This window comes from Callospermophilus lateralis, chromosome 15, assembly GCF_048772815.1.
Source record: "Callospermophilus lateralis isolate mCalLat2 chromosome 15, mCalLat2.hap1, whole genome shotgun sequence".
NCBI lineage: Eukaryota > Metazoa > Chordata > Mammalia > Rodentia > Sciuridae > Callospermophilus > Callospermophilus lateralis.
The window spans coordinates 68,119,144-68,337,807 of NC_135319.1; the positions used below are offsets into that span (position 1 = coordinate 68,119,144).

General features: G+C 37.5%; 1 protein-coding gene and 1 pseudogene across 9 annotated transcripts; one reads left to right on the forward strand and one right to left on the reverse strand.

Annotated features, from left to right (window-relative positions):
- Positions 1-12,679: 12,679 nt before the first annotated feature.
- Positions 12,680-201,111, forward strand: Btrc (beta-transducin repeat containing E3 ubiquitin protein ligase). 9 transcript variants are annotated; one of them, XM_076834111.1, is made up of 16 exons: positions 12,728-12,805; positions 28,425-28,478; positions 81,853-81,960; positions 115,830-115,907; positions 131,700-131,789; positions 165,126-165,357; positions 169,978-170,164; positions 175,362-175,458; positions 176,130-176,267; positions 176,740-176,858; positions 178,510-178,759; positions 180,038-180,156; positions 181,753-181,863; positions 183,493-183,571; positions 194,772-194,964; positions 196,902-201,111. In XM_076834111.1, exons 3-15 carry the CDS (start codon positions 81,859-81,861, stop codon positions 194,931-194,933), a joined length of 1,764 nt encoding a protein of 587 aa, XP_076690226.1. In that variant the 5' UTR covers positions 12,728-12,805; positions 28,425-28,478; positions 81,853-81,858; the 3' UTR covers positions 194,934-194,964; positions 196,902-201,111. The 9 variants fall into 9 exon arrangements, with proteins under 9 accessions (XP_076690225.1, XP_076690228.1, XP_076690229.1 ...); XM_076834112.1 differs by lacking the exon at positions 28,425-28,478 and adding an exon at positions 60,624-60,700 and having other exon boundaries at positions 12,753-12,805; XM_076834110.1 differs by lacking the exon at positions 28,425-28,478 and having other exon boundaries at positions 12,680-12,805.
- Positions 71,660-72,497, reverse strand: LOC143381498 (PCNA-associated factor pseudogene; annotated as a pseudogene).
- Positions 201,112-218,664: the final 17,553 nt, after the last annotated feature.

The following is a 218,664-nucleotide window of genomic DNA, read 5'->3' on the forward strand; positions in this document are numbered from 1 at the left end:
TCAAAGAGAATACACCCATGTAGCTAGCATGGAGCCTCTTTTTTTTAAAATTGCAAATTTGGCTCTAGCACTGAGGAGTTTGTCTTTGGTCTCTTAAAGGAGCAGCCAAAGGGGAAATTCCACCATTGGTCTTTTTTTTTTTTTTCTTTTTTCTTATAGTAAGACTGGGGATTGAACCAGGGATGTTTTTCCAGTGTGCTACATTCCCATCCCTCTTTATTTTTTTATTTTGAGATAGGGTCTTTCTAAATTTCCCAGGCTGGCCTCAAACTTTTAATCATTTTGCCTCAACTTCCAGAGTCACTAGGATTACAGATATGCTCTGCTGTGCCAGATAAAGACTTCTTATAAAAGCTTCTCCACCCCAAATATTTGTCTTTTCCTCCACAAATATCTATTGAGCACCTACCACATTAGATGCTGGGGAGAGATAATGATGAACAGGATACACCTGGTTCCTGCTTTCATGGTTCAAATAACAAACAATAATGACATTTCCCCACCCCCTCTGGTACTGGGAATTGAACCCAAGGGGTGTTCTATCACTGAGCTAGATCCACAGTCCTTTTTTAAAATTTTATTTTAAGACAGAGTCTTGCTAAATTGTCCTGGCCAGCCTCAAACTTGTGATCTTTCTGCCTTGGTCTCTGAAATCTCTGGGATTACAGTCATGCACCATAGGCACCCAATGATAATTACAAATTTTAAATTGCTAATCTTGAAGAAACTAATTGGATGTTGTAATGATTCAGGGCTAAGGAGCAGCCAGCCATGAGAGGGGAAAGAGCAGTTTGGGCTGGTGGTACAGCCAGGGGTAAAGGCTCCAAGATGGGACATACCTGATCTCAAGTGAGGAATCTTTTTCCCCTCTGACTTTGGGGGGTCTCTCTATATTGCCCTGGTTGGTCTGGAACTCCTGGGTTCAAGGAATCTTTGTGCTTCAGCCTCCCAAGTAGTGGGTCTATAGCATATACTGCCACATTGAGTTCTCTGCCTCTTTTTACACAGAACCACTTTCTCTTTTCATAAAAATAAAAGTTCATCAATATAAGCCTCAACTCCTTAGTGAGGTAGAGAAAGGGAAGGATATGAACTTTTATTTTGATTTTTTTTTTCCTTCCCAGAAATGTTTGAGTAGGATTTATCTTAGGCACTCTTTGAAGTTAATCTTCAGTTTGTCCTCAATGGATTTGTCCTTGAACTAAGACTCTGAGCTGCCTCTGGTACTTTACAATTATTAGTGGGAGAATCACAAAGTAGTTCTGTTCAGGAGTGCAGAGGTTCAGAATTGAGAGTTTCATTGGTGGTCTTAGAAGCTACACTCATTTGTTCCCAAAGTAAGGTCGACGTAGATGCCTTAGGACTGAAGGGAGCAGGCAGCATAGTTCATGACCCCAAAGAGTTTGGCTGGAACCATTCAAGTTCTCATCATCTAGTACTGATGAGTTGAATACAAATGTTTTACCCATCCATAGAGACCTGACAATTCAAGGGCAGCTCTGTGGCTCTCTCATCTTTCTCCTTCTGCCCATATCAGTATAGGGCCTTCATGACCCTGACACTTCTGGAAGGCAGTACACACCCTTCTATTTACCTCCTCTCTCTCTCTCTCTCTCTTTTTTTTTTTTTTTTAAAGAGAGAGTGAGGAGAGAGAGAGAGAGAATTTCGGCAGACACAACATCTTTGTTTGTATGTGGTGCTGAGGTTCGAACCCGGGCCGCACGCATGCCAGGCGAGCACGCTACCGCTTGAGCCACATCCCCAGCCCACCTCCTCTCTCTTCTACTTCCACCCCAGTCAATGCTCAGATCCTCTTTCAATCATGTCTCCCAAGTTCTGACCCCTTCCCCACAGATAACTGCTTTGGGGAAATTGTTGGGAGGTGAATTCTCATAACCAAATAATTAGAACTTTCAATTATTACCAGCTTTACAATCCTTTGCATATTTTCCCTGTGTTCAGAGAAGGTAAATTCAAAGAAACCTACAAAAAACTACTTAGGATTAAAATAGAGCAAACTAAGTTATTTGTATTTATGAATATATCAAAATGAATACCATTATTTTGTAGAACTATAATGCGCTAATATGCATTTTTTTATATTTATTTTTTAGTTATAGATGGACACAAGATCTTTATATTTATGTGGTGCTGAGGATTGAACCCAGTGCCTCACAAATGCTAGGCAAGCACTCTACCTCTGAGCCACAATCCCAGCCCCCACTAATATGTATTATATATTTTAAAAGACTATTAAAAAAACCTACTTGGTCATACATAGATTCAAGTTAAGGCCCCGAAGCCAAATTCTGGTAAATGAATCTTTGCTGTGTCCGCTCTGGGGCTGAGTCCTTGACAGGATTCTCTTTCAGGTCCTTGTTATCATCAGCAGCAGCAGCAGCACCTCTTCTGTCTGATATTTACTGAGTTCTTACCATGAACTGGGCATGAGTAAGCTGCTTTACATGGATTGTCTCCCCCTGACCCAGTAGAACTTAGACTAAGCCTGAATCAGAGGGTCAATCTCCTAGGCTCAGCTGCGGCTAGGCAGACCCATAAACCAGGATTGGAACCAGCAGGGAGAACACAGGGACTGGGGATAAAGTTTATGTAGATTGCTTTCTGACAGCTGGGACACACATGTTTTGGACAGTTTTCTGACAGACGCCAGAGAATAGTACTCAGTCTCATGTCCATTTAATAATTGTGCAGAGGGGTGGGGTTATGATTCAGTGGTAGAATGCTTGCTTAGCCTGTGTGAGGCACTGGGTTCAATTTTCAGCACCGCATATAAATAATAAATAAAATAAAGATCTACCAACAACTAAAAAAATATTTTTAAAAACTCTGCAGAAAGGTGCTTGCTAAGGATGAGAAATGTATGCTCAGGAATGCTTTGGGGTCAGAAATCAGTAAAGACCTTTTTAACCTTGTATATCATAGCTACTGATTTATTTATGGATGAAATGATATCTGAGATTTGCACCAATACAATTCAAAGGAGGAAGAAGTGGCCATAGGTTAATATTTTTGAAGCTAGGTAATGAGTAAAAGGAAGTATATATTTTTCTCTTTACCTGTCTATGCTAGAGAGTTTACATAATTGAAAGTTAAATACATATATATGTGCATACACACACATACATGTTCTATGCTTTTTTTGTGGGGGGATACCAGTGATTGAACTCAGAGGCACTTAACCACTTAACATCCTCAGCCTCCGTGCCCCACCCCCTTTTTTTGAGACAGGTTCTCCTTAAATTGCTGAGGCTGGCCTTGAACTTGCTATCCTCCTGCCTCAGCCTCCTAAGTCACAGGAATTACAGGCATGTGCCACCACACTTGGCATGTTCTATGCTCTTTTCCCCTTTGTGTGTGTGCATGCATGCATATGTATGTGATTCCGTTTTTTTTTTTTTTTTTCTTGATTGTTTTGCTATTGTTTCTGAATTAAGGTGCTTTTTAAAAAAATCACCTGTTTAGGGGCTGGGGATGTAGCTCAGTTGGTAGAGTGCTTGCCTGGTAGAGTGCTTGCCTCGCATGCACAAGACCCTGGGTTCAATCCCCAGCACCACACACACAAAAAAAGATCACCTATTTTGGCTTTGGCAAAGACAAACCCAGCCAAATTTGGGCAAGTGTGAAAAAAAAGTTATGAGCTCCTAGGACCCAGGTACTGTTATGCCAGAAGGGTCAATTATGGGAGAAACCAAGAAGACAGATATTCTGGGACGGGAATCCAACCTCTTTGAGTAACTGTCCTGGCTCCTTCCTTCACACCACTCCCTTCCTTAGAACTGTTCCTCTCAATTTTTTTTTCTCTAGTTGGGCACAATAGGGTAATGCCTGTAATCCCAACTACCAGGTAGGTTGAGGCAGGAGAATCACAAGTTCTAGGCCAGTCTAGGTAACTTATACTAGTTAAAGAATTTTTAAAAGATGCTATGCCTGGTGGCACATGCCTATAATCCCAGTGGCTTGGGAGGCTGAGACAGGAGGATCATAAATTCAAAACCAGCCTCAGCAAAAGCAAGATGCTAAGCTACTCAGTGAGACCCTGTCTCTAAATAAAATCCAAAATAGTGCTGGGGATGTGGCTCAGTGGTTGAGTACCCCTGAACTTTAGGTCCTCCTATCTCAGCCTCCCAAATTGCTGGGATTACAGGTCTGCACCACCTACCCAGCCTGCACCTGGCTTCTTAATTCTCTTTATTTTCTGTTAAGGTCTGAAAACAAGTCAGATTGGCACCTGTTATTTTGCCAGAGAAATGTTAAAGTCTGTAAACAAGTCTGGATGGCGCCTGGCCAAATGCCAGAGGGAGTGGTTTGTGAAGTAACAAAAGCAAGCCATTAAGTGTGGAGATTCCTTATTGGTTGACTGCTGTATCTATTTTATGCTAATTAGATAAGCTGTGTAAAATGTATAAATATCACTCAGATCCTACAATAAACGGCTCCTATTCCTGCTGCATCAACGTACACAAGTTATTGGTCACCCCCCGGATATTTTGCTGCAGCCAGCCGGACTGTGGCAATTTTCCAAGTTTTATTTATTTTTTTGGGAGGTGGAGGGGTGGGTAGCGGTACTGGGGATTTAACTCAGGGCTGCTTAACACTGAGCTACATCCATAGTCCTTTTTTAAATTTTGAAACAGGGTTCCGCTAAATTGCTTAGGACCTCAACTTCTGAAGTTGTCTTCAAACTTGAAGATCCTCCTGTCTCAGTCTCCAGAGTTGCTGGAATTACAGGTGTGTGCCACAATGCTCAGCCCAAGTTTTTATTTTGGATAAAGTTTTTTTTTTTTCTCTTGTCTCTTCTTTCTTCTCCTTCTCCTGCTTCTTTGCAGTGCTAGGAATTTAATTCAGGATAAACCCTTTGAAAAACTGAGAGAGTAAAATAAATTACTATAACCCTTCACTTAGTTTTGCCAGTTTTTTCTTAACATTTTGCCGAATTTGTTGTGGTTCTCTTCCCCTCTTCCTCCTTCCTTCCCTTTCTCTTTCCCTTGTCTTCCTACATGCACCCTAATCATTTGAGAGTTAGCAGAGGCCATCGTGGTATTTTACTCAGAGTATTTCAACCTCCTAGGAGAAAGGATATTCTCTGATTCTCTTAGTCTCAGGAATTATTACATTCAGGAATTTTAACATTGATAAAACATTCTTACTTAAATCTACTGCCCATATTGACAGAGAGAGAGAGAGAGAGAGAGAATATGAATATGAATTATTCCAGGGTCCATTAATCAGGGATCATTCATTGTATTTCGTTATTATGACTCTTTACTTTCTACTGAACTGTCTCTTCTCTTTCAAATAAAACAAGGAATATTCTTTCTTTTGGTACCAGGGATTGAACCCAGGGATACTTAACCACTGATCCACATCCCCAACCCTTTTTTATATTTTCTTTAGAGACAAGGTCTCACTGAATTGCTTAGGGCCTTGCTAATCTGCTGAGGCTGGCTTTGAACTCATGATCCTCTTTGGGGTTCTGTCCTAGCCCTGTTGCTTTCTATTGCTTGTGCTTTCCCTGGGTGATTTTATACTTTCCTGGTGGGCTTTAGTTACCAACTATATGTCACAGACCTCTATCTGCTAGCCCTTTTCTCTATTTTCAGTTCCAAATATTCAATGACCTCCCCGATGTCTGAATCCATGTGGAAGTCTCATAGGCACCTTGAAGCAATATGTCCAGAAAAGAACTGATTATCTCTCCACCACCTGCTCCTTCTGTTGTGCTCCCTGTCTCAAAACATGGCACCTCTCATTCATCCTGTTTCCTGAGACAGATACCTAGAAGTTATCTTTGACATATCCCTTTGACATCATCCATGACATATCTAATCAATCACCAAGTCTCACTGATTTTATCTTCTTAGTGTCTCTGGAATCCATCTACTTCATTCTATTCTCACCACCTCCCTCATTTAGGCTGCCATCATCTCTCCCAGGAAGATTTCAGCAACCTCATAATCCTTTTTTCCAGCCTCCAGCTGTGCTCCATTCTAATCTATTCTCCACCCTGGGCTCTGAGTGATTTTCTAAAAATACAAATCTGACCATGCTACAGCCCTGCTTAACATTTTTTAGTAGTTTCCCACAGCCCTCAGGATAAGGTCTGAATGCTATAAAGTTGGCCTGTAAGCTGGGGTGAGAGTCAAGATATTTTATAGCTGGTAGGGTACAAACACTGACCCCAGTTACAAAGGATGTCAGCTAGTTCACCTGACTAGCATGTGCTGACTGAAAAATGGCTTCTTATAGAGAGAGCTCCATACAATTTCTCTGCCAGTGCCACTCTTCCCCTAAGTCACACTGACTTTGTTTTGTTTCTCCAAATGTACCATCAAACATGTAGTTAGTGGGCCTGGGTTGTGGCTCAATGGTGGAGCACTTGCCTTGCACATGTGAGGCACTGGGTTAGATCCTCAGCACCACATAAAATGAATAAAGGTATTGCATTTATGTACAACTTAAAAAAATGTAAAAAACAAAACAAACTTACAGTTAGTTACCTTTGTCTGAAATAATCTTTCCTGTGTTTTACATCACCATTCCACCCCATCCCTACCCCACAGAGTTGTCCTTCAGGGGACTGGCCATTATAGAATGGCCCTGGACGTCCATTAAGGAAAACTAGTCTGGATCACAATTCTCTGTTAATTCTCCTTCCACTTTGGCAGAGTGTCCTGAGGAGGTCCAATGGGGCTAGCAAACTCTCAGAAGTGAAGAACTGACTTTTGATCATTTGTGAGGACAAGGAAGTGAGGAAAAGGGGGGAACATTCTTTCTTTAGCTTCCAGTATCACTCCTGCCAATTGAAATATAAATAACCTTTCCCAACTCTTTGGACAGACATCTTTACCCTAAGATTAAGCCTATCAGACATGAAATAGTTGCTGGGTTTTTATCAGTTAATCAATTCCTTTGCTTCCAGTCAACCTTGAGGTTAGGTTGGATGTCCTTGAGAAATAGAGGGGTATATTTTGCAGGAAAGAGTTTGGAAGGCAAATTAGGCATGTAGAGTACCTCTGGAGAGTCAGAGATCAGCAAGTAGGCACTGGTCATATAAAATCCAAGGCTGTGGTGGCAAACCTAGTTAGAACCACCTGGGGATCTTTTAAAATTACCATTGCCCAGGGCCTACAATGGAGCTATTAAATCACAATATGTGTGGGGGTGAGGGGGGGGGTAGAACTCGGGCATCAATATTTTTTTACAAAGCACTTCAAATGACTCTTTGTGCCATCGGGATTGAGAACTCAACTGGGTACAGGGAAAGGGGAACACACAGGCATGTGTGCACAATTTTTGGCTCCAGCCTGAAATACCAAACACTCACGACAGACATGGGGGTTGGAAGAACAGATTAGTGTGCTTAAAGAAGCATTGTGGATTGAGGGTTTCATAGAGAAGGTAAAACTCATAGACTGACAAGAGAGAGAGAGAGAGAGAGAGAGAGGGAGGGAGAGGAAAGCTGGATAATGCCAAGTGTGGTAGAGTAGGGTAGGGGAGGTAGGGGAGGTAGAGTTCACTGCTAATGTCCAGGAAGAGATTGACTATATGGTTGGCAGACACCAGAGCCCTTGCATGCAGGATAGGAAGCACATGCCCCACATGGATGCTATAGTGCATAAGATCCAGAGATACATTAACCACATCCCCACCACCCTGCCCCATGCAGTGACCTGTGACATTAAATTCAGAAACTACCTTATTGCAAAGGGCACAACCATAATAACATTGCTGACTTCTGTGCTGCATAATGACAAAATTCTCCAGCCCGGCGATGTTTAACCCAGGCCACTTTCTGGATGAGAGTGGCAACTTTAAGATAAGTGATTATTTCATGCCTTTTTCAACAGGAAAATGGATGTGGTTGGGAGAGAGACTGGCCCACATGGAGTTGTTTCTGTTCCTAACTACCATTTTACAGAACTTTAACCTGAAATTTTGTTTGTCCCAAGGGCATTGACATGACTTGTACCAGCTTCACATCATTCCTGTCTGAAGGAGGTCAAAATACTTGGTTGTTCCTGTGATGTTGTCTGCAATCCCTTCCTCTGGGGCTTCATCACTTCCTTCCCCCATCAAGGCCTTCTCTGAACTTTTTTTACATCTCCCCTTCCCTAAAAATCCAGGGAACACTCTGGGTCACTGCACAAACATATTTGTTATTCCTTATGCTCTGTAATCCTTATATTGACCACCCCAAGTGCTAATACTTATCTAATGCTGAGTTACTAGTATATTATCCTTGTAACATACTGCAAAATGATTAGTATATGATAATTTAGAACCATTTCTCTCCTGCATATTCTAAGTAAAAGTGTTATTGGGGGTTGAGGATATAGCTCAGCAGCAGAGCAGGTTATTCATTCATACTTCTTTATGGATAACCAAGATCCTGAGAAAAAATAAAAAGCAGGAAACAAGGTAACAGCATACATACAATCTTGCTGGGAGTGATGGCACATGCCTGTAATCCCAGTGACTCAGGAGGCTCAGGCAGGAGGATTGGAAGTTCAAGAATAGCCTCAGCTGGTCATTCATGAATATATATGAATATATATATATATACAGGCTGGGAATGTGGCTCAGTGGTTAAGTGCCCCTGGATTCAATCCCCAGTACCTACCAAAAATAAATAATAAAAAGTGTTATTAACTGCTAAAAAACGAATAGTTCATAAAACAATATCTATTTTTGCAAGAATCATATAAACGAAAGGATAAACATTGCCTATGGAGGAAGAAAAAAGGGATCAGGCTATGGTGATAAAAGATAAATTATTAGGTAATTTTCATCTCTCTCTCTCTCTTCCCCAGCCCCCTTTTCTCTTTCTTTTAAAAATTTTAAAATTTTGCTGTGCTGGGGATGGAGCCCAGGTTTACTCACATGCTAGGCAAATCTCTAGAACTGAGCTATATCCCCAGCCCCTAGGTAATTTTTTTTTTTTTTTTTAAAGAGAGAGAGAATTTTTTTTAATATTTATTTTTTAGTTTTCGGCAGACACAACATCTTTGTTTGTATGTGGTGCTGAGGATGGAACCCGGGCGGCACACATGCCAGGCGAGTGCTTGAGCCACATCCCCAGTCCCAGTAAATATTTTTTAAAGTAAAATTCCAGTGGAACCTTGAAAAGAATGAGTAAAAAGGAAAAGGGAAGGCTCCTAGGACTGCAAAATGATTAACCTAAACTAAGGCCAAGAAGCAGGAGTATGCTGAGTAGATAAAGGTGAGAAGTATGATCTGATTTGTATCAGAGAGGCATAGAAAAACAAAGTGATGCTGAAAGAGAATTGGGTAAGATTATAAAGGTCTCGAAACCAGACAAAAGATCTTTTTTTTTTTTTTTTTTTAGTTGAGCCCAGGGGTGTTTTGCCACTGAGGTATGTGGAGGTATTGGAAAAAATATTTGATGAATACTGGCAAAATACAGACATTAATAGACAAGAATAAGTTAAGGAGTGCTACAAGATTTTAAATAGGAAGTTAGGAATTGGGCACTGTGATACATGCCTGTAATCCCAGAGACACAGGCTGAGGCAGGAGGATCACAACTTTAAGACCAAGCCTGGGTTTTCTTTTTTGTAGGGTTGGGATCCAACTCAGGTGTAGGGCAGACCCAAGATGGCTTCCTCACCAAGACTTTCAGTGAGCTGATTTAAATATGTAGCCAAGGTCATAAACACCCTGTTCAGTATATGTACTCAAAGTCATAAACAGCTGCATGCTCACTTATGGAATTTGTTGGCATCAAAGCTTCTTTGTTTGGCCTGCGTGTAATAAAGGCCTATGAAAAGACGGAGTTGGGGCAGAGGGCTGTAGTTCTTCTGAATAAAGTGCTGCAGTCTGGCTGGGCACAAATCTCCAAGCACTTGTATGTTCAAACAGGAAACTTTATTCCCGAACTCCACCAGCACTCCACATACACTCCGGGAACTCTCTCTCCCTCCACTGGGCTCCGCCTGCACTCCCCCCCACCCCCCAGAACTCCACGGGAACTCCAGTGCCCGAGGCAGCAAGAACTGCCCTATTGCCAGACAGTAAAGGTCTATCTACAATTGAATACACAGCTTAACATAACCATCATCATCTCAATGGCTAGCTGGCCTCACCTTTCAACCATTCCCTCTGGCAAATTGCTAGGCGTCATTCCGACTTGGTGGCTCTCAACAATAAAACATATCTACCATTCGACTGCATCTCAACTTTTCTTCCACCTGCCAGGATCCTGAATCTGTTTCCCAGAGTTTGAGCCCCTGCAGGACACTAGAGCCTTGCACATTGCTAGGCAAGCTCTCTACCACTATACCCTTAGCCCCAAGGTGCACACATTTTAGAGTTACCAGAAACCTTTTCCAGATGACAAAAGGGAGGACTAAAAAAGGTTTTGTTAATTGCCCAAAGTCAACCTATTAACTGGTGAAAGAATGAGCTAGAACAAAGTTTTTCTTTCTCTCTTTTTTTTTTAATCTTCCTCCAGGGCTGAGGATCCTTCCCAGTGCGCTCCACCATTGATTGAGCTGTACCTCCCAACCCAGAACCATGTCTCTTAAATCCTAGTCCACTGAACTTTCCTAAAGCATGTTGTATGAGGGGGCTTAGAAAATCAAGACAATTTTCAATTCAGTTTTCTTGATTTGCTTGACCATAGTGGCTGATTTTTAACTAAGAGGATTCAGTCATTTTGTGATCACCCCTTGCCAGCTCAGTTTCAAACCATATGTATATAGCTGACTGGACTTCTAAACAAAAACTCTTGTATTTGTTTTACTAGTATTCACTTCTATATGATTGGACAGAGAGGACTGTCACTGATAGCCATTTTTTTTTTTTCTTTTTCTTTCTTTTTTTTTGGTAACAGGGATTGAGGCACTTAACCACTGAGCCACATGCACCTGCGCTCCACCCCCCCACCCTGCTTTTTTTGTATTTTGTTTAGAGACATGGTATCACTGAATTGCTTAGGGCTTCACTAAGTTGCTGAGACTGGCTTTGAACTTGTGAATCCTTCTGTGATGGCCAGTCATATCAGGCAATATTTTCATACTTCTTTATGGATAATCAAGATAAACAAGTGAGTTTCAGCAGTAAACTCTCTGTCTCAGCCTCCTGAGCAGCTGGGATTAAAGGCATGTATCACCATGCCTGGCAGTGCCATTTTTTTTCAGAGTAAGCATCTGTCAGTGTTTTCTACCTTGGGGTTGGCCTTCCTGTCCTTGGCCATGCTCCTGCTCATGATCTTAATAGAACATGGTGCCCACCTGAATAAAGTTCTTCAATTGGGGTCCTAGTGGTGCAGACCACAGTAAGATCCCATGCCTCTTTGCCCAAGATGCTATTTCTCTTCAAGCTGCATCTGGCTCCTATAATTCCTTTGATAATCATATCACATTACTGCCTTAGCTCTATGAAAATTTCCAGGAAGTTTTCTAACCAACAAGTTCTAAGTCTTCTACAGTTTGCACTTGTGTAGACCTTTTTTTAAAAAAATTCAAGAGCAAAGTTTTTATTAACTGAAAGTCTACAATGTGCTAGGTATTATGTTGAGTTCTGTGAACATAGGGATGACTAGGAAAGTGTCAACATACCAGAAATGTAAGCACCACAAGGAAAGGTCTGTCTTGTCTACAAATGAATTCCCATTTCTTGAGATAATGTCTGTACATAGTGTGTACTCACTCTTTATTGAAAGAACAAATGTGTAAAATAGTTTACAGCTGAGGTTTTGCCTATAAAAGGCATTTTACTAATTCAGTTATTTTATAAATTCAGATATTTTGTACCAGCTCATCATAAAGTTTCCTTTAGCCAAATCCTAAGGTTTTTGTTTTTATCCTAAGATATATCAAATTTCCAAAATAAACTGTATGGTCTCTTTTTATGGCCAAACAAAATACTTATATGCTTTATTTGCTGGGTGGTTATTGTATTTCACCACTGAAGGACTTCTCACTTCAGTCAGTGCAGGACTTATATCTCAGGGTTAGGAATAGCAGGCTTTACTTTCTAAGCGCTAAACACCGAGAATTTCCTGAGCTGAGTTTTATCTGCTCCTGACTTACTATGGGGGAGGAAAGGTGTGAGAAAGGTATGACAGGATAGCATAGGAAGATCTTGAAATTCTGCAGTAATCTGTGAGTTGCTGCCACGTGCCCATTGGATCTGAAACTATAGGTCTCAATCCTCCCGCAGGTGCCAGGTATTTGAAATGTGGGAGCGTATATGTTTCTAAAACCACCGTTAGGGCGGCCTGAGGAACTCCGAGTCTTCCGTTTCTCCTAGTATCTGGGTTACAGGTGAGGCATTGGTCGCCATCTTGATATCAAATGCCCCAAAAGCCGCCACTAGCGTCTCCCGGTAACCACGGAGATACGCATGCCCCGCCCTCCCCTCATCTATAAACTACAATTCCCACCAGCGGATTTCCTCGCCCAAACTGCGAGTCGACTAGGTTTGGCTTGCCGGCTACCGCAACCCTGCCGCAGTGATCCGCGGGAGTTGCGGTTCGTGGCGTGGCCTCGCCTTTCTCCGAGGGACGCTCCAGAACTACAAGTCCCGTGAGCCAGCGGGTCACGCGTGTGGGGAGCCGCTGGTCCTTCTCGTCACCCCTGCTTGAGCCCGTGAGGTAGGAGAGGGCGGGGGGGGGGGGAAGGAAGAGGAGGCGGGATCCCTGCGTTGCGTTGGCTGCGGCCTGGCACCAAAGGGGCGGCCCCGGTGGAGAGCAGACCCAGTGGCCCTGGCGATTATGGACCCGGCCGAGGCGGTGCTGCAGGAGAAAGCGCTCAAGTTTATGGTGAGGAGACGGTGCAGGCAGGGGAACGACGGAGGCGGTGGCATTGGAGACGTTTCTGAGCTTGGGCCTGGGCCACTAGTCCACAGCGGGAGCGGGCAGAGGGACCCTTGGCCAAGGCTGGCGGCGGGGCGGCTGGAGGGACGGGATCAGAGCTCCAGGGAGGAGGCTGGGGGTGACGGAGGGGACCCATAGGTGGGGGAAGCTGCTCCGCCATCTTGTGGAAGAGAGGCCAAGTGACAGCAGGAGTTTATTGGAGGAGGGGGCTCCAGGCGGCGCGCGGGGCCCTGGAGGTAAAGGGGCGTGGGGACAGTTATCGAAGAGCTGAGGAAGCCTGGTGGAGAGGCGCCGTGGGGCCACTGCCAGGGCTTTCCCCGTGTCAGGGTTACGGGTAAGGCCGAGGAAAGGAGGTGCATTCGGGAGTGGGGAATGGAAGCATGGGAGAGTGGGAAGACAGATATTGGGGTGGGAGGTGGGGGGGACCGGCAGGGCTGGATGCCTATGGGTTTAAAGAAGGAGGAAGGAAAGTCAGGGTCAGAGGGAGGCTTGTAATTTTGTAGAACAAGGTTAGATAGCCTTTGCCTAGAGGATGGAATTCCAGCTCGTCCAAACTAATGTTGACAAACTCCGGAAAGGAAGGGGCCTTACTTAGGGAAGATAAGGACTGGGGACCTAGGGCTATGATGACAGTACTTGGGGGAGGTATGGTGTGTTGATTGTGAGCCAGAATTACAAAGATCAGGAAAAGGGACACATACACTAGTTTGAAAGGGAGAGGCTAAATTATTGTAGTAAGTTGGAGGTGATGAAAAGAGGCTAACTGGTCAGGGAAACATGGGTACAGGGGATTGGACAAAACTAATATCTAATAGGGTAAAACCAAACCAAAACAAAAAACTTGTGCGGTAGTAAAATTTTGGAGACCCGGTGCAGTATATCACTTTCCGGAAAATGCAAGGAATTGGAGGTTAGAGTTGCAAAGACCCAACAGAAGTAATGAGATTTATGGAGAAATTCAGGAGATGCAAATGGGGGATGTAGGTAGTGGGAAGTGTGAGATATCAGTTGGTGGTTATCCATCAGTTTTATATTCAAACAGTGTGAGCATAGATTACATTTTGTGGGTGTTTAAACCCCTTCCAACCTCTTTAACTTTGTATCATGCTTTTCTTTTGCTGTGCTTATATATGGCAAACTTGTATATGTAGTCTGATATTTGATGCTTTTAATCTGATGCTTTTTGTATATCCCAGGTTTAAAGTCAGACTCTGTGTTATAACTAAATAATGGTGGAATGCACACTTTTAGCTTACCAGGTGGCTTTAGGGACACTTATATTTGCAATCAAGTCCTGCTTTTTCAGAAGTAATTGTGACCTGCCACTTTAAATCTTATTCCTTAAATTAATTAAATAATACAAAATCGTGTCTTCACCTAAAGTACCATAATAAACTAAACATGGATACCAACCCAATTGAATTTAGGCTTTAAAATTACCCATTTACAAAGATATTTTTGTAGGAATTGGTAAAATGTAAACTTTATGTTTATTTCTGTACCTTTGAAAACACTTAATGAAAGTTTAAATGTATTATTGAGCCTGAAGATATTTTTTGAATTTCTGCCAAATGTTGAAATTTAAAATAATAAGAGACCTTGAAATTATTTTGGATTTTAGAAATAAGTGAAAGTTGCCTGATAGCTATTGCAAACTTCTAGATTTAAGTTAGAAAAGTAGTAGCTTCTTATTTTGTTTTCCTGTGATTGAATCTTAATCCTAATCCTGACACTTACGTCAAAGTTACAGAATAATGTGACTTACAGATCATAAAGAAACATTATGAGATCATCCCCATCATTCCACATTAGACCTCAGTCTAGGAACATTCTCAGCTACTTGATCTCTGCTTTGTACCATTGAGTTATGCTTTGATAATGGCCTCCTGACTGAGTTAAAGCGGACCTGGAGATGGTGGTGTAGTTTGCAACTTTTGGCACACCATACATTATTAAATATTGAGTCAATTTCCATAGGGAGAAGCCAACTTTTTCTACAATTTTAGTTATTTTCATTTTTGATCTTGCCCGCTGTAGTGGCTTTTGCTTGGAAAAAAAAAAGTCAACTGGAAGAGGGTCACCAAGAATGACACTTTAGTAAGAAAAACAGAGAATGGAGAGTTAGAGATTTGGTATTCTCTTTCAGCTCAGTAACAGACTTATTATGAATCTGAGTAAGTTACAACTTTCCTTTGGTGCCATTTTCCCTGATATAACATGCTTATTTTTTCACAGTTGATTTTGAGATAGGACGATATTTATATTTGAGCTTTCCTCTAAGTAGCCAGTGTAAAGTATACATAGAGAGTTATCATTTTAATCAAATTGATTTTTTTTCATAGTATTGGCTTTGTTCTAGCTTTGTTTATCCTTTCCTTCAATTGTGAGTTAGCTAATAACAAATTTGGTACAGATGCCTTGATTTCCATACTTTTTAGCCAGGCGCCTTGGCACCCCACCTAGAATCCCAGCAGCTCAGGAAGCTGAAGCCTCAGCGGGAGGATTGCAAGTTCAAAGCCAGCCTCAGCAATTTAGTGAAGCTCTAAGCAACTAAGCGAGACCCTGTCTCTAAATAAAATATTAAAAAGGGCTGGGGATGTGGCTCAGTGGTTGAGCGCCCCTGTGTTCAATCTCTGGTACCTAAATAAATAAATAAATAAATATAGTTTAGAATGCTCACATGAAATGGATACTCTCATGAAAATGTGTATCACCACATTAATGTGGTGCTTTGATTAGGACTTTTACTATAAAATCTTATTAATGAGATTGCTAATTTGGAGTTGACCATACATTATTATGTATGACCGTAATTTATACATGTCCTAAAACTAGCCAATGAGTACTTGTGAAGAGTGGTATAAGCAGATTGTTTATATCAGTTGGGTGATTGGACCCAAGAGGCACTTTACCGATGAGCTACCCCACCAGCCCTTTTTATTTTTTATTTTGGAACAGGGTCAGGCTACATGGCTGAGGGTCTTGCTAAATTCCTGAGACTAGCATCAAACTTGTCATTCTCCTTCCTCTGCCTCCTGAGTTGCTGGCATTATAGGTAGACAGCTATTACTACTTCTTCTTGTTTAGATCAACTTCTAAGAAAAAAAATAAATGATTTGAAAGGAGTAGTTTAGGGCTGGACTTGTAGCTCAGTGGTAGAACGCTTGCCTGGCATGTGTGAGGCATTGGGTTCAATGCTCAGCACTGCATAAAAAATAAATAAATAAAATAAAGGTCCATTGACAACTAAAAAACTGTTTTGTTTTTTTTTTAAAGAGTAGTTTACATGAAATAACTTATGTGCTAACCTCTCTCATCCTGCTTTATCAGGCCCTCAAGAACCTTTCCTAAAAGTAATTTCCCTGGTCAGCCATTCTTAAACCTCAGAAAGGATAATCAGGAACTGGAAGAGGACCTGGGTAGGAAAATGAAAATGATCCACGAAATAAAAACCCAGTTTTATATATATGGGTTCCATTCCCCATTTATTTTTAAAAAGCTGAGGAAGAAATTGATGTTTGTTTATTTATTTATTAGTACTGGGGATTGAACCCAAATGATTAGGAGTGATTAACTACAGAGTCACATCCCAAACCTTTTATTTTGAGACCCGGTCTTGCTGAGTTGCTTAGGGCCTCACTAATTACTGAGGATGGTCTCAAACTTGCCATCCTCCTCCATATTTTCTCGACTCACTGGGATTATAGGCATATGCATGGCTTTTCGTTTATTTTATTTTTTTATTATTTTTTTTTTAAAGAGAGAGTGGGACAGAGAGAGAGAGAGAGAATTTTTCAATATTTATTTTCTAGTTTTTGGTGGACACAACATCTTTGTTTGTATGTGGTGCTGAGGATCGAACCCGGGCTGCACGCATGCCAGGCAAGCACGCTACCGCTTGAGCCACATCCCCAGCCCCTTTTCGTTTATTTTTTAACGGATAAATATATTCTTGTCCAGTCAGTCCCAGAATCAAACAGAGAAACACTTGAAATGGAGATGAAATAATTTTAGGACATACAAAAATAATTTGTGATGCTGGGAATTGAACCAAGGGCCTAGGGCATGCTAGGTAAGCACTTTACCACTGAGCTAATTTCCCAATTCTCATAAAAGTTTTTTATGGAGTTGACAAGTAAAATGATATAAAAGATAAATATATTGCTGTGTAACAAACCACCCCCAAATTTAGTAGCTTAAAAAAATCAAAATTTAATTTTTGTAGGTAGTGGAGTGTGGATAGGTTCAGTAGCTCTACCACTGAGTAACATCCCTAGCCTTTTTTATTTTTTATTTTGAGATGGTCCTGATAAATTGCCTAGACTGGCCTCAAATTCATGATTCTTCTGCTTCAGCTCACGAGTTGCTGGAATTATAGACATGTGCCACCATGCCTGGCAAATTTGATGGTTTTTATACTTCACATGGTGTTTGCTGGTGCCTTCATGTTTGGAACTTACAAAATGGCCACATTCACATGACTGATCACTGTCTGAGAGTTCAGCTAGGGCTAAAGGCCTTCTTTCCTTTTGCTCCTTGGGTTTTCTTAAATCATGGTGGCTGTGTTCTAAGAAGGAGCATTGCAGGATATAGAATGTAGCATCTGTGAGTCATCTTAAATCCTGGGATTTGAAAATCCAAGGAATGTCACTATTTGTCAGATCCAGTTGAGGCTAATCCAAAGTGAGAGGAATTGGGGGAAATAATCTCTATTAATGTGAAGAGTGGCTTGCATAAACATGGAGGAGGGGATTGCTGGGAGCAATCTTTTACCATAGATGTTATTCTAGTTGGATGCTCAGACTGAAAAACCAAATGAGATCAGCCAAGTTTGTGGATAATAACACCAGGAATGGTTGAGGAGGCATCTCTTTTTTTAACTTCTATGGAATTGATGTGATCTTCTGCATCACTTGCCTTAATGATGTCATTGTAGACGTAGTAACTTTTATTATTTATTTGAGAAACACAGGTATTTAAAAACAAATAGCCAGGCACAGTGGCACATGCTTGTGATCCAGGGGCTGGCTCTGGAGGCTGAGACAGGAGAATTTTGAGTTCAAAGCCAGCCTCAGCAACAGTGAGGCACTAAGCAAGTGTCTCTAAATAAAATACAAAATAGGGCTGAGGATGTGGCTCAGTGGTCGAGTGTCCCTGAGTTCAATCCCTGTACCAAAAAAATAATAATAATAAGAAAAACACATAAGGCTGGAGATGTAGCTCAGTGGTAAGAGCACCCCTGAGTTCAATCCTGGGTACCGTCCCCCCCAAAAAAAACATTTAAAATAAATTCTTAAGATTTTTCACAAAGGACTTTTCTTTAAATAAATGGGATCGATTACCAGATGGATGGACATTTGAAACTAATTCTTTGTGTAAATTGTGAGAGTTTCTGTGCATCCTCTTCCTATTCCCAATTTAGTTTCCAAATTGCTTCTTTCTGGATATTCTAATGTAGGTGTTGGGGTGTGAAATTATAGATTAGTGATAATTCTTTGTGCTGTTTTTCTTGATCTGTGTTTGTAATAGATGATCATAATAATTTATTTTTGCCTTTTTTTTTTTTTTTTGAGTGGATCTTACTATATTGTTCAGACTGGCAGTGAGTTCCTAGGCTCTAGTTATCCTCCTGTCTCAGCCTCCAAAGTAGTTGCTGTGTAAATATTTCTATGTTACAAATCACCCCAAACCTTAGCTTAAAAACCCTAATTTGATGTTTTTATTTTTTATTTTGCAGTACCAGGGATTGAATCCAGGGATGCTCTTACCTCTGAGCTACATCTCCAGCCTTATTTATTTGTTTTTCCCCTTCTATGATTATTTTTTCTTTTCCTTTTTTTTTTTAAAAATATTTTTTTAGTTGTAGATGGACACAGTACTTTTATTTATTTTTATGTGGTGCTAAGGATTGAACCAAGTGTGCTAGTAGGTAAGCACTTTACCACTGAACTATAGCCCCAGCCCTTCTTTTCATTTTAATTAATTAATTAATTTTTTGCACTTGGGATTGAACCCATAGGCACTTTACTACTAAGCTGTATCTGAGTCCTTTTTTAAAAAAGTTTTTGAGGGCAGGATCTGAGATTGTCCCCTAATTTGGCAGTTCTTCTGCCTCTTTAGCCTCCTGAGTTGCTGGGATTATAGGTATGTACCACGATACCTGGCTATTTTAAAATATTTTAGTTTCCAAAAAAATTAATTTTTTTTGTGATATTGGGGCTTGAACTCAGGTGGGCTCCATTACTGCACCACATCCCCAACCATATGATGATGATGATGATGATGATGATGATGATGATGGGAATCATCAAACCCAGGGCCTTGCATGTGCTAGGCAAGTGTTGTACCACTGAGCCACATCCCAGCCCTTTATTTTTTATTTTGAAAAGAGATCACCATACTGTCATATATAACTAATTAGAACATATTAGAAAATAAATAAATAAAAATAAAAGAAGTCTCACTAAGTTACCCATGCTGGCCTCAAACTTGTGTTCCTGCTGCCTATGGAGTAGCTGGGATTATAAGGTAAGGTGTGTGCCACCTCACCTGGCTAGGGTAAAATATTTTGAAATCTCATTTACTTTCTAACAGTTTTTTTTTTTGGCACTATATAGAGGATTGAAAGCATTCGACCACTGACCTATATCCTCAGGCCCTAGCAATATTTTAATATAGCACAGAAGTATTTTCTACATGTGGATAGTGAAAATTCATTGAGAATGAAATAGAAAATGTTTACCAAAATTTGACAACTTAGCCAATAAACTTAAGTCGGCAAAAAGAAATATAAGGCCCTGGGTTCAATCCCTAGCACCAAAAGAAAGCCTTCTCTTTCCTTAATAAATCAATTTGAGCATCCTAAAATTGGCATTGAAGGGGTAAAAAATCTCTATTCAATTGTATTCACCCAGTTGTGGGGGGGGAGAATCTCTGCATAGTTAGCATAGCCTGAGGCGTATTCCCTTTCATTTCCCAAAGTCCACTTGGGAACATTTTACAAAAGTCTCAGATAACAAAAGTAAAATAGATACTGAGATTAATATTTGTTCTAAGAATAAGATTATTCTCTGAGATGCTCGGTTAATTTCATATGTAACCAGGGTAGGGTTTGGGGAAGCAAGGGAGCAAGAGTCCCAAGGTTTGGAGAGAATTCCTGCCTGTGTAGTCTTTTGAGTTGGAATTTTTCTTCTGAAGTTTCCTTCTTCCTGTAATTAGGCTCTTCTTTCGGAGTACACTCACCTTTCCTACTCACAGGCTTGTGACCTGACCTGATGTTGTGCCAATAACAGAATAACACAGAAGTCGGTGAGGTTTTTTGTTTTTATAGCAATGGCTACTATTTATTTATTCATTTGTTTTTTCTTTTTGGGTGCTGGGAATTGAACCCAAATCCTCATGCTTGTTCAGTGTTAAGCTGTGCCATCAGCCTGTATTTATTAAGTGTTTATGCTGTTCCAAATTTATGTTCTAAGTTCTTTTACTAATATTATGTCATCTAATTCTCCCAATAATCCTGTGAGATAGATTCTTTAATGGTACTGGGGATTGAACTAGAGGTGTTCTACCACAACTGCATTCCCAGTCCTTTTTATTATTTATTGAGACAGGGTATCTCTAAGTTGCTGAGACTGGCCTCAGACTTTGGTCCTCTGCTTCAGACTCCCAAATAGATGGGAGTACAGGTGGGTGCCACCTCATCTGGCTCCTTTCAGTGACACTTGTAACAATTTGAACTGAAACAAAATTTGTATCAAGGTCATATGTAATGCTCTAACAACTTCCTTGGTAGCAGGTTTAGAGATTTTCCAATTCTTTATTTGCACCTAAATTTAAGGTTGCGAGATGTGATGCTGGTATTTTTAGATGTCTGGAGAACTTTCAGGCTTTGCTGAAAAGTCGTGGAGACAAGACATTCAGGAATTTGATAACTGTTTTGTATTTGGATGCATAAGTCTTTGCATTTGAGAAGTATTATTCTAAACTGTTAATATGCTTGTTTGTGAATTGTTGGATTATGGGTAGTATTTTGAAATATTTAATGGCCTTTTTTTTTTTTTTTTTTTTTTTAAATGGCACTAGGGATTGAACCCAGGGGTGCTTAAGCAATGAGCCACAGCCCTTTTTTATTTTTGAGACATAGTATTGCTAAGTTGCTTAGGGCCTAAGTTGCTGAGGCTAGCTTTGAAATTTCCTTTTTTTAAAAAATATTTATTTATTTATTTATTAGTTCTCGGCGGACACAACATCTTTGTATGTGGTGTTTAGGGTCGAACCCGGGCCGCACACATGCCAGGCAAGTGCTCTACTGCTTGAGCCCCATCCCCAGCCCCTGGCTTTGAAATTTCGATCCTCATAGCTCAGCCTCCAAAGTCACTGAGATTATAGTTGTCCACCACCACACCCAGCTAGGGCCTTTTTAACAATAATGAAAGCACTTGAAAGAGAATACAAAAAGAAAAAGAAAATGGAGGGAGTCCTCATGGACAAGGGATGTGTGCTTTATTTAGCACCAGAGGGGCACATCTCCAGGAGGAGAATGGTGGGGGCTGCCATAAGGGTCTGGGTATTATAGGGCATTAGCAGAGCCATGACAAGAGCTAATTAATTAGTTGCAGATGCACGTGGTATCTTTATTTTATTTATTTATTTTTATGTGGTGCTGAGGATTGATTGAACCTGGCGTGTCACATGTGCTAGGCAAGTGCTCTACCACTGAGCCCCAGCCCCAGCCCAAGTTAGTTATTTTTGGTGGGCCCTTTGGGCCACAGGGCCAGGTCATGGGAGGAGTTTTGGTAGCAGGGTGTTAATTTAGGGCAGGGCAGGAGGGCAGGTAGGGAAACAGTAAGGGAAGTTTCCTGCCTGGGGCCTATTGAGATGATTAAAAGATTTTATTTTAATTATTATTTTTAAATCTTATTTATTTTTGTTATCATTCTTTTAATTATCTAATATTTTCCAGAATCTTTTATGGTAAGTATTGTATCATATTTAATCAAACAAGCTCAAATTTGGTATGTTGCATATATCTGTTTATAAAACAAATATCCAAAATTGAATATAGGGGCACTTAATCATGGACTACAATGTAACAAGTATTAAACAGACACACTACTCTGAGCTCTAGTTTTCCTTTTTGGTACTGAGGATTGAAACCAGGGTCACTTTATCACTGAGCTAACATCCCAATCCCTTTTATTTTTAATTTTTGGACAGGGGGTTTCAAAGTTGCTGAGAGCCTCAATAATTTGCTAAGACTGCCCTGGAACTTGCCATCTTCCTGCCTCAGCCCCCTAACCACTGGGATTGTGTGTACCACCATCTACTGCTCAGTCCTGTTTTTGATGGACACTTGGGTTATTTCCAGATTTTGGCTACTTTAATTGTGCTGTTATAAATAAAGTTATACCTGTTTTTTTTTTTTTTTTTTTTAACATATTTTTGCTGGATATATTTTTAGGAGTGGAATTACTAGATCATAGGACAAAAATATTTAGCTTAGTAGATACTGTGGAACCATTTTCCATTTTCTCTAGTAGTGTTTAGGAGTTCCTGCTGGAACATTCACTGAAGAATGTCTTTTTTTTTCTTTTTCTTTTTATAGTGCTGGGGATTGAACCCAGGGCTTTGTGAATTTGCAGTACTGTCTTTCTCACTGTAGCCATTCTAGTGGATGAAGGGTATTATTCTATATAAAATGTGCATTTCTTTAATGACTAATGTAAACAAGCACTATTTTAGGTTTATTGACTATTAGCCTCTTTGGTAAAGTGTCTATTCAAGTTTTTTTTTTTTTTTTTTTAAAGAGAGAGAGAGAATTTTAATATTTTTTAGTTTTTGGCGGACACAACATCTTTGTTTGTATGTGGTGTTGAGGATCCAACCTGGGCCACACGCATGCCAGGCGAGCATGCTACGTGCTACCGCTTGAGCCACATCCCCAGCCCTCAAGGTTTTTTTTTTTTTTTTAATTGTTATTGGATTGTTGCCTCTTTTCTTCCTTTGTTTTTGTATTTTTTGTGTTTTTGATGCTGAGGATTTACCCAGAGGCCCTTTACCACTGAGCTATATCCTCCAGCCTTTTTCATTTTTCATTTTAAGACGGTTCTCACTAAATTGCTTAGGGCCTGTAGCTGAGACTGGCTTCGAACTTGCTATCCTTCTCTTTCAGCCTTCTGGGTTGCTGAGATTATAGGTGTGGCCCAGGACTGGTGTTGTTTGGCCTTTTCTTATTGATTTCTTCTGTATGTTTCTGTAAAATACACATCCCGTGTATGATATATGGTGTATTTTTAGGAACCCATTATTTTGTTTGTTTTCTCCCTCCCTCCCTTCCTTTCTTTCTTTTTTTTTTGTTGTTGTTGTTGTACTGGTGAGCCACTCATCCTGCCTCCTCCCCCCTTTTTAATTTTGAGAGGTTCTTGATAAGTTGCTGAGGCTGGCCTAGAATTTGCAATCCTCCTGCCTGAGCCTCAGTAGCTGGGATTAAAAGCATGGGACACCACATCCAGTTTCCTTCAGACTTCATTTAAGGGATCAAGAAAAATTTTCAAAAGATTTTTTACTACTTAACACAGAGTTCAAAGGATTAGCAACATTTTCTCCCTATATACCAGGATGTGAAAAAGAATGATCACCATTAGTACCATCATTTAAAGCTAGGTGCAATGGCTTTAATCCCAGCAGTCTGGGACACTGAGGCAGGAGGATCGAAAGTTCAAAGCCAACTTCAGCAATTTAGCAAGGAGGCCCTAAGCAATTTAGTAAGTCCCTGTCTCAAAATAAGATTTGAAAAGGGCTGCAGATGTGGCTATAGCTCAGTGGTTGAATACCTTGGGGTTCAATTTCTAGTACCAAATAAATAAATGATCATTTTAAAAAGAAAGAAAGAAGCTGGTCATGGCCTGTAGTCCTGGGAATTTGGGAGACAGAGTTGGAAGGATTGCAAGTTCGTGGCTAGCCCCATTAATTTAGCAGGACCCTGTGTCAAAATAAAAGGGACTATGGATATAGCTCAGTGGTAGAACACCCCGGGGTTCAATCCCCATAACACAAAAAAGAAAAAGAGCATTTTAATGCCCTCTCTCAATATGTGTGTGTGTAGTGTATGTGTACATGTTTTCATATATATATATACACATACACACACACATACACACACATATATAAAACATATGAACATACATACAACTCAGAGTAAAGAAAATAAAGGAAACAACATTTTTGGACTATGTGGAATAATGCCTGTTGGGAAAACATATAACGGCAGCAGCACCCCAGAGAAAAACCCCAACATGGCGTGTAAGGACCCTCTTTCTCCTCTTTGTTTCTTTCACTGGCGCGAAACGTTCCTGCCGGCACCAGTGTTCAAACCCTGCTGGTGGGAAGCCTTAGCCCCAATAAAAATTAACTTCTTGGGCTCCAGAACTGACATATGGAAGAGCTTGCCAATAAACGGGTGATCTGTTATCTACCTCAGCCCTGCTACCTCTCCTTAGACCTATATAAACACACAGCCTTTGGTAATAAAGCGGAACCTCTTCGGTGATCTGTGTCGTGTGGTGCGGCGTCTTCCAGTCTTACAATACCCCCTTACTGTGCACTGCAAGCATACAAGTATATCTACCTCCTAATCCCAAGAAACTGTGAATATGTTAGGTATATAGCAAAAGGAATTAGTTTTGCCAATAGAATCAGGATTGCTAATCAGCTGACTTTTACTTAGGGAAATTAATCAGGTATGTCAATGTGTAAGGAGGAGGAAGAAGAGGTCAGAATGGTGCTGTGTAAGAATTCAAACTAGTGTTGCTAGATTTGAAGATGAGGAAGAGGTCCATAAGCTAAGGAATTAGAGCAGGTTCTAGAAGCTGGAAAGGGCAAACCTAGAATTTACAGAACCGATCAGAAGACAGCCCCACCAAAACCTTGGTTAGAACTCAATGAGACCCATTTTAGACTTCTAAACTACAGACTATAAAATAATAAATTTGTGTTGTATTAAGCCATTAAATAGGTGGTACTTTTTTACTGCAGCTATAGAAAGCAAATACAGTCTTTCCCAAATGTTAATTGGTGTGTACATGCATCTATGTGTATGTGACTTGAGAAATAAGTAATATATACATGTGTATATATGTCTGTGTGTGTGGTTTATGTATATTTATGTATTCACTAGTCTTTTTAAAATTTTTTTTTGTTGTAGATAGACACAATATCCTTATTTAATTTATTTTTATGTGGTGCTGAGGATCGATCCCAGTGCCTCATGCATGGGAGGCAAGAGCTGTACCACTGAGCCACAACCCTACCCCCTTATTCATTAGTGTTTTATTTTACTGCTGAACCATAAAGATTTCTTGATGGATTGATACTGGCCCTTGGATTAATGTTTGGTCGAACTACCAGTGTAATTCTTTTTTTTTTTTTTAAAGAGAGAGAGAAAGAATTTTAATATTTATTATTTTTTTTAGTTCTTGGTGGACACAACATCTTTGTTTTGTATGTGGTTCTGAGGATCGAACCCGGGCCAGGTCAGCGCGCTACCGCTTGAGCCACATCCCCACAGTGTAGTTCTTTTTTTAATATTTTATTTTGAGTTCGCCTCAGAATTACAGAAGAATTCTGAATACAATTAACATTTTTTTCCTTTTTTAATTTTGCCCACTGGGTTTTTTTAGTGTATATATATTTAGTGTATATATATTTAATTGTAGATGAACACACAGTTATCTTTATTTATTTTTAATGTGGTGCTAAGGATCTAACCCAGTGCCTCACATATGAGAGGCAAGCGCTTTATCATGAGTTACAGCCCCAATCCTACATTAACATTTTTTTTAAAAAATATATATTTTTAGGTGTTGATGGATATTTATTTATTTATATGTGGTGCTGAGAATCAAAACTGGTGCCTCACAAATGCTAGGTAAGCACTCTACAACTAAGCCACAACCCCAGCCTAACATTTTTTTTTTTTTTTTTCTTGATGCATTTGAGAGTAAGTTGTTTTGTCAGTATTACCACAAAATATTTGAGGTCTGGGGTGTTGTGGCTCAGTGGTTGAGTGCTCACCTAGTATTCGCAGGGCCATGGGTTTAATCCTCAGCACCACATAAATAAATAAATAAAATAAAGGTATTGTTTCCAACTAAAACTAAAAAATAAACATTTAAAAAAATTTTGAATGTGTATTTTCTACAAAAAATGTACATTGTTGTGCTGGTGATGTAGCTCACTGTAGAGTACTTTCCTAGCACATATTAGGCCCTGGGTTCAACCCCCCAGTACTGGGGGGAGTGTGGGAAACAAAAGACATTCTACATAACTATCAAAATTTGGAAATTAACAGATGCAAGTTTAATGCTCAAATTCTGTTCAAACTTTGTTGATTATGCCAGTAATGTACTTTATAACAAGAGGATTTTCTCTAGAATCACACATTTAATATAGTTGTCTTATCCCTTTAGTCTCTGTCAATCTGGGAACAGTTTGTTAGTCTTTCTTTGATGGTACTTTTGAAGATTATAAATTGGAACTGAGTGCAAAAATGCAGACCCAAAATCTTGGCAACTCTCCCTCCTGGAGGCTGAGGCAGGAGGATTGCAAGTTGGAGGCCAGCTTCAGCAATTTGGTAGGACCCGTCAGCAACTTGATACCTTGTTTCAATATAAAAAACAAAAAAGGACTGGGGATATAGCTCAGTAGTAAAGTGCCCCTGAGTTTAATTCATAGTATATATTTTTAAAAAATTATAAATTGGTTATTCTGTACAGTGTTTTCTAAATAATTTGGGTTTATCTGATTTTCTGATAATGTTTCCTCATGATTTCACCTAGGTTATGTATTTTGGGCAGAAATACTAAAGAAGTGATGTTACATTTTATTTATTATCTTCTATTAGGTGACACATGATTTTTATTTTTCTTATAATTTTGTTTTTTGATTAAGGTGACATCCATCAGTTTGCTCCTTTAAAATTAATGTATTTCACTGGGTGTGGTAGCATAGGCCTGTAGTCCCAATGGCTAGGGAGCCTGAGGTAGGAGAATTGCAAATTCAGTGCTAGCCTCACCAATTACCGAGGCCCTAAGCAATTTAGAGGGACCTTGTCTCAAAATAAAAAATAAAAAAAGGGTTGGGGATGTGGCTCTAAAGAGCCCCTAGGTTCAATCCCTGGTACAAAAAAAAAAAAAAAAAAAAAAGAAAGAAAAGAAAAAAAAAAGGCGAGTTCCTTGGCCCTCCTTCAGACTTGAATCGGATCTGCATTTTTTTTAAAACGTAGTCTAGCTTTTAATTTATTTCTTTTTGGTTAGCAATTTTTTTGTTTTCTGGTACAGGGATTGAACCCCCAGAGGGGCTTAACCTCTAAACCACATCTCAAGCCCTTTTTAATTTTTGAGACAGAACTTTGCTAAATTGCTAAGTTGCTGAGGCTGACTTTGACCTTGTGATCCTCCTGCCTCAGCCTCCAGAGTCAGTGGGATTATAGGAGTGAGCCACCTTTCTGGGCTACTTGGTTAGCACTTTTTTTTATTTAAGAAATCTTTGCTTATCTCAAGATCATTAAAAATAAATACACATAAACACAATTGTGTAAATGTAAAAATTAAAAATAATCTCGTGGTTAAATACACATAATGTAAAATTTGCTGTCTTAATCATTCTTATTAAAATTTTGTTTATTTATTTATTACTTATGTGGTGCTGAGAATCAAACCCAGTGTCTCCCACATGCTAGGCAAGCGCTGTACTGCTGATTCACAACCCCAGCCCTATCTTAACCATTTTGAAGTGTACCATTAAGTATAGTGTTAAATATACTCACATTATTATACAACCAATCTCCAGAATTTTTTTCATCTTATACAATTAAAACTCTATACCCACTAAACAATAATTCTCCAATTCTCCTTCCCAGCTACTGACAATCACTGCTCTATTTTGGTTCTATGAATGTGACTACCGTAGTTATTTCATATAAGTGAAATCAAGCAGTATTTGTGTTATTTCACTAAGCATTGTGTCCTACAGGTTCACCCATTGTTAAAGTATTGTCTTATTTCTTATATGGCTGAATAATAGTCTGTTGTGTGTCTATATCATGTTTTATTTATTTTAATTTGTTTTTGTTGTTTGGGATTGAATCAAGGCCTTATGCATGCTAAACACATGCTCTAACACTGTAGTACACTCCAGCCCCATACTGTATTACTCATTTGTCTTTGGACACTGGGGCTGTTTCTTCACAGTGCTGCTATGAACATGATGTTATAGTTACCTCAAGATCCTGAGAAACTTTATTGTTTTATATTTACAATTTAGATCTGTAGTCTGTCTGGAAATAATTTTTATGTATAATGTGAGAATCATTCTTTTTTCCCTTTTTATATCTGACTGATTCAGCAATCAGATATGGAAGAGATTGATCACTTTTGTCATATATGAGGTGTCTATGTGTGTGAATTTGCTTCTGTAAAACTATGTGTTTATGGTACCATAGATTGAACCTGGTGCCTTGTGCATACTAAGCAAACACTCCTCCATCCTGTTTTTTTTTTTTTTAAAGGTGTGATTCTGTTTTCCAGATTGACCTTGAATTTGTGAGTAGCTGGATTTACAGGTGTGTACTTCTGTGTTCAATATCATGGTCTATGTTTTCTTGTCAATATCACACCTTTCTTTTTTTTTTTTTTTGCGGTACTAGGAATTGGACCTAGAGCCCACATGAGCTAGGCAAGTACTCCACCACTATGTTATATTCCCAGCTTTTTAAAATTTTGAGACAGGGTCTTGCTAAGTTGTCTAGACTGGCCTGGTACTTGAGATCCTCCTGCATTAGCCTCCTTAGTAGCTGGGATGACAACAGTGCACCACTGTACCTGGTCACATTTTCTTAATTACTATATTTTTTATAACCGTCCTAGCATGTGGTTGTATGTTCCTGCCCCTCAACCCCCCACCCTCAGTATTGAATTGCCAATTCTTGGCTCTTCATATTTCCACATGTATTAGAATTATCAATTTCCATAAAACGTCTGCTATGGTTTTCATTGGAATTGTACTGAACCTATGTATTTTGGGAGAACTGAAATCTTAACACTACCGAGTTTTGTAACCACGAAAATGGTATATCCTTCCATTTATTTAGGTCTTTAATATTTTTCTGTATAAAGGCTGCAGTTGTGGCTCAGTAAGTAGTAAAGCACTTGTTTAGCATGTGTGAGGCACTGGATTCAATTCTCAGTACCACATAAAAAATAAATAAAATAAAGGCATTGTATTTATCTATAACCCCCCAAAATTAAAAAAAAATCTCTGTATAGAGAAACTTTGTACATAGGTACAGAGTTTTATATTGTTTTAAGGGCAAGGGATGTAGCTGGTAGAGTGCCTGCCTAGCATGCATACAAGACCTGTGGTGCAATCCCAGTATGGCAAAAAAAAAAAAAAAAAAAAAAAAAAAAAGTTTTAGATTTATTTAGAGAGAGATCGAAAGAGAGAGAGAAGATTTGTTCTCAGGTATTTTGGATGTATTTAGATACTTCTTTTTAAAAGTATCTAATTTAAAAAAAATATTTGTTGCTGATAGTGAAAAGATTTTTAATCTGAAGTCTCTGACCCCAAGACTAGATATAAACCTGTTGAATACTTTATTTTCCCTGAAAGGTCTGTAATTTACATTTGAATCTAGTTCTCACTGGGGTCTGTAACAGCAAAGAAAGGTGTGGCAGTGTGCACTGTAATTCCAGCTACTAGGGAGGCTGAGGCAGGAGAGGTTGAGGCAGAGGATTGCAAGTTCAAGGCCAGCCTTGAACAATTTAGCTAGACCCTCTCTCAAAATAAAAATAAAGGCTGGGGATGTAGCTCAGAGGTAGAGTGCTAGCCTGGCATGTTCATTCTTCAGTACTACAAAAAACAAAAACTAAAACTAATTATTTGATTTAGAGTGGATTAGATTGAGGAGTGGGGAGAATAGACAGAAGCAGGTACACCATTTAAAGGTTGTAAGCAAGAGTCATTGTGGACTTGTGCTAATGTATTAAATATCTGGAAAAGGAAGACAGACATTTGAGAAAGATTCTGGAGAGAATGAATATAGTTTTCTGGGAGTAGGATAGGACAAATGAAGAAAAAGAACTCTTGAGAAAAGTAAAATATGACTGGCGTCCGTAGTACTTGCAATGATCAATATTTGTTATTTTAGTTAATGAATAGATGTATAGTGATATTTTTTTGTGGTTTTAATTTGCATTTCTCCAAAAGATGCCTCAGTTCTTGATGCTTTTATTCATTGAGGGTTAAGTACCAAAAATAATAATGGTTATCAGAAGAAAGTATTTGATATGCCTTAAATTTAATGTTTTATGAAAAAAATTTTGTGAATATTTTAATAGTGTATACCTTTACAAAGTTTCAAATAAGGAAATGCATGATAATGCATGCTTGTAACCCAGTGCCTCAGAAAGCTGAGGCAGGAATATCAAAAGTTTAAGGCCAGTCTGGGGAATTAGTGAAAGGTAGTCTCAAAATAAAAAATAAAAAAGGCTGGGAGTATAGTTTAGTGGTAGAATGCCCCGTGTTCAATTCCCAATATCTCACACACACACACACACACACATACACACACACACACATAAAAGCATAGTTTCAAGTAAGTCCTGTGACCTTGAAGATGAGAGTTACTTTATAGGGTTTATTTTATTTTATTTAAGTGGCCTTTAGTCTTAAGTAGAATATGTGGCTTTTAATAAGCTGAAGAGATGGGCAAATGAAAAAGAAAAATGTCTCATCATCCTATAATATTTTTTGGTGATTGGTCTACATTTTACCTCCTCTTTCCATAATTTTTTTTCTTTTTTTAAAAATATTTTTTAGTTGCAGATAGACACATTACCTTTATTTATTTATTTTTATGTGGTGCTGAGGATTAAACCCAGTGCCTCACATGTGCAAGGCAAGCGCTCTACTACTGAGCCACAATCCCAGCCCTAATTTCTGTTTTAATAAAGCAAAAAATAAATGAGAAACACCAATGTGATCAAGATCATTATGATCTTAGTCAACAGCTACTGATCTCTTGCTCCTGATAATGCATAATAGGATTTTGAAACTTTATTCTGGCAAATAGTTTAGATACAATGAAGGCTTTCTTTTGACTAATTCATTTATTTATTCCCATCTATTTCATCTCCCTTCTTTGTATATCACCCTAAACAGCAGTCTGTATTATAAGAAGCAAAGCTAAGTGATTGGTAATTAAATGTTTAGTGTTTATTTTTGTTATTAGCTTGAGGTTAAATTTGTTTAATGAGTGCACATGGAAGAATTGTGCTTTGTACATTTTTGAATGCATACTTGCTGATCACCAGCATGGTACTCCCATTTTATGGAAACTAGAATGTAATTTCTTACTTTTTAATGATTGTAGAGTTTTATAGTTATTGAATCTTTGTTATGATGGTGTTAGTCACATCAGCACTTTCTTTGCTACCAAGTTCTCAGTTAGGAAATCGCTTCTCCATTATAGCTTGTTTCCTTGGGAAAGTAAAGTCTACTTTGAAGCAGTTTCCAGTAATATATGTTTTTTATTATTATTATTGTTTTTATTTGTTCTACTTAGTTGTACACGACAGCAGAATGCATTTTAATTCATTGTACACAAATGGAGCGCAACATTTTGATTCTCTGGTTGTACACGGTGTAGAGATGCACCATTTGTGCAATCATACATGTACCTAAGGTAATGATGTCTATATCATTCTACCATCTTTCCTACTCTCATAATCTCCCTCCATCCTCCCCTTTGCCTAATCCCAAATTACTTCATTCTTCCCATACCCCTATACCCCCCCCATCATAGATATCAGTATCTACTAATCAAAGAAAACATTTGACCTTTAGTTTTTTGGGATTGGCTTACTTCGCTTAGCATAATATTCTCCAACTCCATCCATATACTTGCAAATGTCATAATTTTGTTCTCTTTTAATGCTAAGTAATATTTAATTGTGTATATGTACTATAGTTTCTTTATCCATTCATCTGTTGAAGGGCTTCTAGGTTGGTTCCACAGTTTAACTATTGTGAATTGAGCTGCTATGAACATTGATGAGGCTGTGTCACTATAATATGCTGATTTTAATTCCTTTGGATATAGACCGAGGAGTGAGGTAGCTGGGTCAAATGGTGGTTCCATTGCAAGTTTTCTGAGGAATCTCCACACTGCTTTCCAAAGTGGTTGTGCCAATGAGCAGTCTCACCAGCAATGTATGAGTGTACTTTTCCCCCCACATCCTCTCCAACATTTAATATTGCTTGTATTCTTGATAACTGCCATTCTGACTGGGGTGAGATAGAGTAGTTTTCATTTGCATTTCTCTAATTACTAAAGATGTTGAACATTTTTTCATATGTTTGTTGATTGCTTGTATATCTTGTGAGAAGTGTCTATTCAGTCCTAAGCCCATTTATTGATTGGTTCGTTTATTTTTTTTGGTATTAAGTCTTTTGAGATCATTTATATCCTGGAGATTAGTGCTCTATCTGTGCTTGTGGTAAAAATTTGCTCCCATACCGTAGGCTCTCTCTTTACCTCAATGATTGTTTGCTGAGAAGAAGCTTTTTAGTTTGAATTTATCTGATTTATTGATTCTTTTTTTTTTTTTTTTTAAGAGAGAATTTTTATTTATTTATTTAGTTTTCGGCAGACATAACATCTTTCTTTGTATGTGGTGCTGAGGATCAAACCCGGGCCGCACGCATGCCAGGCGAGTGCGCTACCGTTTGAGCCACATTCCCAGCCCCTGATTTATTGATTCTTGATTTTATTTCTTGCACTTCAGAAATCTTATTAAGGAAGTCAGGGCCTAATCTGACATGATGAAGATTTGGGCCTATTTTTTTTTCTATTAGGTATAGGGTCTCTGGTCTAATTCCTAGGTCCTTCATCCACTTTGAGTTTTGTGCATGGTGAGAAATAGAGGTTTAATTTATTTATGGACTTCCAGTTTTCCCAGCACCATTTGTTGAAAAGAGGCTAAACTTTCTCCAGTGTATATTTTTGATGTCTTTGTCTAGTATGAGATAACTGTATTTATGTGGGTTGGTCTCTGTGTCTTCTATTCTGTACCATTGGTCTACATGTCTGTTTTGGTGCCAATACCCTGCTGTTTTGGTTACTATTGCACTGTTTAAGGTCTGGTATTGTGATGTCTCCTGCTTCACCTTTTGTGCTAAGGATTGCTTTGGCTATTCTGGGTCTCTTATTTTTTTCCAAATGATCCAGTAATATATTACTGTAGACTTTCAAGCAATGATTCAGATTTTAGTATTCAGTTAATTTAAAAAAGATGACCTAAGTAGAAGAACATTAATATATTTGATTTTCAAGTTGCAGTTAACTATAATGATAGCTCATAGATCTACTTCATTCTGTCTTGGAATGTTGCATGATTTGAGTTAAAAACAGTTCAAAAGTTAGTCAGATGAATTAATTGAAAAAGAGTCCTGCCTTATCCAGTCAGTGCTTCTTAACAGTTTTTCACATCTTTCAACCATTCTCAGGCTTGGCACTTAGAGAATCAGAATGGACTGCTTCAATTATCAAGTTTGGGAGTAGACATTCTATTTATAGAGGTCCGGGTATCACCTTTAATTGATAGTCTTCTGAATATGCCCCCTCTTTTTTTAACCTGATACATACAAACTGAATCAACAAATTGTAGGGCTGGGGATGTGACTCAGTGGTAGAACACTTACCTCACATGTGGAAGGTGCTGGGTTGGATGTCCAACCCCCCCCCCCCCAAAAAAAAAATTCCCATACTCCCTCAAACTAACTATATAATCCTTGTCATGTTCATATGTAGTCATGTTTAAAAAGTATTTCCTTAGTGTCCTTTTTTTCTTTTTTGGGGTGGCAATACTAGGGATTGAAAATGAGTTTTTTGCCATTGAGCTACATACCCAGCCCTTTTTTAATTTTTGGAGACATACACTCCAAAAATTTCTGAGGCTGGGCTTGAACTTGAAATCCTCTTACCTTGAGTCAACTGGGATTATATTCGCCAGGGATCCTAAATATTCTTATTTATTTATTTATTTTATGGTAGTGGGGATTGACTCTGAATTACTTCACCACTGAGCTATGTCCCCAGTCCTTGTTTTTATTTTGAAACAGGGTCTCAGTAAGCTGCTGAGAGTCTTGCTAAGTTGCTGAGACTGGCCTCAACCTTGTAATCCTCCTGCCTTAGGCTCCTAAATCCCTGAGATGACGCGTGTGCACTGCCATGCCCAGCTTTGGCTCCTAAATCTTCTTAAATGGGTTCTACCAATATCTTGTGTGAAAATATCATCTTTTGAAAACATTCATGTTGAAAAAAATAATTTGAATGAACCTGGTGTGGTGGGGCACACGTGTAATCACAGTGGCCTGGGAGGCTGAGGCAGGAAGATTTCAAGTTCAAAGCCAGCCTTCAGCAATGTAGTGAGGTGTTAAGTAACTTAGGGAGACCCTGTTTCTAAAAATAAAAAAAATAAAAAGGAGGTGGGGATGTTGCTTAGTGGTTAAGTGCCTTCTGGGTTCAACCCCTGGCACGAAATAAATAAATAAATAAATAAATAATAAAACACCCCAAAAGAATTAGAATGAGATTTATCTGATTTGGAGACCTGTTCTCTCTTATTGTATTTTTAAAATGAAGATATAGTACATTATAATTCTTACTATTGGATCACTGAAAGTTTCATTTAAATATATTAGGGATTATACTACAGAAGCCTGAGTAAGATACTCCATATTTTTTTCCAGAGAAGCTTCTTTAAATGCTTCTGTTAAGTGTAGGACTGTTCTGATGATTATCTTTTTAATTAAAATGAGAAATCTTTGTTTAAAGTGGCATTCGTTTTTTTACGGCCTGTTACAGTCTCTGTAACAATCATTTCTTAAGTCTGAACGTTTTATTTCCAGGAATCCATTTATATAAAACTATGTTTAGACTTAATTAAGGAACGATTCTTACAAAGCTTGTAAATAGCCAGGAAAAAAGGGACCGAAAATAAAACTGACATTCACATTTAACAAAATGATTGTTACAAGGTATGTAATAAGCTATAAAAATACAATAAAGACCTTTTTATAAGAGTTCATATTTTTTGATCCTTGTTTTCAAAGGTATTTAAGAAAAATATCAAAGCTCTGCAAAGTGACATCTGTTTTGTTGAATGGACTAGTGATAATTTTTTGTTGTTTGTGTATAACTGATAGTGTAGGAGTTCTACCTGTCTGGTTAGTATGTTTTCTTTGAAATACTTCATAATCATTTTAGTTTAGATGAGAATGTAAATTTTACAATGTGCTATGATGGAAACAAGACCTGATTCTCTGATTCTACTTTCTAAAAGTCGTTAAGGTGTTGAATAAATTGCATGAATCTTTTTGAGTTTCATTTTCCTTATCTGGAAAGCAAAGACAGTACCTACTTTTGTATCAAAGAGTTGTTATAAGGACTAAGTGAAATTGTAAGTAGTGAAAATATTTGAAAGTTATAAACTGTGTAAGCATCTAAGGTTATGTTTCTCTCTCTCTCTCTGTCTCTCTCTCTCTTTTTTTTTATTGTATTGTGGATTGGACTCAAGGGTGCTTTATCACTGAATTACGTCTCTGGTCCGTTTTTCTTTTTGAGATAGGGCTTTGCTAAGTTGCTTGAGAGTCTTGCTAAGTTGCTGAGGCTGATGTTGAATTTGAGATCCTCTCACCTCAGCGTCCCAAATTGCTGGGATTACATGTGTGTGCTGCCTGCTGGCTAATGTGTTTTAAAAATGGACTGTATACTTTTAGGGTCTTCTAAGTATAGAATCATATCATCAAATATGATATGATTTGAGTTCTTCCTTTCCTATGTATAACCCTTTAATTTCTTTCATCTGTCTAATTGCTCTGGCCAGTGTTTCAAGAAAATGGATGGAGTTAGAGAAGATAATGCTAAGTGAAGTTAGCCAGTCCCAAAAAAACAAATGCCGAATGTTTTCTTTGATATATGGAGGCTGATTCATAGTGGGATAGGGAGAAGGGAGCATTGGAGGAATAGACGAACTCTAGATAGGGCCGAGGGGTTGGAGGGGAAGGGAGGAAGCATGGGTTATTAATGAGGGTGGAAAGTGATGATCATTATAATCCAAAGTACATGAAAACATGAGTTGGTGTGAGTATACTTTGAATACAACCAGAGATATGAGAAATTGTGCTCTACACGTGCAATAAGAATTGTAATGCATTCTGCTGTCATAAATAAATAAAAAATTTTTAAAAAGTTGGACTGTATAAAATTTCTTTTAGTTAGCACCCTTTTCTTATTTGTGCATTTAGTCATGTAAATGTGCACAACCTTTTTGTAAAGACCTCATCATTATTATTTTTCTGTTTTCTTGTATGATTGAAACACTATTGGCATAGTAGATATTACACAGGATTTGGAGACAAGAAGACCTGGTTTCAGTTTCATCTCTCTTGACTTATTAGGTATATAGTACTGTTATCCTGAATTATAAATGTAGAAATTGAGGAAAAGAGAGAGTAAGTTACTTTTTCAGAATTATTCAGTTTGTAAATGGTATAGCCGGTATTCCATCTTAGATATTCTAGGCCCAGAGTGAGTGCTCTTAACCAGTATGCTATACTAACCTTGTTCCTCAGTTTCTTCACCTCTAAGATGAATAACAACTGTTATGTCTATTGGATTGTTTTGAGGATCCAGTAAGAGTATATGCATAAAATTAGTGTCAGAATGTACTGTAAATATAAATTATAAATGAACTTTAGAATTAGCATTCATCTTAGAGTAGCTGTTGTTGTAGTTGTTTTTGTCATTTTGAACTACAGATAGTCCCCAATTTATGACAGTTTGTTTGACTTAGGATTTGTTTGTTGGTATGAAATAGTGTGTATTCAGTTCCAACCCTGCTTTGAATTTTGATCTTTTCCTTAGTTATATTCAGTAAGACTCTCTTGTGATACACTCTTGTGCGGCTCCCAGTCAGCCCATGTGACCATGAATTTAACCATGTATTGTGCTGTTAAACTATGATCTTTGGTAAGTTAGGTGCATTAAATGCATTTTTGACTTAATTATTTTTTTTCAATTTTCGAGGGATTTGATTAGGATATAACCCCATCATAAGTCCAAGAACATCTGTATTTTTTCTTTTATTTGTATTATCTTTAGATTTATTTGGGAGAAATATGTTTTTGAAGAGACGTGTGAGTAGTATTAGTGTTTTTACAAATCTGTAGAAAATGGTGAGAAAAGCACAATGATCTTAATATATCCTTCACATGGATTGGCTAATTGTTAAAATTTTTCTACATTTGATTTTTCTTTGTATATTGCTATCTATACTTCTCTTTATAAAATTATTTGAGAGTTGCACACATGCAATACTTACCTCTACTTCTGCTTATATTTTCTAAGAATGAAAGCATTCTCTTATAATCACAATATAAGATTCCACCAGTAAATTTAATACTGATAGCATTTTATCATTTAATATATCGTTCATAGTCATAGTCCTTCACTTGTCCCAGTAATGTTCTTTACATTGTTTTTTCTTTTCTTTTTAAAATTTATAATCCAATCACATTATATATAATGTCTCTTTAATCTTCTTTAATTTACAGCAGTTCTATAACATTGTTTTACTCATGAAATTCATATTTTTGAAGAGTCTGTGGTAATTTTACAGGATATCCTTCATTTGAATTCATCTGATTGTTTCCTTATGTTTAGATTCAGGTTAAAAGGTTTTGGCAGGAATATATGTTGTGAATTTTTTCTCAGTGTGTCATTTTTGAAAGTACTTCATGTCAGTTTGTTAACATTATTGATAATATTATATTTGATGATTTTATAAAAGTGTACTCACCAGATGTCTTTGTTTTAAAGCTATTGTTAAAAGACAAAATTACAATAAATTTAGTTTAAAGATCTTCATTGACTTTTATTTGCAATTCTGGAATTGGGCAACACTTTTCTATAAAATAGAATGAGTGTCCCAATGAGCTAAGCCAAGGATAGGTTGACTTTATAAATAGAAAAGAGCTGAGGAAAGCAGAAACAGAATAAAAATGATTGGATGCTTCAAAGTTACTTTTCTTTCTTTATTTTTGAGTACTGGGGATTGAACTGAGGGGCACTTGACCACTGAGCCACATCCCCAACCTTATTTTGTATTTTATTTAGAGACAGGGTTTCACTGAGTTGTTTTGTGCCTTGCCATTGTTGAGGCTGGCTTTGAACTTTGAGATCCTCCTGCCTCAGGCTCCCCAGCCACTGGGATTACAGACATGCATGCGCCATAGTGCCCCAATCAGTTTTCGGGTTTTTAAATCATCTTTGCATACTCTTCAGCAACTTGGTTCAGTTGTTTGTGCTATTAATAAAGTGAGTAGCAAATTTGTTGTGTCTTAAAGAGATATTTTCACTTTTATAGAAATTAACCAGTTGGTCCTCCTCCCTTGCTTCCTCTATTAGAAATTCTATATGCATCAGGAAGAAGAGGATGACCTTAATATTTACTTTACAGACTAAATCACAGCCTTGAAGCAGCTATTTCTTTTCAAATAAAAAGTTTAATTTCACGCCCTGATTAGTGCTAGTACGTGCAGGTGGATATTTATTTTATGTAGCTAAACTGATCTGCCTTTGCAAATTACTTGCCAGTCAGCAGAACTATAATTTCTTATGAGTAGTTGGTGTAAATTACAATTCTCATTAGTAAGTTTTTTTTTGTGTGTGTGTGTGTGTTTTTAAATATGTATTTATGAGCTGGGGGTGGGAATCACTAACCAAATTTTGGCCAGACTAGAATTTGACTAATTGTTTTTTTCCCTAAAGGCTCAGGGATTGATGAATTTGTACTAATAGCCCCAATTAATTAGCATTAGGAAAGAAAGATCTTGTTTTCAATTGATTTGAAAATGTACTCGGGATCTAGAAAGAGTTGTTCCTTGTGGAAAAGATCTCAAGAAGAGATTTATTGAGAAATTAAATATAGTTAAAATTTGAGTATATAAAGGACTGGGGGGATACTTTAGCTCAGTGATAGAGCACTTGTCTAGCGTGCCTGAGACCCTGAGGTTCAAACCCTTTCCTTCCAAAAATTCAGTATTTAGAGAGGCTTTAAAAAGTGAGGAAATAGGGCTGGGGATGTGGCTCAAGAGGTAGCGCGCTCGCCTGGTGTGCGTGCGGCCCGGGTTCGATCCTCAGCACCATATACAAACAAAGATGTTGTGTTCGCCGAGAACTAAAAAATAAAATATATTAAAAAAAAAAAAATTAAAAAAAAAAAAGTGAGGAAATAATCTGAGGACAAGATACAGAAGATTTGAAATTGGAGGACAATATTGAATTTTGATTGCTTAACTGAAACCATAGTGTTTATATATTTATTTTGATGCTGGGAATCAAAACCAGGGTCTTGCTCTACCACTTAGCTACATACTCAGCTCCTAAAGTTTTTTTATTTTAAGTGAAACTGATTTTATTGAGTTTGGATTAAGAGTAAATGTAATTAATTAGAAGGAAACAAAGTATACACCATTTTCTTAAGTATGTCATTTATTAGCTTTCTTGTCTAAAATATCACCAGATAGGCATGGGGAATCACAAGTTTTAAGAATTTGTTGGAATCAACTAATTCAAGGCTTCTTTTAACCTTTATTTGATCATGGACCTCCCTGAAAGTCTTTTGTATGCTAGAAGATCCTTTCCCCAGTCATGCACATGAGCATACATTTTTGTACACAATTTTAGAAGATTCAGTGATCCCTAAATCATATCCATTGTGATATGGTAACCCTGAACTAGCCTTATTTTTTGGTTGTTGCATGAATTATTGTTTTTTTTTAAAAAGGCATTGGTATTGATAATTATCATTTCCGCATAACTAGTTGTGAATTTTTTTAAAAAAATTTATTAGTTATTGATGGACCTTTATTTATTTATTTTTTATATGTGGTGCTGAGAATCAAACCCAGCGCCTCACACATGCTAGGCAAGTACTCCACCACTGAACCACAACTCCAGCCCCATAACTTTTATTAAGTGTCTCAGCTTCATCGTAAAATGTCATTTTGAGAAGCTAATGAAATGTTGAGTTATGTTGTTTTGCAGTGTCAGGGAAAATGTAGAGAGAGATGATTTGGCTGGTGGTTATTACAAGAAAACACACAAAACCAAAAAAAAAAAAAAAAAAAAACCCAAAACAAAAAACCCCTCCTCCTGGAACTTTCTTTTCTTAATATTCTCATTCCCCTTAGCTACTAAGGCAAACAGCCACAGTTTATCCCTGTCTGTAATGATGGAATTTTATTTGTCAGAAATATGTGGATAGATATACTTAAATCTTTGATTACTAGCCTACTGATATTTCTAGGATCTTTCTACTTTTATCAGCTTTATTAAAGAAATACCAAGCAAATGTTTAGCAAGGTCAATTTACCCTAGTGAGTGCACTTTACATCTAGGAGCATTTGAAATAAACTCTTCTATCAAGGTCAACCTTAAACACTGTCAGCATGTTCAGTTATTTATACTCTGCAGTTCTGGGAGACCTGGGAAACATTTATCATTTTCTCTTTTTCTGCATCCTCTTAAGGTATCAACACTGAGAATGCCATCCATCTAGTTAGCTCATTCAAGAAAGAGTATTTTTTTTATTATTATTATTTTAGATCAGTATTACACTTTGACCAAAAAACCTGGTTAGAATTTTATCTTCTAAATCCCATGTGCTACAGTTCATACAAGATATCAGTAAAAAGTGTAATGAAGTACTCTTAAAAATGAGCAGATATATCCAGGTGTAGTGGTGCTCGGCTTGGGAGGCTGAATCAGGAAGATTGTGAGTTCAAAGCCAGCCTCAGCAATTTAGCAAGGCCTAAGCAACTCAGAGAGACCCTGTCTCTAAATAAAATACAAAATAGAGCTGGAGATGTGGCTCAGTGTCGAGTTGAATCCTCAGTATCAAAAAAAAAAAAAAAAGGGACTTTTGTAGAACTCTTGCAAAAACATTGTAAGGCTTTTTCATTTGGTGTTTTCTCTGATCCTGGGGGTCTTGTTTTATTTTGTTTTGTTTGGCCCTATTCCTTATACTTTGTATCAGCACTCTAAAGCAAATGCTGCTTAACTTTGTTATTTCTACTTGAAAATAAACACCTTGAAGATAAAGTTTTGTCTATTTTCCCCTCTATTATAGCCTAGTGCATGACACATGGTAGGCAGCAAATACTTGTTTCTTTTTTTATAAAATGAGAAGCAAGTATTTCTTAGTTTCTCTTTTTATAAAATGGAATCTAAAGATAAACTGCCTATTCTCCCATTTGTAGGGAGTAAATCAAACAATAGTGTTTATCATTTTGATGTCCCATATAATTTTTTTTCCAGTACTGTCTGTTGAAACCAGAGGCTCTTTACACTGAGTTACATACTTAGCCCTTATTATTATTTTTTTAAATTTTGAGACAGGGTCTTGTTAAGTTTTCCAGGCTGGCTGGAACTTGAGATCCTCCTGCCTCAAGACTTTGGAGTAGCTGGGATTACAGGAACATGCTACTTCACCTTCCTCTATATGATAATTTTTTTTTTTAGTTGTCAATAGACTTATATTATTTATTTATTTATTTATATGCAGTGCTGAGAATTGAACCCAGGACCTCACACATGCTAGGCAAGTGCTTTACCACTGAGCTATAACCCCAGCCCCATATGATTTTTTTTTTTTTAAAGCAACTGTCTAGCGTTTGTTTCTAATTTTTCTGTCCCAAGTGGCTTTAAATTACTGTCTAAGGGGTCATGTCAGTTGAAACAGATTAATTATATGTTTTTTAGGTCTTGTGGGCAATTGAATTTTTTTTTTTTTTCTTGGTGGCTCTGGGCATTAAACCAGGGCCTTGAACATGCTTAGGCAAGCACTATACCATTGAGTATATATACCTCTAGTCCCTCAAATATGTATTTATTTTTATTTTTGGTACTAGGGATTGAATCCAGGGGTGCCACTGAGCTGCACCCTTAGACATGTTTAGTTTTTTATTTTGAGACAGAGTTTCACTAAGTTGTTGATGCTGACCTCAAACTTGCAACCCCGCTTGCCTCAGCCTCCCAAATCACTGGGATTACAGTGTATATCTCTGTGCCTGGCTCAGATATGTATTTTGATGATTGTAGGATAGAGGTAAATATAAATGGTTCTCTATCATCTTTAAAAGTTTTACTCTTGATTTTTATAAGAACATTGCTTAAAGAACTTGTCCTGAAAGTAGTTTGGATATAACCAGGATTTCTTGGTATGGCATGAAATTTGATTTGAACAATTTGTGTAGATTATTGTTTATCCTATATGGTAATTACTGCTCCTTCTGTGATTCAACTACTATAAATATTTAAGGAGTTATATTAGGCTTAGAAAATAGTATAATTTGAAGCTCTTAACATATTTTTGAATTAGAAAAATGAATCTCAAAAAGAAATATATTCAGGTGGGAAAACTACTTTTTTGAAATTTACTACTTCAGAATATATTGTTTGGTGATCCTTGGAACTAGAGACTTAATTTACAAGCTAAATGGAGTTTATCTGAAATATAGTATTAAGCCAGGTGTGGTGGTGCATGCCTGTAATCCCAGCAACTCGGAGGCTGAGGCAGGAAAATTGAAGATTCAAAGCCAGCCTCAGCAATTTAGTAAGGCCCTAAGCAACTCAGTGAGACCCTGTCTAAAATAAAATACAGAAAAGGGATGGGCATGTGGCTCAGTGGTTAAGTGCCCCTGTGTTCAATACCCGGTACCAAAAAAATAAATTCAGCATGGTACTATCTGCATGTAGAGTTCTTTGTTTCTTCATTTTAGGTTAATAAATTGTCCTGAGTCAATCATCATGTAAATGCAAAAAGGAAATTTGTCCTTATTTCTTAGCATGGTTTAAGCTTTCTTAGTTCAAACTTCACAAAGTGCTTCTTTTTTTTTTAATTGTAGTTGGATGCAATACCTTTATTTTATTTATTTATTTTTATGTGGTGCTGAGGACTGAACCCAACACCTTGTATGTGCTAGGCAAGCACTCTACTGCTGAGCCACAACCCCAGACCCTACTTCTGTTTTATCAGGTATTAGTTTGAGTTTATTCAGACTCTATAAAAATAGCAATGTTGTCATGTAGCATAACATGCTAAATTCTTTAAAATATAAATCCCAGAAACTTGCTGTCTAGAACAATAGTCTCTTAACCCTTCAGAAAATATTTCAAGTATCCATCCTAAATATTTTATCAATTTACAAATTTGCAAATTTTATTCATGCCTTGCCATGATTAGCTACTACTATATTAAGGCATAGTATTTACACTTAGGGTAAACATAAACACTTGTGTATGTTTAAATCATGCCCAAATGGTTGTATTGACACTTTTTTTTGGCCCATTTTTTTCACTGATGGTTAGTTCAATATTGCTTTTACTCTTTACAATAACAAATGGGGGCTTGTGTAGAGAAATTAAGAAGGGTCATCAGTTGACATTTTATTTTAAACTAGATAGTATTCTTTTTTTGGGGGGGGTGGTATTGGGGATTGGACCCAGGGATGCTCTACCACTGAGCTACATCCCTAGCCCTTTTAATTTTCTGTTTTGTGATAGGATCTCACCAAGTTGCTGAGGCTGACCTCAAACTTTGAGTTCTCCTACCTCAGTCTCCTGAGTTGCTGGGATTACAGGCATGTGCCAAAATATCTGGCTAAATACCAGGTACACTGTAGGTTTTGCAATAGAAAAAGAATGAATGAAGGAGGGCACCAATGCCTATCCCATTGTGTTGCAGAATTCCCAGCCCTCTGTTTGAACTTAGTTCTTATGTGACCTTTTACCTAGTTCAGTCTACATAATAAACATTAGAAAAGATGAAAAATTTTTTTTTAGCTACAAACTTAATTTGCAAGTTTCTTTCTTTTTTCTTTTTGTACTGGGGATTGAACCAAGGGGCAATTAACTGCTGAGCCACATCCCCAGCCCTTCTTATTTCTTTTTTGAGACAAGTCTTGCTAAGTTAGCGAGGGCCTTGCTAAGTTGCTGGGTTGGCTTTAAACTTGCAATCTTCCTGCCTGAGCCTCTGGAGTCACTGGGATTATAGTTCTAATATTTTCTTCCCTATGCCCCAAAGGATTATCTTGCCTGCCTCCTGGCATATGCATAACCTACTTTGGAAACCAACTGGTCTAATATAAGGGATGAAAATACATCTTTGTTGCAGAGTTGAGTTCTTTTTCTCAGTTTCTTTTCAAATTTCATATATCCTTAAAAGATCCTTAAATTAGAAAATTAATCCTTTATCCTTTGAACAAGCATAGCCAGAATAATGCAGAGTTCTGTGTGTGTATGTGTGTGTGTCTGTTTGTGTACACTTACACACATATGTTTGGTATTACAGATTAAACCTAGAGCCTCACACATGCTGGGAAAATTTTCTACCACTGAGCTACATCTCCCAATTCTTTTTTATTTATTTATTTTTTGAGACAGGATTAAACTAAGTTTGTAGAGACCGGTCTTGGACTTCGCAATCCTTCTGCCTCCTAAGCAGCTGGGGTTACAGGCATGTGATACTACACCCACCAAACTTACCTATTTTCTTTCTTTCTTTCTTTCTATAATAATGCATTATTTCAATTTGGAATGATTTGAGTAGCAAGTTATTTTTTAAAGTTAAAAAGATTCTTTGTTTTAAGTAGTTATACATGACAGTAGAATGCATTTTGACACATCATACTTAAATGGATTATAACTTTTTCATCCTTCTGGTCAATACAGTTATTTTTAAATAAAATCTTTAAAGTTGGATATTTTAAGAGATAATTATGTAGTGTTTAAGAACAAAAGGCTGGGCGTGGTGGCAGATTCCTGTAATCCCAGCAGCTCGGGAGGCTGAGGCTGAGGCTGAGGCTGGAGGATTGTCGAGTTCAAAGCTAGCCTCAGCAAAATCAAGGCCCTAAGCAACTCAGTGAGACCCTGTCTCTAAATAAAACACAAAATAGGGCTGGAGATGTGGCTCAGTGGTCGAGTGCCTCTGAGTTCAGTCCCCAGCACCCCCCCAGAAAAGGAGATTTCTTCTGCTTTCCCCCTGCCACAAATACAGAGTCAGACTGACTAGCTGTGAGTAAAACCAAAGACTACCTCTACTCTAGGAGCAGAAGGGAGAAACAAAGAAAGTCCTAACCCAGAGAGAGAAAAGGTTAAAATTCTTACCGGTCTGGACAGGGCATAACTCATTCTTGAGAAGAGTGTTAGGTGATTGTCCCCAAAGACTGCAATTTTCTATGGAGTACATGGTCAGACATGTCAGATCGGGATGGGAATAACAATTTGACCAGTGAGTTTCAGCAGGTGTAACAGATATAGCACAGGTAGGAATGCATGCCCACTCACACAGAAACCCTGGAGATTTGGCCAGAGGCTGTTTTCAAAGGAATGTTCTGGATGAGTCATGTAAGTTAGAATATTGGGACATACATGCACAAGTAATTTACTGATCCTTTTATAGTGTACCACAAACATCCTGCCTGTGTGACTCCAAAAGCATTAGCACCTAAATTCACCTTACTGCATTATAATACAACTACATCATCTTGCTTATAGTTTAGGTTCTACTGGCTTCAGCTATTTAGATATCATTGCAAAGTAGTGTTTGTTAGGGAAGTTTAGGCCTCACAAAGTGGGGGTTTGAAGCAGGTTGGAGAGAGAAGTGCTTTGTATTATTTAGTTCAGTTCAATTAATTTTCACATGAGGGTCTAACTAGCATTAGAATTTATTTTGTCTTTGCCTATCTCTTACCTTTTCTTTACACAGCTTTGCTGCTATTACCTTCCCTTGTTACCTCTAATATAACTTCCCTCTTGTTGGAGCTGCTCATTTTTGATATTATATTAAAATTTTGCGTTTTCTGGAAGATAGATAAGATACTAAAGAAAAATCCTGTTTGTTGATTTGTTTATTTATTTTTTGCAGTATTTGGGGTTGAACTCAGGGCCACCTGTATTCTAGACAAGTGTTCTACCACTACATCTACCACTGCAATTCCCTTCCCCCTTTTTCCTTGAGGCAGGTTTTCTTTAACTTGCCCAGGCTGGCTTTGAATTTGCAATTCTCCTGCTGGTACAGGTATGTACCATGGTGTCTGGCTAAGGACAGAAAAGGTCTTGATCAAGTAGCTGGGTTAAACCTTTCTCTTAAAAAGAAAAAAAAAATGGCTAAAATACAAACTGTTTAAATGTTATTTCCAAATTTGAAATAGCAGTGCTGTTTTTTCCTTTAATAAAGGAACTTAAGAAAATTATTGTTATGAAAGACCTTAAATTTTGTTTTGTTTTGTTTTGTTTTTTGAGAGAGAGAGAGAGAGAGAGAAAGAGAGAGAGAGAGAATTTTAATATTTATTTTTTAGTTTTCAGCAGACACAACATCTTTGTTTGTATGTGGTGTTGAGGATCGAACCCGGGCCGCACGCCTGCCAGGCGAGCATGCTACCACTTGAGCCACATCCCCAGGCCCCTTAAATTTGTTTTTGAGTCTCAAGTTTATTTAAATTATATTTTACAATTCACCCCACACTACAAAATTTATTAAATTATCTCAGATGTGATTAAAATTAAAATAGGTCTTGTTACATTAATATGTGAAAATTAGTTTTATCCTGTAAAAATACTACAATATTGTAAATAATCTTTTGTATGCCTGTAGGGAACTAATGGAAAATTTAGCAACATTTACATATTTTTTCCTTAAATATATTAATATTTATAAAAGTATGTGTATATGTGTGTTCATGACTGTTTGAGAGCTCTTTAAAAAGCACTTTCTATGGTCACGTGCCCCAACATAATAGTCCTAGTAATGGATATGGTGATGCAGTTATCAAAATACTTTAATAATTTTGAGCAGTAATTGATTTTCTTTAATCTTTTTCATGAATGTGAATTTTTATAAATAAATTTTTATGTTGTAAGTGTATTTGAACTTGATGATTTTGTGCAGAATTCTATCACAAAAATCCTTGAATAAGTGGTATATTTTTAATCGGTGCTTAGCTAGTATAAAGCCCACAGCTCTATTTTGGTACAAGTAATGTTGAATTACTACAGCGAAGTAAGTAGAATAGAACTGTCTTTATTCTTGATTGTTCTACTTGGGTCAGATATTAACAGACACTTTCCCACAGCTCATAATCATGATGGTATTGCTATCTTTTGCTTGTCAAAGTCTATACAAAAATCAGTCACTACTAATGGTAAAACAGTCTTTATATTTCAGCAGATTTCAGGATTCGTCAATGTTTGTGTTTATATGATGAAAGTCCTTATGAAAGTAACTCTTCCCCCCAAAGATCTTAAAACTAGTTATTATATATTTAATTAAAATTCTTTTATAAACTGTGCTATTTGTTTTCTTCATGGGGAAATCCAGTGTCCTTAATAATACAGCCCTAAAATAAAGTTGTTTTATATTGGAAAAAAGGCAGAATGATTGTGTTGCTATGGCAACTCAAATAGGGAAAATGAAAACAGCACAGATAAACTGCATCCTGTTGTCATAGCAACCATAGTTGTGAAAATGATTAAAGCTAGTCTAGATAGGATGTATTGCAGCTTTAGTCCATTGAAAAGAAATAGTGTAAGAAAAGACATGGAGAATTGGTTTTAGAGAAAAGTTCAATCCCTCTGGTACCACAGGTTGCTAGTACCACTGTGTATAGGTAGATCGCCATCCTTTTTAATTATTTTTCAACTCTATTTTGTTGTCTCAGTCATAATGATGGAAAAGATAAATTTAATAACTACATGAAAATGCTCTATTTTGAGTAAATTTTTTTGTAGCAAATTTAGAAATAACACAATGTTATAAAATTTTGTTTCTTAAAAATGACTTTTAAAAAAAGGTAGTGTTTTCCTTGTCTCCTCTCTCCTTTCATCTTTCCTCCATTTCTCCGCCAATGCTTAATTTTCATTCTTTTTCATACTCTCTTGGTGTAGCATTTTAGTCTTTTAAGTGTGTAACTGTGACATAAACATTTAATGTCATGGCAGCTTATAAAGCATCAAGTATAGCATTATGATCGCATATGAGCAGATGGCTTTGATGGTAAATGATAAGCATCCTGTAGGTGTAAAGAAATTTATTTTAGCTCTGTCTTTAAAACTTTTTCTGTCATTAAAGCTTCTTAATTGTTACTTTTTAAAATATTTATTATTTTTTAGTTATAGGTGGACACAATATCTTTATTATTTTTTCAATGTGGTGTTGAGGATTGACCCTAGTACCTCAAGCATGCTAGGAGAGCGCTCTGCGCTCTACCTCTGAACCACAATTTCAGCCCTTGTTATTTTAAATGCCATCCCCCACCCAAGCATCTTCTACTTGCCCATCCAAACAAAATGTTCCATCCGAAAGGAATGGAGACATGTTAGGAATAGGCCTGATGAGAACTGTGCTTTTTGTTCAGCAGCTGGCTGCTTGCACAAGTTTTTGTGGTAATGGAAACAGCATCTTTCTATTAAGAGTATTGATCCGCTGCCTGGTAGGTACTGTGTAAGAGAAGTTTCCCAGTAACCATGTATTGAAGTGGTTTAGGAGCAGTTTATATTACAAATGAGGTGGAAGAAGATGGAATTCTGCAAGACTGGATACATGCTATAAATATCCATGATACTGAAGGTTTTTATCTAAAAATTTATGTCTAAATCCCCATATTTCCATCCACATTTAATTGTAAACAGTTGAACATTACCTGAGCATGAGCTACTTACACTAATGCTATATTATCTCTTATCCTTGAAATAAACATTTTGTATTTATACTTTTATTTTTTTTTTGAAATATTTTATTTGATATTCTTCTTGTAGCTGAAAACTGATGTGAATGTAAGTCAGTTATGAGAAATAATATTGACTCACTATAAGAACAGTATTTTAGGTAATCTGGAATATTTTTACTGACTATAAGAACAGTATTTTAGGTAATCTGGAATATTTTTAGAGTCCAAGTATTAATGCTGATTTTGCTTACATATAAGTTGATTTTCATAAATAGTCTCTTTAAACATTGCTTAGTTTTTCCTGGCTAATCAAAATCTGTCCTTTTATGTACAGATTTAGGGGAAGGAACTCTTTTTAAGACTGAGAGAGAGGCTGGTGGTGTAGCTCAGAGGTAGATCACTTGCCTAGCATGCACAAAGCTCTGGTTCAGTTCCCACCACCACCACCACAACAACAAAAGAAAAATATGGGAGAAGAGAGAGCTAGTGATGTCTATCTTTCTTTTAAGGATTTTGAAAAGCTCAATTTTCTTTGCTATCATTTAATGGTCATATATGACTCATGACTTAGGTCACAAGTGTTATTAGTCTATTTAATGGTTCAGATACCAGGCAAAAGTAACATTTCAAAGAATTTGTTAACTGGTTATCTAATATTGTGTAAAGGAGTTTGGGAAATGAAAGCTCTGACGGTAAGTACCTAGGTATTTGTAGGTAAGTGCCTAGGTATTGTAGCACTATTGGGATGTAAAGATGCATGGATTTGAATCTCTCTTCTATCTTATCTTGCAACAGATTTTTTTAAAGCTTGTTTATAAATCTGTAAATATGTTTTACATTAAAATCTGATGTACTGATTTTTAGATTGGTGACTAAAAGTGAGCAGTATCATTAGGTTGTACGTTTAAGATTTACTAGTTTGTATCCTGGCTTATGACAAATTGGTTTGGAAGATCAGTTCTTTATTTTTCTGGAAGAAGAAAAATTATTAGGTGTACTCATCACTCCCCATTTCACAATTTCTTGTCACATTTCACTTGTTTCAGAAATATTCATTTTGGATCCTTCTTGTGAATATGTAACTCTTAATACTAATGTCCTGAGAGAAAGGAGAATTTCTTTTCTAACCTCAGTAATAACCATACCATCACAGAAAATGTCCTCACAACATATCAGGCAATCAAATAGCCAATAAATCTATTCTCCTGCTAAATTCCATAAACCGGATGGGGAGGGTTTTTGTTACTTACCAGGGAACATGACACTTGGTCTTTGAAATGGTTATTTATTTCATATATTGTAGCTGCCAATCAGTCAGAGATTTGCAAATAGTGAAATAAACACACTGCTGAAAAGCGAGTTTCTTTCCTCTGCTGGTTTGTGGTGCCCAGGAAATCAGATGTAAAATGATTGCATTTATTTATGTAGGCATTTATTCTCTTTCTAATGAGCAAGTAATTTTCCTTTCTTTACTCCTACATAAAAAGTTAAATTAAGGAGTACCCAAGAGGACTGGAAGACTTGGTTTGCAGTCATTGAAATACCATTTGATATCTGGGGATCCTTTCATGAATGTAGTTTTTTCTTTCCCCTTAAGAAGAAAGCTTCAGATAACTCCCTTTTGAACTCATTTGTCATTGCATCTGTAGAAAAGGATGATGTTTAAGTGTAGTTGTGAGGGTTTGTCTTTTCTCCCTAGCAAAGGTTTTTATTCTGTAGCTTCTTTTACTTTCTTTGCCTTGGAAGTAAGGGAAGTAAGCTCTGATCTCTCCTGGTAGCCCAGGCTGGCTTTAATATGTGGGTTATTAACATAACACCAGGCTTTGTTGAGTCATAGCACCACTGTGAATAAATGTGTAAACAGGGCACTGGAGTGTGGGGTAAGGTTGTGGGGGTGATTGTTGGTGGTATCTGATCAGTGTTGGAAATGCCTTTCACCAAAATGAAAGACTGTTTCAACTTTTATTTACTCCTCTAGTTAAAACCAAGTTTTCTTTTCTGTTTTTCCCCTCATCTCCTCTTCCCTTATCTTCTCTCTTCTTCCCGTCCTCCATGTCTCAGAATACATAAAGCTTAATCCTCCCAATGAGCACTGTGATAATTTGAAATTTTTGTATAGGCCAATTTTGCATCATCAAAAATTGTTGTGTAACCCTATGATTCCAAGGCCTCAGCTGGTGGCGTAGTTATTTCAAATAATATTTAATTTCAATAAATTCTAGGGCAATAAAAGATTTGGGGCAGTCCTTGAAGTTTATCATAATGAGATTTGACTTGAATTTAATACACTGAAACTCCAGTATAACCAAATAATTTTTGATGGCATAATTTAAAAAGTCTTTAAGTACCAGTATAGGTGAATGAGTTTTTAAAACCTAATCTGAGATAATTGAAATTTTACTGTTACTGAGAAAATGAACACTTCAAAAATATAGGAATTTTCTTTACTTAACATCAGATATTTTTAATAGTGCAGCAAAGAAAGTGTAAGTGAACATACTTTTTATTCTGTTATGGGGAAAATAAAGATACCACCTGAATGTATGCATAAATTTGTTTACTAAGTTGATGGTTTCCTGGACATGAGTATTAAAAATGACATGTTACAAAAAATATGTATCCTCTAGGCATTACTATGTTGCCTAGTAATGATGAATATTTTGTGTGATTTAAAAATTTGTTGTGTCTGCAAGCAAAAAAAAAAAATTTGTTCCTATTTTATTCTTTAAAATTCAGGAGTCTTACAGTAAAATCAGCCATAAACCAGATATTTACAACTTATTTATTATACAAACTAAAGACAAATAAAACACAAGTATTTAGTAATCAAGAAAACCACCAACACTAATGTTAGAAAAATTGTGTTGTATTCTGGAGTTCTCATGCCAATGACTTTTAAGATCTTTTGTTTTCTGTACTGAAGGAAATAGTAAGAATGTTTGTTTTAGAAGTTATGAAAAAAAAAAAGTCTGTGTATTAATTTGCTTTGGGTCCTTCTAGTCTCTCTGGTAAATTCATAATTAGGAAGGCCTTTTAAAGACTATTCTGGTCTCACAGGTACACAGCTCCTCCATATCTGGTAAATCTAAATTCATATGTGAGGAGGTTATGTTTTTTTAAAGCATATTATTTACACAATTCACTGGAATGGCTCCTTTGGAAGTTGGGTGGCTCTCTTATGTAATTATGTACTTAGTAACCCTGCTCTACACAGCAGTAGAAATTCAAGTAAGAATAATTTACTGCTTATGCATAGTTATTAGAATTTTAAAGCATTTGTTTGTTCAAAATTCTAGCTTATCAGACTGTTATATTTGACTAATTGCATACTTAATAAATAATAATGAATAAAATTTATTTTAGAAGGCAACCAAGTTTGAATTTTAACTGAACTAAACAAGCATCAGGAGGTACTCTTCCCTACCCCTGCCCTCATTTAAAGGGATTTCCATCCCTTCAGTACAAGTTTTGTGGTGAAATTAATAATTCCTATTTGAAAAATCCATATTCTGAATATTGGAGAAAGACTTAAATCATGGAACTGTGAAATTTCATTGCTGTAAGTTATTATTAGAAAGATTTAAATCTATTTTACTAGTGAAGAAGCTTAGGTGCATAGAAATTAAGTAAACTGCTCAAGGTCATACAATTGGTTTGAGGACAAGTCTCATTCTTGGATTAGTGTTGCACTTTCTCTCAGTTATGACGATTCAACAGTTTATTCCACCAAAAAATTTTTGAATATTTATTTATTTATTTATTTATTTTTAGTATTTGGCGGACACAACATCTTTGTCTGTATGTGGTGCTGAGGATTGAACCCGGGCCGCCCACACGCCAGGCGAGCGCGCTACCTCTTGAGCCACATCCCCAGCCCAATATTTTTTTACTATGTATGCAACGGTGGGCTTCCAGAAGTTTTTAAGAACAGTATATGAGTTTGTATGGTATAACAATAATATTAAACTAGTAATATTTTACATTTTAATCTTAATTTGTCTAGTGTTTTGTAATGTTTATAAATGTTGACATGTGGTAGCTAAATCTTTAAGTCTCTTTGTTTTTCTACTAGATTTTAATCTGATTTTTAAAGGTAGGGACTCATTTAGTATTCATGAAGTCAATTGGGTTTCATTTTGGAAGGCCTAGATTAAAATTTTTTTTCAAGCATTAATGGCATTGTTGGAATAACTGGCTTCCATCATATCTACTCTGGGGATGATACTCATTTTGAAAATATATTTCTAAGTTTATCAGTTAATTTTGGTTTTAAGTAACAGATTGTCTCTTTTCGTCTTTCAACAAGAAGGGGCAACTAATTTAAGGGTACAGAACTCATGGAACTAAAAGGGAAGATGTACATTTAGGCCCCCCAAGGAACCAGAGCCAGGCATTAGAATATCTATAGGACTCAATACAACCACCCTTGCCTTCGGAGAATAAATCTGACTACTTTGTGGTATATGATCCTTTTCGTATATTGCTGGATTTTATTTGCCAGCTTTTTGTGAATTTTTGCCTGTATGATCATAAGGAATATTGTTTTGTAATCTCCCTTCTGCTGCTGTGGTGCCCAAGCCCATTCAGTGAGTTTTTATTCAGTTTTCTTACATTTTCATTGCTGCTGCTTTAATCTGTTGTTTCTTTGCTGATACCACTTTCTCTTAAGAGTGTTTGCTCTTAGTTATTGGAATCTGTTTATTCTAGCTGTTAATTCTAACATCTATATCATTTTGATATTGGCATCTGTTGAGCTCAGTTGAAATTCCCCCCTTTTTTGGTATGCAAACCATTTTGGGGTTTGTATCCTCAACACTTTTAATATTATAAATCTCTGAGTTTTGTTTAAATCCAATAAAAATGTTTGGTTTTGATTTATCAGGTATTCAACGTAGTTAGGCTCAACTTCTAAAGTCAGACAGCATTCTGTAGGTCTCCCCCCCCCCAACCGTTTGTGCTGGGGATTGAACCAGAGCCTTAGATATGCCAGTGAACAAATGTTCACTCCCTCTGTAGAAGTTTGATTTCTGTGTTTATCCCATTTTGAAAGCCTTTGAAATGCCACTGAAATCTATTCCATGTGTGTGCCACATAGTAGTCAACCTGGGATATCGATATTAGTCTGTCTAGACATCTACCCGTGTGCAGCTTGTGGGTAAGCATAGGACTTCCTTAATCACTTTGTGGAGTTACTTTTCTGGCTTCATCTTCTCCAAGATCTCCCAGTACTGTTTTGTACTCTGGGCCTCAGTACTTCAGTCAGAAAGTTTTATATGATACTGCATCTGGGGCTAAATGATGAGAGGATGTGGGAGTAGGAGAAATAATGAGGTTTCACTTTTCCCTTTTAGGATCACAGCCCCTCTGACCAAAGAGGAAGTTTTTCTTACCCTTCAGAGTTTTAAATTTCTGTGGATTTCTGTGCATACTGTGACTTGCATGAAGGGATTGCTTGGAGAGAACAGAGAAAACTTAAAAAGAAAAATGGGAGATTTCCACTATTCATACCCCTTCTTTGCTCCTTGAGCTAGAATTAGTTTTTTCCTGGAGCTCTCTTTAACTATACTAATACTTGCTTTTGAGTTTCAGGCTGCAGTTCAGATTGATGGATATTGGAGGAATAATAGAAAGGTATATTTATTATTTTATTATTTTTCAGTGTTATGTCAAATTCATCCCTATCTTCCTGCTACTTTTGTTTTGACTTTTCAGAGTCCTTAAATAGCTGCTTCATATGTTTTGTCCATTTTTTATAGCTGCATTTAGTGGAAAATATAGGAGGCAGTGTGCTTTCTCCATCTTACATGGAACCAGAACCCCTTTTCGTTATCTTTTTGATACTGATTTATGCTAGTCAATAGCATATTTTGCAGGTTCACTCCTTTGAACTTGCTTCCTGGTCCATCTGCTTTTGTAGTAAGTGTAGTTGAAAAGAATCTGTATGCTGCAGTTCTTGGAGACAGTGTTCTAGTTTAAGTCATTAGGTCAAGTTCATTTATCATGCTGTTCATTTTTTTGTTTATTTTGTGAGGTAGCTGAGAGGTACCTTGAAATCTCACACTATGGATTGCAGATTTTTGTATTTTTTTTTCCCTTTGTTCTATGTACTTTGCCTTTATTTTTTCCTCTTCATACCTGGGAATTCAACCCAGGATTTCCAACATGCTAGACATTTGCCCTGCCACTGAATTTTACCCCCTATTTTGCTTCTTGTATTTTGAACTTTTTTTTTTTTTTAATCATTAGCAATATACTTTTCTTATTGTTCTTAATAAAGGGACCTCTTTATCATTATGAAATAACCCTCTTTATTGCTATTTACATGCTTTGCTCAGACGTATACTTTGATATTAGTAGTCATTTGGTTTTTTAAATGACTTTTTTATGATATATCTTTTTTAAACTTTATACATTGTTATTATATCTTTTGAGAATCTAACCAGTAGTGTAAAAGTGTTCCTTTTTCTTCACATCCTCTCCAATATTTGTTACTGTTTGTATTCTTGATGTTTTCTGTGTTTTTTTTTTTCCTAGCTGTTTTGTTCCTTTCACATTTTTTTTTAGTTGGTGCATTACAGTTGTACATAATGATGGGATTTGTTGTTATGTGTTTGTACATGCACACAGTATAACAATATAATTCGGTCAATATCATTCCTCAGAGCTCCCCCACCTCTTCCCCAACTCTCATCCTTTAATAACTTTCCTGTACTGATCTCCCTTTGATTTTCATAAAATCTAGACACACCTTTCTTTTCCTTTTTCCTCACTCAAGTACACAGTGAGAGAAAGATAGGACTCGTATCCTGGGTTTCACTTATTACGTTTAACAGGATGGTCTCTAGTTCTATCCATTTTCCTGCAAATGACAATTTCATTTTTCTTTATGGCTGAACAAAACTCCATAGTGTATATGTCATGTTTTCTTTATGCATTCATCCATTGATGGACACCTAGGCTGTTTCCATAGTTTGGTTGTTGTGAATTGTACTGCTATAGACAAGGACATGTATGTATCTATCATTGTAGTATGATCGATTTAACTCTTCAGGATAAAAACCAAGGAGTGGTATATCTAGGTCATATGGTGGTTCTATGCCTAATTTTTTGAGGAACCTCCATATTTATATCCATAGTGGTTTTACTAACTTACAATTCTACCAAAAGTGTAAAAGTGTTCTTTTTTCCTTGACATTCTCTCCAGCATTTATTATTATTTATATTCTTTTTTTTTTTTTTTTTTTTGAGATAGAGAGAGAGAGAGAGAGAATTTTTCAGTATTTATTTTCTAGTTTTCGGCAGACACAACATCTTCGTTTGTATGTGGTGCTGAGGATCGAACCCGGGCCGCACACATGCCAGGCGAGCGTGCTACCGCTTGAGCCACATCCCCAGCCCCAATATTCTTGATGACTGCCATTCTGACTGGTGTGAAGTGAAATCCCATTGTAGGGTTTTTCTTTCTTTCTTTCTTTCTTCTTTTTTTTTGTACCAGGGATTGAACCCAGGGGTACTTCACCACTGACCCCTAACTCTACCCGCCCCCCCCCCCTTTTTTGTGGTGCTGGGGATTGAACCCAAGGCCTTGTGCATGTTAGGCAAGCACTCTACCAACTAAACTATATCCCCAGTCCTCCCTAGACCCCCCCTCCCGGCTTTTTTTTTTCCTCCCTAGCCCTTTAAAATAAATTTTTTAAAAAAAAATTTTGAGATGGGGTCTCGATAAGTTGCTTGGGGTCTTGCTAAGTTCCTAAGGCTGGCTTTGAACTTATAATCCTTCTACCTCAGCCTCCTGAGTTGCTGGGATTTACAGGTGTGCACTACCATGCCCAGTGCAGTGTAGTTTGATTGCATTTCCATAATTGTTAATGATGTTGAACATTTTTTTCACATATTTGTTGGCCATTTGTATTTCTTCTTCTTTTTTTTAAAAAATATTTTTGTAGTTGTAGATGGACACAATATCTTTTTTTTATTTGTTTATTGTATTATGATGCCAGGGATCGAACCCAGTGCCTCACGCATACTAGGCAAGTGCTCTACCACTAAGCCCCAGCCCCAGCCCTTGTATTTCTTCTTTTTTAAAAAAATTTTTAGTTGTAGATGGACACAATACCTTTGTTTAATTAATTAATTAAAATGTGGTGCTGAGGATCATCAAGCCTCACACGTTTTCTCTAGGCAGGTATTCTACCACTGAGCTACAACTCTAGCCTTGTATTTCTTTCTTTCTTTTTTTTTTAATATTTATTTTTTAGTTGTAGTTGGACATAATACCTTTATTTTGTTCATTTATTTTTATGTGGTGCTGAGGATCGAACCCAGGGCCTCACATGTGCTAGGTGAGTGCTATACCTCTGAGCAACATCCCCAACCCCTGTATTTCTTCTTTTGAGAATTATGTGTTTAATTCATTCACCCACTTAATAATTGGGTTATTTAATTTTTTGGAGTAAAATTCTTTTGAGTTCTTTATATATTTTCTAGATCCTAATCCTCTCTCACAAGAGTATCTAGCAAAGATTGTCTCCCAAAACAGTCTCTCTTTCAATGTTTAGATTTCCAGTGTCTAGTAGAAATATTATAGATGCTAACCATATAATTTTAAATTTAAATTTTCTTGTACACCAAAAAAGTACAAAGAAACGTGAAATTTTCATGAGAAATATTGTAGATGCTAACCATATAATTTTAAATTTAAATTTTTTTTTACATCAAAAAAGTACAAAGAAACCTGAAATTTTCATGATTTATTTTTAAATCCACCGTGGGTTATTCGTAATCAGCATAAAGTTGTTAGTGATATATTCATCTTTTCTTATTTTTTTCCACTGTGGTGCTGGGGGTCAAACCCAGGGCTTTACACGTAATAACATTAGGACTCTACCATAGAGTTACTTTCCAGTACTCCACCTTTTTAATATTAAGTTTTCAAAATTCAGTGGGTATTTTATGGATATAGCACATCTCAGTTGGTACTATTCATGAATAAGTGCTCAGTAGCCACCTATGACTACTGTTTTGGACAGTATAGGTTAAACTATTGATATTTAGTGTAGTTATTGGAATGGTTAATTTTAAATTACCATTTTGCTTTTTTCCCAACTGGCTTTTCCTTTCTAAAATTTTTTTCTGCCTAATTTTGAATTATTTAAGTTTTAGTTTTCCATTTTATCTTTTCTGTTGGCTTAGTGTAGGTATTTTTGTTTTGTTTTGGTTCCTTTAAATATTACCATATGTATTTTTAAATATTAAGGTGAAATTCACATAACAAAATTAAAGTGAACAGTTCTGTTTTGTTTAGTACATTCATAATATTCTGCAGTTGATGGGCTGGGGCTGTAGCTCAGTGGCAGAGTGCTTGCCTTGCATGTGGGAGGCACTGGGTTCAATCCTCAGCACCACATAAAAATAAATAAAATAAAGGCATAATATTCTGCAGTCAATACTTCTATCTAGTTTCAGAACATTTCCATCATTCCATATAAAATCTCTTGTCCACTAAGCAGTTTATTTCCATTTACTTAATCCAGCCCCCAGCAATCACCAATCTACATTCTGTCTATATGGATTATAAATGGAAGCATATGTGACCTTTTTTCTGTTGTCTTTAATTTAGCATAATATTTTGGGGGTTTATTCGTGTTGTAGCATGTAGTGGCACTTCATTTTTTTGTGGCTGAATAATAATTCATTTATTACATACCATATTTGTTAATGCATTCATTTATTGATAAATATTTGGGCTGTTTCCATCTTTTGGTTATTTATTTATTTATTTACTTAGTTACTTACTTGCCTACCTACCTACCTTTACTTTTATGTGGTGCTGAGGATCGAATCCAGGGCCTCGCACATGCTAGGTGAGCGCTTTACCGCTGAGCTACAACCCCAGCCCTGGCTTTTTAAATAATGTTGCTGTGACCCTACGTGTACATGTATTTGAGAACCCGTTTTCAATTTTTTTTGGGTATAAACCTAGGAGTAGAATTGCTAGGAGTGGTCACATAATAATTCTGTTTAACCTGCTAGAATGTTTTCCACAGTTGCTGAACCAGTTTTTACTATGCCAGCAAGGTAGTAAGGTTCCAGTTTTTCAACATCCTTGCCAATTGATGTTTTCTCTTGTGGGTTTATTTTGTAATTTGATGTAAAACCCCTTTCCATAAATCTGGATTTCCTGGTATCCTCCTTTCCTGAAGTAACTGGATGACTCTGCTTTTAATTTAAAAAAAAATATATATTGCTATCCCAGTGGGTGTGAAGTGTACCTTGTAGTTTTGATTTTCATTTTCCTAATGACTAATGATGTTGAGCACCCTTTTTAATCTGTTTATTCATCATTTGTATATCCCCTTTAGAGAAATACCTATTCAAATCCTTTGGCCATTTTAAAGTTGCTGGGAAAGTTTTTTCTTTTTTTGAGACAGAATCTTGCTATGTTGCTAAGACTCATGTTGTACTCTTGGACTCCGAGTGATCCTTCCACATCAACTTTAGGAATGCTGGAACGACCAGCTGAGGACACTATGCCTGGCCTAAGAACCCAGGTGTTTTTTTTATGGGGCTGGGGATGTGGCTCATAGGGTAGCGCACTTGCCTGGAATGCGTGCGGCCCGGGTTCGATCCTCAGCACCATGTACAAACAAAGATGTTGTGTCCGCCGAAAACTAAAAAATAAATAATAAAATTCTCTCTCTCTCTCTCTCTCTCTCTCTCTCTCTCAAAAAAAAAAGAACCCAGGTGTTTTTTTGTTTCTGGGAATCAAACCCAGGTCCTACTGGATGCTAGGCAAGTGCTTTACTAGTGGGCTACATCCACAAGCCAAAAATTCTTGATACATTTGAATACTAGACTCTTATTGGACATACGATTTGCAAACCAAAGTGCATCACATACTCCCTTGAAATATATCATTTCATATATATTGTATTTCTATTTTCTACTCCTACTCTTTGTTATTGGTATCATATTTTGCTTCTACATATATAATGAACACCACAGTTCATTAGTATTTTTACTTAAATTATTATTTTTAAAAGAAGTTTGCAGTGAGAAAGTTTTAAAATATTTACTTACATAATTATATTTGCAGCACTTTCTCATAGTTTTTATATAGGTTGTATCTATTACTATTTTCCAAATAATAGAAATATATATTTTTCAAAGGTATTTTCTTGGGATGGGGTTGTGGCTTAGTGGTAGAGCTCTCGCCTAGCATGTGTGAGGCACTGGATTCGATCCTTAGCACCACATAAAAATGAAATAAAGATATTGTGTGTCCACCTACAACTAAAAGATAAATTTTTTTAAAAAAGTATTTTCTGCTTCTTCCCTACTCCCTTCTCATTTTTATTTATGGGATACCAGTTATGCATACATTGAACCACTTGATAATTTCCCACAGTCACTTAGGCTTTGTTCAATTTTTTTTTTCCCCTCAGTGATTTTTCTCTTAGTGCTTTATTTCCTATTATTGGTGTTTTTTCAAGTTCAGTGTTCTTTTCTTTCACAGTGTTTAATCCTGAATTAAACCCATCTCATGATATTATCATTTCAGGTATTATATTTTTTTTCCATGAAACTTATTTTATCCTCTTTATATTCTACATCACTTTGTTCATATTACAGCTGTTTTTAATGTTTTCGTCTGCTAATTTCATCCCCCTCCGGCCCCCTGAATTTGTTTCTATTGTCTAAAAAAAAAAAGTTCTCATTATGGGTCATGTTTTACTGCTCCTTGACTAGTATTCTTAGATTTGATTTCAAACATTGTGAATTGCTTTATTGAAAATCTTTTTTTTTTTTTTTTTTTCTTTTGGCGGGGGGCAGTACTGGGCATTGAATCCAAGGCCTTGTGCAACCTAGGCTAACACTGCCACTGAGCTACATTCCCAACTGTTTTATTTTGATACAGGGTCTTGCTAAATTGCCCAGGCTGTCCTGGAATTTGTGATCCTCCTGCCTCAGTGTCTGGAGTAGCTAGGATTACAGGTGTGTACCTCCATACATCTATTTTTCTGGTCTTTCTTCCTTCCTTCCTTTCTTTTCTTTTTTTTTTTTTTTCTTTTTGTATCGGGGATTGAACCCAGGAGTGCTAAGCCACTCAGCCACATTCTCTGCTTTTTTTTTTTTTTTTTGAGACAGGATCTCACTGAGTTGCTTAAGGCCTTGCTAAGTTGCTGAGGCTGGCTTTGAATTCTTCCATCCTCCTGCGTCAGTCTCCCGAGTTGCTGGGATTGCAGGCGTGCACCACTGTTACTGGCTTATTTTCTTTTTGAAAGAATATAGAGTTTATATTGGTTGGCAATTGAGTTGCTTGCAACTCTATTTATACTTAGTATTTTGTGCTATTGTGGCAGATTTTAAGATTTATTTGGATAGATTTTTGATATAGCCTTTATTGTAATGTTCATGATTGTATGCAACTGACTTGTGACCTTTCTGGGACTCCTATAACATGTCCTAGGTGTTCAGTTAGGCTTCTGCAATTTGGCTGGTCAGAACAGAAAAGTCACCCAGGTCTGTGTGATTTCTAGTTGCTGCACTGATAGCTGTTACATAGCTTTTTGCTCGATCTTGTGGAGTATCACCATGTGCAGACAGACTCAAAGGGTCTATTCAGGTATGTGGAGCCTTTTTCTACATAACTTATTCTCTAATACTCTGCCCCACCAATTCTAGTCTCTTTAGCTTCTAGAAACTCTGTTCTGTTTCCTCAAGTAAGTAGTGCTATTACTCTGGGGTTCCCTTTATGGTGTTGCAGACTGGAGTACCCCCAGGGAGAAGGCTAGGACAATTTTAAGGTTCACCTCACTTGTTTCTTGTCCATCAGGCATTATGGTCTGGCATTGTATATCGTCCAGTGTCTTAAAATACCTGCTTCACATATTTTATCTAGTTTTCTTGCCATGGTGGGAGGGCATGTTTGGTACCAATCAGTTTTTGTATAGTGGAAGCTGAAGTCTAGTTTTTGTCTTTTACTCAGTTTCTGTTTTATTCAAATTTAGGTCCTGCTTTGCCTAGTTCTGATACGCATGAATTTTAGTTATCACAGTTTAGTGAAATAATACCAAGGCCCCAATAACATGGTTCAAATTTCAGTTACCAAGGTATATTAACTTTGAGTAACTATATGAAGTACAAACATTTTGGCTGATTTTCCATTCTACAGATCACTATGTGAAAAACAAATCTACTGCATATGACAAAGTATGTTGGTTATTAGTCCTTTTGCATGTATGTTACTATGTTAGTAGATAAGGAAGCATTTAGTCAGATTGTCTCCTAACAGTGTTAAGCCCTGGTGATATTTTATAGAAATAAAAAATTGAAAGTGGAAATTGGCTAATAGAGAGGAAACAAAGTAACAAAAATTGGTAACACTTATTGAAATTTGAGTGAAAGGTTAAATAATTAGCTTGACATAGTAATATTGACATAGCTATCATTTGATAGACTCTAGGTAGGTAGCTGGAGGAACTTAATAAAGATGAATTTATTTTAAAAGAGGAAAGTAGTCGTGAAAAAGATGCATATGTTCCAGATGGAAGAAAATACCTTCATATTAAAGAAAATAACTACATTAAAGTTTTCTGGAAGCTGGGAACACACCTATAATCCCAGTGACTGGGAGACTGAGACCTGAGGATTGCAAATTCAAGGCTAGTCTGGGCAATTCATCTAGACTGGCTAAAGTGGCTTTAAAACAAAAAAAGCTCCCAGTATATTTCACAATGTTAGAGACACAAAGGATAAAATATGAAAAGCTGATCTAAACTTAGAACAACAGTTCACCAAGGCATAAAAAAGGTGCTTGCTTTTATGTTTATAAAGATTCTTGAGTCTGTAGCTTGATGATTTTCGTGTTTTTGAAAATTGTAATATATTTTTAGAGGTTGTCTTGTGCCATTTCTTTTTTTCCTTCTGTGAATTCGAATACTCCTATTCACTTTTCACTGTGTAATTCGTAGTTTTTATATTGTTTTTCTATCTTTTGACTCTTGTTTAGCACAGTGATTCTCATTATTTTCTTTCTTTTTTTTGTTTTGTTTCTGCTGTAGCCTGATCCCTGGTACCATGTGCTGGTGTTATGGTGGCTTGAAGGCAGAACCTGCATACAAATTCTCACTTGCTCTGTATCTAATCTCTTAAACAAATCTGATGAAGTCATAATTTCAACTTTTATATTTTTTAATTATAGGATTTCCTTATATTGTATGTTTTAAATTAGAGATTCTAGTTTTCTGGTGCGACTCTACTTTTTCATCAGTTTTCTGGACTGTCTTAAACTTGGTTGTTTTAAAATCGTGGCTGGTCATTCCAATGCTTGTCACTTTGGAGACTGCTTTTTTAAAAGTTTGTCTATCTATAACTATATATTAATCACAAAGTTTACCTCTTAACCACACCCCCCCCCTTTTGTACTGGGGACTGAACCCAGGGGTGCTTAGCCACTGAGCCACATCCCCAACACTTTTTATTTTTTATTTTGAGACAGTCTTCCTAAATTGCTGAGGCTGGCCTTAAATTTGTGATCCTTTGCCTCAATCTCCCAAATTTCTGGGATTATAGGCATGTGCTGCCACACCCAGTTTAACCATTCTTTAATATACAATTCATTAGTTTAACTACATTCACATTATTGTGCAACCAGTCTACAGAAATTTTTACCTTTTGCAAAACTGGACTCTATACTATTAAGCAACAACTCCTATTTCATCTCCTTCCAGCCCCTGGAAACCACCATTCTAGTTTTAAAATTTGACTATTCGTGTTAACTCATATCAGTGCAATCATACTTTATCTTTTTGTGAATGCTGTATTCACCTAGCATCATCTCAAGGTTCATCCAAGTTACAGCATGTGTAAGAGATTTCTTCCTTCTTTAGGCTGAATAATACTCAATTGTATGCACATATACCACTTTATCCATTCATCTGTCAGTGGCACCTGTTTTGTTCTTCCTTTTGGCTCTTTGACTCTGTTTGGTTTTTTTTATTTACTTAGTTTGTGGTACTAGGGATAGAGCCTATCACTGAGCTATATCAATATCCCTTTTTATTTTTTATTTTGAGACAGAACCTAAGTTGTTGAGACTGGCCACAAAAGTTGTGATTCTCCTGCCTGTAACCCTAGCTTAGATTACTTTTGTTTGTTTTTGGCTTTAAATTTGGTTATTTGAAGGGGTCAGTGGACCACGCCTGTAATCCCAGCGGCTGGGGAGGCTGAAATAGGAGGATCATGAGTTCAAAGCCAGCCTCAGCAAAAACAAGGCACTAAGCAACTCAGTGAGAACCCTGTCTCTAAGTCACAAAATAGGGCTGGGGATGTGTCTTAGTGGGCAAGTACCTCTCAGTTGTTCAATCCCTGGTACCAAAAACAAAACAAAACAAAACCAAAAAAACACAGTTATTTGAGCCCTTCACTTTGAGTGCTTGATAATTTTTAATGATAATATTTTAAAAATTAATGAAAATATTAGAGACTCAGTGATATCTTCCTTCAGAGAGGGTTTAATATTTTTCATGGGCATATCCCTTTTGTTGAATTGAGGCTGCTCTCTTTGGTGCCCTTTTTCTGATCCATGGTGTTAGCTAAAAGCTATCTGAGATTTTTTTTTTTTCCCTCCAATATATCTGAGTACTTCCTCCTAGGTGAGCCCTGCATTCTCAATTTTTAGCTCCCCAGCATCATTAGACTGCTGAAATATGCTTTAAACTTGGTTTTACAGTATCTTGCTCTGTGCATGTAAAACTTCAAAGATAGCAGATGCTTTAGGGGAAATTGTGGACAGAATGTCTGGCTCTCCAGAGTGCATTTCACTTCTCCCAGTATCTTTTTTTTTTTATTATTATTGTTTTTATTATAGCTTAATGTTTATACACAGCAGTTGGGTCATCCCGACAAACTCATACATGTATAGAAATCAATTTAAGTTCATGGACCTCCCTGTTTATTCCCTACCCCTCCTTCCTCTACTAGACATCCCTTTCACTTGGCTATTGTATCTCATTGGTTTGTATGTAATCTTATCCCTTATGCCTCCCCCCCCCCCCCCCCCCCCCCCCCCCCCCCCGCTTTCCTGTATTTTACTCCAGCTTCTACTTATGAGAGAGAACATTCGACCTTTGAGTTTGGCTAATTTCACTTATCATGATGTTATCCTTTTCCATCCATTTACTGGCAAATGCCATAATTTCATTCTTTTAATGACTGCATAAATTTCTTAATCCAGATATCTGCTTAATATCTCGACCCCCTAAAGTATTAGATACATTGGTTCTCTAATGCCTTCAAACAGTTTTCTTTTGTATTTTATTTAGTTTTTACTGTTACCTTTTCTCCATGAAATTTAGTCTCATAACAATTACTAAATTATAGCCAAAAGCAAAATCTCAAGAGTTTTTATTAATTGTCCATGTTTTATTTAAACATTCTCAGATTATAGAAAAGTTGTATAAAAATCTAATAACATTTTAAAAATAAACCATTTGAGAATAAGGTACTGTACCCCCAAATTCTTTGAATATATATTTCCTATAAATAAGAACATTCTCCTACATAACCTAGTAAGGTTCAGAATATGGAAATTGATATTGATAAATATTTTGCCATCTAATCTATAGTCCCCATTCACTTTTTTCTGTTAATCTTAATTTATGGCCTTTAGATAAAAGGATCCTAATCCATAGTCACATTAATCCATAGTCACATATTGCATTTAGTTATCATGCCTTTTTTTCCCTTCAGTCTGGGATAGTTACTAGTTATTCAGTCTTTTCTTGGACTTTGATAATATTGACATCTCTGAGAATTACAGGCTATGTATTTTGTATGTGTTTGTTGTGGTTGTTGTTTTTGATGCAGAGATTGAATCCAAGACCTTGCACATGCCAAGCACACACTCTACTACTGATATACCTCTGTTGAAAGGTTTTTTTGGCGGGGGAGGGGGGTTGTACTGGGGATTGAACTCAGGGTACTCAGCTACTGAGTCACATCCCCAGCCCTATTTTGTATTTTATTTAGAGACAGGATCTCATTGAGTTACTTAGCACCTGGCTTTTGTTGAAGCTGACTTTGAACTCGTGATCTGAGGCTGGCTGTGAATTTGTGATCCTCCTGTCAGCCTTTCTAGCTGCTGGGATTACAGGCTTGTGCCACCTTGTCCGACTGAATGTTTTTTGAGTTTGGATTTTTTTTTATGATTATATCTAGCTTATGTGACTTATGTGACTTTGACAAGAACATTACAGAGATAATCTTATGTTCTTACTGCATATTATCAACACTTGATTTTAATTTTCTTTCATTTGTTGTGTTATTAATGTTGATCATTATAATGTTGATTAAGATGTCAACTTGTTTTTTTACTGTAAAGTATTTAATGGGAGGTACTTGGAGACTAAGTATCCTGTTCATTAATCTTTCAGTTTACTTTTAATATCATTAATGGATTCATGAATTTCTACTTTATTCAGTAGCTTATGGTATTAGTTGTTTATTGCCAAATAACAAATTACCACAATTTAGTGAGTTATAATGTAACACACAACATTTCATATTTTGGGGGCAGTTCACAAATGAGTTGTATTTAAACTTTAAATGGCAAATAATTGTTACAGGTTGAGCATCTAATATAAAAATCTGAACTCCCAAATGCTCCAAAGTCCAACTTTCTGAGCACTGACATGAACTCCCCATGTGAAAAATTTCATAAGTGACTTCTTATGATTAGTTGAAGTGAAAATGCAGGTGTATTAACAGTATTATATGAAATAACCTTCAGGCTATGTATATAAGGTATCTATCAAGCATAAATGAATTTTCTCTGTAGACTTGGGTCCCATATCCTTAAGATATCTCTTTATGTATATTCATATATTCCAAAATACAAATAAACAAACAAAATGGAAAATACTTGTTTGAAACATAAAATTAAACTTATGAAGTGAAAACATCATATTTATTTTTAAGTTTTCATGAGCTCTAATATGTTAGAATGCTAACTCCTAAATTGACAGGATGCTGTATACCCTGACATAGGCTTTTTCCTAGAATTTTCCCACATCTGTGTTTGTTTCCAAAAGTACATATTTTTTTTATTCTTTATTGTGGTATAATTGGCAAATAAAAATTATATATATTTAAGATGTACAACATGATGTTTTCATATATGTATTCATTGTGATTACCACAGTCAAGCTGATTAATGTGTCCATAATCCAACATACATTTAATATCTCACAGTTTTTTGGAGTCAGGAGTCTAGGCAGAGCTGACCTGTGTCCACAAAGCCATAATCAAGGTGTTGTCCAGAGCTATGATTTCATTTGAAGGCTCAGTTAAGGAAGGACCCACTTCTAAGTACATGGTTGTTGGCAGAATTCTTTTCTTCAAGGACTACTGGACTGAAAGCCTAAATTCTCAGCTGGTTGTAGGCTCTAGGCTCTAGTTCCTTGCCACATGAACCTCTCCATAAGACTGCTTGCTTCATTAAATCATGCAAGCCAAGAAGGACAGTAGAGTCTCTTAGCAAGATGGAAGTTACAGTCTTATTGAAGAAGTTCAGAAACCCCCAACCTGAAGATCCTCACCATAATTGTTATTTTTAAAAAATATATATATTTTTTAGTTGTTGATGAACATTTATTTTATTTATTTATATGTGGTGCTGAGTATCGAACCTAGTGCCTCACACATGCTAGGCAAGTGCTCTGCCACTGAGCCACAACCCCAGTTCACCATAATTGTTCTTGTTAACAAAATATCAGCAAAGATTTCTGCAAAAGAGCTCAGTGTGGTTAGAACTTCCTATTTCTTGTTGCTCTGTTTTGCAAGAACTAAGTTTAACTCCAGACTTGCCCATATCACTCCTGCTTTTGTGGTAAAACATGTAAAACTTCTAACTGTTCTAAAAAAAAGTGAGGCAAAAAGCGCTTTTTGAGAATTCAAAGAAAAAAATTACGTTTATGTAGACTTCTGCAAAAACGTAAACCTTCAACCTTGCCCTCCCATCCCCTCCAGTATAAAGTCCAAAAAATTTCTCAACTCTCAGTCCAGAGGAAGAAAGGCATGAGCTAATATGCACTGTCTGTGGCCAGTTAACCTTTTTCCTCCTAATTCCTTAATGTCCAGCCTCATCTGACCTACATCAGTATGTAATTTAGTCACAGAAAATGTCATCCCATTACCTTTGCCATGTTCTCTTTGAAGGAAAGGTACTAGGCTATCCCATACTCAAGGGGTTAGGATTAAATAAGGGTGTGAATACCAGGAGGTGGGAATTATTGGGGAACATGTTAAGAGTTTGCCTGCTACCATCATAATCCATTATTATCATTATTTAGTTAGATGTTTAAATTGTCTCAGATTGATCCTGTCCTGGATTTTCATTCTGGCCCTGTGTCATTTGACATGTTTCTACTGTTGTTTGAACCTCTGAAGAACATATTTTAAGCCCATCTTGAAGTTTCCCTGTCTGAACCCTGGAAACAGCCATTGTCCTAAGATTCTTTCATTTATTTAATACTTAGAATCATTAAATGTGTTCATCATATTAATGGTGTTAGTGCTTCTGGGCCTTCTCAGTTGACAGATCTAGGGAATGTGTGTGTGTTGGTAGGAGGGGAGTGTGTGTGTACATGTATACAATACATACATCATTTACTTACAAATAGCTCTCTCATTATATTAAGCTTTGAGATCACAATATTGCCTTCAGTTGTAATTCAGCAATATAGTATGCATTTTAGTTTTTTTTTTTTTTTCCTTTCTCTTAACTCCTTTCTCTGATTTAGGAACCTAGCTTTTATTATCCTCAGTATTTGATCCATCACTCTTATTTGATGGGTCCTCCTATATAACTCATTTCCTGTTGTCCCCACAGCTTTCTCTCTATTTCATACCACATTCATACATCTTATGGATGCTTTACTCTTTCTAACTTCTTTACTTCACTGAGTCTGAAACTGACTGCTGGACCATTGCCCCTCCACCTCAGTGTGTGACATCTTTTGCCTACCTAGAAAACCTTGATGCTGTGCTGTCCTGTGTAGATGTGGATGCCCTCATCCTTCTACTCGCTGCTATTCTCCTGGTTTCCTCTCTCCGCTAAGGCTGTGTCACCCCATGCTGAACCATTTCCACCAGAAAATGTTTTTTCCTGGAAGTCTATACCAGGCCTTTTCTGCCCTCAGGGATAACCTTCTTATACCACTTGGGATTCCAAAATCCCGCATTGGGTCACTGTGACTCTCCCCCCTCCACTAAGCTTGTTGCCTACTTATCCTGTATTCAATGTCTATTGAGCTAAATTGTTTACAAAGGAAGAAGAGGGAAAGGTATCAATTTTTAAAAATATATATATGTGTGTGTATATCTATATATGGTTAGTATATATATGTATATATATACATGTGTGTGTATATACATATACAGTTAGGTGTAGGTGGACACAATACCTTTATTTAAATATATATTATTATTATTCTAATCAGTTATACATGACAACAGAATGCTCTTCGATTCATTTTATACAAATGGAGCACAATTTATCACTTCTGGATGTACATGAAGTAGGGTCACACCATTTGTGCAGTCATACATTACCTAGGGTATTGATGTCTGTCTTATTGGACCATCTTTTTTACTCCCTTCCCTTCCTCCCTTCCTTTGCCTAATCCAAAGTTCTCCACTTGTCCCATGCCCCACCCCCACCCCCATTATGGATTATCATTTACTTAGAGAAAACATTCAGCCTTTGGTTTTGGGGGATTTACTTACTTTGCTTACCATGATATTCTCCAACTCTATCCATTTACCTGCAAATGCCATTATTCTATTCTCTTTCAATGCTGATATTTTATTTATTTTTATATGGTGCTGAGATTGAACCCAGTGCCTCAAACGTTCTAGTCAAGCACTCTACCACTGAACTACAACTCAAGCACCTCAAATTTTATTTTTAAAAATACAAGATTTTTGGGCTGGGGTTGTAGCTCAGGAGTAGAGCGCTTGCCTAGCATGTATATGGCACTGGGTTTGATCCTCAGCCCATATTAAAAAAAAAAAAAATAAATAAATAAAGTATTGTGTCCACCTACAACTAAAAAAATTTTTTTTAAAAAGACTAGATTGTTATAAAGAATGCTTTTAACCTAATATGTTAAAAACTTATACAGACATCACTTATTTTCATATTTATGTAAGCATTACAGTTTTCTTTTATTTCTTTATTTTCTTTTTTTTTTTTTTATAAGAGACAGCCATCTTACTAAATTGCTCAGGCTGGCCTCTCACCATCATCCTACCATAGCATCTTGAATAGTTGGGAGTACAAGCACATGTTTGTAGTGATATTAGCTACTGTACCCAGCTACATTGCAGAACTTGTTTGGTCTTTTCTTTCTTTTTTGTGGTACTGGAGATTGAACCCAGTGATTCTCTACCACTGAATTATACCCCCAGCCCTTTCTATTTTTAATTTTGAAACAGGGTCTGTCTCAGATGCCCACTCTGGCCTTGAATTTGTGATCCTCTGGCTTCTGCCTCCTAAGTAGCTGGTATTACATGCCGGTGCTTCAGGGCCCAGCCTACATGACAGTCATGTACCCAAGCTTTCATGCCATTAATTTTACTCACTTATTCCCGTCCCTGCCTCTCCCCGCCAAAAAAGCTAGTTTGCCAGTGTCTCTCTCTGTGCCACTGCTATTCTTCTAGTCTTTCAGGTTTGACATTTTGGAGTTATTTCTGGCTCATTTTCCTTCTTTCCTTATAATCTGCCACTGAATCCTATTGATCCTTTTTTTAGATGTGTGTTTGTCATCTCCATGTTGATGATTACAGCAGCTTTTTTTTTAATTGTGAAAATAAGTACTCTTTTATTTCAAATTTCAGAAAAACATGCCTTTTAAAATATGGTTAATTTTGAAAATTGACAGCTTATCAGCAAGCAGTGTGCTAGGAAAGCAAGAACATCAGTTAACAAGTAGTATTATACCCACCTCTTCAGTTATACCACTGGTTATCTTGAGAAATGTGGTGAACGCTCTGAAGATTTTAGACTCAGCTGTGGGCTATAGCATGATTTGCCAGTCATGTTTTATTGATTTCCAACTTTAAAAATATAGGTGCAAAGGATATTTTATGATACTGAATTAATTATCCAAGAAAAATTCCTCCCTATTAATGTGGTTTATGCAATCTTTTTTCCTCATTCTATGCTAGTATTTTGTCTTTTTGTTGTTTTAGGAACTTTGATTATCAGTTGTTTAAACCCTCCTTAACTTTTTCCATATCCATCCAAATTTATTCAGTGTGACAATTTTGGCTCCTTTCTGAAAAATGACAGAAATTAAGTTTAATTAATACTGATTTTTTTTTTAAAAGAGAGTTTTTTAAATTTATTTTTTAGTTTTCAGTGGACACAGCATCTTTATTTTATTTTTTTATGTGGTGCTGAGGATCGAACCCAGCACCCTGTGCATGCCAGGCGAGCGCGATCCCGCTTGAGCCACATCCCCAGCCCCAATACTGAATTTTTTTGATGTGTAAAACTCTAACTCTGCTTTTTAAAGCAAATAAAGGGAATAACAAACTGCATCATTTCAGTGCCCACATATAAATGGCATCAGTACGGTATGTAAGCAAATCTCAAATATAGGACATTAGTAATTGGAACATCATGCAGTGATTTAATGTTAGTAAGAACAAGAAGCTTTATAACAGGTAAAAGAACCAACATACTGCATTAAATTGAATATTAACCTAAGTAACCATAATTTTACAAATTCTCCAATTTCATAACTTGCTTTTAAATATACTTTAGCCTTATTTTTTTAAGTTAAATACATATTCAGCAAAGCTTATTGAACAAACGTATCTATGCAAATCTACACCCTAGAGTACCAGAGTAATCAGGAGACATTATTCAAAGATGGATAAGTTCTGTTATTTTTCATCATCTGTGTGATCAGGCTGCAAAGGACATACTTTTTTCTCTTTGCTTTTCCTAAGCTACTGCTTCCTGCCTCTTCAGGAATCTGATTCTCCTTTTCAAAATCTTTAGGGGACAGCCTGAAGAATTCTCCAATTCCTTTTTGCTGCTTGGGGGGTGGACATCACAAACTGGATTTCCTCCTGCATACTTATTTTCAACCTTCCTTGATAAAAGCCATGTACAATTAGTGACTGAGGTGGAGGGACCAAGGACCTTTCTTGAGAAGCCACCACTTTTCTGTAGGTGCTTGGGATACTGTCTGCTTTGAGTTTGCACCATGTTCAAACAGGAGGAGATGAGAAAAACGCAGATTCCCAGCCAAAGGTGTTTCACAGGAGAGGGACCTCTACAGCTTCTTGAATGCACTTTCTTTCCTTGGTTCCTGTAGTAAATCTAGCATTCCCAAACTGTCTTTGGCTCCCCATTTCTTAATAAATGAAGTAATTCCATGTAAAGTGCCATTTCTATGTAACACTTTCCTAGATAATCAGAATAGTTTTTAGTTTGATCATTGCTACTTGCTAGTACCCATCAACTTTTAGTAATTCATTTAACCTCTTGTATCTTTTTTTTTTCCTTATTAGATTGTTATACAGGTTGAATAAGATAATGAACTGTGAAAGAACATTATCCAGCACATTCTGTCCAGTCTAGTTAGAGCAGTCTCCCTCAAGTAGCAAATGAGTATTATTATCAGTACTATGACTATTCCCCAAGCAAACAATGCTTCCTTCTCTTTGATATGTAGTTCTCATTGATCTCTCACCATTAAGCACACTTACTGAACATATACTATGAACAGGCACTGGAGATGAAAAAATGGTGTGTGAATCCTATCTCTAAGGAATACAGTCTGTAGAGGAGGCAATATATAATTAACTTTCATACAGTAGCAAGTGTTACAATAAACTTAAAACCTGTGTCTGAACCTTTCTAGATATTAGAAAATATAACAGCTATTGTCTAACACAATATAATGTATTACTATATTTTTCCTTGTAGTAACCATTTATGTTAACTTGTCCCCAAAATAGAGTGTAAATTGAGATGGAGATTTGATTTCTAGCACCATCAAAAAAAAAAAAAAAAAAAAAAAAAAGGAAAAGAAAAAGAATAAACCACATGAGAGCAGGTCTGTTTTGTAATAGTGAGTCTATGGATTTTGGAGATAAGCACACTGGGGCCTTTTGTATGTCATTGCCATTTAGTCAAGTTCTCTGAACTTATCTACTCTCCTTTTGGTTTATTTTTTTTGCCTGGGGATTGAACAAAGGTGTGCTTTACCACTAAGCTGTGTTTCTAGTCCTCACTTTTAATTTTAATTTTTGGTTTTTTTAGTTGTAGATGGACAGAACACCTTTATTTTATTTATCTATTTTCATGTGATGCTGAGGATTGAACCCAGTGCCTCAAACATGCTAGGCTAGCATTCTACCACTAAGCTACAACCCAAGCACCTCAAGTTTTTTTTGACACAAGTTCTCACTGAATTGCTGAGGGTCTCCTTAAAGGTCTCCTTTAAGTTGCTGAGGCTGGCCTTGAAGCTGGGAACCTCCTCTCTCAGCCTCCCAAGTCACTAGGATCAGGCATGCACCACACGCGCCACTCTCATTTTAAAGTAATAGTGTTAACAACTCTTTGACAAGCTTGCAATGATTAAATGAAATAATGTACTTAAAAGATATAACACAATGTCTGGCAAACAGTTTTTGTCTGATAAAATTTAGTTCTTGTAATCCACATTGATTACAAGAATTTATGTCCAGAACTGGGGTTGTGACTCAGTGGTAGAGCACTTGCCTATCATGTGTCAGGCCTTGGGTTCTATTCTCAGCATCCGCATAAACAAATAAAATAAAGGTTCATTGACAACTAAAAAAATAAATAAAAATAAAAAAAGAATTCATGTCCACTCTGGTCAGGAAAAATAAGTATTTGATTGGTGGATAAATATTGTTCTTATGGTCTGTAGTTCATAATGGCTTCTCCGAACCTTGTGGAAATACAAGTGACATTTATAGAAGCCTGTTCTTGATAATGATTCCACTTTACTTTTTTTTATAAGGGGGGAGTTACTGGGGATTGAACTCTGGGGCATTTGTCCACTAAGCAATATCCAGCCCTATTTTGCATTTTATTTTGAGACAGGGTCTCACTAAGTTGCTTAGTGCCTTGCTGTTGCTGAGGCTGGCTTTGAACTCGCTATCCTCCTGCCTCCTGAGCTGCTGGGATTACTGGCATGCACCACCGCGCCCAGTTTTACTTTTTTTTAAAAAATTTTTTATTCTAGTTTGTTATATATGACAGCAGAATGCATTATAATTCATATTACATATATAGAGCACAATTTTTATATCTCTGCTTGTATACAAGGTATATTCACACCATTCATGTCTTCCTCATACATGTACTTAAGGTAGTGATGTCCATCTCATTCCACCATCTTTTTTCACCCCTTTGCCACCTCCTTCCCCCTCCCTCCCCTTTGCCCTATCTAGAGTTTGTCTGATCTTCCCATGCTCCCCCTCCCAACCCCACTATGAATCCAACCTCCTTATATCAGAGAAAACCTTTGGCATTTGGTTTTTTGGGATTGGCTATCTTTACTTAGCATGATATGCTCTAACTCCATCCATTTACCTGCAAATGCCATAATTTTATTCTCTTTTATTGATGAGTTATATTCTATTGTGTATACATATACCACAGTTTCTTTATCCATTCATCTGTTGAAGGGCATCTAGGTTGCTTCCACAGTTTAATTATTGTGAATTGTGCTGCAATAAACATTGATGTGGTATGTTGTTTTTAAGTCCTTTGGGTACAGCTGGATCAAAAGGTGGTTCCATTTGGGATAGCTGGATCAAAAGGTGGTTCCATTCCCAGTTTTTCAAGCAATCTTCATACTGCTTTCCATATTGGCTGCACCATTTTGCAGTCCCACCAGCAATGTATGAGTGGCTTTCCCCCCACATCCTCGCCAACACTTATTGTTGTTTGTATTCTTTGTTGTTGTTTTTTTGTTTGTTTGTTTGTTTGTATTCTTAATAGCTGCCATTCTGACTGGAATGAGATGAAATCTTAGAGCAGTTTTGATTTGCGTTTGTCTAATTGCTAGAGATGTTGAACATTTTTTTATATATTCGTTGATTGATTGTATATCCTTTTCTAAGAAGTGTCTGTTCAGTTCCCTGGCCCATTTATTGATTGTGTTATCTGTTTTTTGTTTTTTTTTTAAATTTTGAGTTTAGCTTTTTGAGTTCTTTATATACCCTAGAGATTAGTGCTCTATCTGATGTGCAAATGGTAAAAATTTGCTCCCAAGCTGTAGGCTCCCTATTCACCTCACTGATTGTTTCTTTTGCTGAGAAGAAGCTTTTTAGTTGAATCCATTCCATTTATTAATTCTTGATTTTAATTCTTGCACTATAGGAGTCTTGTTAAGGAAGTAGGGGTCTAATCTGATATGATGGAGATTTGGGCCTGCTTTTTCTTCTATTAGACGCAGAGTCTCTGGTTTAATTCCTAGATCCTTGATCCACTTTGAGTTGAGTTTTGTGCATGGTGAGAGATAGGGGTTTAATTTCATTTTGTTGCATATGGATTTCCAGTTTTCCCAGCACCATTTGTTGAAGGGGCTATCTTTTCTCCAATGTTTTTGGCGCCTTTGTCTAATATAAGATACCTGTAATTATGTGGGTTAGTCTGTGTGTCCTCTGTTCTGTACCAATGGTCTACTAGTGTATTTTGGTGCCAATACCCTGCTGTTTTTGTTACTATTGCTCTGTAGTATATTTTAAGGTTGTATACTGATGCCACCTGTTTCACTCTTCTTGCTAAGGATTGCTTTAGCTATTCTGGGTCTCTTATTTTTCCAGATGAATTTCATGACTGCTTTTTCTTTTTCTATGAGGAATGTCATTGGGATTTTGATTGAAATTGCATTAAATCTGTATAATGCTTTTGGTGGTATGGTCATTTTGACCATATTAATTCTGCCTATCCAAGAACAAGGAGGATCTTTCGATCTTCTAAGATCTTCTTTAATTTCTTTCTTTAGCTTTCTATAGTTTTCGTTGTAGAGGTCTTTCACTTTTTTTGTTAGATTGATTCCCAAGTTTGTTTTTTTTTGTTGTTGTTGTTTTTTTTTGTTTTGAGGCTATTGTAAATGGGGTAGTTTTCCTCATTTCCCTTTCAGAGAATTTGTCACTGATAACACATAAATGCCTTTGTTGGTATCCTGTTACTTTTCTGAATTCATTGTTAAGGAAGCAGTTTTGATTTGCATTTGTCTAATTGCTAGAGATGTCGAACATTTTTTTATATACTCTTTGATTGATTATATATCCTTTTCTGAGAAGTGTCTGTTTAGTTCCCTGGCCCATTTACTAGTTCTACAAGTTTTCTGGTGGAATTTTTTGGGTCTTCTAGGTATATAATCATATCATCGGCAAATAGTGCTAATTTGAGTTCTTCTTTTCCTATCTGTATCCCTTTAATTTCTTTTGTTGTCTAATTGCTCTGGCTAGTGTTTCAAGCACTATGTTAAATAGAAGTTTTTTTTTTTTTTTTTTAAAAAGTGGGCTTTGGACCCAGGGGTGCTTTATTATTGACCTGCATCCCCAGCCCTTTAAAAAATTTTGTTTAAAAGAAATTTTGTGAGAGAGTCTTGCTAGGTTGCTGAGGATTTTACCAGGTTGATGAGGTTGGCCTTGAATTTGTGATCCTCCTGTTTTAGCCTCCTGTCCACTCTCATTTTTTTTCCTTACAACCTCCCCAAATCTTAATTTTACAGATACACCATGCTGTTATTCTTATGTCCTAAATGTACATCTTTATATACTAAAGAAATAAGTTTTTTTTTTCATCCTTCAAGAAGTAATTTGAGCTTTCTTGAGGACATTATTGCCCTGATGAGAATGTGATTCCTAGAACATAGATAACACCAGAGCAGAATAAATCCCAGGAGCTGAAAGACTCCTGGAGCCCAGTGTCTATGCTACGGATGGGCTAGAGACAGGGAAGAAGGGAAAGAAGCAAAATTTAAACTGTAATTAAAAGTTACAACAATTGGAAAGTATTTATCAAATTCTAACTCTAGGTATCCCCAACCATGCTGGGTGTGGGGGAATACTACAGGTACAGGTGACAGAAGCCATCTCTGCATTTAAAATTTTTTTTTGTACCAGGGATTGAATCCAAGGGTGTTTAACCGCTGATCCACAATCGCAGCCCTTTTTTAGTATTTTGAGACAGGTTCTTGCTAGGTTGCTTACAGCCTTGTTAAATTGCTGAGGCTGGCTTCAAACCTGTGATCCTCCTGCCTCAGCCTCCTGAGCCACTGGGATTATGGGCACGCACCACCACGCCTGGCCCATCTCTTCTTTTAAGGACCAGATTCTGAGTGGGGACTCACAAAGAGAACACACAGGCTAGTTAAGGAGGCTGCATGGCAGGATAGAAAGAGTAAGCATGGGAGATCTGGCTTCAAATCCCAGCTGAGCTATACTTGTGAGCCTCAACTTCAAAATCATCCAGAGTTCTTATTTTAATTTCATCACAAGTTTGTACAGTAAGCTAGGTAGATGTAATCATCCTATATAACAGGTGGGACTTTCATATTTGGAATAAACTAAGTAAGGATTCTTAAAAGGCAGTTGTTGAGTTTGTGTTTGTATAGGTAGAGTCTGAATGCATTGCAGGGGCTATGGAATTCTGTAGTTCTCTTGGCCTGAATTTTTTAGTTGATGTAGTAGTGAAAAGGGAATTCTGTTTCATGGCTTAAGGATACGTAAACTCTCAATGCAGCAATCTTTTTATTGTTGATTATTATAGCTTCTATTACTCCTAGAAGTTGACCAACAGGGACTTGAGTTTAGGAGATTTTGTCATTCAGCTTTCATGTGGTAAATGCTGAGGCCAGCCCTTTGCCTGAAGGGCCCTCAATCAGAGAAGAGGATCTGTGACATTACTCCAGGCAGCCAAGAGTGGGGGAGGAGTGGAGGTGTAAATGAATTTGTGCCATTGAATCTGATATGGGCACTGGATATTATATTGTTCCTGAAACACTGGAGGCCCTTTGTTGCAACATTTCAATCTTTTTCAGATTCTTTCAGGTAGCAGAAACCTGCTGTGCTTGCCTTTTTGTTTTGTTTTGGTTTGGTTTGGTGATAACTGGGGATTAAACCCAAGGGCACTCTACTACCACTAAGCTACATCCCCATTTTTTTTTTTTTTTTTTTTAATTCTTACTTTGAGACAGGGTCTCACTAAGTTGCTGAGGCTGGCCTCTCAGCTACCAGCATAGCTCGGATTGCAAATTGCAAGCAAATGCCAACTGCTTCAGGCTTGTTTTTTATTTTCTTGAAGTTCTGGGAGTGGAACTCAAACTTGCTCTACCATTGAGCTAAATCTCCAGCCCATAGCATAGTTTGAAACCAGTTTTTAAATTTTTTCTTAAAAATTTTTTAGAGCTGAGGATGTAGCTTAGTTCTATAGTTTTTGCCCAGTTTGTGTGAGGTACTAGGTTTAATAACCAGCACAGCAGGCCCCCTTCCCCCAAAAAAGAATCAATCTTAGGAATTTCAATATAATTTTCAAGGAAAAACAAAGGTAGAGAACGACATATTTTTCAGATATTTTAAAGGTAAAACTTAAGGGGCATTATTTGTAAGTGTTGAGGGACGGAAAGTCTTTCCACCTTTATTATAAACTGATTTTTTTTGTTGTTGTTACCCTCTTCATTTAGACTGTGCTCCCTCCTAAATTTGAAGATAAGGGAAAGGAGTAAAAGTTACATTCTACTCCATTTATTTTGTAATTATATGTTTTTCCTTAAAGATCTTAAGTGGCATTTACCAGTATGGGTAAGATTAATTGTTACAATACAAACCAATTTGAAAATTAGTTTTTAAATTGAGCTATAATATATAAAAGCTTAACAGCAGTGTACAGATCTGACTATATTCAAGTGCAGTTTTCATACCTATACCAAAATTGTCTTGTAATAATTGGGAATATATCCTCTGTGTGGTGTTTGCAAGTTAATGCTATTTTGGAAATAACACCAGTGTAGCTAGTGGCTTCTCTGGGTATATGTGGCTCATTACTGATCATAATTTTATTTTAGAGTTTTAGTTTAAGGGGATCGAGTGAACTCTTTCAAATTCTTAATTGTTAGGGGAATTTTGATGGAGGATGGGGTGAATGAATGAGGAAGAGCATTAGAATGAGTAAGAGTAAGGAAACTGAGGTAATAACTCATCAAATACATACAGCAAAATTAACACAGATTCTTGAAAGTGGAGGAGACAAATCATTCATACGAGGAATACCTTAAAAACTTAAAAAGGAACACTCACAATTGCAAAAAAGTATACACATTTTAATAAAAAGAGCCTCAAATCTATGGATGAAGGGCTTTAGGTTGGCCTCTAAATCTGACTGTGCTATATGTCATGCAGGTGGTTTCAGTTTGGCTAAAGTTGAGCCATGGACCTCCTCTGAAAGGAAGGGGGAGAAGTGACAAACTGTCTTCCACAGCTTATTCTATTTTCTTCTTCTGTAGTTTCCTAAACCCTTTTTATTTCCTCCTATGTCTTCTACCTCTACTGTGTTTCTCAGATTCAGTCACTCCTTCAGAACAAGTGTGAGACTTTTTTCTACCCATCATATGCAGAACTTTAACTAGCTGATTAATAATATACCATGTATCTCCTTAGTAATAGCATAACAACTAGTAATAACTCATAACAGTGAGTTTTATATTATGGATTTTTAATATGGATGAATTTAAAATTGAGAGAATGTTATAAGAATGTAAATTCCTTGAAGACAGGAATTTTTGTGGGTATTGTTTTATCCACATTGTTCTGTTTCTGATGCCTACAGTACTTAACCACAAGGAAGGGCATTCAGTAACTACTTGTTGACTAAATGATCAAAATATTACTCTCAAGAAAATTTTAACGTCAGGCAAAACATTCTTGATACTTCTAGTCTAGAGCAGTAATATGAGTGGAACAGTAATTCTCAAGGGTATAGAAGCTTTTTAAATCCTTTTTCCTGTATTCCTTTCACCCTACTGCCTTCTCCTTCCAATATAACAATCTCTTACTAAGAACTACTACTGACTGATACTGAAATTATTATAAGCTGTTCTAAGGAGACAAATATGGATTGTCAGGGTAAGAGGGAGAAGGAAATTACAAGTTTAAAGGTATTAGGGCTGAGATGAGCATTTGACCAGATTTCATGGTAGTTAACTAGCTAGAGTATCAGGAAGGACGGGGAAGGAGAGTTGATGTAGGCAGTGGGGAAAGGTCAGATGGATAGTGTACTTTAGAATTTCATATAGTAAATATAGGGAACCATTACAATTTATTATTTTTAGTTTCTTTAAATGTTGTAGATGGACACAATACCTTTATTTATTTATTTTTATGTGGTGCTAAGGCTCAAACCCAGTGCCTCACATGTGCTAGGCAAGTACTCCATCACTGAGCCACAACCCCAACCCCCATTACAATTTACTGATGAGAGTAACATGATAAAATGAAGACAACTATCTCTTTAGCTATGTTTTAAAAATGGATTATAGTTTGAGATGAAGGAACATTGGAAATGGTGAACAATATTCATTGCTATAACAGTTGAAGGTGATTTCATTGTTTTTTGTTTAGTTTTCTAATCCAGTGATGACTTTAGCAGATACCTTTTTTTCTTTTCCTCTCTGTCTGATACCTTTCTTTCGAAGTCTGAGGTGTCTACTTTATGATTTACGAATGAACAAGACAGGAAGAAGAGTTCTGCACTAGAAAGCAGTAGGTCCCTTGTTCTCTACTTTTTAAATTCATGAACATGGATAAATACTTATTTTCTCTTGTGCATTGATTGCCTTAATTGTAAAATGAGGATAATCATCTGAGGGCAGAGGTCTAGATTAGAATATCTTCTGAAGTCCTTTTCAGTCTATTATCCATATATTAATTATAGTCTGTGTGAACCATGAATGTTGTATTTTGCTTCATATATTCATTCCTACTAGAGGGGTTACAGAAGATAAAAGGCCATCATGATAATAACTATTTCAAAATTTCTAAAGTCTAATGTTATGTGTATATTGCTATATTCGAAAACATATATACATTGGGTGTGTTTAGCTATTTAGTATTTTAGTTTTTATTAGACTATATAGCATTCAAGCGGATGGACAGAACTTTAGCCTGGAATACTTTTAGAGAAACTTGAAAAATATAAAAACTGTTCCACAAGATATAGTGTCTTATAAAACTCAGTAATACTGCAATAATATTAATATTGTTTCTTTAGGATTACTAGAAATTGTAATTTCTACCTTTGTTTGCTACTGAATACACATGTATTTTACATATAAACTTTTTGTTTGGATGGTTTTAAGACCAAGAACATTCTTGTCTCTCTGTCTTAGTCTCCTCTCTTTCTTTGTTGTTGTTATCCCTTCTGTTTGGGTTGTTTCTTGCCTCATCCCCCTTTAATCCATCTGGAAAGCTGAAGAGACAGCTGCTATGGTAACTATGTGTTTTGGTTAATGAATAACAGAGTAACAAGATAACATAAAACTTATGCAAACTCTGCAGAATTAGTTGTTATCAAAGTCGTAGGGATATAATATTTTCTTTTTCTTCTAGAAACACTCTTAACTTTCCTGTGGTATTTAATTTTCTAATTTCCTAATATGATATTCTTAGGAGGTATTCTTTCTGCTTAGTCTGCACAATATTTCACCTTGTGAATTTATGGGAGATGAGATGTATAAAGAAAAAAATTGATCAGTTGGATTAAGAAGTAGTAGTTTTCCTTTAGATAAATAAATAGAAGAATAGGGACAAAAACTTACTGGTGTGTGTGTGTGTGTGTGTGTGTGTGTGTGTGTGTGTATTTTTAACCTATAACTTCTTTGTTCCCCTTGCTTTTTGGCTAGTAGTGCCCCTTTTGAGTTTTTCTCTGGGGTTAGAATCTGTAAGTAGTACGTTTCTTGAAAGTGTTTCTATCATAAAGGCCAGCTGCAACTGGATTATTGCTTTCAGCCTAGCCTTGAAAATTCCTGTAATCTGTGCCATCCTGTTTCATACTGTCCCATCTCATAGTTGTCCTCTCTCTGCAGTGCTCTATGCCCAGGTCTCTGTGGCTGGGCTGCTCCAGCCTGGCGGACAGCATGCCTTCGCTGCGATGCCTGTATAACCCAGGGACTGGCGCACTCACAGCTTTCCAGGTACTTTCTCTGTCTCTGTGGGTTATTTGCGGGCATTAGTATGTGTGTGTTTCTAGTTCACTAGTATGTCTGTCGTTCTTTCCCATGCTTTACTTATATTCACCTTTTTTCCTTCATGGTATCTGTATTTGACATCACTCAATATTTCTTTAATGATTCACTTTTAATGTAGATCTAGACTGATGCAGTATTAAGACATTCTTATCACTATCACGTTTGATTTATCAAAATGGCATAGTACAATTGACTGTAGGTTTTTAGATATAGAAGAAGTGTACTAGTAAATTTTAAAGTAATCTGAATATATAGCAATTTAGCATGTAATGTTTGCTCTGAACCTACATAAAGCCAGTTAATGTAATTAATTAATTAATTATAATCATTTGTCTAAACACCTTATATTTTTATGATTACTAAAAAATATGCAATATCGTATGTAGAGTATCTTTTGGTTAATACGTGTGTGTGTATTTGTGTGTGTGTATATACACATACATATACATACATACTATGTTTTATTTATATCTTGATTAATGTTCCTAGTTTCAAGTGAAAAGGCCTTTCAGACCCTTGGGTACATTATTCACCTTGAGACAGTCCAGTTGTGTTTGCATGGATTGACAAGATTATAGTTTCCCCCAGCCTTTCTTAGAAGTCAGTAGGCCAGTTCCATAATGTACAAGGAAATATAGAAGACGACGACAGAAGTTGTGAAAAAGGGCTTGGTGCTCATTGCTTATGGATTTAGGTACTGGGAATGATGGTTTTCCTTGGCAGGAGCGTTATCGGTCTACCTTAGGTTTTTTAAATTTGTGTTTTGCATTTCATAGTAATACACAACATTAGTTTAGTTTAGTTTTGTTTTAAATCAGGTTTTGTTGTTGTTGTTGTTTGTTTTCTGTTTTTGTTTTGTGGTACTGGGAGTTGAACCTAGGACCTCACACATGCTCAACAAGCTTGCTGAGACTGGCTTGAACTTGTGATCTTATATCTTCCTGCCTCAGTCTCCTGAGTCACTGGGATTACAGGTGTGTGTTGCCACTTATGGACCCCTTTGCACTCTTAAGAAAATTATTGAGGACCTCAAAGTGCTATTGTTTATATACATTGTATCAGTTGATATTTATTATATTTGAAATCAGAGCTAAGAAATTTCAGTGTTATATAATCATTCATTTTAAAATATAATAAACCTATACAAAATTAATATAAAGAACATTTTTGTGAAACAACTATTTTCAGAAAATTAAGACTAGCATTGTATTACATTTTCACAAATCGAATGTTTGGATAATAAAACACAAGTAGATTCTCTCTTCTGCTTCTACCTTCAGTCTTGCATGTTTTGTCTGAAATAATATATAAAGAGTAGCTGGCCTCTCACAAACAACAGTTTAAAAAGGTAGAAATACTTTAATATACTTTTCAGGCAATTATAATTTATTAAAGATTAGTTGCAATGTGGGATCTGAACCCATATCACTGAACTACTTCTGTTATTGTATTAAAATCCATTGGTCTTAGTTTTTTCAAAAATCATCCTGAAAAAGTTGGATATCCATATGCAAAATAATGAACCTTGACTGCTAAATTGTACCATATACAAAAATTAACTTGAAATGGATAATGGGCCTAAATATGAACCAAAATTATAAAAACTAGGACTGGGGTTGTGGCTTAGTGGTAGAGTGCTTGCCTAAAAGAAGTTACTTTTTAAAAAATGATAAAATTAATAGAAAATTTAGGAGAAGAAATTATTTGTGTCTTTGGGTTAGGCAAAGATTTTTTAGATAAGTAGGTGAGTGCGCACACACACAAAACACACATACACACACACACACAGACACACACACCAATCTATGAACCATAATCGAAGTACTGACAAATTGTATTTAATCACTGTTTAAAACTTTTTCACCTCAAAAGATACAGTTTTAAAAATTAACATGTAGGGCTGGGTATGTGGCTCAAGCAGTAGCGTGCTCGCCTGGCATGCATGTGGCCCGGGTTCGATTCTCAGCACCACATACAAACAAAGATGTTGTGTCCGCCGATAACTAAAAAATAGATATTAAAATTCTCTCTCTCTCTTTCTCTCTCTCCCTCTCTCACTCTCTCTTTAAAAAAAAAAAAAATGAACATATAAGTGGAGCATGGTGGCCTATACCTGTAATCCCAGCAATTCAGGAGGCTGATGAAAGGAGGATCACAAGTTCGAGGCCAGCCTCAGCAATTTAGCAAGACCTTCAGCACCTTAGCAAGATCCTGTCTCAAAATAAAAAGGCTAGGGATATAACTCAATGGTAGAGCACCCCTGGAATTCAGTCCCCAGTACCAAAACAAACAAAAAAACAAACTGGAAGAGAATATTTGTAAATTGTATAGCTGATAGAAGACTTGTATTCTTTTTTTTTTTTGGTACTAGGGGTTGAACTCAGGGGCACTCGATATCTGAGCCACACATCCTCAGCCCTGTTTTGTATTTTATTTAGAGACAGGGTCTCATTGAGTTGCCTAGTGCCTCACCTTTGCTAAGGCTGCCTTTGAACTCATGATCCTCCTGTCTCAGCCTTCCTAGCCGCTGGGATTATAGGTGTGTGCCACTGCAGAAGACTTGTATTCTGATTATCTAATGCAGTCCTCCTACATAATAAGATAAACTACCCAGTAAAACAGTAAGCAAAAAATTTGAATAGATAGAACACCAGAGAACATAGACAAATAGCAAATAAGCACATGAAAAGATGCACAATATTTTTAGTCATGGAAATGCAAATTAAAAATAACATTGAGATACTACTACATGTTGCCTACATGCCTCATCTCACTCTTAAATTTGGACATAGAAATTTAATAAGCCTTAGGTAGTTAGTATGTCCTAGCTCAATTTGAGAAATGTGTAAGCAGAAGCGATTTCTTCTAGCTGTTGACCTCTACAGTATCCAATAGAGTGTTCTTTAATAGTTAGGGCTCAATAAATACTGATGATTTGAACTATATTCAATAAGTGGTAAAGATAATCATGTGTAATTAAAAATCATACAAGTTTAAGTCTTTTGACATGAATATCAAGATATCCAGAAAAATTCAAATTTTTTATTTTGGCCTAAAGCAATCTTGAATTTAAACTCAGTAGGAAATAATTGTGAGTAAATGCATCATCACGATAGGTTTTTTTCTAAATCTGGTATTAATCAACATTTAACGTATACTTATTTTTCTCTAATTATTCCTCATAAAAGGTAGGCTTAGAGGTTTTGCTGGAAAATTCAGGAATAAATTTGGTGTATAGGTCCTGAATTGTATTGAAGAGTGAAATTGTATATTATATACAGAAAAGAGATGCTTGTGAAATATCTTAGAGTAGAAGCCCTCTGTGGTCAGTGCATGGTATAGTGATTAAGAGCATGAACCCCGATGCTGAATTGCCTGGGTCTTAAGTCTCATTCTTTGATTTTCTAGGTACAACGTTTGTGCAAGTACTTGACCTGTCTGAACCTCAGTTTTCTTAAGATAATAGTATTTATCTTATAGGGGTGATATTAGGATTAAATAAGTGATTATATTAAGTCCTTAAAACAATCACTGGTGGCTGGGGTTGTGGCTCAGTGGTAGAGTGCTTGCCTAGCAGTTGTGAGGCATTGAGTTTGATCCTCAGCACCACATTGAAGAAAAAAAAAGAAAATAAATAAAGTTATTATGTCCATCAGTAACTAAAAATATATTTAAAAAAACAATAGCTGTCAGATTAATTAATTTTATGTTGTTAGAAAAATGTATAGAAGAGGTAGGTTTGGAGTCTCTCAGCAAAAACTATTTTTCACCTCTACATAAAATAGTATGTTTTTAAATATTTTTTTTCATCATGTACTGCACAATTCTGGTTTTTAAGGAAACCCACCTTTGGTTCAATTTTTGATGATAATAGTGCTATGAATATTTTTTCTTTGCTTATCTTCAACAAGGTCATTATTATAATTTATGTAGCCAAAATGGAAGAAATTGGCTTATGTACTAGTTTCATTCTAATTTGTTTTATGTCACATTCAGCATACACTGGTGCTTGATTGCTTTCTGACTAATTAGCAGAAACAGGACTTGAATCTAGCACTTCCACTGCTGGAATTATGGTAGTCTTTGTAAGTGTGTATCTTTCTGGTTTAGATTTTATTTTTTAATTCAGTTTTTGTTGTTGTTTGTTTTAAGTAAAACTTACAATGAAATACACAGATCTTAAGTGTATTCTGAGTGAGTTTTGACAAACTGAATACATTTGGGTAATCTAACTTAAAAAATACAGAATATTTAGAAAGTATCCTTAATATAACTCCTTCCAGTCACTACTCATCCCCTATATGCAATGACTGTTCTGGTTTGCCACAAAAATTAGTTTTGCATGGTTTTGGACTTCATGTAAATGCAGTCATATAACATATATTTTTTTGTGTCTGTTTTCTTTTGATCAGTATGATGTTTTTGAGATTTATTCATGGTGTATGTATTAGTTTATTCTTTTCCATTGCTGAGTATATTTAATTGTATTAGTATACCACAAGTTGTTTATTCATTCATTTATTGATAGTCATTTGGATTGTTTCCAATTTTTTTTTGCCTGTTTTGAATCTATAAACAATTTTGTAGAAGTTTTTTTTTTTTTTTCCTTTTTTGCCACATGTTTATATTTCTCTTGGGTAAACACCTAAGTGTGGAATTGCTGGCCATAAAGCAATTTTACTGTGGTGCTGGGGATTGAACCCAGGGCCTTGTGCATGCGAGGCAGGTACTCTACCAACTGAGCTATGTCCTGAGCCCAAGCAAGTATATTTTTGACTTTAAAAGAGAAATATTTCTTCAAAGTGGTTGTTCATGTAGGAATGCTAATTTTTGCTAATATTGTCAAATATGCTTAAGGAATTGTTGCATTCTTTTAATAAGTTTGAAGCATTTTAAGAAGTCAGGATTCTTAGATGGCAGTAGAGAATTAACATGGAGTCATTGCTGAATTTTTTGATTATCCTTAGTAACTCAGGTTGAAACTACATGTTGAGATGGTTTAATCATTGATATTTCAAACCACACATTTTAAACTAGGAACTAAGAAGATGCTAAAAATTATTATTATTTAAATTGATTTTATGAGGAATATTTACTTGGAACATATTATCATTCCTTTGGTTTATTCTGGAGAATATATGGGTGATTAACAGAATGTCTGTTGATTAACAGAGGATGTATTTGCTTGTCCTCAGCAAGTGGTGATCTTATAATTTATAATATTAAATGAGCAATAGAGAGAAAGTACTTTAAAATAGCTAAGTAATTAAAATCCTTTATCTTTCTTTAGTCATTGAAAAGGAGGAGAAATAAAATTTTGCTGGTAAATGTGATAAAATGTGATAAAAATGCTGGTAAATATGATCTTAGAATATTTTAGGCGTCAAGTATAGCTAGTAATTTTAGGGAAATCTTGAGCTAAGTGAATCTATGGTATTTTTAAATTAGTTAGGGTCCCTTGTTGGTTGAAATTGTTGGGGGCTGAATTCAGGAAAGATATTGTGCTTTATTACCTAAGGAAGCTTAGAAATCTACTAAATCTTGCTGTCTACAAAGTGAAATGTTAAAATGGACCAATACTAGGAAAATTAAGCAATGTTTTATATTTCTATACATCTATATATATGTATACACACAATACATATATACTTACATATATGACAATTTTATGGTTGAGATTTTAGGGGACTAAAGATTATCACATTGAATACAAACTAACATTTAAATCGTATAATGAAAACTATTCTATAACAAAAGTGCTTATCAATCTAACTGATACCCACCCATTGCATGTGAATAATTTCAGTACAGCACAATTTCTATACAATAAAAGACTCAGTTCTTTTTTGTGCCCGTGTTAACATTTGACCTATGTTTATCTCAGTTGAAACTCTCTCATCGAGGTTTACAGAATGTGACAAAAAATATTTCTGCTTGTTTTGTAAGGAAAGTTTGTTTCCCTGTTATACAACTCATTTATCATGGATGTAAATTACTTATTGACTATTACACTGATTTTGACTGCTTTTTTATCTTGTGAGCAAGTTGCTCACATGCTTTTTTTACTTTGTTGTTGTTGTTATTATTATTATTATTATTACTATTATGGTGCTGGGATTGAACCTAGGGCCTTGTGCATGCTAGTTGAGTATACTACCAAGCCCACTCAAATGCTTTTAGAATGTAAAAGTTTGAATCTGGTTTATATCCTATTATTCCTTCCTCTCATGTAATTCTTCAAAAGTTTAAAATTTGTGGTTCCCCATGGTGCAGTGCAAAATGGAGAGAGAATTCCAATCACTTGAAAATAACACAGCATTTGACCCAAATTTCTTGCCTCTTTGTCTTTGCATATCCTGTTCTCCCTATATGAAAAACCCTACCCCAAACACCTATCCTCCCTTACTCCTTCCCTGTTTCCATTTTGTCTTCCTGGTACTTCCTGATCCACCTCAAATTGAGATAAAACAAGTCTCCCGATTATCCTTTCTCCCTTAAACTGATCAGAGCACCTGTACCCAGACTATGCAGTAGATACTGTTCTATCTTTGATACACTAGTTTTGTATATTCATCTCTGTCCCCCATTAGATTATGAGTTCTTTGAGGGCAGGTTATTGTATTCATTTCATATTCCCATTATCAAGGACAGTACTTTATAACTTTCACTAAATTAATGAATGAATAGATTTAGATAATTTAGAAAAATCCCATGAAGACCATAAGGGATGGAAATAAAGAAAGCATTGAGTTGCTATTGGTACCTGCATGTACACATAAAAGTTCTGGATTCAGAAAGAAACCATGATAATCAAACAATCATTCCAAAGACCACACATTTTCACAGAAAAGAGAAAACCAGGCTAATTTGTGGGCAGCCTTCAAATTATATACAGTTGGCTTTTATGTAAGCCAAGATGGTCCCTCTGAATTGGATTCTTTTTTGGTGGGGGCTGGGGTGGGGGTGGGTACCAGGGATTGATCTCAGGAGCACTCAACCACTGAGCCACATCCCCAGCCCTATTTTGTATTTTATTTAGAGTTTCACTGAGTTGCTTAGCACCTCACTATTGCTGAGGCTGACTTTGAACTCATGATCCTTCTGTCTCAGCCTCCTGAGCCGCTGGGATCTGAAATGGATTCTGTATATCAAATTCTGACTCTTGTTGATAAATGTGCACATTTCAAATTATTAAATTTTGCCACAGCCAGCTAACAGTTCAGTTTCAGTGATGTTACATCTTTATCTTTATAGCAGTGCATGTTTGTGTAATTATTTGACTATTTTATTGCATCTTACCCTTGCTCTATAAAAGAACAGACACTGGGAAAACTAAAATGCTAATAGTAATAAGGAACAGTCTACAGAAAAGATAGGAATCACCGAGTACACAGAAAGTGACCCTCTAGCCTTCGTTAGGCACAAAATTAAAGCACACATACAAAGTGTTAGAAATATATTATTGAAGATTATGCCTTAAAAATAAATTGTAATTTTTGATTTTAAAACATTTTATCTAACATTGAAATCCATTATTCAGTGAGAAAAGTAGAACCTACATTTTAAATCTACATTTCCACTACATTTTTTTATCTTATCCTGATAAGAGTCTGTATTATAGAGATGACATCTTGCATTGACTTGTCTTTCCAGATGCTTGTTGATTATTTAAATACTCTAATTATTTAAATAATAATATTTCCTTTATTATTGAGTATTTTGATGTGCCTGTGAAAAAGTTAATGTTCACCTACAGACATGATATTATCTAATGTTTAGAGTAAATCAAATCATTGTGAGGCAATCAGATTTCCTTAATTTTTTTGTTCTTCTTGATTAGATCTGAATAGTTAAAAATCTTCACAAAGGGGTTTATTGCTTATTTGTTTATGTTGAATCATGTTGGACTTTCCCTAATTGCCCTAACTTCAACACAACCTTTAATAGCAGAAGGGAGAGTGCAGGTACCCCAGGGGGCCTGAAGTTGCCCCAGTTCAAGCAGCACAAACCAGAAGAATAGAATTGATGAGAACTTTAAGAGGATGATGGGAGTCTCTGTGGATGCCTTATCTTATAAGACAGATTCTTGCTGTGGGCAGTTAAGACTCACCTGTATCTTCTGGAGAGGTACATATTACTTTCTTTATATTCCAAGATTTCTTGTTATTGCCATCTTTGTATTGACTGAGCAGAGGCTATGGTACTATAGAAGTTCTTTTTGTGCTATTCAAGAATCATTATTAGTGGTTGTATGACTGCCACAACCATTTGAACCTTCTTTCACTCTTATTTTGCTTTATGTGGTAGTGTTTTATGTTTTGCTATCCTTCCTTACGTTGATTTCTAGACTTTGGTATTTTATGTGGACTGCCAATATGTAGAATCTTGGTAGATGGACAGTATTTAGAAAACTCCCTTCTTATTTGTTTATTTTTGTGGTACTAGAGATTGAACCCAGGAGCTCTCTATCCTTGATCGACATTCTCCAGTTCTTTTTATTTGTGTTTTAATTTTTCTAAGTTCTAAGTTGTCCACCAGACTGGCCTCAAACTCAGAATACTCCTGCTTCAGCCTTCCAAATAGCTGGTATTATAGGCATGTTCTACTGTGACTGGCCCTTGTCATTTAAGTCAGGTTATTTAAGTATGGTTTAATTAAAACAAAGACCAATTTCTTGACTTTTTTTTTTAAGCTACAGAAACCTCTATGAAATTGTAGTATTTCTGCAACTAGTATAACTCCACATCATGTACAACCACAAAAATGGGAAGTTATACTCCACGTATGTATGATATATCAAAATATCTTCTACCATCATATATATCTAAAAATAACAAAAAAATTTTAAAAACAAAAATTACACAAACTAAAAAAGAAATTGTAGTATTTCACTATTGGGAGCTGATACACGTGAGTTTTGTTTTTCTTGAGAATCATGTTGAGTAGTTTTGATCTTTTCTATATTCTCTTACCTAGTCATCTGGAGATCAAGTCTATTATATTTTGAAATTGTTATTTGGGCCTGAGTACATCATGATGAAATGAGACTTTGCAGTCTACCTTCTCCTGCTGAGTTGTCTCTCATCTGACTTTTAAAGTTCTCAGGTGTCCATTCAAATCCTCTAGACCTTTGTTGCAAATCTAGTATCTGTGACTTGGTATGAATTAAGTTGGAATTCCATGCCTTGTAAAATTATCATGAAGTATTCATTTGCATACATGATCCATGAGCAAGTTCAAGTCTTAGCCTGACTGGATCTAATTTTTTGGTGTGTTAGACTGGATAGCCATAAACAGAAGAGAAAGAGTAGAGGGATAAGTAATCACACTTTTTCGTGACATATGCCCTCCACACACACATTAGTTTAAACTAGTAAATATAAAGCTTTTGTGTATAAACACTACAAGTTTTTATATTTGAGTAAGCATATGATTAGCTTTATTAAATATAATTACTGCCTGGTGCAGCAGCACACACCTGTAACTCCAATGGCTCCAAAGGTTGAGGTAGGAGGATTGCAAGTTCAAAGCCAGCCTCCACAACTCAAAGAGGTCCTGAGCAACTTAGTGTGAGATGCTGCCTCAAAATAAAAAGTAAAAAGGGCCAGGGATGTGATTCAGTGGTTAAGTGCTCCTGGGTTTAGTTTAAATCCCAGTACCAGAAGGTGGGGGGGAACCCCGTGTGTGTGTGTGTGTGTGTGTGTGTGTGTGTGTGTGTGTGTGTGTTAGAGTTGCTGTTGGTCATTGTAGTTTGTACATGAACTATTGTTTTGGAGAGTACCAATTTCTTCACTAGTAATAAACCATAAGGGATAAGGGAAATATCTAATATAATGTTAGTATAGTATATTTCCCCTAGATTTTTAAATTGGCAGGTCATTTATTTATTTATTTATTTATTGTTTGTTTGTTTGTTTTTTAAGCACTTCAACTTCAGCATTGTACAGTCTTTTGAGGGGAATTGGCAAATGAGGACAAAATGGGTACAGGATTCCAACAGCTTGAAAATAACACAGAATTTGACCAAAATCTCTTTTGTATTCCCTACTCTGGTTCTGTTCCAGCAGTACTGGAAATGTGCCTATGGACTATTTACAGTGAGATTATAAAACTGAATCATGATTTTGGTGAATAGAAGCCAGAGCATGAGGCTCCAGCACCCCAGCTGGCAGTAAGCTCTCCCTAGGTTTATGAATGTAGTTAGATGGCCCCCAACTGTTTACAAGACAGCAGAGGTGAGATCTTTGATTGACAAGTCAGAAATGCATTAGATCATTCTCTCTGCCAGTCTCTGGTTCATGCTGTTAAAAATGTCAGCCTCCAAGTTTGAATGGCAGCCTGAGGGCCTTAGAAGCTTTTTGTTTTCTGAGATGGAAACACAAATTGGATGTGTGCCTGAGCGCTTCATCCTGGGCTGTAATTTCATCTTTTAGCTAAGAACCACAAGGTACACGAGCAAAGCACCCTGTAAACAATAATACTGTGGAAAAAAAAATAAACAAGGTCGTGTTTCTGGTACGTTGATCCGATGGTGTCCTGACCTCTATCACGTTGAACATCTCCACTCTGATTGCTGTTCCCTTTGGCATTACAATGAGAGAAAGAGAGACTGACATAGAGGAAAAGATTTAAAGTTGCAGTGTCGTTGCACATTCCTTGTATAGGCTATGAAATATTGAACTGTCAGAATGTGACACTTGGTTTTTTAAGCAACCTTTCTTGTTTGAGGTGTTTGCAGTTCATTCCTTTCTCCCCCATTTGTCTGCTTTCATTGATATGGTTGGGAGTAGTTGCCTTAAATGCATGAAAAAGAGACAATGTTAAAGAGGAGTGGAGCCAATAGAGCCAAATAAACTTAACACTGGAACATAAATGCAGGCTGTGAGGTGTGGCAAAGGAGATTAAAGTTGGGTTACTACTTTAATATTGAGGTTTATGGAATACCCTATTGAAGAGAGAATCCCCTTAAGATCCCAATTCTGTTTTTGTGGGGGCAGGAAGTTATGAAAGCTGTAGTGGGTAAAGATGGGAGATGCAATGACCTGATTTGTTAAACTGATAGCCTACTATATGCAGTATTGTTGGTAATTTAACCCAGCTATTTTATTTATTGGTCTAATTATCCAGTGTCTTTGACAAGTGGTCAAATTATGAAAGACTAAAATAGTAACATTTAAAAAATGTGCAAATTTTGTATTATTTAGTTTTGGTATTGGGGTGAGCCCAGGGGCACTTTATCACTGAGCTACATCCCTGGTTCTTTTTTATTATTTTTAAATTTGATACAGGTCTTGCTAAGTTGCTGAAATTCTTGCTAAATTGCCGAGGCAGGCTTTGAACTTGCAATGCTTCTGTCTCAGGATTACAGGTGTGCACCACTGTGCCCAGCACATTTTGTATTTATAGTAAGGTTCATGAATAGGTAATATGGAAGAATCATTATGCTTGTATCAGTCCAACTTAATGATTCATGCACAGAAAATCCGTGTTGTAAAAGCCACCACTTATTTCTTTAGAACATATTTTCTAGTAATAGAATGAGGTTTCTATTGTTTAAGTTGCAATATATCTCAAAACAATAATTTTTTTTCCCCCCAATGAACCCAACACTACTGATAGATATAGTCCCTTTGTCTTCATTTGGGTAGAATAGAATTTACAAGTCAATTTTTTTTTGTGTGTGGGGGGGAGTTCTTTTTAGCTGAACATAACATTAGGATTTCTTTTTGTGTGTGTGTGTGTGTGTGTGTGTGTACCAGAGATTGAACCCAGTGGTGCTTAACCAGTGAGCCACATCCCCCATCCCCAACCTTTTTTTATTCTTTAATTTAGAGACTTGGTCTCCTTGAGTAGCTTTAGGACCTCACTAAGTTGCTGCTGGCTCTGAACTAACAATCCTCCCTCATCCTCCTGAGCTGCTGGGATTACAGGTGTGTACCATCACACCTGGCTTCATTTTGACACAAAAGCATGGAATATAATTTGATCTATTTAAGTCTCCATTACTTCCCTTTTCTTTTTCCCTCCCAATTTACTTTCCTCTACTCTACTGAGTGACCTTTTGTAATTCTTCCAAAGTATGGAAAAATATTTGTGTCCAAGGTATGTTTTTTTTTTTTTTTATTGGTGGTTTTAAAGGACAATTATGTAGTTTAGCCCTCTCCTTCAAATGAGAAAGGCAAGAATTATTGTCTGTCATGAATACATAGTGAAGTGCACTGAAAAAATGGTTCAGTCATTCTTGACATTTCTTAAATCTTCCTTTGAGGTTATGTTGGAAAGAGAAGAGATAGATAGTATTTGTAAATACTGCTCCTTTGTATCCAGAATTATGACCTTAAAAATTGAGCGCTTAGAAAATAAGACCAAGGGCTGGGGCTGGGGCTCAGTGGTAGAACGCCTGCCTCCCACATGTGAGGCACTGAGTTGGATCCTCAGCACCACATAAAAATAAAATAAATAAAGATATTTGTGTTCATCTACAACTAAAAAAAAAATTTTTAAAAACAAAGAAAGTAAGACCAAAAGGAAGGATATTAAAAATTAGTTGCTGTTGTTTTTAAGTATTGCTCTATAGTTTTAAAGTGAAAATATTGATGCGTATTTGCAGATAAACTCTGAGAACCTACTGTGTTGTCTGTGTGGAGGAGTTTTCAAAACTCATTCTTCTAGAAATTGATTTTTCATTGACTGATTTCTACAGGATAAATGAAAACAAGCCACTCTTTTCAGTCTTGTAAGAATTATCTATCTAAGGAATGAAACAAATATGCAATTTATGGAATCTCCTAAATCTACTACTGTAAAACTACAAGATTTCTTCTTCCCCTGGTATGTTATTATAGAGGTACAACTATATAAAAGCCCAGAGACTGTGAGGCAGGCCTCCATTATAGTGATTCGCTTTATTACTTAAACTCCAGCTTTGTCTCATGAGCAAAAAATCAATGTATTCATAGAACCATAGAATCTCAGCTTTGGAAAGGACATCACAGAATAATCTAGTAACATAAATTTCATAATACAGGAATCCTTTATAAAGTGTTAGTGGAGGTCATCCCGTCTGTACTTGATCACCAACATTACTAGAGAGCTGAACTTCTTCAGGCATTTCATTTTATTCTTTGTTGGTTCTATTGGAAATTTGTCCCTCAAGAAGGAACTAAACTTTATTCACCCACTAGTTCTAACTCTACCTTTTGTAGCAATATAGAGTGATTGTTCTCTTTTTCATGTACAGTTGGCCTTCCTTATCCTTGGGTTCCCCTTTTGGGGATACAGTTACAAATTTGAAATGTAGTTTAAGCCTCTGATGGTTACATGTGTACTGAACATGCACAGGCTTCTTTTTTTTCTTGTTTTTATTCCATAAACAATTATTTAATATTGAGCAATATTAAATATATTACTATAAATGGAATGTTAGTAACTATAAAATTATACTAAATTACACAAGACAGCAGAATGCATTTTGATGCATCATACAAAAATGGAGTGAATTACGTATTATAAGTAATCTAGAGATGGTTTAAAGTATATGGGAGGCTTTCTTTTATTTAGGTGCTTGTCTTAGTGTTGACAAACCAGTGTGAATCCTGGAAGAATAAATTTGATTTCCATTGTCATACAAATGCTATGCCATTTAATACAAGATACTTGACCATCTGAAGATTTTTATATCTGCTGGAGGGGGAGGGGGTTTGTTTCATAACCAATCTTCTGTGGACATGGAGAGACAATTATATTTATGTATCATGTTACTTATATCTTATTACAGGTTAGGTGTTTCTGGTTCTGTTAGTGTTTCTTTGGAAAATATCAAGAATCATTCATGCTATTTTTGTAACTTTCTTTTTTGGTTGATATCATTCTGAGTGTCTGTCCTTGTACGTGTATCCCACCTTGACATTGTCCTTATTATAGTGTGGCATGCATAAGTAGGAATAGTGCCACAAAAAGTATACAGTAAGGGCTGGGGCTGTAGCTCAGTGGTGGAACATTACATGAGGCCCTGATTTTCCATCCCTACGACTGTGCCCCTCCCCCCCCAAAAAAGAAAGTGCAATATGCTAGTGTGTAAAAATTATATGATAATATAGAACACAGTGTAGATAGATGCATTTTATTTGGAACATCATTTGGATAATGTAAGTTTTTTAAAAAATATTTATTTTTTAGTTATAGGTGGACACAATATCTTTATTTTATTTTTAGGTGGTGCTGAGGATTGAACCCAGTGCCTCATGCATGCTAGGCAAGTGTTCTACCTCTGGGCCACAACCCCAGTCCATGAATAATATAATTTAATACTGCATATACGTCTTTGATTTGGGTGATAGAAAAATTCTAGAAACATAGCCTGTGTTTGTTTCCTGATTTTTTTTTTTGCCAAAAAAGGCATAGGTAAGCACTTTGACAAATGACATGATGTAGTAGAATATCTGAGTGGTATATGTATTTTAAACCTAGCTCCAGTTCCTGAAGATGGTGAACATCTGCTTAGAGGTATTGTAGAGCTCCACAATGCACTAATTGAATTACTCTTTTCTGGAGTTGCTGACTGCACTAATTGAATTAGAGAGAGAGAGAGAGAGAGAGAGAGAGAGAGAGAGAGAGAGAGAGAATGAATGTGTGTGTGTGTGTGTGTGTGTGTGTAAAACAGATAATTCCAACCTTAACAGGAAAGATTGTGAGAGACATGACTGATGGTGTGTACTGTGCTGCTATCTAATGGCAGCCTATGGAACTACTACATGGTCTCTAGGGAGGAGAATGCAGTCATCTGATCTAGTATGACCTCAGTCTAACCCCGTCCACAGTAGCTCAAATGGTCCTAGGGTACATTTTTGTGATTTTTAAATTGAAAAGGAAAGATTGTGATGAACTTCTTCATGAAAAATGATATGTTTTATTAAGCATAAAGTTTTTAATGAAATATTAAGTACTAAGTTGCATATATTAAACCAAATTAAAAATTTCTAATCTTTATTAGCTAAAAAATTAAAATTAATAATGGGTCATATTCTTTCTCATTGTGCCTTTAATGTAACATAAATGTAAAAAGCAATTGCATTTTTGAAATGTCTTAGCATTATACAAAGAATGAATTCTTAAATAGACCCTCTTTTTGGTTGACAGAAATTGAGGTCAGTCAATTTTAAAAGCATTATGAGATTTTGTTGTGTATTTAATTTTGCTTACATAAGATGAAAAATTGTTACAGAAAAAAAATTTAATGATAACAGTATCAGAGTGAGTTCTATCTCTGTTCTACTTAATAGTTGGAACTTTAATTTTACCACAAATTTGCACAAGTTTGAAAGCCTCCAAAATAAACTAGGTAAGTTTGTTCCCTTTTTTTTTAAAACAAAAAGAATCTCTTAATCACAATTTCTTTATTGGTGCATATTAATTATGCAGAATGGCAGATTTCATTGTATTGTATTGGTACCCGCCTATAACATTATTTGATTAATTTTACTCCTCAGTAACTCTCCTTACCTGCCTCTCCTCCCTCTCTGCTTTCTCCTCCACCTTGTTGGTCTCCTTTCTGCTTTCATGACATCCCCTTTTTTGTTTTGTTTTGTTTTTCTCCTTTTTCCACTGGCTTTTATATATGAGAGAAAACATACAATACTGTCTTTATGAGTCTGGCTTATTCCACTTGACATGGATGCTTTCTAGTTCTATCCATTTTCCTACAAATGACACAATTTTGTTCTTCTTTGTGGCTGAATAAAACTTCTTTTATTAATTCATCAATTGATGGATACCTAGGTTGATTCTGTAACTTGGCTATTGTGAATTGTGTTGTGATAAACTTGGGTGCACATATATCTCTAAAGTATGCTGGCTTTAATTCTTTTGAATAAATACCAAGGAATGGTATAGCTGAAGCATAAATAGTTCTATTTTGAGTGTTAGTTACAATTTATTGATTTTTAAAAACATATGAACATATAATTCTATATAACTTACTAAAAGCAAATACACTGAGGACAAATCACATGAACTATATTTTCTTTCATTTTAATTTTAGGCATTTTAACTTGCAAAATAGCCTTAACAGAAAAATACATACATACATATATATATATGTATGTATATGTATATATGTGTGTGTGTGTGTGTGTGTGTATAAAATACTTGATTTATAGAATGCATACACTATCATTCAATAATAGAAAAGTGCTGTTGGTTGCCTGGCTGAGCATTTAAAATGATCTCTCTCAATTTTATTACATGAAAGAAACAGGTGTAAAGTATAGAAGTTGTAATTTTTTGTGATCTTTACTATTTGAATATGCCAATATTTTGGCTGAATTTATTTTTTATTGTAAGATTAAGCTTTTTAGGTCTCTTGTACAAATAGTTTTTATTAAAATTATGCACTTTTTATATCAGCCTTAAGGACATATTACTGAGTTAGAAAATGTTTTGACATCACATAGATCTGAAGCTTTGCAAATAACATGGCTTTTGAAAACTAACTACACCTCTATTCAGTCATGTACAGAGTACCTTCTGTGTATCAGGTACTACAAAGTATTGGGCATAAATTAAGATTCAGATACTATTCTCAAGTAGCTTTTAGTTATTTATTAGCCATTTTTGGAAAACTTTTGTATTAGTCACTATGCATATGATTTTGGGGGAAATACTATTATTAATTACTATTGATTTAATTCCCTAGAGATGTGGTTTAATAGCAGCCCTAGGAAAGTAGTATATACTTGTGTTCATGTCACTTACAGCTCATCTCAACTGAAAAGACTGCTACACATATTTTAGAGTACTCTGTTTCTTAAATGGTTTTCCTTTCTACCTTTACACTTCCAAAGGAGCAGTGATGATTCTGATACCTCTACATGTAGATTAAAGAAGGGTGAGTAACATTTGTTACAATGCCTCCTATTGGTAGATCATAGATTTTTTTCAATCCTTGTCTCCCCAAGTAGTGCCTACTTGTGGTTCGGGGCTTCTTCTAAGGCTGTCAGTGGGAAAGAGTCTATTGCATACAAGGTATAAAATACTTCTTTAAACAGTCTATTTCTAGAATCTAAATTGTCCTGGGACTAGCTCTTGATATAAAAATTCATAGAAACCTGTTTTTCTCAGAGTGTGGTAACTCCTTGCCATAGTGCTGTAGTGTTAAAATTCACATTGGCCAGGTTGTTCTGTAAATTAAACACTGACAGCTACCCTCAGGGGAACAGCCAATGTATTTATGATGATGTGCTGATTACACAAAATACACTGCAAGCAGAAAACAGCTGCAGAGAACAAACCTCTTAAAAAGAATACAATTACAAATAGCACCCTCAGTATTTCTAGTGGTGAGTGTATAATACAGCATGCTAATGTAGGTTTCTTACTTAGTCTGCCTGAAAACAAAAAAATCTGAAGAAGATAAGTTAAATTATGGTTGAATGCACAACATAGCAGTGAACAAATTTCCTTTCTGAAGAACATGGCTAGGAGTACACAGATTTCAGATGTGGAGAAGTCTCAAGCTCCCCCGCCCCACTTTTCTTAGTAGGTTTTATTAGTGTTTTTCTCATATATAGAAGGGCATGGCCTTGAGGTGATAAGGGTTTTAGACACTTGAAGGATATTTCACGATGAATTGGGCAGGAGGGTATCTAAATTGTGGTTAAAATTTTCTGGTAGAAACTCGATATTTTACAGTTTCAATATCAACATTTCATTTGAAGATACAGCTCTATATTTTCAGCATTATTAATAGCTTTGAAGATGTTTGCCCTTGGAATTAATAAAAGAAGTCTTGACTCTGTATTTGTGGTAAGGTTTTTGTGATTTCTTAGGTTCTGTTTTTCAGAAGTATGGTGGTTTAGAACTGGAGTGGCCGGACGAAGCTTTATTTTTTAGGAGAATTTGCCCTCAAGTATATTCCTTTTATACCTGTGTGTTACTGGTCACATGCATATAGGTAAGAAAAGAAAAAGATTTTAGTTTTCCCTGTTTGAATTTCTCTCTGTTAGAGCTAAGAGTCAGTATCTATAAAATATGTCTCAACTACTGAGCATGCTAGCTTCTGTTTAAATCAGTAGAAATATGTTGATCTTCCATGACATAAATTTACTCAAGCCAACTGTAAGGTATAGCGGAAGGACATAGTGATTGGAAACAGTTCACTTCACCCGCCTGAAACTAAGAATCAACTCTTCAGTATATGGATCACTGGCATGTAATAATCGACTATTATTGGTCTGTCTGTTGGTCCCTTTTTAAATCAGTTTGGAACCTCCTGGAGTTATTTTCTTGCTCTGCTGACATCAATCCCATGTGGCAGAGGAGTTGTATATAATCGCTTTGGTTTAATCAATAGAATAATTGATAAACCAGATAAGATTTAAACTGATTATAGCCCCAGCAGAATTCCCCAGAGGCCTTGGACTCTCTTAATTTTGACATGTGTGTTGTGTACCCTGAGGATGAAGTGCAGTTTGAATTATCTGTTTTTATTTGCTTAATGACGGGGAGGGTGTTAAAGTCAAATGTTTAATTAACCCAGCAATGGGCTGCGTTGTCACTTACACACAGCTGATTGAGATATCTCATGGAGAATACTGAATAGGAATGATAATGTGGCACTGGGACGGAAGATTGCTTTTTCAGTCCATTTGCTGGGTCACTGCTTTGAATGTCTTATTGGATGAAAGGCATTCAGCCTGGAGAAAAAATTCAGCATTTAAGTACATTTTGTTCTCTTCTCCCCCTCTAACCCCTCCCTGCCCAGAAGTTAACTAAAACAGATATGTTCTAGGTTTAATAAGCCATTCATGTACTAGTAAGAGATCAAAGTAGTTGGTAGCCTCAAGCTACATAATTTCCTATGGAACCGGAAAAATCTACTAACCTCCAAGGTATTCTAAATGTGAACTCCTTTGTCCCTCACATCCCTGTCCCTTGCCATTATTGTAGGCTGTGTTGGGTTGCTTGTCTCTTGCCTCTTTCTGTAGTGTTTGCTGGATGAGCAGTTACCTCTAGGGCCATAGGCGAAAAACCTTTTCCCCTTAAAGTAGCAAATTCTTTAGTACATTTTAGTTACTTCATGCAGCTGGCTGTTATTTGGTTGTATTATCTAATCAAATAATGTAGTGAGACTGTTGAACTAAACTATTCAAAGAAATGAAAATTTGAAGTCAAAGTCTTGTTCCTTTTCCTATTGCTATTATATAAACAGTTGGTGCCATGTATATTTCAGCTTGTTGAGAGGCAGTTTGCTTTGTATATGGACTGAAGAACTAGACCAGGATAGCCCTCACTATCAAAAATGCAGTCCAGGCAATTGAAGTTTTAATGACTTGGTGCCCACAAAAAACGAAAACACAGAACCCTGACTAGATTTATAATCAAATGTAAAATTCTTTGAACAAAACTTTTAAAAAATTATTGTGACTTTTCCTTTCCTATAGATCTTGGTTTCTTTCTTCTGTCTCACAAAGATCTAACTAGGAATTTACTAATTTTTTTTCTTGGCTTTAGTCATGTGATTTGTATTCCAGAGAGCACAATAGGGGAAAGGATACAAGATTGATTTTTTATGTGTGTCCTCTTGAAAGCATAGTCTGGGGCATGACTACTGGGGTGGGGGTGGGGGTTACAAAGCAATAGCAGCATGAAGCTAGTTTTCAGGCGCAGGTTGAACTTTGCAGGTCAAGGCAGACCAGACGAGTAGCTTATCTTGAGGGACGCAAGTAATAGACCAAATATAGAGCAGCTATTTCAGGAATCATGTAGGTCATTTAATTATCCATTATGATTGAGTGACTAATGCTCTTTTGGCAATTACATGACCTCTGTTATTCTTGAAAACTTTCCAGGCCCTTGTGAATCGAATGACCCACCAGTCAGTGCTCTCAGACTTCATTCCACACAGAAGAAAAGGAGATGTTGGGAACCATTGGCATTTAGAAAAGACTGTACTTTCTTTACTGACCACTACCCAGATTGTCCTTTGTACAGCTGTCAGTTATAGGCAACTGATTTTGAAGTCAATCATTTCTTCTTTTGCTTGTAGGAGCAAAAGATATACATTGATTTCCACAAGCAAGAATTTTGGCAGGAAAACCAATTCCAAAGTTGGCTATTACAAAATTTATAATTTTTGTACTGCAAGAACAAATACTATGGTATTAAAATTAATGTTTGATATTTTTCAAACCAGTCATCCATTATCAAACTCTGAAGTTAATGAAACAATTTTTCAATCCCATAAAACAATAAAATGCTGTTGATGATAGCTAATAACAGATTTTTTTTAGAGAGAGAGAGAATTTTTTAATATTTATTTATTTATTTTTAGTTTTCGGTGGACACAGCATCTTTATTCTATTTTTATGTGGTTGCTGAGGATCAAACCCAGCGCCTTGCACATGCCAGGCGAGCACGCTACCACTTGAGCCACATCCCCAGCCCCCTAATAACAGATTTTATTAAACGATTATGGATTAAAATTAGCACATTGATCAATTTTAGCATTTAAATTTCAGTACTAAAGTGATTATTAAATTAAATTGAATGGCCATATTAAAATTGAGGTGCTGATCAAAGGCAGAATAACTCATTAATATTTTCAAAGAATTTTTATTCCTACTAACTGATAGAACTTGCTTTTGATAATTGTGGTGGATTATATGATAATTCAGAGAAAGAAGATTCCTTGTGATTCTTTAGATTGAAGACAGCTATGGTTTGGAAAGTAATGATAGCATAATCTAATTGTAGAATGTCAGAAATGCAAACAAAATTTTGCATAGTTAGCAAAATGGGAAATTAGAGGTATACAGCCATTCTCTAGCATTCCATTAATATGAGACTATAGGCTTAAGAAAAATAATTTTGTTAGAACAAACAAATAAACAAACATATCCTCTAAGTAGAAACCATTTATAGTAGGGGAAAACATCCATTCTATTGAAGAAAAAGAAAAATCTTTTAAAATCTCTTACCCATCAAAGATCATTGTTTTAAACAACAATGAAATTCTACAAGATTGTTTATCCCCAGGGCAGTAAAAAAATTAGCCCATCTTCCCAAATAATTCTATCTAACTGTTCCTGGTAAAACTCCATGTTAATCTGATTTGATCTTATTTTCATTTTGTTGCTTGGTAAGATTAACAAATGAAATATTGAAGACATGAATCTGTGTATATGACCTTTGACTCCTTGGAAATAGAAGTCTTCTCACTTAAATTTTAAATCTTTTAGGCCAGTACTACCTTGGTGTATGGTTACTTAGAGACCTATGAAGAATGTAGTCAAAGTGAGTTATGTTAGTTTTCTGGGTTTTTTTTTAAGTTTTTTCCCCTCATTCTAGGTTTTTTTTTTTTTTTTTTTTTTAAATTTCTGTAGTGGAAATGAGCAGAAAATAAGAAAATAGGATTTACAGTAAAAGCAAAAGTCATAAATTAAACTCAAGTATCCTTACTATCTAGTTAGTCTGCTTAGTATTTTAAGAGGAAAACTAGGCAGAAAAATTGGGATTTGTGTGTGTGTGTTCATTAAAGCATCACTTCAAGACATATTGGGCCATGTGTTTCAACCTTGGGAACCCAAAATTTGTAAGAATCGGTAAAGGGAATGGTATTTGTAATAATATTAAAGTCCTGAAAAGACAATAAGATTATAATTAGTGGAAAAAGGCTACAGGATAGTAACAAGACACTAGAATAATACTTTGTTAATAATACAGGAAAAAAATAATGATTAAATAAGGGGCAGTTTACAATAGAAATATAAACCTAAACACAAATCTTAACCTAGCCCAGTCTGATTTTCAGAAATGTAATGGTTTTATTTTTATTCTGAAATGATAGATATTAGAAGATATTACAGTTTATCAAGTTAAAGAAACTTGATTTTCTTTCAAGATATTATTGAATTGTAATAAAATGGTAATACCAAAGTGAGGTAGATATCTAAGGTGAAGAAATCATTTAGGGGGAAAAAAAACCCTCAGGAACAATGATGACAGGAGAAACAATTCATTAGGGGGAAAAAAAGATTTTGGCACATATCCTAAGGGTTCTATAGTTCTCAAGCCAATTTTGAGAAATATGAAAGATCTACATAATGCAGATGTCTTTGAGTTACAAAAATAACCAGATGTCCTTATTAGTAGAAGCAAATGTTTGCCTCTTAATTCATAGAGAACTATATCAGGAACCCTGGATGAAATATTTTCTAGACTGGGCAGCAAAGAAAATTGTGGCATCAAAAGATCTTTCTTAAATATATAATCATGACACCTTGAAGGGGAAAAACATTCTTGATGTTCATATAAATAGATGTGGTTTGGTGACTGCATCATCATGTAAAGCCAGAATAAAATGTAAAATAAATATAATACATGTCATAAAATGTTAAAAAAAAAAAAAAAAGTTTGACCATAGCTGAAAGAATACATTTGGAAGCTTTTTATTTTTAAATCAAGTATTTAGAGCTAAAACCTTTAGAGTTTCAATGGACTATTGCTTCTGATGCGGAGCATATTAACATAATTACAAACACTTTTATATACTCAGAGTCATTCTAAATTGTTGTTCAAATCTTTGATTAAGAAGTCACAAAGCTGAATATGTTCAGACAGCTGTGCAATCTCTCCTCTTCACAAAACACAGATAACTGTTTTAACTCTTTTAGTGGGATTCCTATATTTATTGTTGCAAATTCACCTTTCTCTTGCAGGTAGACTTTAATGGAAAAATATTAAAATGTTGTATTTTGATATTTTTTTTTTTTTAATGACTTGAAATTAACAAAAGCAATACTGCTTTTACCCCTCCTTGTCATGTCCAAGCCTTGTCACTCCCTAGCCTTGTCATTCCCTGGTGCAGTTCATCTTTTCTGTCCTTATCAGAGCATCTCAGTGCTTAGTTGAGCTTGTTTATCTTAAAAGAGCAGGAGGCAGGCTTTTAGGGAGTAAGCTTCATGTTCCAGTATAACAGGCACCAATGCTGTTTGACTTGAAAAACATTTGATCTCTTACATTAACAGCCCATGTCACTGTAATAGGGACTACAGCTGGGCTGTTGTTCAGTTTTCTATTATTTTAGCTTTAAAATAACTGTTAGTGCTGCTTCAAAATCTCCGTGTATAAAATTGTGTATTGGCTGTACCCCCAGGACTCGTAAGTAAACAAGGTGATATGTGTGGCCAGAGGGAGGATATTTTTTGTTTTTGTTTTAAATAATAACTGTCCCTATTTAAAGATGGTTTTTGTCTGATTCCTGTGGTGTACTGCATGACTTTGCTTGTATAAATTTACAGACCTAGTAATATCTTAAAGCAGGTTTCATTTGTTATTAATGTATGTGATCAGTAACTATTAATTATGAATTTTCATATTTCCTTGTCTTAATAATGAAGTATTTGGGTTTTGTGAAGCTTATCTTCGAAGATCCTGCACAGTTACCCTAAGTAAACAGTTTTACAACAGTTATTGAATATGGGCAAGCAACAATTTAAGGGGTATGTTTGTTGGACTTAAAATATTAATTGCTTTATTTAAAAATATTTATTTGGTAATTTCTGTATTGGGAATAGTTTAGCAGTTGAATCAGGTAGCAGTATTAAAAGAACAAAAATAAAATTGGTAAAATCCAGCTGATGTTTTCTTTCTCTTTTAGAGTATCTCTTCTTTTAATGGTGGAATGGCAGCTTGTTATAGGAGTATTGGGATGATAATTTTAATCCTTCCTTTCCCCATTCCTCTGTTTTCAAGAATATAATTTGTTCTCCCATTCTTATTGTTTTCTGATATGTTATAATGCTACCAGGCTACCCAATAATACTTTCTTCTAATTTAAACTAAAATATATACATCAGCTAGCCCAAGCATAATTGGTTGAAAGGCAGCCATCTATCTAGGGAGTTCTTCTAAATACTGAATGTGTCATGTGCTTTGACATGACATATCTGTAATATCTCTGAATACAGAAAGCACTTTCTGTGTTAGCTGTAGGTGTTAAAGCAGTAGTGTGTTTTAAGGATGTGTGCTGTGCAAATTCTGGCTCATGAGGTAATGACAAGTGTTTGCCTGCATAGACAATATATTTTTCCCCTTGAGGTCCCCACACACCTAGCTTCCCTCAAGCTCATCATCTCTGTCAGGTTAATCAATAGGCACCGTATGGCAGAGGGTCAGTAATCAGTGTCATCATGCCTTTAAATCGTGTTGAAAATTTGCTTAAAGCCTGGGCCAATTAACATCGAGATGATGAATGGATGGGAAGATGGGAAGAGCCTGCCGCTCAGGGGCTTTGTGAGGAGGAGATGCTCAGCTGTTGAGCAGCAGACACCAGCGAGTAAAATCAGCCATTCATGTGAGCTCAGTCCACCCACTCTTAATGATAATGTCAATCTAGCAAAATATATACACATTGGAGTTGTCACGAGTTCATAAATCAAAGGAGTTTGTCAAAGGCATTCAGATTAACGAGGCAGCAGCAATAACAAGTCAAATTTGCATAGAGAATTGCTCGAATCTCAGTAAATTATGATCCTGTTTTTCATTTGATTATTTGCTAATGTCTCAAGAGGGAGAATGATTATATTAGCATGCAAAATCTACTCTAGAAGTAGAAATCTGAGGTATAGAAGACCAGCACACTATGACAATTAATCAGTTTCTGCATACTAGCATAAATGCACAAGGCCCAGAAATGAACTTCTTTTTTATTATTATTTCTCCTTGCTACTGATCCAAATGGTTCAGCTTGACAGAGACTTTATATTGCTTTAACAGTGTTCTGAATTGTGCCTGCAGGCAAGACATAGTTATGCAGCTATAACCAACCTATCCATCTGCCAACCAGATTGGAATTCTCCTATCCAAGGCTTCCATTAACCCCCACTGACAGCTCCAAACAGGATTAAGAATTTGGAAGCATAAAAAATAGTTGTTCTTTGCAAATATACACAGTCCCTTTGCATTTTGAGAAAGGCTGCATCTGTAGTGTTTTATAATTAGTGTTGGACAATGTAGCAGGGGGAGAAATCAACTTGGCAGTTTTTTATTTCTGTCTCAGGGAGTAAAGCAATACTAATGGAAGTCCTGTTTGGTTGCTCCAGTGAGGGCTTTCCATTCTGTCTGGTTCCTAGCACTGTACAAGGATTAGTATAACACTAGAAATTAGCACTCCTTGAAAGCTTTAACTGGTGGATCTGTTGAAGTTTAGCAGTATATAGGGAGGCTTTGATGTGGTTGTGGTTTAATAGAGTATGTCAAATGATAAACGTGCCAGAGAAGTAGTGTGCATGAAAACATGCAGAGAATATTACCTTATGAGGACACTTTAGATTTTTCCCAAAACTAGTCCTTTAATAGGATTTTTCAGTAAGCTTCTGAACTTAAATGATCTAAATTTTCCCATTGTATTCTAGAAGGATTAATTAAAATTGTTTAGATGCATGTGCGCACACACACACAGTGTACACACACCCACTTTCATTGAAGAGTTTGAATGATTTTATTCAGGTAGCTAAATTACCTTTTAACCTTGTAAAGGAATAATTGTTACTATTTTTGAACGTTGTAAATCATGTGTATTTGGAGGCAGTAATTGGCTCCAAGTCTCATAACAAGTTGAGAAAAGCATTAATCTGGTTATTAACTTATTTGTAAAGCTCACTATATGGTGTTTGTAACTAGTTGGTAGAAATTAGTCCCAAGATTTTTTTTCTTGCCATTCTATATGATGATGAGCAATTGATTCCATTTTTAAAATGGGTTCAAAATCAGGGTTATAACTATCTGCTTTACTAAAATGATAAGATTATCCCAGTCACAGAGTTCTTTGCATTCTCCCAGTGAAGAGTGGCATAGGTGGAAAATGTTACTTCTAGTTTTAGAAATAGTATTTTACTTAAAATAGGTGTCTATTTAAACAGGTTCAGACTCTGTTATACCATCCAACCTTGAACAAGATGCTCACTGCAAGATTATTATAAGTCATTATGAGTGGCTTGACTTTTCATCACTGGGTAAATTAGGTTTTCATTTGATTATATAATCAACTCTTAATTATCCATATTATCAGGAATTGTGTATTCAAATAGATAACTGAAAATAGTTAAATAAGCCGTTAGACTAGATCTTGGAGAATATTCTCCCAGCTATTACCCTGCTTTTTGTTGCCATCCACACATCTTTATTTCTTCTTATGTGCCCAAAACAACCCCCTAAGCCCCCCACCCAAAATTCTGAAAAGTTAGATTGCTTTGGTTATCCACAGATCTTTTCCTACTTAATCAAGGACTGGCAAGCGTTTTCTATAAAGAGCCAGTGGACTATAGGATATCTGTTGTGAGCACTGGGCTATTGTAGTGTGAAAGCAGCCATAGACAAAAGGTAAATGAATGGGTGTGGCTGTGTGCCAAGAAAACTTCATTTGCAAAAATATGCCACAGGCTAGAGCTTGCTAACTTCTGCTTTAAATGATCACACTGGCACTATAAGTAGTAGGACAGTAGGACTGTAATTGGGCAATCACTGAAATTTCTCTGCCTTGAAAAACATTTTTAAGTTAACTGGACTGTGGGTGTAAGGTTTGAATTATTTATTGAGCATCTGTTGTCTGTATATGATGTAATGTATTGGCGGGAAGAGGGAGCTATAAGACTTTTACAAATAAGTTTTCATTCTTATTAATTAGTTGAGTTATGTTGCAAAAATGTATGCAACTAATGCCAAATTGTATGAATCGAGATAAAATGTTTAAGGAATTTCTAATAGAATAAGGTGGAGTGATTGGTTTCTTAGGAAAAATATGACTGTTGAACCTCATTTTAACATTGTAAATAATCATCAGTCACGACTAGAATTAAGGATCCTTTTCCTCTGAAAGTTTCAAAAGCCTATCACATGTTTGTGAGACTTAACTATGGCAGAAATATATGTTAAGAGAAATAACTTTGTATGATGTGGCAGAAAATTCTGGAAGGTCCTGAAAACCAGGCCTAGAACTAAGTATTTAATTTCATGGAAACAAAGAAAGAAGTCACTAAAAAATTTTTCCGGGGGGAAAAAAAAAAGACCAACATGACATTTAGTGGTGTTTAAGAAAAATTAATCTGGCAATAATATTCAATCCAACAAACATTTTAAAAATTTACATTCTCTAATTTTGTTTTGAGCTACTGGGCTATGACAGTGAAAAAGAAACTCTCCCTCCCTTGAAGGAACTGCAGGATGGGGGTAGAAAACATGTTCTTGTAAAGGTATGACATAAAGATAGATACATACAAAGAGTAAGTACCAAAATAAAGTGTTAATTCAGATAAATTCCAAATAGGGGTTGAGAGTGGGGATGGGGAGGAACCATAGGCTTCTCAGAACAGGTTTCATTTTAGTTGACTTGAACCAGAATTTTAGTAGATGAAGAGGTTGGGAAATAAGGCTGAAGGGAACAGAATTAGCAAAAGCACAAGGATAAGAAAATTGCTCTTCTTTTTTGGGTGAATGATGCTGAATGTCATGTAAATGGTGCAGACACTTTGATGCAGAGTTAGGTTCACCAGATTATGAATGTTATACTGCATGAGAAGCTTGGTACAATTCTCAGCACAAAAAAGTAGTAGGTAGTAGTAGTAAGTAGTAATTGTTGTTTGGGTTTGTCCTGTAGATGTCAGGAAGCTGAAAAAGGTTTTGGAGCAGGAAAGTAACCTTTTTTTTTCTGTATTTTTTTTATTGGTGCATTATAAAGTAACCTTTTTAGAATGACAATTGTGGCAGTAGTGTTTAGATTATGACAGATATAGATTTAGGCAAGAATGTCAAAAGGTTGTAATACTAATAGCATTGGTATGAGGTATTGGGGGTCTAGACAAGAGGGGAGGCAGTGGAAATGTAAAATTAGGGTCAGATATATCAAAATAGATGATTAAAAGGAAAATGTATAGACTGGAAATTGGTTAGAATAATGTACAAAGAAAAAGAGATTGATTAAAAGCCAACTCTGAAAACTTTAAAGTCTGGAATAAAAACAAAAGCCTGAAGAAAAGGAGCTGACCTAGAAGTAGGTGAGAATGGCAAAAAGAATGCTTTAAATTTGGATGTGTTGATTTTGAAATAGTTGATTTTGAAATTTTTATCTGAATACTTTTAAAATGCAATTACTTTTTCTTAATTCATTCCAGGCTAACTTCTGAGAATATTTCATCCAAAATACATCCCTGAGATCTTATGCACGAGTATTTCATTTTCTTAATTATTCTATCTAAACCTCTGTTCCCATGTCTGCCAATGTTACAACCTAAAAGCTTCCAATTTGAAGTTAGATTCAGAGATGCCAGTGAGACTTTTATTCTGCCTCTTTTAATTCTAAATTAGTAAACTAGACTAAAAAAAAATATTTGAGCTGGAAGTGTTAGCATATATCTATAATCTCAGGAGTCTTGAGGCAGGAGGATCACAAGTTCGAGATCTTGGGGCTGAGGCTGTAGCACAGTGGTGAAGTGCTTTCCTCACATGGATGAGGTGCTGGGTTCAGCACCACATAAAAATAAATAAAGATACTGTGTGTTCATATACAACTAAATAAATGTTTTTTTAAAAAAAAGTCCGATGGGGCTGGGATTGTGGCTCAGTGATAGAACTTGCCTAGCATGCATGAGGCACTGGGTTCTATCCTGGCACCACATAAAAATAAACAAAGGTATTGTGTCCATCTAAGTTTTTTTTTTTTTTTTTTTTTTTTAAGAGAGAGAGAGAGAGAATTTTTTTAATATTTATTTTTTAGTTTTCGGTGGACACAACATGTTTGTATGTGGTGCTGAGGATCGAACCCAGGCCGCACGCATGTCAGGCAAGCGCGCTACCGCTTGAGCCACATCCCCAGCCCGTATTGTGTCCATCTATAACAACAAAAAAGTTCAAGATCAGCCCCAGCAATTTAGCAAAAAAGGGTTGGGGATATAGCTCAGTGGTAAAGTGCTCCAGGGTTCAATCTTCAGTACCAAAAAACGAACAACAACAACAAATTTGAATTAATATAAAAAGTAACAAGTTAAGAGAATCTTTTTCAGAAATATTTTAATATACTGGTGCTGTTTATAGAATGTTGTTACTCCAGAACTACCACCACTTTCTGCAAATTATTTCCTATTATGAAACACTACAAGTATTGGAAATGAGTTTTTCTCAGCGGTCAAGTTTTCTGAGTTAGTTTTAATTTAATAAAATTTTATTTCCCCCTAAAATTTATTTTTCACTTTTCTAACTACTCCCTCCTGTTTCTTCACATATTTTATTCTAGATTTGACCTATTTAATTTTTATTTTGAGATAATTTCAGATTTATAGAAAAGTGAAAGAATAGTAAAAAAAGAATCCCCTTATATCCTTTACCAATTCACCTAATGGCAACACATTATCACAATTGCATATCTCACATATATCCATTTACTTATAATTTTTGAACCTTTTGAGAGTTAACAGACATAATATTTCTCTACCCCTAAATGTTTTAATGCATGTTTTTTAAAAACAAGGACATAGTTTTAAAGAACTATACTACAAATTATCAAAATCAGGAAATCAAATGCAGTGGAATATTACTGGCAATAAAAGGGAAAGAAATACTAATTTATGTAACAACATAACTAGATCTCCAATATTTTGTAGTAAGTAAAAGAAAAAAAAGAAAGAAAAGGAAAAAAAAAACAGTTTCAACAGGTTATACACTGTATGACATTCTGGAAAAGGCCAAATTAAGGAGCTTAAAAAAAAAAAAAGTGGTTTTCAGTGGGAAATGGGTTCAGTATAAAGGCAGGAGCCTTTATACTGATAAAATTCTTTCATAGTTTAAGTATGGTATAGACAACTTTATGCTTGTGTCAAAATTCACAGAATCATACATCAAAAAGTGAATTTTCCTATTTGTAAATTTCCCTCCAGTACTAGAAATTGAACCCAGGCATGCTCTACACTGAGATCATCTCCAACCTTTTTTTTTTTTTTTTTTAAATCTTGCTGACTCACTCAGACTGACCTTGAACTTGTGATCCTCCTGCCTCAGCTTCTCTAGTAGCTGGGATTACAGGCTTGTGCTATCAAGCATGGCTCCTATGTATATTTTTAGAAGTGGGAAAGCAGGACTGGCTCATTGGTACAGTGCTTGTCTAGCACATATGAGGCACTGGGTTTGGTCCTTCTTGGCACCACATAAAAATAAATAAGAATATATAAGAAGAAGCGGAAAGAGGCTGCGACTGTGGCTAAGTAGTATAGAGTGCTCACCTAGCATTAATGAGGCACTAGGATCCTCAGCACCACATAAATATAAAAATAAAGATATTGTGTCCATCCAAAACTTAAAAAAAAAAAAAAAAAAAAAAAACAAAGCGGGAAAACAATTTGAAATTTAATATTGACAGATTTAATGTTATTAGCACATTTAAACACCTTATTCACATTTTTCTAATTGTTCCAATAATGTCCTTTTTGTAGAGAAAAACTCAAATCACAATTAACATTAATCATCATGTGTCATGGTTTCTTGTAATCTGAACAGTTACTTTTTCTTTGTATCTTATGACCTTGACATTTTTTGTTCAGAGTAGATTGATAATTTTGTAGGATGGCCTTCAGTTTGGGTTAGTCTGTTTTCTTATGAGTAAATTTAGGTTTTGTAGTTTTGACAAGGGGTATCTCAAAAGTAATGATGTGTTATTCTCAGTATATCATTTAAGAGGCACATAATGTTAAGGGGTATCTGCAAGATTTTTCCACTATAAGGTTACTGTTTTAACCTTTGTGAATATTTAAGTATCTTACAGAGAAATATTTTGAGATAATGCAGCAGTCCTGCTAACTTGTCAAATTTTCACTTGCTGACTTCTGCATCTCTTGATGATGATGATGATGATGATCCCACCTGGCCCTGGCCCCTTTTAGTACTGGGTATTGAATCCAGGGCCTTGGGCATGCTAGGAAAATGTTCTGCCACTGAGTTACACCCCCAGCCTCTTTTTTTTTTTTTTTTTTTTTAAGTTGTGAATGTACACAACACCTTTATTTATTTATTTTTTTAATGTGGTGCTGAGGATCGAACCTAGTGCCTTCTACATTGGAGGCAAGCTCTCTACAATTGAGCTACAACTCCAGCCCAATCCCCAGCCCTTTTAATTTCATTTTTTTTTGGCACCAGGGATTGAACTCGGGAGCACTTGACCCCTGAGCCCCATCCCCAGCCCCTTTTTTGTATTTTATTTAGAGACAGGGTATCACTGAGTTGCTTAGCACCTTGTTTTTTACTGAGGCTGGCTTTGAACTCATGATTCTCCTGCCTCAGCCTCCGAGCTGCTGGAATTACAGGCATGTGCCACCGTGCTCGACTTAATTTCATCTTTTTAAAAATATTTTTTAATTGTTGATGAGCACAATATCTTTCTTTTCTTTCTTCCTTTTGAACCCAGTGCCTCACACATGCTAGGCAAGTGTTCTACCAATGAGCCACAACCCCAGACCCTTAATTTCGTTTTGAGACAGGGTCTCACCAAGTTGTCCACAATCACCTAGAACTTGTGATACTCCTACCTCAGCCTCTCAAGTTGCTGGGCTCACAGATGTGCAACATCACATTCAACAATGATGATTCTTGCCTGCACCATCTAGTTATCCTTAAATAGAATTTATTGGATATAATTGAGCTTGTTGATCCAGAGCAATTAAGCACATTTCTTACTGGGTTTCCTCATAGATAAGAATGCAATCATTGTATTGCTGAGGTCTCCTGAGTGATGTTGGAGAACCTCTGAGGGCCACCCAGGCAACCACTTTGGTACGATGACTATTTCATCATTCCCACTACTCTCAAGACTAGAATTCTTTACCCGTTTTCACTGGCATTCAGCATTTCCTCTTCAGTATTAGAAGGATATCTATTCCTTGCCCCTGGTGCCCAGTTTAACATCCCTGCTTGTCTTATGTAACAACAGCTTTGGATTTTTTGTTTAATTTTTCATGATGGTAGAGAAAAGTTGGTTAATCTGTCTAAAAAAACTATCACAATGTTTGTGAGTTTTCTTTTTCCTCTTGGCTAAGAGTCATTTTTAACACTACAACCTAGTTTCCTCATTTGTCATGCTTTATTGTTATTAACTCAACTATCTCCCCCGCTGCCCTTTTATTTTGGTACTAGGGTTTGAACCCAGAAGTGCTTTACCACAGATGTACATCCCCATCCCCAGTGATACAGTCTCACTAAGTTGATTAGGGCCTTTCTCAGTTGCTGAGGCTGTCCTTGTACTTGAGATCTCTTACCTCAGCCTCCAGAGTTGCTGAGATTATAGGTGTGTAGCACTATCCCCGGACCTTTCCCCAATTTCTGGCAAAAGTTCTCATTCCTTTTCTTTCTTTTCCAAAAAGAGGAGGGTAATAATTTAGAACTCTGAAGTTCTTGCTTCTTTGATCCTTTGCTTATAGCCTATTTTTCTTTGTCTTAATTTTAGCATCTCTTAATCATCAAGTTAAATCTTATAAAGATTTCTGCCCAAAAGAAATATTTTGGGGTTCTGATCTGTCATGCCAACTAAAGGCAATGAACAAACCACACAGATGTTAGCCACAGTAGTGAAGTTTCTGAAAGAGCCTTAGGTAACCGTGCATTTTTCATCTTTTACTACCTTTAAAAGTGTAATATCTGGGGCTGGGGCTTTTAAAAAATATTTTTTAGTTGTAGATGAACACAATGTCAGTGGTAGAACACTCACCTAGCACGCGTGAGGCACTGGGTTTGATCCTCAGCACCAAATAAATAAATACAATAAAGGTATTATGTCCGTCTATAACTAAAACTATTTTTTTTTTGAAAAAGTGTAATATCTGATACAAGCAAAAAAGTATAACTTATATGTAGGTTTAAGACACAGTAATGATTATATAATAATTATTATTTCATACATGCGTGAAATTTTTCAGGTAAATACTTACGGGTTGTATAATTTCTGGACCTAAAAATAAGCTAACTCCCTAGTCAGAATGTGACAACTATATGTAATATAATAAATACATTAACTTCAAGTTTTAAAATATTAATGTTGCAAATGTAGTTGCAGAAAATAGAATTCAAGTAATAAATAATTTGTTTTTCTTGAATTTACCTTGAGATAGTGGTTTACATTATGTCAATTAGCAAATTTTAGCACTTTTTGGACTCATTTTTTTACTTGGGACTATTATTTCACTCTACTAAGTTATACAAATCTGATTGACATTTTAGATTCTCAACTACTATTTGAGGTGAGAGTGTCAAGAAAGGACTCTAATCCTAAACCACTGATTAAATATTGTTTTGTGTTAAGAGTTGTGCTACTTAATTGACAATAAGCAAATATGAGAAGAAGCAGAAGAAAAAACTGTTTTTTAGGACCCATACTTGGAGATTTGTACTAACCAAACATATACAATAGCCGGGAAAAGAGTGTTAATTATTGGGGTTTAACTTGTTATCAACTAAGTGTGGACTGGAACTTCTTTTTGTCCAGTGTCAACTTGTATCAAAGAATGATTAAACTGGACTTCCAATTGATGTGATCTTCTGGGCAATGCTTAAACATAGATGAAATATTTTCTACCCAGATCCCTGCTTACATTTTTTTATATACATGGGCATGTATTTTCCTATACATATATGTATGTCTATATGTATATAAATCTTAAAATGAATAAATGCATAAAATATACATGACATTCTAGCTTACAGAATTAGAAATGTAATTCAGTTTACTTCCACAGAATAAGATTGAAAATAATGAGAACTGAATTAAAGCTTACTTTCTTTCACAGAATTCCTCAGAGAGAGAAGACTGTAATAATGGTGAACCCCCTAGGAAGATAATACCAGAGAAGAATTCACTTAGACAGGTATGAAATTCAGTCTTACTTAAAAAATCAAAAGCTATCAGCAGACAGGAAGTCCTTGATTTGCCGTTCTTTAAACATTGGAGCTTAAGTTAAGAGTCTTATACTCTGAAGTTGATCTGGCCATAACCATCTGTCAGGTAATAAATATTATGTCCAATCATTTAAAAAAATCCCAGGTGCAAAAGTACAAGATAGTCAGTTGGTTATATATAGTTAATGTTAAAATCAAAGAAACGGAGTCCTGTTCAGGAAAAATTAAGTACTTCTTAAGTTCAGACGGTAGAATAATTGACTTTAAATCTTATTTTCCTGTTAAGATTTTTAATACTTTTTTAAAAGTTAATTACCAAAATAGATCTGCTTGTAATTAAGTTAGCTTGAGCAATATTTTGTTTGCTTTTTCTAGAAGTAAAGGCCACTATCGATGATTTCTTTGAAAATTTTTTTGTTCACTGCTGTGTCCCTACCTCCAAAAGGTAACATGTTTTACTTGTGAATGGTCAATTCTGTGGTGCTCTTTCTTTAAAAAATAAAATGTCTAAAAATACTGGCCAAAAAAAATTTCCTTCTCACTACCTATAGCAACCTCTAACATCGTCCTCACTAATTGAAAACAAAAACAAGTTCTTTAAGTATTGCCAAAGAATAAAAATGCCATTTATTTTTTATATAAAATTGGATAAGATGAGGACCAACAATAGTAAAAATAATTTTAAGGTACTTGCATTTAAGGCATTATAGGACAGAGGGGAAGACACCTAATATTTGTTGAGCACCCACAACAAACATGATACTTACTTAATTCTCATAGTAACCCTGTAAAGTTGTTGGATATGATGTGATTTCCAGTTTATAGACGAGGAAAATGGAAACTTGGCAAAGTTAAATGACTGTTGTGAGTCAGTGACTTGAAACTCAGACCTGACTGGTGGTAGAGTGTTTCTACTTCTACTTTCTGACTGCTGTTTTTTCATAGTGTTAATTTAGAGGGAACATATTAGAATCAAGACACAGTCATTTATTATTTGCTATATGTTAACTTTTTTTTTTTGAACAGGCACTTTTTCCTTCTTTATAAAATAATTGTTTTACATGGAATTGAGTCAGTTCAGGAAGCTTTGTAAACAAACAAACTAAATGATCAGTAATTGATGTTGATACAGTTACAGTTTTAACTATTTGGAATTTATTTAAGTCAATAGAACAGTATTGAATAAAGTAAATTGAGAGGTGGGAACACTGCCCACTATACAGGAACAACCATCAGAAAACAATGACACGACAAAAAGTTTTGGCAACTTTATTTAAGCTAACAAACGAATTTTCACTCTGCAAAGTTATAAATTAATTTTAATAGGCTGATCCAGATGGTCCATTTGGAAAATGGATAGGCTGATCTGTTGAAAATTAAACTAAATTTATCTCTCTCATACTTCAAACTGAAGCAAGAGAGAGAATCGTGCCTATTAAGTCCAGCACATACAGATGGACCAGCAGGTCACACATGGGACTAATCTGATTCATTTTAAAAATAAATGCATACATTATTGAATCATTTTCTACTAGCAAGATCTGTTCTATGTAGCATATGAAAGAGATTTAGTGTTGTTTTTTCCATTGCTGTTTTAGAAGGTTCTCTTCACCCCCGCCACTTTAATTTAACAGCCCTTTTTTTCCCTCTAGTGCTCCAAAATGATTTTTCTAATATCTGTCATTCAGTGTTGAGATCCAAGCTCAGGAGATTAATTAGGTCATGAGGCTTTTCGCCCTCCCTTCTTTGTCAAGGGTTTTATCTCTATTCTCTTTGTGAAGAGCATGAACTCAATGTTCTTGGAAAGAGAAATGGCCTTTAGAAACAGGGAAGTAGGAGATCCTCCAGGGGCCCTCAGAGTCTTTTAGCTTCTGGGTGTTTTAACAGCCCCATGAATGCAGATTTGTAAATTTATTGCAGTGCCATCTGGTTTTTTGCTCGAACCAGATTACTGTTGGCTTGTGTCTGTCTATTGTGGTGGTCACTCCCTAGGAGCTTGCCCTCTCAATCTTAGGGAAGAGTGATGAATAGCAGGGGTCAATAGAAATGGGTCACAGGGCAGCTGTCCAGGACTGCCCTGAACTTGATTACCCCATTGCTGATTTTTTTTTTTTTTTTTAAGAAGGACATAATATATAAACTGTTTAAACTTCTCCTTTTCTTTATCGGGTATGACAATAAGAAAGTGCCATTTGCCATCTCCCCCCACCCCACAGTAGTCATATTATATAGACCAAAAAAAAAAAAAAAAAAAATATATATATATATATATATATATATATATATATATATCAAGGCCACCTTATACCTAGTGTTGATATAAGTAAGGTTTGTGTCATGTGAGCCAGTCTCTTGAGATTATTTTACAGGTATTTCTAATGGGATTTCAGGAATTCTCCCACCATTGATTATAAAAAGTTCAGTTATGTTCTAACAATTTAGTATTGTTTTAAACTAATTTCTAGTTTCCATATGTTATTCTAAAGTGGAGTTTTGCCATTGTTGTTAAGAAACAACAGTGAAGAACTATAAAATATTGGAGGAGCTAAAAGAAAAGTTATCACTAGAGTTCTTACATATATTAAAAGAATAATAACAGGATATTACAAACAACTATGCCATTATGTAAACATTGTGAATGTATAACTGATGTGATTCTGCAATTTGTATTTGGGGTAAAAATGGAAAAGCATAACTCACATGAATCAAATGTATGAAAGATGAAAACAAACAAACAAACAAACAAACAACTATGCCAGAAATATGACAACTGAGATGAAATAGACAAATTCCTTGAAAATAAAACTAACAATATGATACAAAATTTGAATAGCCCTGTATCTATTACATTGAATTAATTATCAAAATGCTCATGTGTCGGGCTGGGGATGTGGCTCAAGTGGTAGCGCGCTCGCCTGGCATGCGTGCGGCCCGGGTTCGATTCTCAGCACCACGTACAAACAAAGGTGTTGTGTCTGCCGATAACTAAAAAATAAATATTAAAAAATTCAAAAAAAAAGAATATCTTAAAAAAATGCTCATGTGGTTTCACTGGTGATTTCAACTGACATTTAAGGAAGAAATAATAACAATCTTTATATACAAACCTTTTCTGAAAAATAGAGCAGTAGAGAAAATTTCCTGATTTGTATTATAAAACCACTATAATAGTAATTCCAAAAACCTGACAGATATTACCAGAAAAGGAAATGAAGGAGAAAGTTGGGAGATGTGACTCCCTGTGTTTCCAAGTCATTTTGTACACCTGCTTTTCCATTTCATTTCCGGGAATAGGGGGATGGAGGGGAGTAAAGCAGTGCATCCTAATGAAGAAAGTCAATTTTCTTAGTTTCAGAATAATCTTCTCATCTCTTGGTATTAAGTATAAACTTTTACTTTAAGGATGTTCAAAGCAGATACAGTTTTCTTTTACTCCTAAAATGTGAAGCCAAAGAAACCACATCTACTGTTTTCATAGCTTTTATTCATATCTGTTATGGAGGGCAAAGGCCTTGCAGGGCACATGAAAGTACTCATTACTTTTTGAAAATGTAGCATTACAGCATGCAACTCCTTTGCTTCACATTGGTGCTAATAGGATCTGTCAGCCCAGCCTTTCTCTGTAATTGAGTAAATTGTGATGCTGTCTAATCCTTCTTCCAACCCCCATTCCCTTTGTGTATGTGTCCACTTTCCATCCTGAGAACGTGGGCAGTGATAAATAAAGCATTGAGTAGAGCTCTCTCAACTCTTTGAAAGCAGCATGATGCCAGCCCTCTAGTTATATTTCTTTAAGTGTTTACGTTTTTCTGTATTCTTTCTCTTGTGTAGCTGGAACCCTGGGGATGCAAAGCCATGAGAGAGGCCAAGAAGCTAACAAAGTAGCTGTCTCCCTTGTTAGCTTGTTCCTTTATTCTTTAAAAACAAGATAAAAACCATCTGGCTCAGGGCATTACATTTTCCTCCCCCATGCACCTCTATAGCTGGAGCCTTCACCTGCAGTGAGGGTTTACATTGATTAGGGAGGGAGCAGTAATTCAAGCTTCCATCCTCTTCAAGGATACTTCGCAGTCTTTAAAGGTGCTGACCCACTGAGTTAAACTGTCAAGGGAGGATAAAAAAGTATCTTCATCCCAGGAGGTAACAGCTGCCAGGTTTTCAACACCTTGCACACTGCTGGAAAAATGTCACAATTGTCAGCTGAAAGAGAAATGACTCTGTTGTCATTTTCTGTTAATGACTAGACCTTATAAAAGGAACTACTTATGCTTTTTTTTTATTTAAAAAAAAAAAAGAAGGCATAAGGAACTGTTTTCTTTGCCTACTATCTCTTCCTCCCCTCAAAAAATTCCTACATTATTGTAAACATCACTTTGGAATAGATCTGCAAAATCCAGAGGTGAAGAGAGAAGTTAAAATAGCCAGTTTAAGCTTGGAAGTCTGATGGGTATAGCTCCTTTCTACAGTTGGATGAGTAGGAGGAAAAAGCACATCACTGACACAGAAAATGGCATTGTAGTGTGTATTAACAAAACAACAACAACAAAAAGTCATTCATAAGCCAGTGAACTGAGAGAAAAGATACTATATTTCTGTTCTTTGGAGGACAATTTGTTTTCAAGGCAGCATCCAGATGGGTAAATACCACAACATTTCTTTTTTCAAGAGAGCTACTTCTTTTCTTACTTAAGGGGGGTGGGGGGAGAATCAAACCTCACAGAATTTACTTCCTTTAAGAGCTCTATAGTGTTCAAATATGATGGTATTCTCTTCTTTCTGATTTGATTGATGAGGGGAAAAGGTTTAATGAAGTCCCTGCTACCAGGCAGGCAGTTTTTTTTCTATTTGTTTTAGGTTAGTCATTTTAATTGTATTGAGTAATTAGAAGGTACACACAGCCAAGGGAGCTTTGTTCTGATAATTGCTCAAGAAAACCCATTCCCTATCTACCATTGCTTTGTGTTAAGACACTTCTCCCTCTAGTGGCAATAGTAAGCACTTTGGCTTGGCAGTAGGCAAGGTGTAATTGCAGTATGACAAACTGTGCTTAAGGGACTATCTTGTAAATACTTTAGGGTTTGGCATTATTTCATTATATGTGTGGTTTTTACCCTATGAAACTTCTTACTTCCTTTTTTTTTTTTTTCCCTGAAGTGCTCTGGGCTTTGCATGGAAAAATTGCCTGAAATGTTTATTAAAAAAAAATCATAGTGCATTCTGGGTAATGTTTTGCAGCTTGACTTAATTTTAGTCATCTGTTTTAATTACCTATTTATAAAAATGCTTTTGCATTTGTAGACATTATTTAATACTTTAGAAGAAGCACCTCATTTGAAATAAATAAATAAATTTGTACATATTTTAAATAGTCCATGTAAAAGACCTTAAAGGTAATTAATGTAGGTCTCTTAAGTAAGACAAAAGTGATCTTTCTGAATCTGATGAAGTGATTTGTTTATATAACTTCCCACTTCTGCTGAATCCTTCAGAGTCTAATAATGTTAAAAAAACAACAACATTGTTTGGCAATTTGTGCCTAGTTACAAAAACCCTTCTTCAAAAAGAAGCAATTTAATAACTAGCTTTCTTAAAATTACTTTGAGGAAGGAAGACTGTAATAGAGGGTTGGTGTTTTGTTTTATTTTTATTTCAATGTAATCATTCTTTGACAAATTGTGTAATCATTGACTTAGTAGAAAAATATTATTGAACTCCTGGGTTGCAATGACCATAAAAAGTGTATTTTCATATAGAGAGTTGAGATATCGTGAATAAATTATAAAGGAAACAGCTTATATGCGGGTCAAAATCCATATGGGCCCAATTCATTTTGTGTTCAGTACTTAATCTGGATGTATCATTAAAAAAGAAGAAGGAGAAAGGGGGAGCCTATTACACCAAGCAGCATGAGTCCTAAAAAAATCTGCCCTAAGAACACTATGGAATGAAATCAGATACAGCTTTGCATCTCTTCAACCAGATTTGATAACATCTTCATGGTATTTTTAAAGCCCAGTTCCAGCTTCCCTAGATGTCACTTTGTAGTTTGCTTTTTCTATCCTGTATTCTTGCTTAGGACATGATTTGATGTTGCTATATATCTGAAGGCTCCTGCTCCTCCTAGCCCCCCAATCGCTAGCCATTTTCATTATACTATATCTTGTTTTGCTATAGGGCTGTTGAACAGATTTCTTAAGCAGCTTTTTGCAAGGTTAAAAGAATGCAGCCTGGTAACAAGTTTGTGTCATTTTAAATATATACCTTCTAGTAAATAAGGAGAAGCCTGGCAATCAATCCCTTTTAGTGTGTTATAAGTTTCACCTGACAACTAAACCTTCTATTGATTAGCCATTACTTTGTTAGATAATCCTATGTCATTGAATCCATTGTAAAAAATTAAACTCTTTAAAATGTTTTACCCTAGCAGCAGTGTGAAAATTGAAAACTTGTTCAGAATTACAGCCTGCTTTCACAAAGAAGGTAGTTTTCAGCAAGGCATCTTACTGGTTTATGCTTATGTGCTTTATATGCAATATAAAAACATATTAAAGTACTCCAACGCAAAACTCTCTGCCTCTGGTTTATCATGAAGCTACCTTTTCAGATGTTGCTTGAAGACCAAACCTTCTTGCCTGCAGCTATTATATTCACTAGTTTGATTTCAAACTGGAAGAAATCTTATAATAGTAAAATATTGTGTTTTAACGTTTATATTCCAAAGTGGTCAAAAGGACTGTGACAAATTTAATTTACTGATCTAAGTCATTTCTTTGGGAGATGAAGGTCACATATCCATTTTACAGATACGTTGTCAGAAAATAAAAGCCATCCCCTACTCTAGAAACTCTCAGGACAGGAATATATCTAATTTTCTCCCTAAACATGTTATATTCATGGATAAGGTAGAAAGAGAATAATTTTGAAGGATAATAAATTAGTTTTTTTATCTTTTGTAACTTTGAAAAAAAAATTGTGTACACTGGGGTTTGAACCCAGGGACTTGCACATGCAAACAGCACACTATACCACTGGTCTACAATTCCAGTCATTGTGAATATTCCCCCCTACCACCAGAGAAGCAGCATGATATTCTCTCTCTCTCTTTCTTTCTTTTTTTTTTTTTTTTTTTTAGGTGGTAGTGCTGGGGATTAAACCCAGGGCATTATGCATGTGAGGCGAGCACTCTGCCAACTGAGCTATATCCCCAGCCTGCATGATATTCTTATTAATTGACGGAGACAAACATACTTTCCCCCCTAAAATGTTAGCTGCAATACTTGTTACATTTTTATTGAAAATTTCGTATAGTGAATTATACAGATATTAATTGTATGTCAATGAAGTCTTGATAAATCAGTCTACCTATGTAACCACCAGCCCTGTTAAGCTGTATTAATATTTTCATTACACAAGAAAATTCCCAACCAGTTTTCCCACCCACATTGGATTGTCCCACAATAAACATTGCTTAGTGTTGTTATAGATTAGTTTTGCACTTTCCTAGAAATTCATGTAATGGGACCATGCATTTTTGGAGTCTGATTTTACATAGTGCAACATTTATTATGAGATTTTATCTATGTATTGTCAGTAGTTTATTCTCTGACTATTTTATTCCATGGAATAAATGTACTATACTTTGTTTTCAGTTCTCCTTTTGGTAGGTGCGGGCTGTTTCTATCTTTATAAATGAAGTTGTTACGAACATTTTTCTATGAAAGTATGAGAAGTATGTGTTGTGTACTTTTCATTGTGCTTTTGCCTATTCACATTTCCTTTTGTGAAGTTTTTAGCCATTTTTAAAAATTGCATAATTTGTCTTTTATTACTGAGTTTTGAACTCAAATGTATTGAATTCTGGATTATAGTCTCTTGCCATTTATATGTGTTCTGAATGTTTTCTTACTTATTTGGCTTACTTATTTATGGTGTGTCTTGTTGAGAACATCAATTTTTTGGATGAAGGCTACCCTATCAGTTTTTTTCCTTTAGATAGGAAGTATCTGCCTATATCATGATTATAAATATATTATTCTAAGTTTTCTTGTAGAAGCTTTGATTTAAGTCTGTGAGTCACCTCATTTCTTCAATGTGTTGTGTAATCGAGTTTGGGTTCATTATTTGTGCCATACGTTTTATTCACGTTTCAGTGTAGTTGCTGAATGCTTTCCTTTTCCCTCTGGAATTACATTGGCATATTTGTCAAAAAACCTGTTAACTGTGAATATTGTCTATTTCTGAACCTCCTAGAAAAGATGCTGTTGCTGGACAAAGCTGTGAGTGATGACCTCTGAGGTCGTGAGACCCCTGTATTGGTCCCTATAGATGAGGAGGACAAGCCAGGTAAAGTGGTATATGCCTGTAATCCAGCAAATTTGGGAAGCTGAGCAGGAGGATCATAAGTTTGAGACCATCCTTAGCAATTTAGCAAGACCCTGTCTCAAAATGTAAAATAAAACGAAATAAAAGAACTGGGGATGTAGCTCAGAGGTAAAGTGCCCCTGGGCTCAATCCCCAAAACAAAAACAAACAAACCATACAAACAGAAAGAACAAGGAGGACAAATGGTAGGTATCTTTTTTTTTAACCAAATATCTACTCTTCTATTTGTTTGATTACCATAGCCTTATATAATAAGTGAAATCAAGAAAAATCTTCTCTATTTGTTTTTATTTTTAATATTGTTTTGATTATACTTTGTGCTTTTAAATAAATTTTGGAATCAATCTAGCAAGTTCTTTCAAAAAGTAGTCTGTGAGAGCTAGGCATAGTGGTACATGTCTGTAATCTTGGATGCTTGGGAGGCTGAGGCAGGATTGCAAGTTCAAAGTCAGCCTCAGCAATTTAGCAAGGCCCTAGACCTAAGCAACCCAGCCTGATCCTGTCTCTAAATATATTAAAAAGGACTGGGACTGTGGCTCAGTGATTAAGCACCCCTGGATTCAATCCCCTGTACACACACCCCTCCTCCAAAAAAGACCCAGTGTCTCTGTAAAGAGTCTGGGATGGAGTTTTATTGAAACAATGTATCCACTTCAGTAAAATTAACATCTTAATGTTGAGTCTTCTAGTTGATAAATATGGTATGTGTATCTCCATTCGTTTTTTAAATTTTAAGCAGTGTGTTTTAGTTTTCAGTATGTATTTGAAGGAGGGGAATATAAAGGATTTAACCCAGGGGCAGTTTTTCACTGAACTTAGCCCTTTTTATTTTTTTATTTTGAGACAGTACCTCAATAAGTTGCTTAGGGCCTCCCTACATTGCTGAGGCTGGCCTTGAATTTTTGATCCTTCTGTCTCAGCCTCCCAAATCACTGGGATTACAGGCATGTGCCTCTGTGCTCAGCTTTAGTATACATTTCTTGAATATAATTTTTAAGGTTTTTTTCTAGGTATTTAATGTTTTCTAGTACTATTGTACGTTTTTTCATTCTCTGTTCCTAGAATATGGAAAGCACAATTGATTTTTTTGACTATTGACCTCATTTCCTATCATTTATTTAATTTTGTTCTTTCCGATTTTAATTTGCCTTTTCTTTTTCTTGCTTTATCTTAATGGCTTTGATCTCCAATATAATATTATAATATAATGTTTAATTGATATGGTAAGAAGACATTTTCATCTTTTTCCAGTTTTAGAGGGACAGTGTTTTACCATTAAGTATTGTGTTAGTTGGAAATTTTTTAGGTGCCCACGATTAAAGAAGTTACCTCTTATTCCTAACTTGCTAAAGTATTTTTTGTTTTGTTTTTTGAGATGCCAAGGATTGAACCAGAGTTTTACACATGCTAAGCTAGCACTCTAACCCTGAGTTACATCTCCAGCCCCTGCTGAAGTGTTTATTATTGAGTTATTCAATTTAGTGAAAAACTTTTTAAATTTAAGGTTTATCATATTTCTCCCCCCCCATTCTGTTAATATGGTGAATTACATGAATTAAGTTTTCTGTGTTCTTGAGAGATATTAGTCTGTAATTTTCTTTTTAATGACTTTGGCAGGTTTTGGTATCAGGGTTATGCTGACCTCATGAATTATATTGGGAAATCTTCCCCTCCACCTCTTTTAAAAGCATTTGGGTATGATCCTGGTATTGTATCTTTCATAAAATTTAATAAAATTCATCTGCGAAACCATTTGGATCTGGAGTTTTCTCTCTGGAGAGGCTTTAAAAATTTTACTGTTTAAGCTAGGCATGGTAGCACATGCTATAATCCTAGCTACTTGGGAGGGACAAGTTTGAGGATCACAAGTTTGAGGCCAGCATGGTAAATTAGTGAGTCCCAGTCTCAAAGTAAAAAGAAAAAAAAGGGCCAGGGTGTAGCTCAGTGGTAGAACACCCCTGGTACAATCCTCAGTATGAAAATAAAAAACAAAACCCAAAAAGTTATTTAAATGTATATGGGAAGATTTTTATAACAATTTCAATTTAATAAGTATATAGCTATTAAAGTTTTTTATTTTGTATTGTGTTGTAGTGGCAATTTGGGTCCTTCAAATGTATCATATTTATATTTATATTCTCCTATTAACTTTTTGTTTTGTTTGGGGGTTTTTTTGTTTTTGTTTTTGTGTTTGTTTGGTACTGGGAATTGAACCCAGGGTGCCATATCGTTAGCCCTATATTATTATTTATTTTTTTAATTAATTTATTTATTTATGGTACTGGAGATTGAACTCAAGGGCACTTGACCACTGAGCCACATCCCTAGCCCTATTTTAATATTTTATTTAGAGACAGGGTCTCACTGAGTTGCTTAGTGTCTTGCCATTGCTGAGGCTGGCTTTGAACTCGCTATCCTCCTGCCTCAGCCTCCCTAGCCACTGGGATTACAATTGTGCACCACCATGCCAGGCTTATTCTTTATTTTAAGACAGAGTTTTGTGAAGTTGTTCAGGGTCTCACTAAGTTGCTGAGGCTGGCTCTGAACTTAGGATCCTCCTGCCTCAGTCTCCCCAGCCACTGGATTAGAGGCATGTGCCATTGTGTCTGGCCTGGCTCTTTGTATCTTCATATTCAAATTGCTCAAGATTGAAGAAAGGCTCTTTAGCTGGCTTTTGATATATCTCTATTTATTTCCAGGTTCATTTTGTATTTTCTGTGACCGGTCCTAGAATCAGCCATTTTTTCCAGGGATTAGTGTTTTCTTTTAGTTGAAGAATAGTTATTTAGAAGCCCAAGGTTTAAACATTAATATTTTACATCTATATTTATGTATTTTGATGACCATAGGTTCTCATTGATACTTTTAATTCCATTAAAACTCCAGAGTTTGTTCTAGATTTCTCTGTGTATTTTAATTCCCTTTTCTAATGTAAGAAAACTGATTTGAGGTTGTTTTTGTTTTAATTTCAACACTTTGAAAAATATTTTCCCTTTGTCCTCTGTTTTTCTCTGTTTATGGTGTGAAAAGCCTGTCATTATTTATATTGTTGCTCCCAAATATATAATATCCTTTTTTTTTTTCTTTTATTTGACTATTTTCAAGATTTTGTCTTTGACACTGTTTATCTTCACTTCTTCGGGGGAGGTGGTTACTGGGATTGGCACTCAAACACAGAGCCACATCCCCAGACTTTTTTATGTTATATATATAATTTAGTTATATATATATATAACTAAATTATATATATAACAGTATCTTTATTTTGTTTATTTTTATGTGTTGCTGAGGATCGAACCCAGTGCCTCATATGTGCAAGGCAAGCACTCTATCACTGAGCCACAACCCCAGCCCTTGTATTTTATTTTGAGACAGGGTATCACTGAGTTGTTTAGGGCCTTGCTGAGTTTCTGAGGCTAACTTTGAACTTTCAATCCTCCTGCCTCAGCCTCCCAAGCCTATGGATCATAGGCATGTGCTACCATGCCCACTGTTTTTTAATATTCTTTATGATGTTGGAACTGGTATTTTCTTTGTATTTAATCTGCCTGGGTTTGCTGATCTTAGATCAGTAAAGTAAGCCAATGGTTTTCATTAAATTTAGGAAGAATTTGGGCACTATTTTAATAACTTTTTTGGTATTCCATTTCATTCTCGTCTCTCCTTGGACTCAGTTACACATTTGATTATCAGAGATTGGACTAAGACTTCTTTTTTCTTCTTCTTCTTTCCTCTCTTTCAGTTTATATCATTTTGACTGATCTTTTCTCAAATTCATTGTTCTTTTTTTTTTTTAAATCTATAGCTTGAAATCAGTGGCACTCAACCACTGAGTCACATCCCCAGCCCTATTTTATATTTTATTTAGAGACAGGGTCTCACTGAATTGCTTAGCGCCTCCGCCTCCCAAGCTGCTAGGATTACAGGTGTATGCCACCATGCCCGGCTTATTGTCCTTTCTTCTGCCAACTCCAGTTTGCTTTTAAAGCCCATCCAGTGAATTATAACTTTTAAGTACTCTTAATCCTAGAATTTGTATTTGCTTCATTTTATGTTTTCATTTTTCTGCTAAAAATTGTCTTCTTTACCCATTACGATTATGTTTTTTAAGTCATCAAACATTTATTATAACTTCTTGTAGAGCCTTTAACTGCTAATTCTCACAACTGGATCATCTCTGTCATTTTTAATTCCTTATTCTCTTGACTATAGTTTCCATTCACCTGCTTCTTCACAAATCTAGTAATTTTTTGTTATATAGTAGATATTGTAAATGATATGTTTCAAAATCTCTGCCTTATTTTATCTTCCTCTGATTCAGTTAGTAACTGATCACTGTAACCTTGTGGAGGCTTGGTTTTATATTTGATAAGGTCAGAGATATTTTGGTTTTACCCATACTACTAAAGCAGATCCCTTAGTCCTAAAATATACTATTTAATCTCAATTTATAGTCTTTCTGAGTTTTGATAGAAAGTTTGAAATATTTATTATGTGCCTCTAACTTGGTAGGAATTCTAAACTCTGTATCCCCTCATGGACAGCAACTGGGAATTTCTGCTCAAATCTTTTAACCAATCCTTAAGTCTCCTCTTAATTTATATAGGTTTTTTTGTGTATGGGGAAGGGGGGGAGCATTAGCGATTGTTTTAGTCAGCTTTTTCATTTCTGGTACCAAAAGACCTGACAAGAACAATTTTAGAGGAGCAAAAGTTTATTTGGTGATCACAGTTTCAGAGGTCTCAGTCCACAGACAGCTGACTCCATTTCTCTGGGCCTGAGATTATACACACACACACACACACACACACACACACACACACACTGCAAAGGCATGTCCCCCCAGGACCTATTTGCTCCATCCACATCCTGCCTGCCTATATTTACTATACAGTTAGGTGGATTAACACACTGTTTTAGATTAAGGCTCTTATAACCCAATCATTTCACCTCTAAATGGTCTTATATTATCTCATACATGAGCTTTTGAGGGATACCTCATATGTAAACCATAACAACTATGGATTCTAGGGAGGTAAATGTGTATTTTTTTTTGAGGCTTCCTTCTTCCCCTGTGGTTCTCTTTCCTTTCTGAAATTTCTTTTCTCAGTTGCCAGCCACTGTGTGGCAGTTCTGAACTTTGCCCTTTTGATACCTCAAGCCAGTAGACTGTGGCTTTTTAGTTGAATTTTAGTGGATTGGTAAATGCTTTCAGGGGAAAAGCACATCTCATCTACTGTGGTTCCTTTCAAGACCACTCTGCCCTTGCCCTAATTTCTCTGTACATTTTAATTCCATTTCCAGTGTGTTTACATTGTTTTAAAATATTTCTCATAGTTTATAATTATTATATGGTGAAAGTTAATCTAATATAAACATTTTTGCCAGGATTATAACCAGAACACTCTGGCTTAAAGTTTTATTTTATTCAGTACATACTGATTGTTTCACAAATGTCTTTTTAAAGCTGTAGGTTGCATTAAAAAATATGTATGCCTATACAGTAAATGTTTGTTGTATTAGCACTACAAAGAAAATACTGAACCTTGAACCTAGAATATATTTATATCAATAGTCCCTATTTATACACTAATTTCAGATGCTCAATTTTTTTAAATGTGTTTTGAAGTAATTTCAACTTATACAAGAATAAAACAAGTGGATAATTTTTTAAAGTTTAATTTGCTTAAAAAGAAAACTAATTTTATTATATTGATGAGAGCTATATATATCCAGTAATTTTTGTTTTTCTCTTCTCCTTTCTTTACTGGGGATTGAACCCAGGGGCAGGGTCTTTCAAGTTTATGAGGGTATTGCTAAACTGCTGAGGCTGTCCTCCAACTCAAAATCCTTCTTTCTCAGACTCCCAAATCACTGGGATTACAGGCAGATGCCACCTCACTTGGCTAATTTTTCTCCATTAAAAATAATTATTTTGTCTTCCTATTCTCTTTCCATAGAATGATAAATGAATTTTTTTAAGTATATAAGTGATATAATGAAGTGAGTAAATAAATGGCAGAAGATGTCACAAGTCTTCCTGATAGAAGAATGCCGATGAATAATGTAGAAGGAAGGAGACATTTTAAAATTTACCACTAGAACACCACAGTAAAAATTACCATAGGCAAGATCCACCAGTGGATACTAGAATGAACAGGGAAAAGTTGATGTAGAAACAGAATATTTGCATAAGCTCAAAATATTTCTCCTGATATATTTAGTAATTTCTGCAAGAAAAACATTAAGTTTACAATGGATACTCTTTGCAGACATGACCACAGCCAAGTAATCCCTTAATTTCAACATAAACATTTATACTACTATTTTTCTAAGACAGTTCTCAGGACCAGCAGCATTAATATCAACTGGGGACCTGTTACAAATGCAAATTCTCAGAAGCTCTGGAGAGGAGACTTAGCAATCTGTATTTTAGTAAGTCCTTCATGTGATTCCGATGCACATGGAAGCTTGAGAACCATGATTTATACTATCAGTAAAAAACTGAAGATTGAAAGGAAACCTAATATATTTGGCTAGTTATTAATAATGAGTTTCCCAGCAGCTTGGAGGTTGAGGCATGAGACTCTCAAGTTCAAAGCAAAAGTGAGCCGCGAAGCAACTCAGCGAGACCCTGTCTCTTGATAAAATACAAAATAGGGCTGGGGATGTGGTTCAGTTGCTGAGTGCCCCTGAGTTCAATTCCTGTGCCAATAATAATAATAAGAAGAAGAAGAAGAAGAAGAAGAAGAAGAAGAATATTTGCTTGCCATAAAGTATGACAGAAGTATAACCAATAATTTTAATCTATTTCCTATAGTTCATTCTATTTTATCTCATAGGGCTACCAGGTACTATGAGATACTATTATTGAATCTACAATCTCTTTTAATTTTATTTTTCTGAATATTTCCAAAAAATTTGATCAGTTGTTCTGAATAAGAAACACATCCTCTTGCCCCTTTCAGGATTTTTGTTGTTTGTTTGTTTGTTTGCAGTGCTAGGGATCAAACACATCCTTTCAGGTCTGGACCCTTTTGAAAGTTTGTCTTAGACCAGTTATTGTTATTTTAAACAGAACTAAGTTCTTAAATTTTGCGTTTAAAAGATGCTATGTAACCATTATCACCACCTTCCATACCCAAAGTGAAGCCACTGCCACTCACATACTTATTTATGGATACATTGTTGACTTTTATGGGGGTCTCGCTTTGTGTCTTTCTTTACCTTGTCCCTCAACTCCCATAAGTCTGGAATTTACAAATAAATAAAATCTATTAGTGTGTTGATTTTGAGAAATAAAGCAGAATTTGACAACAATATATGGTAATATTTCAATATTTAAAAAACTGAACTTTTCTAAAAAATTTTCTTTATAGACTTATAACAGCTGTGCCAGACTCTGCTTAAACCAAGAAACAGTATGTCTAGCAAATACTGCTATGAAGACTGAAAATTGTGTGGCCAAAGTAAGTAATAATACTCACTGATACTTATTATACCACATCATAACAATACCATGTCTATAGGCATCTTAACTCAGCATGACTAGTAAAGATTAATATAGGCTTATATATTTAAAGTAAGAATACAAATAAACATCATTTTAGCCAGAAGAGATTGTAGATTGGGTTTTCCACCTCTTTTTTTTTTAATACCTTTATTTATTTATTAGTTGTAGTTGGACACAATACCTTTATTTTATTTATTTTTATGTGGTGCTGAGGATCAAACTTAGTGCCTTGCACATGCTAGGCAAGCGCTCTACCACTGAGCCACAACCCAGCCCATCCATCTCTTTTTAATTGCAACAGAATCTTTTATGTATTTTGCTCACACTTTAGACTGATTCACATTTTGCTTGACACTAGTTATAGATTATCATAGATCAGTAAGAATTTGTATAAGAGTGCTTTGTATAAGATAATAATTATAAGATATAAGTTTTTTTTATAAATTAAGTTCCTTCATGATTTTTAAATGCAATTAAGTATAGAGTACCAAATATATATATAGGACATCATTGTTAAGAATGTGAAATATGCGATAGGAAAGAACAATTATTATGTCACTACTTTTAAATATTGAGTTACTAATGTTAGAAACACTGCTTTTGATGATCTTGATCTGAGTGGACAAGTGGATTTAGTCATGCATATGGGCTACCTCTTTCATGTATAAATATGTGCCATAGCTATAGCCTAGATACAAAAATAATCTTAAGTGTTAAGAGATCTGAAGCTTTCCCTGTCTGCCTTGGCTCACATTTTCCACGTAACTCTAATTACCCTGGAACTTTGACTTAAACCCAAATGTCAAGTATTTTGTTTTTCCTGGGAGTAATTACTATTCAGAATGGTCTCTGTTTCTAGACTTGTATTTTACAAAAATAATGCCTTGCAACCACTTAGGAATTTGTTGTTGCTGCAACTATCCAAAGTTTATTTGGATATATGCAGACCCTCAATTACTTACTTTTACTATTAGAGACAGAACTGATGTCATCTTTGCTACAAAATCCAAGGATAGCTATCTTAATCCTTTCAGACTGCTATAACAAAAACACCATGAACTTGGGTGGCTTTTAAACAACAGTAATTTATTTTTTACAGTTCTAGAGGCTAGGAAGTCCAATATCAAGGTACCAGTGGATTTGATGTCTCGTGAGGGTCCATTCTACTTCATAGATGGAATTTTTTTGCTGTATCCTCACATAATGGAAGGGATTAGGTGAACTCTGGGGTATGTGTCACTCTCACTCTCTCTCTGTTCTCTTTCTTTTGTGCTCTCTCTCCTCCCCTTAAGCCAAAGGCTCTAGTCTCATGAATTTGGGGATGGTACAAAATTCAGACCAGCCATGCGCAGTGGTGCATGCCTATAGTCCCCAGAGGCTCTGGAGGCTGAGACAGGAAGGTTGCAAGTTCAAAACCAGACTCAGCAACTTAGTGAGGCCCTAAGCAACTTAGTGAGACTCTGTCTCTAAATAAAGTACAAAAATGAGCTGGGGATGTGGCTCAGTGGTCGAGTGCCCCTGAGTTCAATCCCTGCCTAGTATCCCCCCACCCATAACCCCCCCCCCAAAAAAACCCACAACATTCAGACCATAGTAATGGCAAATTTTTTTTTAAACATGCATTCATTTTTGAGCCTATTTTATTAACTGAAAATATATCATACAAAACATAACCATTGGAATAACTCTTAAGAAATGCAAAATATTTATTATTATAGTTGTAAAAGAGTTCATCAGTTAAATGCTTAAATTCAACTGTCTTAATAATTTGCTATTATAAATTGCATATATTTATTTTTTCAGTCATTCACAACTAGCAAGTGCTAATTGACCCTGTTTTTTATTCAGCATTTGAGTATGTAGGGGTACAATTATTTGGGCCTTTAAAAGATAATCTTTCTCCTATGTTGTCATACTGCTCTCACTTTCATCACAAAATGGCTAAACAAGGCAAAATCTTAGTATGAACACCAATCCATGGACAGAGTGACAATTTTAATGACTTTCATTGAGAGCTGGCCAACTGAGCATCTGTTCCTTTTGTTTTCCTCATACTTTGTAAGCCAGGATTTCTTAGGCTACATAGTTATGTTGGTGTGTATTTGTATTATGAGTCATTTGTTTGTTTTTTCACACCCTCTACTTCAATGTTGCATAGCTAGAAATCTTTTGGCATCTGACAATAATGGCATAATTTATTCCATGATCTTAGATAAGGAAGTTTGCTCATTGCTACTCATCAGTCTGTTTTACTTGCTCCCAGATAAGTGACCTTCTCATCCTCTTCTTGCTTATTTTAACATTACTCTGACACCAATTTTCTTTCATTTTCTCTTTAAATGCTCTAATTCAATAATTTCTCTAATTTCATATTGTCAACCATCTAACTCCCTGGTTCTTTCTGTTGGCCCACGTCCTGTCTTCTGGTTCATTGCTTTGTATTTGAGCCAAATAATCACTTGATCAATGGTAAATAAAAACGTGTAGCTGAAAAAAATGTGTTCATCACAACAGCCTCCAATGAAGTTTTTCCTTTTATTTACATATGTTATATGTGTCTTGAAATTCCATACTATTTCTGTTGACCTTATTTATTGCTTGACTTTTGAAAGAGATGACTTGCCATTATTTTTGTAGGTCTGCAAGCTTGTCCCTATTTTCTATTCTTCATCTTTTACCCTTAACTGAATATTTTCATCTGCTACATTTTGATATGACTGCAGATTTCTTTTTGTTAGTTTTGTTTTTTAACTCAGTACAAGTGTCTGTTGTTGATTCAGATTGTGCTCCAATGTGTCTGAATGTCTAGCCATTTCCACGTGATACAGTGATACCAACCCTTTTGTCCAGAAGTTCAAAACAACTGAATTCTAATGCACATATTAACTTTTTTTTTAAAGAAAGAGTGAGAGAGAGAGAGAGAGAGAGATTTTTAATATTTATTTTTTAGTTTTTGGTGGACACAACATCTTTGTTTGTATGTGGTGCTGAGGATTGAACCCAGGCCGCACACATGCCAGGCGAGGGTGCTACCGCTTGAGCCACATCCCCAGCCCACATATTAACTTTTTTTTAAAAAAATATTTATTTATTTATTTATTTTTAGTTTTCGGCGGACACAATATCTTTGTATGTGGTGCTGAGGATCGAACCCGGGCCGCACGCATGCCAGGCAAGCACGCTACCGCTTGAGCCACATCCCCAGCCCACATATTAACTTTTTAAAAAAAAAAAATTTATTTTTTAGTTGTAGATGGACACAATGTCTTTATTTTATTTTTTATGTGGTGCTGAGGATCGAACCCAGGGCCTTGCACGTGCTAGGTGAACACTCTAGCCACACTAGAGCCACAACCCTAGCCCATAACTTTTAAAAAATAAAAGCTATTTTAAAAATAAAAACTAATACCAAACGTGCCCCCCCCCCCAAAAAAAAGGAAACAATTCTGATCAGAGTGATTTTGATTTGGGTAGAAATTCCAATTAATAGTCCAAAACTTTATTATTGTTTGTTTATAGAGTTTTAGAGACAACTTCAATGCCAATTATTTCCTCAAAAGCAGAAAACTTATGTTCAGACCCCCATTAGGATATTTTATATAACTCTTCTTTGCCAGAAATCTTAGTCACACTATAGCTCTATAAAGTGGGTACCTATTACTTCTCTTTAGAATATAAGAAAACATCTGTAAGACAAACTAAGCCACCCTAGGCTGACCACTTCTAAATCTTTAATTTGAAGAGGTCTATGAAAACATTTAAAAATAAAAATGGGGAGGTCATTTTATCAATGTAACAATTCAGCTAATATTTAGAGACACTGAAATGTCTTTTAATTTTTTTTTTCAAAAACCTTTCTCCTGATTATAACCCTGTAGTTTATGAGATTTGTGTTTGGGACACGATGAGTTCTATATTTACTGTAGTTTTAAATGAATAGTCATTATTGTCTGTCGGCTTAGTCTTTAAAATCCATAATCACATTGTACCTAATTCTCAACCTGCGTGATATTTTTTATTATTAAAGAAAACTAACTGGAAAACTGGAACATTAGTTGTTTATGTTATCTCTTTACTGAATTTATTGAAATACTATTGAAATTTTTGGTTATAGGTTACTCTGAGGTTTACTTATACATACCCACACATGTATCACAAACACATAAAAAATTAGTTGTTTGAATACATCTACTTTGATTCTTGGCCCTGATAGAAGTTTTGTCTCTCTATATTTTGAAAATAAGCCTTTGTAGTCCCATGTAAATGTTCTATATTTTTGTTGTTGTTGTTGCTTGTTGTTGTTGTTTGTTGTTGTTGTTTTACTTGAGACTAATAATCTGTTTGAAACTGAGACTGAAAAATGTGATGTTCCTTTCTACTCACTCCAGATTTTGATAGAAGACTTGTTTTATTTATTTCCAAAATTATATCCGCAGGAAACAAGCTGTTTAAATTCAGATTATGCTGAAGCAAAATGGTCCTGGTATGAGAAGCAACGTGCTGTTTTACGAGCACAGAGTCCCTTTTCTCATAACTGATTGATAGTAAATATTTTCCTGAAGAATTATTGCCAACCATGAACAATGCAACTGTTTCACTTTTTTTCCGTGCTACTTGCTGTACCAGCCATCGTCGGTAATTAAGATCTACAATTCACAATGCAGACGTTTGCACTTCCTCTGGGTCTGTGCTATTTATAAGGCATTTCAGCTGTTCAGAGTTTCTTTTGAGTTTTAAACTACATGTTAACAGGCTTCTTTAATATACTCTTCCACAAGTAGCATGTCAGATGGTCTGTTCTTCTCACAGGCGCCTCTGTTAGGTCTACACATTAGCTTTGCAGGGAGCACAGTAAGATTTAACTGTATCATAGAGGCTGACATGGTTGGGAAAGCTCTGGAGTGTGATATGTTACATATTAGGCATATTGCTGTTTTAAAAAGATGAGAATGAAGTTTGGAAATAAAATTTTTTTCTTTGGTGTTCAAATGTTTATATGAATTTAATGTGTTAATTGGTTTACAGAGGTTTTGAGAAATATTTAACAAAATGATTTCCCAAGGTCATTTTGAGTTAATAAGAGAAGCAAGGACTATCTTCATATGGACAAGAGTATGTGTTTGTCTGATTAAGGATGTAAAAATATACTTCCTTCTACATGGGCATGATATTTAAGACATGGGGTACCAAAATGGATCAGCAGATTGACTGCACATTTGTTGTGTAATCAGCTTCGGGAACCCTAAGTAGCATATGCCATTGTTAAGGAAACTGTAAACAGGGATCCTGGTCTGTGTTAAAATTGGAATAATTCAAGCTATTTTCAACCCAGAAGAGAGTTAATTAAAAAACAAGTCTAGACCTCAGCCCAGAATCTTAATGAATTATACCCTAGATTCAGAGTAACTGCTTGCACAGCCTCCTTGCTACTGGCACTTATTGTTAAACATACAAGAAAAAGAGACAAGAAACTGAAAGCCATTAACAAATATGTTTAAAACTTTGCCCAACTGGAGATTGACTGACTATTTTTAAGCCTGAGATCTAGCTGCATTGATTAAGCACATTGCTCCTGAGCTTCTTCCAGCCTAGCAGATCAGCACAGAAAGGCAGGACACAGGTTTCATTTCTGACTCTAGATGGTCTTTGAATATAGACAAAGCTTTTAACAAAGCCATCACTAGGAAGTTTTATTTGACAAAACCTAAAACTTCCTGCAGTTCTTTGAAACTGTAGTGTTTCTATAAACTTCTCTTTTTAGTGAACTCTTTATGAACCTTTTTTTTTTAGAAAGCAGCAGCAGTTCAGCTGTTGGGAACCCCTGATCTATTTGACTGAGGCACTTTAAGATGCTAGAATCTACATTTCTGCCTAGCCAGGAAGCTAATAAGATCGAGTTTGTCTTTGTGGATTGATCTAGATTAGTGTGACATAAACCCAGTGTCTTCCTCAGTGTAAAAGGAAAGGTTAAGGGGGAAAAGCGGGAAAGAAGAAAGTTCTTCATCAAGAATTGACTGCAGTATTGCCTGCTGATGCATGTCGGATCACCCGCACAGAGAGATCACATGGCTTCTCCAAAAGTCAAACGATCAATTCGCCTCGTTTTGGCTCTGTACTTAATGCACAAACAGTGCGATCTGCGGGGCTGTAATTGCATTGTTAAGGCCAAGGAACAAGCCTGTGCCTTTTCAGCAGACAGCTGGCAGGGAGAGAGGCATGTTGTTAGGAAAGAGAGAGGCAAGGCAAATAAAATTACTGCTAACGCTCAGAGATCGGCAGGAGTCCTACTTGCCTAATCTTACCGGTGGGAGCAAGCGGCTGTTGTAATCCAATTATAGCAGCATAAGCAATTTGTTAGACACTCCGCATAATGTAACAATTTCCCAATAAACTCTGACTTGTAATAACGTCGGCAAGAGTCCGCATAAATCTGCCCGAATGGTGGGGGCTGGAGCATTCGGCTGGGGGCTTGTAATTGGCGCCATCAGCACGTTTTGCGGAGTGCAGTATGGTGCAGTCTTTTAGTGCAGGAATTTTAAGGAGAGAAGCATGGCACATGTTTCTTAGAGAAAGAAAAGTGGCCATTAAAAGGGGAGCAGCTAGAAGGGCATACTCTTCCCTTCACATTACCTAGGAATCTTAATGTAGAAACAAAACAGGAGGAAGCCATGTTTTCTTCTAATACTAAAGAGGGGAAGGTGGGGATTAGTTAAATTCCTTTATTTAAAAAGCATCGATTTCTATTATTCTTTCTCTCCAACCTACTAAAACGTGGTTCAGGAGTCATTTACCCAATATTTTTCTAAAACGTTCTCAGCCAAACCTAGAAATGCCAAAATTTAATGTATTTCTTCTGAAGTTTAATATTTTTTATAACATGAAATATATATTTTTTTCATGTCTAGGACAAATCTTTTAAAGATATTTTCTCATTAAATACTGAATCTTGCTGCTGAGTTCTGCTTTAAGAAAGCATCACTTAACTAAAAGGTTTTAAACCCAGCTTGTTTGCTTAGCTGACTCTTCTGTGGTGCTTATTTTCAATTCTGAATCATTCTGAATATCTGTGATACAAGATTATGGAATCAATCTTGTTGAAAACTTACACTGTAAAGAATAAAATCTTATTTTAAAAAATATACCTGTATGATCGTTATATAACTAATTTTGATTCCTAAGTAATAATATTTTTGTATTATAAAAATATTTGTTATATGTTATATGGCAAATGAAAGCCATTCTTGTTAACTGGTTAGTGTTTATAGTCACAGAATGGAGTTTGTTATATATATAAGTAGAAGTGAAGAGTACTTACAGATTTGAACTAATAGTTAGATTTTCCTTCTACTAAATATGAATCAGATATTGCTTACTTTCTTACTCTGACCCAACCCTTCATTGCTGTATAATTTGTGTCAAAACCAAGCTTCTGATATAAGAACAGAATTCTTCAAAATATCCTGTTGCTGTGGTATTATCATAATAAATATTTATTTTCAGTATAAACACTTCCTTCTATTGAAGCAAATGTTGCCTTGTTTGACTAGAGCTACATCAATAAACTGCAGTGCCTCTAATAAAGCCACTCAGTGTCTAGGTTTAACTAATGGCTGATTTTCATGGGTTTGACAGTGAGCTGTGTGCGTTATTTTCTCCTGATATTGTAAAAATAATGAGAGCAAATTAGAACAATCAGTTTACACAGATAGCTCCTGATTGGAGGCGATGGGCAATATGGCAGCAGGTAATCCATCTTCAGGCTCCTGTCACATTAACTTCAACAGTGTGAAAAGATCAGGTGGGGTAAGCAGGGATCCTGCCCAATCGGAGCACTGAAATTAATGAGAAGAGCATTGTTCTGTGATCAACCTTTTAATTAGCAAGACTAGAAATGGAGGGCATGATGGAGGGCACAATGAAGGCAGCACCACAGCTGCACAGTGCCAGGCACAATTTCTGAAAAGGGAAAGTATAAAGCTGTGGGTTTTATGTTGCCCTCTTCTTGCTGTATTTAGTCATTGTGTTTCCATTTTAGAGCTGCTTTACAGACTTTTAGAAACATTACCACCTTTTCCAAAGTAATGTCACAAATATGGCTGATGTATTAATAATCTATAGACTAGACTTCTGTCAGGGATCATTTAGGATTTTGATTACCAGCACTTTTTGGCATTGTACTCTGGGTTTTGCATTTTGAGTTTTTATTTTTATTTTTATTTATTTTTTTTTTTAAAGAGAGAGAGAGAGAATTTTTAATATTTATTTTTCAGTTTTCGGCGGACACAACATCTTTGTTTGTATGTGGTGTTGAGGATCGAACCCGGGCCGCACGCATGCCAAGCGAGCGCGCTACAGCTTGAGCCACATCCCCAGCCTTGCATTTTGAGTTTTTAAAATCAGGAAATCTTAGGAATTAAATTTATAAAATTCTGCCTTGTCAGCCTCCCCCTACTTTATCCCTCCAAAGTAGAGTTTTCCTTGAAAGTAGCATAAGGGTTTTCTGGTTTGGAGCCCCTCTGTCACTTTGAGTTATTTAAAAGATGAGCAAAATCCAGCAGTAAGTTATGGCATAGTTGAATTGTGTTCTTTTCCTGATTTTGTTTATTTGGAAATTTGCTGTTTGTTTTTATATTTTCTATTCCATTGACTTCTCAGTATTGGGGCTGTGCTATTTCAATTTATGTAATTGAGAATTGAATATCAATCCAATGTGATATTTATAGGAGGAAGAGGAAAAAAATCTATGAGTCTAAAGGCTGACTCATTCATTTAAAGCTTAGTTATACTAAAATTGTAACCTTGTTATCATCCTTACAGTATTAGAAAAAAGTGGTATAAGGCTATGGAATATATTAATGAGTTAAATTTTCTGAAAGAAATCAGCACAATTTTTTCTAGACCATTTTAGAAGGATTTAACTTTAGAATGCCATCAGAATTTGCTGCAATGTGTTAGTTTTTATACTTTAAGCTTAGTGATTTATTGTAAAAGCAATTAATATAATGTTATCTATGTAAATGAATTAAGATGTGTTCCAGCATGCTTGTAATCCCAGCGATTTGGGAAGCTGAGACAGGAGGATTGAGAGTTCAAAGCTAGCCTTAGCAACTTAGGGAGGCCCTAAGCAACTCAGTAAGATTATATCTCTAAATAAAATATAGAAGTGGGCTGGGGATGTGGCCTAGTGGTTAAGCACCCCTGGGTTCAATCCCTGGTATCAAAAAAAAAAAAAAAAAAAAAATTGAGAGAGAGAGAGGTGTTCCAAAGATATATAAGAAAGATTTTTTTTCTTGATATAAACAAGTATTTGACTTAAGCATTTATTTAAAGTATCAATGCATAAAGGCTAGTTATCAGGTACCCATATGAGTACAGAATTAGTAGGAAAGAGCCTAGAGTACAGTATGAAATATTTAAGTTAGGTGTAAGGCAATCTTTTCTCATCATAGTTAATAGAACTTGTTTCATTGTATTTATAACTAATGTAGATTGAATCCATCATAATATGCATAATTCTGTAGCCCTGCAGCTGTAAGATACTGTACAGAGAAACTAATACTTTATATATAATACTTTTTATATAATATATATATATATATAATATAATATAATATAATATAATAATATTATATCCCTAATATTATGCCTCCACGCAAAATTCACAAAACAAAAGCTCCTCACTTCCTTTTAGTACCTTCTCTTTCCTCCCCTCAAAAATCTCCTTAATATTAAGTTTGGGATTTTAGCAGAGGTTTTTTGTTTTTAAACCAATAATGGGCTTTCCCTGAAAATATTCACAGAGAATTGTATGGATCAGTATCTTAGATGGGTGACATGGTACCAGTGTCTACTCCCCCCAACACACCCTGGTGCTACTGTGCATATTAATATTTTAAAGCCTATTGTTAGAATTTTGCAGTATACTTTTTTATTATTCCTTAATCTGGCAGAGAGATTTTTATTCTTAAAAGCTGTTAAAGGTTTTTGTGGCTGTTCATGAGTGTAAACATTATTCTCTCTGCTAGTTTTTCAGTTTTAGAAGGCTGGCCTCGTATGAAATATGATATGTAAGAGCTTTGTAATGTTTTGAACAACCAATAAAAAAAAAATAAAATAAAATAAAAAAAGAAGACTGGCCTCAAACTCTCCATGAATAAGTATGTTCTTAGTCATACGGTGTAAAAAGATCACTTACAAAGCTTGTGAAACCCGAGCCTTCTTTTTGAACCTTTCAGTACCTATGAGCTCAGGATCCATACATGTAAAATTTTATTCTTATGTTGTGACTTCAATGTGCAAGGCAAATAAGCTATGAATTTAAATTACTCTTCCACTCTATACCAAGTTTCTACAAAAATATAATTGTGTTTTCCCTCTTTCCTGAGTGTGGAGTTCTATCTGATTTAGTAATCCTGCCAATATTTGTTCCTGTTGATAGGATTTTTTTCCCAGAAAGTTTTGCTTCTTAAGATCAATGTTAAAAAGAGGGCCCATTTTTGAGTGCATATTTATTTGTTTGTTTACACTAGTACTCAGAAATGTTCAACTGTCTGAATAATAAGAACTCCCTTTTAATTTCCTGATAGAACTAAATTGCCAAGTCACCTTAAATTCTACTAATTCCAAAGTTAATGATTGAGTCACCTTAGAGAAAATTTATTGGTCCTTTGAAACTCATCCAGCACACCTTTATTTAAAATTCTTATTACAGAACCAGTTGACTCTGTGAAGCTATTTTAGTCCTTTCTAAGTTTTTCTTCCCTTTTCCCTCTCCTCCATTTTTTATTTTGGGATATTATTACATATAAAGATTTTTAAATGTCCATTTTCTTTCTCATGTATCTTCAAAGATGGGAAACATTTATTTCTTTTTTTCTTCCTTTTAGTTTTGCACCACTCAAAAATTTGAGGAGGATGTAGAATACAATATTCATCAAGTCCCAGTGTTTTGGCCTTATAGTCCTAGCTATGTGTTAGCTATTTCCTTTTTTTTTTCTTACATACATGATAATAGTGGAATGCATTACATCCATAATTATCCATTCACAACTGTGTTAGCTGTTTCAATACTCATGTGAACCTGATGAGATGGCTGTTACCCCTAGCTTATGGATGAAGAACCTGAATCTTGGAGAAGTTGAACCTTTCCCCAAGTTTTCATATCTGTAAGTTGTTGAGTCGAGTTTTGAATTCAGGTCTTTCTGACTTGAGAGTCCTTACTAGATTGCCCTTCAGAAGTATTTGGAGGCCCTATGCATTTCTTCTACCAGTCCGCTTTCCCCTGCCTAGCCATTATTGTTGCATCCGTAACTCTACTCCTTTTGATATAGCACTTTTGACATACAACAAATATTATTTTTTAAATATCTTCCCTCTACCTCTCACACTTTTACTGCTTTTAAAATAATCTTGTTAAAGTTAAATTGAGCCTGTTTTTATAACAACTCTCTCTTTTCTAAGTTAATAGGCTGATAATTTTATAACTTTCAATGCTTATTCAATAATAATCACTTACATGAAAAACAGTAGACATATCTGTAAAGTATTTAAGATGACTCAATGACTCCGTATTACATTATTATTCTCACAAAATGAATGGGACATTATTAGACAACCTTTCAAGGTGGTGACTCATTCCTTAATAATTATTTTTAACTTTATTTTGGAAAACAGATATCTTGTATGTCAGGATTTGCAGTGTAAGCATGCATTAATATTCCTTTCATAAAAAAATTGTTTTTTCTACTTGGGCTTGGTTATTAATTCTGTCAATTAAAAATAACCTCTGTTAAGCCTTCAAAGCCCATGTCTATCTGATTACCCTTTATATTTTATATTTCTCTTCATGCTTCTAGATGGTTTGGTGATTATGAAGACAGGATGAAGGTATCAGGATTTAGATGGATGTGGAAATTCTGTCCCAGAGAGGAGGCTTGGGACAGAGATGAATGATTAAGGTGAAATATGTTCATGAAAACAAACAAAATACATACATACATGAGTACTACTGTTGTAGATTTTTTTTTAACTTCCTGGATATTCTCTAGTGGAAAGACAGAGTCATAAATTTCCAGACTTATAAAGTATGTAAGAAGTACTTGCTCACATGGAGCACTAAGGCTGTGTGACAAACAGGAATGTTAAAATATTTCTAGAATGAACATAATTATATTTTATAACCTCAAACATCACTTTCCTACATTTTCTAGAAATAACAAATAATGTAAGAAATTTAAGTGTACAGATTTTTTTTTTTTAAGCCTGGGAGCAAATCAAAAGGGAAATATAGAAAGAAAACTATGTTTAAAAAGAAATGGTTCCTACAGTGTTAACTATGGAGTCTGTAGCGTGACTCTGTAATGGAATATCATGGCAGGGGGTATAATACTGTAAATAAGATGAATATGCCACTTGTGGATTAATGGGCAACCTAAAGAGTGGCTTTATTTACATCTATGTGTGAGGTTAATTTTTCGTTTGTGTTTTTTTTTCTCTTATTCTTAGAGTTATAAACCTGATAATTTAATTAGGGAACTTTTAAAAACTCAGTTTCCTTGTATCTTGTTTTGTATTTATTTTTTTGTGGAATTAATACAGTTTCATTTTAGACTTTAACATTGATAGGTTGGAGAAGTTTTCCTTAACTTTTTCTCTGGATAATAAAAAGAAGATGTGGTTTCTGAAATTTATTAAGTCCATGAAATATAGCTTTTAAAAAATATTTTTAAAAGCTATATCCTCCAAAAGATAGATTCAATATATACACCTAAGGTATTCAGATTGCAGTAGATTCCATTTGCAATGATACAGTTTTCTGGATATGGTATTCTTTTCAAAGGTATGAGTACTGAATAATATAAATTTGAGTAAATCTAACCTAGGGCACTATAGGAGCCACTCTCTCAACATTTTAATAAAACGTGCACTAAGGGTAAGTAAGTGGGAATCTTTCTTATGTAGCTAATTTTTCAGTTAGCTTTTTAGGTTACTGTTGACTGCAAATTAATACCATTATTTGGTGCTCTTAACATGTCAAAGCTTGGGATTCCAATTATTAATTACTCCCTGCTTTCCCACAATTGAATATATTTTACTTGTAAAAGGCAAATTGTGTGCAAAAGTAAATTGTCTCATTGTAGAGTTCATATAGGATTAATTTTCACTTGCATAAAGTAGATTCTCAAATTATATTTGTTGAGTCTTAACACACAAAAAAATGTGAAATATGTTTTGTTTATTTGTGGTACTGGAGATTAAATCTGGGCATTGTATCTCTGAGATACATACCCAACCCTTTTAATTTTTTTAATTTGGGACAGGGTCTTACTAAGTTGTCCAGGTTGGCCTTGAACTTGGGATCCTCCTGCCTCAGCCTCTTGAGTTCCTGGGATTACAGGTGGTGAAATACATTTTTTTTTTTTTTAAAGAGAGGGAGAGAGAGAATTTTTTTTTAGATATTTATTTTTTAGTTTTCAGTGGACACAACATCTTTTTTGTATGTGGTGCTGAGGATCAAACCCAGGTCACACGCATGCCAGGCGAGCACGCTACCGTTTGAGCCACATCCCCAGCCCTGAAATACATTTTTGAAAGTACTAAAATCCAGAGATTGTGTCATCAAACCTTTGATAAACTTTTTGCACCATTATTTATTGCATATTTATAGTGTGCCAGACATTTTGAGTTAGGAGTTTGAAATACGTTTGCACTTAATATAACCCCATTTACCTATGAATAAACTGGTGCAGAACTGACATTTGAGCCCATACTGTCTGGCTCATGGCCCTGTGTTTTCAACCACTGTTTATGAATTTTAGTATATAGAAATTAGGATGCCAAAAAGGAGGATTACTTAAAACATTCTCTGTGGTGTCAATTAAATGTCAACAATTCACTACAAATTAGCCAGGATTTGGAAATCACAAAAATATGTTAGTTGGTTGTGTAAAACCACTGTTTGGTAATACATTTTAGGTTTGTTTTTTTTTTCTCTTGCATTCATAGTATTTTTCTTTCCAGAATTCTACATGAGATGATAAAAATTAAAAATGCCTCAGTTGGGGGCTGGGGTTGTGACTCAAGTGGTAGCACGCTCGCCTGGCATGCGTGAGGCACTGGGTTCGATCCTCAGCACCACATAAAAATAAAATAAAGATATTGTGTCCACCTAAAAAAAAAACTAAAAAATAAATATTTTTAAAAATGCCTCAATTAGCAATCACAAAAAAGTATAATTGTTAATTGACCTGGTAATCTCCTCTTGGTGTCTGTTAGGGTTTCTTTTCAGGCTTTGATTGTGTGTAATAAAACTGTTGCTTAATTAATGCCAGGGTTCTGAAGCCTTTGAATGCCACAAAAGAGAGTGAAATGGAGAAAGCAAGAAACAGCATCCAATCACATTCCTGTTTTGTTAATTTAGACCTGTCATTCTTGTTCTAGTTCATGATGTACAACTCCCAACAGATACTAGGTGAATTGAAAGAGAAGCTGCAGCGAATCCTGTCTTAGGAAAAGCACAACTCATGATTGAGGCTCTCAGTAGGTTAATGAATAACTATTTTCAAATAATATTTTACCCCTTGTTTGAACTGCTCTAGGAATGAGTGTGGCCATGATAATGTGACTAGCAGATATATTGCAAAACCAATATAAGGTGGTGAATTGGCATCTTGGCTTTGTGATATGTACAGGAAAGATCCAGAACTGATGTCTGTGATATACTGTCCTTCACAGAAGGTGCTTGTCCATAACCAGAGAATGAGAAAGGAAATCATACTGACTGGTTTACATCTTCATTTCTAATGCTGAAAAACAAAATAAGAATTACCTTTGGAAATTGCTAAAGCTTCCTTTAATTATGGATGTACTTTTTAAGTGATACATATGCTTAAAAAAGGTTAATAAAACTATTTCACTCAGAAAATAATTTCTTAATCTTGAGAAAACAATTCTGAATAATACCTAATAGTCTTACCCAAAATGAATTAAATTTTAAGGGGACTCTTCACAGTCTTTTTGTTTTCTCTTATTCTCCTTTGATTCAAGAGACTTATTATATAGGTTAGCTGGTTTTATATGTGTGTTGGTTTTAACAAGTGTTGAAACAAGCAATGTTCCTTTCAGAGTGGGTGGGAAGATGTGAAATCCAACAATGAAAAATAAGACCCCTTTTATTTTTGGCTGCATTCCCAGAGTGGTTGTGTGTATTTTAATCTTTGAACTTTTAACACCTGCTCAAATTCTGTGTGAATTGTGTAGGAGTACAATATGATAACTAAATTATACTTTCTATTGATAAACGTGAGTAGACATTGTTGAATGAAGGCATTGATATCATAAATTCCAGTGGTTGCCGTATCAGTGAAGAAAGCAGTTTCCAAATGTCGGGAAAGAATACAGGCTTCAAGTTGAATAGGTCTGTATTGTCCAGGGGGTTATTTAAAGCTGACAAATACTTGTTTTAGAATGGATGGAACTAGGTTAAGTGTTTACAGCCAAACCCTCCTATTCTCTTCCACCAAAGAGCAAGGTTCTCCTAACACTGACCTACTTTGCTCTTATATAGTACTATAGGTATAGTGGTTGTGCAGCCATGAAGAGGAAAATAGATGGGACTGGGAAGATTTTTTAGTAGATAGTGCTTTTAGTAGCATTTTTTGTTGTTGTTAGTGGTGGTGGTGGTGGTGGTGGAACATAATGTTGCCACAAATCATGAATAAATATTCTGAATTCTCTAATATTATAGCAGTTATAACCATTTTTAAGCCTTCTTTCTAACTAGATATTTCTCTTCTGGCTTTCTATACTGTGAACTTTACAAAACTGGCTTAGGCAGCCTATTAATTATTCATATCATAGCAACAATTAAAGCAAATTAAAAATAAAAATCACCATATTGCATTTAACCGTGGGCAGCACCACAACTGTGTCAGCTCTGTAAGGGCCTGTGGTGTTTCCTTAGTTAAAAGTGCTAGAGGGAGCTCTAACCTTATTCAGAGTAGTGGCATGTGGGAACAATTGTCTCTATGTGGCCATAGAGTTGCGAGCGAAGAAAAGAGGCTCAGGCTCTTTCTGGCAAAAATTTAAATCTGTTTTTATTAGAAAACTGTGTTTCTTTTATGTCAGAAAATAAGGCTTAGGACAGTTTATAACCAAATGGGAATTTATTCACCCTTATTTCCTTTTGTATGAACATAATACTAGCACAGTGTTCTGGAATTTAATTAGTGAATTTTCACAACATGAACACACCTGTATAGCCACCATTCAGATTTTAAGAAGAAACAAAATATTACCAGAATTTACTCTTGCCCTCTTTTAACCATTATCCTCAATTCTAACACCACACATGAGTTTTGACTGTTTTGAGCTTCATATAAATGAAAATATTACAGTTTATATCCTCTTCTATTTGGCTTCATGGACTTAATATTTTTAAGAGCCATTCATATTATTGAACAGAATTCTAATTTGTTTATTCTCATTGATATTTGTTTATTCTCTTTGATGTTGATTAACCTCTTGGCTGTGAGGTGTGTGCTAAAATATTTTGCCCATTTTTCTATTGGGTTTTAGGTATTCTTTTTTTTTTTTTTAAGAGAGAGTGAGAGAGGAGAGAGAGAGAGAGAATTTTTTAATATTTATTTTTTAGTCATCGGCGGACACAACATCTTTGTACGTGGTGCTGAGAATCGAACCCGGGCCACACGCATGCCAGGCGAGCGCGCTACCACTTGAGCCACATCCCCAGCCCAGGTTTTAGGTATTCTTAAGGATTTGTGAGAGTTCTTTATAAATCATGGATACAAGTCCTTTGTGTGATATAGGCATCAGTCTATTTTCCCTCTTTGTGACTTGCTTTTTTACTTTGTAAATGGTGTTTATTGATGAGCAGAGGTTCTTAATTTTAATAGAGTCTGATTTATTAATGTTTGCTTTATTTTGTTAGTGTTTTTACATTCTGTTTATGAAATATCCTACACCAATGGCATGAAGACATTTCCTAAAATTTTTATTGTTCTACTTTCCATGTTTAGATCTACAATCCATTTGAGTTTTGTATATGGTATGAGGGTAGAGGGAAGGATTCTTTTTTTTTTTTTCATTTTGATTTCTCCTTGACCTTGTACCATTTATTGAAATGTGTATTCCTCACTATATTGGATTGTTGCCTTTGTCATAAATTACATGACCATTTTATATGTATGGGTCTTTATCAAAATCTTGAACTCTGATAGTAAGTCTTCAAGATTTTGCATTTCTGAATAAATTTTAGAATCAACTTATCAGTATTTACTTCCTAGGTCATTTTTGCATTCTCGAGTATAGCACTGAAGTGTGGAATATTCTCAGTATATATTTTCTAAAATATATTGAAATACATATGAAGAGAGAGAAACACACACACACACACACAAAATTTGTCCAAAATTATAGTTTCCTCTAATTGTGCCTAGAGCTTTTATAATCTGAAACACATTTTAAGTATTCTTTTTTTTTTTTTCTCTTTCTTTCTTTTGTCCTCAATCTCTTTAGCTAATGGTGGCCATACATGTTAGCGTATCTGTAAAGTATTATAACAACCCTAGAAAATAAGTGGTATTTATCTTTGGTGGGATGGGGATTGAGTCTTCAAGAGGGTAACTAGCTTGCTCAGGCCTATGTAATTTGTATGTAGCCAACACAGGTCTTGATCCTGGGCTTATCTGATCCTATGCAGTTCTACCTTTACAATAATTTCTTCTGCTTCTTCCATAAGTAATGCCTTGGCTCCTTGGTATTATTCTTTTTTTAAAAAAAATATTTATTTATTTTTTAGTTTTTGGCAGACACAACATCTTTGTTTGTATGTGGTGCTGAGGATCGAACCTGGGCAGCATGCATGCCAGGCGAGCACGCTACTGCTTGAGTCACATCCCCAGCCCCTTTGGTATTATTCTTAAGACTCTATCTTCTAGAACGTCTTGAGTTTTTGCTTCCCTTACCCCGATTCTCACTGCTACTATCCTAGTTCATTTATATTCTGAATCAGCCCACTTTTATACTTACTTATGATGTAGGCCTACTAGATTTTTATCACTGGAAGCTGATTCCACAAATTGAACTTGTAACTTCCAATGAAACTTAATTATTTCAAATGGAAATTGAGGCCCAGTTCTTGTCCATATTCATTACTTATTATGACAGCTAATATGCCACTCTGACCTTAAGGGCACTTGATGGCCCTTCAAATCTGAAAGAAAACTGTTTCTATGTAGAATAGGCTATAAGCTATAATGCTGAAAATTAAACTGATAGAAGAGTAGTCATCTGGTCACAATCGCTATAATCTTGATAATAAATCATTGGGAGATGCCATGCACAGTGATGCATGTCCATAATCCCAGGTATTTGGGAGGCTGAGGCAGGAGGATGACAAGTTTAAGGCCAATCTCAGCAATTTAACAAGACCCTGTCTCAAAATGAAAAATTAAAAGAGGTGGGGATCTGGTAGGGGCTGGCAGGCATGTGGAGCACTAATATTTACAGAGAAAGCCAGGGCTCAGATGCAATATCAAATGCAGGGCCAGAGCAGAGTAGAGATTTCATTAGGAGGGAGTGAGAAAGGGGAAGGAACATCCCTACTATCATGCTTATTTTTTGTAATGTTCTATTACATAAAGATAAATTTCTACAGAAGGACATTTGGACTGACTTTAGTGTGGTACTTGTGGTCTTAGTTTTTATATAAATCTCTTATTATGGAAAATACATTTCTCCAAATTTGCAAAGCAGTCTTGGTATCTCAGTTATTGACTTGGGAACTTTATTGTCATTAAAAAGAGGAAAGGCCAGAATTTCATCTTTTTTAAAAAAAAATGTAGTTTATATAACAACTGTGTTTTTTGAAATTTAGTCCAAACTTTGCTAATTTATGTAAATCTGAGCAAGTTATTTTGATCATCTCTGCTAAAAAAAACAGATGCTGCATCCAAACTAAGCTGTTCCTGGATAAATTAAGAAAACAATTACCAAAGTATTCCAGAGAGAAATGTCTTTAGTCCCTTGGTGCTCCAAGGGTTATTAAAGTTTTACCTGCAGATAACCAAGACTTCCAGAAGTTACAAGTCATTTACTTCATTCACTGCAGCTAAGAGAGGCCTATGCTGCTGCCTCATAGGATTATTTCTTGCTGCATTTAACATGCATTAACAAGCATTTGGAAAGAGTTGAGTTTCTTCTAGAAAGCTGAGTTGGCTTCTTGAGAATTGTGTCTTTAAAAAAACAAGTTTTAGATGAAGCTTTCTTTAGGAACAAGTTTTACCAAGTCACTGAGACCTTTCTATAAACATATAAATCTAAGTATTAGAGGAGGAAAAGGGTAGGTTTTTTTCTTTATTTACTTAAAACTCTATTTTTGCCATATACTTTTTAATTGTGTTTTTAGCATGTCTTTTTGTTTTCCTGTGGCAAGTGATGCCTCCATCATTACCTGTTATTTATGGTAGGACTTAACTGCTAATACTAATAAAGGGAGGATGTGAGGGGAAAGTTGGGGAAAAGACTCTTACTTTAAACTTTCACTATTGCAGAAATTTTATTTCAATGATATTAACATCATTTAACATCCAGATGAGTAACCTCTACCTGAGGACGGTATACAGAAGAAGCAACCAGTCTCTAGACAATTAAACTTTATTACTCTGCCTGAAACATTAAGAAGTGGTTTTAAACAAAATAGTTTTTATCTCCTCTCCCTCTTCAAATTTATTTTTTATTATGTGGGAGAGGACCTTTTTGTCCAGCAAGATTGTTGCTTCTCTTAGAGCAGACATCTTGGTAATGATAGGTTCCTTTTATATTATTCTTTTCTTGATCATCTCTCCTCACCTCCTTCCAAACTCTATCCCCTAACTCCCTAGTTCATCTTTCCTCTAGCCATCTCCCTCATCTCTTCCCCAGCCTGTCCTCTCTCTCCTCTTCCCAATGACTCTTCTACCTATATGTTAGTCTTCTTTCTCCATTTTTTTCTGGTCTCTCACCCATCCTGTTCCCTAGTCCCATTCTCCTTTCCTCCATCTCCAGTCACTTTTGTTGTTCTCTCTTACCTTCTTCACCAGCCCCAGCCTCTTCTCCTCTCTCCCTTCTTTTCTCATTCTTATCACCTCCCCAATCCCCTCTTCTCTGCTCCTTTTCCCTTTTCTTCCTCTTCCTCTCCATAATCACAGTGACCTATAATTGTGTATTCTTCCAAGACGAGATCTTCTCTAAGGTGTTCAGTAAAGGAGATTTTTAAAATATTTTTTCTTAACTTTTGATGGACCATTATTTATTTATTTATATATGGTGCTGAAAATTGAACCCAGTGCCCCACACATGCTAGGCAAGCACTATACCATACAACCCCAGCCCTCGGGGATTAATTTTTGATGTTAGAAAAAGAATTTTCTAGATAGTAGAGAAACACCCTTCCTTCCCTACATACATCAAATGATTGACCAGCAGTTCTCTTAGAAGACCAAAAAGATTCCTACACAACAAAATGTGAACATTGTCTATTTATTGATAATGGAATAAGCAATTTTTATGTTCTTTAAGCTTCTGTATTTTTCATATTTTCCAAAATGTGTCTAGCATAAATGTTATTTTTAAGAAATCAATTGGGGCTGGGGTGGTGGCTTAGTGGTAGAGTGCTCGCCTAGCATGCATGAGGCACCGGGTTTGATCCTCAGCACCACATAAAAAGAAACTAATGTATCTACCTAAAACTAAAGATACAGAAATAAATAAATATTTTTTTAAAAAAAGAAAAAAGAAATCAATTGTTCTGTCTTTGCTTTAACCCCTGTAGAATTTATTAAAAAAAAAAAATGGAGTAGATTTGATCCTCTAGTGAATATGAATTGAGTTTGTTACTATGATGTTCTGTTTTCCAAATTCTCTCAACTTGCAAATTGGAGGCCACTTGGACTGCAGCACTGGGCCTTCATTCAGCTCATTGGTACTGTTGCCAAAGATGATAGATATTAAATAAAGTCTCAGAAGTGAGGTCTAACCCCCCCACTCATTTTTTGTTGTTGTTGTTTTTTGTTTTTTGTTTTGTTTTGTTTTAACTGTATTGGAGATTGAACCCAGTGAGGCTCTACCACTGCCCAACGCTTTTTTGTTTTTTGAGGCAGGTCTTACTGTTTCCCAGGCTTGGCCTCAAATTTGCAAGTAATCCTCCTGCATCAGCCTCCCAAGTAGCTGGAATTGCAGGTGGGCACCATTGCACCCTGCTAAACTTGACAATTTTTTTCTCCCTGTTATCTGTCTTGGGGGTAGGAAGAACAGGTATTGACGAGTAGCAATTTGATTGTCATTATACCTCATTGATAACATCTTGCCTGATGTCCTTAGTATTGTTGGTCATAAAAAGTGTAACATTTATGCTGCAGGTCACAATATCTACTCACAGTTAAATGTTAAAATTCCAAGCTCAGATTCAAATTTGACCAAAAAGATAACATTCATCATACTGTCCCTGGATTGACTAAGCTAGATAAAGAAGATGAATATAAGACTAAATGAACCAGGCACGGTGGTGCACGCCTGTAATCCCAGCACTTTGGGAGTCTGAGGCAGGAGGATTGCAAGTTCACAGCCAGCCTCAGCAATTTAGTGAGGCACTTAGAAACTCAGCAGGATCCTGTCTCAAAATATAAAAAAGGGCTGGGGAATGTGACTCAGTGGTTCAGCACTCCTGGGTTCAATCCTCAGTATCCCCCCCCCCAAAAAAAGAACACTAATTGAAGCATTCTAGACTAAGTTACTTATTTTCTTGCTGCAGTGAACTAGTCGTTTCATAAAGACTTAATTGGTGCAGTTAGTGAATGGTATTCTAGCTGAAAAGAGATCTAGGAATTCTGTAGTTAATTGATTCTTCAGACATGGACCCATAGTCATTGAAAATTTTTGAATGAGCAAAATTCTCTTGTTTTGCTCATAGTTATAGTTCACATCATGTTTTAGAAGGCCAGAATTATTTTTAAGAGGATTTTTATACCTATTTATGCTGATTGGACATTTTATATGATAAACATGACATTTTAAGAGATCATACACAGTATATGTTGTCCCTTGTGTTTACCCTTCTCCCTGTTTTGTCTTCTCTCACTTCCCCAATTCTGCAACACTACTGCTTTTTTCCCATCTTGTGAGCAAACTTTTAGCAGTATGTAGAAAGTTAACTGCCTGGAGTCTTTTAAATATAAGTAACACGCAACCAGTAATAAGCTGTCGGTTGTTTTTTTGCTGCCTGCAAAGAAACATAAACACAGTGCTCATTTCTGGCAGGTTTTTACTGTCAGAGTTTCTCCTATTATATTTATCTTACAATTTGCCAGGGGGTGAAGTTATTAAGTTTTAGCAGCAGCCATCGATCAAGTTCACAAGTTAACACGATAAAGGCTCTGTGCCGCTCCGATCCGGGGAAATGATGATCCTCACTCGGTAATTAACTAAATGAGAAAGTTAAATCTTACTTGAGAGCTGGGAGAGATGAAAGAGAGGTGTTTGTCAGTTTCTCAGTGGAAATTAGAAGCAGTTTTCTACAATTCCCTAAGCTGCTGCTCTGTCATATTTTACATAAGCACTGGGAAAACGTCTTGTAATTAGTGCTGTCATGGAGGATTTTTTTTTTTTTTTTTTTGCTGAAGGATGTTGGAATAATTCATTAGATTATCAAGAAAGGCTTGTGTCCTGAAATGATTAGCACAGTGAAATTTAAACCATTAACGATAACAAGTTTAGAGCTTGCTGCAGTGCAGAGGCACCCGGGGTATGTCTGTGCCTATTTCAATCATTTCTTATAATTAAACATTATGTCCTTTTATTCCCCCCCTTCACTAGGACCCATCCAAAATTCCTTTTAAGGTGGCACTATCTACATCAGTGGGTTTACCAGCCTTGGAGGTGTGTGTAGTTAGTAGCTATAATAATATAGCAGTAAATTAAACTGCTGTGAGTTTCTTGGTTTAGAACAAAAGAACCCATCACCCTGGAAGCTATAAAGTTGCATGAGGGAGCCCACTATAAAAACAAGAATCTCAGTTTTGAAACCTAAAAATGTTAAATGATTATTTTATCCCTTTTAACTATTTAAAAAATCAGGAAATCAAAGTAGCTTTGTTTTGACTTTGGTGAATTTTATATTGGCTTTCTTCATAGTTAGTAAACAGTAGGAAAAAAAACAGATTGCCAAGTGTTTAGTCTTTAAGTAATCATGTATACTGGGACATTGTGAGTTTATTTTCCAGTGAGCTTTAGTTAAAAGAATTGGAATGATTATAGGCTTTTTCTTGTTGGATATTAGAAATCAGTCAGATTCATAATGTGAACTTTCTCTCTGCTGACAAATCTGCCCCTTCCTGTCTTCCACTTGACTAATCAGATCTGACATATTTATGAGTTCACCTAATATGTAACCATATTTAATAGAAGCTGTTCAAATATTAATGCAATAATCCCACTGAGAAATGTAATGTTTACTTCTGTTGAATTTTATGCCCAGTTCTATATGTTCAGTCATCATTTTCTTCTATTTGAACTGCCTACTCCCCACCCTACCCCAACAAAGATAAAGGACTACTTTTTGAAACACTGAAAGTTACAAGAGTGTCTTCTTGTTATTGTTGTTCGTAGTGCTGGGGATTGAATCCAGGGCCTCATGTATGCTAGGCAAACACTGTACAGGGCTATATCCTTAGTCATTATAACAAGCTCCCCCCCCCCACCCGCTTAAGAACTAAAAATTAGCTGGACACGGTGGGCCCACACCTCTAATTCCAACAGCTCAGGAGGCTGAGGCAGGAAGGCCCCAAGTTCAAAGCCAGTCCCAGCAACTTAGCAAGACCCTCAGCAACTTAATGAGACCCTGTCTCAAGATTTTTAAAAAAAAATAGAGGTGGGGCTAGGGATATAGCTCAGGTTGAACACCCCCAGGGTTCATTTCTAGTCCAAAAAAAGGAAAGAACTAAAAATTAGAATGTTGGAAGTTATGATCCCACTTTAGAACATTCATTACCTTTTCTCTGCTTGTTCAATGTATGGACAAATTTTTTCAATTGCTCTTGAAATTCCCTAGTAAAAAGAGACCCAGTCCTTTGGCTATTCTGGAGCTTTCTAGAGCTATTCTGGACCACCCTACTACCACCACCTCTTTCCCCAGGTGTGCTTGCTTGTCCTTCTTTTCATCCTAATGAAAATGTAGATGGGGCTGGGGATGTGGCTCAAGCTGTAGCATGCTCGCCTGGCACCACATAAAAATAAAATAAAGATGTTGTATCCACCGTAAACTAAAAAATAAGTATTAAAAGAAAAAGAAAATGTAGATAATCCCATTTCCTTTCAATTAATTCAAAACAATATTGACTTTTTTTTCCTAAAAGATGCTTTTACAAAGAAAGGAAGCAATAGAGGAAAAATACTTGAAGAAGCAATGTTTTTGAATTCCTGTTTAGCTAAAACCTGACAGCAGCCTAGAAAGAATACAGTATAATAGGCCTTTTAAAATCTCCTCTCTTTTTGTCTCAAAACTGGCAAGTTTTGCCTTGTTTGTCCTAGCCATGGGAGTAAGAATTCTGATTCTGTCCCCATTCAGGTTAATGGACCAGACTAAATATCTCAAGGGTCAGCTGTAATAAAGAAGTAAATCATGGGACTGGGGTTGTGGCTCAGTGGTAGAGTGCTTGCCTAGCCTTGGGTTTGATCCTCAGCGCCACATAAAAATAAATAAATAAAGGTTTTGTGTCCAACTACAACTGAAAAAAAGTAAATCATTATTCTAAAATAAATATATATTATAACCCTGACTTACAATTCTCAACAGGCCCTTTCTTCTTTCCTCTTTTGTGAGAATAAAATATCTTTCTTCCAAACATTCCCTAATCTGCCTCTTAATCCTAGCCATCATCACCTCTTGCCTAGATTGTTTTATCAGCCTTCTCATTAGTCTACCTTCCTCTTGTATTGCAACTTGTTCTTGTTACCTCCTCCTTACTTCCCCAGACCCTTATCCATTCTCTTTATGAGAGCTAGTATTAATTTTTCTAAGGCACAAATCAGATGATGTCATACTTGACTACTTCAAACCTCCTGGGACTCTCCTTTATACCTCAGATGAAATTCAAACTCTTTACCTCTTTACGGTGGCTCTTTACCGGGTCCCAGAGGCCGGAGGACCTGGCCTGAGGCCACCTCATTTATCACCTGCTTTTTCCCTTTTATAATTCACTGTGCCCCAGCCACAGTGGCCTTCCTTCTGTCTTTCACTTGAATACACTTTTACAATTGCTGTTCTTACTGTCTGAAAGGATCTTCCCAAGATCTTCACAAGAAAATCTAATGTATGAAATATGATATGTCAAGAGCTTTGTAATGTTTTGAACAACCAATAAAAAAAAGAATTTAATACAAAAAAAAAAAAAAAGACTGTCATCATGGAGATCTGAGCTCACATGTTGCCCTTTAGGGTTGTGTCTTAACTACCCCAGTTAAAATAGGCTTCACTATTCACTTCCTATTTATCTTGTTTTTTTCTTACAGTTCCTATCAGTTTCTAATACATACGTCTTCTGTTCTCCTCATATTACTCTTCCCAAGAAAAAAAACTTCCTGTGCCTGTTCACTGATGTTTCCCTTACTCCTGGTAAAATGCCCAGCACAGAGTAGTCACTCAATAAATGGCAGTTGGTTGATAATGTTCAAGTTCCAGCCTTATTCAAAATTCTTGTTCTATCTCTCCTAGTGCATCCTCATCCCCAGCACAACCCTTGCTCATTTTATTTCAATGCCAGAGGATTTCTCGAAGCCCTTCTCAAAGCCAAGCAGAACCTTTAGATGTCTTTTATCATTTGCATCTTACTAGTCCTTGCAACCGTGATTCCAAATGTTGTCCTATGCCTAGAATATTTTTCTTTCTCTACTTATCATATCTTTCCTTTTGTTTAAAGCAGGGTTTACATGCAAACTAAAAGTAACTTGTTTGACCATCAAGTTCGGTCAGTTCATGATACATTTTCCAAACTGTACATAATACATTTAGCAAAGTCAGTAGCACATTTCATGTTACAGTGGTGGTGGTTAGGCCAAGTGGTGTCTGCAAGTGTGTAATTTTCCCCTCCTGCAGCTTCAAAGAAATTCATGGCAGTTTTAAAAGTGGTACATGTAATGTTTTCAGAGGGGGGAAAAAATGTTAGCCCTTAGCCTTTGAGGAGTAAGCTGGAGGACAGTCCTATAAAAACTCAACTCCTTTCATTTTGTGTACTGTCATCTAACAGCTGCCCTCCTTCCCTCCCTCCCTTCCTGGCTACCTCCTTCTGTCCATCCAGTCCATCAGTCCAGCAAAAGAGATGTGCAGGGGTAGTACAAAGTTAGTGTTACATTAAACTGAGGCTGTTTGGCAGTGTTCCTAGACATTTGAACAGTAGTAGTTGACTCATCATTCTTTTCTTGAGAAAGCCAAATAAATTCTACCACTAGCAATAACCATTACCCTCTCTCCCATACACTCTTCATATACAGCTTTTTGGGTTTTTTTTAATAAATGTATTTTTTCACTGTATCCTTGTGGATTTTCAGAGGTTCTCAAATTTAAATTTTGCTGTGTTTTTGTTTATAGAAAAACCTGTATGAGAAAATGGTAGAGGAAAGAGGCTTAAAAACAAAGACCTTTATCTTCAAAGTTCTTGACAAATATAATATCTTAGTTACAAATAAAATTAATATTACAGAGACATTAAGGATACAGTTTAATGAATTTTTTCAGTTTGCATAGATTGTAACAATCAAGATATAGGAAGTTCCCTTGTACCCTTCCCAGTCAATGCCACCCCCACATCCATCCCAAAGCAACCATACATCTGGTTTTTTGTTGTTGGTGGTGGTACTGGTGCTGTTGGCTTTTTGCTTGTTTTGGTTTTTGCTTGCTTGTTTTTTGGTACTGGGGATTGAACCTAGGGATGCTTTGGTATATCCCCAGCTTTTTTTGATATCTTATTTTGAGACAGGGTCTCACTAAGTTGCTAAGGATGGCCTTCAACTTACAATCCTCCTGCCTCAACCTCTGGAGTCGCTGAGATTACAGGCATATGCTGTTCCACTGCTCTGTTCTCACTAAAATTTAGATTTGTTGTTTCTAAAGTTGCATGTAAATAAAATCATAAAGATGTACTCTTTTCAAGATTATGTTGGCTAATTTTAGTTGTGACTGTCTTCATTCATTCAGCATGTTTTTGAGATTCATCCTTGTCATTTTGTGTGTATCTAATTCATTCCTTTTATTGCTGAGTACTAGGTCCATTGTATAAATACATTACAATTAATCAGTTTATCTCTTGATGGGCATTGGTATCATTACGTGTGGGATTATTATGAATAGAGCAGCAGTGAACAAGTCTTTGTGTGGAACTGTATTTCATGTTAGGAGGGTAAATACTTAAAGAGTAGAAATGCCGGGTGCTGTGATACATGCCTGTAATCCCAGTGGATCTGGAGGCTGAGGTAGGAGGATTGCAAGTTCAAAACCAGCCTCAGCAATTTAGCAAGATCCTGTCTCAAAAAATAAAAAGGACTAGGGATGTGGCCCAGTGGTTCAGTGCTGAGTTCAATCTCGGGTACCAAAAAAAAAAAAAAGCATGGCTAGATCATATCATAAATATATTTAACTGCGAACCTATTTTCCAAAGTGGTTGTACCATTAAACATTACAGCCAGCAATGAGAGAGAAACTGAATTCCTCCCCATTTTTTGCAATACTTGTTAGTCTTTTTAATTCTAACCATTCTGGTAAGTTAGTACTATATAGTGTCATTTGCATTTCCTTAATGACTACGCAGGTTGAACAATTTTTTGTATGCTAATTGATCATTCATGGATTGCTATTTCACATGCCAGTATGTCAACTTTTTTCTTTTATTACCATAAAAGCTTGTGTGCTTTTGAGCCCTTATGTAATGTTTGCCTAGTCCAAGGGGACCAATATTTTTCTGTTTTCTTCTAGAAGCTTTATGGTTTTAGCTCCTAGGTATAAATCCAGGATCCAGTTAATCTAATTTTTATATATGGTGTGAGATCAGCAAAAAGTTTCTTTTTCTTTTTCTTTCTTTTTTTTTTTTTTTCCTATGTGGATATTCACTGTTGCAGCATCATTTGTTGAAAAGGCAGTCTGTTCCTCCATTGAATTATCTTAGTGCCATTCTTGATATTTGTGTTTCTTGACTCTCTATTTTGGTCTACTGATTGAGATTTTTGTCCTTAAATCAAAGCCACGCTATCTTGATTACTATTACACATGTTGAAATTCAATAATATGAGTTTTCCATCTTCTTTATATTTTTCAAGATTATGTTGGCTAATTTTAGATCCTTTGCATCTCTATAAAAAATTTTTAAATCAGTGTGTCAATTTGCCTGCTAAGATTTTGATTGATATTGTACTAACTCTGAAGATCAATTTAGAAAAAATGAACATCTTAACAATATTGAATCCAATTTAAGAACATAATATCTCCCCATTTATTTAAATCTTTTTAAAATTTCCCTTAGTATTGTTTTATAGTTTATAGGTATTATACATTTTGTAAAACTTTATTCCTAAGTATTATGTATATTTTTTGTGTACTTGGTTTTCACAAACACATTTTAAAAAGTGAAAGGAGTATTATGGTTATTTTTAGGATGGCTAGTGACCTAAAAAAGGACAAAAAAAGAGGACATTATGAGGTTTGGGATGATGTTTCTTGATCTCGGTACTGACTACATGGGTATGTTCACTTCATGAAAATTCTTTTGAGCTGTACACTTAAGATTATGCATGCATATATAAATATACACACATATAGATATATACACTTATCAATACTTTGATAAAAAGTTAAATGAAAAAGTACATAAAACGAAACAAGAAAGAAGGATTTAATTTCAACTCCAACAGTGTCATAAATTCATTAGGAGTGTTGAATTTTAAGCTGGGCACGGTGGCGTATGCCTGTAAATCCCAGTGGTTTAAGAAGCCGAGGGAGAGGATCACAAGTTCAAAGCCAGCCTCAGCAACTTAGCAAGGTACTAAGCAACTCAATAAGACCCTGTCTCTAATAAAATATTTTAAAAGGCCTGGGAATGTGACTCCATGGCTAAGTGCCCCTGGGTTCAGTCCCCACTGCCAAAAAAAAAAGTGTTGAATTTTGGCTGGGGATGTAGCTCAGTGTTGGAGTGTTTGCTTAGCATTTGGGAGGCCCTGGATTCAATCCCCAGCTCCACACAAAAAGAAGATTGGTATATTGAGCCACTTTGCTGTGTGCTAGGTGATATGCTAAACATGCTTTTCATAAGTTTTTTTTATTGGATCCTCACGAAAAGCTAATGAAATAGGTCCTATTATTAGTCCCCATTTTACAGATGAGGGAAACAGACATAGAAAGATAAAACTGAACTCCTCCTCCCCATTCTTTGCAGGATCAAATTTTTATTCCATGTTACACAGCCGGTATTTTGAGAAGCTAGAATTTGAGACTGGTCTTTTACTTTATGGCCAAAGCTTTTTTTTTTTTAAGAGAGAGTGGGGAGAGAGATAGAGAGAATTTTTTTTTTTTTTAGTTCTCGGTGGACACAACATCTTTGTACATGGTGCTGAGGATCGAACCCGGGCGGCACGCATGCCAGGCAAGCACGCTACCGCTTGAGCCACATCCCCAGCCCTGGCCAAAGCTTTTAAAACAATACATTATGGGGTCATGATTAAGAGTAGCTCATTGGAAGGTGATAATGGATCTCAGCTGTGTGTCTCTCTATAAGAATTACTCTTTTGAGGGGATAGTGACCAGAATGTAACACTAGCCAGATAACCCAGAACAGTTCACAAATATGTGAAATCTCAGTTTACTCCTCATTTATAATAGCCTATTTTTTAAAGTCCCATTCATGATTTAATCACTGGAAAATATAAAAAACAGCTGAATGTTAGCTCCTGCAGTAGGATAACCAAACTTAAGTTCTTAAGGCAGTTTTATCTATTAGTCTGCAGTCATGTCTCCCATGATTATATATATATTTTGTTGAGTGTTACTTTTTGTCGCTGACATTTCTGGTCTTTAATCAGAAAACATTACTCAGGTGGCACCCAATTTGGGTCCATTTTCACCTTTTAAGAGACAAAAAATATATAAGCAATAATGAAGTAGGAGTTTGGGTTGTTGGGATTAGAAGTGGCATTTGGCCACTTGTAAACTCACCTGCTTCTTAGCTCTCCAAATTTTCACAGTACATTTGATGAGCTTTTCCTTGCTGAGATATAAACAACAACCTACACAAAAAACAGCCCCAAAGTTCCCCAAGGCCTATGTCCAACAAGGTTCTTATTAATCATTTTTAGTCTGTATCATAGACAACAGTGGCATTTGTGCTACAAAAACTCTGTGTACACGAGGGCTTGCTGTTTACCTGTGTCAGCTCTTGCCTTGTAAACAGAATGGCTTTAATGCCATTTTTGAAAATACACTTTCAGTTGTATATCAGAAAGCATTTGTAAAGAGGTCTGCATAGAGGATTTAATGTTTAGAAAATAAGGCAAGCAAAAAAAGAAAAAGAAAGCACACTAGTGCCTTAATTAACAGAAGTAGATTATCCAAATTTGGTTCATAAATGGCACATCCAATATGTCTAAACAAGAATGAACTTGATAGTAACATGGCTTTCTCTGCTGAATTGTACTAAATTATGGTTATCCTCTATAGAAAATCATACTGTTTTCAGAGTAGCAAATCAAGTTTGTTTTGGTTTCATGATCTTCTCTTAGTGTCCTCCAGCTTCATAGTTGGGTGCAATCCTTGACTCCATTTCTTTTCCCATACTCATATCCAATCTATCAACATGTTCAGTTGGATCTGCCTTACAAAATGTTCAAAGAATCCCAATTATTTCTCTTCATCTCTGTAGCTACCACACTAGTCCAAAAGAGATAAATTATCTCTTCCATGGACTGTTGAAGTTGTCTCTTAATTGGCTTCCTTATGCTAATCTCTACACAGGGTCCTCCACTGTGCTTATTTTACTCTCTGGCTTTTGAGTGCTTCTCCCTGTGGTCTGTCTTTGTGCGTAGCTTCATCCTCTGCAACTCCCTCTGCCAGGGCAGCCTGATTTTCTTACATAGTAGCTCAAAACTCTTAAGAAGAAATAAGCAGAAGCACGTGGGCTTAGAAGTTCCTTAGAATGTGGTACTGTCTCCACATTCTGTTAGTCGAAGTTCAGATTTGAAGGATAGGACATGAATTTTACTCTTACTGGGAAGGGCAACATTCCTGGAGAAGGAGTACTGGAATTGTTTGGGCACATGTTTGGAGATTTGTTAGCACCACCTAAATGACCTAGATGATAAGCTCAACTACTTCTTCAGCCTTATTTCATCTTGCTCATTTAAGAGAACTACACCAGGCCCTCTTTTTTTTAGTTGTAGATGAACACAATACCTTTATTTTATTTATTTATTTTTCTGTGGTGCTGAGGATTGAACCTAGTGCCTCACATGTGCTAGGCAAGTGCTCTGCCACTGAGCCACAACTCCAGCCCATACCAGGCCCTCTTGACCCTGCCAGTCAAACTGCCTCCCAGGACTTGCTCTCAAAATTACCTTTGTCTAGACCATTGCTCTCCCAAGTAACAAAATGTCTAGTTCCCTTAGTTCACATGTCACCTCTTTAGGAAAAATCTGACCAGGTAGCTTATTTTTTTAATTGCCACATAACAAATCATCATAAACATAGCAAGTTAAAACAACATCTTTTTATTAGCTTTTGGTTCTGTAGGTCAGAAGTCTGGCACAGCATGGATGTGTTCTCTACTCAGTATCACAAAGCTGAAATCAATCAGGGTGTTGGCTAGGCTGAGTTTTCATCTGGAAGCTCTGAAGGAAAGTTTTTTCATCTCATTCTTGTTTTGGCAGGCTTCAGTTACTTGTCATTGCAGGACTGAAGACCTCACTTCCTCATTGGCTGTCAGCAGGGATGCTGGTGTTAGCTCCTAGAAGCTGACCACATTCTTCTTGCCACATGCCTCCCTTCCTCTTCTGCAATCAGTTGGAGAAAACTCCCTGCATTGAAAGGCCCATTGGGATTAGGTTAGACCCACTTGAGTCATCTTCCTTTTTTTTTAATTGCTGATGGACCTTTATTCATTTATATGAAGTGCTAAGAATTGAACCCAGTGCCTCACACATGCTAGGCAAGCGCTCTACCACTGAGCCCCAGCCCTTCATCTTCCTATCTTAAGGTCAACTGATTTGGGTCCTTATTTTAATCACAATAGTACCTACACCACTGCTTGTTTGAATAACTAAGGGGAAGGTATGTATATAACAGGGGACAAGAATCTTAGGAGACCATCTTAGAATTTTTCCTATCATAACATCTCCTTTTTTTTCCTGTCCCCTTGTTCTATTTATTATGTTTTTAATGTGCCTCCTAAACTAGATTCTAACTTCATGATGATAGGGCTGTCATTTTTTGTTCAATGTTATATTTTTAGCACCAAGGACAGTGATTGTCTCACTGTGTAAGCTCAGTAAATATTTACTGAATGAATTAATTAATAAAATAGACTTTGTGGCATATAATTTTGATGACTGTGAAGATAGAATTTTGGGAAGGAAAGGGGTAGATTGAGCATGCAAGTGTTATTTAAGTTTATGTCCAAAGGTACCACAGTCTGACAATACTAATTGGTCTTTCTTTGCATGGAAGATTTCTTATTTGACTCTTAAATTTAAGTTATGAGCAAGTAATTGTCTAAATGTCCAATAACTGCTTTATATAAGAAAAAGCAAATTAGTCAGGCATGGTGAGGCGTGCCTATATTCCAGCAACTCAGGAGACTGAGGCAGGAAGATCTCAATTTTCAAGTCCAGCCTCAGCAACTAAGTGATATCCTCAGCAGGTGAGTCCATGTCTCAAAATAAAAAAATAAAAATGTTTGCGGATATAGCTCAGTGGAAAAGCTCCACTGGGTTCAATCCCCAGTATCCCTCTACCCGCACCACCCCCAAAAAACTAATTTGCTTTTCTTTCTTCTTGTCTTCCTGAAATACACCTGATTTACCACCTTAGTGTGGTGTTTCTGTGGCTTTCTATGTAATAGTGGTTCACATATGTCCAATACCACCAAAATAACAGAGTGGGCTCAATCATAAAGGCATAATATGGTATGCCAGACCAGAAAATTATATATATTTCTCTCATTTTCAGTACTTACTGTTAATGTTTCTTTTAATCCCTCCCCTTCCATAGACAAAACTTGCCAATGGCACTTCCAGTATGATCGTACCCAAGCAACGGAAACTCTCTGCAAGCTATGAAAAGGAAAAGGAACTGTGCGTCAAATATTTTGAGCAGTGGTCAGAGTCCGATCAAGTTGAATTTGTGGAACATCTTATATCCCAAATGTGTCATTACCAACATGGGCACATAAATTCATATCTTAAACCTATGCTGCAAAGGGATTTCATAACTGCTCTGCCAGGTATGTGTACATGTATTTGCAAACCATTAATTTGCTACAGAATTGGATCTTCAGCCTTTTATTTCTCTTTTTAAAGTCTTCATTGGCTTGATTTTTACAAAGTAAGTCCTTTAATTGTACCCTCTTGGTAAAAATACAAGAAAAATCAAATTCAAGAGAAATTGGACTCCTCTTTTTCCCTGTCTTTTGTTTATCTTGTGTCCTTCTGTTCACCCTTTTTACTTATATGCAGTAGGTCCAAATTAATATTTTCTGAGGTGTTATCTGATACTTGAGGTGTGTCTTTGTAATGTGTTTTACTCCCAAGAAATGTTAATTTAGGCCAGGCACAGTAGCGCTGGCCTGTGATCACAGTAGCTCATGAGGCTCAAGTAGGAGGATCTCCTTCAAAGCCAACCTCAGCAATTTAACAAGACACTAAGCAACTTAGTGAGACCCTGTCTCTAAATAAAACATAAAAAAGGACTGGGGATGTGGCTTAGTGGTTAACTGCCCCTAAGTTAAATCCCCGGTACCAAAAAAAAAAAAAAAAATTAATATAGGCTGGGGTTGTAGCTCAGGAGTAGAGTGCTTGCCCAGCATGCACAAGGCCATGGGTTTGATCCCCAGCAACATGAGGAAAAAACAGATATATTAATTTATGTACTTGTATTTTGATTTCTGTGGGAATTTATCAACAGAATGTTTTAATTCTAGAGTGAATGAGAAGCTTTTTATTTTTAGTATTTTAGAAAGAAGGAGGGGCTAGGGATGTGCTTCAGTGGTAGAACACTTGCCTAGAATGTTCAAAGCCCTGGATTGGATCCTCTACGCTGCAAAAAAAAAAAAAAAAAAAAAAAAAAAAAAAAATGGCGGGGGGGTGGATTGGTAGAAAAGAAGATATATCAAGAGCCTGTTATGATAATAACTATATATTTATACTTCAAATATGATACTTGTTATACTTTTGGAGGATGCTGTAATTTTTCTGAATTCTTAAAGATGATTTAGAATACAACAAAGCGTCAGTATTAGAGGAAAATATTCTCAGAAAAACATGAGGTTCTTATTTGTGTGTGTTAAAATTTTATTTTGAAAGAAAACTAATAACAAAGATAAATGAGTCTTAACCAAAACATCATGTCTTGCTGGACTTAGTGGCGCACCCTTTCAATCCCAGCAACTCAGGAAGCTAAAGCAGGAGGATCACAAGTTCAAGGCCAGCCTCAGCAACTTAGCAAGAACCTGCCTCAAAACATAAAATAAAAAGGGCCAGGGGTATCACTCAGCAGTAAAGTTTCCCCTTGGTTCAATTCCCAGTACTAAATTAATTAATTTTAAAAATGTCTTGTTTGGGAGGGATTTGCTTTTGTATTTTTTGTTTTGGTTGTCATTTCCTGATTATAGAACTTAGGAAATTCAGGAAATATTTGAATATAAAATGTAAAAATATTGGGCTAGGGTTATGGCTCAGCGGTAGAGTTCTCGCCTAGCAAATGTGAGGTCCTGGGTTCGATCCTCAGCACCATTTAAAAACAAATAAAATAAAGGTATTGTGTTCAACTACAACTGAAAAATAAATACCTAAAAATAAATAAATAAATATAATATAATATAATATAAAATTTCCGAGGCTAGGGTTGTGGCTCAGTAGTAGAGCACTTGCTTAGCAAGTGTGAGGCGCTGGGTTCGATCTTCAGCACCACATATAAATAAATAAAATAAAGATACTGTGTCTACCTACAACTAAAAAAAAAAATATTTTGAGTAAAATAAAATTTCCCAGAATCCCAGTATACAGAGAGAACTATTAATATACTATTAGTGTATATGGACACAATACCTTTATTTTGTTTATTTTTTTGTTTTGTTGTTGTTTTTTTTATGTGATGCTGGGGAATGAACCCAGTGCCTTGCATATGTATGCAAGGCAAGTGCTGTACCACTGAGCCACAACCCCAGCCCCTTAATATAGACTCTTTTTTCTTTTTGTTGTTATTTGTTTTAATACTGGGGGTTGAACACAGGGGTACTTTTCCACAGAGCCATATCCTCAGTCCTTTTTTTTTTTTTTTTTTTTTTTTGAGATGGGGTCTCGCTAAATTGATAAGGCTGACCTCGAACTTGAGATCTTACTACCTTAGTCTGTCGAATTTCTGGGATTACAGGTGTATGCCACTGTACCTGGCAATATATTCTCTCAGTGTATTTTCTTAAAAAAAAAAAAAACAAACAACTATGTATTTAATCTCTTTGGTGAACATTTAGATAGTTTCAGTATTTTTTCCCCATTAAAAACTAGGCCATGGTGGACATTCTTATATGTTAATCTTGTGGGCATCCTAGGAAAGAAATTATAGCAGCAGAACTACTATATTAAAGAGTGTGAACATTTTCCATGCTTTTAGTATATACTAACAAGCTATCCTTTAATAATATACCTTCCTTTAGCCTCACTACATACTACTTTGTTTAATCTTTGTCTACTATATATTTTTTAAAAATTTGTTTTTCTAAACTTGGGATTTAAGCTGTCCTTCAAAATTAAAGGAATACTTAGAAATCTTAGAAATATTCACTTTAAAACTGAATTTTACATGTATGTGCATGTGTGTGTGTTGAACATGCGTGTTCCTTGCAGTACTGGAGTTTGAACCTAGAGCCTCACACATTCTAGGCAAGCACTCAACTACTGAGCTACATTTCCATCCCTTTTAAATTTTGTTTTGAGACTGGGACTTACTAAATTACAGTAGGCTGGCCTCAAACTTGTGTTCTGCTTTCCTCAGCCTCCCAAGTCACTTGGATTAAGGGTGTGCACCACTTTCCTGACTTACCTGTGTCTTTTGTTAAATAGAATAGATTTTTGCCCTCTCATAGTGCATTAGATTTTGTTTTAGCCATAAGCAAACAGTTTTCTTTGTACAGACAATCTGAAAGTACCTATTACCTTGTTCTCCCCAATCACTGAGACTTGCTACCATCTCAAGTTTATACCACTATGAATTGACTAGGAGTTGATTAGACTTATGTCTTTTGTCTAATACTGATCCCTAGTGTATATCTGCTGACCAATCTATGAAGTACTAAATCATCAGTCTAATGCTTTATAGCCATTTAAACTTCTAAGCCTACACCATCTGGCTACATTTAGTAAACCAAACTACTTCCCAAACTGTCTGTAATCCATTAATGTAATGGTTTTATTTGGAGTGTTAGGTGAAATTACTTCCAAAGACTTATTATAGGTACAAGTAAATGATCAGGAGCAGTTTGATGGCAGCCATGAAAAACAGCAGTGCCTTTTGGAAACTTCTGATGGTGTAGAAAGTTTCAGAATAAAGATTCAGGAATTGTACTATTACTGCATCTTGCATGAAGAACTAATTATTATATTTTTAATTGTCTTATAATCATATTCCTTTAATAAGAATTAGATGAAGGATGCCTCCATCTGCTTATTCTTAAATATGAACATGTGATGCCAGCCAAATAAGATCCATTTAATGCTTTTTTCCCAAGTCTGCTGAAAAATGTAACTGATATTCAGACGATTTTTATAATTAGAATAATGTTTAATAAGCATATTTGGATCATTGCTAATGGCATCCAAGTATGCCTGTGTATGATTCAAGGCACAAAATGAAATACAGTATTCTCTTTCCTTTTATGTTTGTGCCTATGGGAGATAGAGTCTGAAGGAATCCTTCTCAACTTTTAAGTCTTTAGAAAACCTCTGATACGTAACCTGTAAAGATTAATTTTTAATGTTTTTGTTCTCTTACTTGTGAACTTAGAACAGCAGCCAAAAGGAGGTTTATTAGTATAGTCATCCTGTTTTATAGGCTATTTTCCACTGAGGCCTCAGTTTAGATTTGAGCGGTAAAGAACTTTAATTGGAAAGCCCTCTACTTTTCACAGATGCACTTGTCACTATTTTCCTTTGCACATCCAGAACTTAACCAAGTTATCTATTGAGCTGGGATTTTCCCCCCCATTTTGGTCAATTGTTACTTAGGTTTTGTAGCACTAGCTATTCTCAAATACAGCTTTTAAAAAATCTGAAATCAAACTTATCTTTGAACTTAAACATAGCTCTCTTTTCTCTCAGAATATTCCCCCTCCTCTCTTTTCTGCATTCCCAAAATTCTATAACCCAGCACATTCTGACTTAGTGACTCTCCCCCAGTACATTTAAAGGATATTTCTTTTACTGAATAGCTTTGGAACTACAGCAGTAATAGAAACAGAATGAGAAATGGACCTAATATAGAGATTTGGGGCGGGGAGGGTCTGAATCATAGAGTTTGAGATGCCATCCATAGAACATCCCCTAGTGCTGAAATCCATATAGATAGATGTGAATTGTTTTCTGGAATCCTTTTTATTTTTAATGTCTTGCGGGGTTTGCTGGTTGTTAGCTTTAACTTCCTTATCTGAAGGAAGATGGAAAATACTGTTCATTTCTGTAACCTTATGGAAAAATTATTGACATTCATTTTACCCAAGCCTCTGTTTGAAAAAGAAACTGGACTACACTAGGGACAGTGTGCCTTCATTGCTGTTCTGTTTTAAAGAACCTTTTGTAAAAATGATTCACCATCCCCACTATTTTGCTTTGCCTCTTCTCCCCATTGAAAGCTCGGGGATTGGATCATATTGCTGAGAACATTCTGTCATACTTGGATGCCAAATCACTTTGTGCTGCTGAACTTGTGTGCAAAGAATGGTACCGAGTGACGTCGGATGGCATGTTATGGAAGAAGCTCATCGAGAGAATGGTCAGGACAGATTCTCTATGGAGAGGCTTGGCAGAACGAAGAGGGTGGTGAGACTTTTAAATTTCTTCCTATTAAAGAACTTCCAGACCTGACCATTCACGATCACTAGAAGAATGTTGGAAACTAGTGAGACCACTTACCATTTAATATAGTGATTTTGCTGATTCACAGCAAAAAATGTAAAAAGTAAATGGTTGTTCATGTACTCAGCAATTTTACTTCTGACCAATCATTCATAAAATAACATAATGTAGTGTTAGTATTGCTTTGCAAAAATAATGGAAAATTGACCTCCCTCTCATTTGAAGCATTCTGATTTCTGGATAGAAATTCGTATTCTGTAGATGGGCTGATGGGCAGTTTAAAAGGTGACTTTGGATCACAAAAAAAACATCAGATCCAGTTTTCCCCTAACATAATATAAGACAAATTATTATTTTATCCTTCAGAAGATTTCTTGCCTTTAGCCTGTGCCTGTGTTTTATTCACTTTTGTGATCAAAACTTATTTTTATGCCCAGCTAGAATAAGAAAAAAATTAGCCATCAGGAAAAATTAAAAATAAATAAATAATTGTTTCTTCTTAAGGCTTTCTTGCTTATTATACATTGCCTGAGACTTATAGCAGCCTGAAAGACTTCACCAATTTTTTTTGTAGTTCTCTTAATATCATGGTACTATTTCACTAGAACTTCTGAAAGATTTCTTTCTTGAAATAACTTTCTTCTAATAGTATGTCTCTAGATGTCCCTGTAAGAAAGTCAAATATGAATTTTTCATAAATAAAATGTGACATTTTGAGTATTTAGTTGATATGAAAAAACTATAGTAGGCATATGTGTACTCAATGATATTCTTCCAATGTTATCTTATTCAAGATAACATTCAGTTGTTTATCTTGAATCATAAAGAGATACAAAATAGTTAAGAATGGAGGATACTTTTAAATGATTCATACTCACATAAATCAGATTTCCTTAAATTCTTCATAAAATATATTTAGCTCCCTTTCATTTTTTTATATTTTTGAAATTCAGTAAAAGTTTAATAAATATAATGACTTATAAATATTATACCGGGTACTTCAAAGATTTCTTTATTCTGGCTGTTAGGAAGAATTTTTAAATTTTTCTCTCAGGGGCTGGGGCTGTAGCTCAGCAGTAGAGTGCTTGCCTAGCACATGTGAGGCCCTGGGTTCAATCCTCAGCACCACATACAAATGAATAAATAGAATGAAGGTATTTAAAACAATTTTTCTCTCAAATTCAATTAAATGAACCAAATGCCAGCAGTTCTTTGACTATTTAACAGTTGTATAAAGGAAATTGTTATTTCTTTTTCCCAAATATATTTTTCTTATTTGCCCTTATTTCATCATGTAGAAAATAGAAACTTTATCTTTCATAATCTACTTCATACTTTGAAAATAAGCTCTTTATTTTATATAGTACAACAAAGCAAATAAGTACATAGTTGTACAAAATTCCAAGTTCATCATTTTGCTGAGAATGCCCTCAGGAAAAGGAACTCTCCAAAATAACTTCTGACCTGAAATTTCAATTGTAGAGATTCATTCTCTTAGTTATAAAAGAATTTGGTTCCTTGTTAAAATTCACTTTGTTCTCATTTGAAATGTAAATGACACTAAACTTTCATCAGATATTAGGAGTTAAGTTTTTCTTTGATGGCAGAGTGAACAAGAGGTAAGTGGGCAGTTCTTTGCAGATAGATGTGAAACTACCAAAAGTAAAAAAGTAAGCTGCTCAGTTTTGCTTAGGATTGCATCAAGCACAAAGACCTTTTATGTCTATTACAAAAACAAACTGTCCTTGAAAAGATGACTTTTTGGCTTTTTAAACAGTTATTTAAGGCCACGCACAGTGATGCATACCTGTAATCCCAGCTACTCAGGAGGTTGAGGCAAGTGGAGCACATGTTCAAGGCCAGATGGGCACACACCCTGTCTCAAAATTTTAAAAATGAGGGCTGGGGTTGTGGCTCCGTGGTAGGGGGTTGCCTAGCATGTGTGAGGCACTGGGTTCAATTCTCAGCACTGCATATAAATAAATAAATTAAATAAAGGTCTATCAACATCTAAAAAATATATTTTAAAAATTAGAGGCTGGGCACCATGGTGCATGTCTGTAATCCCAGCAGCTGGGGAGGCTGAAGCAGGAGCATCTTGAGTTCAAAACCAACCTCAGCAATGATGAGGCGCTAAGCAACTCAGTGAGACCCTGTCTCTAAATAAAATACAAACTAGGGCTGGGGATATGGCTTATTGGTCAAGTGCCCCTGAGTTCAATCCCCAGTACCAAGGAATAAAACAAAAAGAAAGAAAGAAAAAAAGAAAGAGCTGGGAATGTAGCTCAGTGGTAGAATACTTGCATTGCATGTGTGAAGCCCTGGGTTCAATCACCAATACCATAGAGACCAACCAACCAAATAACCAAATAAATAAATAAAATATGCAGTACTAATTACCACTCATTTTCCTTTCTCTTCAACCATAGTAACTCATTTCTGCTCTTTAGACTATCCTTAAGAATTCTGACTATAGGGCTGGGATTGTAGCTCTGTGTTAGAGCACTTGCCTAACCCGTGTGAGGCACTGGGTCAAAAAACTCATGATTTAAAAAAAAAAAAAAAGAATTCTGACTATATTTTCTTATCTTGGCCCCATTTTCTTTTCTTTTCCATTATAGGGGATTAAACTTGGCGGTGTTATACTACTGAGCTACACCGCCAGCCCTTTTAAAATATATTTTTAGATGGACACAATACCTTTATTTTATTTATATGTGGTGCTAAGGAAGGAACCCAGTGCCTCATATGTGTGAGGCAAGCGTTCTACCACTGAGCCACAACCCCAGCCTGAGTCACAACCTCAGCTCTACCCACTGGCCTTTTTATTTTTATTTTGAAACAGGGTCTTGCTGAGTTATTGAGGCTGGTCTCAATCTTGCTTCTGCCTCCCAGGTCTCTGGGATTGCAGGCTTGGACCATCATGTCTGGCTGTCCTCTCTTTAAAAACAAAAACCAAAGTTTTTTAAATTTACAAACAATTTCTCATTTTTTCTTTTGAAATTATCTTACTAAACTTCTTATGGTAATATACTTTTTTTGTTATGCTTTCCCCACATGATATCTTTTGCTTAGGATTGCATCAAGCAGAAAGACCTCCCATTTCTTACAACTAAAAATAAACAAGTACAGTTTTTTGAGTGCGTAAGATTTAACTTCCACTTTGTTGTTGTATTTTACATCTAGATGGATTTTACAGTCTGCCCCTAGAACATGAACTCTGCCATTTTCTCTCTTGAATAATACTGAATATGCTTTCTCTGCTCAGTAATAGTAACTCCTAAACGTATAATAAAAGACCATTTGGGAAAAGTCCATTTTCTTAATCAGCAGATCACATTTATGATAGCATTCTGAATTTAATATTTTAAATTTATCATGTACTCCTATTCTACTAGGCATTTCACATAGAAGTGGTCCCTGTTGTCATCATAAAAGAGTTTGACTTAAAATATACAGATTGAAAAGCCAGTTTTCAATATCTATCCACCCCTTTGTATAGCACTTTTGATATGAAAAACTTGGGATGCTTTAGGAATATATGGTAAAGGCTATGGGCTAGAAAATGAGAGAAGAAGTGTATATGAGTTTTTTTTTTTTTCCTGGGGATGTAGAGATAATATTATTGCTTATAAAAATTCTAGAGTATCCATATATGGTTGCCAGAGACTAAAAGGAAGATCTGAAGAATAGTAGGCATTGAAAAACAATAAAGTAGTTAAGAATATGGGCTCTGGAATCATATCTAAAATTTTCTCATTCAGAATCTATCACTTGCCAGTAAAGTGTTTATAGAATAAAACTGTTTAGAGGAGTGTACCTTTAATCCATAATTATTTCAAAATATATCTTTGCCCTTTTCTCTGGGCAACTGTGCCATGTTTCATTATTCCACAAAAACACTATTTTCTCTTCTCAATTGAAGATTTTCTTCTCTCTAGTAATTCAAAAGTCAGAGCCAACTACTTTCCTGATAGGACATTTTCTCAACTAATTTTCAAGGTGTATAATAGGAAGAGGGCAGGGGGAAGCACTCCTGGAGACATCAAACAATTAATTATATTGTAATGGAGCTATAGAGGGAGGAGTAGATGACTGGCCCAGAGAAAACATGATTTCTCTTGTGCCAGGATTACACTCGGAGGCATTTCTGCCTGTCTCCACTTTGCAAGGCACGATGCCAGTGAGAACAGCAGTTAGTACACCCATAGTGGGGTTTACTAGCTTCCACACCGTGTTTGGTGGGTTCTTAACTTCAGGATGAGGAATTAAATTTTTTACCCAGCAGGAAGTGATTGCCATTTACTGATTTTTTTTTGGTAGCAAAGATCTAGCTTGGGATATGAGTATTCCAGAGATGTGCTGTCATAAGGAAGGAGATGCTAACAAATGCTGCTCACTGGAATCAAGGAAAGGCAGTATAATGCATGTGTGTGTGTACATAGCCAGGAACACACCTGTGAAAGTCAGTTTCATATCTTAGACTTGACAACACAATGCCGTTAGGCTTTTCCTTTTATCTCTTTTGCTTCCTGCTGCTGGACACTCCTGTGATCCCTTTGTTTTCTGTTGAAATGAACTGAATTGCTCCATTTAGAGTACAACCATACTGATCAGCAGCATGTGACTGAGCAGCCAACACATCATGCCTCACAAAATAAAAACCTGGAAAAGCCATCTTCTGGCAGAAGCATTGCGGCTGCTCACCATGCTGGGCTCCCCTGATGCTGACACAGCTTGATTCAGGGGAAGAAGACTCTGGGGTGTGTACTGATTCAAAAGTCATAATTACATTACTACAGAGTTTTCAAAAGATAAGGCCAGTGAATCTATACAGAACTCTAAAAGATCAACAGATGAATTCTGATTATACAGTTATTTGCCTATAGAGGTTATAATGTCCAAAAAAGCCTGGAACATGATGGTCTGCACTGGAAATAATTGTGTTTTACCAAAAGCAAATTAATACCAGTCAAATTCCTTAAGAGATCAGAAAGTTACTGCTTGACATGGGATTCCTGAAGTCAGGCTTACCCACATATCTCTCCAGGCTAGTTATGAAGATTATATGGAATGTTAACTATGAAGCATTTTGAAGAAATATGAAGCTCCTTTAAATGTATAATATTGTGGTTTTCACTGGGAAATATTTGTTTTTTAGGGGACAGTATTTATTCAAAAACAAACCTCCTGATGGGAATGCTCCTCCCAACTCTTTTTATAGAGCACTTTATCCTAAAATTATACAAGACATTGAGGTAAGAATCTTATGTATTTTTGGGTATTTGCCAAATGATAGAGAATCATCAGCATTCTTCAGTGTCAGTTTTATTATAGCAAACCCACTAGGGTTTATTGATTTGGGTTAAAAATCAATATCTTAGCTGGGCACAGTGGCACACACCTGTAATCCCAGCAGTTTGGGAGGCTGAGACAGGAGGATTGAGAGTTCAAAGCCAGCCTCAGCAACTGCAAGGCACTAAGCAACTCAGTGAGACTGTCTCTAAATAAACTACAAAATAGGGCTAAGGATGTGACTCAGTGGTCGAATGCTCCGGAGTTCAATCCCTGGTACAAAAAAAAAAAAAAAAAATCAATATCTTTATGAGTGACCAGAGTAGATAAAATATAGTAAATTACCAGGTAAATTTTTAAAGCTTTAGAAATTATTTACTGATAGAGGATTAAATTCTTATAACAGCATTGAGAACTATTAAATTTCTTCTCTGCTGATATTCAAATGTCTTCTGAATCAAGCCTCTGTTGGTAGAAATGGCCAACACATGTAAGAGCACCAAATACCCAATCCTACCTAGAACATATTTTTAACTTGCCTTAAGTTCTGTAAATTCGTTACCAGTAATGTCAGATAAGAGTTTTGTCAGATCCTTACCTAACTAACTGCCTGTTTACCATTACTTCTTCCTAGACAATAGAATCTAATTGGAGATGTGGAAGACACAGTTTACAGAGAATCCACTGCCGGAGTGAAACGAGCAAAGGAGTTTACTGTTTACAGTATGATGACCAGAAAATAGTAAGCGGCCTTCGAGACAACACAATCAAGGTGAAGTCTCTTCACTTATGGGAGTTTTGCTAAGGCAATGAGGGTAACCACATTCATAAAGCAATCGAAGACATTGTTTCTAGAAAATAAGTGAGACTTTTAGAGTGGTTCCAGTACCAAAACCAAATCATTTCCTTAAAGACCAGATGTGTTCCCCCAACCCCAGAAGAACATAAAACAGATGGTTTTAGGGTTAAATTTGCTTTGTGAAGTATACTGAGGAGGGGATGGGGGGGTGTCTTTTGGCCCTCATAATTATAGGCTTGCCCAGTTCCTTAATGAAAAGGATAAAGTCCTCATTAGAATTAAAGCCACATATATATAGGTGCTTAACTGTACCTGTAGAAAGGAATGCATTCCTCACTACTCTGGGCTTTGATTCTTTGGGGGGATCAAAAACATAATAGAGCCAACAAGTCTCCACAGCACCCCATTATCACTATGATCAAAAGGATCTTATTTGCCATCCTAGATCTGGGATAAAAGCACATTGGAATGCAAACGAATTCTCACAGGCCACACAGGTTCCGTCCTTTGTCTCCAGTATGATGAGAGGGTGATCATAACTGGATCGTCAGATTCCACGGTCAGGTAGAAAGTTTCCGGTACTCTTTTGAACTCTGAAACATCCATTCTTTATCACAGTAATATTATATGTATCTGCATGAACATAGTTATGAAACTAAAGAAGAATAAATTATCACCTTCCCCTGTTTTGTGTGTGTCAATCTAAAACAGAAAACTTGATTTAGGAATGATTGGGGTAAGTTTACGTTTTTGCACATTTAAGAAACTGTACATTCTGTTTTAATTTGGAATATCATCCATTATAGAAATTTATCTAGATACCTTTCAGTTCTTAACAAAAAATATATCACAGGGGAATGACATAAATGAAGCTTTCCTTTCAGATGGTTTCCTTTCACGTAGATCTGGCATGTATTATCTCTTTAAAATGTATACAGGTGAGCAGTGCTCTCTTTGCCAGCCCCTCCCCTGCTATCTCTGCAGTTTTTAATTGCAAGCTTCACTCAGGGAGGGGCCCTCAATTTCAAAAGGCATTAATGATTTGATGACACAGCCATTATGCTGCTGGAGTCCAGTGTAGCTCAAGTTCTGGGTACCAGCAGCACTGTTGGAAACCTCTGTGAGGAATTTTGCCTTAAGCTAAAGGATTTAGCAAGCATACTGCATCAAAAGTAACTTTAAGAGAAAAAAAAACTGGGGGGAGCAGTTAACTACATTGTTGTCTCTGAAATCAAATGTTTCCCATTGGAAGTTATCCTCTGTGAATAGGATAGCTGGTTCTTGTCACATGATTTCAAGGCATAGCAAAACTAGTCCATGCAGTTGTAGACATTTAACATTTTTAGATGCTTCATAAGAGCTAAAGCATTGAAGATACATTCATCATTTTTAGGATAAGATGTGATTTTTTTCTTTAAGTACTAGGAATCGAATTTAGGGTCTTGCGCATGCCAGCCCCATGCTCTACTACTGAGCTATACCCCCAGAATATGACTTTTTTTTTAAAAGGGGAGTTTAAATTGGAAAAAGGAAACTTTATAGAAATTAATCAATACTCAAAAATAGAGTAATCAAAACAAAATATATCATGACACAGAATTTCTTACACTTGGGCCCTCCACTCTATTGTGAAGGCCATATTTATGGTAGAAGGCTGTTCTACCCTCTGCAAAGCACAGAAATGGGGGCTTAGACTTAGAGTCTGGGTAATCTTGGTCCTTGACCTGTGTGGTAAAACCTACAATCCCAAGTAATCAAACTCAAATCATTATTAAATCTGACAGAAATGTCTTTAGTCCATGTCATTTCTGATTCCTGAGTGTGGTCAATGGGACAGGCCCTAATGGTACTGTTATCAATCAAATTCTTCATTTAAAATATCTTCTGAATAGTGTCATTGAATGTCAGAAGTTTTATAATAATAATCTTGAAGTCTGGGCCAAATTGTCAGGTGGTGGTGGCTGCTGCCCTCTGCAGCTTGCCCAGATTTCAAGTCTTAAGGATTCTACCCTCACAGCACCCCATTCCCTTCTTCCTCCCACTCTCCCAGTCCAACCCTCCCTCTGTCTGCTGCTTCCCTGTGTCTACTTCAGTTGTGCAAAAGAAAGGTAGAGTATAATACTTCCCATTAAAGTATTGGGGAGGGGCATGATGGTCATATATGGGTAACATGTTGTATCTTGAGTACCATCTAACTCTCAGGTATCCCTTCCAGAGTTTGGGATGTAAATACAGGTGAAATGCTAAACACATTGATTCACCATTGTGAAGCAGTTCTGCACTTACGTTTCAATAATGGCATGATGGTGACCTGTTCCAAAGATCGTTCCATTGCTGTATGGGATATGGCCTCCCCAACTGATATTACCCTCCGGAGGGTTTTGGTTGGACACCGAGCTGCTGTCAATGTTGTAGATTTTGATGACAAGTACATTGTTTCTGCATCTGGGGACAGAACTATAAAGGTAATAAGGCATTTTTCAATAAGTCCTCAACTTAGAACCAGGCATAGTAGTTCACACCTATAATCCCAGTGACTTGGGAGACTGAGGCAGGGGTATCCAAGTTCAGGACCAGCCTCAGAAACTCATTGAGATCCTGTCTCAAAATAAAAACAAAAAAGGACTGGGGGGGCTAGGATGTGGCTCAAGCAGTATCACACTCGCGTGGCATGCGTGCGACCCAGGTTCGATCCTCAGCACCACATACAAGGATGTTGTTGTGTCCGCCGAGGACTGAAAAATAAATATTAAAAAAAAAAAAAAATTCTCTCTCTCTCCAAAAAAAAGAAGGGCTGGGAATGTAGCTCAGTGCCACGCCTGGATTCTGTCCCTTTTTTTTTAAAGGGGAGTTTAAATTGGAAAAAGAAAACATAGAAATCAAGTCAATTACCATAAAAAAATCATAATCATAATAATGATAATCCCCCACTTAGTATAGGGAGTCTGTGAAAATTTGATCAAGGGCAGCTACATATTTAAATTTCACTGTAGAATAACTTAGTATTTAATTCAGACACCGGTGCTTGTGTAAAAAGGTATGAATCAGACAAGTTGTATAACAGTTTGGGGTAGATATTTTGTTTCTATAATAATGGTGACAGGCTGGGTATATGATTCAGTGGTCAAGCATTTGCCTAGCATATGCCAGGCCCTGGGTTTGATCTTAGCATTGCAAATAATAATAATAGTAATAATAACAACAACAGTAATAATAAATTGAGTGTGAGAAGGGCAGGGAAAAATTTAAGTTCCAAGAAAATGTATCTACCTGGGTGTGGTGTCACACACCTGTGATCCCAGCAACTAGGGAGGCTGAGACAGGAAGATTGTGAGTTCAAAGCCAGCCTCAGCAACATCGAGGTGTTAAGCAACTCAGTGAAACCCTGTCTCTAAATAAAATACAAAATAGGGCTGGGGATGGGGATATGGCTCGGTGGTTGAGTGCCCCTGAGTTCAATCCCTGGTACCCACACACAAAAAAAAAAAGAAAGAAAGAAAAAATGTATCTGCAAGACTGGATTAACCCCATAAGGGCAAATTAATTGGATGAATGTTCTTGTGATAGTAGACAGCTTCAAATTAGCCCTGTTACCATGAAGTAAACTTGTTTTTTGTTTTACTTTGCTGCATTTTTCTGAGAAGTTGATTTCCCATGGTGGGTCAGCGCTGATACCTGCTTCTCCAAGATTCCAGTTGTCATTGATTTCAAAATCAGCTGCTTAATGTCATTTTCTGTCTCAGGTGTGGAACACAAGTACTTGTGAATTTGTAAGGACCCTAAATGGACACAAACGAGGGATTGCCTGTTTGCAGTACAGAGACAGGCTGGTGGTGAGTGGCTCCTCTGACAACACTATCAGGTGAGCAGCAAGTGCCCTTTCCCAGAAGGAATCAGTATTATCCTCCCATTCAGTAATTGTTCACAGATCTTACAAATCTTTAACTATGTTATGTTTATAATCAAATATTTTTCCTTTTTGTGTCTTTTTACAAGTCAAAAGTTTGCCCCAAGCAGAAAAGTAGCACAACAAAGGTTTTTGTTGATGTGTTTCCTTCTTGTAACAGTTTTGTCACCAGATAGACCTATTTTAGAGGTACTGCTTCAGTAAGGAAGTAAAACAGGTGGATAGAGGTTTAAGGCCATTCTTGTACAATTTCTTTTGTCTGCTGTTGAAAAATGCTGATAAAGAATAGGTAAGGGAAAATAAGAAAAAAAAATAATAATAGGGGGGACTTTTCCCTTTGTTGCTGTTATTAAATATATATATAATTTCCCTACTACAAATTGTGTGCTCTTGTCTTAGAATTACATAATTGGCCGCTCACCTGTCTTTAAAATCATGAGGTATCCACAAAATGAAGTACTTTTTTGTATGTTTTTCCCCATATCAAAGATGAATGACACAGATACCATTAGAATTTGGAAGATTTGGGCTGTGGATATAGCTCAATAGAGTGCTTGCCTTGCATGCACAAGTCCCTGGGTTCAATCCCCAGCACCACAAAAATAAAAAGAATTTGGAACATTTATCTGTTCACCCCTTCTCTTCAATTAAGAACTAAGAGGGCTGGGGATGTGGCTCAAGTGGTAGTGTGCTAGCCTAGCATGCGTGAGGCACTGGGTTCGATTCTCAGCACCACATAAATGTAAAATAAAGATATTGTGTCCACCTAAAACTAAAAAATAAATATTAAAAAAAAAAGAACTAAGAAAATAAAAAGGCCATTTAAAAAAACAACAGCTTAAGAAATAGAAAAGCAAAACAGAGCTATTGTTATATATCTAAGGAAATTATCATTCCTCAAAATCACTTGAATTGTTCTAAAAGCATACAGTTTTTTAAATTATTATACAAAACTCCTTCAGAACTGGCTTCACATTTCCATTACATGGAAAAGACTACCTTGAGAGCAGAGAATGTTCTTCAGTAGCAGAAGTGGAGATGCTTTGTGAGGGCCAGATGTCACTGACAATCTACATCTCATTCTTATTGATTTCAGGAAGCATTATTCTCCTGACTTGGTCATTTCCTTCCTAGGGAACTATGTGCTTTGAATTTGTCCTTTTTATTCCTGAGAGAACTTGGATACAGAATTATAGAAAGCATTGTGCTTTGAAAATACATAATGAGGGCTGGGGATGTAGCTCAGTGATAAAACATGTGTAAGGCACTGGGTTCAATCCTCAGCACCACATAAAAATAAATAAAGATACTGTATGTTCATCTACAACTAAAAAAAGATTTAAAAGAAAATACATAATGTATTTGAACTTAAGTCATACATTTTTCTGCCCAAGTTATATGGCAGAGAAGAAATAAATTATACTGAAAGCCATATACTTTTATATGAATGGTTATTGATCTTATTTTTGTCTTTAAAAGACATATCATTGTAACATTCCAAGATTAGAAAAGAACATATGAAAATTGACTTGACTCGATGTTCTCTTCCAGATTATGGGACATTGAATGTGGTGCATGTTTACGAGTGTTAGAAGGTCATGAGGAATTGGTGCGTTGTATTCGATTTGATAACAAGAGGATAGTCAGTGGGGCCTATGATGGGTGAGTTTGCTAACAAGGTTAAAAAACAAATCTAAGGACTGAGGGAATAACTCAGTTGTAGAGTGTATACTTAGCATGCATGAGTCCCCTGGGTTCATTCCCCAGAACAAAAAAAAAATTTTTTTTTCTCTGTCTTATTTCTTTTTAGTTTATGATGTTAAATATAATCTTTCCTTATTTCTAAAAGTTTATACATTGTACAGTATTTCTTTAATCTATTCATTAATCTCTACATTGTTTATTATTTTCTCAAATATTCTTTCCAATTATTTTATTGCACTCGTTTTGCACTGACTTTTATTATTATTTTAGTTATTTGATTATATCTTTGTCTATTTTTGCCTTATAAAGCAAAAAATCAGACAAACCCAATATGACATATGCATATAAAATGGTAACTTATTAATAAATGGAAACACTCAAGGGCAGTATCTAAGGCCTTGAATTTGATCTCTTGATTTGGGGGTGGGGCAGATACTGGAGATGGAACCCAGGTCCTCATGCATGCTAAGCAAGTACGCTTCACACCCCTCTTTGATTTGGAATTCTTTGAGTGATTCCTAAAAGTTAATCTTTGCCTAATTTCCAATGGTTTTAGAATCCATTCATGCTATGAATGGATCCTGTGTCTAACAATAGTAAATACAAGTAAGTGAATATAAAAAGTTACCCATTTAGGGGCTAGGTTATAGTTCACAGTAGAGTGCTTGCCTTGCACATGTGAGGCACTAGGTTCGATCCTCAGCACCACATAAAAATAAATAAAGTAAATATATTTTAAAAAATTTGATGAAGGGATAAGAATGTCTTTTTAAAAAAAAAAAAAGTTACCCATTTATGAAGTATTGTTTTTTTTTTTTTTTTTTTGTCAAGGTTCCTGATTTGGGGTATGGCAGGGGGAGCAGGCTATAATTCAAATATTGGCAACTATTTAAATATCAGAAACTAGCAATATTATCTTAGTTCTCTGCTGACTATATAGTAAGCTGACCCAAGCATCAAAAAGTATAACCAGCACTTCCTCTGCTTTGAGTCAGCCATCACTGTCTTACCCTTGAGAAACTATTCAAGCTGTAATGACATGTTCAGATAGGTCAAGGTTAAGGCTTTGGACTGTCTGTACCAACCTTTTTTGAGGTTTTTCTTTTGTATACCTTGATTTTTGGAAGAGGTGAATTTTTCCTACTTAAATGGAAACTTAAGTGTTTTCTAATATAAAAATCTAGAATTCTTAAATGGATCTCAGTCCTCCAGTATATGTGAACATTCTTAGACCACACAAAAGGTACCTCAGAGTTGTAGATGTCTAGTTCTGAGTAATCTCTTAAGAATTCTAATACACAAGAGCTCTTTGGCCTGAAGTGTAGATATAACTTGGCTAAAGCTAACTTATTGCTAATTTTTAGGTTAATCATTTACATTTTTCCTGTTAAGACCAATAACCTTTACCCAAGAATGAATGTAAGAACCAAGTTTAAAAAAAAAAAAAAAGAATATTATTTCTACGAGCTGGATTTTTAATATAAACTGTATTTACCATCCATATTGATTACCATGACTTTTTTCTGTCATTTTCCTGTGTTCCCTTAATTTGGCTTCTGAGATTTTGATCTCCTTTTTGATTTTTAGAAAAATCAAAGTGTGGGATCTTGTGGCTGCTTTGGACCCCCGTGCTCCTGCAGGGACTCTCTGTCTACGGACCCTTGTGGTAAGAGCCTTATTGTTGGTATGGTAGGAAATGTAGACCTGGATTTGAGAGTTAGAATCTCACAAAATCTACTACTAAGTGTAAAGTCCTCTAATACATGACAATAAAATATATTTATGTAGTGCCTTTCATCCAAAAGTGCTTTAGAGACTATACATGGAGAGGAATGTGGCAGCTGTTTAACAGCTGCACAGCAACTCTTCAGCAATATAGTACAGGAAGTGAATAAGAATTCTGTATCCACCAGAAATAGCAAGTGGGGGATTGGGGGTGCTAAGGAAGAGAGAATATAATTACTCAAATTGGAACCTGTCCTGAATCTGAGGACCAGCACACACCTGTGCCTGCAAAAAGTACCTTGGGAATATAAGAACCCTCTGATCAACCCTTAGTTTTGCATCCCATTCGGGATAGTGCCTCCCATAACTTAAATCCCATCTTTGTTATTCCCTTTATGGCCCCGTCTGAACATCTTGACACAGGAAAAGAAATGAGTCAAAAAGAAGAATGTCATCTTCAGAAGCACTATATTATTTACCATTTTGTTACCAAGGGTCTAGATTGGCAAATGCTATTAGAAGATTAGGTGGGACCTCAGGATGGACAGAATCTTTTATATGACTCAGGAAAAAGTCAAGAGCAAGCATTCAAAACCTGATGTACTAAATCCTGACTCTCAACATTGTGGTCTCTGCTCTGGAAAAGAAAGGGGGGATGTGTTTCTTTGTTTTCCTTGTTGGGTTTAAAGCACATTCTTTTAGCAACAGACAAGCTTTCCCTGCATGTTTCACACACGTCTTTTGAAATGTATACTTTCTTTCATTTACAATGATTTTGACAAATCTGGTTTTTGAGATATAACTTAAATGCAGCAAAATTTATCTTTTTTCTTAGTGTACTTCCATGAATTTTACTATTGTAAAATGAAGTTAGGATACAGAACATTTCCATCATCCCCAGAAGTTCTTTTATGCTTCTTCATATCAGTATATTCTCCCAACCCCTAACAATTATTAGTAACCATTCATCTGATTTCTATCCCTAGTTTTGCGTTCTTACAAATATCATATAAATCTTAGTTTGTAGCCTTTGAGTTTGGCTTTTTTTCACTTAATCTTCAACTAATCAATGTTTTTGCATGTGTCAGTACTTTGTTCCTTCTTATTGCTGAGTAGTATTCCGTTGTGTGTATGACCTAGTTTGTTTTTTCTTCACCAGTTAACATTTGGAATGTTTCATTTTTGTTGATTTAGAGTAAAGCCACTGAATAATTCTTCTACAGATTTTTATGTCCATACTGTTTTCATTTCTCTTGGAGTGCAATTTCTGAATCCTGTTATACATTAAATTTCAAAGGAAACCACCAAGCCACCTCCCAGAGTGGCATTTTTTTTCTTAACAATATATGAGAGTTCCATTTTTCCACGTCCTTGCTAGCCTAATTTAGTATTGTTAGTATTATTTAAAAATTACAGCCATTTGAGTGAGTGTGTAGTGGTATCTCATTGTCATTTTCATTTGCATTTCTGTGGTAACTCATGATGTTGACTTATCTTTTCACACGTTTAACCTCTTATTGTGAAGTGTCTGTTCAGATCTTGTGACTGTTATTTATTGAATTATTTTAAAAACAAATTTATTAAGGTAAAATTAGTATCTAGTATCTATACTGAAAGTATACAATTTAATCAGTTTTGACATGTGTATACCAGTAAAACCATAGGTATTAAAGATATCCTCATGCCCTTTCGTAATCCCTTCTCATTCCATCCCATCCTATATTACTGTGCCTTAATCAGGCAGCTCCTGATCTGCTATCTTTCAGCATTTATTAGTTTGCATTTTCTAGGATTTTATGAAAATGAATCAATTCTGTTTCTTTTTTGCCTCTTGTTAACCAAGCATAAATTACTTTGTGATAACCCATGTTATTGATATATATCAATAATTCATTCTTTTTATAAAACTGTTAAAGCACAGTTGGTAAAGTGCTTGCCTAGCATGCACACGGCCCTGGGTTCAATCCCCAACACCATGAAAAAAAAAATTATTGAGTAGTATTCCACTGTATGGTTATACCACAATTTATTCATTCACCAGTTGATGAATATTTGAGTTGTTCTCTTTTTTTTTTAAGCTACTACTAGAAATAAAGCTTCTAAAGACATTTATATACATGTCTTGAGTACTTAACCAATATATATATCATCATCTTTTAAATTTTTGTTATTCTAATAAGTGTGGTACCAATAGTAGTACCTCATTATGGTTTTCATTTGATTAATAATGTTGAGCATCTATTTATGGTTTTTTGTTTGGTTGGTTTGGGGGAGGGTACTGGGAATTAAATCCAGGGACGCTTTACTACTGAGCTATATCTCTAGCCCTTTTTATTTTTTGAGACAAGTTCTTGCTAAGTTGCTAAATTGCTGAGACTGGCTTTGAACTTGTGACCCTCCTGCCTCAGCCTCCCCATCACTGGGATTACAGGCATGCACCACCATACCCACTTCTATTCATGTTTTTATTTGTCATCAATATATCTTCTCTTACCTTAGTGTGAAGTATCTATTTAAATTTTTTGCTCATTTTTTAATATAGTAATTTTCTCATTGTTTTGAGTTTCTTTTATATATTCTGGACTAAAAATATCTTATCAGGTTTGTGGATCTGCAAATATTTTCTCCCAGTCCATGGCTTATTAAAGTCTTTCTAAAAGCAGTTCTTGCTGACACATTGGCACATGCCTGTGATCCCAGCTACTCTGGAAGCTGAGGCAAGAGGGTAAAAAAAAAAAAAAAAAAGAGTTTTTACCAGGCATGGTAGTATTCACCTGTAGTCCCAGCTACCCAGGAAGCTGAGGTGTAGGACCCCTTCAGTCCATGAGTTTAAGACCAGCCTGGGCAACAGAGCAAGACCTCATCTCAAAAAAACAAAACAAAGCAAAATAGTACTTTTAAGTCTAGTGTATCAATTTTTTCTATTAGGACTTGTGTTATTTTCTATTATGTCTTTAATAATCTTTTTTAAAAAATTTTTTAGTTGTAGATGGACACAGTACATTTCTTTATTTTATGTGGTGCTGAGACTTGAACCCAGTGCCCCACACGTGCTAGGCAAGCACTCTGCCACTGAGCCACAGTTCCAGCCCTTTAATAATCTTTACCTAATCCAAAGTCACAAAATTTTTCCCTCTGTTTTCTCTGGAAGCTCTAGAGTTAGATGGTTTATATTTGGTCTGTGGTCCATTTTGGTTTGGTTTGTCTGTTTGTTTGTTTGTTTTTGTTATTGTTGTTGAGGTGTTTTTGGTTTGGGTTTGGGGTTTGAGTTTTTTTGTGTGTGTACCAGGGATTGAGCCCAGGAGCACTTAATCACTGAGCCAAATCTCTATCCCTATTTTAGAGGCAGGGTCTGACTGAGTTGCCGAGGCTGGCTTTGAACTCATGAATCCTCCTGTCTTAGCCTCCCGAGTGCCACTTGTCTGTCAAGTTGATTTTTTTAAATAGTACAAGGTATAGATCAAAGGGGCTTAGGGGAGAAGGGCTCTTTTTATATCCAATGCTTTATTTGTTCATCATTTGTTCAAAAGGCTATTTTCTAAATAGTCTTAACAACCATGTCAAAAATGAATTGGGGCTGAGGCTGGGGCTCAGTGGCAAAGCGCTTGCCTAGCATGTGTGAGGCACTGGGTTGGATCCTTAGCACCACATAAAAGTAAGTAAAATAAAGGCATTCTGTCCATCTACAACACACAAAAAAATTTTTCAATGAATTGACTGTATAGATATGGGTCTCTCTCTTTTCCATTGTCAGTCTTGATCTACTATCATGCTTTCTAGTTATCTGAACTTTTTAGCAACTTGAAGTAAAGCAGTGTAGCCCTACAATTTTGTCTTCTTCAGAGTTTTTTGGATTCTTTAGATTTTTTGAATTTTCATGTGAATTTTAGAATTAGTTTGGCAAGTTGAACAAAGGAAAGTCTCCTGAATTTTTATTGGAATCGTGTTGGATCTAGATTGATTTGGGAAAAATTGATTTCTCAATAGTGTATATGGAGTCTTTTTTGATCCATGAACAGAATATCTTTCCATTTGTTTAGGTCTCTTTGAATTTGTTAGCAGATTTTTATAGCTCACTTTGTAAAGTTCTTGCATGTCTTTTGCTACATTTGTCCCTGAGTATTTTTTTTAATGCTATTGGATATAGTATTTTTAAACTTCAATTTCTGATAAGTCACTGCAGGTAGAGCTAGGGATATAGTTTAGCAGCAGAGTGAGTACTTGCCTAGTTTGCCTAGTATGTATAAGGCTCTGGGTTCCCTCCCCAACACTAGGGGTGTTAAAAAAAAAAAAAAAAGCAGTGGGAAGTGCTACTCACTGCAAATATATGGAAATATAAACTTTCACTTCTTTTCTAATCTATCTACTTTATTTTTAAATATACCTTTTTTTTCCAATTTCTTGTTTTATTACACTGGATCGCACCCCCAGAGCAGTGTTAAAAGAATTGGTAAGAGTGAATGTCCTCCTTATTCATGATCTTAGGCAGAAAGCATTGTCTTGCGCTATATATGTGGAGAAGGGAGAAAGAGGTTGAGGGGATAGGGATGAGAGATGTCACCTGGGGGGTTTTCATAGATATTCATTATTAGGGAATTAAGAAGTTCTTTTCTGTTTCTAGATTGCCAAGAGTATTTATTAGGAATTAATGTTGGATTTTTAAATGCTTTGTGTGTTCATCAGTATAGCAGTGTGGTTTTCACTTTTATTCTTTTAATTAGTAGTACATTGATTTTATATTATTGGATTCACTTTGCTGAAATCTTTTTGGGAGCAGGAATATCAGGGAATTAAACTCAGGAACATTCAACTACTGAGCCCCATCCCTAGCCCATATTTTTATTTTATTTAAAGACAGAGTCTCACTGAGTTGCTTAGGCCCTCACTAGTTGCTGAGGCTGGCTTTGAACTCTCAATCCTCCTGCCTCAGCCTCCCAAGCCTCTGGGATTACAGGCGTATGCCACCAACCCTGGCTCTTTGCAGATATCCTTTGGAGAATTTATTTGTGTTGGTGTTCATAAGGGGCATTGGTTTTGTTGCTTTTTTTTTTTTTCTTATGTTTCTGGTTGGCTTTCATGGTAATGTGGTTTTACAAAATTACTTTGGAAAAAATTCCCTCCTTTATTTTCTGAATTTTTCTAGATATGATATTACTCTTCTTTAAATATTTGACAGAATTTACCAGTGATACATCTGGGCCTGGAATTTTCTTTGTGAAAGTTTTAATTACAAATTAAATTAAAATTAATGCATATATGGTATTGGTCAGATTTAATGTTTCTTCTGGAATTAGTTTTAAGACATTATCTTTCAAGCAATTTGGTCATTTCATCTCTTTTATCCAATTTATTGAAATAAAGTTATTCATTGTACTCTCTTACTATCTATAATGTCTGTAGCATCAGAGTTATGTCTGCTTTTTCTCGCTGAGTTTTCTTTTTCTGCCTTCTTAAGGTAGAAAACTTAGATCACTGAATTTGGCCTTTCTTTTTAGTATAAACATTTAAAACTTTAAATATGTCTGTGACTCTTAACTACTGCTTTAGTTGCATCCCAGGAAATGTCAATTAAGTCAAGTTGGTTTATAATGTTATCTAAGTCTTATGAATATTTAGTGATTTTCTGTTTGTCTTTACCAGTTTTTTATTGGTACATTATAATTATACATAATAGTGGACTCATTATGCCATATTGTCTTCCCAGTTATTGAGAAAAGAATTTTTTATCTTCACTGTAATTCTTTTTTTTTTTTTAAAGAAAGAGTGAGAAAGAGAGGGAGAGAGAGAGAGAATTTTATAACATTTATTTTTTTTTAGTACTTGGCGGACACAACATCTTTCTTTGTAAGTGGTGCTGAGGATCGAACCCGGGCCGCACGCATGCCAGGCGAGCGCGCTACCACTTGAGCCACATCCCCAGCCCTCACTGTAATTCTTGATTTGTCTATTTCTCCTTTCAGTTCTGACAGCTTTTGCTTCCTGTGTTTTTAACCTGTTACTAGATACATGCAAACTTCCTATATCTTTTTTTTTTTTTTAAAGAGAGAGAATTTTTTAATATTTATTCTTCAGTTTTCGGTGGACACAACATCTTTATTTTATTTTTATGTGGTGCTGAGGATTGAACCCAGCGCCCCACGAATGCCAGGCAAGCGCGTTACCACTTGAGCCACATCCCCAGCCCCTTCCTGTGTCTTAATGATGGCTTTTTTTTTTTTTTTTTTTTTTTTTTTTTTTTTTTTTTTGGTGGGGCAGGGGTACTTGGGATTGAATTTAGGAGCACTTGGCCACTAAGCCACATCCCCAGCCCTATTTTGTATTTTATTTAGAGACAAGATCTTACTGAGTTGCTTAGTGCCTCACTTTTGCTGAGGCTGGCATTGAACTCAAGATCCACCTGCTTCAGCCTCCTGAGGGGCTGGGATTACAGGCGTGCACCACTGCGCCTGGCTTAACATAACTATGTCTATATATTTAAAATGAATTTCTCAAGATTCAGCATATAATTGTCTGTTGTCTTTTAATTATTGTGACCATACCTGCCTTTAGTGGTGAGAGCTCTACTACTAAGCTACATCCTAGCCATTAAGGAAATATTTAAATGGAAAAAATGAAGAGTAATTTATTTTTACTCAGGCCTTTACCTTTCTGTTGCCCTCCATTCCTTTGTATAAATCCAAGTTTCCATCTGATATTACTTTCCTTCTGCTTAAAGAACTTCCTCCCACAGTTCATATTCAGATATACTAGTAACAAACCTTCAACTTCTATTTGTCTGAAAAGGTCTTTATTTTGCTTTCATTTTTGAAAGATACTTTTGCTGGTTAAAGAATTTTAGGTTGACAATATTTTGCAGCTTTTCATTGTCATTTAATTTTCTTCTAGCTTGGTTTCTGATAAGAAGTTATTTATCTTCATTCCTCTGTATATAATGTATTTTTCCCCATGACTGGTTTTTGGGGGGTTTTGTTTGTTTGTGTCCTTTTGGTTTGTTTGTTTGTTTTCAGACAAACCAGACTTCAGAGCAAGGAATGTTGATAAATGGGCCAGGTCACCAAAAAGACATACAGTCTTTGATATATGTGCACCTAACAACAGAGCATCAAAAGGCAAAAATAAATAAATAAATAAACTGAACCCAAAAAACCCTGACAGATCTGCTGGAAAAATAGGTGAATCCACTATTATAGTTGAGATTTCATCACCCCCATCAGTAATTGGCAAATCTGGCAGGCAATAAATTCAGTAAGAACATAGTTGAACTCAACAGCACCATCATTCAGGTGGATATAACTGAAGTTTGTAGAATGCTTCATCCAACACATTCTTCTCAAGCTCACATTGAAACGTTCACCAAGGTAGATAGTCCACAGTCTGGGCCATAAACATACTTCAACAAATTTGAAAGAATAGAAATCATTTTGGGCCCAGGTGGTGGCTCAGTGGTGGAGCACTTGCCTAGCATGTGTGAGGCACTGGATTCAATTCTCAACATTGCATATAAGTAAATAAAGTAAAGATCCATAATTGATAACTTAAAAAGAAGAGAAATCATAGGATTCATTCTCTCAGACCACAGTGGAATTAAACTAGAGATCAACAAGAGAAAAGTAGCTAGAGTATCTCAAAAAAAATGTGGAGATTAAACAACCCACTTTTAAATAATGCATAGGTCAGAAAAATCTCAAGAGAAATTGAAAAGTATTTCAACTAAATGAAAATACAACTTATTAAAATTGGTGGGATACAGTGAAAACAATGCTTAGAGGGAAATTTATAAGCATATTATAAAAAAGAAGAAAAATCCAAAATCAATAATCTGATCTCCTATTTGAGGAATCTAAAAGAAGATCAAGTGAAGTCCAAAATAAGAATAGAAAAGAAGCCAGGTATGGTGGCACATGCCTGTAATCCAGCAGCTCAGGAAGCTGAAACAGAAGGATCAGGAGTATAACACCAGCCTAGGCAACTTAGCAAGATCCTATCTCTAAATAAAATTTTAAAAGGAATATGATTATTAATAATCATTATCTGTATGTGATGTTCTTGGCTCTATCCCTAGTACTTCCACAAAAAAGAGGACTCAATAAAATTGAAAACAGGAGATCAATAGAGAAAATCAAGACCAAAAACTGGTTCTTTGAAAGCACCAATAAAATCAATGAGCCAGAAACTGAGAAAAGAAACAAGTTACTAACATAAGGAATAAAAGAGAATGACATTACTACAGCCTCCATGAATATTGAAAGGATTACAGAGTGTGATGAACTACTCATGCCCACAGATTTGGTCTTCTAGATGAAATGAACCAGTTCCTTGAAAGATACCATCTGCCATAATTCACACAAAAAGTAGACAATCTTATCTGTCAAGGTTGAATCAATAATTAAAAACCTTTCAAAACAAAGAACACCAGCCTCAGATGATGGGTTCACTGGTGAATTTTATCAAATACATTTAAGGAAGAAATTATTCCAGTTTTCTTCAATCACTTCTACAAGTAAAAGCACAGTGAATAAAAACCCGTTTAATGAAGCCAGCATAATCCTAATACCAAAACCAGACAAAGACATTACAAGAAAACTACAGATCAGTATTTCTCATGAACATAGACACTAACTAGTATGTGAGCTTGTTTATATCTTGAGAATAATGTAAAATTATGCAGTCATTATGAAAAATGATGTATGGTAATTCCTCAAAAAAATAAAAGATAGGATCACCATCCAGCAGTCCCACATCCAAGTATATATCTAAGAGAATTGAAGGCAGGACTTTAAAGCAATTTATACACTCACATTCATGGCAGTCTTGTTCACAATTAGCCAAGAAATGGAAGCAACCCAAGTGTCCATCAACAGTGTGGTGTCAGGTACAATGGGATATTATTCAGCCTTAAGGAATTCCTGTCCCATGGATTTCATCTACATGGATGAACCTGAGCACATTATGCTAAGTCAAATAAACTGACCATGAAAAGACATATACTATAGGATGTCACTTATATGAAGTATCTAAAGTAGTCTGATTCATAAAAACAATGTAGAATGGTGATTGCAAGGATGGGGAGACAAGGAAATAAGGACTTGTTTAACGGATATAGAGTTTTAGATTTGCAAGATGAAAAAGTTCTGGAGATCCCATTTCTCAACAATGTCAATAGATTATTGAACCATGCACTTAAAAATGGACAAAATAGTGAATTTTGTCTTATATTTTTGCCACAATTAAATAGGCAAACAAATTGCATGACAAATATTACTTTTTTAAGTAGAACTTTTATTAATATATTTGATTCATCTTTAAGGATGATATTGTTACTAATCTTGTGCTTAGTTCTTTCACAGTTTCTGAAATTATATAAAAGGTAGTAATGTGTCAATAAAATGAATAACTCTTAAATTTAAAAAAAAAATCCCCAAATATGAGCAAATTGAGTCCAACAATGCAACAATGTATAAAGAAAATAGTAACACCATGACTAGGTAAGATTTATTCCAAATACAAGGCTGATTCAGAATTCAAAAATCATTTAATATAATCTGTCATATCAACAACCAAAGAAGAAAAGTCACATGATTTTATCAATAAATGCAGCAAAAGCACTTGACAATCACACATTCATGATAAGACTGAGAAAATGAGGAAAGGAACTTCAACTTCCTAAAGAAAAATACTAACTAAAACCATAATAAAATAACCACTAGAGACCTATCAAAACTAAACTAAAAAAGAATGGCAGTGTATTGCGTGTTGATAAAAATGTGAACAACTGGAACTCATACATTATTGGTGGGAATATAAATTTACACAACTTTTTTTTCCTCTCTTAAGTGATATAAATTTTAAAACACTTCAGTAGTATCCCTGAAGCTAAAACATACATGTCCTCCATGGACCAGAAGTTCTGTTCATAGGTGTAGTAAATGTGAGTGTCCATTGAAAGGCCTATGCATAATCACAACAGCTTTATTTACAGTAATCAAAAACTATAAACTGGGGTTGTGGCTCATTGGCAGCACACTTGCTTGGCATGTGTGAGGCACTGGGTTCGATTCTCAGCAACACATATAAATAAGTAAAATAAAGGTCTATCAACAACTAAAAAAAATATTTAAAAAACTATAAGCAGCCCATATGTCCAATAGGAGAAAAGATAAATGTAGGATATTCACACGGTGGAATATCAGCCAGTAACAAAAATAAATAAATAAACCACAAACTACTGTTTTGCATGTAACACCAGAGAAGTATCTTATACTGTTGAGTAAAAGAAACTCTGGCACCAAAGAATATGTAGTAGATGGGTGTATTTATGTGAATTTCAAGATAGGCGAAACAAATAAATAGTGATAACATTAAAATGAAGTAATATTGATAGTAAGGGGCATGAGAGTACTTTGCACTATGTTGTTTACTACCAGTGATGTACTAGACCAGGCTCAGACCCACTTGGTAAGAGTCAACCATTTGATTTTCATGAATTTGGAAGCTGGTTGATAAACCATGAAAATCTATAAATGGTTTTACAAATTGAGGAAGTTCAGGAAGCATCTACCAACACACCTCTTATTATTGCTCATACCCCTTAGTCTCTGTAGAAGAAACTTGGAGACACAGGGAGAATAAGGCCAGGGAAGTACCAAGAAGGGTGCTCCTCTAGGCCAAGCCAAGGAGAGTTGGCAATGAGAAACTAGGATGCTATTTACTGGGGCTGGGGATGTGGCTCAAGCGGTAGCGCGCTCGCCTCGCATGCATGCCGCCCGGGTTCGATCCTCAGCACCACATACAAAACAAAGATGTTGTGTCCACCGATAACTAAAAAAAAAAATAAATATTAGAATTCTCTCTTCCTCTCTCTCTCTCCCTCTCTCACTCTCTCTTTAAAAAAAAAAAAAAAAGAAGAAGAAGAAGATGCTATTTACTGCCTTGACTAAAGATTATTACTTTACTTTGTGAAATCAGCTTCCCAGTATTTGACTTTTCCATTCCGCCTTTAGCCAAATCAAGTTTTCCATCTGTATTTTTAAACAACTAAATGGTAAAGAGCCTTTCCATAGGTGTCTTTAGATATGAGGCTGAATTTGTGCCCTTTTGGTTTTGAAGTATTTCAAATTCTTACCCTTTCATTTCTGCTTTAGGAGCATTCTGGAAGAGTTTTCCGACTCCAATTTGATGAATTCCAGATTGTCAGTAGTTCACACGATGACACAATCCTCATCTGGGACTTCCTAAATGATCCAGCAACCCAAGCTGAGCCCCCCCGCTCCCCTTCTCGAACATACACCTACATCTCCAGATAAACAACCATATACTGACCTCATTCTTACCCAGGTATGAAAACAACTGTGCATATGGCACTGTGGGTAGAAAATGGAATATTGGCTATAAGGTGTACTCCTCTTGGAGCTTTCTCATTCTCAGTCCCTTTGTCTCACCAAACCCTATAAAGCAGGGAAAGCAGACAGTGTGTGAGGACAGGGCAGGGGTTGCCCCACTGGGCACTGCTTTTACCAAGATAGCCAGGCTCATTTCTAGAGGATTATGGGGTTCTCCCTGAGTAGTAGAATGAACTATTCCTGCTCCAGAGGATAGTTTAATAAATAAAATAATATTTGAACCAGTTTGACCCAGAGAGCCTATAAAACAGGAGCAGCTACTCTGAAGTTACCAGGAGTTCCATTCCTCCCACTTAGTTGTCCAGCCCTTCTCTGAGGCAGGTAAAAATCCTAAAATATCCAGGTTTTTTTTTATATTTGGGTATATTCAGATCATACATGGTCTCTTCACAAATGCATTGGGTTATTGAGAATTCAGGAAATTTGGTACCAGCTATAAGGGAGTGTTGCTGTCATTTCTCGTTTCCCACACTGGTTGCAGCTTTTTTGTCAGAGGTACACATTGACTACATGTCTGCACCTCTTTCTGTAGTGTTCCTTCTAAGGTGGTGTCTAGCCCCTCTCATAGAGGATAGTTTCCTTGTTCCTCAGCCTCCTTAGCCAAATTACACAGGTTATGTGCCCTTGGGCAAGAGACTTCCCAGACTTTAGTTTGCTCATGAGTGAAATGAGAGTGCAGATCCCACCTCACAGAGGGTCTTGTGAAAACAGCCCAGAAATACTATTTGTAAAATTCTTAGGGCCTAGGGCTGGGGATGTGGCTCAGGCGGTAGCATGCTCGCCTGGCATGCGTGCGGCCCGGGTTCGATTCTCAGCACCGCGTACAAACAAAGATGTTGTGTCCGCCGATAACTAAAAAATAAATATTAAAAAATTCTCTCTCTCTCTCTCTCTCCCCCCCTCCCTCCCTCCCTCTCTCTCTCTCTCTCTCTCTCCCCCCTCTCTCACTCTCTCTTTAAAAAAAAAAAAAAATTCTTAGGGCCTAGCACATAATAAGCCTTTAGTGAAAAGTGGTCATTGTTATTAAATGTTAGAATTATCATGTACCTGGCAAAATTTCCTCTTCCTTAGACTTACAATATTTTGCATTTTTATATATTTACTTATTTTCGAGGAAGAGGTACTGGGCATTAAATCCAGGGCATGCTAGGTATATGCCCGGCCACTAAGCAAAAATCCTAGTCCCCAATTGTATTATTTATCCTAACTCTGATTGTTTGTCTCCTTCCTCTTCTCACCCCTAAAACATAGACATCCATGAGCATTTTGACTTATCTAAGCTCACTTCCCTAGCTGCCTTCTCTTTTCCCAAGATTTTAGCTCCCATCTCAATATAAATGACTCTAAAGTTTTAATCTCTAGTCTCACCTGCTACTTTAATCTCCAAGGCATGTGTCCAGCCACCATCTATACATCTGTCTTTGAAGGTACCAGGAGCACTTCTAGTGCTTACATTTACAGTTCCTCTAGCCAGACAAAGGTTAGCTTCCCCAGATTCCCCCACTTCTCTCAGTGCCATCATTGGGTTCCTGGCTACTCCAGCAGAACCCCAAGCCATTCCTGCCTGCTCTGCCATTTCAGGGAGCAGGTGAAAGGTTGATGCCCAACTATTGGTCACTCTTAACCTCAGGTCATCAAAGTCACTGCTTGAATACTAGTGCCCGGAGCATGTCAGCAAATCTCACCCTTTTTTAAAGTCCCCAGTTAGGCCTCTGACAGAAGTTCCTGTGCTGTATGGGCAGAAAGCAGCCATTGGGAAGGGCCCCCAAGCCTTTATTGCAATTGACAGCTAAGTGAATGTTCTTTTACTTTTAGAGCAAGTGAAAAATTTAAGGAAAGGGGCTGATGACCATTTGTTCTGTTTTCACACAGGACTCATTAAAGTTGCAGTATTTAAGTATCTGCCAAGACCAGAGTGAGCAACAACCGCAACAATCAAACTCCTACCTGGATCTCTGGACCAGTGAGGAGCAAGGCTTTGAGATTCCTATTAGGACATAGTTGGTCTACAGCTGACCAGGACAGTCTGCTCGGCACAGCCAACTGCTTCAGTGCTGCTATCAGAAGATGTCTTCTATCTTGTGTGAATGATTGGAACTTTTAAACCTCCCCTCCCCTCTTCTCCCCACTTCCCCTCTGCACCTGCTTCTCCCCCATTGGGTTCCAGACAAAGATGACTTATAAATATATTTAGTGTTTTGCCATAATCTCTCTTGCTTTGCCATTAAGCAGAACTAGTTTCCCCAGATGGCCCACATGTAGGAGACAGGAGGATGCAGCTTCCAGGCAGACAGGGCCCTGTGTCCCCCTGTTAACTGCAGGAGTGTCTACACCTGGCCAGAGAAACCCTGCCCACTATGTGTGGGAGAGACAGCACCCTGTACATCCTTGGGGGATGGGGGAGACAAATACACTGGAAGACCTGGGCCTCCTGTTTCCATCCTCTTTCTGTTTCTGTCCCTCTTCCCTCCCCACCAAGCCCTCTTCAACCTGAGAAGAAGGTGTGTGAAGAGAATATCCTCAATTAACATGAGGTGGATCAACTAGAAAATGCAACACTTGGAGCTAAATGTGTTCAGTGACAATTTCAAGCCCAGGCTTTTGTTGCAAGTGACCATGTGGAGGCAGTGGATTCTTGAACATGATGCTCTCATCATATTTACAACTCTTCTCTGTTCTTCTCCCCACCCAAAGAGGGGGAGGGGACAGAAGTTTCCTGGGCTCCATCAATGGCTGCATCTTTTCTGGACTCAGCAGTCTCCTTGATTCCATGTAGAGTGTGGAAAGGAGTTGCTGATTGCATTTCCTCTCATTAACAATTAGATGTGTAATAAAAAGCATTGTACTTCATCTTAAATCTCTGGTAAGGCTCAGCCTACAGAAAGGTTTGAAAAGGCCAGAACCAATCACTTGGTGCACTATGCATAATGGTTCACATCTTTGAATTCCTCCTGACTGCCAAGACTACCAGTGGAGTAGCTTAAGAGATGGTCAGGAATGAAAGCTGACTTTTTTTCATTTAGGCCAGTAAATACCATCTCTCAGAAATCAATCTAACCTTAACCTTGCACTGCAGAACCTTCTTTCTACTTCTCCCAAACCCAGTATTTGCAAAAGGGCAAAGCTGCCAGAGAGAGGATCAGGGTGAAGTTTGGCACACAGGGTTTATTAATGGGCAGAAACTGCCTTCTCTTTCTTTTTCTTCCTCCTCTTGGCCTTATTTTGCTCTCTACTTTCCCAATCAATAAAATTTCTCTGGAAGTTGATGGACAACATACACAAATGGACCCTCTGTAAGGGCACTTGTGCTACGCGATCCTAGGAGCACCATGGCTGCATACCCAGTTTGTTTCTCCAGGCACTAGTGAGCCTACTGAGAGGTGGCCTGGGCACACCCCCAGGCCTTGAGGCCACAGGGCAGCCTCCTGTTTCCCTTGGAAGTTGAGCAATCAGGCCCTTTGCTTCTATTCCTAATCTACCCTGTTGAGTTTAAGAGAGCCACTTTTAACCAGTTGCTATACAAATAGAATGGAAACCTGTTGGAAGTGACCTGTAGCCAGGCCACCTTTAGTGCAAGGGGGTGGGAGTGCATGGTAGAACATCCTCATTCTTCCTGATTTGCAAGAAGGTGTTCCCTTCTCAATTGAATGTTGTCATTACATACAGAGAGGCAGGTTATACAAATGCAGTTTTTCTTTCCTGCTTCATGAATACTTCTAAAGCTTTTAATTTCAAATTATTCAGAAAATACTTCCCAGTGTAATGCCTATGCCTGGGAAATATTTTCTTCATGTAATTCCCTTCCCAGCTATCCAAATGCTGTTGTTTCTTACTTAGCCACATCAGGGTTCCTTGTCTATTGTGTTGACTATTAATGGCTTTTGGATTGGTTAAGGATTTTGCTGCAGATGAAGATAGAGGGGTGTCAGCCCTGAAAAACACACAGGACAGACATGAAAAAGGCAAGGGTTTCAAATATTGTCCAATAGCCATAACTTTACTAGCCCTTCTGTTATATGCTGCTATTCCAAAATGGGAACAAGGCTGGGGATGTAGCTACATGACAGAGCATTTGCCCAGCATGTGTCAGGCCCTAGGTTCTACCCCAGCACTGCAAAATTTTAAAAAGTGGGAGCTGCTGACCATTCACTGCTGTCCAGGATTTTGCTCTGACATCTGGGTTCAGTGAAGGTGCATTGATCCTAAGGCAGTTTGAAGCTCTTCCAGTCTATTATATATGAGATCAGGGCTGGACCCTGCAGATGTAGAACCATTAGTTCAGTTGAGATTATTGTGCAAGTTGTCCTCTCTGCTGATGGAAATGGGAATGAAGTTAAGTGGTCTGAAAACTTGAATTGTTCACATTTCTCAGTTCTGGGGGTCATTTACCAGTTCATTGTAGAAGAAATAATCAGGTAAGTAGAAGTTCATTTCCAGAGAAGGTAAACCCCACTTACTATCTCTGCATGATTTCAGTGGGAATTGATTATCACTAATCCCCAACTGGGCTAGAATAAATGTAAAGTTTGACCTTTTTAAAAAGAAAAGAGAAACAAAGGAAGTCACTACACATTTAAAGGAATGGTAGGAAAGGAGCCAAAGATGTCTCTTGGCTCTGAAATGAAGTATCCCTATTGTAGGTCTCTTTAAACTAAAATTTACTTTCCAATGAAGGGCCTGAAAGAAACCTTTTATAAAGATAGGCTGAAACCTTTCAAAGGCAGGTGCACTCAGCTGCACCTATTATAGACAGGTATGACCTCTCTGTTCACACTGAGGCTGCTTGGACAAGACCAGCCTGGTTTGCTGCTCATGTGTGTATTTCACTGCTGAGAATACCTTTTTACTTCCTTAAGTGCAATCTGAAAGAGTATGTGAATTATGGATAGGAGGCCTTTTATACTTGTCCCATGGCTAAAATCTGATGTGTCCTCACTTCAGAGACAGGGATTTTTTTTTTTTTTTAACTCTGTAATGAAGCATGGCCCTCATAACTTGTTTTTGAACTGGAAAAGACACTTAGACACCCTTGAATCGTTCTGTTAAAAAACAAAAAACAAAAACACCCATTTGGGGGGTTTTGTTGTTGTTTGTTTTGGTACAATTAAAGCTGCAAAGAAGAAAATAGGCACTCATCCCTTGCCATTGGTCTGAACAACTGTGGTTGGTCTCCTCTTTATTTAGCACTTGATTGTGTGTGGAAACAGGACTTGGAGTTGAGGGTAGGGGTGGAACATATTAGAAATAATTAGGGCTACTTTTTTTTCTTTTCCTAGAATTAGATTAGATACCTTAGTATTATTGACCTTATCTTCATTTTGCCCTAGATGGTAATACTAAGCCCAAAAGTAGAAGCAGGCCTGAGGGGTAAGCTGCAAGCTCAATTCTGGGACCATCACTCTTTGGTGATCAGGTTTACCATATGACTTTAATCCACATTGCTGATTCCCCATTTGGATGAGTTCAACAGACTTCCAGGTACACCCAAAACCCACCAGCTGGGTTGTCTCCCCATGTCTTGTCCACACAGCTGATCACTGACAGTCCAGAGCCCCTTATTCTAACTATAGTCTCAATCAGTGCTAGAAGGACAGCCCCCTCTCAGGGGAATAAAAACTGAACTTTGCTTCTTGATATTTTTAACCTATGGTTCATTTATGACATCAGAAATCCTTGAGTAGAGAAACCAAAAGATAATGATCATGGCTGCCTGATTTCAGGTGGAACTTCCTGCATTGATAGCTGGAAACCCCTTCTATTGGAATTCGAGCATCTATGATCCAAAATTTCCTGGAAGCAGCTAACATTTGAAATATTTGTTGCCCAACGGAACCAGCTGGCTCTTAGTTCCTGATTGTATGTTTCTTCCCCTCCTGAGCCTTCCCCTTCATGGACACTGAAGGAAAAGACCAACTACAAGTTTAGACTTCTGGGTACTAAGGAAACACTTTCCCAAATCAGTGACCACTGGAGCCCAGCCAGACTCAATTCTGAGGGATGTTCAGTGGACTCCAGCTGTGGGGACAGGCCTGGCAACAAATATGAGCTTCCCTGAGAGCTTTTGGTTGATTCAGCTCTTTGTTTTCTATAAGTACTGACTGCTTTAACTTTTGTGATTATGTTATGGTGATGTGTAGTCAATGTATCAGTATGTTCACAACCTAGGTTCATGGCAATAGAGTGTGTTTGGTTTTTTTTAACTGTTCAGAAAAAAAGTAATTTAAATTCCAAATATAAGATTAAAGTGAATTTTCTAAGTGTCTTGTCTCTTTGACCAAAAACCAAAAGAACAGTAATATTTTGGTGTACAAATCCAAGGAGTGCACAGTAGATACGGTACCTCTTAATACAATTTGATGTGAGAGAGAGAACAAGATCAAGAGAAGCCAGGGCTGGGTGACATGAAGTACAGGGCCCCTGGCATGAAAGTTGTATTTCATGTTGGGTCAAATTGAAGCCAAAGTGATAACTAATTTGCAAACTGGTGGTTATAGCCAACCACAACCCAACTTAAGCCCACAATTTAAGTTTTCCTCTGCCTCTCAGTAGGTGAGAAGACTGACTCCCTTGCATCCCACTTAATCCACTTATAGCCAAGTCAGCACACCTCCAGGAGCATTTCCAGAGTCCACAAGTTGTAAGAATTGACTGCCTAAGTGGTAATATTGCTGCTGCTCCCAAGTGGAACCCCACTTCCTCCTTAAACCAAACTAGAGAGTAGATACAAGATTGAAGCAGAAAAGCACTCTCCCTTTCTGCTCCTCCCTCTGTCGTAAGTAGGACCCTTGTTAAAATTGATTCCTATAACCTGTAGGCTTTTAAGGTTAATAATCCTCTCTATTTGGGGCTGGGATTGAGGCTCGGTGGTAGAGCACTTGCCTAGCACGTGTGAGGCCCTGGGTTCGATCCTCAGCACCACATAAATATAAATAAAATAAAGATATTAAAAAGCCTGGTCTCTACTTGACCAGGCTTGGTGTCCTTGAGCCTTTTTGCCTATCTCAATCTGAGCTCACCACTGTGGTCATTAAGGCAGACTCAGGCCGTGGTCATAATTTCCACTAGAGCCAGAAGACTGGCAGAGCACCAGGAAAACCCAGACTTTTACAGGTGAGAAAACAGGAAGAAAGGGGACTCATGTTGCCAGAGACCGCATGAGCACCTGGTCCCTAACAATAGGCAGCACCCTGGAGAGCAGCAGGGAATGGGGAGTCAGCAAAGATCACAGCCACCAACATCTACTTGATTTCAACCCTTGCCAGCTGGACACCTGAACACAGGACTGAGCAGGACCTGAACCTAGAGCTTTCTGGACGTCACCTACAAACAGTGCGAGACCTCTTTCCCCAGGGATCAGGATCTACGGCATATCCTGGGAAGACAGTTCTGTAGCCACCGTTCCTAATGCTGGGTTGCGGGTGGATTCCTCACTCTTCTTTAAACCTGTAGCTGTGCTGCCATCAGCAATGACTGAGAGGAGGAGACCTCTCTTCCTCCTGATTGGCTCTTGCCAATTAAGGGCATTTTATTAAGCTGCTAATTAAAGGCACTTCGTTAGCAGCAGGAGAGGCCGGGCGGGTGCCTGGTGAGATGGAGCCGAAGCCAGAAGAAATTGTTTTCCTCCCCCCATGGAAGCAGAGCCTCTATGAAGCCTCTCAGTCCCCCAACCTCTCCCGCTGCGCCTACCACACCCCCTGCTTTCAATTAGCAGCTCTGAGGGGAGTGAGGTCATTACCAAGCCCAGGTTGGAGGGCCACCATCATCACCTCAGGCCACAGGCAGCTCTTGGGGGCTGTTCAAGTCCTCAGGCACCTTGAGTTTAGGCCCAGCAAAGGAGAGACTGGCCCAATGGAGAGAGAGAGCTTGCCCTGCTAAGAAATGGCCCTTCCCTCCCCAAGCATGTGATGTGAATATCATGTGATTCCCATGACTGAAGCCATCCCAGCAGTCACCTAGCACACGATGACCATCCACTTGGTCATATATTGTGACTATCGGTGTCTCTTTCTCACCAAAGTCTCATTGTGTAGAATATGTGATTTTCCTACCATCCCCAATCCCTTTATAAGAGTGAAGCTCACACAGATGCTAAGTGGGTCCAGGAACAGAAGAGACTGATGGTTTCACAGTTTCATGCAACCCCCAGAGAGACTGCAGTCCTCCATACACCTCGGAATTGAGGCACTTCCCTGGACAGTGCAGCTGAGCCCCAGGTGAGCCCCTTCCTTCTGCCAGAGAGGAGGGCCTGGCTGTGACCTAGCACATGGTGGCCAACACACAGGGTCACCAAGGACACCTCCTCTCTAGAGCCCTCCTCACCCCCTCACTTAACTGCAGAATTAGCACCAGGCCAAGCTGGAAGGGCAGATTTATGGCTAGGCCTGCCTCCCTCCATTTAACCCGAGGCCAGCCTGGGCTCCAGACACTAAATTAGATTTTTGACAATTAGAGAGACTAATGGGCACACAGCCATCCCCAGAGCCAGATATCCAGCAAGGCCATCCTGTAATATCCACCACTGGCCCGCCCGTCCTCCCAAGCTACCCTCCTTCCTCACTCTCCCGTAGGAGTGCGTTTCTCTCCCCCTCAAAGCCCTGTGTGTCTACAATCACTGCAATCCTGAGGGTGCCCTGGTCCCCTCTTCCTCTCTCCTTCCAGTCCCTTCCAGCTCTTGTCTTGACTCACTGGTCCTTCGACCTCCTTGCCCTCTGACCTTGCCCTCAGGTCACTTCTCTCTCCAACTCCACTTTCCCAGGGCCTATCCATCTGTAATCTCTCCAGCTGCCCAGAAGGATTGCAAGCCCCTTGAGGGCAGGGACTTGTGATCTCTGGATCCTAAATGTGCAGCACCCAGTGGTGCTTACTAAATGTTTACTATTTCCTGGAATTCTTCCTCTTCTCTCCCTCCCCCACCCCCTCTCTCTCTGCCTCTGGGTCTCTAAGCTCCTCACCCCTTGCCCCCAGCCTTCTTGGCTCTGGCCTGGGGCTGGCTCTGGCCTACCTTGTGTTGGGTCCCCTTCCCTGCGGCCCCTCAGTTCTGGCTGGTCTTGGGCTGGGCCTGTAATGAGACTACAGTAAGTGGCATTGGGGGGAGCTGCTCATACTCACTCAGGCAGACTCATAGCTCTGTCAAGCTGATTGGTCCTGAGTGGAGGCACAAACGGCCCCCCACGGACACACTGAGATTGGTTATAAAATTACAAGCATTTGTTCTGCTGTCAGTGTCCTTCCCTCCCTCCCCTCTGCCTGCCTGCCCCGGCTCCCCACCATCCCCCACCCATATGGGTCAGTCCATATACCCTGGAGGAGCTGGCTGGGGGCCATCACAGCAGATGGGGCCAAGAGGCTGAGGCCACTGAGCTCCCCATCAGGACAGGCCTTCCCCCCTCACCCCTGGGATCGTCACAGCTCTGGCTGGCCTCACAGTGACCTGACCCTGTGCTCAGGGTTTCCAATTCCCTGAGGGTAAGTTGGGCTGTGGGTCCCAGGGCCTCAGAAGAGAAAGCAGTGTCCCAAGGGAACAGCAGAAGCCAGGCTGGTCAGAGACACCCATCCCTCCTTCTTTCAGGTGGCCAGTACCCTGCCTGTACCTGATCTCAGGTAGGGACAAATCAGCCTTCAGGAGATTATTTCCCCCACCGGCCCTGCCCTGGTCCCTGAAGTCTAGACCACACCAAAAGGCAAGTGTGGCCACCAGAGCCTTGCTCTTTTCCTTGTGTACAATTTGAGCCTCCCAGCATGCCCCCCCACACACCTTCGGGGGCCTTGGACAAAGACCCAGTTACCCCAAAACAGGTGTGCCCCAAAGTCCTACTCCATGCTCTGTTCTGCTTGCACAGAGAAGCCCACCCTTCCAGGCCCTGCTCCCTGCCTGAGGCACAAGCCACCCTTTTTCTCGCACCCTGGCATTGAAGCCTCCTTCCTACTCTTATTTCTCCACCTCAGACTCTACCTGGACCCTGGCCCTTGACCAGTCCCACCTCCAGTCTCAGTCCCTTTCTATCTACCAGGGTGCACTGACACCAGCGTGGGGGAATGGTGTGGAGGAGAGTGTTCCCCAGTTCAGAGGGGAGCGGTGCCTCCTGGATGCTGGCTACAAGGTGCCTTCCTGCTGTCCGTCTATCATTCGTTTTCAGCCCAGGATGTATTTGCTGTAATTACATCTTTAATTAGGGTGGTGATGGCTCATTGTTCACCAACAATGATGGATTGGATCCTCCTGCTTGCCATCCTCCCTCTGTCCAGCACCCTCCATGTCAGCTCTCCCCCAACCTTGTGGGTGGGAAGGATACTCAAGAGCCAACTCTCTTCCCACTGAGTTCCAGACACTGAGGCCTGGAGCAGCTGCAAGCTCTACCCCAAGGGTGACAGTGTCTTCTTGGATCCCTGGAGGTTTCCAAGGGACTGGCCTTTCCCTGACACCATGCACCCAAGACTACAGAAAGGCTGCAGGTCTCCTATTGGCCACCAGATGTCTCCTTGGCCCAAGTTAGCCAGGCTTTGACTCTCCCAGACACCCTCTGCCCTACACATACTGTGTCCCTTACACAGGCCACTTCACACACCACCAACCCCACCTTCCTCTCCTGTAGATTTTACAGGTAGCCCTATCTCCAAGGTCCTCTGTGAATTAATCAGGAACTCTGACCAGGGTGGGGACTTCATTCCCACCACATCCACAACCACACAGGCAGGTCCCTAGGCCCAAGGCTACAGGCCATGGGTATTCAAGGACGAGTAAGTGAATAGAACCATGAGAAAAAAATCAGCACTCCTCATTGGAGGCCATGCTGAGCAGGGACCAAGTGGGCAGGTAGTAAGGCCCAGGAACCTCGAGGAGGCTTATGGGGGTAAGAACCCTAATCTGAGTTAAAACCCTAGCTTGACACCTATTGTCTGGGTGACATTGAGTGAGTTCTCTGTCCTTTGTTTCCTCACTTATAAAATGTGGATGGGGGGATTGGGGTGTGGTAGTATACGTCTAGAACCCCAGTGACTTGACTGAGGCAGAAGGATGGCAAGTTTGAGGCCAAACTCAGACCAGCCTCAGCAACTGAGTAAGCCCCTGCTGCAAAATGAAAAATAAAGGGTTGGGAATGTGGCTCCATAATAAGTGTCCCTGAGTTCAATCCCCAGCACCACAAAAGTAAATAAAATGGAGATGAGAATAGGACCTCACCACCTGTGATGGCTACCCAGATCTTCCCACTAAGTGAAGAGCCCAGGCTGAGGTGGTGGCCGCTGCAGAGAGAAGCTGGGGGCTGGTTGCTGTGGGTAACTGCTCCTCACTGTGGCTGGGCTAATAGGCTCCAGGAGCCTCGAAGTAGACTCCTCTTTGGTGTGAGGAAGACCTTGCCAACTCAGCCCTGCTGGGCACTGGATGTTGAGGTGACAGGGCTATGACAAGGATGGCACAGGATTTGGTCTGGTGTTGTACAGGGGATATTGCTCAGAAGACCTGGCTGGCCTTCTTTCAGAAGCTGAGGAGCTTATCCCCAATGTGCACAGGATGTGCCCCGGGTGGGCCCGGGCAGGGTGGCAGTGCTCCCAGGCCTGATAGAGTGGGAGGGGTACGGGGAGGGAGAACTTTGAACGCCTGGCAAGCGAGTTAAGCCTGTCACTTATCTCTAGGGGAGCCGGCCTTCAAGGCAGCTGGCTGGCTGTCCAAGGGGACTTCAGGAAGGGGAGGGAGGGGACAGGTGCCTATGCCTTCTGCCCTTCTACTTCCAGCTCTACAATTCTGTGATTCCCCCTCCTAGGGCCTGTCACTTCCAACAGAGTCCTTGGTCCCAGGTGGCCCCTCAACATTCCCTCTTCCCCAGTGACCCTCTGCACCCTGCAGGGGCCCCTCTCCAGGGTGACTAGAGGCCCAGGATGGAAGGGTGAGTCCTACCTAGCGGTAAGTATGCACAACATTACATATGTATATTGGAGAGTAAATAACCCCAAAAAGCGCCTTGTAAATAGACTCCGAGTTTATCCTTTATTAATGAGGCACCGAGTGCCCCGCTGTTTTAGAGCAGCGAGACTTTCATAATATCAAAACCTAAATTACACTTGCATCTCTCATCCCAGGGATGAGCGTCTCTTGGCTCTGTGTGCAGAGTGAGTAAGCAGGAATCCCTGTCCGCCCACCCAGGATGTGTTGGCCCTTTCTGCTGGCTGCGGTGACGGCAGGAGGACGTGGGGGCACACCTCCCACACAACCTCATCACGCACACCCCTGTCCCAAAGCACTCCGCATCTGAGCCTCAGGGTCCAGAAGGCGAGGACTGGGGAGACATGGCCTTCATTCCTTGTACAGTTTGCGGGGTCACAGGGTGGTCCCAGACTCGGGGTGGGAGGCCCGGGATGGAACACTCCTTCTACATAGGGCTGCTGGACACTTATAAGCTCTGTGATCAAGTTACTCGCTGGCTCTCACTTTGTTCTTCACACGTAAAGTACAACAGGCTCCTCACAGGCTGCTGTGTCGCCTGGGACCTGGAGCATGATAGGTGCTTGGTAATGTGGGTGGTGACGGAGATGACGACAACCATGACTGACTCCTCTCTTTGGGACAGAATACCAGTGTCTTCTGTGCAATTCCTGGAAGGGACTGCGTGTGTGGTCACAGAGCTCCTGCCCGCCCATCCCAGGAGGCACTGCCAGGCCTATCCCACCCCCAGCTCATCTAAGACCCCCGTGCCCCAACCCCGAGCATAGCTGGGCAAGGAGCTTGGGCCCTCTTGATAGGCTCCCCAGGCCCAAGACTCCTCTCAGGCCCTTGGGGATTGTGTCTGCCCTGTCGTAGGCCTGGGCCAGGCCAGCTAGGCAGGCAGGTGGGCAGGAGGGCGCCATGTGGGCAGGATTTACAGCCTGGCCGGCCTGGCTCCTGGCGCTCCGGTGGGCGTCGTGTCGAATCTGTCCCATTATATGGACAGTTGAGTTTAATAGTCATTGTGTGCTTGCTCAGAGCCCAGCAAACATCGCGGGGCGACACCCCCTCCACGCAAACCGCCCGCTCCCCAGCCACACGGCCCATCCGTACAGTAAATTAAAAATATGAATCACTTCTCCCCACTGCCTCCCCAAACGCTCATCTTGTCAGCCTCTATGTTGCCTTCATTTGTATTACCTTAATTTAATGTTAATTATGGTCTTCATTTACAAGGAACAAGCGAGCCCTGCTCTGCCAGGGGACCTTCCCCTCTCCCCTCCCCCTCAGCCCAGGAGGGAGAGGCTGGGGGAGAAGGGGAATTTGGGGGGCTGCAGAAAGAATGAGGAGGGGAGTCAGACGGAGGGTATGAGATGAGATCTCAGCCATCAGAAGCCGGCGCCCATTCTGGGAGGGACTAAGGAGGACCCCACCTCCCCTATATACCTTGTCTTCAATCATTTATTCATTCAGTAGCTACTTAGTGAGCACCTACTATGTGCCAGGCAACTGGGGACCAGAGAGATGGGGTAGGGCTGCCTAATAAGGACTAATGGAGTCCCCTCTGCCATCTTAAGATGTATGTGCTACAAAGCAGCAGCAGGAAGACAGAAATGGCTGGCACCTGGTTGGAGGGCATAGGATATAGACAAGGGATCTTCTTTCCCTCCCAAGCTACCTTCTTGGCTATCAGTGACATCCCTGCCGCAGGCTACTTTGTACCACTTCCAGGTGAAAAGTTCTTTCTGGAATCTTTCCTTAATACTTCTTGCTGCAAATAAGCCTAGGCTCAGAACCTGAATGGGGCCAGGAGTGACATAAGGACTCCCAGACTACATTGTCTCTGGAGGGCTAGAAAGAAGGCATTTTGGGGACCACCACCCATCATCCTATCATCTACCACTCCACTACTCTGCCCAAAGGACTCTACCCAGGTCCTGTGTCTGAAAGTCCTTAGATGCCTGAATGTGACCATTTGGTTGAATCTGTGCTGCCAGAGGGACAGAGTCACATATAGGCCTATAGAGCTTGTGGAGCTCCACAAACGGTGGTGGTGGATGTCACACGTGTCCACACAGGGAGCTGGCAGAGGGCCACCTGCACTCAAAGCTGCCCTGCTTCTGGGCTGGGGAAGAGGAGCTCCAGCTGGGAATATCTGCTTGACAGATGAGGCTGTTCCGACCAAGTCTGCATCTGTCCATCTCCAGTGCGGGGACATGTGCCCCCCAGGACCAGTACGTCCCCTCAGGTTCTGTGTGCACGTGTGTATATGCACGAGCGCGTGTCCAGCAGGCCTATGTGCATGTGCACACAGACACCCACCCCGCTGTCAGCGGCGCTGATGACATTGGCGCAGAGGAAAGTGATGACAAATGCCCGTTATCAGCGAACGAGGCCGATGACAAATGGGCGGGCGCCCGAGCAGCCCCATTACGCTGTAATAACAGAAGATGGATGGCCTGGCGCCCCCACCCCCACCCTACCCACCCCGCGCCGGTAACGGGAGCCCGAACGGCTCCGCCCGCCCAGGAGGGAGCCGGGCCGCTGCTGGGCCGCCAATCGCGGCGGGGCCTGAGACGCTCGGGCCAGGGAGTCTCCTGGAGACCACGCGGCCCGCCCGCGGCAGAGGAACAAAGCGGCGAGCTCAGCGGGCTCAGCGGGCGCAGGGGGCGCAGGGGGCGCACAGGGCAACCGGGCTGCCCGCGGCCAGGACACGCAGCTGTGCACACACATGGCCTGCACACGCGCCAGCCGATTGTGTCCTTGCATGGTGCACCTGCAGCTCTTGTCTAGGCACAACCCGACCTCATGGGACCTCAAGGGCACACATCCTTTTGTGCTATGAATAAGCATACATCTGCCACAGAGATCTGGGCTCACCCGACATAAACCAATGCGCACACGGTCACTCTCCTCCAATTCAGGCCCAGGTCTACAGAAACCTACAGGAACAGCCTACCTCCATGCGCATGCACAGGTATGGAAGTATGTGCAGACACAAGCAGAGATGCTTGTACAAGAACACCAGCCCTGCATACTGTTCTGTACACACAATTCAGGATATCCAATCCACGCACAACCACATGCAAAAGATTCCACAGCTGCATCCACAAATATTAAGGGAGCCCCTACCAAGCAGGTGTCAGCTGGGTGCTGGGAATGTTACAATGATTAATACAGAGACACTGTCCCTATCTTCTGAAATGTTAGGTTTCCTAGAGAGGCCAGACAAATGCATATGAGTGAAGGCAGAAGGTGATTTGTGCTTTGACCCAGACAATAGTTTGTGATATGGAAAACCAGGAGAGTCTTCTGGAGGAAGCAGCCAAAGTAAGTGGATTTTCTTTCTTTCTTTTCCCCCCCTTCTTTCTTTCCTTCCCATCCCTCTCCCCAGCTACCAGAGACTGGATCCAGAGCCTTGAGTGCACACACAATGCAAATGCTCCACCACTGAGCTACATCCCCAGACCTTTTTATTTTTAAGATAGGGTTTTGCTAAGTTGCCCATACTGATCTTCCCGGTCACTGGGATCACAGGTGTGCACCACCATGCCTGGCTAAGAAGAAGGAATTTTCTAAAGAATTGAATGCTGAGCAAAATGGGCAAGTATAGGAAGTATTTGGAGTCAAGGAATGAAAGGGGCCAGAAGTCCAGATGAATGGTGTCCAGTGAGCAGAGGGAATGAGACTTACCAGTCAGAGAGTAACCAGGAGGCTGAAAGTTGAGAAATGCAGAGGCAGGGGGCCAACCCAGGTGAGAGACCCACAGAGGACTGAGCTTGCAGAGCAGGAAGTCACTGGAGGAAAAGAAAGCATGAGGTGGCAGGCAGGGCTGACTTCATTGGCATGTGACCTGTGCAGTCCCTTGGGGAATTGCATTCCCAAGAACCCCATGCCTGGTTTAATGCTCTGTTCTGTCTTGAAACACTATAATTTTTAATAAAGAGCCCTGTGGAGTTTTTTCCTGCACTGGGTCCAGAAAGTTGTATAGCCAGTCCTGGAGCCAGGACCTCTCAGGTTTCCAAGTTGAGCTAGTAAGACATAGAAGGAATAGATTTGGGGGGGGTTGTTGAGTTTTGTTCAAAACAGGTGGAGAGGTTGGATGTGAAGTGAGGGATTGAGGTGATGGGTGAAGATTAGGGTCTCCACCCCCAAATTGCTACCTTGCATATGCCTCTACCCATGCTCATTTCTGCCCTGCAATAAGTTCACACTCTACCACACAATAATAGAGGTTTCCCTTATACATAGGAGGCACATCTTCCGTGTAATCCCCTTACCAGAATACAAGCTCCCCAGTGTTGTCCTTACATCTCCAGTGCCTAGCATATGGTAGCTACTTAGTACTTGTTTGTTGAATGAATCCATGAATTCATGCCTGGATGTACAAATACAAGTCCACAGGGCATTCAGTGTCCCCACCATGATGGTGCACACAGGTATGAATATGTTCCCCTATCCCAGTGGCCCATACTTCCCTACAGGTTTGTTCTGTCACCCTGTGTTTAATTTGTGACCGAATGCTCTTGCCTTAGTGGTCCTGTCACTGTGTGTCCTCTTTGCAGACAGAGCTGGGTGAGAGTTAAGGATGAGCCAACAGAACAGGGAGCAGGGAACCTTGGGATGGAGGGGCAGGGAAGAGGAGGTGATTGAGGGCCAGGAGATCTTAAGGCTCAGCTCCTCCCTCTGCTCTTCCCCTCTCTGAGCTTCAGCTTCCTTACCCACAAAATGGGACCAGAAGATGGAAAAGCATTTGCCCTGGCACCTGGATGATGACGCAGCTAGTAGGGGAGGTGTGTGAACTCAAGTCAGGCATTGAGGGAGCTGCTTCCCTCCTCCTAACCTGGGGTTCCTTGGGGTATTAAAAATAGACTGGGGGACCCAGTGACAACCCAGGTGTCTGCAAACATGGGAAAGGGAGTGGGCAGACCTGAGTGTAGGAGGCTTTGATCCACTGCTAATAGGAACCAGATGACATAGCAGTTGAGATGCAACCCACATGCAAGCGGGTCATGGGGCAAACAGGAGTCTCCCACACCCAGACCAAAGTAAACAGTCTAACTTCAGAGAGTTTGGGGTGAGAGGAGCCAGAGGACACCAGAGAGATGGGCCAGGAGGTGGTGATAGGTTCAGGGGAGCAGAGGGGAATGGAGGGCACAAGAATTCCTCCCTATTTCTCTCTAGGAGAGGCTTGCCTTCTGCCTGGCAAGGATTCCACTCACCAAGTTTGGCTTCCAGCAAGGAATCTTTCCTGTCTATAGACTGGAAGGGCGGTGTACTCCCAGGACACCCCACCCATCTTCCTTACTCTCTGTGACTCACTTGGGGTCTGTCCAATGTATTCTGGTCCCGGTGGGCCCCCCCTTCCCCTCACCCCGCCATTTCAGATGTATTAACCATCATCTCTCAGAGCTGTCAAGAGGCCCTTGGGGAGCCACCAGCAAAGGGAGAGCTGAAAGGCGCCAAGATTAGAGGGGAGATGCCTGGCGGAAAGGGATGGGCCGGCTAATGGGCCTCGTCCCTCCTCCCCCTACCAGTTCACTTTTTCTGTAGCGTTATTGACCCGTCATTAGTTATCCGTCCAAGGTCGCTGGGCCTGGCCCAGCCATAAATCACGGCGGCTGGAAGGGGGCACGGGCGGAGCGATGCATCCGGATACGGCGGAGAGCTCAGCCCGCAGCACAGCAGAGGAGGGCGGACGATCCGGAGGGTTTCCCCAGGGGGCCAGACCCTCTAGGTGCCCAGCCGTCCTGCCGGTCCTGGGTGTGCGCTCTCCCGGTGACTGCTCCCCGCGCCCTCCATCGTTCACCCTTTCTTCCTCTCCTAGCTCTTTCTTCTCCCTGCCAAGCTCTGCGGACAAGGTGGGCGACCGAAGCGGCTGGCAGGGGAGGTACCGGTCCCGCTCCTTTGGTCATCTCACCCACCGGCTCTCCTAGCTTAGAGCTTCCCCAGGGGACACTGCCCTAACCGGAGGTGTGTGGGAAAGGGGCCCCCTTCGTTCAGCATCAAGGTCACCAGTCTTGGCTCGCCAGGCCCTGCTCTCCAGCCGGGTGATGGGGAGGGTCTACCTGCCCTCCTAAGGACGCGCCGGGACACGTCCCCTTCCGGAGCATCCTCCAGAGAAGCCGGGCCGCGCGCGGCGGCAGCGAGGTCTGGGACCTTTCATCCCCGCCTCCAACTCCTGGAGGAGCCGGGCCCACGGGCCTCCTCCCAGCGCCCAGCGGCTCCTTGGCTGCACCCCACCAGGCCTTCCCGCGCGGCCCGGCCTCTTCGCCGGTGCTCGGGCGCCCTCTGCTGGCGTCTCCCGGGAAGCGCTCCCGTCGGCCTCAATGCCTGCCCCGCCCCGCGCCCGACACACCTGGTGGCCGGCGCCCAGCCCTGCCAGGAAGCCGGTCCCGCGGCTGCCCTAAGGGGCCCTGCCCCGTCCAAACCATCCCCCCTACTTCCATCTAGATCCGATGCCCGTTAGTTCCTCGAGAACCGAGGAAGTGAGGTCCAGAAAAACGAAGCTGAAGCAAGGAGTGGAAGGCTCAAACCCTTACCAGCGGAGCCAGGTCTACAGTCCAGACTTAGTCTGCACCACAGCAGGGGCAGCTCCCTGGGCTCCTCCTCGTCACTTAGCGGGCCGGCAGTTCGTGGGCACTTGTGTGGAGAAAGCAAGGCGGCCCTCAGGTGGCTGGCCCCTACTCAGAGGCTCTGGGTAGTGGCTGCGGTCCTTGGCCCCTGAGGTGGGAAGCTGGGGCTGCCCAGCTCTCCAGGACTGTTTCCAGGCACGGCCCTGATTCTCTCCCCAGGGCCAGGGGCTGATTCCTTTTCCAGTGTAGTGTCTGGCTGGCTGGTGGGGCTGGTCAGTAGGGGGAGGCCCTGTGACTTGACCAAAGGTTCTGGTCAAATTGACCCTAAAGTATTCCCATACAATGCTGAATGCAAGGTCAAGAGAGTGAGAGAGGACCCCTCAGGAGGAGCCTGGAGATAGGTTAGGGAATGGCTCAAGCCAGGCCAGGCCCTGATCAGGCCCTGTTGGTGGAGTCCATGTGGGGATAGGGAAGGTGGGGTGGCTCCTGTTAGAGAGGGGCCAGGTGTGTGCACCCACACATAGAGGGGATGAGGGGAAAGGGTCAGGTTTGTGCAGACACATATGGGAGTCTAGGGGGCAGATCAGGTATGTATATGACTATGTCTGAGTTACAAATCCAGGGCCCACCCCTACTGTAGGTTAGGAGTTCCTAGGAGTTGGTGCCCCTTACACACTAACTCCCTAATGGAGGTGAAGAGATCAGGGGATCCCACCTCAGGACAAGAGAGCCATTGCTGATTTAAAACCCCAGGTTTTAAGATCAGGCATGGATCTCCAACATTAGCATTGGGAACCCTCTGCAAACTCAGAAGCTCAAAGCTCCTTGCTTTGGATCTGTGGGGGAAGAGGGAGAAAGGTTAAGACAGTCCATTTAGATCTGGGCCACAGCCACTCCCAGAGTGGAGCAGGGAAACCAGCCGGGCTTCCTGACTCATGGAGATCTGGATGAACTCCAGATTTGATCCTGACATGCTGTGTAATTTATAAGAAGTCAGTATACCTTTCTGGGTCTCATTTTCCACATCTGCAAAATGGGGATACTTAAATTACCCAGAGGTTACAGATAATCCATGTGCAGGGCTGGGTTAAGCAAAGACTGGCCAGACTCAGGGGTCAATCAAGGAATGCCACTGAAATAAACCAGACATGTGGCGTGGCTAACTTGAACTTCCTCACTGAAGGCTCCTTTCAGAAACTGCAAAATGGTAACTGGTATTCCCCAGTCTTCAAAGAAACTGGCGCCCTCCAGTGGGAATCAAAAATATCCCTTACCTGCATCCTCCTAACCCCCCTGGCTATTTTAGAAAACTCTGGTTTGGGAGGGGGAGGCAAACTTTGGTTTGAAAGGACACTAAGTTATCAGTCCGGCTCTGCTTGGACTGCCCAGATGCTGGAAGGTTGTATCTGAGCCAGTCCCATAGGAATTCCTCCTGGCCGGGAAAGAGAAGCTCACTGTTCCTCATAAACCAAGGTCCAGACTCCCATTGAAATGGTTACAAGGTTTGATCTTAGATAAAATATTTACTATTGGAGGGTACCAGGGATTGAATTCAGGGCACTCGGCCACTGAACCCCATCCCGGGCCCTATTTTGGATTTTATTTAGAGACAGGGTCTCACTGAGTTGCTTAGTGCCTTGCTTTTGCTGAGACAGGCTTTGAACTCAGAATTCTCCTGCCTCAGCCTCCCAAGATGAGGGATTATACGCGTGCACCACGATGCCTGGCCTGATCTTAGAGTGTGTTAGGGACTTTGGCAAACAGGGAAGCAACTCCAGTCAATTATTGCCTGGTGAGAATATAGGGTAAAGAGGAGTGGGATTAGGATAGAGCCTCCCAACTTTGTTCTGCCCCTTAATAGGAGCTCCTAAGATGTCCTTTCCCTAGGCTTTGCATATCTGCTTTCTACAGCTGCATAACACATTTCCACAAATGTATCCCCTTCAAACAACACCATTTATGTAGGGCAGGAGTCCAGGCAGGTTCAGTTGAGCTTTTGCTTAGGGTCCCACAGGCTGAAATCAAAGCTTTGGCCACCTTGGGCTCTTCTCTGGGACTTTGGGGAAGAATTGCTTCCATACACATTCTTGTTGCTGGCAGATTTCAGTTCCTTTTGATTGCAAGACTGAAGTCCTACTTCCTTGCTGGTTGACCCTCAGGGACCCTCCCTGGTCCTTATGCTCAGAATCTTTCTGACTGCTCTTTCTGCTACCAGCCAGAGAGTTTAAAGAGTTTTCATAGTTAGACCAAACCCACCCACATAATATTCCTTTTGCCACATAATTTACCATAACCATAGGAGTTCATCATAGTTGAAGGATCTACCATACTCAAAAGGGAGGAGATAAGATAAGGACAAGGGTCACTGGAGGTCAGAAATCTAGAATCCTGTCCACTATGCTCAGCCTCCCAAGGTAGAGTAGAAGCATCTCTTGCTCCTATCTATGACACCTTGAGCTAGTTACTTCCCATCTCTGGCCCTAAGTTTCTTTATCTGTAAATGGGACAAGGGGCTAGATGAAACAGAAAAATCCATTCCAGGTCTCTCACACAATTATGACACAAGACATGAGGAATTCTGATCCTTTGGACTGCAGGGGTCCCAATGTCCAGGGAAAAGGATAGAAACTAACACTCCTAACTCAACCTCTAAAAAGGCCTTAGCAGTGATAGGCAGTAGCTGTAACAGTCATACAGCACAGCACAGATGCCCAGCATATGGGTTCTAATATCCAGTTGACTGCTGAAGAGTAGAGAGTCACTTCAGTCAAAAGCCATGGACTCCTTGAGGCCTCAACAACTGGGATGTCTTCAGAGGGAAATGTGGCCTATATGTAGCTGGGGATGAAATGGGACAAACAGAAGGTCAACCAACCTTCATTCATTTCTCAATTCCAGCTGCCCTTGGTCCTTCTCCTAAACCTACCCTGAGTGCCTGAGTCTTGGCCTTTGGGTCTCCAAAGTCTTTCTCAGGCCCTTCTTGCCTCCCACTCAGCCCTGGCTGGGCAGGGGTGATATCTCAATTTTCTGGATGCTCTGAGAGTCCCAGTCAACCTCTGGGGCCCATTCCTCACAAAGGAACAGAAGCTCCATCTCTCTCCCAACCTTTCCTCCTTCTTCCCCAGGGGCCATTTTCAGTTCTGCACACAAGCTCCACTTTGGGGGCCCCTACCCGCCAGGCTGCCTCCAAGGCCTAGCAGAGGGGCTGGAAGGAGACCCTCCCCAGCTCCATCCAAGCGCGGGAGCTGGGTAAGAGGCGGGGAAATGAATATTAATTTATCATGATTAGGCAAATCCGGCTGGGAGAGCCGATTCAGGCGGAGGAGGCTAAAAAGATGAATTTCAGCAATAAAATTAAATAAGGACGGACGGGCGGCCCCTCCTCCCTCCCGCTTTGCTGATCTCTCTCTTTCTTACAATTTATGAGGCCAATTATGAAGATGAGGTTGGAAGTTCCTGGAACTTCACTAAATGCAAACGGCGGTCCCTGCTGTTCCCATCAAATTAATTAACCGCGCGCTATTGATGGCCGCTCAAGGCTGACGCAGGCGGCCCGCCCTGCGGCCTCCTCCATGGACATGAGGACCCAGAGCCTGGGGCCCAGCCAGGCTCCACCACCTTCCATAGTTCATGCCCAGGACCACCAGGGACCCCCTTCCAGCCTGAACCCTTGACCACACAGGGGCCCAAATCCCAGGACTGAGGGACACACGAACTCAGAAACAAAACCATGAACATACAGCACATAAGCATGGAGTCCAGGAACGCGCATTAGGTGCACAGAGAAGTGACCATGTAGTCAAAGAAGGGCACATACCCACAGGCGTCTGCACACGCACAGTAAAGAACTAGAAGCCTGCACGTGAGAGCAGTGGGGCTGGGAGCAGGTGGATCCATGTCTGGTGCTATGGGCCCATCAGTTAGGGCCAAGCCTGAGCCCCCAGGCAAAGGTGCCACCACCGCTGAACCAAAAGAGGTTTCACAGTCACTTAAGCATGGAGCAGAGGCCTTCCAGTTTTCGTGTGTCCTTCAGTGTCATCTTTAGAGTCGTCCCTGCAGTATCTTAATCCCTGGAGCCTCATCTCTGGGTCCAGAGTTTTTTTAAGAGATGCTCTCTTCAGGGCTGTTGCTAGGCCCAGCCTCAGCACAGGCCTCCATTTTGGGGATCTGGGCTTGCAGAGACCCCAAGTAGGAAGATGTGGATGAGACCTGTCCTGACCTCTGGTTATTTGGGGTTTCAGTCACAAGGATTCCCTAGTCCCAGAGCTCAGAAGCATGGAAGCCCAGTGGCTCAAGGGTTCTAGAAAACTACTGGTTGGTGCTTAGACTGAAGAGCAGAGTAGACACAGAGCCAAAGGTCTGGGGAGCCCATCCTGGGCAGGAACAATTCCTGTATGTGTCTGCATTCTAGGTAGCACAGGTTGCCTGTTTCTGTAGCTACCATGGGAGGTCCATTTTAGAGACGATGGGAAGGGGCTCCCCTGGTAGGGGAAGGAAAAAGGAGAGTAAGGCCAAAATCTCCAAGTTATAGCCCTTAGTCCTGGCAGGAGTCATCCCATTCCACATAAAGGGACAGGAATTTCATGATTCAGCATAAGTAGGATTAAGTGTTTTCCATTTCTAGTTCTTGGAACTGTGGGACAGGACACAACTAGGCTTACCCACCTCACCATACTCATTGTAGGTACAGGCCAGGAGGATCCTGGCTCTGTGCCCACTCTGCTCCCCATGAAGAGCTGAAATCCAGGGGGAAGATTTGATCTATCTTGTTCTTCTTTCAGAGCAAGGCTATGGCCAAGACTCATGTTATCACTCCAGGCCGTGGGAGAAGATAAGGCTGCCAGTTTTGCAAGACTGGGGCACAGCAGCCCAAACATGATGTGTATCTTGGGCACAAAGTGTCAGAGGGTAAGTGAAATTAATAGAGGCACAAATTGAGGCCATGACAGCTGGCATGAGAGGATGAGGACCCAAGGCTTGCCTGCCAACTGACCCCAGGAGGACACCACTCCAGAATGGTCCTTGGAGGCTGTGGGGACTCTCCCTCTCTAGCCCATAATTTCCTGTTGCCCTTGCTGAAAGATGGAACCAGGAGTCTATAGTTTGAGGGCACAGCCCAAATTCTGAGTCTCCTGGGGCAAGG

Coding starts and splice junctions, on each gene's coding strand:
- Btrc (XM_076834110.1), top strand. CDS start 12,758: ATGGACCCGGCCGAGGCGGTGCTGCAGGAGAAAGCGCTCAAGTTTATG. Junction 81,961..115,829: donor GCGCACTCACAGCTTTCCAG/GTACTTTCTCTG, acceptor TTTCTTTCACAG/AATTCCTCAGAGAGAGAAGA. Junction 180,157..181,752: donor TCCTCTGACAACACTATCAG/GTGAGCAGCAAG, acceptor GTTCTCTTCCAG/ATTATGGGACATTGAATGTG.